Genomic DNA, 288,358 nt, shown 5'->3' on the forward strand with positions numbered 1-288,358 from the left:
CAATGACTTTTTAATTGCCATCTCACCACTTAAATATGATTATGTTGCTTCAACTTCCTCTAGTTCTCTATAACTCCCTTTTTTATTCTCCATCTCCCCTTAACATGCTCAACCATGCACCTACCCCATGTGCATTTCTACACATGTAGTGAGGTCATAATTAGTGCATTTGAACTTTGTTACACACTCTCTTTCAATGCAAACTTCTCCTGCACATTCTCACTTTGTGTAACAACCCTAGTCAAAATTCCATGTAAATAAGTTAATAAAGGCAAAATAATAACCACGGTCATGGAACACTTATTCCAAGCTGAATGTTAGGAAAACATCCTAGTGTGGGTGTTCATTTGGTTTATTATGGCTAAGGAAAATGACAAAGGCTTTGGAAAGGCATGAGGCATTAATTGGCATTTATTTATGAAAATAATGGAAATTAGTAGAAAAGGAAGGTGAAAGGTCACAGGTTGCATGTGAGGAGGAAAATGAAGGAAAAATAATGGAAAATTGAAGAAAATAAAGGTCTCATTAATAAAAAGGCTTATAAGGATTAGTTGGTACCTTTTGTCAGTTCAGTTTTGGAGCTCTCTCTCTATTCTCTCTCTCACACTCTTGGACACTTAAAGTTTTCTTGGAGCACTTCAACATTGGATCAAGAAGAGCAAAGAAGGCAAGATGAAGCAAAGATCAAGCAAGGAAGAGTAAGCAGCTGCAACGGGATTATTTGCAAGTATCAATTTGCATGTGTGATTTCCTTGCTAGATTTAGCATGCATGGTTATGCATGTGTGTTCTTGGTTCTCTTGTTGTCATGGGAATGGGTTTTGCCAGATGTGACGATGTTTTTCAGCTTAGCCTTTCCATTTTCGGATAACCATGTTGTGATGAGGTCTCATGTTGGTTGAGTTGGATTGTCGGATGGATTCAAAAATGAGTGAGGTGGATCTCTGAAAGAAAGAACGCATGGCCTAGTGATCCCTGAACCAAATTGTGGATTGTGGTAAAGCCTTGGCCTAGTAGCCCCTTAATCGGACTGTGGGTTGCTGTAAACAAGATTTTTTGTTGCCTTGGTGGGCCTAGGAATCCTCGATCAGTGAATGACGGGATATACGGTAAGTCCTAGAGGTGGGTGCCCTTGATCGGGCCTAAGAATCCTTGGTCAATGAATGGCGGGATATACGGTAAAGCCTAGAGGGTGGAGTCGTGATTATGGCCTAGTGATCCCTTAATCAGACTATGGATTGCGGTACAACCTAGAGACTAGGAGACAGTAAAATATTTCGCGGTGTAAGCGTAGAAATCTGGTGGCATCCATGTTAGTTTAGGGCATAGTTATCTGGTAAGACTTGCGGTAAAGCCTAGTTTTATTGATGAGGGCAAGGTGTTGTAGCCTCGGGAAGCCGTGGTTGAGTTTTGGTTATGAGTCCCACATTCATGCTTGGAATCTTGCACGAGGGCGATTGGCTTAAATAAGGAGTTGGTTCAACCACTATATGGTCGGGTGGTTCGTGGAAATCCCAAACTCGGTTGGATTTTGCATCCATTAATAAGAGTTCCTTCTCCTTGGTATTTAATGTGTAAAGGTGTTGGTTTATATGTGGTTTATATGGTTGTTGTATCCTTATTATTTTTGTTGTTTATATGCTAGTTATGAGTATGCTTTATGACAGTGATGATGTATGGCTCTCATCATGTTTTGATTTGTAAATGAATGGATAATGAATATAGGACCTAATAGATGATAATGCAACTAATGTGATAAGGCATCAATGCTTCTTAGAGATTCTTAGATAAGTATGATACCCCTATGCTCCGATATATTATTATGACCTGTAGAATGCATATTTGTGACATGTGTTGACGAAATGCCTGTCATGGATAATAGGGGTCCAGTCAAGTCTTCGTTCAAGTATTTGCGTTTTTATCATTGTTTCGATGTTACTTTTCATTTCTGGAAGTTTCATGAAGTTTTGGGCAGTGGCTTGAGTCCTGGCCCTAAAAAAGTGGCACAAAACCTAGGGTCGTCGGCTCTGAACTAGCTGAAAAAGACTCAGTCGCTTGCATGCCCTTTCTGTGAGAGTGACTGAAGGGTCCAAGTCGCATGCATGCCCATGTCATGGGAGCGACTGAGGCTTTAGGTCAATAAATTGTTAAGTTGCCTCAGGGGTTGGTCACCTGGAGAGGTTGGTCGGCTCCTAGAGGTTCTGTAACATGTGTGGAAGGTCAGTTTGGTTGTGTTTTGTCAGTTCCACTTCCTTAACTGTACATGGGGAGTTGAATCAGATCATGGTATCCTCTCATGACATGTTAACCCCAGCGGACCGATTAACTTGGGTAAATGTGGGAGGAGGGTGTTACAAAGTGGTTTCAGAGCATGGTTCACCCCTTGGATTGGATGGGTGATGTGTTGGTCATGCATTCATGTCAGTGGCATATGTGTTCTTTATGCTTGTGGTTTATGTGCTTATTGCATATGCATGGTGTTGGTCATGGTTGTAGTGGTGTCGCCATGTGAAAGTGGATGGTGTGTTATTGGATGTGTTTATCATGAGTATAGGTCGGTTATGCACTGGTTATGCATGACAATGTTTGTATGTATCGTGTATGCATGCATGTCGTACATATGTTGATTATGCATACATTGACATGGTTGTAGTTGTCATGCATGAGGTCATGATGTGTGGTTGATATGGTCATGCATTGATGACTGGACTATGGTTAGGATGATATCTATATGTTGTTATGATTATGTTTATACATGTATTGTGCTAATTTGGTTGATCTTGCAGATGAGATATCCTCCCTGAACTGTATTGAGTTATGTTGATTATGTTTATATTTTGGTTTAGCTGACATGGTATGCTTTACATGAAGAAAACAACAAAGATGACTAGTAAGATGGTAGACTACAGTTCCCAAGACTCTCCCTATGGATCAGATGAGCAACATGGTGTTGGGCATTCTTTTGACTTAGCAGACACATTGAGAATCTTGAAGGAAGAATTAAGGAGTTGCAAGGAAGATAATGACAGAATCATGTAGGCACAGGAGAAATAGGCATAAGTCAATGCAGTAGTCCTTAAGAGTTTGTCAGAATTACAGAGACAAGGACCAATTTGGATCAGTCATGGGCAAGAGGACAAAACAAATGGGGCATATGGCAATAGATCTCATGGTGGGCACAGGTCGGATAGGGATGACACGATCAGGGATGGTAGGTTCTTGGACACTCCGGATAGGAGAGGTGATGGACACAAGTACTATTCTAGTTCTAGTTCTGACAGGCACAATGACTGTCATCGTTATCACCCTTACAAGAGGAGTGACAGGGGATATTTGCTGGATGAGTTCAAGAAAGCTAAGCCACCTACTTTTGAGGGATATTTGACGAAGTCGGAGGATGCAGAAGCTTGGTTACATGGAATGAAAAAATTCTTTGAAATGCATGATTACACAGAGAATACGAAGGCCATAATAGTTATCTTCAGCCTCAAAGGGAAAGCAAACATCTGGTGGGAAGATGTAAGACGAGTCAGAGACATCAGGTCAAAAGACTTGAGTTGGCATGAATTCAAGAGACTATTAAGGAAGAAATACTTGTCAGAAAGGTACTACGACATCAAAGCCAAGGAATTCTCTGAGCTCAAAACGGGATCGATGATAGATGAGGAGTACACGACCAATTTCTTGGAGCTTTTGAGGTATGTACTGTATCTTAAGGATGAAAAGGCCAAAGTTCAAAGATTTGTCAGTGGATTGCCATTAAAATTTAAAGATCGGATTGAGTATGATGAGCCACGGTCACTTGAGGAAGTTGTTGGGAAGTTGAAGCACTGTTACGAGCCTTCAAAGCGTAAGAGTGAATCTCAGCAAGGATGGAAAGGGAAAGATAAAGCTAAAGGTAACTGGCAGCCGAAACGAACAAGGCCTCATAATGCAGAAGAGAAATACAATTTTGTACCATACAGGGAGTCTAACGTAGCTAGATAGGGACATGGGTCACAACAACAGAATAAAGGTGATGGTATAGGATGGTTGTAGTGTTGGACATGTGGTAAGGGGCATCTTAGGAGGGATTGTTCGCAAAATCAGGGTGGTAAGCCTCAAATTTATAGTGCACAGGAGGCGCAAACTGTTGGGGATGTTGGGAAAAGCATTCCTCGTATCTATGCAGCACTGGATAATAGGCAGACAGATCATTAAGCATCTAGAATTGAGATGGATGGTAAGCTTTGTGATCAAGTTGTTTCTATTTTGATTGACCCTAGATCTAATTATAGTTATGTTAACGCTGACTTGGTGGATAAGTGTGGTTTGAATAAAGAAGTGCATGCAAAATCTTGGTTAGTGCAGTTGGCTATAGGTACAAAGAAGAGAGCTCATCATTAAGTAAGAGCTTGTGCTTTTGAGTTGAATGGTGCGCCTACATCAACACATTTGAATGTATTGCTGTTTGGATCATATAATACGTTATTGGGCATGGACTAACTATATATTCATAAGACCAAAGTGGATTGTTATGACAAAACCATTGTGTGCTTGGATGACAATGGAGAACAGAGGATCTTGCAGGGTAGGAAGAAAACAACATCAGTTAGAATGGTGACAACTATGCAGGCAAAGCACAATTGCAGGAAAGGGTGTGTGTTATTTGCAGTGCATATTTATAGTGATAGAGGTGAGGATGTTGAGGATGCGGATGTATTGAGTAGGTACCAGATCTTACAACAATTTTAGGATGTATTTCCCATAGATATATTAGATTTGCCACCTCATAGGGAAGTAGACTTTTCTATTGAGTTGGTACTAGAGGCAACACCAACATTGAAGGCACTGTACAAAATGAGCACACCAAAGTTAGTGGAACTGAAGTTATAGGTAAAGGAAATGCTTGACAAGGGATACATTAGGTCAAGTGTATCACTGAGGGGTGCACCGATGTTGTTTGTGAAGAAGAAGGATGGCACTCTTAGGTTATGCATTGATTACATGCAGTTGAACAAGGTGACCACAAAGAACAAATATTCGTTGTCGAGGATTGATGATTTGTTCGATCAGTTGAAGGGAGCAACAATGTTCTCAAAGATTGATTTGAGATCTGGATTTCACCAAGTATGCATCAAGGAAGAGGACATATACAAGACTGCTTTCCGGATTGGGGATGTGTATTATGAGTTTGTTGTAGTTCCATTTGGTTTGACTAATGCTCCAACTACTTCTATGTGTTTGATGAATAATGTATTGCATGTTTATTTGGACAAGTTTGTTATTGTATTCATTGATGACATCTTGATATATTCTAAAAATGAGGAAGAGCATGCCAAACATTTAGCAGCAGTGTTGAGATTGCTAAGAGAGCATCAGTTGTATGCCAAGATTGGCAAATGCAGTTTCTTTAAGACAAAAGTACATTACTTGGGGCATGTTGTTTCTAAATAAGGCATAACAAGGGATCCAGAGAAGATAAGGACTATCATGGAGTGGACAACTCCTAGAAATGTGGATGAGGTAAGATGATTCATGGGGTTAGCAGGTTACTATAGGAGGTTCACCAAGAACTTCTCTTGCATTGCATATCCTATTACGTCATTACAAAGGAAAGATAAGAAATTTGAATGGACAGAGGAATGTGCAACAAGTTTTGAGCAGCTAAACAATTGTTGACAAATGGTCCAGTGCTAAAGACTACAGATCCGGACAAAGAATTTATGGTATGTATGGATGCTTGCAAGAGAGGACTTAGTGGATTTCTTATCCAGGAAGGGCAGGTGGTATGTTATGAATCATAGAAACTAAATGAGCACGAGCAGGATTATCCGACACATGATCTTGAGTTGGCACTATCTTCTTGGCAAGAGGTTTGTATTGATGAGTGATCACAGTGGGTTGAGATACTTGTTTGATCAACCAAATTTGAATGCCAGGCAAGCTAGATGGTTGGCCATGATTAGTGAGTTCAACTTTGAGATCAAATACATAAAGGGTAAAGAGAACAAGGTTGCAGATGCTCTTAGTAGGCAGATATAGATGAATCATATAGCAGCTATGAGTTCTTATGGAACATAGTTATAGGATCAGAACTTATAGGCAGGTCAACAAGATGACAGGTACATGGAGCTTATGCATAGGTTACAACAGGGTACAAGTGGTCAGGATGTAGACTATCGTCTTACAACAGATGGCTTGGTCAGATTTAGGGACATGATATATGCGCCAGATAAAAGTGAGCTCAAGAAGACTATCTTGAGAGAGTTTCATACGAAATTGTATTCAGGTCACCCATGGTATCAAAAAACATTGACAACAATGAAGAAGTTTTATTATTGGCTGAATCTGAAAAAGGACGTGGCAAAGTTTGTGGCTAAATGCTTGGCCTGTTAGTAGGTGAATATAGAATATAAGCATCAAGGTGGACTACTACAGCCGATTGTGATTCGAGAGTGGAAATGGAAGGTCATTTCCATGGATTTCATCATAGGTTTGTTGAGGACTTCTAGACAACATGCTTCCATCATGGTTGTGGTGGACATGTTGCACTTCATTTCGGTGAAGTCTACTTATTCAACTAGTAATGTAACACATGTCTTCATCATAGATGTAGTGAGATTGCATGGTGTTTCGAAGAAGATTGTGTCAGGCAGGGATGCTAAGTTCACTTCCAAGTTTTGGAAGGAGTTGTTTGCATGTTTAGGGACAAAGTTGGCCTTTAGTACAACTTATCATCCACAATAAATGGACATACAGAGAGGGTCAACAGAATATTGGAGGACATGTTGAGGATGTATGTGATGCATTCGTAGCGGAAGTGGGAAGAGTATCTTCCACTAGTTGATTTTGCTTACAACAATGTGTATCACAAACCTTTGAGGATGAGTCTGAGGCATTTGGGCGGAGTTGTAATACTCCCATCAGTTGTAGTGATCCACTTAACAAGATCTTGATTCGACCAAATATGTTGGCAGAGATGGAATAGGAAATGCAGGTAATCAAGAAGAATCTGAAGGTAGCACAGGACAAGCAGAAAATCTATGCAGATCGAAACATGTTGTTTAAGGAATTTCAGGTTGGGGAATAGGTGTATTGTGCTTCAAGCTGAAGAATAGCTCCTTATGGATTAGATCATGTAACCAGATGACACCTCGGTTTTGTGGACCTTTCAAGATTCTTGAAAGGATTGGACCAGTAGCCTATTGACTTGCACTGCCTCCAACAGTGAAAGTCCATGATGTTTTCCACGTGTCATTGCTTAAGAAGTATGTTGAAGATTCTAATCATATGATTGTCTGGTCTGTATTGCAGGTGGAGCCAAATGGATAATTTCAACCGAAACCTCAGTGTATATTGAAGAGAAAGATGCTCATACTCCGGAACCGAGCATTCGAGCAGGTTAAAGTGCAGTGGAAGCACTTTGGGCCCAATGAAGCTAAAGGGAAATGACAGATCATATGCTGGCTATGTAGCCTTCCTTATTCATTGGTTGAGCGAATGTTTTTGGTACATGTTTTGGTTTATGTACATATGCATATGGATGTAAATACCACCATGAGATGTGTTATAAAGCTCCAACAAGCGGTATGGGTGTCAAGTCATTATGGTTGTCATGTTGTTATGTTGTCATATTGGTTTGCTTTTGAAGAGGCTGATCATTGTAAATACTGCATCGAGCTAATTTATAAAGCTCCATGGGCAGTATGTTTTCTTACAACAATTTTGTTGGTTGTAGGTGTCATTGAACACAGAGGACAGTGTTCCCCTAAGGGGGAGGGTTACGTAACATCCCTGGTCAAAATTCCATGTAAATAAAGTTAATAAAGGCAAAATAATAACCACAGTCATGGGGCACTTATTCTAAGCTGAATGTTGGGCAAAACATCCTAGTGTGGGAGTTCAATTGGTTTATTATGGTTAAGGAAAATGACAAAGGAAATGATAAAGGCTTGGGAAAGGCATGAGGCATTAATTGGAATTTATTTATGAAAATAATGGAAATTAGGAGAAAGGAAGGTGAAAGGCCACAGGTTGCATGTGAGGAGGTAAATGAAGGAAAAAATAATAGAAAATTGAAGAAAATATAAGCCTCATTAATAAAAAAGCTTATGAGGATGAGTTGATACCTTTTGTCAGTTCAATTTTGGAGCTCTCTCTCTATTCTCTCTCTCACACTCTTGGACACTTAGAGTTTTCTTGGAGCACTTCAACATTGGATCAAGAAGAGCAAAGAAGGCAAGAGGAAGCAAAGATCAAGCAAAGAATAGCAGGTTTAAACAACTAAAATGAGATTATTTGCACATATCGATTTGCATGTGTGATTTCCTTGCTAGAGCATGCATGGTTATGCATGTGTGTTTTTGGTTCTCTTGCTGTCATGGACATGGCTTTGCCAGGTGTGATAGTGTTTTTCAGCCTAGCCTCTCCAATTCTGGATAGCCATGGCGCAATGGGGTTCTCATGTTTTGGTTGAGCTGGATTTCCAAATGGATTTGAAACTGAGTGAGGTGGATCTCTGAAAGAAAGAACACATGGCTTAGTAATCCCTAAATCAGACTGTGGATTGTGGTAAATCCTTGGCCTAGTAACCCCTGAACCAGACTCTGGGTTGTGGTAAAGCTGAATTTTGTGTTACCTCAGTGCACGTAAGAATCCTCGACCGATGAATGGCAGGATATACAGTAAAGCCTAGAGGTGGGTGCCCTTGATCAGGCCTAGGAATCCTTGGCCAGTGAATGGCGGGATATACGGTAAAGCCTAGAGGGTGGAGTCTTGATTATGGCCTAGTGATCCCTGAATCAGGCTGTGGATTGCATTAAAGCTTAAAGACTAGGAGATAGTAAATTTTCTCACGGTGTAGGTGGAGAAATCCAACGACATCCATGCTTGTTTAGGGCCTAGTGATTCAGTGTGGATTGAGGTAAACCCAGGTTCTATTGATGAGGGTGAGGTGGTGTAGCCTTGGGAAGCCCTGGTTGAGTTTTGGTTACGAGTTCCACATTCATGCTTGGAATATGGCACGCGGATGATTGGCTGAAAGCAATATTTGGTTCGACCAATCTATGGTCCGGTGGTTCATGGAAGTCCCAAACCATGTTTACTTTTGCATTCATTGATAAGAGTTCCTTCTCCTTGGTATTTCATGTGTAAATGTTCTGGTTTATATGTGAAGTCTATGGTTGTTGTATCCTTAATATTTATGTTGTTTATATGTTGGTTATGAGTATGTTTTATGACAATGATGATGTATGGCTCTCATCATGTTTTGATTTGTAAATGAATGAAAATCAATATATGACCTAATAGATGATAATGCAGCTAATGTAATAAGACATCAATGCTTCTTAGCAATTCTAAGATAAGTATGAGACCCATGTGCTCATATCTATTGTTATGACCTGTAGAATGCATATTTGTGGCATGTTTGATGAAATGCCTGTCATGGCTAGTAGGGGTCCAGTCATGTCTTTGTTTAAGTATTTGCATTTGTATCATTGTTTCGATGTGACTTTTCATTTTTGGAAGTTTCATGAAGTTCTGGGTAGTGGCCTGAGTCTTGTCCTTGAAAAATTGGCACAAAATCCGGGGTCACTGGCTCTGAACTAACTGAAAAAGACCCCAATCACTTGCATGCCCTTGCTGTGAGAGAGACTGAAGGGTCCCACTCGCATGCATGCCCATGTCATGTGAGCGACTGAGGCTCTAGGTCAGTAAAATGTTAAGTTGCCTTAGGGCTTGGTCACTTGGAAAGGTTGGTTGACTCCTAGAGGTTCTGTAGCATGCGTGGAAGGTCAGTTTGGTTGTGTTTTGTCAGTTCCACTTCCTTAACTGAACATGGGGAGTTGAATAAGATCATAGTAGTCTCTCGTCACATGTTTACCCCAGTGGATCGGTTAACATATGTAAATGTGGGAGGAGGGTGTTACACTTTGCGTGCTTCTTGCCACATCCTTTTCCACTCTTTGTATTGTTAGCATCTCAGAGACTATTTTCTTTGCATGTTGTAATCATTTGCATTATACTCACTTGTCTTTACATGTTGTAATCATTTGCATTATGCTCACTTGTGTTAGACTTTTTTTTGTGATACTCATCTAATGTGTCACAAGCTTCACTATTTTAAAAATATCCTTATATTACATCTATTTCATCTAAATCAAACCATACACTCAATCTACACTTCTCACATTACATATTGTCGACTTTATCCAATTTTACATTGACATACTTTATTATATAGACATTATTTCTTCACTATTTTAAAAATATCCTTATATTACATCTATTTCATCTAAATCAAACCATACACTCAATCTACACTTCTCACATTACATATTGTCGCTTTTATCCAATTTTACACCGACATACTTTATTATATAAACATTATTTCTTCCACTTTACATCCATACTTTTCAACTCAAATACCTTTCTTCATGATACACACCTTTTATATCAAGTACTTTTATTCATGATACACCCTTTTTATATTTTTACATAAATTTTTAATAAAACACTTACCTATCAATCAGGATTTCACTAAATGAGCTTACAAATTGAAAAAAAACACAGACACTCCTTATAATATAATTATCCAATCTTTACAATATACAAATTTATAAATAGTTAATATTAAAATTAAAAATAATGAAACTTTATTTAAAAATATACATCTCCCAAAGGATTTATATCCACAAAGTAGAAAAATCTGCACTCATGGGGCACAAGTTTCCAATGAGAAAAAGACACATTACATATTTAAGACATACATTTAAAAAACAAAACCATACAAATATTTTTTAATTCCTTATTAAAGTTCGTTCCATGGAAAAATTATAGTGTAACTAATGGAAGTCAACTCTTCAAAGAAAAAATAAGGGTAAAAAATTCACATCCCTTTTGGCCAGATAAAGTAGAACACATTTACATGATGAAAGCGTTTGGTCCCAATTACCCCCACCGAGGTAAGTATAGCACGAGATCATTATGGCCACTCCAACCCAATTAAAAAAGAAATATATTCTATTCCATTTAAAAGGGGAAAAAATAAAAGAAAGAAAACAAAGCCACCAACCACAACTATTCTTCACATGCAGCGGAAGCAAACCCATCCACAGAACCAGATGGTTCAATAAAATAACTTGCGGTTACGGCTCTTAAGCCCCCGGAAGCCCATGTGACCTCCTAAATCTCCTCGTCCTCCGCCGATTCCTCGGCCTTTGTAGTTTCTTTGCACAGTACGACGAGGAAGAATCGCTTTAAAGAAACTCTGCCAGAGCCGTCTCCAACAACATCATTATTATTTATTTATCGCCAGCGACCTTGAGGTCGGCGGGTCGAATCACGGCGCAGTCAAAGGCTACCTGCTAATTTCGTGCTTCGAGGATCAATTCGCAGGATGAGCGCTATCCGACGTTCGCATGCAAAGTTAAAGGTCTTGGAGACCGACTGAAGGTAGGAAATCAGTTTAATTTGCATGACGAAGGAGTTCAATATGAATTTCAGTGCTGATCAATATCAGTCAAGAGTGTGAAAGAAACGAAAATCGTTTATCCGCCTGGATCAAGGTATTAATGGAGGCGTTAATGCGTTGCTGGCTCTGCGGGATTCGAACTTGTGACTTGAATGAAGTCAAACCTGCTGCCAAAACCGCCCAGGCCAAAGAATTCAGTATTTGATTTTTTTTTTATAGAAATTACGGATGTATGCCATAAATTAGGGTTGTTGTTTATGTTCTTCCCTAATTTAAGTGGGTTATTACCCATGTGTCGTTCTTATTTGGCTTAGAGTTGAAGCAAGGGTAATTCCAGCGGCAGCAATTTATTTGACCGATTCGTACCTTAGGGTTTTAGGTTAAAATATGGCCAATTTTTGGCTCAGAGTGCTTCTGTGCTCGTCAGGGGTAAAGATGTAAAGGACATTTTTGCTTTCACAAGCGACTGGTCTATAGCCGCCGGTGTTTGCCTAAGCTTTCAGCATCCCATGTGCAGACAACATACAGAAGTTAACAATAAGCTGCCTCATAGGATGAGTTGTTATCGTAGCATGATCGGTGATTATTTGATTTGAGTTTTGTGCACCTAAACCAAAGGAAGCCATTGTCGTACGGCACCGTCCCCAACCTCGTGCCGTGTTTTTTGATGCAACCTTCCAAAAAGAAACGAGCTTTCTGCTGATAGATTTCGCAGGAGTTACAGGTGCTGTTTCTTGAGTGATATTGTATGAAATTCTATGGAATCCTGCAAGGAAAACCTATTCCTTGCATTTTTTGTGTGTTTATCCAAGGGCAGGACATTTGATATTCTGAGTTGCAGATGCTTGGGAAGATGAGAACATTTGCTTTTTTTCCTTAAATGCTACAAGTTGAAACAAGAATATTCCTTCATATGTCGGTTGCCCCATTTAGTGTGGTAATTTTATCGTTGTGGTAGGAGTTCACGCTCCACTCGTGACAGTCACAAGTTGCTATTGTCATAGAGTCATTGAATCCAGATAGCATTTGTAGCATTTTACCAGGGTTTACATGGGCGAAATGCTAACGGCATAATTTACCCGTTCTTTGAAGCTTCACATAAAAGGATGGTGCTGGGAGCAGAACTTGTAAAAGCATGATAATTTACTAAAAATCAAAGGACGATAGCAAAGGGAAAAGTCCGAGCTGTCAAAAAGTTGCCATGCTTTAGAGGTAAGTTGCTTGAGTGGTCGTGTTTGAATTGTTTAGCCCTGGAAACTTGACGTTGAACGATCAGTAAGATTGTGGAGGACGATTATATAATTAAGCTTGGGTGGCCGTTTTCCAGTTGGAATTGAAGATTCTCGATTTCGAATTGCTGCCAGGGAAAGTTTAGTCTTTTTTAGTTAAAGTGCCCGCTGGGGGCATAGAGAGCTAGGTAGAGATGCGTTATTCATGACTATCATAATGGAAGAGTTTGACCCAGGCAAGGATCATAAATTGTCTTCATTGATGCTGTCTCAAACTACCGAGGAGGTAGCAAGAGCAGCAGTTGCAGCAGCACAAAGTGTTCGTCCTAGTCCTTCGATAGTTGTTTCGGCAAAACAACAGAATAACCATAATTTGCAGAAATGGAAGCGGCAATTGCAAAAAGTTTGGAGATGGGGTCCAAATACAAAGGAACCTGTTTGGAAATCATCCTTCAATCCAGAAGTATTAACAAGTCAGAAGCGCCAATGGTATGAACTACATTTGCAAGCCCTGGTGAGTTGCTCATTCCTTAACAATGTATTAAATAAAATTGTGTATGTTCTTTGAGATAGGTACTGCATTGTTGGATTCTTTATAATTCTGCAAGTGTTTTAAGCACAGAGGAGGAAGAACTTTGCTTCCTTTTTATTGTTTAAGTTCTAATCTATGCATTATTTGAGGGCTTTTATAGAACCATGGCTGCTTTTTGAAGCGGGGTTTTACATTTTTTTTATAGGAATTCTTCCAAATCAGAATGCATGACACTGTACTAAATATGATATAGATCTTTATTACGGACACTGGTATTAATGATCAAAAGAATCTTAGATATTATACATGATCCTCACTAAGAATAATTTCTTCCAAATATTTTAGGCTAAACATGATGTGTTATCTTCCAAATCTGGTTTGCTTAAACTAAAAGTTCGGAACACGTTCAATTATGTGCACGCTACATGTCACTCTTGCATCCAGTGTGTTCGACAATATCCACCAGCTTCTCCTACTCCTGAATGAGCATGAAAATTACAAAGTTGTGAATTTTTTATTCAAATGGTGCTTGTCCATCACTAGCATTTCCTCTATGACATATGATGACTATCACTACTAACCTTTGGTCTCTGAAGGAGTGCTAATAGCTGTTTCAAAGGATAAGGTTATTCAAGTAACCAAGATTGTTATCAGAATTTCAACAATACTTGGAGGCATATTGTTCGAGGAAGAAATTTCCAGAGGTAGGCGACTTGGGAGGAGGAAATCTACCCAAGGCAACATGGACTTCGCCAATATTGATAAGGCTTGGAGAAACCACCTACATAACTTTACTCTTCCCGGATCTTTCATCACATTGTGAACTTTGAATATTTTGTTGAATAGGAAACTAGCTAAAAAGATATAGCTTCTTGAGTTGCATGTTAACCTTAAACTCAAACCGGATAAGTGGTAGTTAGCAACATGGTATCAAATGGGTGCTAACGTGGTAGTGTCAAAACAATTAAGCACTTGGCCTCATGATGTGATGCAGAAAACCCTTGTCGTGATTCCTGCTTTGAAATATCTTAGAAGCATGAAACAGCTGGAAAGGACCTTTGGCCATATTTTGGAAATGGGTACAACCATTTCCTGGCTGTACCGCTCACCAGACCTGCATCCCAGCCAGAAAATGGCATTTTCCTTTGCAGGATGCAATGGTTCCTAGTACCTACAGTCCGTGCTAATAAAACATAGGTAAAACTCCAAATCAAAACTCTGCATTAAAATCATTCATTTATAGCATTGGTGGATTTCAGCTGTTATAAAAATGGATTTGTTCTACCTCGGTATTTTGGCAAGCACTTTTTTGCACTATTTGTTTCTGACAGTTGAGGGTAGCAGCAAGTTTGAGAGTGTAAAAGTGATTTTGGATGAGTTTGTGAGTGGAGTAGGCGACTTTGGTGATTAGTTAGATCTTAGTGATTTTATGTGGTGAAAAAGCTTATTCTTCATGCCAGTGTGCCTATGAAGGAGAAGCTTAAAAGCCCTTTGTTCAAAGTGACTACAGATTTGATACCATCTGCTACATCTTTTTCAGAGAATATTTCCTCGCTAACAACAATTTTTGGAGGCTTACTTTTCGCTGTTACATTTTTATACACTTACTTGGCTTGGGACAACCACCACATAAGTGTCATTCTCTTGAGCTTGCTTGAAGTGAGATAGATAAATATAGAGATAAATTTTATTCAGTGCCCATGAGACCAAATCGACGTAAGGGATGCGGTGATACATCTTTTGGTGCAGAGCTTTACAAAAGAAAATTAAGACTGAAAGTGCAGAAAATATCATCCATATGCATAAAGGGTGGGTGGGCTACAGTCCAGTTCTCACCGTATAACTACTCATATGGGTGGTCCCTGTGGCTTGTGGAGAGAGAGAGAGAGAGATTGAAGCATGCAATGCAAGTTCAGTAATTGTATGTTGAGTGCCTCATGGACTAGAGATCTTTGAAAATACTTTATTATGAGTCTCCATATGTGATTCCTGGAACACTGCATCTTAACTGTTGTCTATTTATGTTGACCCCTTTTTAATGTAATCTTAACTGTTGTCTATTTATGTTGACCCCTTTTTAATGTAATCTTAACTGTTGTCTATTATGTTGACCCCTTTTTAATGTAGCTATATGCTTTATAGTGGAGTAGGAAGCATTGCATGGTTTCCAAATCCCCTTTTACTGCAATTCGGGCATGTTCTCCATTTCCAGTCCTCCTGTTGTTCCTTCCAGCTTCTTGTCTCTAAGGCTTATGAGCTTATTCTTAATTGGGTAAGGGTGTCTATTTTCAGACATTTCTTCCGTGTTGATTTCCAAAGGGCTTTTTCTTTAAGCCAGATTTTCATAAAGATTTTGAGCTTGTATCAGCTGTTTTTCCCATGTGATATCATTTTCTTTTGCATGCTTCTTCACCTATAGTTCCTTCCAAAATGCCTTTGGTTTCGTGTTTGTCATCACTAGTAGATCCTCTTGCTTGTTTTTTTCCAAATTGCTTTCTGAAGCTTTACTACTTGTTTGGAGGTCTTAAAATTCTCGCTGTTTGGATGTCGTTTACATTCTTTCTAGCTTCATTGCATTGCTCATTGAAGAAGGGTTCACTGAAACATTGTTGAGGCTCTTCCTTTTTTCTTTCTTCATAGTTTTAGGTTTGCAAATTGCTAGGCTAGACTGGATAGCCTTCCTCAGTGCTTCATATCTTTCGTTTATATTCATGAGGTCATAAATCTTGGTTGTATGGTGATTTTCTCAATTTCTTTCCTACAAATTTCTTCATTCTGGTTTGCTCTAAGCTAGCAAGTATTCAACACACCAAACCTTCTATTCTTTTCTGCAATATCTCACTGGAAATTAAGAATACATATGTGGAATTCAAAAGAAACTCTACAAGAATGCATTCATCTGTTTATAGAAACAAGTGTGTGACTGGAGTTATTTGAATTTTCGTAAGGATTTCTGGAACATATCAGAAGCACTTTAAAACTGTGAAATGTGTCAGCCCAGAAAGGCAAATACGGCTTGAGAATGTGAATTGTAGGCCTTGCATACTTATATCTAGGATGGTGGAGGTTTGTATGCCATTCTTATATTGTTTTTGAATTAGAAATGACAAGATTTAACCGTAGGTTCATCACTTATTGTTGGTAGTTTCAACCAAGATATGAATAATTTTCTGTTGATGAGAAGAAAACTTCCGTTGATTTGCTAACAATGTGATGCCTTTCTTTCATCCTGAATTCTATCGCTTAGATGTGCTTTGTGTTTGCAGAGTCGCAAACAGCACAAGGAGCCAACTTCTTTGTTTGAACATTTTGTTGTTGTTGGACTTCATTCGAACACCAATGTCGAGGCAACCGAGGCTGCATTTGCTAGAAGGAAGACATGGGAGACAGAAATGGCAAATGCCAATGGAATTGGCGATGTCAAAAAACATCCATACCGAGGTCCTCCTTTGCCTTTGTTGGATCCTCAGGTTTGTGATTTACTATCTTTTGTAATTTGTTGTGTTCTTCCTTTTAACTGGAAAACATCTAAGCATTTTTTTATTGAATAAAAGTAGAATACGTTAAAGGTTTGGTAGCCTGGAGTCTAAGAGGTATAACAGCAAAAATCAGAGTCGAGTGCAAAACTAGCTGTCAGTGGGCTTTCAAAAAAGAGATCTGGACACAATTCTGAAAAACTGTGCATAGCATAGAAGTTTCTATGTGGTGAACAAAGATTCCTGAAAATAGCATATAGTATAGGAGCTTGCTGTGGCATGAAGGACATCATATTTAATAAAAGGTAGAAAGGGAGCTTCCTGTGGTATGAAGGCCAGAAACAAAGGTGAAGACTAAAACCTGGTCTAGTCTAGTGGAGTTCTAATAGCACCAGAGAGGTAATATCTGCACCTGTAGGGTAGTTCCCCTAGAAGGTGATTCTGGTGGTGCTGGTGAGATGCATGCCATTGGAGGTGTCTATCGGCTATAATAAAAAAATGAATATGTTGTAAAGTAATTAGAAGTAAAAAATAATATGTTGTAATGTTATTAGAAGTAAAAAAATGTGTCAGTAAGATGTTTAAATCTTATATTTTTCAAAAATATTTCAACAAGAGATTTAAATAAACCATTTGAAGATCTATGTTAACTAATTTATGTCGATATCAACTTCATATATATCTATATATAGAAAAAATTGGTTAAAATAAAATATTTTAATGTTGTATATAAAAAAATATTCAATGTGGTTTATCAATAAAATATTTTAATACGAATTAATATTGCCAGATACTTAAAAATACATTAATAATAAAAAACCATTTTAATTTGCGTGATAAAATGTCTTGATATACATGTTATGTAAAATATTTTAATATCAATTATATATATATTATATATCATTTAATTTTTTTATGCATATATCATGAAAATATTAAGTTTTTTAGGGTTAAAACGTTTATTTGGTCCTATATATACTCTATTTAGCATTCAAAAATACAATTTAAATTTTAAACAATAAAAAATAACATTATATTTTGCACTCTAAAAAGTTTGATCCCTCTCAGCTCATGTTAGATCCGTACTTAAGATGGATCTATGCTGGTAAGCTGTCAGCTTCAGTGTTAAGTTTCCTGTAGTTATGGGAGAAAGAGATGTGAGCAAACCTGGATATGTGGTCCAAAACCTTCGTCATGCTCACCTGATGGTGTATGCTTCTAACCTGTCATGAACCTGTGACCCAACTGATGATGGTCTTTGAATCTGTAAGAACTGTGCAGCAGCAACAATTTCTGTTTGGTTGTTTGACCCCTTTCCCAGCCCAGGCTTGAAGGTTATCTTCAAGTTGTCCTAGGGTTGAAACCAACCTCCCATCCCGCTTTGTTCAGGGTTGTTTCTAGCTGCCCCATCAAATCTTCCTGGCACGGGATTGTGTTTTGGGAAGTTTTTCGTTCATTTATATTGGCTCAGGTCCAAGGCTTTGAGATGAAGGTACACTGCTAATGGAGTGGATATTTCCTCTTGGACGATGGAAGCAGTGCTAGTGGGCCATGTAGACGTTAATGCATGCAGAGGAGAGCTAGTGCCTTCTCCAGCTTCCCATGGGACCAGGGAGTGAGAGCATGTTCCAAGGATGGGCCTTCTCATGGGCACTTGATTTTAGAAAGGTTATGGGTTGCACTCGGGACTTCTTTGCTAAAGTGGCTGTGTACCAGAAGGCGGAGGTGTTTCGGAAGCATTTTTGTACACTGGAAACCTTCCAGGCCCTTCCCAATTCCTCTTTTGTAGCTTGTCCCAGGTAAGGATAAATTTATTGAGAGTTAGCAAGGTGAAGAGCCTAGTTTTGGGGTGGTCTTTTACCTTCCAAATATCTAGTCCACCACCATTTGGATCTTCTGCTTTTAGCGGTCTGAAGAGTGACCCATGCCCAGGTGTTATTGAATAGTTCCGCATCTTTGCGTTGGCTCTGCAGAAGAACATTTCTTATCCTCCCATAACTTGATGCCTGCTCAAATAGCTGAGCACTGTATTTTCATAATCCTGCTGCTTCGCCTATCAATCTCAAATCTCTGCTGTCCTGTCATATTTGTTCTAAGGAAGGATGGGCCTGGGGGATTGCGATATTTGAGAGGAATCTGAATTTCCCATTGGATAATTATTCCTGGAGTATTTACTGCATTTTGTAGGCTGCGTCCCTCCCAATCCTTTCATCCTGTCCTAATCTAGCTGAGTTGTCATCTCCTATTTTCCAGTAAAGATATTTGCATATTATGATAAATGAACCAATGAGATTCGAGAGTCTTCCAGAAGTTTGGTCATCTTTTTGATTGCTATTTAGTATCACCCACGGGATTTGGTTGATCATTTTGAATCTGATGGAGGACATGCTCAAGTTTATTTCCATTCCAGTAGCTTTGCAAAACACATTGAGGATTTTCGACATTCCTTTGCCTTAGCTACTGAATCATTGCCAATCAGTGGTAGATCATCAATGAACGTTATGTGGGTTATTTTGGCCCCAACTGTCACTCTTTAAATTGTCCCTGACCTTCTTCCTTTCGATAATAGCTAAGTTAGACCTTCTGCCACTAGAAAGAAGAGCGGCGATGAGAGAGGGCACCCTTGCCTCAGGTCTCTAGAATGGTGGAAGAACTTAGTTTTCAAGGCATTTTGTAGGCAGTGTCCTTCCCAATCCATTCATCCCATCTCAAACTAGCTGACTTGTCTTCTCTTATTTTCCTTTAACATATTTGCATATTATGCTAACTGAACCAATGAGAGTCTTCCAGAAGTTTGATTCTCTTTTGGATTGCTTATTTGGGATCACCTATGGGATTTGCTTGATCATTTTGAATCTGATGGGGGCCATGCTCAAGTTTATTTCCATTGCAGTAACTTTGCAAAACGCATTGAGGATTTTTTCATAGACCTTTGCCTCAGCTACTGAATCATTGCCAATCAGTGGTAGATCATCAGTGAATGTTATGTGGGTTATTTTGGACCCAACTGTGAATCTTTTAATATTCCTAGACCGCCTTCTTTTTTATAGTAGCTAAGTTAGACCTTCTGCCACTAGAAGGAAGAGGAGGGGTGAGAGAGGGCACCCTTGCCCCAGGTTTCTAGAAGGGTGGAAGAACTTAGTCGCAGTGCGATTTATCAGTACAAGCATAAGAAACAGAATTGAAACAGGTTTTGATCTAATTTTATGAATGAGTAGGAGAAGCTTACCTGCAAGAGGATTAGACAGAGGTACATCCAACTGATTCTGTCAAAGGCTTTGGAGAGGTTCCACAAAGGCTTTCTCCTAGAAAGCCCATTTTCTGTTTTGAATTGACTTTGGATAGGATAGGCTTGAGTCTGGTTGAGATTGTCAGAGATATAATTTTGTAGATGCAATTACAGAGGGATATGGGCCTGGGCCTTGTACTATTAAAACTTAAGAGTAACAGGGTTCATTTTTGTTTGGGATAGTGTCGAGAAATGTTGAAATGAAATATTATAGTTATTTTTCCTTTTTTCCTCGACTCCTTAATTACCTCTATGATGCCCATTCCAATAATTTCCTTGAGTGCTCTGAATTACTCCATTGGGGGAACCATCCATACCTGGGCTTTTTTCATTTTGTAGTACCTTGAGACTTTGAGTTAACTCCATCGAGGTGACCAGCTCTTCATTGGTTTCTTCATTTGTCCATGATTGAATGATTTGAGAAGAAAGCAATTAATGTGCTCTTAATCCGATCCACCTTGCCCCTGCCCCCTGCCACCAGCCCCCGTCTTTAAAGCATTACTTGTTTTCTTGAACATTGTTACACTAATGTATTGATACCTCTCTTAGAAAGTAGAAGAAAGTACTTAAATGGTTCAGCAAGTTACTTATGTGCATGCAAGTATTGAGGCTCATGCTAATTCTGATGCTAGATGCAGCTGGCCCTCAGAGGTGTCCTTTCAACTTACAAATCCTAGATAATGGGTTATTGTCAAGGACTGATGCTTTTCATGTCTGGCCCCTCGTATAAATATTGTATGTGTTAGATTCTGATCAAGAAAACTTTTGGTCTCATTCCAGGCAGAGCCAGATTACAATTAAAAAGCTCTACATTGGTTACTATATATATTGATTTAAGTATGATTACAGTATATTCAGTTGGCAAATTTCTGGTTAATAATGATTTATGTGCTTGAAAAAAAGTATAGGAAGCAACTGCGTTGATGTTGAAATTGTTTCTTCTTTGAAGATGTTGTTATTATGTTAATTTTTTGAATTTGAGTAGGATCATATGAACTGATTATATAGGCAATGATTGGCTGAGAATAATTTCTGGTATACTTCCTTGAAATGGAACTTCAACTTGCATATGTTGAAATGCATGATGTAAAGAAAACTTCCATCAAAAGAAAGAAAATAATACTAGTAAATTTTGTAATTTTAGACCGATTTTTGATTCTATCCTCTATATCTAATGTTGTGTGCTTAGTCTTATGTTGAACTGATTGTTTTGTACAGATTCTTTTTAAATATCCACCTGGGAAGAGGTTAGCTATGAGGAGCAAGGATCTCCCTCAATTCTGTTTTCCTGGAGGTGTTAAGGTGTTTGTTGAAGATCACTTTTGCTTTCTTTTCATTCAATTTTGGTCTGATGTATAGACCCATAAACTTGCTCCCTCAATTCTGTTTTCCTGGAGGTGTTAAGGTGTTTGTTGAAGATCACTTTTGCTTTCTTTTCATTCAATTTTGGTCTGATGTATAGACCCATAAATGTTGAGTGCTTTATGTAAATGTATTGGCAAGTGAATTGAAGTAGGTTCTGGATAGAAATGGGAACAATAGCTGAAACTTGCTTTGTTTGCAGGAAGTTCCGAAGTTTTTTAATTCATTTAGAGTCTGCATCTACAGAACTCAATTTATTTGCTGAGAAATAATACTTCCTTCAGTGAAACCATAACCTAATTTTTATTTACTTAGATTAAATCCCTTTATGAAGGTGAGTTAGTGTGCTGAGAGGCACTCTTGAGCCCAATATGGAAGAGATGTTATAATGTCCTGTTATGTTATGTAAACATTTTGACTTGGTCAAATTACATAAATATAAAAATAAATAAAATTTAAATAAAACAAAATAAAATAAAAAATAAAATTAATAATTATAATTATTAATTAAAACATTTTGACTCAGTCAAATTACATACAACTAAAAATAAAATGACATAAAATAATAATAATAATTATAATTAATAATTAAAGTAGACTCGATCCTTCTTAACTCTAGATCTACCAATCATCCAGAGGGATCAAATCTCTTGAGTTGCAAACCCCTGTTAGAGTGAAAATAGGTTTGATCCCTCTCGGCGCTTGGTAGATCCGGAGTTAAGATGGATCTAGGCTGGTGTACTCCAAGACTGTTTTGTTGGTTTTTTGGGTAGGGTACATGCTAATTATGATTTATGGGGAACGCTGAGTCCCTTTCCCACATTATTTTAGTACCACATCACTGTGGGGAGACATTAAACTTGGCCAAAGCACATATTGTTCTAGGGCTCCATGCCAGCTGGGGTTTTAACGTGGGTTGTTTGCGTGGTGACACCCTGCCTCACACACTAAACCGCAACATGATGGACCAGGGCTGTTCGATTGTTTTTCAGCTGCATAATAATGGAACTTGGGTAATTTACCTAGGTTAAGTAGACGTAAAGATAAACTAATATAATATTATTAAGGTCCAAAAGATGACCACAAATAGGTCAATGGGATTGCTAAGTACAATAATGTTCACAGACTGTGGGAGCACCGAAGCCACTCTTATAAAAGCAAAACAAAAGTAGTCCTGTCACCAAGATTTCAGATCTAAGTTATGAAAATAGAGCTGAAGCCGAAAGACGAAGTTGCTCAAAGAGGGAGTGGAAAATAAATACAATTGTGAGTGTATTGCTGCGAACCAAGCCCTTTGGAAAAATGTGATGTGCGAGGGTAGGAGATCATGGATTGCTAGAGCTAGCATTTGAGACTCAGGAGGGAGATCAAGATCCCACTTTTGGGTCAACTATCTCAGTGTGTGCAGTTCTCCTAATATTTGAGGCTCTAGAAAAAGAACTTTGGATAGAACACTGGCTAGATGAGCTGGACGAGCTGGCTTGTGAAATGTGTTACTACTTGGAATAGGTGGTGCATTCCAGTGTTGAGAAGCTCGATTATTTGTTGAAGTGGCCTGAAACTGAACTACTTTGGGCTTTGCGATGACATCTCTATAGTGGTCTTGGAGAGGGAGGATGACTCGCAAGCAGAGGGTGTACAACTCCCCAAGGTCTCCTGAATTTGAAGAAGAGATGGCGTTGCTCTTAGCCTATTGCTTGGATCCCCTGTTAGATGGGAGTACCAAGAAGAACTTGTGATTGTCTTGATGGTGTCTGGTTAGGGGATGCGTGTAGAATCTAAGATTTGAGTCAAATGGCTTCCCTCATGAACAAGGTCAGTTATCTTTAGTATGAATACCTGAAAAAGGTTGGACAGGGAATTCTTTGAGTTCTTGAATAGATAATAGAGATACACTTTGTTCTCATAACAAATGATGAGAAAATGATGCAGTGAAGTATGTCAGTCTCATGTAAATGTAAAAGTTGGCGAGTCTTCTTCGACAATTGGATATGATAACTTCCATTTGAAGCTTGTGTGAACCAACTCAGAACAGGTCAAGGGGGATTTTGAGAGTGTGCATCCAAAGATAGATTGTGTATGGGGGTCTAACAATAAGGTCAACCCTCTAGTCCAAGAAGTAAAAGGTTGGACAGTGAATTCCTTGAGTTCTTGAATAGATAATAGAAATACACTTTGATCTCATAACAAATGATGGCAGTGTAATATGAAATGCTCCTTTCTCTCGGTCTCATGTAAATGGAAAAGTTGGGAAGTCCTCTTTGACAATTGGATATGATAACTTCCATTTGAAGCTTGTGTGAACCAACTCGGAACTGGTCAAGGGAGCTTCAGAGTGTGCGTGTGTACGGGGTCCTAACAATAAGGTCAACCCTATAGTCCACGAAGTGGTCAGTAGAGAAATCCATTTTGGAACTCAAGCTGCTTAACAGGGCAATAAGAGTGGCCTGGATGTAGAACCTGTAGATGTCATCCATGGTGATCCTGTTTAACTCTTGTTTGGACAGTAGAAGATATCTAAGGGCATTGGACAATTTCCTTCGGGAAAACCAAAAAGCTTCATTGCAGTTCAAATATCACACTACTATTCTTGATCTGTTGCCGCCTCCCTTATGGGGCTGTCATTTAGAAGGTTTAGGGCAGTGGGTCTGCTTGGGAAGTAGGGTATCTCGAATAACAGCCTTGAGATCCCTAATAATGACCCATTTACAACCTTCTGTGTTGCTAAAACTTGTTCTTTGGCATGTTTGAGCTCAACGACTTGAGATTGTGTAAGATTTGCTTGTAAAGTATGGCGATTTATTGGAATATCACAAGTAGTATCATGAGTATTTTGATGTATGCCATTTTAATTTTTTTTTAACATATTGCAACATCGTTTTGTTATCAAAATGTCATTATGGTATATTTGTTTTAGCATGTAAAATAAACTTGCAAATAAGCTGTTGTTAAGAAAATTTACATGTTTTTTCATCTTCTAAAAATAGTGCAAGGGTTTAGCGACAATAATGTACGGTGGCATGTTGATTTTGTGAAATATGTCATAGCAAAGCGAGTAAATTAGAATGATTTAGATATGTTGCTACTGCTCCAACTGTAATTTATTTCGGTAGACATATTAAATAATTCTGCACCGTGGTAAAAAAATGGGCCTTTGGATTGAAAGATATACAACACATCACTTTAGATATGAAGGCATTGGGGCAAGGGCCCAATTATCCTCTATATTTTATTCTAGTAAATAGAATCATGTTAAATTGAAATAAACAAAACCGTGGTGAAAAATTTGATCGAGAGAGCGAGTCTCAAGGACCCATAATTTCATTGATCAACAGGTCATTCCAAAGTTTAGAAAGAAAATCCATTTCAAAGGATGAAAGAAATGGGAGTGTAATGATGTCCAAATGTTTGAGATCTATGATCAAACTATATGGTTAAAAACTCCTTTTGATTTACAAAATCCTATTAGTCAATGTTGAATGGTGAAGCTAAATTTGATGATGACATTGAAGCAAGAGCTGTAGCATCCATTGTAAGTTGTAACTGACAAGGTTGAAGTAGCAGGGAAGAACCTGCTGATACATTGCCCGTCAAACTAGACCATCTTCCTTGTGAGACCCTCTTGTGGGGTTTGCATCTTCCTCCTTCATTAGGTATGCAGGGTTTCAAGTTTCAACACACCTTGTATCCAAAGCTTCATTGTCCTTTGAGCTACTTTAGTTTAACGAAGTGAGTGCATCCTCAGATTGTCCTTGGTAGGGTAAAAGCATAAATTGATTTGTTAATCTCGAGATCCAGAAGTGGAGGCCTAATTTATGACTGTAGTGTGTAATTTGTCATTTTTTGTATGAAAGGTTTGTTTTTATTTGGATCTGTTATCACTCCGTAATTTTCCTAGCTGTGAAGGAAATTCCAAGGTAACATTGAGCCAGTCTTGGAGATCGGAGGTTAGCACTTCCTATCCAGAGAGGGCTCTCTCTTATAACCCAGTCACCCAGTGTCACCTCAATAACTGGTTATACAATGGCTAGATCTTTTGGAAGTAAGGGTTTCAAAATGATTGTGGTAGGGATGAGCAAAAATCCGCTGGACATGGAGTTATAAATGAGATATCAATCAAAGGTTTCAAGGCCTAACTGACAAACAAGTAGTTCTCAAAGGCAAGGTAGATAGCATTCAACTAGACATCAAAATTGTTGTAGTATTGTGGGTGAATTTAGGAGCACAGTCCCAGTCCATTAAAACAAGGCATCAAACAGTGGATGAATCCTGCATTAATTTTAGAGAGACAAGGTGATAATATTTGAATCCAATGAAACAGAGCATCTCGAGATGAATTCTATATCATGTATGCTCATTCAAATACCGAAGAAATTACAGAATCATGAAATACACAGAAAGAGATACATTGACTGGAAAAACAGACCATAAAATGTCACCACAAGAATCTTTAAGAAACTGTCCAATCTTCTGCCTGAAAATCTTCTTTCAATATTAACACAAACTGATACAATGTAACCAAAGAGTTCACTCAGAACCGAACCCTTAAAATATTACAAATGAAGAAATATTTAGCAAAACATAAAACTGATTACTAAATTTCTGCCATAAAATCCTATCTTCAAATAAAAAATAGCCTAAATATCTATACAGCTGAAAAGTGTCTCGAATAGCTAGAATTGCTAGAGTCAAATCTGGAACTGCTTCCTTGATGATATCTCTGGACCAATGTTTTAAAACTCCGACTCTGACACCGACTCGGCCGAGGGTCGACTCCGACTCCGACTCGGTATCGACTCGGCCGGTTCGATATCAATGACTCGGTTGTTGTAAAAAATACATTAAATATATTTTTTTTTTATAAAAGAACATAAGTTTAAAGATTTTCATTCATGTTTTTAAACACACAGCATTAGAATATAGATGGAAGACAACATATGATCAAAGTAGGCTCATGAATATATCCATTATATCAAAATGGCACCCAGTGCACTGTCCAATACATACATACATGATCAAAACAAAAACACATAACCAAGGAGGCTAGAAATGGCCTCTACAACAAAAGTAAACTGTGACCAGTACTACTGGCTAGTAGCTACTGCCAGAGGAGCCAAGATCATGTGGATCAATCTCTGGATCATCATCAGAGTCAGACAACAGGTATATAAAAGTTCAAATGGGACCTAAATTTGTTCTACTGTAAGAGTTTCTAATATATTCTGTTTCATTGGTTTCCATGGTGGCCAGAAAATATATTTCTATTCTAAGATTCAAAAGATCCTTACTGTGTATATGCATCCAAGTACAATCAACTAAGCTTTAGCCTTTTCCAAAAAACTGCTCTACAGAACCATTACAAACCGCTAAGAAACTTTGGTGAAGAGGCTTCTGCCCATTTTAATCGTCATAGCTTCTACTGCTAGCAACCCAGAACAGATCTCTCTCATGCTAAACAATTAATAATTTTTTTTTTAAAATTGCTGTTTTTTCATGTGCCTGGGCCGCTGTACGTAACCTGGCCAGGTTAATACGGACTCGGCCGAGCCGGCCGGGTTAATACCGAGCCAGCTGAACCGAATACTTGGCCGAGTCAAATTTTTGAGGCCTGGCTCGGACCAACTCGGCCGAGTCGGTTCCGAGCCGGCCGTTTTTAAAACACTGCTCTGGACTGCCAAATGTATCCTTTAACTGCTGTTTTTGTGGAGATAATCCAAATGCTTATATTTTTCTTGGAAAATTGTGGTATGTGCTGTTAGGTGTCCCTTTGGCTGATTCATAGACTAGAAACTTGGGACTGATCTCCCACCAAATCTTTTATGACCATTTACTATCTTCCTCGCAAACAACCTGTAAGACTTTCAAACTTCCCTTGCCAAAAAACTATCCAGACTGTTTGGCTCTCCATACATTTCAATTTGATCATGAATCTTTTCAGCATAGTATAAGGAATATACTTGTGATACACGACTACTTGTTTAATGTAGCCAAGTATTCACCAATATCATGATCTCCACTTCATCTAAATAGTAGGGAATCAAAAGGTCATCAAGAATTACCAATTCTAATTGAAAGCCTATCATTTTCTCCTCTGTAATATTGCAATCTCAGTTCTTTGAGTAGCTACCTACAACCTCTGTAAACCTGGGCATTAATGTGCTTCGTGTGCCAAACAATGAATTTGTGCTATAAGAACACATAAATTAGAGCATACATTGCCCTGTTTTGACATTTAGCGTAGGTGCGCTGTGTTTGAGGATAAAGAATGCCAACAAACAGTCGTCTGGGCTTCCAATTGAATTTTTCCAGGAAGATACCTAACAATGAGCAGTACTATTTTCTGGTAAATCAATCAACTGTCTCTAACATTCAGGTTCTGATGTTTTTCAATTGAAAACAAAATGATCATGGATATGCCAGAAAGAGATAGCCGTTTCAAACATTGAAATCCGGAATATCAACCAACAGAGTTACCTCCATGTTTGTATTTATTTGGTAAACAATTATTTAGAGTACTTATACCAAATCATTAAGTTCCTCATCAAACCCACCACCCAGCTGAAATAGCCATTCTGATCTTTCCAATTTAAGCAGTTTTGCAATACAACAACGAATCTTTGTAGCATCTCGACCCCGGAATCTCGACAAGAAATGCTGTCATGTGTGCTTGAAATATTTCTGGACATTTGTGTTTTCCCTTAAGTAGATGGCACTTTGTTAAAATTGGCAACTAGGGCCAAACTCCATATGGGTCACCTTATTTATGGCTGCTGATATGTTTTTTTTGGATTCCTCTCTCCAAGAGGTGTAGGATTGACCTAAAGATCATCAGATTCCGACATGTATATATGGAGATATGAATTTATTTATATTATTGACAATTTGTCAAGGTCGGCCAGCAAGCAAAACAATCATTTTCACCCCCAACTTAACCTCAATGTTGCATATAAAAGGAGGAGACCTCATGGCATTATTTCACCATCTCATCCTCACATCCTTCTCTCTCCTCTCTTGTTTGGGTACGCATATCTGGAGCAGCTTCTCTCACATGTGCAAAAGGAAGGAGACTGTTTTCTGTTTAGGGCTGCGTTGACTGAGTTTGACCGAAGCTGCAGGAAGGCTATTTGGACAGCGTTGACTAGCGTTGACTCTTCTTTGATTGCGGATTGGGTTAGGCTGCCTCTCCTTGGCAGGCCGCAGTTCTGGACAGCCACTTTGACCCTGAGTTGACTGGCTTTGACTGTGCTAGGGCTGGCCGTAGGCTTGACCGCAGTTGACCAATGCTTGACTGGGATTTTCGGACTGTTTTGGGCTGATACTTCTTACTGTTGGAGGCTGAGTTGACTGAGCTTTGACCAAGCTTGATTGGAGGTCAAATCTAACCTGTTTGACCAGCTTTGACTTTGCTGGTTAGGGCTTGCTGTTGCTGTCATTAAATATCAGATTTGTATATTTGTACTATCTCTCTCTTTGCTGAAATATTGAAGATTATAAGAAGAATTGATCAAGGGTTTCCCCACATTGGGGTTTGTCCCTGGCTGGTGCCACATCTTGTGTCCTCGTCTTGGCTTGTCTTCTATTGTTTATGTTTATGTTCTATCGACATTTTACTATCATACTGATGTGTTTGCTAAACTGGAAATTGATATTGGGCTAATAAGAAATTGAAGTAAATTGCTCTTAAGCATAGAACATACCAAAATTAACATGGTATTGGAGCTGAGGTGAAAACAAAGAGTGAAAGAGCAATCACCGAAGACAGTTGGAAAGGACAAAAGGCTCAATGGGTTCCTCATCCCACTTCTCGGCTGAAGACAAGCTCCATGCAAAGTCTGACTATCACAGATGGAAGATGTCTCTTGATCTGACATTAGAAGAACAAGAAGTGTTGGATTATGTGAAGGGTAAATTCCCTGAGCCTCCATCAAAAGGACCGACTGCTACAAAGAACAAGTACACCAAGGCTGAAGTCAAAGTGAAGAAGATTATCAGAGATTCCATTGACAAGCGTTTGGTGGCCTACATCTCCGATTTGAACACCTCCAAGGAGATCTACAACAGATTGGTAAGCATGTTCAAGGTTAGTGATGCAAATCAAATTTTGTTCCTAAAAAATAAGTTGAAGGATATTAAGAAGGGCAAGGACGAGGATGTTCAATCCTATTTCTTAAGGATCACTGAGATCTTGAATGATCTTTTATCGAATGGAGAAGTCATTCCTGATAGGGAACTTACTATCACTACCCTTGGAGGGCTCCCACTTGAGTGGTATATATTTAGAACCACTATTCTCCATAATGATCAAATTTTGGGATTTGAAGAATTGATGTTAGGATGCATTCAAGAAGAAACAAGAATGGTGGAGCAAGAAATGCCTTCTAATAGAGGCAACCCCATTGCTTTCTCCACTCATGCCAAAAGGAGAAATAATGTAGGGTCTAAAGGTCATTTCAGAAGGGCAGGTGCTTTGTTTGCAATAAGTTTGGCCACTATGTGAGGGAGTGTCCAAATAGAAGGGACACATCACATGATGATGATCACAATCACTCCGGGGGCAACTTCAACAACAATCAAAGAAATGGCAGGTTCAATGGCAAAGGAAAAAGGAATGCGGGACATCATGGAAATGGTCAACCCTCCAAGAAAGCAAGGAACTCAAGGTATGAAGAATCAAATGTTGTTAACAATAAGCAAAAGGAATATTATCTTATATCGACCCTCTCCACTACGTCTCCTCCGAACGCCTTGGGGAATTGGCTTATTGATAATGGTGCTTCAAGGCACTTCACCGGATACAAGGAAGCTCTCTCTAATTTGATAGAGAAGGAGACAAACTTGGAGATTATTCTTGGAGATAATGCCCCACCTATCCTGTAAAGGGCGTAGGGAATGTTACCCTCCAATTGAATAAGGGTAACACGATTCATTTATAAGAAGTTCTATATGTACCTGATCTGAAGAAGAACCTGGTGTCCATTTCGGCAATGGAAGACAAAGGTTACAAGGTGGCATTCATCGATGGAAAGGTACGTGTTTGGAAAAGGAATTTTAAAGATGCTTTTACTCTTGGGTTCTGGGTTGACACTTTGTATCAAGTTGGAAGAAGTCCATTGGGGGCCATGTCTTGCGACACATCTCTACAATGTAAACTATGGCATCGCAAGTTTTCCCATCTTCATTATAAATCTCTTCCCGATGTGAGACAAATGGTGACAGGTATGCCTGAGTTCAAAGTAGAGCATGAAGGTATATGTCTGGGATGTGCTGAAGGAAAACTTACAAGGGGACCATTCCCCTCTAGTAACAGCGAGACCATCGATATACTGTAGTTGATCCACTCCGACATATCTGGTATGATGCCCGTAAACTCTTTGGGAGGATATTTATATTATCTCACTTTTACGGAGGATTATTCTTGCAAGACTTGGATCTACTTCTTGAAAATAAAGGATGAAGTGTTCACCTGGTTCTGTCACTTCAAAGCCATGATCCAAATCAATCTAAGAAGAGAATCAAGATATTGAGGACTGATAATGGGATCGAGTATGAATCCAATGAATTCCATGACTATTGCAGAGAAGCTGGCATTAAGAGGGAGACCACAATACCATACACTCTTGAGCAGAATGGTATGGCTGAAAGGAAGAACCGTACAATTATGGAAGCTGTTCGTGCCATGCTTCATGATTAAAGGCTTTCGAAGTTTCTATGGGCCGAAGCTATGAATACCGCCGTATATGTTCAAAACCGATGCCCTCATCAAGCATTGGACTCCAAGACTCCCGAAGAAATGTTCACTGGTAAGAAACTCGATGTTTCTCATTTTAGAATTTTTGGAAGTCTCGTATACTTTCACATGCCGAAAGAGAAAAGAAGCAAATTGGGTGCATCTCGAAAGAAAGGAATCTTTGTGGGCTATAGTGAAAATTGTAAGGGCTATAGAATTTATGTGGCTGGTCAAAGGGAAGTTGAGGTAAGTCATGATGTCACCTTTGACGAAGATATGGCTCTTAGCAAGTTTGACAACCTTCCTATACCAAGAAAGGATAAAGAAGATGACAACGGAAAGCAGGATGAAAAAGAAGATGAAACGATGCTGGATGTTGATGAACCTATGTATCCTATTGATCCTCCTACTCAAGAGCCCTCCTCCTCCAAGAAGAGGCCCTCATGGCTTAGGGAGACTCTCGAATATGCGGAGAGACATATTGCACCAAGGGGGACTTTCTGTGAAAGCAAGAAGCCGACTAGGTATTAGGGATACTTGACCATTATGAGCACTATCATTCAAAATGAGCCTACACCATTCGAAGAAGCCGTGAAGCATCAAGTATGGAAGGATGCTATGAATGAAAAATACAAGTCCATTATGAAGAATGATGTCTGGGATGTGGTCCCTAGACCCTAGGACAAATCGGTTGTTACCTCTAAATAGCTTTACAAAATCAAGCATGGAGCTGATGGGAGTGCAGAAAAGTACAAGGCTCACTTTGTTGCTTGAGGCTTCTCTAAAAATGAAGGTGTAGATTACGATGATATATTTGCACCTGTTGCCTGATACACCACCATCTGCTCGATCATAGCCCTTGCTGCTTTGCAAGGATGGAACCTACATCAGATGGATGTCAAGACCGCTTTCTTGCATGGTTCGATTAAAGAGGAAGTCTATGTGGAACAACCCGAGGGGTTTGAGATTCATGATTGGGAATCTCATGTATGTAGGTTGAGGAAAGCTCTCTATGGGTTGAAGCATGCACCCCGAGCTTGGTATGAGAGGATAGATAGCTATCTGATGAAGCTGGGATTCACTAGGAGTGAATTCGATAAGAACCTTTACTTTAAGGTTGAAGATGATAGACATCTCATACTAGTGCTTTATGTGGACGACCTCTTCCTGACTGGTGTAGACCCTCTCATTCACAAATGTAAGAGGGAGTTGGCTTCCGAATTTGAGATGGACCTAGGATGTTGATTTTTAATGTACCTTGGGCAAGTGGTTTCCCATGGGTTAGTCTCTACCTAGGGAAAAGTGTTAAAAGTGACTTTAGACATAAAGTACAATGTGGGTACTTTTTTTAATGGGTGAGTTAAAAAATGGAAAGTGAGAATTAAATGCACATTTATTCTTATCCCTTGATCTAAATGAATCTGAGCCATTAGATCTTAGGGTTTCCCAAAAGTCATTTAGGGAAACAAAAGGGGGAAAGAAAAGAGAGACTGCATTCATTCTTCATGAGCAGATTGGAGAAAGGAGGCTGAGACTTGGAGAAAAGTTTCAAAGGAGAAATTTGTTGCAACAAGCTGAAGGAGTGACTTCTGGGCAAAGCTGGGCATGGAAATCAAGGTTTAGAAGACAACAGAAGGTACAATACGAACAACATTGAATGCTATGAGTTGCATGCCGTTCGAGAGAAGTTTTTGATTTTTTTTTTGAAAAAAATCTGCACAGTTTGTACAACAGTACGGAAATCCATACAGTCCGTATAGTCGTATCCGTACAATACATATTTTCAGCTTCAAGTGGGCACGAAAATCGAGGCAAAGTGGGCATGGTTTTCAAGGAGTTTTGGGCTGAAGAGATAAGTTGTATTTTGCTGTTTTGTTTTGTCTGCAAATGTATTTTTCCTGAACTTGAAAGATAAATAAATTAGAAGAGCTCTCTAATAGGTTTTCACCGGAGAAGATTGAAGCAGTTTTGCCTGGGTCTAAGTTGACCAAAAACCTGTGTGTATTTTTGTGTGTTGCTGGTCTGGTTATGTCCATATTTATTTTCAGCATGTGTTGACAGCCCCATGTGTTTTAATCTGAAAATTTCATTTCTAGAATTCTATATGTTGAATGTATGTTTATGGGAAAGGGCATTTAACTGAATGGGAGTGATAAGGTGAAAAGTGCCAAGTCATCATTGGGTCACCATGTGCGACCATGTGGCCTCCACTTGGCTTGAGTGGCACGACCAAGTCATCTATTCCCTTCGCAATGAATCGGTCACTTTGCACGAGTTTGTTGCGTGAGAAGGCTAAAAGCCAAAAACAAGGGCCAACACGGGAACTCATATGTCCATGTCATGCTAGAACGGGATCCTTTGATCTCTCCTCTACTTGACAAAGTTGTAATCCTTGGTCTCTCTACTTCTACTAGCTTGGTCCAACAATCCTTACATGCTTTGAGGTAATGATATTGACTGCATATAACAACACAACAAATAGTACAAAACATTCCATATAATCATAGATATATAAATGGAACTCATAACCTGTAAAGTGTCTTGCAATCAAGGTTATGAAAGTGAGCTGTCCAAAAATCTTTAAACATATTAGATTACAAAGAGCTTATAAGAAGGCACTGTTAATCTTGAGTGATTTTTCAGGCCACCATTCATGAGTATATCAGATAACTTGCAATTCGCTTAGAACACAGTAACTACATCACCCAAGCATTCTTTAAAACCAAGGAAATGAAAAATAATAGATCAACCATGATTATACAGTGACTCAAGTATTCTCTCACGAATAAAAGTTAAAACAGGGCCCTACATCATCCCATCAATATCTTAAAACAATTAATGTACATAAATCAAATATGCATTAATCGATATACTTATTTGAGTATATTTAATTGGAGGGACTTTCTCTCGCCACCCAACCATAGGCCAGCTACACTGCAATCTCTCTTGTAGCTGACCACCCTTGAGCCGGATCCAGACTCTGAGGGGATGCTTGCATAGGGGATAATTTCACACCAATGAAGTGGTCCTGTACTGAAGCCTCACAAGCTTAGATATGGGCTCAATTGTTTTAAACACAACCACATGGGGCATAACCCAGAATCACAGAGGCCTCAAAGTCAGCTCCAGAGCTGCCACAATGGCCAACAAATTTGCTTTGATTGCACTTTTTTCTTCCCCGAGAATAAGGTTACTGAAATGAAGGAAATAGGCCGATTGAACCAGTACGAGCAAGGGATGGTGCGAGAGCTTTGTTTGAGAGAGTGTGCGAGAGGGCTGGTGCTAGAGAGCTCTACGAGAGATGGTGCGATAGAGATCTGTTAGGGATCTTGTTGGGATGTGTGATAGGACAGTGTTCTGGGCAGAAAGTTGATGGTAATTCTCTGTGACCTGGCTGAAGTGAATTCTGTTCCTTAAGAGAGGGCTCAGTCCCATATAATGACTGTTTTGGAGGGCCGAAAGGCCTATCATATAGCTGGAGCAAGGCCACATTTCTTGGAGGATCGGTGCAGGTATTCCAGTGGTTGAAAGAGAGGGTTATGTCTGTTTTGAGAGGTCTGTTTGGAGGCCGAGTTTAGTGTACTCCTGTAGCTGTTTCCGGAGCCCTAAAAGAGGGCCGAGTAACTTAGTTTGTGCACAGAACAATGAGCAATTTCAGGACTGTGGTGGACGTCTTGAAGAGGTATATGATTGGTATTCTAGTGGATGATTTGCTTGGTGATGGTAGGTCTGTCATGGTGATTTTTGGACAGAGATTGGAGCACCTGTGTACAGTGTTTTGGAGGACTGTTAGTGGCTGGCTTATAGCCCTAAGTATTGTGGACAAGAGGCAGAGTTGTCACAATAAGTGGACTGTACATAGTGCCCTAGTTCAGAGATCTCAAGGGTGAAGAATCGATGATAAGAGGGCTGATGTGTTGAGCCCTAGTTCAGTGAGTTGCAGGTGGGAGAAATGGAAAAAGATACAAGGCCTTATTGTGTATGTTTTTACAAACTACTTTAGCTATAAGCCAAGTGCCCTGGTTTGTCTGTGTTTGAATTTGATGACCATGAGATGTGAAAAAATTGCTGGTGCAAGAGAGTGATCAAATTGCCATAGAGTTTGACAAACAAAATTTGGCAAGTTTTGTCATCAATTCCTGAAAACATGTTAGAACATCATGTATTGTTTAAGATTATGCCACATATATACCCATATATGTGTGTCTCTCTTTTGAGTATGTAACATCTATGCAAGTCTTCATTGTAAAGTCACATTAGCTTTATTTTATTATGTCAAAATGTCAAATAGTTGTTACATATAAAGAAAATCACCCAGTGTTTCTATCTATGTTGAGCCTAAAACTCTATCCTTACTATTCCACAAAGACATAAATTTAAGCTCAGTTTTTAAAAAATAATTGACATTGTCAATTGTAGATTGCTTATTTCATGCATTTTTTCTCGTAAGCTTTAAGTGATGCTTGTCTTTGGAATTTGTGGTTGGTTGGCCAGTTGAATATGAATATAGGTATTGATCTCAAAGGGATTATTAAGAATGCTAATTCTTTTCAGTAAATTATTTTCGTGTTTTAATAAAGAGGTTTTGACTTTTTTGAAACCATTATTAGGAAATCTTGTTTTTTTCTTCAATGCAACTAATTTCCTTATTTTTTCATAAATGTGAGTCATAAAAATTCTATATTTTCCCAGATAGTGATTATATGCTTTTCAAAGTATCAAAACTAAGGCTAAATGGGGTTATTAATAGTACTCTTAATTGAAGTGATTCACCATAATTTAAAGGTATAGTTTCTACTAATGGATGATGGCCTGGGGACCTTCAGTTAAAAGGGAAAATCATGAATTTTTGACCTGTATGATTTAATGAGTTTATATACAGTGTTGAGTCCATAATATAGTTCTATACTACAATTCTATGATAAACTTATATATATTATTATGTATAAGTTAAGTTTATTTTTTTTCCAAGGAAAATCTTTCCGGGAAATCAAAGAAAAGCTTCACCACATTTATTGATAGCATAACCGGACAACTGCTGACACAGAGCTAGCCAAATTCCTCGCAACACTTGCAACAACCAATTAAGCTAGCCCCTTGGGCTTTATAATTTATTCTTATATATAAAGTAACTTTATTTATGTCATGTAATGAACTTTTGTTATGATGTTTCACGGGGATCTTTTCTATTTTCATGATGACGTTTTAATTTTAGTTTTCCTTTACTTGTTGCTTGACAGTGGATTTGTTTTCTGGATTTGAGAACCATGGGATGAAGATTGAAGTTGAATAGTTGTGATACAAATAGTGACTTAAACTTTGGTAGTGGAAGAATTTATCTTTCTGCTTCAACATTGAGATTGTAGCAATAGCACTTCACAAAAAGGAAGATGTAGTCGTGGTACCTTACATGAATCAACAAAGATCCTTCGTATATGAAAATATTAGGCATCTAAGGGAGTAAGCAACAATGTCTTCCCAAATGTCTTCAGTTTCTTATGATTTTCAATTACCCTTTTGCTTTTCCACGGGGAGATTGTTGAGGCTGAACACCAGCAGTATCTTTTTTGTTTTTGTCTTAACTGCATGTTTAATGAGGTGACACCTTAATTATTTTATCAACCTTTAACTTTTACGTAAAATTGGATTGGATGCTTTATGGTAGTAATTGTGTAAGGTGAGCAATAGGAATGCCAATTCTCAGAAAATATGCCCACACCATTTTTCATTTGTTTTGTCTCTTTTTGGTATGCTATGAATCCTGGCTGAACTACGGCGATTAATCCCACAGTTATTTTCAATATCTATGGTTTTTGTTTTAATTTTAATCCTTAGAATCTTTGTTTATAGTGGATGTCTCCCAACCAGAGAAGTATTGTGGCCATGGGCTGTGGAATTTTTCAATCTTACACAGGATGAAATGGCCACAGGCTGTGGAATCTTTCAATCTCACACAGGATGAAAATGGCCACAGGCTGGGAATCAGATTTGCTTTGATAACACTTGTGAATTACCTTGTGGTAATCATCATATGCCGTTGGTATTTATAAGAGAAGGCATCAGGCCATATAGTTCAAAGAACACAAGTTATTTTATAACAAATGTGAAAGGTATATGATATGATCATATGCACAGTCAAAAAGGGCATCATACTTTAGTATGTAACAGACATTACTCTTGTTAAGGATACACCACTATATAATAATTATATTAGATTTTCCCCAAAAAAGGCAAATGTAGTGGCTATGGCCACAAGATATAGGCTTGGAGAATGATTTTGCCATTTAATTCCCTCCATTTTCTGTGGCCTGGGCAAGATACCTTGTTCTAACATTTGATGAGTTTATTGTGGGTAACATACTGGGAAATTATATTCCCTTATATATTGAGAGTTTAGATTCGTACATGTCATGTTTGGGACTGTGCTATGTGTATACAAAATTAGTTTTTAATCCTTGATATATGACTATATTTATACTGGTAGATAAATTATGTACCAAGCTCTAGTCTAGTAAATCGTAAATACTAAAAATCATTTGTTCATTGATTTTTGGTTTCAGAATGCGTAATTTTCTATTCCATAACTTTGTTAAATATAGGCTTGGAGAACGATTTTGCCATTTAATTCCCTCCATTTTCTGTGGCCTGGGCATGATACCTTGTTCTAACATTTGACGAGTTTATCGTGGGTAACATATTGGGAAATTATATTCCCTTATATATTAAGAGTTTAGATTCGTACATGTCATGTTTGGGACTGTGCTATGTGTATACAAAATTAGTTTTTAATCCTTGATATATGACTATATTTCTACTGGTAGATAAATTATGTACCAAGCTCTAGTCTAGTAAATCATAAATACTAAAAACCATTTGTTCATTGATTTTTGGTTTCAGAATGCGTAATTTTCTATTCCATAACTTTGTTAAATATGTATGTACTTTACACTCTGTTGATTTTGTAGCCTTGGAAGGTCTTCTACATTGGCTTGGTGTCTTAGCTTGTAGAAGATATTTGATTGCTTTTTTAGGTGCTTGCTTGGTGGAGTAAATGATTTTATGATTTCTTTCCAAGGTTAGCTTAGGAAAAGTACAATAATTAATTTATAAGGGTAAATAATTAAATTATTTAAGTGACCTAGATATAATCTCAACCATTGATCTCAAGTGAGGCTTAGGATATAATCCTAGCCATTGATCATTTAGGAGATTATGGTTAGGGATTTTGGCTTAATGAATTATAAGATAAGCCTAAGGGGGAGGTGAAGATACATTATGTTGAGGAAGCGATATTTACAAGACCAAGAGAATCAATTAGACTAAAGAGATGCGAGAAGAATTGCAGCAGGGAATTTTGGGAGAAAATTTCAGGGAAGCTGAAGTGAGGAGAGCGAGAGGCCAAGTCAGATGAAGAGGAGGGCCGAAATATCCAGAGGCCGAAGTTTTCATGTGCGCAAAGGCTGTATGAGGGAAAATATAGGGGCTGAATTGCTAGTGAGGGAGGCTAAATTTTCCAGAGGTCAAGTTTCTTCAGTAGTGCTGATTTCCTGCAGGTTGATTTTTCCTAGTGGGGCTGAATTCCAGGTGCCCCACAGTTGTATTTTTCTGTGTATTTTGTGGGTCTAGGTTCACATTTACCTGAGAAATTTAATATGAAGGAAGATTGTGTTGGGCACAAATTTGCTGTTGTAGTGTGATTGATTTCCCTCTTTTACTTCCATTGCATTTTACTTCTGAAAGTTAAAATATTAGTGATATTTTTTTTTCCAGCACTTTTCAGAATTATTGAGTAAATAATTTCTGGGTATTAGAAAATTTAACAATGTAAACCATTTTTGCAATATTTATAAAATCACCATCATCAAGGAAAACAATGTTGTCTGACTAACCCCACACTTTTTTGAGCCTGCATGTTTAGATTGTATTCTGAAGGTATTGATTCTTCTTTGCAATGCACTGTGTTTCTGAACGTTTCAAATGTTTCATACAGGCCCGCTTAATGGTAAGGACACCATCAATGAGTGACCTTAATGAGGTTGTATATGGTCAGGTATATTGCTTCACTTTAGAAAGTAAAATGTTGGATCTAAATGTTCTTTTGATATATGGTTGCAGTCTTAGGGTTGGAGGAGTTTTTGTTTATATCGAATCCTTGCTATGCTGTGATCCTTTTCCTGTTCCTTTCTTGTAAATGTGCAATAAATATCTTACCTTTTCTTATTTTTGGATTTGACGAAGTTTCCTTGATTCTGAGAAAGTTGGAAGAAATATTTTAACTTGCTTTAATTTTTAGTCCTTCGAAATCCTTAAGAATGTGTCAAAGTACAAGTTAGAGATCTTGATTTTATGACTTCATATCTGCTTGTCACATGATAGTGAATAATGGACTATATGATAAATTCACTGAATGAAGGTGCATATCATTTGATTATTGCTGTGCAGGAACACCTGAATCGAGATGATTTATCCTTTATCTTCTCACTGAAGGTGAGTTTTTCCTTTTTCAGAATTTTCTTGTTTGTTTCCATGTTTCTGTTGAATTGCTTCTTATTGAAATCAACTTCTATGACCATGGAATGATGTCAATAGATGTGATAGGGAAGGGATTCTCAGTAGCTGAAAATAGAGGCAGATAAAATTTCTATGGTGAAATGTGTGAAACCTCGAGAGCTAAATTGGACAGCAGAAATTTGGTAGAAGAAATAAAATCAAACATGGACAGTAAACACACGGAGGAAGATTGAGACAAAATATTGTCTGCCTTTTTTTATTAATCTCATTTTCTTTGTTGCCAATAATAGAATTCTACTCTCTCTGCAAATCAAGGCCCATGAAAACTATACATTCCTTGCAGAAAGAAAAAATAAAATCAATTATTGGAAATTTACTGACAATGTTGGAAAAAGTGATATATCCAAATCATCTTCCAGTTAGCAATCACTTTGAACAAGGTTGAATCCTTCCATGCACTGCTTTAGTTACAGCATCTGCAACATTATCCAGAGTCTTAACCTTGCATAGAGTAACCTCACCAAAATCCACGACCTCTTTGATAGAGTGGAATTTTACTCTGATATGCTTTGTCCATGATCGGAATTTTAGATTCTTTGCCAAATAAATTACACTTTGACTGTCACCACTGGTAGGCATGTGCCCCTGTTAAAATCCAATATATTTGCATAACTGCTGCAACCAAACTGTTTCCTTGGATGCTTCAGAAGATATGATGTACTATACTTCAGTGCTGTATTTGGCAACCATTTGTTGCCTCTTAGTCCTTCAGCTAATAGCTCCTTCAAAGAGAGTAAATCCATAAGCACAAGTGGACTTTAAAATATCCACATTACCTACCTAGTCAGTGCTAACAAACCAATGCAGCTGAAGCTTTTTGCATCAGTATTCCTGATAACAAATGGCATATTCACTGCTGTCCTGTGGGTACCAAAAAATTCTCTTAATCACTCTGCAACAATCTCTCCTGGGATTTTCCATGTACCTACTTATAACTCCTATTGCATGTGCAATGTCTTGTCTTTTATGCACCATTGCATACATAGGGCTATCAACCACACCAGCATTTGGGACTATTTCCATCTCCTTTTGTCCTTGCTTTCTCTTAAGACCTATGTTAGTTGACAAAGACATTCACATTAAGATGGGTTTCGAATTGTTTTATGCTTTTGCATCACAAAATGGAATTTTTTTTCACACACTTTCTTTGGCTGATAAACAGCTCTTGTTTTGGCAGACTCTCTACATCTCAACTCCCAAGTGATTGTGCAACTCACCTAGTCCATTTCAAACTCATAGAGAATTTGGGACTTAGTCTCATTAAGCAGTCGTTTACTTTTACTAGTCAAAAAATAAAACCATAATAATGAAGTGACTAACACCTTGCTTGAAGTAAACATAATGGACAAGCTTATGAATCGTTGCCACACAACATATTTGTCAAACTGCTCGTAATTTTTCATTGGGAATTGCTTCAAGCCATACAGTGATTTCTTTGACTTGGCCACCTTGTCTTTTCTTCCTTATAGCACAAATTCTTTTAGTTATTTCACGAAAATTTCTTCGAGGTCACTGTGAAGAAACATTGTCTTCATGTTCATTTTCTCAATTTCTAATTTATAACTAGCTACTGATGCCACCAACCTAATAGAGACCATTTTGGCCCATAGAGAGGAAGTCTACCCATAATCAACCTCCTTAATTTGAGAGTATCCATTTACTACCAAAGGAGTTTTGCACTGTTTGACAGCACAATCTGCCATACTTTTTCTTAAACACCCATTTGCATCCAATGGCCTTCATCTAAGGAATTCTTGCAAATGGCAGGCTCGATCTTATTCCAGTGCTTTGTTTTCCTTTGTTAGAAATACTGAGAAGGGGAGGGGTGTGGTGGTGGGAATCAATATTTCATTCCCAATTCAAATTTACTTAGTTTATGCATTCATTTCCAAAGTTGTCTTGATCAATTATTTCATTAGCAGAACATAATGTTATAGATTAAAGCCTATTCAGTAAACCATAAGTAGAGATGCATGTAAACCATAAGAAGATATCAACACATATGGACACAATTATTTTTAGGTGGAAACCCAATGTGGGAGAAAACCAGTGTTGTTGTCGTTCTGTTTTCTTCTTCTTATTATAAATAAAGTCTTTTTACATTTTGCACTGGTGCAGACTCTCACCAGTATGCAGGCTCCTACCCGCAGAAGGCTAGAACCTCCACATGTACTCCAACTCCTACTGGAAGGGAGCTACTACCTCCTAATCAAGTTTACCAAATCCTACTGGAAGTAAGCGCCTACTCCCTCACTGAAGGCTACAACTCTCAAGACCTTTGTAGATCACATTTGAAAATTTTCATACTGGATCCACCTGTCTCAATCAATTATCAAAACATGCAGACCACCACCCACAGTAACCAACCAAACTGAATACCAAGATACCAAAACACTGATCAAGCTGAATAACTGAATACCTGTGCAGCACTGTCAATACCGAGCTAGCTCAATCCTGTCAAATGTCAAGTTAACCAAGACATAACACTATCAAGCCATGCCAAACCAAATCCTGTCAAGTACCAAGTCAAACCCGAGCTGAGCAACACTGTCAAATGCTAAGTTTCAATAACATAGACCAAGCCAATATCCTTCATCAACCTTCAAAGTTTTTTGTTCATCATCACAGTCAATACTAGGCCAAATATCAACCAAGTCACAATCCTGTCAAATGGCTAGCCAAAACTCTTTGCACATTTTCAAATCTCATCCTCAAACTGTCAATCACAAAGTCACAAATTGTCAAGTACTATGTCCATTTCTTTGAAGTTTGCACACAAGCAAGCCATCTAATCAAGTCATTCAACCAATATCAAAGCCAAGTTCTGCCAATATACTGTCACATCATTCTCTACCTGAAGTCAATTAGACATATTACCATGAATCATGATTCATAACATATAAGGCTCATGACCAATCAACAATCAAACTTATAAGTGAGACAGCAACAACATGGCATGAGCAATGCAGTTCTTCATACAACTTCTGCAAAGTTGGAGTTTGCCCCTGCAACCATCATTAGTTTATCATCTCTGACTTCTGACCTATGGACTATATACAATGTCTGAAAATATTGATCTTAACAAGACATGCACATCAAGTGAAGACAATCTCCTTTCATAATGATAGCCAAAAGGACCTCTTCTAACACCAAGATCCCAAGCAAGAAACTCTGCCATCACCACATAAAGATCCCTGCATACATGTTTCTGCAGAACCCTACTGCAAATGTTCCTCAGTACCCTACAACATAGACTGTCAAATCAATTTTACTGATCTTCTACCAACAACATAGTCGAATCATCAATGTGATGCATAAGTCAGAAAAGCCCTGCAACCATCACTATTAGACAATCTCTGGAAACATTATGCCTTAGATATGTTTACTGAAATCAATTTTCAACAAAAAACTTTTCTGAATATAAGATCTGCCAGATTTCAACGATATGCAACATCACTGACAATAGCAACAATATGACAAGCAATATAGCATAAATATCCCTATGTAGGAATCAAACAGTCCTTTAGATGAATCACGATTCTCTGTTTAAACAACTTCTCTGCCTTGCATAATCAATGTAGAACATTAATAAAACCAACCAAACTCCTTTCACTATGAGATCCAAGTGCATATCCAGCGATCAATTTAGTAGCATACATTGAAGTTCTATGTGTCAACATATAGGGTCATCAAAACATTAAGTCACTGGTCTCTGCAATAAAGCCTTATCTGTCCAAAACAAACCTATATTCATTGCTTCAATAAGCTAGAAAATTCGCCCCCATACATATCTGAGCTCAAACATCAAAAGCATCAAGACATTCTCTGCACAAAACAATGAAAATCTCACAACCACTGTTCAAAACTGTGTACACAAACCAATCTAAAATTTCTCTGCAAAACCCTTTTGGAGGTTGCTCAAAAACCTTGCAACTTCCAGTGATCCATACATTGATCTTCTACCAATATTATGGAACACAAAAGTTGTAAGTTGTAACAGTAGATCGTAAGTTAGTGACTAATGGATCGATGTATGTAGAGAATCAATAGACTCAAAACGTTGATGGGATATCTGTAAAAATGTAAACCAGTGCACATATGTATAACATACAAGACTCTGCCCTGCATACTGTGGAAGTATTCAGTCACCAGTACGTAGATCTCAAAAAATAGGAACTTTTGCCCATCTCCAAGCATAGAAATTCGAATTCTCAAACCAATACATCGTAAAATAATGATAAATGCGCTCATTCAGAAGGTTATGCAGCAAAATCAAGTCTTGTATATTCAGATCTGAAATAGAATGATGCACATGGAGTAGCTTATCTTCACCAAACACAAAAGAAAGGACTTGATCATTGATCCATACTTTTGACACGCATACCTCAGTCATTGCTTACCATATGAAGACAATGAGATTGCTCGACCCTTCATGAGCCCTTGTATAGACCTGTGCAAACCAAAAACATATGAAAACTCAAAGAATGCGCACACATATTGCTCTAGGTCGATCCTCCTTTTATAGATTTTTGATCTCCCAATACCACAGGCAAAAAACAATGTATTTGAGGTTGGTAATTTTGACCCTATCAATCCAACTCATGGGCATAAATTCCATGATCGAAACCTTTCGCTCGTGGTTTTTATTTTTCTTACCTACAGGCATGGCCATACGGACGATAAAGAGAATTCTCGGCTGCAGTCGCCCTGTTAACAAGGCTTCCTTGCGGCCAAAGGCTTCCAGACACACTGTTGAGCACTTCCTCTGTGTAGCTGAGGCTTAAACTAGGGAGACTCAACTCCTCTCAATCCAAAACTTCCCCTTCCCTTTACTCTTGCTTTCAACACTTGTACACTTGTCTGTAGCCTCTGCATTACCCTAGCAAGCCTCGGTAGGCCTATACGTCTTCTTGTGTTGAAAATGTAACTATGGCATGTCTTCATAATTGCTATTGTATTTTATCATCATGTATTTATTGTAAAATTGAAAAAGAAGAAAAATAAAATATTTTTCAAGCATGGGTTTCATGCTCATTTTACTTATTTATTAGGTCAAAGTCTCCATTGTAGTCTTCTAGGGTTTTCTCAAGTTATAAGTCATTGTCATATTTATTAGACACTTGTTGGGCTTTTGTATCATGTAAAGAAAATTATTTTTGAGTCAAAATAGCCATTTGTCACCTCCTCACCAAGTCGGCCCTTCCTTGAAGAAGTCAGCCCAGATTGGGCTATTCGACCCTGTGGAAGTAGTATAAATAGGTGAGGAGTTCGACCTATTTGGCATCCATCATCCACAAGTTCTATCTGCAATACAAGAGCTAGAAAAAGGAGAGCGAAGTCAAGGAAAGGGAAGAAGAAATCAAAGGAAGACTAAGTCAAAGTTTTTGGGGCATCTCTCTCTCAAACGTGCTAATTTTCTAGGGTTTCTGGGCAAGTTGCAGGGGCTGAAATTTCTACAGTAACTGCAGATCCGAAATTTTGAGTTGCAGGGGGGCCGAAATTCTAGATTGAAGCAGTTTTGATTCTTGAAGGAAGATGCTTTTGTTGACTTTGACAAAATATATCTACTTGGAAGGAGGGTTGACTGGGTGATTGGAGGAGGTCCTTGTCTAGGTCTAAAGCATAATTTAAAAAATTGGAACCAATGACTGGACCGGTCCACGTAATAAATCGGGTTGAAAACCAGAACCGATCAAATAGGGACTGGTTAGATCTCAATAAATCGGTTTTAAAAAAATACATGAAATAATTATTTTTTAATGAAAAAACTATTTTTAAGATTTAAAACAATGATTCCAAACCAATAGACACAAGATGTGTAAAGTTTGCTCATATATATACCCATGTAAAGGTGAATATATCAAATTGGCACCAAGTGCAATACATATCAACAACAAAATATATAATCAATGAGACTCTAAATGGCCTCTGCTGTTCAAAAAAAAAGCTTACAAACTATGGGGCCACGGGCCTACTACAAGTCTACATATGATATTAGTGATCACATTATCACTTGAAACTTCTCATCATAATCAAACTTAGTTGGTTGAGTCTTGACTCCTAAACTTTGCAACTGCTTGAGTCACAAACTTCTCCATTGGTTTAGTGACTTGAGTCCCAAACTTCTGAAGGTATTCTGCCCTAATATGCCCTATTACTTCATTTGGTGCTCCACATGGCTTTACATGGTCTCCTATCCCAGCTAAGTGTTGCTTGAACTTGTTAATACCCCCTTCTTCAATAGATTTTTGGCGATATTTGCAGATCATTTTGCCATCAATCATATCACAATGAGCCATGCAATATCCTTGGCTTTTTTAGGCATGATGGCTACTACTTAACTCAAACTCTCTGCTATTCCACTACTCAAGGATTTCAAATCAGAAGTGGAAAACTTGACAGAAAGAAAGATAAAAACTCTTAGATCTGACAATGGTGGTAAATATACATCTAAGGAACTCATAACCTTTTGCAAAGTTGGTATTAAGGGGGAGATCATAGTTCCCTATAATCCCGAACAAAATGGAGTCGCAGAAAGGAGGAATAAGACTATTAAAGAATGCATCAAAACCATGATATTTGAAATGTCCTCAAATTTCCGCTCTTTGTTTTGGCTATCAACCCTGAGATGTACATTTTCACTTGGTGATGATGGAACCAATACTTTATGTTTGAGCAAAACAATTTTATCACATATATCGATGACTTCATTTTATAAACGTAATTTCTCTAAACGTCTCTCATGTCATTAAATTACCAACAATGGTAACAAAGTGGAGATAGTATCAAGGCTTGAAAGGTTCACGTGGATCTGAGATTGGAAAAGGCGAAACAGAGGATATACAAAAGTAAAAGCCATGTTGAATTGAAACAATTAATGGGGAGAGTTGTATCTATTTTGAATTTTTCTCTAAAGTTTAATCTTTGGAGTAGTTTACATGAAATTTTGTCAAGTAGAATTATAGAAGTGGAAAGTTAACTAAAAGAGGGAAGTGCAAGCTTGAACAAACTCCCACATGTCCCACAATGGTGGAAGTGAAGCTACAAGGCACAACTATCACATGAAGAAGACCACATTGCACACAAACAGGCGGATTGACTGCACAGACTTGAACTGCAGGTGCATACAAATAACCCCAATGCAGATAGAAATATGGATTAAGTGTTCAAAGCCAAAGTGTAGGCAAAGACAAAATAAACAGAGACACTGAGAGACAGCCCATCATTGGACTATGTAGAGGCCTATTGACTTGCTGATGTGCACAATATCCATGTATGGAAGAGTAGCAGAAGTTCTGTTGTCCTAACAGATCACAATCATAAGGCTAGACTACAACAGTACAGCTTTGAAGTAGACATCCACATGCAAACATAACGAATTGCAACTCAACAGTGACACAAAAAAACCTAATCTGTGAAGATAATAAATCTACCTGTGAAATAAAAATATGTGCAGATGTGAGACATATAGAACCCAGAAGCGAGTGAAGTGAGCCCCTAGATGTACAAAGAGATATGAATTACATGGACAAAGAAGGTAAAATTACAGAGACAGGTTTGTCAGACTAGTCAGCAAAAAGGATCCAGATGTATTTCTTCGAGATGGCCTGTTCTTTAAAAAATTTGGCAGATAATTTGTAGTTGTCAGTGCACTAAACCCAAATATATGCAACAATATAAAGCCATAGAATAATCAATGTTCCACCAAGGTTCCGGGACGAGGGGCGAGGGAGCGAGGGTGCGCGGGCGCGGCCTATGCAAAAGCTCCCTACCATTTTTTAGGAAACGTGGGGGAGCGTCAGGGTCTTAAAAATTTATAAATATAAAATATAATTTATTAATTGAGTCCACTATGACAATTTGGTTTGAATTGAAAAGCTGCAAAGCATGATCATTGATATGAATATCATTTGACATTATCCAAATTTATAATATCATATAAAATAATAAATTTAAAATTCTAATTCAGCTTGGTCAAATTCTAATTTAGATTTTGGTCAGACAGAGGGAGAGCTTCAGATTGATAAGGTAGCCACTGAATTCTGTGAAAAGGTAAATGAACAGATCAGGAACACTGCATTGGCAGTAGAAGGGGCAACTACAATGGGTTGTCCAGCTGTATTGGATCCAACAGCTAGAAAGTTTGTTATATTATATATAATATAGACAGTACACCATATGCTGAAAGAAGAGTTTTAGTTCCAAGAGAGATGAGAAGATCACATGAAAGAGTTTCTGACAGTTTACTATCAAATGACATTGACTGCAGGATGACCATCTGCGAACCAACTTGGGTGACCAACGATGGCATGGATAATTTGTCTACCTTATTAGAGCAATGCCATGCAGTTCAAACTTCAAACTAGCAGTGTATTTCAGGGGTGAAAATAATTTTCAGACCTGAGAATTCAAGCTAAGCCACTGTGCTCTGTGTAAATTTTGTAACTGTATAAATTCATATATAATGACAGTTCCTGAGATTTCTTGTTGCCCATAGTATTTTGTCATGCTTGCAGTAAACGCATGTTAGTCTATAGTCCACCCAATTATTTCCCACATGACATAGGTGTTGCTTCCATAGTTTGTATGTCAAATGTCATGCAAATTAAAAACACAAACTGAATGTCTCATATTCTTTGCCTGTCACTCCAGTTATCTCCCCACTGTAATCCAGCCATCATTTGAGAAAAAAAGGAGAAGTTTTAAAAGGGAAAATTCATGTACGTGCTATATGGTCCAGCAAATTTCCATGATACTGACCCTCTAAAATAACGCTTGTTGAAACCAAAAGACAGCACAAGATGTTATCCCCATACAGAACATGAGTAGCTTTGTACCACTTTAGGTCTATTAAATCATAAACTATAAGCAAGGCCATTTTTTTGGGAGCGTGGGGAAACGTCCCCTCAGGGAAGGGAAACGTTTCCCTGGCACGTCCCCCCGAGTTTCCTCCATTTTGGGAGCGTGGGGAAACGTCCCCTACTTGTCCCCAAGTCCCCGGAGCGCGGGGGAGCGAGGAAACTAGACCCCTAGGGGTGGGGGCGAGTCCCCGTGGAACACTGAGAATAATAGAATATGGTTGAAAAAGCTAAATCAATTATAGGGATTGTGTTAGCTGATTGTGAGTTCCACCACTTTAACTTGTTGAAACTGAAATCATCTGAAAAAATGTAATGAATAGAATAGACTGTTGGGTCAAATGCACGAAATGTTTAATCATTGTGAAAACATTGCTAGTGGAGTAACTATTTCATTTCTACAAGTGAAGATCACTTGTAGACCAAGTAATGTTTAATCATTGTGAAAAAAATGCTAGTGGAGTAACTATTTCATCTCTACAAGTGAGTGAAGATCCTAAATAATACAATTAATAGAAGTAGGTGTAAAGGTAACGAAGGATATACAAAGGCTATGCAGACAAACATTTTGCCTTTGGATTAAAACAATGTATCATTTGCACTTCACCATCCTTGGAAAATATGATCCTAGTGGAGTAATATGATCCATCAATTGCTAGTGGAGTAAATATTTCATGTCTATGAGTGACCGAATATCCTTAATAATACAATTAATAGAAGTAGGTGTAAAGGTAACAAAGAATTTACAAAAGCTATATTGTAAAAGAAAAATGATTGAGTAATGAAAAAAATCCTCAAGAAAACACTTTTCTTGCTAAGATAAAAACAGGTAAAATTAAGATCAACAGCACCAAATAACAACTGAATTGCCATACAATCTGGAATTGTAGAATTAGACCCACTAATTTTCTCAAAGGTCAAAGGGAAGAAAGTGAAACAAAAGAACAATCTTATTATCGATAATGCTATTGACGAGGACGCTGAGGATGATGGTGACAAAGTTGATGATGCTGATTTCTTATTTTGAGCAGCTGGGTGGCCATGACATGGGGAACAAAAGAAGGCTTGCTTGGCATGGACAATTGATTGTCTAGGGGAATAAAGAATTGCTTATTTTGACAATTCTACCTTTACGACGGTTAAAAAAAACTGGATGTAGCGCTTCTAAGAGTTTCAGATCTCTGTAGAGGACCAACATCCAGTATGTTATGTTCAAAATAATAATAATAATAATGATAAGCTAAGTAATAATAAAAGAAGATAATAATATAATAATAAAAATAATAATAACCAAATAATTATAAAAAGACATTAATTAATTAAAAATCACAACCTTTCAGAAGAGGCACCCCAATATGAATATTTAATGGAGTCCTCCTTGTAAACATTTCATCACTCGGTTATTCATTCATATATTTATATTATATTTTCTATGCTATTATGCAATTCAAATATTTTTGCCACACCATCTGGTATCAGTGCAGAACGGTGCAAACAAGTTGCAGCACAATCAGCCACGCAACAGCCAGCTGTATGGTTCTGTACAGTGAGTACAACAACATGGAATTGTACAGCACGCACAGCCTGTATATCCATACAGCAGCATGAAAATCTGTATGGGTCATACAATGGTACATCTCCTCAAAAAATATTTTTTCTAATTTTTTTTTGAAGAGGATGCCAAAAAAGTGGGAAAATGACAATCAATTAATATTCAGTCAAAATTGATTGAAAAACCCCACCTGTGATTTGGAAAATGATTATGAACGAATTCAATACAAGGGCGGACACCAGCAAATGCAAAATGAAGAAGCACTTGTGCCACTTTGGAATGAGTTAAGAGATAAGCATGATCTGTTAGAAATGCAGATTGATTAGAAGCACATTACCTTACAACATGGACAAGCAAGTTTAAGTGCCAAGGTTGATGAAAATCATGCTAAATTAAAAGACCAGTACAATTAAAGGACCTCATAACAAATTTCGGCAAGTCTCAAAAGCAGCCATTCTAGCACACGAAACCCATAAACATACCTTCTGAGTCCATCTAACACACCAAAACTACAAATAAATATATCTCCTCATGGCATGATAATTCTTCATTAGTTCCCACCAGATAACTAACTAGTCCTTGCATACCCACCAAGAGCAAAATCTGAATTGTCAAAATTTGATGGGAATGAGAAACAAGGTGTGGCCTGGTTTAGTAGAGCAGAAGAATATTTTAAAATCCATGGTATCTCTAATGACAATAAAAAAATTGGATATGCATCCCTGTAATTAGAAGGGGACACATATAAATGGCACATTTGGTGGAAAAATTCATGATATTCAATAAATTGGAATAAATTTAAAGATGAATTTTTTAAACTATTCCAAGGCATCAAAAACGAAGATTTTTTCACAAAACAAAAAGGAAATGTCGATGATTTTACACAGTGTTACTTGGTAGCGGGAGCGAAAACGGGTGTGGGAGCATTTTCAGAAGCTCCCGGTTTGGGAGCGAATCACGGAGCGTTTTATATATATATATATATATATATATATATTTATATTTTTTATATTTCGATACATATATGTCAACAAAAACATGTAGAATGATGAATTAGATATAAAAAAAATAAAAAAACATAGATTGAACCATATAACAACAATCATCTAGAAGTTATAATCTTCATCAACCACGTCCACAAGTTAGTAACATAGTAACATACAACATATTGAGTCTCATGATTCATCAATCTTAAAGTTTCAAGCTTTCAAAATTCAATATATAACATTTATCATCATTGATCACCAAAGTTGTACTTGTAAGTTAAGTATAGGCTACTGGGACATATGCATGAGTATAGGAGTGACTTGGCATCCTCTAGGGTTAACTAAGGCACATGCATGCATGGAGTCTATGAGGTGTCTAATTGAGCTAACTAAATCCATGCATTCTCTCTTTTCCACTTCGCTGTAGTCTAAGTGTTTTTCTCTCTTGTTCGATTTCAGTTGGACTGAAATCTTCTTCTCCTCTTCCATGCACATGGCTAGTCCATCTCCACTTCACTCTAATTATCCATCTCATTACTAAACTCTCCTCCTTAGTTGAATAATGCACTTTGGTTTTTCTCTTTCCACTTTACCCTCACTTACGCTCCACTTTTCCTTTGGTCAACAAAGTGCATCGATTATCTACTCCACTTTTCCCTGTAATTAAGTAGGCCTTTTTCACTTGCATCGTTAGTCACACTTAAGCAAACCTCCACATCACTCAAGAACATGGACAATTCACCTCTCTTCTCACATCAGTGTGCATTGATTTGGGGAGATTCTTGCATGGGTAATTCAACTAGTTTGATCATTAAAAGGAAAAGCTTCATCTTGGACAAGGGGGATCTTTTTTCAGCAACATCATATACCTTCTTTCTTTCTGAACTTCATTCTCCTTCTCTCTTTTGGCTTCTACTCTATTATGCAAGAACATCATTGTCTCGATTATGTAATGGTCTTCTTGGCGCAACAATTTTTTTTTGCAGAATAAGTATTGGTTTAATCTATTGAGCCTCTCTTTGTTTGTTGAAATTTTGATGTTTTTCTTGTGCAATATTGTAAAATTTTTGAGCCTTTTCTTTGGTTAGAATTTTGCCATTGACTTTAACGGATCACTTAGTTTGTCTTCTTGCACACAAAGTACTACTTCCCAAGCTTAATCGAGTAGCAAGTTCTTCATATAGGTTTTTTAGTGATGTACTTAGATGTTAGGAGAGAAGGGCTTATGATGTTAGGGGAGATGGGCCTTCTCTCTTCAGTCTATGGGCATCTCTCTAGAATGCCTTCCTCGCTATATGCACTGCTTTAATGCACTTGGACACCTGCTACTACCAAAATAAACTTGATCAAGGTGATTGGAGGGGATTTCTATTAACAAGACGTTTTGGTCACATGGTTGTTACCAGTTGAGGAGTGTCTGTCCAAGATGACCTTCTACTGTGAACTCTTTTTAGAGATATGGGATGCCTTAAGGATATGTCTATGTTTTAGGGATGTGCTAGTCTATCCCAAAAATTCAATGCCTAATTCTCCCTATCTAGTTAAGATAGGTCGACACTTCTCAATTTTCCATGAATAGCCAAGCCATGTAGTCATGATAGACCATGAATTCCGAAAAACCTTGAATTGCAGGCCAAGCAAGTAGGGACATGATTATTGCCCATCGTTCAAGAAGGTAGGAACTATATTGGCCAATTACTTGGTTGTGTGGAGGCTATCATAGGGTAGTGAATGGATTTGATTCCCTATTAATTTCCTTTGGAAAAAGGAATGATAAGTTGCTTTATTATACATTATATGTTGAAAATGTAGCAAGCAAGCTCTTTAGGCCCGTGCCTCAGCCAATGAAGACCTCAAGTTGTCCTCATGAATTAGACTTCAGTTAGGATAAGTTATTTCTAGTTTACTGGAATAATCATCACATTAGCATGCATAGAGTTGGAGCTTCAATTCAGTGGAGTCTTCATTAGTTTGATATAGAATGAGGTGGCAATTAGTAGATTCGTTAGAGTGAGTTAATCTTCAGTCTTGATTGAAGGAAGACCAAGTTATATCTCCAGTGTTGATTGGAGAGAGCACGAGTTAACAACTCTAGTGATGATTGGAAGGAGAGCGAGTAACACTCTCAGTTAACTCGCTATTAGAGCTTTAGTTCTAAATTTGAACTAGCCCAATTTAACATGGATCGAATCTATAAAGAGGAGGACAAAGGCACAAGGAATACACAAGTTTTATGCACAAAGGTTTGTGTGGTAAGACAAAGTTCACAGGTTGTGAGAGAGCTTGTTTGTGGAGAGCACAAAGAGCTTGTGTTCTAAGTAATAGATCACAAGTGCGCTAGGATTTAGGAGCTAGGATTAAGGGTTGGCAATACCAAGCTAGATTAGCATGAGATCAAATATGTTCTGAGATGGAAAATTTTTGTAATAGATCCAAGTGCTCAAGAACAATCAATAAAATACCCCATCAATGAGACATGTTTTCCTTGTTGGGTTCCCTAGAAAATATTGTGTTATTGTATTGTGAGATTGTGTTTTTAATTCTGTTTCTATTCCGCTACAGATTTATCATAGAGAAATCTTGTGTCTTGGTGCAACGAATTAGTTTCAGATTTGTTCATTCAAGTAGCTGCAGGATTTCATGGAAACTCAACATTATATTCCTCATATTTTGCTAGTTTCTTCTGAATGAATTAGGCAAGGTAACTTTAGCAAGCAAGGTTAATAGAGGAGGTAGGAATGAATAGTTTTATGCATGCTCGCAAATTGACCATCACCTCTTGTGGCTAGATGTACTATGTTAATTATAGGTTCTTGAGGTCGAGGAGGATTTTATCTTTAGATGTCCTTTCTTCTATGAGATTAGAGGGAAATTTCATTGTCTTTTTTGGGCTTTGGTAGATCCATGACCACATTCTTCTTGTACACCGAACAACTATGCCTTGCTATTTTCATGAGGAGGGTTTTAGAGCACAAATCCATGACTCTTTTTCAATCCCTAGTTATATAACCTTGTCCTTCCAAGTTTTAGGTTGTCCTAATGGATTTGGGCAACAAGCGATGGGCGATGCCCAACATCATCTAGGTTATGGAACTGTTGTTTAGTGATACGTCGACTCTAGGGTCGACCTCCCCCTTCTAGTAGATTGATCCACTTGAGGCTCTTGGGGAGCTGTTGCTTTAGTTCTCATGGATCGCACAATCCCCAAACGTCTAGAGGATTAGTGCTAGATGGGTCAATTTTAGAAATATCAATCTATATAGTTCTATTCCAAATAAACTTTGCAACATGTTAGTTAATTGCAGTCATAGAGATAGGCATTTCTTGTTTAAAGTAGCTAGCCATCCATATGAAGCTTCTTTTCCTCAACGTTAATGTTAAGAGAGCGGGTTGGTTTAGATCTTGGGCTCCCTATAAGATCATAGCGCCAAGCCCTATTAGCTTGGGACACTCCTTGAAGGATACCATTTGTGAGTGCATGGACTAGTTCATTATTATTGATGAGTAGGGTAGGGAATGTATCCCTTCGTCTATGTCCTTGACATTGGTTGCCATTGATAGGATTTCTTCCCATCCTTCCCTTCATATTTGAATTGTTGAAGGGAAGTTTTGTGTGTCTTGGACCTTAGACAACCTACTAATGGCTTGCATTTTGTATCTTGTAGCTTCTATTAGCACTACCCACATGCTCTAGTTGCTAGTTGCTTTCTTAGCTTTATTATATTAGATCTAGGAGATGGTCTTGCACTCCCACATTTTGCTTTTTTGTTTTTATTTCGATGTTATATTTCAATCACATTGACCTAATTTTGGTCATTTTTTGGACACTAATACACTTATCGTATTTTTTTCTTAATGCTAATATACTTATGTTATCTCTAGTGTTCTCCTAGGTCCTCGCAGCTAAACCCTCTCTACCTTGGAGATATGATTTTGCAACGACCCCTACATGGTGATTAATGACTATGTTGAGGAGCTTGTTTCTTTGTCCCTTGATGTCTAGCTCTAACATGCCTTGAACATGATGGTTGTAAAACTCCTATGTTTGATGGTTATTCGAAATTAGCAATTTGGAACGAGGCGACAAAAAATGGCAAAGGGTACAAAGGAATACTGGTTTTAGTGAAAGAAAAAGAAGGCCGTCACGTTTATTTAGTGAAAGAAGATACAAATAAACAATATTTATGGTTCATAATTATAGAGAATGAGAACAATATAAGAATCGAGCATGCTATTTTGCACGTCAAGTCTCAAAAACTTACAAAAATAAGGGGCTAGACAACAAAGACCTATAGGCAGCTTTAAAGCAAGATATTGCCACATATTCTCAGTAGGGAGAAGTTCTTTTAGTGGGAGATTTCAATGCTAGAACAACAAATCAACAAGCTAGTATTCTTTGTTGCAAAGAGGATCACAATCCTATCTGGCTCATTGAAGAGGAGAATCCCCAATGGTTGAGATGTTCAGAAGATGATAAATTTAGCAATCATTTTGGAGAGGAGTTGATCATGTTGTGTGGTGCTTTCAACTTAATTATCTGCAATGGTCTAGATAGATGGAAAAGGTCTGGGATCTTCACTTGCAACACTTACAATGGGGCAAGTGTTATTGACTATGTTATTTGTTCACAAAGCTTAATAGAAAGGATAGATAAAGTTAAGGTTGGAGAGCATATGTGGGATTTAAAATCAGACCATAACACAATTTATATAAAGCTATCTTGGTTAGAAGAAAGACATCATAGGAGGAAAACCCAATCTTCTCGACAATCGATATCTAGGGGCAAAATTCTTCTAACACAAGAAAATTGCACTATCTTCAAAATAATGCTGGAGAGATCAATTCAAAAGGGGAAGAGTGGTTCCCAAGGCCTAAAAAATCACAAGTTAACAAATATAATTCAGGGTGCACTTGAGAAGTGCAAAAGAGTAAAAAATAGGAAATTAGAATCAAATTGTTTTCCTGTAAATGCTTGGTTTTTATGAGGAATGAAAAATGGTGAGGAAAACCTTGAAAAAGGCAGGCATGGAGAAGATGAATGTAAAGTTATATAAGCAGATTTTAAAAAGGAAAAAAGATGAGTTCATGCAAACAAGGCGAGGAGTTAATATCTAGGCAAGAATAAGCCAAAGCTTTTTTGGTAGGAACTACAACCAAGGAAGAAACAAACTGAAAATAATATTATAGCCAATCAATGGTTTGACAATGCAAGACAACTCTATGAGAAAGAATCAGGGGATGAGCCTCCTCCCAGGATCAACACAACTACAAAGCTTTTCACATTACAAGAAGTGGAGATAGGAATTAAAAAGTTGAAAACATGAAAGGCAAAGGACTTGGTGGAGGACTGCAAAAATAAGATAATTTTAGGAGGGTGGAAAGCATTATACGCTCTTCAAAACAGATGTAGAGAGGCAAAGTTATGGGATTGGAAAATGATTAAAGTGCTTTTTGGGCTCCTAGTGATTTTATGGGCGTGAACTGTGGGCTAGCAACATCCTTGTCTCAAAATGGAAGCAAATTGAGAAAATCCAAAAACGTTTGATCATGAGCAAGTTCAAAATAAAAAGTTCGGTTCCTTATGAGATAATGTTGAGTGAAATTAGAGCAACTCCCATCGAAGCAATTGCTATGATCCATCTCATAAGGTACCTAAAAATAATTGAGCAAATGGGAGTAGGTAGATGGCCTAAAGTTATCTTAAATGAAGGCATGAGTGTGAGAAAGAAATCATGGATGAGACAAAACAACAAATGGATGCAGAAATGGAATATTTACCTCAACTCCTGTCCCACAAATAGCAAGGAGTTAAAGAATTTTGTTATGGATAAGTTCCGTAAGTGTAGATGGGGAAAAGAGTTGGGTAGAAAGAAGAAGTATAATGTTCAGGAATTCAACCCCACTTGTGATTTCCAAAAAAAAGATTACATTGGAGCTAGCATTCCATGGAGAACAAAGATTCTTATTGCTCAATTAAGAACTAACTCGCATCAACATTGGTGTGGAACAGGTTGGTGGAAAAGACCTAAAGAAGCCTGGGAAGAACGAGTGTGTACTTTTTGCACTTTTGGGGTAGTGTAATCAGAAAAACTATTCATTTTGGAATGTGATGCTTTCAAAGACATCAGAGACAATTACGACAATATATTAACATCAGTTCCTTGGCATTGTCTTCTCAGTGAGGAACTGTTAGAAGGTTGGGTCAACCCACCATTAATTTGAGTAAGAAAATGATTGAATTGCAAAAGGCGAAAAGTAGGGACGCTGGTGGTCCCATAGACTATTTTTAGTCTTGTGGATGTTAACATTTCATTGATTCATTGATTCATTCTTCCTCTTTTTTATTTTGTACATTTCATTATGTTTTTAAGGTTTTTTCATGTACATGGTACCTTTTCGTATGTTAACTACTTAGATATTTATATGCTATTGACAACATAGACACAGGGTTTTGCATTCCAACTATGAATCTACACTGGATGTATTTTTTAGTCCTATTGATCTACTTATTGTGGCCATTCGTCGGACTTTAATTAAATTATCTTATATATAATTCTCATGCATTCGAGATTCAAATAGTATTCATTTAGTTGCCTTTTGAAGAAGTTAATAATCTTCCATTAATGCACATCAATAGGTGCTAGTGTTATCGAGCTCCATTCTTAAGTGACACAACTAGCAAGCTTTGTGAAGTGCTCTATTTTGTTCCTATAAAATCTCCATGTGGTTGCTTAATGCAAAAAATTTGGGAGTAAAAATGCTTTCAATGATATGTATCTTTGATTCTTATGCAAATCATATAGCCAGTCCAATTAATTTGAGCTAAACCCTAGCTCACATATATTCCCAAAACTAATATTACTCAATAACCTTGACCAGTGACTATCAGGATGAAGTCATGTACAATAACCTAACAAGTATTGCTCCTCTGCCACTGTATCTATGCGCCTTGTACAAATTTTGGAATTCTGGGTTTGAATGCAATTATGAAATTTCACGTCACACTGTAGGTTTCCCTAATCCAAACTATATCAATATTTTGCCCAAGGGATGATCTAAACTATAAATTACAACAACAAACAACCGACAATATTTTCCCCAATCAACTAGGCAGTTAAATAGTAAGTATACCAAGCCCCCAGGTTGCAGCGTGTTGGCCAACGAACGCACTGCTAAGGTGTTCGTGCCGCTGTGCAGGTCATAGGTTCAAACCTAGTCCCACTCGTGCGCTGTGCTTGGGGGTGGTGCAGTTTCACCTGGAAGTTATAGTGGCATCCATCGGGGATCGACCTCGTTTAACGCGAGTATTATAGCTAACACATTACCAATTGCGCGAGTCATAAAAAGAAATAGTAAGTATACCAAATATGTGCCAAAGAGTGTCAGTCCTTAGGGAATACTTTTTAACCAAAAAGTGAAATTTGAAATGACTGATCCAAACCCTATGAATATTCAACCCTAGGGCTGACATGAAATATAAATTACAGCAGCAAACAACTAACTATATTCGAATTCACTTAAACCCCAATCCACTTGGCAATTAAAGATGAAGTATACTAGACATATATCAACAAATATCATTGCTTCGGGCACACTGCCCAACCATAAAATCAGATCTGGAATTGCTGCAATTAATACAGATTTACTGCAGTAAATCTTCCATATTATCTTCTATGTTAATGTTAAATCACTTTCCAATTTCAACTTTCACGTACGTAGAATTAGCTTGAGAAACTAGTGTTGGGGATTACTAAACCAAGAGGATAATGAATGCCAAAAATCAAATCTGCAATTAAGACTATTTTGGACAGCTAGAAACTTCATATATATGTCTAAAGATGAAGTACATGTACATACCATAGCTTCATCCCAAGGATATTACAATCTGTTATTATGATCCTCTAGCTCTCGAAATCCCTAGCTATTGAAAAACATGAAAAGACTTGGTTGCACCAAAAATTCTCCACAAACTATTATCACACTAGCTAGACTCCTTGACTCCAAGCATGACATCTCTACTTTCTCCTCTTGAACATGTACCACCTAACGTTTATCACAATACTATAATCTCCAAGTCTTTAAGGGATGAAAAGCTAACCCTAGTATATAAGATGCTTCAAATGGTCCAAGAAACCCTAGCACCTGCAAGACAAGAGAGAGATTGTATAAAGAAGAGAAACTTGAGAGAGAGAGAGAGAGAGAGTTGCAAACATCACGGTAAAATTGCCACATCCATTTTTTGTGTGAAAAAATCGTGATATAATCATTAAAATTGTGATTTGATCCAAATCACTGCCGCGTGGATGGGGAGTGATTTAAGACACTTATTTTTAAAGTCTTTATTTATCTATTTATTTAATTTTGTTGATGTTTGCTTATTTTTATTGAAATTTTCCCTATTTTTATGATTTTTTTTTTTCTAGACCCTTGCTGATTTTATCCCGATTCTAATTTATTCAACATTGAGCAAAACACCCTTCTTGGCACTTGCCATTTATTTTTCCAAGGGTTTCCTCATAAACCCTAGCGCTCCATCTTTAAACACAAGATGAACAACAATTCGTGAGTGAGAGAAAGGGCACTCACCTTACTCTATATGTAGGAGAGGTAAAGCAAGCCAACAATTCAGAATTGGGCCTAAACCCTTAGAAGAAGCCTACTATGAAGTAGGTCCACACATGTGAAACACTACAATCCTAGGGAGTAGACATTTCAAGCTCCATGATGATGTCGCTAAACAAGATGTGTCCATGCTCCTTTGCCATAGGCCCACACAAACTCCATCGCTTCTTCTAAGCCATGTGCTTTTCCAAGTCCACTCCCCATGTCCCCAAGTCGACTCCAAGTCTCCATGCAAACATCCAAGTAAACCAATGGCATCTAAAGATTAACGCCTACCTCAAGAATGTCCAAGTCTCCTCTAGTGCAAGGAGTCCTCCAAGCAAATAGCATGTTGTCACAGGTTCTCCAATGATCCAAAGAAGAAAGTGACATTAGAATCAATCAGGGTCTAGCAGATCACAGACTAACCAATGCCTCATTCATACACCATGTACCTCATATCACATGGTATTGGTCACTAATGACAAAGATTAAGTGCCCTGCTCCATGTGCCCAATGTTCCTCCTTGTAGATAGGAACCTCTCTTAGTGGAGCGATTGACACCCCCATTTTGCGCATCCAACAGGTTAGTCAACAAGTGGAGCAGGGTATCAACCTTCTTGGAAAGGGCACATTCCACCCAAATTGAGCCATCCCATGTGTTCATGAAGCATTGCCAAGGGGATAGGAAACATTGCGCCTTTGTAGCAAGGTGAAAATAGTCTTAGAGTAATCCCAATGTGTAATTCAACTTGGATATGAAGTTGTTTGCACAATATACCTACATTCTAGAGATTTTTGAATAGATATAACTGTAGAGCTCTGGGCTAATACCGATATAAATTTAAGTTGAACATGTATAGAAAGATTAGGTATAACATGGATGACATTACAATAAAGTCCTACACAAAAGTGGCCTCATCATCTTGTCTTAGATGATGTTGCTTGAGACAATGTGTCAGATGTCACCTCTGAAGGTGAGCATAAGGTGCAAAGAAAGAAACATGAAAAATCCTTGCATTACAGTAATAAAATAATGAATTTTTCCATCTAAAAGTTTAAATTAACACGACAAAGCAAAAATGAAAATGGAAGCACAAGTTGTAGCAATGCGATATAAACCAACTGAATTGAATTAGGGATATTTTCAAAAGTTGATGTAAAAAATTGTCCATATAGAAGCCTCAGTGAATTCAAAAGCAGTGGTCGTCAAAATGACAAGTTTATGGCAAAGATATGGACCCTAAAGTGAATTGGGGGATTAGTAAACCCAAGATCATTACAAAAATTCAACTATTAGTTATCAAAAAAAGATGAAGAAACGTGTCACCCAAGGAATTGTATTGAAACATTGTTAATTTTAGGTATGTTCTATGCTTAGAGCAATTTATTTCATTTTTCACAGTTAGCTCAATATCTTTTCCAGATTAGTAATCACATCGACATTAAAGTAAACTGCAGATAGAACATAAACATAAATCGCAAAAGACAAGCCAAGACAAGAGGACACAAGATGTGGCGCTAGCTAGGGACAAACCCCAGTGTGGGGAATCTTTGATCAATTCTTCTTATATGTTCTTCAATAGTTCACCAGAGAGAGACAGATATAGTACATTTACAACAGAAGTCAACAGTTTGACTTATCTAGTTAAAAGCATAGATCATCTCTAAGAAGATGATACATGAGATCAGTTGAAGACACCCTGCTTCAATTGATTCTCCAAGGTGAATCCTTCACCTATCATCGTGCTCCATTTCGTCATCATGCTGCACCTCACCGTGCTGCACCATGCTGCACCCATCATCACAATGATGGAAGTCATGACTGTTGCACCTAATGCTGCATTGTTGTCCCATGTGCCATCGTTGAACCATGTTGTCCATGCTTGTTGTCCTATTGTTTGCTTGCTGTACCTTGCATGCCTGTTGTCCCTTGCATGCTTGTTGTCCCTCATGCTGCACCTTATTGCAACATACATCATCACTGTGCTGCACCCTTATTACAATGTTGTCACACATTATTATATCATGCTGCTGCACTTACATTAGTTCACTGTTCGGGGATCTTTGATTGCCACATTGCTGGATTGGTAAGGGTATTCTAACAACTGTTTGGACAGCCTTCACAACATCTGTCCCAAGGCTATGATCACCCTTCTCCAGCATTCCTAAACCACACGTTGGCTTTTTATACCCCAACAGCTACAACTAGCCCTTACGCCCTCCTTGTTAGCCTTAATGTAGACCTGTAGGTGTATAAGCGACTGCGGCTTGCTACAACAAGCCTATCCCTTGCTGCGGTAACCCTTTCCAAGGGTTCTATCCCCACAAAAGAGTTCCTCATGCCTTCGGTCCTCAAGAGCAGTGTGCAGCATCTAAGACAGCCTCTAGGCCTCCACCAAAGTGACCCAAAAATAGGCTACTACTCCAGTGATTAACTCAGCCTCCATTGAGGAACTCGGGCCTCCTCCACGCTGTCTAAGATCCTTCCTCTCTTGCTGCGGTTAGAGCTTTCATTCTTCCATAGACTACGTTAAGGTTCTAGGGCATCCATCTAGGGTAGAGACCCTTTTCTAATGTGCATTGAGGGCTTACATTGCTGCCCTTCTTGACTGCGTATACCTCTGCGTAGGTTATGTTAGGGCTTCTCCAAAAGGCAGTGTTAGGGCTTCTCCAAAGGGCAGTGTTAGGGCTGCTCCATAGGGCAGCATTAGCTCTTCTCCATAGGGCAGCGTTTAGATCTCTCCTCCATAACTGCGTTGAGAGCTAGGGCATCCTCCTTAGCACTGCGTTAGGGCTACTTCCTCCTAGGTTTCTCTCACACTAAAACCCAAGCCTTAGGACTGCGTTAGGGCTACTTCCTCCTAGGTTTCTCTCACACTAAAACCCAAGACAAGTGGAGAGAAATCGAGAGAGAAGTTGTGTGTAAAATGACTCTCAAGTCATCACCTTTTATACTAAAACGTTGAGCACATGAGGGGTTTATTTGGTTGCTGGCTGACCTTGACGAATTGTCTTATAACACAAATAAATTCATAACTCAATGAATACTTATCGGAATCAGATGATGCTTAGATCAATCCTACACCTCTCGATGAGAGGGATCCAAGAAAAATATCAGTTGCCATAAATAAGATGACCCACATGGAGTTTGGCCCTAGTTGCCAATTTTAACACTCCCTCTCAACTAGGGAGAATTCCATCCGTTGATCCATATGTCTGACTGTACTATCTCTGCCATCAGTGCCTTGCACTGCTCTGCTGAACCATGAAGAAGAAGAATTGATCGAGAATGTCTCATACCATTCTCTACTGATCCGAAGTCAGTTTTATTGAGCCTAGATCAGTATCACAAGGGAGTGTCTCAAACCACTCATACTGATCCTAGATCAGTTACATTGATCCCAGATCAATGGAGGTCATCCTAGCATAGGGAGTACGGTAGATACAACGATGTGTCCATCGATAGTACTACTATGGTCCCTAACCCCATTTCCCTGCTCATTGATCAGATGAGAGGTACTTCCCATGAGTCCCAGTCTGCATGGGTAGGATGCCTCGACAGGAGATCCATTCATCCTGTCCCTAAGTCGCCTCGGGGTATCATAGGGGAAGGCTGAGCCATTCACCCTATACACAGTGCACCATTAGGCGAGGGTGAGTCGCCCTATGGTCGCGTGTTGCTCCAGTAGTACCCCAAGCCCCCCGGAGCTCCCAGAGTTCAATGCATGCAACATGTAGGACCCTCATAAGAGCGTCTCTCAACGACTCCAAGTCGTTCAAGAAAGTCACAAATTTGACCTTTCCTTGGGGCTTTGATTGAATGTCTGCGACTTGTACATTAGTCTCAATGCGATGGAGCCTCCTCGCTCATCGACGTACCATATCCTTGAGAAGGTAGTATCTGATGTCTATCTGCTGGAGCAATCATAGATTACGTGATTCCTCAACAATTGAATCGCCCCCTTGTTGACACAGAAGATCACGATGGTATCCATCATGTGTACAAACAGTTCACTGAAGAGCTTCCACAACTAGGCAGCTTCATACGAGATCATACTCGTAGCTATGTATTCGGTCTCAGCGGTGCTTATAGCAATCGACTTCTACTTCCTGCTCATCTAGGATATCGAACAAAACCCAAAGAGAACCAACACTCGGAAGTGCTCTTGCGATCCTCCACGCTGCCTGCCTAATCAGCATTCGAATAATCATGCAGCTTCACATTTTCGGCAGGGTATCTCAATTCATGAGAGATTGTGTCCTGAAGATATCTCAAAAGATTCTTGGCACCAATCTAGTGAGGCTTAACCATATATGAGCTCATGATACTAACTGCAAAACATATGTTCGGACGGAAGTTCATCAAGAACATCAATGCGAGTGAGTTTATGAAACTCATAGGCATTTCCCAAATCTGGTCCGGCATCACTACCATATAACTTCTGAAAGTTAAGATCCTCAAGGTAGTCGCGGGCTTGCAGTTCACCATTCCCAATCCGGAATCCAATTCCCTCTTACTTTTGCAAATGAGAGGGTTTGCACCTGTCAGAAAGAGGTCGTCCTCAGAAGGTGCAGTTATGAGAGGTCTATCATCCACAACTTTCAAGCAATGGTTTGGATCGGCTTCACTCCTAGTGAATCTCAGCTTCATTAGATAGCTATCAATCCTCTCATACTAAGCCCAGGGTGTTTTGCTTCAAGCCATAGAGGGCTTTTTTCCACCTGCACACATGAGATTCCCGATCATGAATATCAAACCCCTCAGGTTGTTCCAAACCTGTGGACCTACTACATGAGGGGAATGGTCCCCTTGTAAGATTTTCCTTCGGTACATCTCGGACATGTGCCTTCATGCTCTTCTTGAATTTAGGCATCACTGTCACCATTTGACTCACATCGGGTAGGGTCCCATCGTAAGTAGACCTCTGGTGCTATAGATGAGATATGTCAATTGACATGATCCCCAATGGACCATCTTGCAACTTGATACAAATTGCCAACCTTGAACCCACGAGAAAAAGCATCTTTGAAAATTTCATTTTCAAACACGTACCTTTCCATCGATGAATGCCACCCTGTAGCCTTTGACTTCCATTGCCGAAATGGACACCAGGTTCTTCTTGCGATCAGGTACATAAAAGAGATTTTGTAAATGAATTGAGTTACCCTTGTTCAATTGAGGGGTAACATTTCCTACACCCTTTCCGAGATAGGTGGCATCGACTCTAAGTATAATCCGACGATTGTTTCCATCTCTACCTAATTAGAGAGAGAACCCTTCTATCCATTGAAGTGCTTTGGAGCACTACAATCAATAAGCTAGATTCCCAAAGAATCTGAAGGAGAGGGCCAATACAAAATAACGTTTTTTATCTTATCAGAAACAACATTTGGTTCTTCATACTTGGGCTTCCTTGCTTTCTTTGAAGATTTGACCGTTACCTTGATGACCTGCATTACCTGTCATTCCTCTGATCATTGAAGATGACCCTGGAATGATTGTTATCATCATCAAGTGATGTGTCTCTACCATTCAGACACTCCTTCGCATAATGGCCGAACTTATTGCAACCAAGGCATCTTCCTTTCCTGTCACCCTTAGATATGAACTTCCCATTGAAGTGATATTTGGGTAGGCCATCAGAAGCTTCTGAGCACCATTCTGATAATGTTCTTTGCATCTTTCCCAACTGTCTTCGGTGATTGATCTTCCACTCCTGCTTGGGCTTTGTCTTCACCTCACTTCTGATACCATGTTAATTTTAGGTATGTTCTATGCTTAGAGCAATTTATTTCAATTTTCACCGTTAGCTCAATATCTTTTCCAGATTAGAAATCACATCGGCATTAAAGTAAACTGCAGATAGAACATAAACATAAATCACAGAAGACAAGCCAAGACAAGAGGACACAAGATGTGGCGCTAGCTAGGGACAAACCCCAATGTGGGGAAACCCTTGATCAATTCTTCTTATATGTTCTTCAATAGTTCAGCAGAGAGAGAGAGAGATAGTACATTTACAACATAAGTCAATAGTTTGACTTATCTAGATAAGAGCATAGATCATCTCTAAGAAAATGATACATGAGATCAGTTGAAGACATGCTGCTTCAATTGATTCTCCATGGTGAATCCTTCACCTATCATCGTGCTGCATCTCGTCATCACGCTGCACCTCACCGTGCTGCACCACGCTGCATGCATCATCACAATGCTGGACCTCGTGACTGATGCACTGTTGTCCCATGTAACATGGTTGAACCATGTTGTCCATGCTTGTTGTCCCATTGTTTGCTTGCTGTCCCTCATGCTGCACCATATTGCAGCATACATCATCACTGTGCTGCACCCTTATTACAATGCTGTCACACATTATTATATCATGCTGCTGCACTTACATCAATTCACTGTTAGGGGATCTCTGATTGCCACATTGCTGGATTGGTAAGGGTATTCTAACAACTGTTTGGACAACCTTCACAGCATCTGTCCCAAGGCTATGATCACCCTTCTCCAGCATTCCTAAACCTCACGTTGGCTTGTTATAGCCCAACAGTCACAACTAGCCCTTACGCCCTCCTTGTTAGCCTTAACGTAGACCTATAGGTGTATAAGCGACTGCGACTTGATACAACAAGCCTATCCCTTGCTGTGGTAACCCTTTCCAAGGGTTCTATCCCCACAAAAGAGTTCCTCATGCCTTTGGCTCTCAAGAGTAGTATGCGGCATCCAAGACAACCTTTAGGCCTCCACTAAAGTGACCCAAAACAGGGTACTGCTCCAGTAATTAACTCGGCCTCCATTGAGGAACTCGGGCCTCCTCCACGCTGTCTAAGATCCTTCCTCTCTTGTTGCGGTTAGAGATTTCATTCTTCCACAGACTGCGTTAAGGTTCTAGGGCATCCATCTAGGGTAGAGACCCTTTTCTAATCTGCGTTGGGGGCTTACATTGCTGCCCTTCTTGACTGCATATACCTCATCATAGGTTATGTTAGGGCTTCTCCAAAGGGCAGTGTTAGGGCTTCTCCATAGGGTAGCATTAGCTCTTCTCCTTAGGGCAACGTTAGGGCTTCTCCATAGGGAAGCGTTTAGATCTCTCCTCCATAACCGCGTTGAGAGCTAGGGCATCCTCCTTAGCACTGCGTTAGGGCTACTTCCTCGTAGGTTTCTCTCACATTAAAACCCAAGACAAGTGGAGAGAAATCAAGAGAGAAGTTGTGTGTAAAATGACTCTCAAGTCATCTCCTTTTATACTAAAATGTTGAGCACATGAGGGGTTTATTTGGTTGCTGGCCGACCTTGACGAATTGTCTTATAACACAAATAAATTCATAACTCCATGAATACTTATCGGTATTGGATGATGTTTAGATCAATCCTACACCTCTCGATGAGAGATATCCAAGAAAAATATCAGCTGCCATAAATAAGATGACGCATATGGAGTTTGGCCCTAGTTGCCAATTTTAACAAACATGCTTGCAAAAATTGAAAGGTCAAAGGGTAAACGAAGACACTACAAAAAAAAACTTGTGCAACTTGTTAACAAAGAAATATTGACTGTTGAAAGATGATCCAGTTGAATCACGGAAGTTGTCAGAGATTAAAATCCAAACCATAGATAGAGGAGCCAATACATATCTAGTTGACACTGAAACTCATCAATGCTTTTGTTGAAATGCTATCAACCAATGATTTATGAGAAATGAGAGATGATGAATATTCTAGGATCAAGACACAAAATGCAAGGATGCCTTGTCATCATCTCAATTATAAGAATTGCTGTGTTGTTCAGTGAACTGACCAACAACAAAATCATTATGAATATAAATGACAGTCTCCATACATTCGATCGAGAAAGAGAGAAACGATGGTCGCGTTATCCTTGAGCGTTGTCGAAGTTCGGAGGGCGGTTGCTTTACATAGTGGAAAGAATGAAGGACAAGGGAGTCGCGTAGCTGTGAGTTTTTTGGATCTGTGGGTTAGCTTTTTGCATGATGGAGCGAGCGAAGGTCGAGAGAGGCGCAAATTTGTGCCGGATCTAGATCTGTATTGGACAACCAAACACTTTGATAAGAGTTTGCTGTCCAGATCTTCTCTATCCGCAGGTGTCCAGATGCATCACAAATGCAGAGGTGGATTATCCTTATGGAGCGATCCCAACAATAGATCCATGGTCAAGATTATCCTTATGGAGCGATCCCTGCAGTAGATCCATGGTCAAATCAGCGGTATCGAGGGAATAACTCTTCTTTGTGGGCACTGAACAATCGAAAGGGAGTTTTGGATTTGGATTTGTGGTGCAGGTCGATGGATTGGATGCTCCTTTTCTCCGATCTGAGGTCTCCCAGGGAGTGTATCTCGTTTATGAATTTGATCTATAGGCCACAACCTTCTCAAGGTCTCTCAGATCTATATTTTGAGATAGATCCGGTTAGTGACTCACATGAGGGTCAAGAAAGGATTTTGGATCTGGATTCTCAAATATCCTTTCAAATATTTATCAAAACTCTAGATGGGAAATCTTTTCTTCATTGGGTGCGGGCCTCGGAAAGGGTTAAAAATCTGAAGCAAAATATCCTACAGACCCTGGGGTACCTGATTCAGTTTCAAAGCTTGATATGCGGAGGCAAATCGATGCAGGATGAAATGAAACTCCAATATTATAATATCACCCCATCATTCTCCATATTTTTAAATTTACAACTCTGCAGAGGATCTTTTGGATCGAGCAAGCAAATGGGTGCAGGGGGTGTTACTGGATCGAGTCTTCCCAAAGGCACAACATTGAATCAAGGAGGTTCGTCTTTCAAAGATACTCTAAATGGGAAACCGTTTGCCTCCCCAAATCTAGAACAATCACACAATATTCCCATCCCCTATATAGTGGAGCAGTTGAATCATGTTCCAACATTGACTGTAGATCTACAAGAAACTAACGATTTGCGTACTACATATGAAGCTCAAGCCCATATATGCAGATTCAATAGTTTTTTTCCAAAGCCAATGGATCTTTTTCACTGAATCTTCACAAATTGGTCAATAAACTGTGAGATCCACTTTTGCTCCAAAGGATTTTTCATAGTAAAGTTTGCATCATTGTAGGAACGAGAATATATTCTGCAAGAAGGTCCATGGTTTTGGGGAACTATGGGACTGTTTGTTACCCCATGGTTCCCAAATTTTGACGCAAATACAATGGTAGTTTCAAGAATGCCGGATTGGGTTAGACTGCATAATCTCCCACTACATTTCTGGTATCATAATGTACTAGAAGGCATTGAGAATCTCTTAGGGTGATACATAAAGACAGATACACAAAGAGTTGAAGAACGAATCTACACTTTTGCCAGAATCTGTGTGAATGTGGATTTCAGCAAAGGACTGCCGGATCACATCCTCCTTACTCACAACAAGCAGTGATGGACACAATTTCTAGATTTTGAATATGTCGACAAACATGACATCTTCAAAATACATGTCCAGAAGTCAAAAAAGAGCCACGAAGGAAGAAGAAAACAGGGAAACAACCCAACGGATAGCAATTTCCTCAGCATTTGCCCGAAGATGAAGTAGACGAAGAAAAAATGGATCCTCTTACCAATGAAGAAGTCCATAATGCACAAGAAAATGACGAAAAGAAGGAATCAACTCATGGAGCGTCAGCAAACCCAGTTCCCACGTCGCAGCCATAGGGGAGACCTGAGTCTAAGGAACTGTGAGGATACAAACGTCAATACGTTTCAGATAGCTCGGACTCAGACAAGGAAATTCCGAAAATGGACAAGGAGAATCAGCTAGCTCTTGTAACAACCACTCCAATGTTACTTGGGAGCGGGAGCAAAAATGGGAACGAGAGCAACATTTTGAGAAGCTCTCGGTTTGGGAGCGAATCCCGGAGCGATTTTTAAAAAATATATATATTTTTTATATTTTTTAATTTTTGATACATATATGTCAACAAAACCATGTAGAATGATGAATTAGATATTAAAAACATAAAAAAACATAGATTGATCATTGAACCATATCACATCAATCATCTAGAAGTTATAATCTTCATCAACCATGTCCACAAGTTAGTAACATAGTAACATACATATTACAACTGCAACATATTGAGTCTCGTGAATCATGATTCATCAAATTCAATCTTAAAGTTTCAACTTCAAACTTTCAAAATTGAAAATTCAATATATAACATTTATCATCATTGATCACCAAAGTTGTACTTGTAAGCTAAGTTTAACCATTACAAGAAATAATATCTTAGATATTTCTAAGTTCTAACTTCTAACTGTTAACATGAAATGCAATATTCTAAAATGAAACATGAATAATTAAATGAAATGAAACAACTTTAGTCTTTCACAAAGCTTCATACTCATAATTCACAATCATTACCAATGAGTTATAATTGCCAACTTCAAACTTCAAATTTTCATTGTCATAGTCATATATTGTTTACAAAAAATATCATTATGATATGAAAGAGTCAAGAGTCAAGAGTCAAGGACTCAAGACTCAACAGTTATGAAAACTAATAGAAACTAGAAAAGACAAGTAAACTGTAAATCTACATGTGGCCCTTGCCACGAGAGTCTCCAGGAGTATAAGCATGTCGTGGTGGTCTTCTAGGAGTCTCCCGCACAGACCGACAACCAGAACTAGAAGGCACATGCCCTCCACGTGAGGGTGTAGATGGAGGTGTCGACAGCAAAGGAACTAGTCTCGGAACTCTAGCACTGCCACTGGATGGTGGAGGTGGCATGGCTGCTGCAGCTACTTCATCTTCATCCCTTATAAGTTCCTCTTCCAGTTCTTCAAGATGTATAGTGCCATCCTCCAAATTGTCTTCCTCTGGGTGGTTGCCCCAAATTTTATATGTGGGATCCTGATAAGCCCGATCACAGTAATGACTCAACAACCTCAAGTTGTAGTGCACATAAACCAAGCTTTCTGCCCGATTTTCATTGAGTCTGTTTCTTTTCACATTATGTATGAAGCTGTAGGTGCTCCAACACCTCTCTGCAAAAGAAGTATTTACAACCTGTGATAGAACTTTTTTTGCCAATTTTGGCAAAAGTCCATGGCTGCCATATGTTTCCCACCATGTGAGAGCATCAAATCTGTCTCTGTCTTCCATTGCATGGAAGGTACCAAACAAACCAGTGTTATTGAAGTATTTGCCTATTTCAAGGCACACAACTACACATTCCTCCCTGTCAGGTATCAACTTTTCCAATGCTTGCAAATATCCTCTAGTTACCTCTGCATCTAAATGGGGTTTGGTCCTAATCCCACCCCCTGGTGTAGGTTGGCCCAACCAAGATGTAGAGTAGTATTTTGGCGTAAGGATATACGCCAAGCAATGTAGTGGAAGATTAAGTTTATTCCACCGTACACACACAAAATCGTGAATCAGTTTGTACAAGTTGGGATCTCTGTTATGAACAGTATCTTTTATTTGCCCCAACATGGTATCCATCTACTCATACACCTCGCCAATCACTGGTTTATTTGTATCTGCAAACCGAATCATGTGATAAATGGCCTTGGTGAAATCCAATACTTGCCTCACACTTGGCCAAAACTGACCATCAAGAGCGGCCCCTCCACCAGTTCAAAACCTCGCCTGTCAGCTGCATTTGTAGCCCTTTCCTTTAATACCTGCCAATGTGGACTTGATACCATGCTAGCCAATGACTCTCTTACCTTCAAAAGGCGCTTGAAGGTGAGGTAATAGCTATCAAATCTGGTCTTCGCAAGTTTCAACAACTCCAATCTTGAGTGACTGCGGAAAAGGCCATGGGTATTGCTATGATTTGTAATAAATTTTATCATTTGTTTGCCTTTCTTGTACAAATCACCAATCCATTTGTATTGTGCATTTTTGTTCTTGACAACATCATGCATCAGAAGGTTCAATGTGTGAACCAAATCCAGACAAAAATATGTTGGGGTATTTATCCTCAATAATTGCTCCCGCTGCCTTACAATTAGGAGCATTATCAGTGATGACTTGGATGACATTGTATGGCCCAATACGGTCAATTGTTTCAAGTAATGCTTTTGCAATGTTGATGGCGGTCTTGAACTTGTCTGAGTAATAATATGCAGTTAGAAAGATGGCACCACTAACAGACATAGCATGAACACTTATCAATGGCTTGCCTTTTACATTTGTCCATCCATCAGATATAATGGACACCCCATGGTCAGTCCAAGAACTTGTCATTCTATTCAAAGAATGTGATATTTTTGCTTTTTGTGATACCCAGGGCTCTTGTATCCTTTAGGGGCATCATTTATGGCAGAAACCATTTCGTGCCAATAAGGTGAGCGAAGAACATTGAATGGTATCCCACATGCATAGAGAAACCTGTAAACCTTTGAATCCACATCATTCATACACCCCTCATCAAGGAAATCTAATATGGTTCTACGCCTTAAAGCTAGTGACCCTGTGCCCCCATATCCACTGCCTTAGGAGGATGCTGAAGGAGTTCTTTGTGCTTGTGATTGTGAGCTTGGTTCAAAGAAACCCCTTGATTTTTTAGATTTGTATTGGGCTTCCTCCTCTTCCCTTATGTATTTGGTTCTATCTGCTGCTGACACAGCTGCACAAGTTTTGATCCCTATTTGTTTATTTCCATCCCATGGCCTTTTCCCGCAGAGGTGTTTTCTGGCATGGGTGTATGAAACTGCGTAATTATTGTTACAATGGGGGCAATGAAATTTAGTGGTTCCACCCCCTCTCCCTGCTTCAGGCCTGTTAACATATTTCCACAATGGGGTTTGGTCTTGTTTAGTTTTTTGAAAGTCATGTTCACCCTCCTCCAGCTCCTCCTCATCGGGGTTTCATCAAATCCACTTTCTCCAGCTTCTTCATCCCCCTCTTCATTTTGGCCCCTCCGTTTCCTACTCTCCAGCACCATAATAACCAGAAAAGGGACCACGAAGAGGAAAATGCCAAGAAATATAGCCAGGTCCATGATGTTTGATATTTGTAGGCTTTTGAATCTGCAAAATGTAATGGGAATGGGAATGGGAATATGAATGAGAAAATCAATTTAATTTATTTAGATTAATTAATTTAATTTTATTTAGATTCATGATTTTTTTACTAAATAAATTAAACTAACTAAACTATACTAAATTACTACCTAACTAAGGTTTAAAATACTAAATTACTAAGTTACTAACGTAACTAACCTCTTTGCAGGCTTGCTTCTTGCTCCTTGCTTCTCCTCGCTCCTTTGCTCTTGCTCTCCAGTTTCTCCTCAACTCGTTCAAGTGACAATGAATTTCTCCCCCCCAAGTAATTTTAAAACATAATTTTTGTTGTTGTTGTTGTTTTTGTTTTGGTCATTATTGTTTGTTTATGTTCTTGTTTATTCTTGTTTTATTTGTTCTTCTTGTTCTTTTGTTGTTGTTCTCTTATTTGTTTATTGTTTGTTTGTTTCTTTATTAATTTTTTGTTTGTTTGTTTATTTGTTGTTCTCGTTCTTTGTTTTTGCTTCGCGCGGATCGCTCTCGGAGCGAAAATTAAACGCTCGGGAGCGATCGCTCCTGAGCTGTAATTTTTGCTCCGGGAGCGACGCTCCCGATATCGCTCCCGATTTTGGCAGGGAGCGCAAATTTTTTTATCGGGAGCACGCTCCCAATTCGCTCCAGAGCCACTCCCGCCTGGAGCGCGGATTGGGTGCGGGTTCGAAAGGGGGGGGGGGAAGCGCTCGCCTGCAACTCTGAACCACTCCATCTCAAGGAGAATGGAGGGAAGTAGAAAAGAAGAAATGGAGGAAAGGGTAACCTGTTTCTCTATAGTTTTTTGTATTGACTCTGTGATCACCAGTCTTGACTGGTGTGATGAATGCTTTATAAGCATCTACAACAATTCAGAAGGATTACAATTCCGAAACAGTGGAGACAGAATCAATGCCTTACTTGGAAACACAATACAATTAATTCTGTCAAAAAAATAATGAATAAATAGCCCTAATGAAAATGATCCACCATAGATTGATCCCTATGCAATGCCAAAATATTGTTTACAACTTCAAAGATATTATTGTTGGGCCTGGTGTAGAGGAGAGAATCAAGTGAAAGCATTAATGCTAGAACAAAGGCAGAAACTTTGCCAGACTATGATTTGAGAACAAAGCATCTTTGAAGGGGTGGGGTATGGCACAATTTGACAAACATAAAGTATATATCAACCTACATATAATAGTAATAATAAAAAACAAATCAGTAGGGCTCATAGCCCTTCATCTTGTGACTGTCGATGTTTATATATACGGGTATGTTGATTTTTGCAAATGAATTATATAATGATATTAATTGTATATTTTTATCTGTATGGATTTCAAGTCGCTGTCCTTATGTTGATATTTTCGAGTGAATGAACGGTTGTTCATTACAATGTCTCCCAGCATCTCCCATATATTTTGAAGAGACAGAAGGTTAGTAAGACGATGTGGCTATTCCTGTTGCTATAACAAACAAATGATTTCCTTCGCATTTATTTTAATTTTTATTTTTTTTGAGATTTGAAGTGAATTTATCTTGTCTGGTTGGAGTGTTCACTAGTTGTATTTCGTAGAAATTTTGATATGATGTATTTGTTTGTGCAGTAAAAAACCAAATCTAACCTATATCCTATTGTCTTTCAGGTTGCTGACAATGCTGCATTATATGGAATTTGTGTTTATGTGCAAGAAATTGTTCAAAGACCACCTGGTATCCTTGCCATGAATCTTGGAACATCCGAGCCCTTCTCATCTACTAGCCGGTTCCTCGTTTCAGCACCACGTTGTTATTGCATTCTCACGAAGTTACCCTTTTTTGAACTACATTTCGAAGTATTGAATAGGTACATTGGAGTCAAGATTATTGTTTCATCAGGCAAATGATATAGTCATCTGGCACTGCAAAGCTATCTGAAAGTAATCAATATAATAGTTTTTTAGAGTTAAACAACTATGTTTTTAATTGTGTCCATCCTTGTACGTAATAGCGTGATCAACTTTGAATGTCATTGTTCCTCTTACATCTGTACACTGTTTCCCAGTCTATATTTTTTATGTGCATGAACATTGGTTGATTTATATGACTGATTGTTTGTGCTGAGCAGTATCTAGGTTGCCATTGCAACAAAAAGCATATAATGTAAAGAACTTACATCGTCATAAAGATTTATGAATGGAGGTAGTAGGTGGTTGGTAGAGTTTGAAGCAATCTGCGCATTAATTGCCATTAGAATGTACATTTATCTGTGCTGTGTAGCATTCACTTACCTTCATATGCTTCAGTCATGTTATAGTTTGAGTTAAATTGTATTTAGACTCTATATCAAAGATAAAAGAAATTAGGGTCAAGTAAAGCATGACAGTAAATGTCAAACATGGCGGTAGCTTTATAAGCGTATTGCAAGTTGAGTGAGCTAGTCACTCGCCCAAGCTTTGGTTTTGATTCCATGTTAATGTTTGTCAAGGGCACGTAAGTTAAAAGGTCCTGTTCTACTCTGTGAATAATATATATGGCATCTTTCCTTTGACATTGTGTTGTGGTGCTTTATGTTATGGTTCGTCCTTTCTGACACTTTCAAAACTCTGGACAGCATTATTGCACAGGAGCGTTTGGAAAGGATAACACACTTCGTCAACGAGATGTCCTTGACAGATTATGTACCTCCTATGGTGAAAGTGCGTGAACGAGCAAATGGGAGGGCTGGCTCTCCCACAAATATTGATCCAGATGATTGGATGTCTAGTGCAATTCCAATTGACACAGTGTTGGGGGCTACTGCAGCTGCAGCAGGTCTTATTTCTGAAAGCAAAGTGAGCTCATTTTCATCACGAGCATCAGAACCCCCATCTCCTGTAAGTGCTGCTATGAGTGAAGCTTCAGAATTCACTCAAGTGAAGGAATGGGATAGAGAACTTAAACAAACAATTGTTGGCGAAGATTATATATCAGAGACTTCAGAAGGGCCTCGTGATAGCTTTGACAAGGTTAATGATTGTGTTGGCGATGGTCAACAGTCATGTGATAGCCGAACACCATCTTCAAGTCGTGCAATTGAGCGTATTGGGAGTTCTGAATCCATTTACAGGTAATGGCCTCTTTCATTGCAGTTCTCAAATGCTTACAGGTCATTCTGATTCCGTTTACAGGTAGAGGCATCTTTTGGTGCTCACACATGACTGTTCTTGCCTTTTTAATGATGGAGATGTTTAACAGTGATGCCATTGCCAAAGCAGTGTACTATAAGATGTATTTGCAGAGAAATCATAGTAGAAGACTTATAGTTTGAGGCGTTGTGTCTTCCACATTAAAAAGTGTTTCATTTCCTGTGTTGGGAAATTTCAGCTCAAAATTTTACGATGTAAATTTTCAACATATAAGTTTTTCACATTTTTTGATGACTTGGCAGCATGTAAACCACAATAAATTCTTGACATAAAGCTTGTGACTCAATTGCAACTGAAAGCTGTCCTGCATTAGTTATGCATAAAACTGTAGTATGCGCTATAAGTTTTAAAGGAATGATTTTTCCTATCAGTTTGTACCTTAATTTTTTTTTTCTATTTTGTCTTGACATGATAATTGTGCATAAGAAACCATCTTGGCTGAATAGAGAGGGTACTTCGTTGACCTTGTAGTAGGTATGATTTATAGGTTTAGAAAACATCTGAATGCCCAATTAATTTTTGCGTCTGGTGTTTGTATTCTTGTAGTGTTTTAGCAGGCTTTATTTATGTAGATTTTAGCCGTTGATTGTGTCGTGTACTCATGCATCACATGCTGAATATTGTGCAAATTCTATCATTTTCTTAAACCATATCAAGACAGGTCCATAGAATATTGCCCTAAATTCTAATGGATATGGTTCACTTGTGCTGCTCATCCATGGCATTTTGTGCAAGTTGCACCTCTTAGATATGATCATCATATTGATAGCGGTAGAACCACAATGCAGTCTTCAGGTCCTCTGTAAGTACAATCTATGATGCACTCGGGTCCCAGGACATCCTCTTATTCACAAAGACACACATCAGCCCCTAATAGATGCCACCACCTATTTAGGATACCACTACGCTATAGCATGTAGAGTGGATAGATGTCATTTCAGCAGCTTGAGGGGTCTTGGAGGGTTCGCATGCTTATTTCTGACACACTCTAGAGCAGTATTTTCAAGGTTGCCTCAAATGAGCAATCTAGATTCTTGTGGATTTGTGTTTGTGATAGTGCCCTGCCATCCTAGGAAATCTACATTATAGTGTTCTACTTCCCCATTATCATCCCAGTTTGCACTCCACAATGACTTGGATCTGGACCTTTACTTCAATGTTACCAAACTCGGAATCGGCAATAAATCGACGAGGCAAAAGAGCGAAGAGATTTAATCGGATCGGGGGAAAATCGGGAAAAAATTGGTGAATTCAATAATTTAAGATATACACCTATATTGAATTAAACAAAAAACATTTTTCATTGATATTCAATAAAGCCATGTCCAAACAATGCATAATATCAATAGATGCCCAAAATATCATGAATGAATAACTATCTCATATATGTTATGAATCCAAACATGATCCAAAGAACTGGTTCTTGACTCCTAACCTGTGACTACATCAAACCGGAAGCATCTGCTTCTAAAAGTTAATAAAATACTGCATACTAATCAGTAAAAAAGCAGTGACTGAAATCTCTTGATTGCTGCTAAAATGATACGATAATGGTTTTCTACTAAAATCTCTGACCAAGCACATGTTGAAGCACACTACGCCTCTATTACACTACGACTCTTTTACGTGGAGTAAATTGAAACTGAAACCATGCCTCTATTACCTTCTCGACGTATGAGTTGTAGGCCGGAGCAAGTGAGAAAAGTCAATTACAGATTGACTTTTAATTTTTAACGTAACTAAACTACGCAACGAAAAATGAGGGAACCCTAAAAGTTAAAACCCGTGCCCCTCGAGTTGAGGGTTGAAAATCACCTCAGTCGCCTAAATCGCAATTAATTGGTGAGTCGAAAGTGAAACTTGCGTTGACCATGAGTCAAACATGGTCAACGCGAGTTTGACTCGCCCATAGTTGAATCGGATCGTTTGAGGGAAGAGCAGAGTTTGACTCGTGATTAATCGCGAGTGATCGAAGATTCATGTTTCACTGCTTTACTTGACCTTTATAGTATATATTGGTATTATACACTACAATCTGCTGCTAGTTAGTAGTGACACTATTCTCTCTAGGGACTGCAAGCTTTAACATAAATAGCTACACTTCATCTTCATCCATGATCCACCATGTTTTCCCCACTTGTGGAAATCCTACAAGTATCTCCGCCATTGTAAAAATAAGTCTTTTGTCTAAAAGAAGACATGAGCTCTTTGTAGCCTTTTGGCACTATTTTAGTCATATCTTAGTCTTATTAGCTTTGGAGTCATAATGGAGTGTATTTTCTTAGTCCCATTGACCTAATTTTGTGGTCACCCAACGACATTAATAAATCTTTCCTTCTTTCTTTCTTAAACGCTTTTAACACAACCTTTACCCCAGACCACATACCTCTCCCCAGACTTAGATCACCAATCCATGTTGTCCTAAACTATCTCTCATGAATCGTCGAGTAATGCCCTACACTTGTCACTTTCCCCCTCTAATGCAAACAATTTATGGGGGTCTATCATTTCAAGTTTTCTTATGGTCCTGATCCTAGGACTTGTGGATTATGAGCCCACAAACTCAAGTCATCCTTGCTTCCACTGCAAACTAAGGAAGCCTGTGGTCAACATGGAACATTAATTCATCAAACAAAGTCAATAGATCTATGCATCAAGACATCAATGCATTAAATCACCATGCACACACATAGAATTACATAAAGTAGAAATCAAATTTCATTAATTAAACCCACTAAAATATTACATAACATCTATTGGCGCCTTGGCTGGCTAGATCTTCATTCTAATGGCTGCCTCTTTTCAATGCCCAAAGGCTACAATTTATAGAGGAAATTACAATATTGTGGATCATTTCAAGATCCATGATCTTCTCCATAAATCTCTCAACATGATCCTCTCCACAAAGCTCTCAACATGATCTTTTTCACAAAGCTCTCAACATAATCCCTAAGATCCCTCACATATCTGTTTTTTCAAGATTTTTAACAAATCCCTTGCCTTTTGACGCGTTTTATTCATTTTCGCCTTCTAGAAGTTGTTCTTCCTAATATTTTTCAGACAATGGGTTTAATACTCTTGCATTAGACTCGCAAGGTACAAAAAATTATGACCTCCTTGTCATATGCATCTAGTCTTCTTGTAACAACTTCAACTCGTGAGCTGCAACTCGCCTTTGTAGCAACAAGTCTCCACCTTGCTACACAATACCTCACCAAAATTTCTCCTGAGTATGGGCTTATGGCATCTTCTTGGTTATCTTCTCTAGAACCCTTCGAGCACTCCTTGCTTTGGGTTGTTGCAAATCTTCTCACCTTCCTCTGTTGTCACCTACACCGAGAAAAACAATCTCTTACCAGATATTCTATCAACTTGTACCTTCTCCTGCTGTTTCTCCTCCAGACTATACACAAGAATCTTCTGTGCTCTGATACCACTTTGATGAAACGATTTATGGGGGTCTATCATTTCAAGTTTTCTTATGGTATCGATCTTAGGACGTGTGGGATACACACAATCTCAAGTCATCCTCGCTTCCACTGCAAACTGAAGATCCCTATGGTCTACATGTAACATTAATTCATCAAACAAAATCAACGGATTTATGCATCAAGCCATCAATGCATTAAATCACCATGCACACACATAGAATTACATAAAGTAGAAATCAAATTTCATTAATTAAACCCACTAAACTATTACATAGCATCTATTGGTGCCTTGGCTGGCCAGATCTTCATTCTAATGGCCGCCTCTTTTCAATGCCCAAAGGCTACAATTTATAGAGGAAATTACAATATTGTGGATCATTTCAAAATCCATGATCTTCTCCATAAAGCTCTCAACATGATCCTCTCCACAAAGCTCTCAACATGATCTTTTTCACAAAGCTCTCAAAATAATCCCTAAGACCCCTCACAAATTTGATTTTTCAAGCTTTTTGTTATGAATAAAAATATTCATATATCTTCAGTTAAAAAGAATAAATATTAAAATAAAATATTAAATAATTAAAATAATTAAATTAAATAATGTCTCATTTAATTGTGAAGAGACATGGGTCAAAAGTTGTGATCTTCTATCTTCATGGCCAGTCAATACCTATAAAGGCACACCGCCACGAAGATTTGTAAACCACCAATTCATAATTTATTAACAATACAACTGCTACTACTTACTACAATTACACTTCTACACCTATGATTCATGCTTGCATACAAGTTTAAATGTATGTAAAGTTGGAGAGCTCCAACGAACAAAGTATATTGTTCCATTCGTATCAGAGCTTCAATTCATCGCTGTTCCGCCGTCCACAACCCTCAACTCTTCACTGTCCGCCACCACCCATGTTCCACCCTCTACGCTCACCCTGTCACCATTCGTTTCCCATTCCGCTGCTTCAACCTGTGACTGCATCCATGCACCATCGAACCGAGCCGCTGAAGACATCCACGTACGCCGCTGTAGACGTCCCCACTTCCGCGGCTCCTGTACCGTCGTCAACGTCAACTATTTTGTTCCTTCTGGACCACACATCCTTGTGCTTTCCGCCATCCCGGTCACGTTGTTCTGTCTACCTCCGACACCTCCAAAAAACCTGACCACTGGTCCTGCTGCGTTTTGTTGTACCACGGGAGCCTTCCGACAACTAGACCGTTGTTCCAACGCTGCCTCATCCACCGCATTTATAACAGTGAAACCATTGACTCGTGTGCGTAAATCATTGCCGGTCAGGCTTCCCATACGCCATGCCTCTCTTGATCACAATTCGTTCGATATATATACTATAGTCAATATAAACGTGGTCGATACATATATAAAGTTTGATATACCGTGGATGATATTAAAAGTGGGTCGATTTAATCACATAATTTCAATTTAAAACTATATTATATAATTATAATTTAATTAATTAATTTATATCTTAGTTAATTAATTTTTTTTTGGGTCTACAAAGAAGAAGAAGAGCAAAATGGGGAGGAACAATGATGATGTGAAAAAATCCAAGAACAACTCAGGAAGTTGCATAAGCGCCTTGATGATGTTGAGAAGAAAGTTAGTAAACAAGACAAAATGGCCGATGATGTCACAAAATTAAAGAGCATGATGAGCCAGTTTATGGGAAAAGACAATCCGCCCTCAGCCACACAAAGTCCCAAAACTTGGAAGAAGAAAATTCTCCAAATCATGATTTCTTGATACACGAGAAGCCGCAAATACGGCAACTACACTTCCAAAACTTCAGAAAAAGAAAATTCTCCAAATCATGATTTCTTGATACACGAGAAGTCGCGAATACCACAACTACACTTTGAAGGAAGTCAGTACTATACGAAGTTTCTCGAAAGAGACCCCCTTAAAATTAAAAGAGAATTACCAAAATACGATGGTAAGGACCATAAAGGCGCCATTGTATGGGTAAATAAGATGGACGCCATTTTTGGATCCACCAATAGGTGAACAAGGAAAGGTCATGACCACATCCAAGTACCTGGAAGCAAAAACGTATGATTGGTTCGTATGGTGGTCTAACAAAGACACAACTCGCTTGTTCAATTGGAAAATTTTTAAAAACACCTTGTTAAAATGATTTCACGACGAAGAAGAGGATGATGTTTACGAAAGATTCGTTCACCTCAAATAGAAGGGATTGGTAAGTGAATACACGCATAAATGGGAAGTGCTAGCGATAAGGCAAAGGGGATTCTCAGATGAAGAGCTATTACATTGTGGCCTTATGAATTACATTCCGGAAGAATTAAAATTATGTAAACCCCGAACCATTGAAGATGCCAGACACGCAACCATAATTATTGAGAGAAAATACAAGTTTAGAATGTCATCATTCAAGGAAGACGAAGACTAACAACAACACTCAGGAAGAAAAGAAACTAACAAATGTAGGTATTGTGGAGACAAATGGACATCAAGACACAAATGCCTTAACAAGAAATTTAACAAGAAACTATATACTTATGAAGTCGAGAAGGAATCAAACACTTCAAGTAACGATCCAGAAAAAAGGATAAAAAAGAAAAATAGTTGTCGCAAATGTGGAGAAAATTGGATGCCAGGCCATAAATGTGAAGATGCATCCCTGTGCTACTATAAAATAGTAGATGTGAAGCAAATTGAAGTACAAGAACATGATGAAGGAACCGTTGTCACACACAGTGAAGATTCAGATTCTGAGGAACCGTCATTAACTGGATTTTCATGTGATTGGAAAAACCTTGATGAAAATAGTAACTCTTTTAAAGATCAAGAACAACAAGCAACTACAAAATACGTTCCACCACATTTTCGGAAGAAGAGCCAATTCCCAAAAAAGAACATTAAACATATTACTCCATCAACAAACATGAGAAAGAATCTATGTCCTAAAACCTTAAGGCTTAAAGGGCTTATAAAAGACAGAAATGTCAACATACTTATAGATTCTGGTAGTACTCACAATTGTATAAACATTGATCTTGCTAAACAACTTGGTCTTTGTATATGCCCAATCAAGGACCTGTCCATGTCGGTCGCTACTGGAAAGAAAATCAAGGAAATAGGAGAATGTCAAAAAGTTTCGATCCAAATACAAGAATTGAAGCTACAAACAAACCTATTTGCCCTACCACTCAAAGAAATGGATGTAGTTCTAGGTGCATAATGGTTAATACAATTAGGGAGCTATACTACAAACCTTGAAGAACAATTCATGGAGTTTAACTGGCAAGGACGTCATTATAAATTGAAAGGTGTTAACACTCCGAGTTCCAAGGAAGGTACAATTACTCGTGATGAATGCACCAGTCAACGGAAGGATGCCATTCCATCGCAATACTGTTCAACTAGAGAAAACCCTTCTGGTTATGCTTTGAGGACAAAGCATCTCTAAAGGGGGTGGCAATGTTATGAATAAAAATATTCATATATCTTCACTTAAAAAGAATAAATATTAAAATAAAGTATTAAATTATTTAAATAATTAAATTAATTAATGTCTCATTTAATTGTGAAGAGACATGGGTTAAAAGTTGTGACCATCTATCTTCGTGGCCAGTTAATACATATAAAGGCACGCTGCCACGAAGATTTGTAAACCACCAATTCATAATTTATTAATAATACAACTACTACTGCTTACTACAGTTACACATCTACACCTATGATTCATCCTTGCATACAAGTTTTAATGTATACAAGGTTTGAGAGCTCCATCGAACAGGTTATATTGTTCCACTTTTTAACAAATCCCTTGCCTTTTGACGTGTTTTTCGCATTTTCGCCTTCCAGAAGTCGTTCTTGCTAATTTTTTTCATAGGATGGGTTTGATGCTCCTGCATCACCCTCCCTCATGACATTTTTTCTTTGAGAGATACATTTGAATTTTGGTGTCTAGTCATAGTTATGAGCACTAGCAAAAATAGCCAATGAAGAAGGTTTCTAAGCTAAGTTACTCAAGCATGGTATTCACTTTGTTAACTCCCACTTTGCTGACCTATTTAACCACGTGGTTTACTCCAACTACCCCTAGGCATGGTCTAGTTACATTATTTGTCCAATCTTAAGGTCATGGGCTAGTTTAGATTTGAATAACTATTGAACAACCATGGGAGGGCACACATACTCCAAGGTCTATGTTGTAGTTATCCAAGTGTGAGTTTTAAACAAGTAGGCGACTTAGAGCTAAAGGTCAAGCAAGAATTTGCTCAAAGTACTGGATTATAGATCACATCTTCACTCATCCATCGTTGAAGAGGCTCAATCATCCAGGTGGATATTGGACCCCCACCATTGTTTCTTTCAGCGGGAATATCCACCTGGATCATTGAGCCATTGTAGCACAGTTTACTATTTTTAGCAGTTTTTTCGGGTCTTGAACTTCCGGAGCCGTTTTGAGGCCCTAAACGACGTTTTTTGGGAAAACTGGGAGCAACAATGTTGCTTTTCCAAAGATGTAGTTCTCGGATAGATCTTTCTAACGAGATATTGTGCGCGTCAAATGAAGATCGTATGCCAAAGTTACGACCCCGGGAAGTTGATGTACCAATTTACCCAAACGAGGCCCACAGTGTGGCGTTTCATCTTCTAGGGTTAGGTTTTTGGATGTTTAGGGTTTTCCATTGTTTCTCAACAATAAATAGGCCTTCGAGCCTCATTGTAACACAGTTCAATGGCATGTAGCCGCCACATCTCTTCTCAGAGATAAGCTACCATCGCCCTAGCTGGTTTATTTCCAACTCTGTTTGTAAGCGTATTTCAGAATTTTACATTAATGAAATGAAGTATTATTTCCGCTGCATCTGTGTGTTTATGGTTATCTCTGTAATTTGTTGCATTCCTGTTTAAATATGGATCACTCAATCTGTCTCTTCTAAGGGCTTTTGCTATTTTGTAGACTTCTCTAAGGCATTCAACATGGTGTTTACCAATATTTTCCATATCCTTCGCACAAAGTTGGGTATCAAGGATTTGGAGAAGCATTTGGTACTCAAACACTGTGGCTGCCTGCACAAGTGCATCCAGGAAGAAATATAATTCTTAAACATCTCCTCGCTCGGCACGGCATACCGATATGCCGTCAAGGTCGAGCAAAAGTTTAAACAGAAGAAGCGAGACTTTGGATCTGCGAATCCGAAGCAAGGCAAAGGTGCCCCCAAACCACAGAACATAGGACAAAGCCAAGGCGGGGCGGCCCAAGACAACCCGCCAAAGGTGAAAGCAAAGAATAGCGCCGCGAAGGCTAAAAAGGACACGTGAAAGTGGTGTGAGTTCCATAAGAGCTCCACTCACAACACAAGTGAGTGTTGGGCCAGGCAGTCACTGGTGGCCGAGCTAAAGGTTTCAGAATCAGATGCATGTTCCGACTCTGAGTCAGAACCCGACAAGGGGAATGACAAAGGGAAACAGATTATCGATGCGGAGCCCAATTCCACCGTTGCCACCACGAAGATCCAGAAGGAGGAACCCGAAGATCTAGAGGAGGAGCGTCTCTTCCACTCCCAGATGTGGGTAAAGGGCTCCCCGCTCATTTCGTCAGAGGTCGTGAAGCGGCTGGGCTTACCGACCACAACACATCCACAACCGTACACCATCGGGTGGCTTCACCAAGGACAGGATCTTTGCGTGAGCCAGCAGTGTCGCCTTCCATACAACATCAAGCCCTTCACGGATGAGGTATTGTGTGACATTGCTCCCCTTGAAGTTTGTGATGTATTATTAGGACAACCATACTTGTGGAAGCGACATGCTGTGTATGAATCAAGGCCCCGAGCTGTTATTGTTACTTTGGGAAATAAGTTGTACAGGATACCAGAGGTAGCACTGCCTACCGCCATCTCTTTGGTTACTGCAAAACAATGCAGTAAGCTCATTTCCAAAACCGGGAAATTTGTTTTCCTGATGGTACGCCCTCAAGGAAATAAGAAGACGGTGGCCACGACCTCTAGATAGGGCCCATCTGCACAACAACTATAGATGGACAAGGTCGTGGAGGAGTATGAGGACATCTTCACCTCCCCCGCAGGGTTCCTCTGCACTGTCAGGTCAAGTACTCCATCGATCTGACCCCAGGTGCACCGTCGCCCAATGGACCAATCTATCGACGCTCCGTTCTGGACAACGATGAAATCAAGAGGCAGATTCAAGAGCTGCTATAGAAAGGTCACATCCGTCTGAGTTCATCGCCCTGTGGGAGCCCGATCGTGTTGGTACAGAAGAAGGATGGGACATGGAGACTCTATGTTGACTATCGGGCACTGAACAAGATCACTGTCTGTAATAGGTACCTGATCCCACGGATTGATGACCTCTTGGACCAATTGAAGGGGGAAAAATATTTAAGCAAGATTGATTTGAAGTCATGATATCACCAGGTACCAATCCAATGTGTGGAACACTGCCTTCAAAGCCAAGGAGGGCCTTTTCGAATGGTTGGTTATGCCTTTCGGATTGACAAATGCTCCTGCAACCTTCATGAGGCTAATGGATGACATCTTGCGGCCATTCACCAACTCATTTGTAGTGGTATACTTGGATGACATTCTGATCTTCAGCCAGAGTTGGGAAGAGCACCTCCACCACATTCGACACAACACAAGTTATGTGCCAATTTGGAGAAATGCACTTTTGGCATGACCCAGGTTCAGTATCTGGGATACATTATTGATGAACAAGGGTGCATGTGGATCTAGCCAAGATCCAAGTCATTCGGGATTAGCCATCTCCAACCACTCTGACAAGGCTCCGCAACTTTCTAGGTCTTGCCAACTTCTACTGCAGGTTCGTGTTGGGATTTTCTCATATCACTTGGCCCTTGAGTCAAGTCATGAAGGGAGGAGCGAAAGCAAAATTCTTTTGGTCTGAATCTCAACAGAAGGCATTCACAGAGTGGAAAGATCGCCTCTGCTTAGCACCAGTGCTCGCATAACCAGACTTGCAACAACCATTTGAGGTCGAGACAGATGCCTCTGACTATGCTATTGGGGTAGTCCTTACTCATCATGGGTATCCAGTGGCATATCACAGTGAGACACTTTCAAACATAGTCCGAAAGTATCCCACTTATGACAAAGAGATGTATTCCATTGTGCAAGCCTGCCGACAATGGAAGCATTACATTTTGGGGAAGGAAACGGTCATCCACACAGACCACCGACCCCTGCAGTTCATACAGACCCAAGGGAAATTGCAGAATGATCGCCATTAGAAGTGGTCCACATACCTGCATCAGTTCCATTTGAATATCAAGTATAAGAAGGGCAGCACCAATAATGTTGCAGATTGCCTCAGTCGACCACCGATCATGGCGTTAACCACCGTGCTCAACTCTTGTGGACACGAGACTTCTGATTGGCCACTTCTCTACAAAAGCGACCCAAAATTCGGCCACACATACCAGACACTCTTGGAGGGTCAACATGTTCCAGATTTTCACCTCCTGGATGCCCTGTTATGCCACCGGGGTCACCTTTGTGTTTCGTCAAGTGAGCGTGCTAAGATGATTTGGGAAGCACACTATAGTTGGGCTACTGGGCATTTCGGGGTCGAGAAAATTGGTGGCAATACTGCAGAAGTATCTCTATTGGCCGAATCTTCGACAAGATGTCGGGAAGTACATTAAATCATGGACTGCCTGCGCCATTGCCAAACCAACCATCAAGAAGCAAGGCCTCTATACCCCGCTGCCTACCCCTAGTCGACCTTGGCAATCCATCTCCATGGATTACATGTCAGGCCTTCCTTCCACTAAGCATGGAAACGATTGTGTTTCTGTGGTTGTCGACAGGTTCGCGAAGATGGCCATTATGTCGGCCTGCAAGAAGAATATCACCGTAGAAGCCACTGCTAAACTCTTCTTTGAACGAGTGTGGGTACACTTTGGGATCCCACAGTCTATCATCTCAGATCGGGACAACATGTTTCTCAGTACATTTTGGTCCAGTCTCTGGTCGATGCTGGACACCAAACTCACTAAGTCCACAGCCTTCCATCCTCAAACTGATGGCCAGACAGAGGTTGTCAACAGGATGATCGTACACATTCTGCGCATGTACAACTCAAAGCATCCACGCACATGGGATGAGAGCCTCCCCTATGTTCAACATAGCTACCACTGGGCTCTCCACAGCTCGATTGGCCACAACGCTTTTTAGGTGGGCTTGGGATTCCAGCCGCTATGTCCCATTGATGTGGCCATGCCATTTGTAGCGACTCATGCAGATTCGGCTCATGTCTAGTCGGAAACAGATAAGGGAAACAACTTCATTGAGTACATCCAACATATTCGCCAGCAGGTCCATGACATTCTGGAGAAATCAAATGTTAAGTACAAGCAGTGACATGATCAACATTGGGTGCCACACAAGTTTCAGGTGGGCGACAAAGTCTGGTTGCATTTGCAAAAGGAACGCCTTACTGGAGCCTATCGGAAACTCAGACCACTCCGATATGGTCCTTACACCATTACCAAGGCTGTGGGAGACAATGCATTTGAGCTTAGCATTCCCCCATTCCTTGGTCGACACCCAGTGTTCAATGTGGACCGCCTCCGGTCATACTTTCCACCATTACTAGACACATCCGACATTGCAGAACAACTCACACCCATAGAGTTAAATCCAGATTGCATGGAACAAGCTGCAACTGATCGGATCATGGACACACAGATCAAGCACATTCGCCAGCAGAATATCCAACTGTATCGAGTTGTCAAAGCAGGCCAACTCCATCACAAGGGCAAATGGCTCACCAGGGACCAAGTTCAGCATAAGTTTCCTCATCTCATGGAGGAACTCAACGCAATGGGGACCATTACTTCCTAAGGGGGGAGGAATGATCCAGGTGGATATTGGTGGCTACCCGCCAAGTCCACTTGGACCCCCACCATTGTTTCTTTCAGCTTTTCAGTTTCTTTAATTGTAGCACAGTTTATTATTTTTAGCAGTTTTTCGGGTCTTGAATTTCCGGAGCCGTTTTGAGGCCCTAAACGACGGTATTTTTGGGAAAACTGGGAGCAACATGGGTCCATGGACCAATGTTGCTCTTCCCAAAGATGTAGTTCTCGGATAGATCTTTCTAATGAGATATTGTGCGCGTCAAATGAAGATCGTATGCCAAAGTTACGACCCCGGGAAGTTGATGTACCAATTTACCCAAAGGGTGCCCATAGTTTGGTGTTTTATCTTCTAGGGTTAGGTTTTTGGATGTTTAGGGTTTTCCATTGTTTCTCAACAATAAATAGGCCTTTGAGCCTCATTGTAACACAATTCAGAGGCATGTAGCCACCACATCTCTTCTCAGAGATAAGCTACCATCGCCCTAACTGAGTTATTTCCATTTCTGTTTGTAAGCATATTTCAGAATTTTACATTAATGAAATGACGTATTATTTCCGCTGCATCTCTGTGTTTATGGTTATCTCTGTAATTTGTTGCATTCCTGTTTAAATCCGGATCACTCAATCTGTCTCTTTTAAGGGCTTTTGCTATTTTGTAGACTTCCCTAAGGCATTCAACATGGTGTTAAGGGAGGCTTTGTCCCAAAGGCCATGTGAGATAGGCATCTTCGAGAACTCCTGTTATAAGCATAACAAATGATAATTAATTAATTAGTGAATAGACGTGTCTTTTTGTAAAGACACATCCATTAGTGGAAAGGCACCCCCGTTTAGGTGTTTATGTCAAGGGCCTACTGTAACATTCATCATTCAACTATTCAATATATATATATATATATATATATATTTTGTAGATGCATTGTTATGAATATCTTGTATTAGAGCTCATGGCTTCAAAACGCATGGTATTTGTCCATGGTATTGCAAAGATAGGATTAAAAAAATGAATTAACAATAAAAAGGAAGGAAGAGTAATTTTGATTTTATCGTTGATGGTCTACAAGCCCGTGGTTCTAGTAAAACATTGGCCCATAGTATATTCTATTATATAGGAAAAAAAGAATTTACAAAGATAATTCCTTTTTATAGTGGTAACTTTTTCAACATAAAATAAAATAAAATAAGAAAATGTAGTCTAGTATAATAAAAATAATTAAAAGTTAGTATAGTTAGTACAATAATTAGTAATATAGTTAAATAATAGTATAGTTAATAATTGAAGTTTGTGGAGTAATAATTAAGAGTTAATATAGTAAAGTAGTATGGTTAGTAATTAATAATTAAAATATATTATTAATTAAATTGTTAATAATAATTAGTAGTTGGTTACTCAATTAATATAATATAGCTAATAATATTAATATATAAACTAAGACATCAAAAATAATTAAAAAATAAAAAAAATAAAGGAAATTAGTACTTAGGAATAAAGTGAAAAATAAATCGAAAGACGCCGCCGTTCACTAGGACAATGATGATGAGCAAGCTTAGGAAGAAGTTGCCCCATATGGATGATCCAGTGTTGTGAGCATCACGATAAATTCACAATTTTTCAAAAAAACGTGGTGGCAATTAAATCAACCGATTAAATTGACAATTTTTTTTTTTTTTTTTTATCCGCTTAAATCGCAATTTTTTTTCCAAAAATTTGCCATCCGACCTCAAAAAATCGCGTGGCTGTGCGACAACGAGTTTTTAACAGTTTTCTTTTTGATTCATTTTGCAAACAAAGGGCAAGGGTGAGAGCCAAAGAGGAGGAGAACTCATCTACAAGGGCAAGAGAGGAGAAAAGTGATGGAATCTAGCATTCCAAGCAAAAAAAATTCGAGTTTGGACGAACTTTCTTCTGCAGGTTGTGATTTTCTGGTATGGGCATCAAGTTTGGCCCTATTTTTTTTTTTGCTTTTTCCTTGTTTTTCCTTGTGTTTCAATCACCCATATATTTTCCATGATTTTTGCTTGGATTTGAGTACATTTATTGTCATTTTTGTTTTATTTAATGGAGAGGGGCTGTGCGACAACGAGTTTTTAACAGTTTTTTTTTTTTGATTCATTTTGCAAACAAAGGGCAAGGGTGAGAGCCAAAGAGGAGGAGAACTCATCTACAAGGGCAAGAGAGGAGAAAAGTGATGGAATCTAGCATTCCAAGCAAAAAAAATTCGAGTTTGGACGAACTTTTTCTGCAGGTTGTGATTTTCTAGTATGGGCATCAAGTTTGGCCCTATTTTTTTTTTGCTTTTTCCTTGTTTTTCCTTGTGTTTCAATCACCCATATATTTTCCATGATTTTTGCTTGGATTTGAGTACATTTATTGTCATTTTTGTTTTATTTAATGGAGAGGGTTTTTTTTGTAAAAAATGCAAAATCTTGATTGTACATTTATTTTCATTTTTGTTTTATTTAATGGAGAGGGTTTTTTTTTGTAAAAAATGCAAAATCTTGATTGTTAGTTTTATTTGTTTAAATTCTTCTTGTGCCCTAGTTTTTTTTCATGCTTTTTGCTTGGGTGTGGTTTTTAGGTATGGACATCAAATTTGACCCTATTTTTTTTGTTTTTTCCTTGTTTTCCCTTGGGTTTCAGTCACCCACATAATTTCCATGATTTTTGCTTGGATTTGTGTATTTTTTTTGTCATTTTTGTTGCATTTAATGGAGAGGGTTTTTGTTGTTGTTGTGAAAAATGCAAAATCTTGATTGTTAGTTTTATTTGCTAAAATTCTTCTTGTGCCCTAGTTTTTTCCATGCTTTTTGCTTGGGTTTGAATGTGTTTTTTCTGTCATTATTATTGCATTGATTTTTTTGTTTTATATAATTTAGTCAAAAATTCAAACTTCAATCTTACATAAAAACTTAGAAGTTCAAGAAAGTTACAAACATGCCAAGAAAATTGGACCCTATGTGGGAATTTGGTGAACTAGATGCAGGGTTTGACATATCAAATTTGACTTGCAAGTTATGTGGGCACCATATGACAGGGGGAGTATATCGATTGAAATAACACCTTGCACAAATTCCTGGACAAGAAGTAGGGCTTTGAACAAAAACAAATCCAGAAATTATCCTTAGAGCTCTCAAATGATTGGAAGAAATAGAGACAACCAAAGTGACCAAGGCAGCTTTGAAGATTCAAATGTTAGAGGGTGGAGTGGTGGGATTGGGAGGTGACCATGAGAGTGGTACTTGTTCTTCTTCAACAACAATGTTTGTAGTCAATCCCACAACTCCCTCATCATCTTTTGTTCCTAGAACCACACGTGATGCACAACCATATATCATGTCAGCTCTTAAAAAAAGGGAGAAGGAAGAAGCTGACAAGCTATTGTACATGTGTCTTCTTTGGAGTGATGTTCCTTTCAACATTGCCAAGAACAATCCATATTTCCAGCCCACGATTGATGCTATTGCTATTGTTGGCCCGGGGTACAAAGCCCCTTCTTATGATGACTTTAGAGGGCGTATTTGATCAGAATGGAAAATGGAATTCACCCATGGTATTCATCCACCCATGGTATTCATCAACCCATGGTATTTATCCACCCATGGAATTAACCAATGGTATTGTAAGTGGCATCCACCCATGGAATTAACCAATGGTATTGTAAGTGGCATCCACCAATGGTATTTACCCCTAAGTTACCAGAAACGGCTACCATAACCCCCGAAACAACGTTTTCCTGTTTCAGATACGGATCCGGGAACGAAACGCCGGAAAAACGCCAGAAAAACGTTTTGGTGCCGTTTTTTGTTTTTGGATACGGGACGTTTTTTTCAAATGGCATTTTTGTAGAAAAAACGTGCTGTTTTAAAAATTTGAAAACGTTTTCTGAAATTCTAAAACGTATTTGGAAAAATTTTAAACGTTTTACAGCAAAAAAAAACTGTTTTGAGGTCTGCAAATACCGCATCCATTTTTTCTGGCAGCCATATTCCATTATTGTATATCAAAATTTTTATCAGGGATCGCTTCTTAAACCGAATGAATGGTAATCTGGAAAATTTAATGGGCCGCCTTCACATTACAGCTAAGCACCTTGCCAATCCGCATCGTTTATGCAGCGGCCGAGTATGATAAATTGGACGGAACCATGTTAAAACAAGTTATGAGCTCGATATTTCATGGGTGGTCAGCGAAAGGGATTTTTTGATATAATTAATGCATCGAGCTTAGAAGGGGCCAAAAAGTATTTCAACGCTACATCTCTTTTCGTTGAACTCTGGTATTTGAGGACGCGAATACAAGTTCAGTTTTCGGGTCCACGAAGATATGGTTTACAGGAGATGATTTAACCATGTGGTTGATCTGAGCGTTGTAGAGAGAGCCGTCCATATTATGGCGTTTTGGTCAACCTCATGATGGGGCCATCCCCATTATCTAGTATCAAGGGCATTGATGTGGCCACCAAGTCCATCTAATTTCTTCATGTTGTGTTTTGTGTAGGCTCTATTGATCTATTTCGCCCATTTAGGATACTTTTATAATTCTCTCAACATATGTTAGAATAAATAAAAATAATATTTTATTTTGTGAGGTAGGTTGAACTATTTATAGTTCTTTCCAACGTCTTGTAGAATAAATAAAAATAATAATTCATTTTGGACCTTAATGGCAATAAGCAAATCTTTTTCTGTCTGGAGAATCAGTGATTTGTTCTGGTGCAGATGTTTTTATAATACTATGCCATCATGTAGTTTTGATTAACGTGTGTTTGTTCCCGATGAAGTTCTTTCCAAGTTAGTAAATTCACTCTCTTGGTTTCCGATTGAGAAACCTCAAACCTGTTCTTGAAGTTATATAAAAAAAGTTAACTACTTGCCATTTTCTTGAAGTTTCATCAACCCTGTTTTACTGTTTTTGGATGTATTAATATATTATGCTTTTCTTTGAGGCACAATTCAAATTTTATCGATAATCGTTAATGATGTTGACAATGTTGAATGGTTATGGCATATGTTGAATTGATGATGATGAATCATGATAGATCATAGATGATAATCTAGATTCTGAAATATGAATGGTAATATGAAATTCTTATTTTTAAAATATATATATATATATGTGTGTGTGTGTGTGTGTGTGTGTGTGCGCCGTTTCCTGCTGTATCGTATCCAGATTGTTTGAAAATTTGCCGTATCCGTTTCAAACCCCGTTCCCGTATCCGTTTTCTGGTAACTTAGATTTACCCACCGATGAATTTACCTGTGGTATTGTAACCAAAAAACGCTATAAGTAACAGGTCACATTTTGTAAAAGGACAGATTGTCCACCACAATGTAGTCTTTACAATTATTCCCTGTTTTAATAAAAAAGTTTTTTTGTGGTTTTGTTAAAATGTGTGTTCTCCTCTTTTCTTCTGGCATTTCGGTTTTTTCAGATCTTGGGGGCCTCTCCCACCCAAGATCCATTTCAATTTTTTAGATCTTGGGGGCCTCCCCCAAGATCCGGATCAATATTCTTCAGAATGAAAAGGCTGAATGCGCTAAGAGATTGGAGGAGTTTAGGGGTTCATGGACACACTCATGATGCACTATGATGTCAGATGGTTGGACCAATCAAAAGGGTAGAAGCCTTATAAACTTCTTGGTTAATTGTCCCATGTAGACAATGTTTATGAAATCTGTTGATGCATCTGCACATATCAAAGATGCATTGTTATTATGTGATTTGTTATACGTGTTCATTCAGGAGGTGGGTCCACAACATGTTGTCCAAGTCATAATAGACAATGTTGCAAATTATGTTGTTGCTGGCAGGATGCTTATGGAGAGGCATCCTAACTTATTTTGGACACCTTGTGTTGCACACTGCATTAACTTGGCGTTGGAGGACATAGGAAAAATTTCTTTTGTCAAGGATATTGTTGAATCATCAAAAAGCGTTACAAAATTTATATATCATCATGCATTTGTGCTTCATTTGATCAGAACATTCACCAACAACAAGGAGTTGGTGCGCCCTGCCATTACACGGTTTGCCACTAGCTTCATATCTCTTCAATCCCTCTTGAATTCTATGTGGGGTGTGAAGAGAATGTTTCTTTCAGAGGAGGCTTGCTTTTTCATATAGCCGCAAACCAGAGGGAGTGGCCATATGCACGTTAGTTTCATACCAGGAAAACTTCTGGGCAAGAGTGCAAAAGGTGTGTAGCATTACTGAACCTTTGGTAAAGGTTCTTCAATCAGTTGATGGACACAAGCCCACAATGGATTACTTGTATGAGGCCATGGATAGGGCCAAAGAATCTATTCACAACTATGATGATAAGGGGGATGAGGGGTTTGAGAAACAACAATTCATATGGGCAGTGATAGATGAACGATGGAACAATACACTCCATTTCCCCATTCATGCTGCAAGGATCTACTTGAATTCCGCATTTTCTTACTCTTGTGTTTTCTTATTTGATGCTGATGTCATGGATGGATTCTTCACTTATGATCAGAAGATGGTGCCATCTCCAATAGAATTTGCAAAAATTTCCAAAGAAATGGAGATATACAAGATGGTAGGTGGCACATTTAGCTTTGAAATGGCTATTGTGGATAGGAAGACTAAAATGCCAGGTAAGCTTTAGTTTGTTTCAAATTTCATTGTCTCTTTATACTTTGCTTCAACTTTCAAATTTCAATTTTTTTCTTATGTTTATCTTATTTGTGGTAGATGCATGGTGGCAGAGTACCCAATCTCCAAAGGGTTGCCATTCAAGTGCTCAACCAAACATGTAGCTCCTCCGGATGCGAGTGCAACTGGAGTGTATTTGAAAAAATACACATCAAGAAGCGCAATAGGTTAAAAGTTTTCCAATTAATTTTTTGAATTCATTAAATAATAAACAATATACTTTATATTTTTTTATAATTATTAATTCATTATTTATAATTTATGACCCTTGTACAGGTTGGAGTCCCAACCCCTTAACGACAAGGTCTATGTCTACTACAATCTCGGGTTGTGGGTGAAGCAACTTGAGAGGACACTTGACGTGGAGGCCATCTCATTGGATGTGGTTGACACCACTTTTGCATGGAGGGTTAAGGCCGAGTGGTCTATCGTGGAATCGACCCCTAATTGGTTAGAGGAGGTAGTGGAGGGGATAGCAACTACAAATTAAGTGGAGCAACAAGAGGAGGAGGTGACACTACCTACCATGGTCACTAATAAAGGACGTGGTCTACCTCCTATAGCTCCTAGTTCTTCAGCTTCTAGAGCATAGTAGAGTCCACTGCTAGCCCCAGGACCTAATTCATCTAGAGGGAAAGTTGTTATATTTTCTCGCAAGAGGGGCAGAGGAAATCAATAGTACTAGTTACTTGGTTCATTTTATTGTATATGATATTATGTCTCATGATATGAGATACATTATTTTTTTTTTTTGATATTTTGAGATTAAGTCAAGACTCGGGACTCAGTGTTCAGGGCATGATTCACTGTTATGTGCGATGTAACACTAGACATATTACACATCTTATATATTAGTTCTCTTTTCATATTTAGGCAACTTGAGAGGACACTTGACGTGGAGGCCATCTCATTGGATGTGGTTAACACCACTTTTGCATGGAGGGTTAAGGCCGAGTGGTCTATCGTGGAATCGACCCCTAATTGGTTAGAGGAGGTAGTGGAGGGGATAAAAACTACAAATTAAGTGGAGCAACAAGAGGAGGAGGTGACACTACCTACCATGGTCACTAGTAAAGGACGTGGTCTACCTCTTATAGCTCCTAGTTCTTCAGCTTCTAGAGCATAGTAGAGTCCACTGCCAGCCCCAGGACCTAATTCATCTAGAGGGAAAGTTGTTATATTTTCTCGCAAGAGGGGCAAAGGAAATCAATAGTACTAGTTACTTGGTTCATTTTATTGTATATGATATTATGTCTCATGATATGAGATACATTATTTTTTTTTTTTTGATATTTTGAGATTAAGTCAAGACTCGGGACTCAGTGTTCAGGGATTCACTGTGATGTGTGATGTAACACTAGACATATTACACATCTTATATATTAGTTCTCTTTTCATATTTATGTGTCAATGCATTTATTTTATGTTGTCGATGGTTTAGATATTGAAAAAATGATTTTTTTGTTTGTATTTGCCAATATTTTCCCAATCTTTACCGATTTTTTTCTTTGATTTTTGTGATTTTTTATTTTTTTATTTTTTTGTTCGATTTTGAACTCTCGCTAATTTAATTCCAATCGTGATTATCACAACATTGGGATGAATAACATGGTGCACTTGAAAAGGAATTGAGGGAGAAGCACACCCAAATAGAAGCATAAATCAATCAAAATCGCAATGTTATGTAACAGGATTAAAAAGAGTTGAAGACATTGGTTGGAAAAAATCACGCTGAATTACAACAAAAATTCGCCTCATTAGGAAAACTCATACTTGGTGTTTCTCCATCGCAAACACATCCATTTCAGAACAAAATGTTTTTGAAACCTTCAATTCACCTAAATTGCCTCACATACCAAACCCCCAACTGAATGTACCCCAGTCTCCGCCTAATACCTCAACACCTAACTCGCTTCATGTACAAAACCCTTGAATAAATGTACTTCAGACCCCGCCTATTGCTTCGAATCCATAGTTAAATATACCCGCTCATGGCATGATGACCCAAAACCAATACCAACCATATAGCCAACAAAGTTGAAGAATACTTCGAGATCTATGACATTTATTTTGACGTTGAAAAGATTAGATATGCATCCATGCAACTTGAAGGAGATGCATACAACTGGTACATGTGGTGGAAAAATTTGGCATACGTAATAAGTTGGAAAGAATTTAAGGATGAATACTTTAAACGATTTCAAGGCATTGAAGAAGAGGTTTTTTTCGCAGAACTCACTAGTTTGCAACAACAAGGAAATGTGGATGAATTCGCACGTGAATGGGAAGCACTGGCTATGGGAGTACCTGGATTATCGATAGAACATTTGGTTCGATCTTATACTATCGGACTAAAATCACACATCCAAAATCAGCTGAAGCTACATGATATTAGAACTATGGAAGATGCATTTTGGAGAGCAAAACCTATAGAGAAGAAATTTGAAAGGTCATTATTACCAAAATATGATAAGACCTATTCATGACAAAAAGATAGCGATTGTTGGTCTTGTAGAGACAATTGGACATTGGGACACATGCATGGCCCTAAAATCTTATAGATATGAAGTTGAAAAAGACTTGAGTCTTCTAGTAGCAACTTTGAGGAGGAAATGAAAAAGAAGGAAAACTAATGCCATAAATGTGGAAAAAGATGGGCCAAAGGGCCATAAATGTGCAACCAACCACACATATCTTTGTAAAATTATAAATGGGAAGGAAGTGCAGGTTGCCGTCGAAGAAGACAAGATGGACATTGGTGAAGTTGAAAACTCACCAAAAATTTTATTAACATCAATCACTTTCATAACACAAAATCCCAAGGTAGATAACTCAAAGGAATTATTACAATGAGAAGACACCCAACCCCATGGTATCCCAAAAAACTACTTCTGATAACAAACATCCTGAAGCTCTATCATCCAAAGACTATGAGAAGGCTATAACAACACAACTCAAGGGTTGACCCCTTATCATATCTTGTGTTTCCGCATTGTAAGAAACTAATAATTTAGAAAGAAAGGTTGGTGCCCATGGACTCAATCTTTTCATTATCCACAAATTCATAAATGCCAACAAAACAAATCAAGAGGGCTAATGCTTGCTTTGACAACACATCAACTTCCATGTTGAGCTCGTGAAGAATATAACAGTGTGACACATGCTTAAAAGAAAACAATCTCTTATCCTGTATGACACATGCTTTAAAGAGGCAGCAGTCTCCCGAATGTCACTATGCAGAGTATCTAGGCCAATGTTTATGACTTCTACTTTATTATTTGCCCAATCTATTACCAATTTCAAAGCCCCCATCACCTGCTAGGCTGCTACCAAGACAATCCTCTTTTCCTGGCCAACTCTAGTAAGAACCACAGAGCATTGAATTAAGCCTTTGTGTTTGTTCCTCTCCCAACTGCGTATTTGACATACATGAAATGTGTTTGACTGAAAGATAAAATAACCCCTACTCTGCAACGAGGGAGGTGACCTTGGCACACAACATAAAAAAATCCCGAGGGACAATGGATGTCTTTTTCTGGCATGATTGGGACTGGTTACTTGGATGTCAAATTCAATCCAGAGAATATGGGAAACCTGTATAGTATATTTACAATTTAAAAATAGATGTAGGTAGGATTACTTCGCAGTTTTGCACAAGGGGCTTCTATTTGACCCATACCACCCTCTCTTGAGAAGAGAATCCCATGTAAGGAGTTTTGCACTTAAGTTGCAACTAAGTGGTGAGTTTGGGTTTTAAAAGAGGCACTCACACTGTAAGTAACTTTCCACCACCACACCTTATCTGCATTAGTATGATCCTCAATCGCTGCTTTGTGTCCAAGCTTTGTTGTAAAATTGCCTATCTGAGAATTTTTGGAGCAACATAGTTGGTCAAGGACCGAGTATTTGATATAAACATGGCTAGAAACTAGTAAATCTACAAATCTGTTCCATTTTGCAGCAAGATCATCCATAAGTCCAAAGCCCTCAACAATATTTCAACCATTTCACTCTCTAATCTGTGGCGATTGTGCCTGAGCGTCTGCCACCATACCAAGGATCATGACCAATTTGGACATGCCTACCTTCACCCACATGCCAATATACCCATTTGCTCACCAAGGGGACATCCTCTCCAAAGCTTTCCACACACTCTGAAACCAGTCAGCCATAAATGTCCTTGGGAAGTACTTTGATTGGAAAAATCAAAACCAAAGTGAGGATTCCTAAGAGTGTCTCCAGAGGTTTATTCCAGCGAATTCTATGGAAAATAGATAAAAATCTTTTATGCCCCATCCTCCTAGTTTATTTGGAGCTACAAGGTGAGGCCACTGAAGTAGGGCAATATCCTTTTTGTTGTTACCACTAGTCCATAGGAAGTGAAAACATCCTTTCCTTATTGCAGTAAGCAAACCTTTAGGAAGAACCGCTTTAGATGTCCAATAAACCAGGATACTCTCCAACACTGACTTCAAAAGTATCAATCGTTGTCCATGAGAGAGAAAATGTGTTGACCAGTTTGAAATGCGCACTTCAACCTTTTTAACAAACCTTGTCCAATCCAGATTACGATACTTATTTGGTTTAATATAAAACACTAGATATTTCAGACCATTATCCAAAGCCCTTATTGTGAAGGGCAAGGTTTGCTTGATCATCGTAATTGAGGCCTCAGAGCCTCCATTTAATATCATACATGATTTGTTGATGTTGATTTCAATTCTAGTAGCCAAACAAAAGAGATCCAGGCCCTTCTTCAAAAAAGAAGAATCCCTATTGTTCCCCAAGATACTTCAAAGGACAACATCCACAAATAATAAATGGGACACATCAACCTCCGCAAACTCTTCCACTAGTAGGTTCAAATCAAGTTGAGACCAACCAAGACCTTAGACCATACCAAAAGACCTTACTTCTCCACCAAGTCAACCTTCCAAGATGATTCTGAAAACTTCAGTAGTCTCCTCTTGCCTTCCAGCCTCAACCCAACAACAACACAAAATTTTCGGCTCCTAGCTTTTGAAATTTCAACCCTATTGCAGGTCTGAAATTTTGGCCATCCCAGCGGTTTCATAATTTCGCACGTGTGAGTGAATTAGAGAGAAAAAAGGTCTCCAAACTTCTTCACTAGGGTTTCTTCTTCTTCGCTAGGTTTTTTCTCCTTCTTCCTTGAATTTCACACCCTTTTTCCTTCACCAACAACTATAGATCGAACTTGCTTGTGATGTCCTCCAAATGATGTCGAGCTGCTGCCTTTAAATAGTGGATTTTGCCTCTCAATTAGGCCAACTTGTCTTCCTTGAGGCCGACTTGGCGGAGGAGGCCTAAATGACTTATTTGACACTACAATAAATTTCTTTCTTGACTAGTAAAGCCCAAGAAGGGTCTTTTACATGATGACAAGGACAAGGCCTCTTGACATAAACCCTAGAAGCCTACAATGGAGGCTTTGTCCTAAAAATCATTGACCCAAGCATGAAACCCATGCTTTAATAAGTTAATTTGTTTTATAATAAAATTTATTTTTCTTTCTTTTGATAAATAACTTAAATCATGACTCAAATATAATTATGAAGACTGACACTAGTTACATTTTTCAACACTCCCTCTTAATTATGGAAGATCTCAAAATGATATGCTCTATAAAGGGTCACAACACACGCAATGTTATAGATTAGATACCTGACCAGGGTACTCTAATTGGGTGGGACGAAGGTGTACTCAAGCTTTAGCCACTCTAGGTACCATCATGATATTAAGCTCTAACACCAACTCAATGATCTAGGTGTGTATCCAAGGTCAGAGCTCCATGACCAACACCACCCTCCCTACGTCGAGATCTAGACATCAACACATAAGCAAGAGCAAGAGGCCGAGGAGTTGGAGTAGTAGTAGGAGGAGGAGGAGAGGAGGAAGTTCCACTTCTAAAGAGACAAATTTGGAGTAGTGGGAAGATATAGAATTTTAGAAAGTGTTGCATCCAATGCCACCACCTCCACAGAGATTGCCAACTAGGGGAAGAAGAGGAAGACATCCCGTTTCCACCTTTTCCCCAAGAGTTTCTCTTTCAATCTTAGGGTTTGGCTTAGCATCTTCTAGAGGAAAAATGACACTGATGACCTTTGCTTGTAAAAGGGGTAGAGGGAATCGTTGATATCTTAGTGCATCATGATTAGTCTTGTAGTATCTAGACGCCTCATGATGATCATCCCATGCGATATGCTTGTTTGTTATGATGTGATTTTCTTTTATTTTATCAAGACTTGTGACCCAAGATAGATACCATATTTAAATATACATGTTTGATGTACCATGTGACATCTTATACATTTTATATAGCAGTTTTGTCTTCATATTTATGTGAAATTATATTTGTTTGATGTTGATGTTGCTTTAGAAGTTCAAAAATTTGAAAAAAATGATTATTTTTGTAGTTTTTAAAGTTACTTGATATTTTTTGCAATATTGCTAATAATTTGAGCTTTGGACACCGAATGATAAATTGCTAATAAATGACAAATGCAACATTATTGATATAGAGTATAGAGAACTTGAATTATGGTGGATTCAGTAACAACATAGAAATGTTATGTTACCTTTGAAGGAAATGAACTGAAATTATGTGAAGTATGGGTAGATTTGAGTAGGGACTTTTTGAGTATATTGATGTACAATGCAATATACATAGCCTATGTAAAATTTGAGGAATAATTTCAGTGAATAACCTAATATATATAGTACCTCTGTGTATCTGAAGATTGCTTTTCTTCTTTTCTACTGGATTAAAAATAACATTCCTTTCCTTGGTAAAAAGGAGGGTATTTAGAGATAAAAGTTGATGTCATGGAGAAGGGAATCAGTACATATCTAGTTGACAACATAAGTCACAAATAGTGGAGTAAAGATATCTTCTGATGTCAAATTACAAATGATGGAAATTGCAAGTACCCTTACTAATAAAAATTTAGTGATCACTGATCAAGAACGCGACACATGTATATGAAGAAGACATAATACGAAACAAGGTTACTTGGGAGCAGAAGCGAAAGTGGGAGCGGGGAGCAATATTTTTGGAAGCTCTCGGTTTGGGAGCGAATTGGTAGTGATTTTTTTATATAATATATATTTTTATATATTTTGATGCCTATATGTCAACAAAAGCATGTAGAATGATGAATTAGATATAAAAATCATAAAAACATTAGATTGAACCATATAACATCAATCATCTAGAAGTTATAATCTTCATCAACGATGTCCACAAGTTAGTAACATAGAACATATCGGGTCTCATGATTCATCAATCTTAAAGTTTCAAGCTTTCAAAATTCAATACATAACATTTATCATCATTGCTCACCAAAATTATATAAAAATTCTAACATGAAATGAGATGTTAGAAAATGAAATGAAATGAAAAAACTTTCAATTTTCACGAAGCATCATATTCATAAGTCATTACCAATGAGTTATAATTGCCAACTTCAAACTTGAAACTTAAATTGTTATATATTGTGTACAAAAAATATCATGATAAATATGAAAGAGTCAACAATTATAAAAACTACTAGAAACTAAAAAAGACAAGTAAATCTATTATCTATTGCTAATACTTGGGTCTCTTTTTTTTTAACAAGATCGGATAGTTGTTATATTATCAAAAAAGGATTTTGGAGCAAGCTCCTTTTACATTCCGCTGTTCTGATATGATAGACTGAGCGGTTGAATAGGCACGCAGACCTTTCTCCTGTGCTTGGTATCAAAACTTCAGAAGTTTTTTTAGCTATTCTAGAGTACTGTTTAACATATTGACCCGCTAAGAAAACAAATTTACATCGCATATTTCACAAAAAATTATGGTTTGTAAGCTGGAAGAGTAAATTTTGTTCCTTAAGTTTACTGTTCCTTGTGCTGTTATTCGTTCTGCTGTTCCATCGACCTGCTATTCCTTTGGTCTGTTTTTCTTTCGTCTGCTGTTCCTTTTTCTGGTTGCTGTTCCTTCTTCTATTGTTCGTTTTGCTTGCTGTTCCTTGTTGCTGTTCCTTCGGCCTGCTGTTCCTTTGGTTTGCTATTCCTTCGACCTGCTGTTCCTTCTACTGCTGCTGTTCCTTCTACTGCTGTTCCTTTGTCTTCTTGCTGTTCCTTCGGCCTGTTGTTCCTTCGACTGCTGTTCCTTCTGGCGCTGTTCCTTTTGCCGCTGTTTCTTCTAGTGGCTGTTCCTTCTACTGCTGTTCCTTCAATCTGCCTCGATTTTTCCTAGTGCCTCTGCTTTTCTCATGAAAATTGTGATCCGAGCTGCCATCACTGACATCTTTCATGTGTTGTTCCTCGCTGTCATGATTTTTCCTTTGACTATCCGAGTTTTTTTGGATTTCCCGATGGCTGTGGATTCCTTGTTGCGCTGTACATTCTCTTCCTTGATGTTTTTCTCTACTCCTTCTGCGCTGTCCTCTGCTTAGCTCCTGTGTATTGATAATTGAAGTTCGCTGCTCTCTAATTTCTATTTCCCGATGCTGCCTCTGATAATGAAGGTTCCTGCGCTTGAGGTTATTTTTAAAGGCTTGATTGAGCATGCTGAGCTCGTGACTCTTCTCGGCCTGCTCATGAATATCTCGCTGACTACGGTGCTTGCCCGATTTTCCATTCAGCTCAGAACGAACACTGCCAAGATTGATTTGACCTTTAGCTGCTATGTGCTGATCTTGGGGGCGATTCTTTCTCTGTTGTAAATCACGATGCCTCCAATTCTTAATTATGAGGATTCTCCTCACTGTTCGAGAAGGATTGGCTAAGATTTTTCTGCCAGTCATGTACAGATGGATCTCCTGTTGCTTATTCATATTTTGATTCCTTGCTGCAATTGATTTGATGTGATTAACTATGCTTTGAGTCTTAGGCCTGTCCCTTTGAGGGAACGAATTATGGGATTGCTTGTTCATAAATTTCATGGTTTTCTTTCGCCATTCCGGCTCTCCGTTCCACTGCCTTGTTGGCCAGTGAGTCGGCCTCCTTGTTTTGGGTTCTAAGAACATGTTTAAAAACAACATTCCCCAGCTTCTTTATGTTGTCCATAATTCTTTGTCGAATTTTATTTAAAGCTAGATTTTTGAAGTCTCTCCCTGCTTCCATTGCTGCTATTATAATTGCCGAGTCGCCAATTATAATAGGATCTTTTAACTGATATTTTTTGAGGATATTGGTGCCCATTAGCAAACTGTATGCCTCCGCCCTATTGTTTGTCATTGTTCCTAGCCCCCATTCATAAGTAGCTATTGTCTCGCCTTTCAGATCCAAAATTAATCCGCCTGCCCCTGCTCTTCCAGGGTTGTTCTTTGAGGCTCCATCAAAGAAAAGAATGTGATTTCTTTGATTTTTAATCCATTCCTCCATCTCCTTGTCGTTCCCACGAAGCTTCCAATCTCTGATTTTTCTTCCTACCTTCTTTGGTAATTGATTCCTTGCTGAGTCTTCAATGAGGGCTTTTTTATACCAATCCTTTTCTTCTTGCTGCAGACTGTTTTGGTCCAAACTTGGCACTCCATTTGCACTTATCATTTCTGAAATTTGACCCCATGTCTTGGCTAAAATGGTCCCAATATTTGGCTTTTGGCCTTTAAAGATACACTTATTCCTGGCTAGCCATAAATGCCAGCACAGAGTGGAGGGGAGGCACTTCCAGATTCGATTTATGACAGTTTTTTTTTTTCCTTGCATATGGATAACTTTGCTCCCAATTTACATTTAGAGTTGTCAGCTGCTCAAATGTGTCAATGTTCATTTCAAGAGGACTGATGATTTGCTTCCAGCATTGTCTGGCAATAATGCATTTCAAAAATAAATGCTGAATACTTTCTTCTTCCCTTTGACACATAACACATATAGAAGGGCCTTGAAAACCTTTTTTCCTTAAATTTTCCGCTGTAAGAATCTTGCCTTTAAGAAGAGTCCATGCAATTTTTTTTATTTTGGGTAAACATTCATTCTTCCATGCTGTTGTCCATAGATTCCAGTTTTCGTAATTGTGGTATTTTTGCAGAAAATTGTAGCCTGATTTTACTGTAAATTTTCCTCCGATTGGGTCCCATATATAACTATCTTGGCTCTCTTTATTTATTGGGGCTGCTCCTGCAAGTAAAAGCTTCAATTCTTCCCACTGATTTTTCAGTCTATCTGGAAGAAACTGCACTCTCCAAGCTGTCCATCTGTTTTGTTCCCACTCTGATATGGAGTATAATGAAGTTGTGCCTTTCTCCTCCAACCAATCTTTCAGTCCTCTTAAGTTTTGATATTGATTCAAGGGAGCTGTTCCCATGATCCTGTCATCCCAAATAGAGGTAGAGTTCCCATTCCCCGGGTTCTTGGAGATTTGGTCTCTAACTTGAGGAATAATTTTTTTGATGAGTTTCCATACTTGAGTACAAGGATGATCAGGGATAATTTCAGTGAGCATCTTTGACCGCTGACAGTTGAGGTATTTCCTTGAAAGTGCTTTGCCCCACCAATGATCCTTCCCATTTAACATTCTCCAAACTAACTTGATCCCAAGTGCATTATTTGACAAACCTGGAATTCTAATAGAGATACCTCCTTTTTCAAATGGAAGAGTCACTTGATCCCAACGAACCAGACTGAATCTTTTGGATTCTTGTTTTCCTCCTTGCCATAGAAAGCCTCTAATGATTAATTCCATTTGTTTGTGGGCGCTTGCTGGGGCCATAATTATGGCAAACTGATATATTGGCAAGGCTGAAAGAAGAGCTTTGATTAATATTGTTCTGCCTGCTAGATTTAACCACGTCATTCCCCAACTTTGTATTTTCCCCCTCATTTTTTCAATATGTTTGTTCCAGACCTCTGACTTAACCACTTCTTTTGCCAAAGGTAAACCTAGATAAGTAAAATGGCTCCAATTTAGCTGAATCGGAATATCCATTATTTGAGAAATCCTTTTCATAATGTTAATTGGCACATTCCAAGTGTAGATTCCGCGTTTTTTATTGTTTAGAAGGCCTCCTGAAACATCAAAGAAATCATCTAAAACTTTTTTAAACATCAATGAGAAGAGTATCGTCAGCAAAAAGCGAGTGGTTTATTTCTTTAACTCCTCTAGCGATTCTAATACTTGTGATTTTCCTCTTTACTCTTTGGTTTTCTAGCTGAATACTCAACGTTTCCGCCATTAAGATGTAGAGGAAAGGAGAAAGCGGGCACCCTTGCCTCAGACCTCTTGTGCTGCGAAAATATCTGCTTGGCCTCCCGTTGATCAACGGTGCTATCCAAGGGGTGGAGATGCATGCCATAACAATACCTATGAACTTAGGAGAGATGCCAAACTTTTGAAGGACAGCTACAAGGAAATTATGATTTACTCTGTCGAAAGCATTGGCCATATCCAACTTTATGACCATGCCCTTTTCCTTTCTTTGAATACTGTTGTGTATGGCCTCCTGCACTATAATAACATTATCTGTGATCTGTCTTTTTGGGACAAAGCCACCTTGGTTTTCAGAGATGATGTAAGGCATAATTCTTTTCAGTCTATTTGCCAAGATTTTCGTGATGATTTTATAGGAGGAGTTGCATAAAGAGATAGGCCTGTATCTATTAAAGGAGATAGGATTTGGATCTTTTGGGATGAGAGCTAGATGAGAAGCTTTGGTATTTTCTCTGACTTTATTTTTTTTAAAAACATTTTTGATCATTCTTACTAGATCTTTTTTGATTGTCATCCAATGGTTCTTGTAGAAAGCAATTGTAAAACCATCCGGCCCTGGTGCTTTTCCGGGTGCATACTCCAAATTGCCTCTCTTATTTCCTCCTCTGTGACCTCTTTCTCGAGCTCTCTGTTTTGCTGTTCATTGATTTTGCTGCTAATTTGCTGAAGAAAGTCTTCGCTGTCCACTTGCTGGTCCCCTACTGATAGAAGGTTTTTATAGTAGTTATGGGTAGCCTTTTTGATAGCTTCCGTTTCCCTTATTTCCTGTCCTTCCACTTGAATTTTTTCGATTTGGTTACCTGCTCTTCTTATCTTAAGGTTGTTATGGAAAAAGGCGGTGTTTTTGTCCCCCGCTTTTAGCCATAAACATCTTGACTTTTGCCTAATTTCCTCCTCCTCTAGCCTGTTTTGCTTGTATAGGTCCATGAAAATTTCTTTTTCCTGAGCATGCTCTTGCTCACTATCTTGCTGATTCTCTTTTTCCTTGCTCATTTTTTCGAGTTTCTCTTGCAGCTCTATTTTTTTTTTCCTTGAGAGCGTTTTCTCTTGCCCATGCTTTTAGTTGTAATCTTAAATTTTTCAACTTGGTTTCCCATACATAATGGGGGGAGCCTATTACATTGGTTTCCCAGCTTTCCCTTATTAGTTTACCAAAATCTTCCTTGCTGTCCCAGATTTTGTTGTATTTGAAAGGTATCGGACCTTGATTCTCCAATCTATCCAATATCAGCACAACAGGCTTATGGTCAGAGGCTGAAGCATGCACTATTTTGCTTTTGATTATGGAGAAGGCTGCTGCCAAATTTTCTTGTATCAGGATTCTATCTAATCTTTCCTTTATATTGTGTGCCCCTGATCTTTTATTACTCCAGGTGAATTTTCCATTACTTGGAGGAATATCAAGGAGTTTGTGCTCTTCTATAAGTTCTTCTAGTGTTGCTCTTGAGGGATCGCCACGAAAAATGTTTAATTCCCGAGTCTTGTTGGAAAATCAGGATCTTTGTCATTAATATCACCATCTAAGCATTAACATAAGATAGAAAAAACATAGCATGTCAAGTCAAGATTTTGTTTAATTGATGGGTACATTTTTAGTAGGGTCGTGATAGAGGAGTTCGAAAGACAATGTCACTAACATCAAGGTACATAGAGGGATTGGTGCTCTTGGTTAAATATGAGTCCCATACTCTAGTACATGACAAAATACATTGGAAACATTGCAATCCCCTGAATCTTGAAATCTTGAAAAACTGATAAGTCTGTTGGATTTTGAATGAGATATAAAATTCAACTTTCCTCATATGAAATCCAACAAGGTCGGAACCACTCTCAAACATCCTTAGTCATTTCATGGAAATGTTAAAAATTTAAGTCAAATGATGAAAATGAAGATTAAGGAGAATGTCACTAAAGTGACATTCTCCTTAATCTTCATTTTCGTCCTTTTACTTTAAGAATTTAACATTACCATGAATCACATATCAATACTAGTGCCATAGGCTTGATCATTAGGCTGGCCCACTCAAAAATTATTGTTTCTTTGAAAAACAGTTTCATTTGGAATGTCTTTGCAAAAAAGGATAGGGAGCGAATTTTTTTTTGGGAGCGCACTTTGGGAGTGGGTTCGAGGGAGGTGAGCCGCTCCTCTACAACCCTCATACGAAAAATGAATCAGGGAAACAATACTACTGTGATAAGAAAAATTCATTCTATTATGACAGCTTATTAATGCCCTAATCACAAGAGTCAACGCTTTAACCAATCAATATATCAACATTGCTATGGGCAAAAGCAGTTGACCTATATCTCAAAGAATATTAATGCTAGTTCAATTTAGTCTCAGATTCAAAGTAAAGGTTCATCTTGGGAACTCTATAAATGCACAGGTTACAAAGGATCAAATTAGGGAGGTCAAACCCTTTCACGCTTCAGCAATTCTTCTCTACGCTTAGTAGGTCTTATCTTTTTGTATTGCCAACCATCACAGCCTCAAGAATGGAGAATAATGAAAATACATTATAAGCTAAAACAATACAAAGTTTTTCCTTAACATGCTTTGAGGACAAAACCTTTCTAAAGGGGAAGGCAATGATATGCATATAAAGCTAAATATAACTCATAAATATATTTCTAAACTGTAGAGCTTTGGATATTAATATAATTATTAAGGTGCGTCATATAAAGACATAGCTTTATGTCAAAATCACCTTGAGCCCTATAAATACCAAGGCCAGGCATCATTGTATCATATCTCATTCATTATTAAATATATTTAGTACTAATCCTATATGGATTTCAACCTCTTATCCTTTTTGGATTGGATATTCAGTAAATGACCTTGATGAACTTTGTTAATTTATCTCGGGCCTACATCATTCTCATTTTAGAAATTCATGTTTACTCCTAAATTAGTAAGGTGGTTCAATTGCTTATCTCCTAACATCTAACATCACATTGGTTGTATATCTGACGTATATTGTGACACTGATTATTCAGGCATTATTGAGTGTTATTATCACTGTAACAAATCCTTTATAGACATGGCCAAATCTTATGTTTGATTTTCAACCGTGAGTATCAGGATCAATTTGTCATGTTATTTTCACACATCTTATTTTATTTTGATAAGGATGATATACATATACAAAATATATGTTTATGATCTTTTCTCTTTGGACACTAACATGTATTGCAAGGAAAACTTGTATTGTTTGTATGCATGATATTAGTGAAAATTCAGTGTTCCACCGGGACGCGTCCCCCAGGGTCGAGTGCGCGCACCCCACGCACTCGGGACGGGGGGACGTCTGGGGAAACGTTTCCCCACGTCCCCCTTTTGGGGAGACACGGGGAGACGCAAAGGGGGACGTTTTCCTAGTGTGGGGGATGCGACTCCCCAAAAGGGCGTCCCCCCTCAAAATGGGCTATGCGTCCCCCTTAAATTTGCTTGTAAACAATGATTTATGACAGGGGAAACCTAGTATTTGATCATATTGCCTTACTAATGCTATGCAATTCATGGTAATGTTAAATTCTTAAAGTAAAAGTGACATTCTCCTTTATCTTTCATTTTCATCCTTCTACTTAAATTTTTAACATTACCATGAAATGACTTAGGATGTTTGAGAGTGGTTCTGACCTCATTGGATTTCATATGCAAAAAGTAGAATTTTAGATCTCACTCAAAATCCAGCAGAGTTGACAGTTTTTCAGGAATTCAAGATTCGATGGATTGCAATGTTTCCATTGCATTTTGTCATGTACAAGGATATGTAATTAGTATTTAATCAAGAGCACCAAGCCCTCTGTGTACTTTAGAGTGACTTTTAGACTCATCACTCCACTGTTTTTGAGTTTAGTTATATCAAGTTACTATTCCAGTCTTTAGATTTCAGTATCTATTATAGTCTATTTTGCTTAGTACTAATTAGATTCTAGAATGATGAATGATGAATTTTAATTTTAAATCAATTTAGAATCTAGAATGATGAATGATGAATATAATTTTTAAATCAATGTAGATTCTAGAATGGTGAATGATGAATGATAAATATGTATCAGAGTATTTCATTATTGAATCTCGTGGTCTACGGATGAATCATTTATGTATTAGTAAAGATGATGAGTATGGATCAATGTATTTCATTACTTAATTCAATTGTGTATGTATCATTGTATTTATGCTTTCATTATTGAATATGAATTTGAATATATATATATATATATATATATATATATTAAAAAAATTATATACCCCGACGTCCCCCCTCTCCCCTAAATTTCCCTAAAAGTTGAGGGTACTCCCACACGTCCCCCTTGTGCGTCTCCCCGCACCCATGTCTCCCTGTCCCAGAGTCTTGGTGGAACATTGTGAAAATTAACAACCTTGTCAGAGTACTATGAAGCTCTTAAAATGTTTGTTTTCATTCCTGTTACAAGAATTATAGGTCTTCATTTTCTGGCTTGGTAGCCCAGTCGGATACCTCTAGTGGTTGAGTGTTTTGAACTTCATGCAAAAGCTCTCAGGGTTGAATCCCTGGGCTGCTTGCCTCTGTTGCATGCCTCAGTCAATGTCCTTTCCAGTTGAGGCACTGTAATTGGGGGTAATGGATTTGCACTGGGTACCATCTATGAAGGTGGGGAGTTTACCTATGAGGCGTTCCTTGGAAGAAAGAATTGTATGTCCTCATTTTCTGGTTTTGTGTCGGAGTTTAGCTAAATATGGTTTCTCATTTTATTACTAATGGACACAAATTTATGATTTTTCGTTGGTAAATCAAGTAATATTTGGTTTAAAATTATAATTGCAGTTCAATCCGTAGCTCAGAAGAAGATGATGTTGATGAGGTTTCTGTTTCTGGGCAAGAAAACAGCTTTGGGGCTGAGGGAATAATGAAATGGGCGAAGGTATGCCACAAGCTTAATGTTGGAATATTATATATTCTATGGTTCCTTAAGTTTTAGTTTCCCTTTTTGTTATTTGAGGTATAATGAATTAGAAATGCATTAAAAAACCGCCATCTGAAATTCTGTCTTCTGGCTGCTTAATGCAGACCCACAATAATGAGCTTTTGCAGATTATTTGTGGTTACCATTCTCTTCCTCTGGCTCCAAGAGGAACAAATATTGCATTTCAGCCTCTTGAACATTTACCATCATTGAATTATCACAGACCTGATAAGTTGGCTCTAAAACTGATGGGTGGAAGGATTTGTCATACCCCCTCCTGCAAAACAAGCTTGGAAATTGCCGAGGTACTATTAATCCGTGAGAAAGATATATGCTGATTGAATTGGACACTGTCATTTTGTTGTTAGCTTTAAAATATTATTTAATGGAAAACTTTTACTTGCAAGGGAGTTGATAGCAATCTAATTCTTTATTATTAGTAATTACTCAGTATCATTTCTGAAATCACAGCCTATTATTAATTCTATTTGTTATCGGCACAATTTTTAGGCATTGAAAAGGCAGTCATTCTGTGGTATTGTTTTTTTGAGTTTCAGACTAATGCTGCATTAGCTGCCGCGGAAGAAGCTTTGGCACTATCCACATGGACTGTAGCCACAGTTTGCAGGGCTCTCTCCCTTGAAAGTGTAATTTCATTTCTTAGATGCTGTGTCATGTTTCTGAGTAAAGTTTGTTTTTTGGCAATATCTGTATGGAGTGTGGCCATAATTTGCAGGGCACCTCTCTTGAAAGTGCTTTTTTGTTCCATAGATGCTATATAATGTTTGAAAGTAAATTTCGTCTGCATAGGAAGAAGCTTCTTCAACTTTCAGAGTATGATTTTCTTAGCATTTTTCTTATGATTCGTTCCCTCATCAAGTAGAATTTTGGCTTGTAACAGCATTATTTTGATAGTTCCCTTGTGTCACAGATATCATTATGTAAACATTCTTCTGTCTAAATTTTGACTGGCCATGAAACTTAGCTTTTAATATGTATGTCTAGAATCATCTTCTTATTTGTTATTATTCGTGAATTGGGTGTGTGTCAGAGGTATTATAAATTGTCATTTAGGTCTATTGTTGCATTGTGATTTAAACATGAACGCCTTCAGGTGCTTTCTTGGTTTTCTGAATAGTTTTAATCCAAATGTTATCATGACAGTTGCTGGCTTTACTTGCTGGAACCTTGCTAGAGAAGCAGATAGTTGTTATATGTCCAAATCTGGTAATTTCTTGCTTCTCATAACAGAATATTGTGTAGAATCCAAGAATTTTTCATCTGGTATTTTGACAAGGTCTGTAGCCCACTTATATCATGCATATGGCTTGTTAGCTATGCTATATAATTTGCAATTTAGTTGTATACAGTTTTGATTGCAATAAAATAGTAGTTGTCTTCCTTTTCTTTTGGCGATGTGTTCTTGTCGTCAGCAAGCTGAAATGACTAATATGCTGACTATGTTATTGTTTAGCTAAAATTGACTTTTGACTTATGCAGGGCATTCTATCTTCAGTTGTGCTGTCACTTATTCCAATGATTCGCCCATTTGAGTGGCAGAGTTTATTGCTTCCTGTAAGTATTATATGTGTTAAAGGAATCATGTCATTTGCAGTTGTTGAGCATTAGCATATATTCCAGGTGTATAGATAGCTGTATGAAACCTACCTTTTTTGTGGTCTCAGGGACTTCCATTTATCTTGTACTGGGGGTAATTCCATTGAGCCTTCTAAGAATAATAGGCTTATATTTCCTTATTTTTTTAACCCCTGTGGTAATTTGCATGGGAAGCTCGTAGCTAGCTACTTGTGATTGCATTTAGCCTAGAAATGAAAAACATCATTCCAGGTTTTGGAGTTTTAACAGTGGAGATCAAAGATATAATATTAGTTTTAATGTTTGAGAATGGTAAAAGATAGGATTCCCTTGGAAATGTTTTTATCACTATATCTTTTTGGCCTCTTTGGTTAAGGGTTTTTAGAGGCTGGTTGATGCCTTGTGCAGCTTTTGCGACCTTTGATGACAATTTTCCGGGGGAAAACCAAGGTCATCATCTCCAATGCATTGAAGCGTTCACTCTCAGATCATCATTTCTTTTTCCGGGGGAAAGAGATTGAGTACACTGACATGCACCTGTATGGGAGTTCAGTTCACAGGGCTGCAGTTCAGTTTGTGATAACTGTTCCAACTTTTGCTCAATAATAGTTATGGCCCTATTATCCTCCTTGAGTGCCAATGCTTTGATAATCACATTTAGCCAATCCTGTCTAACCTGCAATTCATGGAGATGATTAACAAACCACGATTCTTCATGGCTCAAAACTCTGGGGATTAAGTACACTATAGACTAATTGGGGTAAATTTGAGAGAGTCCAAATCTTCCTCAAATGTATCATGCATTGCAAACAAATGGATCCCCATTCCATTGTTTATGCGAAGTTCAAAGCATAGCCTTTCTACACCTAGAGTCCATCTTTCAATTGCTCTTGTTCTTTTGAGAAAGATCTGGATCTTTGGGAGTCTCCTCTATGAGGGATAGGTATCCCAACCTAGCACTCCGGTCATCCAAGGCTTATTGCCTCAGTTGACCCTTGTGTTCGAGTCCATTGTTGGTTCTTAAAGGCGTCGTGGCATCTCCAATTTGTCGTCACCTCTCTAGACCATCTCACCCCCATCAACCCCCACCTTTCATGCTCTACTTTAATGTGCCAAACCTCCTCTTACTATCTAAGTAGGACTTGAACTAGGTAATTAGAAAGGACATTTGTTGAAAGTTAACTCAGGTTGCCTCGATAGAACCAATTATGGATTTTATCTTGAAGTTGGCTTTCCACTCTATAAGCATTTCCTAGAGATGAGAGATGGCTTAATCATTTGACCTTAGTATACCAAAATTTCCGAGGTTTTCTGAGGCAGGTTGACCGAAATTTTTGTGAAGCTTTATGAAGTCGAAATTCAACCTATTTTTTTGGGAAGTTTGACTGCAGGTTGACTAATATTATTCTGAGCAGTTTGGCCAAGTTTGACCTATGTTATTTGTGGTCAGTTTGACCTAGTTTGACGTGGAAAAACAGATCGTACATTTATTGAATTGATCAATTTCTCCTAAGAAGAGATTGATGGGTTTTTCCCTGGTTAGGGTTTTTCTAGTTTAAAATTTTGTGTCTCTTGTGTTTCGCTGTCTCTTCATGATCCTACTGTCATTATTGCATTATAGTTGAGATTTTCTATGTATAATTGCTTAATGATGAATATGACATAAGGTGAACTAATTAAGATATCATTGGAAAGTAATTATTATATTAGAAGATCATGAAAATCCAACATGGTATAGAGCCTAGTTAAAGAGCATCCTTGATGAAGTTTTGTTTGAAATTGAAAACTCTAGTTCGAAATCTAGTCTAAGGGTTGAAGCCCTAGAATGTTGTGACAGGAGGTCAAGATGGTCTCAATTTGACTATAGGTGGGCCAAGAAGGCCTCAACGTTGGTTGCAGGGGGTCGAGTTGCCTCAGGGTTTAGCTCAGTAGGGCCTTAGGGCTGATTGAAGAAGGCCAAAAGGCCTCAGGAATTGGGCAGACTAGGCCACAAAACTAGAAAAGGACGAGAGGTCTCGCAGACTGTAGAAAACACTTACCTCATGACGATAGTAGCCTAACAAGGTTAATTTGAGGAAATTGTTCTACTGTAAGGTGATTGCTAAAGCGTACATTTGTGAAGTGTAAGACTAACTTGAACTCAAGAAAATCTATCCGAGACTTGGAAGGTTGGTAGAGCTGGGACAAGTTTTGAAGTTGTTGGGAAAGTTACTCCAAGGAACTTCTGTCTCTTTTAATATAACAAAGATACTTTTTGATAAGAAAGGCAAGGCTTTGTTAGGGTGGTGAAACTTGGAAGTTTGAACTGAGAATACAACCAGATTCTAAGATTACAAATTAAGGAGCAATCTCAAGTCAAGAATAGTCCTAACAACAGAACAAAAATCAATATGTTGATTTCTACTTGAAGAAATGGCTAAGTCAAGGGCATTCAAAATTATGTATTCTCCAAAAATGAAGAAAGGGACGACAATTTATTTGTTTCCGTTATCACGCACAAGGGTCAAGTTCTTTTTGTTGAAAATTGAGGTTATGGGGGTTGCAAATATCCCCAAGAGATTTTTTTCCCCAACTTGAAACCTTGTTGGTAACTACAAGGCTGCCCTAGAGAGACTTTCTAGATAGGATGAAGACATCGCACTTTCATAATTGGAGATCTGTAAATGTGGTTCAACCTACAATGTTTTGTCTTTGTTGGAGAGTATTGTTTCTTTTCTTGGATTGATATTGGTAGTCTGACCAATGTTGCAGGATTTTGCGTCTCCCCACCCCAAAGGATTTGAAGACAAATTCGCATCTCGGTTCATGGAAAAATGGAACCGCAGTGGTTTCAGAACAGATCGATCGCAGATTGTGAGCAGATCTAGGAGAAAGGTGGACTTAGGTTTTCTTAATTTTTTTTTGGACTTGGGTTTTCGACCTATTATGTGAGGAATTATGCTTCCGGAACACTCCAAAGGTGCCCCTTAGATGCTCCCTAGACGCTTCCTAGATGCTCTCTAATGGTAATGTTAAATTCTCAAAGTAAAAGTGACGTTCTCCTTTATCTTTCATTTTCATCCTTTTACTTAAATTCTTAACATTACCTTGAAATGACTCAGAATGTTTGAGAGTAATTCCAAGCTCATCAAACTTCATATGGAGAAAATAGAATTTCATATCCCATTCAAAATTCAACAGACTTAACAGTTTTCAAGATTTCATGATCAATGAGATTGTGGCATTAAATTAGATTATATCATGTATGAGGGTATGTGATTGACATTTAATCAAGAGCACGAAGCCCTATCTGTACCCTAGTGTTGGTGGTGTTGATTGTTGAACTCTTTTGTCAAGGCCTTAGCAAAAATGTACCCTTCACTCAAGTCAAAATCAATGATCAGGGATGTTAAGCTTTCTCTACCATATTATAAGGCTTGGATTAGGCCATTTGATTAAAATTTGGGCAATGTTGACTAATAAACCTAGAGAATCAAAGGAGAAGCTATCCCTAGAGAATCAAGTAGAAGTGAAGGCTAGACAAGAGAGGAATCTAGATTCTAGATGGTTGATGCTCACATAATTAATCATTGATGTACAATGGATGCCATATCTATCTTGATTTATGTACGAATATGCATGTTTTCATATCTTCTACAATTAATTTGGTATTTTGGATGTTTTTTTGAATATAAATGCAAAAAAATATAAAAATATATGTAAATATAATATATGCTTTAGAGACCCTTCGTTTCCTAGATTTTTGAAAAATGATGCTTTCAATGCTTCGCTTCCAAAAAACATTTGCTTGATTGATATTGGTTGTTCGACCAAGATGGAACATTTGCTTGGACTGATATTGGTAGTCTGCCCATGATGGAACATCCTTGATTGATTGATAACATGATGTAATAGGGTTGAACCTAAGTTGCACGAAACGGGGAAACGGGTACGAGTTTCCGAAACGGGAAGCGATACGAAACGCGACCTCCCCAAATTTTGGAAATAGGGAAACGCGAATATATATATATATATATATATATATATATATGTATATATGTGCAATCATAAAGCATAAATGATGCATTATAATCTATTACACTTAAACATTAAGATTTAGTTTACATCACATTTACTCACGAATGATCACATAATGAAAATAAAAATATCGGAATATCCAAAAGCAACCTTTATTATATATCCAAATCTCAAAATCAACCTTTATTTATATTAATATATGAGGCTGCAAGTACAATAAAGACTATAAGGCTGCAAGAGAGAGATCCAAATCAGGATTTTCTACATCCACATCCCATTCTTTAGAAGGACCATTGTTGTATTGGGAGTCTCCTCCTACATAGTCGAACGACCTTAGTGCTCTTGATTAAATACACGTTTCATACCCTAGTGCCCTACATGATCTTGATTATTGGGAGTTTCCCCTGCATAGAGGGCTTGGTTCTCTTGATTAAATACAAGTTCCATACCCTAGTACATGATAAAATCCAATGGAAACATTGCAATCCCTCCAATCCTGAAATCCTGAAAAACAAATAAGTCTGCTCGATTTTGAGTGAGATCAAAAATTCTACTTTCTCCATATGATATCCAATGAGGGCGAAACCACTCTCAAACATCTTGAGTCATTTCATGGTAATGTTAAAAATTTAAGTAAAAGGATGAAAATGAAAAATAAAGGAGAATATCACTTTTACTCTAAGAATTTAACATTACCATGAACTGCATATCCCTCAAACTTCTTGATGAACTGCATATCAACACTAGGACAAAAATTCACTTTTATAACTTTAGACACGCATCTAGAAGCAACAAGAAGTCACTAACATACCCTAAAAGTAAATTAAAAAACAAATTAAAAAAAAAAAATTAAAAAAACACAAGCTAATGAGGAAACGTGGGTCGTACAGCCCTGAAACACGTTTCCGGCCGTACTGGCCATGTTTCGGTTTCGCGAAACGTGGCAGTACGGCCGGAAACGCGTTTCCGTGTTTCGTAATACCACGTTTCCTGCAACATAGGGTTGAACAGAACTCTAGAAAGCAGAGTAGGAGGGAAAAGAGTAAGGTCAAAATTGAAGTTTGCTTAGAAAGGGACAAAATCAAGAGTGTTGCTCATGTATATGTAAGAGATCCCTTGTATATGTTGTTGAAGTTTGCATTGATTGAGATATATTGCTAGGGTCTTGCCAAAACATGATTGAAAGTTATTCTAGAGCTAAAGGGAGCTGAGGAGAAAGGCTCTCTCACATAGAAAGCAAGAAAAGTCATAACTCTCGTGCTAAAGTATGAGCTCTTCTTGGAAGAGTTAGTAGACATAGAGTATATTAACCCTAGGAAAATATTGTAGGTTATGATTTAGAAAATCCCTAGGGTTTGTTGGTAAAACCCTAGAACTAGACCTGTATCAATGATTCCGCTGAATAAAGAAACCCTAGCTCATGCAAGGAAGGAAAGGAAAGCAACATGCATTGAGGACGAGGATGATGAGTTTGCAGATGGATTTCAATGATTTTTGCAAGAAGGCAAGGATCGAGACGAAGTTGACAAATTCCCTACGTATCCTCAGATAAAAAATTAAGTACTTTATATCCTTCTTCCTTGATTATTGCTTTATTTTTTATTAGACTCTTGTCTTTGTATCTTTAGTTTGGTTATAATCATTTCTTAATTGAACTCCTAATGAGGGTTGGAGGTACATAGTGAAGGCTGCCAAGGTTGTTGTAGTAGAGGGAAACATTGGAAAGATTGAAGCAAAGTTTGTGGCAAGAAGAGTGTCCCAAGGTCGAGCATAAACTCAATTATAGTGATTTTTTTCAAGAGGGAGAAATTGTACTAACATCTAGAACCATGTCAGATGACTAGAAGAGCTCCTAGTTCAGAGAAAGCAATAATGGTAGGAGTATTTTCTTACGTGATAGAGGGAGTAGTTAGGATTAGCACATGAAGCCTTGCTTCTGTGTTAGAGGGAGTTGACCCCTGAGTTCGAGATGAAGGATATAGATTTGATACATTTCTTCTTGGAATTGGAAGTATGGAGATGGCCAAAGGAAGTATATTGTTACGATTCTTCAGAGTTTTGAGATGATGGACAACAAGTCCATGGCCACTACAATGGTTACCAATCTGAAGAAGCGAAGTGGCATAGGGAGTAGCTAGGATTGGCACAGGAGGATCTGTTTTAGTGTTAAAAAGAGCACCCAATTAGGGTGACCAGAAAGCAATTGTGGTGATGAATCCAATGAAGGAAGTCGGTTAGTTTATGGTTGAGTCGACGCATGCGACACAACGTGTTGAGGTACTAACTTGGTACACTTGGACATGTCTTAAATGATGAAGTATAGGTGTAGGGATATATAGATTCAAATTGGGCAGAGAGTGTTGAAGACAACAAGAGCACACCAGGATGATGATTCTGTTAGGATTCTGCTATGATATCTTGGATGGGTAGGAAGCACATATTTGTCACACCTAGGACTATAGAGGCCGGGTATATTGTGGCTAGTTTGGCGAGTTGTGAAGTAGTGTGGCTTCGGAAGCTGCTCGCAGGATTTCTTGATCAAATGTTAGAGACGACCATAATGATAGGTCAAAGCACATGGTACAAAAGGGAGCATCGAGGCTCCTATGCGTTTCTACAGACGAGTTGTTTGATGACAATCTCATAATGCCTCTGTCCCAGGATAAAGTTTGTATACTTTAGGACAAGCTTGGAGTGGTTGAGAATGCTTCCTTTGGTTAAAGGGAGTGTTAATGTTGTGGTATCAAGGGGCGGAGATTCTCCCTAGGTGAAGGTATTGACTAGGAGCCATGTAATGTGGCTGGGGAGATTGGCCCAAATAGCATGAAGTCTTAGAGTGCTCCCCCAATCAGGGGTTACTTGACCATATTGCCAAGGGTTATTTGTCTAGTGGGTTGAGTGAGTGCCTTATAGCATCAGGCAAGTGTTTTGCCATTCAATAACATGTGACGACACGTGGGAATGGTAAATGGGCCCAGGGTTTCACCATTGGTCAGGGGTACTTGACCTAGTTCTAGGTGATGACTTGGTTAGTTGGTGGCCTAAGGACTAGTTTTATGTCAAGAGGTACATGACAATTGCCAAAGGGTATTTGGCTAGTGGATGTCTAGATCCTTTGCAAAGGGTATGTGACTAGTGGGTAACTAGATTGCTTTGCATGATGCTTTCCACCTGAAGTGGATGGATAAATCAACATAGCTAGCTCATTCAATCTTTTTTTGGGATGGAGAAAATTTTCAACAAAATGTACATTTATGCAAGTCAAGGTGAATACCTCCCTAGCTACAAGAGGGAATGCTGACTTTGGTAGTCGCGAGAAGTGTTCCCTAGCTACAAGTCGACCCTAAAGAAAAATGAAACATAAGAAATTTAAAATTTAAAATTTCCCTCCAAAAGTAAGGTCAGCTCCAATAGTTTAAGTTAGATGAGCACTAAGACATGTGCCCCTTGGGGCACCTTAGATCACTATAAAAGAGTCACTCGACCTCCACCATTTGACACAAATTTCGGATCATATCTAATCTTTTGTTCACAAGTGCAAGGAAGGAGGAAGTCTTTTGAGGTCAAGTCGAGCTTGTAGAGATTTGTTTGACCAACATTGATCGAATTTTCTAAGGCAAAGTTTAGACCAAAATTTTTGAGGCTTTCTTAGGTAGGTTGACCAAATTTCTGTGAAGCTTCATGAGGTTGAAATTCGACTTGTTTTCTAAGCAGTCTGACCGCAGGTTGACTAAGATTATTCTTGGAAGTTTGACCTATGTTATTTGTGTTCAGTTTGACCTAGTTTGACTTTGAAAATCAGATTGTGCATTTGTTGAGTTGATCAATTTCTCTTAAGAAAAGATTGCTGGTTTTTTCCTTAGTTAGGATTTTCCTAAGGTAAAATTTTGTGTCTCTTGCGTTTCGCTGTCTCTTCATGATCCTATTGTCATCATTGCATTATAGTTTAGATTTTTTATGTATAATTGCTTAATGATGAATGTGACATAAGATGAATTAATTAAGATATCATTGGAAAGTAATTATCATATTAGAAGATCATGAAAAAGCAACACATGGATGATGTAACCTAAGTACATAAGGTTCAATCTAGCAATCAAAACCATAAGCAATCGTTTACCTATTATATTCATGGCTTATTTTGACATATTCTTAATTGGATACACAACATTAGATTGTTAGATTGTGAGTTCCTAGACAATCACAAAGTTCGAGATCATATTGTGATGAGTTGTAATCCTTATCTTGATGAGGTGTTGTCATGATGAACTGATTATGCATTATCTCATGTTAATTCTTAACATACATATCTCATTATGCATTATTGGTCCACACATGCCAACTTGGAGGAGTATTTTATACACATGTTGAGACATATTGTTGAATCAAGGAGGGCCCATTCCTTAGCAGGTTGAGTATTATTTATATTCCACATGTTGAAACCTTGTACCATGCATCCACTTGCTTGGTTTAAGGAGGACGTCCACCCTTACTCTTCCATTCCTTATTGATGGGACATTCCTCCTGGAGACCTCACACCTAACATTTTTGAGGAAGCTATTTTGGTGCATGTTTTATGAGGAGGATGACATCGACCTTCTAAGAATTCATCACACATTCTTCTGTGTCATGTAGAGAACATCCACTATGGAGGGCTTATTGATTGCATTCTTCATGGGTCTTAGATAGAGTGTCGCGTCTTTTGAGGCTTCTTCTCTCATCTTTTAAACATCTCTTGGAGGACACCCATGCTTGGGAGCATCTATTTACGGGACATCACAACTTGGGAGGAGGTCTCATGGTTCAAACATTTATTTTGGGGGATGTCCACATTTTTGGAACCTTATTGCAGACATATTCATGCTATTATTGAGGGCATACACATTGGAGCATCTTTCTACACATTTAATAATGATTGCAGGAGGGCATCTCACTCATGATGCCACGAGTGCCATCGAATGAGGTTTTCAACGTAGTATATACATACTTTAAGGTGGAGGTTTCAGCTTGGAGAGCTACAAATCTACCATGGAGGAGATTTTAGAAGTTTTAAACCTTAGGTCTAGGGTTTCCATTACATATGTTGAGGAGTTGGTTATGGGTTGCTTCACATGGAGGCCTCTGGATGCTAGACGTTGCACCTTCGACATCTTATACCCTTTTTGATGGAGATGTCCCACTTTCATGGGGATTTTTTACTTGGAGACTTGTACACGTGGCTTAGCCACCTCATTATTTTATATATAGTTGGTTGGTTGGAGGAAATGTTTCTTTACTCATCCTTAGGCTAGATCTAGGGATTTCACATTTGATATTATTATTTTGTTGTAAAGGAAGTTTGGCCAGACTCTATTTAAAGAGTAATGCTTCCTCATTTTACTCATGGTTGGATTTTTGGAGTTTTCTTGGACACACTACAAACTGCGACCCATTTGTTGAGTACGCTGCATGCCCATTCCCATGATTTAGTGCTCTCTTTGTAGCTTCTTATTGTGCCCTTTCTTTGCATCTTTGTTCTACCCATCTGTGTGCCTTTGAGGTCAAGGATATCTTAATGAAAACTCATATCTTGTGTCTCCACCTCCTTTACATAACTTGTAAATTGTTTTGCCCTTGTCGTCTTTCCTTCTCAGACTCAGGTTTTCTGAAATGCGAATCAACCAGGTTTTATCTGAGGTCATTTCCACCAAGTTTTCAAGATGACAAGAATGGTTTGCTGCATGACATGTTGTTCAAGTCGATGATCTCGTGACAGGCGTGAGGAAGGTTGAGGTCAGCCAGTATTTGTGCCTTCGTCTTCTCACTTTGGGCAAATAATTCCTAGATGGAGGCTAAGATTAGGCTATCCGACCATAGGTGCTTCTTGAAGGCCAGAGCAACCTTGGACTGGTAGTTATGAGATGACACTTTTTTCATTTTCTTTTTTGGTTATGTACACCTAGAATTTTGGGCCAAGGCACACGTTTTCAAACCACGGCTCCAATGTAGCACCGATTTTGCTTGTTATTTAGGGCTAGAGCACATTTTAATGTGCGATTTGGTCGAGGTTTTAACAACAATAAATTTTCTTGTTTAATTCCAAACATTGCCAATTAATTTTTGTTTTGTTTTTGTTTCAAAAGACAGTGAGAAGACATTGTTTATGCTCTCGAAAATACGTGAGGAACATGGCGTGGGCCCTCTCATCAAGCTGAAATTCAAACCGCAACTCTAAAGTTCTTCCATTCTTTACAGTCCAGAACCCTCACATCCCCTCTCTTCCTCATTGCAACCACTGTAACACGAATTTGAAACTTTTCAATCATGGAACAACCAATTCACTGTAATGAATGCCATTAGTTTTTCCTACAACAGTCTTTGGAATCCTATCACATTTATACATGTTGTCAATATAATGCTTGATTGAGGTGTGACCTTGATAACGTTTTTAAAGTTACTCATAGTCGACAACATATGTAGCTTGTCATGGGTAGCTCTATCTATCATGTATTCGATTGATTAAGCGGAGTGATGTAGCAACAATTATCAAACAAATGTTTTGATTAGAGTGGTGCAACATTTTCTCCCTCAAATTTTCAAAGTACGCAGACAAATTGCATAAATTGTATGGGAATGGTTATGTACGAAGTCCCATATATTACATTTAAAGTGATTTCCCTATTCGATATATTATGAAAAGTCCAATTTGAATGCTTCTCATGTATATGTGGTGTTGAAACCCAACAACATTATGATGATTCTTTTAACTTGAGTTCTTGTAGAGAAAGACTGTATGACAACTAATACATGTTGGTTTGTGGTCTTCCAAAAGATAAGAAGTGATGTTCAATAGATGTATTTGATATATTCTCATATTTATGGCATGTATGTTTCCACAGTCAGTAACATAATGTTGTTGAGAACTTCCGGAATCCTGTGTATTTTGTTTGAAGAGCCAAACGTTTCGGTTGAACACTTCACCCATCTTCAGGGGCAAGAAGCTTAACTGATGATAGGAAGGGTACTTGAACAAAATATATAGAGAATGGGGGAAGAATTCGCTGTTAGAGATAGTGAGATTAAATGGAATGTTGCATAAATGATAAATTTCACTAAAACTATAGAAAGAGAAATAATTAATTAAAAAATGAAATGAAATTATAATTTAATATAATTATTATTGGAATTATCCAAAGATTTGTTAGTTATATTAAAATGATTGAAATGAAAAAAGAAATATATATAAATAAATAAAAAGATTAAAATGAATAAATTAAACTCAAGATATTTAAAATTTTTAATTCGTCAAAATTCAAAAAGGGGGAAAACATTGGAAATGGCTAAGAATTTAAAAGTATTGGTATTTTATTTATTATTTTAATATATCAGTGATATCGCAGAGTTCATTATCGTGTATTGACACGTCTTGCAGCGGAGAGTTTTTAAACTTCTTACCTTGTATCTCACACGGGTGAATTGATATTACCAGATTCAATGTCATATCAGAGGAGCTTGAGCCATGGCCTAAACCAGAGCTTATAGCCAGAGCCAAAGGCTAGAGTCAGAGTTAACCAATTCTAGAGTCAAAGTTGTAGCCAAAGATAGTCTCATGTTCCATGAGCATGATATAGGTCGTGGCCAATGTTAAACCACCACCAACAAAAGATTTCGTTTTTTGCTACCAATTTCATCAGTTTGTGGTCATCTTTAAGCCATCATCAGGGAGCACTTCCACTTTGTAGAAGACTTCAACTTCAAGTCAGATTCATAATTGTTCCAGGAATTGCTTTGAGCCAAGTTCTAGAATTGGTGGAAGCTTTAAACGACCATTGGTAGAAGATTTCATCTTCTGCTACCTCATTTGGTTTTTGGTCTACCTTAAACCAGTAGATTCGGAGAGCACATCCAACTATTGGTTGTTGTCCACCTTTGTATTTTAGTTGTCTTCTTGGACTCATTTACTCGCCATTGGATTAAAGGGGGGAATGTTGGAAACATAATCCTCTTGGGTTATGTAAACTTGGCTTATTCACTTGTGAGGAAGGCAAAAAGCCTCAAGTGAAGGCCAATTGTCATGAGAAGTCCAAGAGACTTGTTGGAAGATGGAAACCAGGGGTGAGTGAAATTGTATTAAGTCAATAAATTTTTGTGAGTGTTTCCTCTATCTGTGTGTGTGTGTGTGTTGCATGGGGATTTATCCCAAAAACAAACTTGTGTACCTTGAGACTCATGTTTGCATGTATGTCACGTTCTAGGGTCTTGTGGACCTTTAGTAAACGTCCTCGAATTGTTGGGTACTTCGTCGGGGAATCGAGGACTTCCCAATTGTCGCTGAAACATTTCGGGCAGATTTCAGGGATGTTCCACATAGATTACAAGATTTTTCTGGGCAGATTTCAAGTATATTCTGTGTAGATTCGAGGGATAATCTAATCATATATCTTCAATTTTGACAATCATGGACATTGATGATTGGACAATATGATCATTTTTCCCATTCATTACTTTTGTATTGGACTTAATATAAATTTGTTGTACCAAGTTGCACCTCAAAACATGGATTTATTATGATGGACTTTAGTTTGGGTTTTTGGTGATTTAAATCTTATATTTTGAGAGACAAAATTACAACCAAAGTCTCCATGTCAAAAAAAAAGGAAATGCAACATTTCAAAAGGTTGATCCTTGTGGTTATTGATCTTGTTCTCTCTCGTTTGTCAATTTAAATCTTACATATTGCACATGAGTTTCCAGGAGTCATTTAAGTTTAGCACATCACCATCCCAACCTTAATTATTGTCAAAAGAATCAGATAGTAGTGACTTGGCTTGGGTAATAAATGATTGAATAAGTCGTATTCAATCACCTTAATATGAAATGAATCTAGTATATTTATAGATCAAAATTATTTATAGTGGTTTTAGCTATGAAAGTTTTCAAATCTTGTTAAGAAGGGAATGCCTTTTACATTTAACATAATCACCATTAACAATAAATGTGAGGAAGAAAAGTCTCTATAGAGACAATTCTCTCTCTCATTGACCCTTCATGGACCTTATTGCAAATTGAAAATAGTTACACTTAACTTTCCTAAAGCTAAGCTGCGTTTTTCTTATGTCTAGCAACCAATTATGGAAGGTCACTCAACCGTTTTTTAAATTGCTCAAGGTTTTTCAGAATTAGAAAGTGTAAGGGCTGTGCATAATACTACATAATATAGCTTGTTATGCTTACAAGCTTGAAGCAACAACACATGTTAATAGTGAATTATGAATTTTTAATATATATGTGAGTTATATATATATATATATATATAGCCATCCCCAACCCGTGATCCCCTGAAAAATTGGGGCTATGCTCTAGTTGTTTCGGGGATGCGTCCCCCTGTTCCCATCGTTCCCATTTCCCAGAAACCAATGCAACATATGTGTGTGTCTATATATATATATGCTGAATTAGTTACAAAATTTATGAAAACATGCATATTTGTTTATCAATGAAGATAGAAATGGCACCCATAGTACATTAAGGATTAATTATTCGAGCATCAAATTAGGCAATAAACTAAGCAACTAACTAACACCTCTCTAGAGAAAAAGTGTTTATAAATTGTGAAAGCACACATGTTGCCAAATGTTGTAATTGTGGGGTTCCAACACCTTGCATATTAACCATCGCTTATATTGGGATCGTCATCATCAATATCATCCTTTATTCTTTGCCTCTTGTCTAGCCTTTGCCTCTGCCTCATTCATCTTGGGATGTCAATAGGCACCATCCAATTTTGATGAAACTACCTAATCCAAGCCTTAACATATGCTAGAAAAAGCTTAACATGCTTGGTCAATCATTTTGGTTTGAGTGGAGGGTACATTTTTTCTAAGGCTATGACAAAGGAGTTTAACAATCAACACCACCAACATTGGGGTGCTATAGGGCCTTGTGATCTTTATTAAATGCCAATCACATACCCTCATACGTAATAGACTTAGATGAAAATGTTGTAATCCCATCAATCTCGAAATCCGAAACCTGTAATGTTTGTTGAATTTTGAATGGGATATGAAATTATATTTTCTCCATATGAAGTTTGATGAGGTTGGAACCACTATGAAACATATTGAAAGTAAAAGTTGACATTTTATGTATTTAACATTATAATTGTGGAGCGCCTAGGGAATGCCTGGAGAGAGTTGATGAGAGTAGCTTAGGCAGGTAATTCTGCATAGGTCTTAGTGTGTAGACATGCGAAAGTTGATTAATTGACCCTTAGCCTTAACAATTGCTTTAATTCTTAAATAATTGAATTTTATAAGAAGAAATGAGTTAATCCAATGAAATGCAAAGGTTATTGCACAATCGCTGATCTCAAGTGAAGTTGAGATCTAATCTCAACCGTAATCACTTAGGAGATTAGGGATGTGGATTCGGTCAATAACACTAACTTTTAAAAGGAAGGAAGAAGACACATCTTTTAGCACAAGACATAATGAGATTGTGAGATCTCAGTGATTGGGTGGAGAAGGGCTTCCATCCAAGGGTGCAGTGTTAAGGGGAGAGTGCAAAGGAAGGATTCAAAACAATGAGTAGATCAAGGATTTAATTTGATGGGTCATTTCCATGTTTTTGTTGTATTTATATTTTTCCTTAGAGGGCCATTATTGTAGGAAGGGGGAGCTTGCATGTTGTAGATTACTGTTATTGAAATAATAGGTTTGAAGGACAAAAATTATGTGGGCATGTGTTTGAGATTTGTGTATGTCTACTTTCGCTGTTATCTTTCTTATTGGCATGCTAAAATCTCAATCATGCTTTTTATTCAGTAGATTTGCGTAATAATCTGCTAGGAAATAATTAGCGAGGTTGTTGGGGTTAGAAAATTAGCATGGTGTTAGATCTCAGGGAATGTTGATAGGAGTAGCTAGCTCGGGTAGGTACTTTTGCATGGATCTAAGTGTCTAGAATTGCGGAATTCGATAAATTGACCCTTAGCCTCAACAATTACTTTAATTATTAAAGTAATTAACTTTTATAATAAGAAATGAGTTAATCTAATGAAATGCTAAGGTTATTTGCATTAGTGAATTAGATGAATCTCAACCGTTGATCTTTAATGATGGTGAGATCTAATCTCAACTGTTAATCACTTTGGAGATTAGGATTGTGGATTCGATCAATAACTAAGGAAGAAGACACATACTTCAGCACAAGACACAATGTGAATGAGATAGTGAGATCACAGTGATAAGGTGGAGAAGGGTTTCCATCCAAGGGTGCAGGGTTAGAGGAAGGGTGTAAGGGAAGGATTCAGATCAATGAGTAGATTGAGGATAGGTTAAGGATTTGATCAACTAAATCATTTCCAGGATTTTGTTGTATTTGTTTTTTTCCTAAGAGGGTCATTATACTAGGAAGGGAGGCCTTACATGTTGTATATTATTTTTAATGCAACAATAGATTTGAAGGACAAAAATACTATGTACATGTGTTTGAGATTGGTTAATGTTTGCTTGCACTGTTATCCCTTTTATTTAAATGTTAAAATCCCAGCCGTGCTTTTTGCTCAGTAGACTTGCGTAATAATCTGCTAGGAAATAATTAGCGAGGTTGTTTGGGATAGAAAATATACATGGTATTAGAGCATTTTCTTTTTGAAGAAAGACTGGTCTCAATACAAGACATGGCCAAGGTGCAGGGTACGATCAGGGACAGTCACATGAGTGAAACACAAGACATAATGAGATAGTGAGATCTTAGTGATTGGGTGGAGGACTTTCATCCAAGTGTGAAGGGTTCGAGGAAGAGTGCAAGGGGCAACAAGGAAGAAGGATCCATATCAATGAAGCAAAATTTATAAAGGGTTTGATCAACTGGATCATTTTTATGTTTTTGTTGTATTTGTATTTTTCTTTACAGGGCCATATTCCAAGAGGAAGCCCTTGTATGGTGTAGATTATTGCTAATAAAGCAACATACTTTGAAGGGTAGAAATTGTGTGCATGTGTTTGATATTGGTCAATGTTTGGTTCCACCATTAAAATCTCACTTGTGCTTTTTATTTAGTGGATTTGTGCAATAATTGAATGTACAAAAAGAAATTTGCTAGGAAATAATTAGTTAGGTTGTTGACGTTAAGAAAGTAAGTAAATTTACTAATATCCAACTGATGACCACAAAAGTAGGTTAATGGGATTGAAGAAGGTTTGTCTCTGTCTTTATCTTCTACAGGTTACATAATCGGTAGATCCTATCCTATCGTGGTATATGGCGGTTCATGTATATGTAGATTTGATGACAACCAACATGGAATTGTCTTAGTAGGATCCTAAGTGAATGCATCCGATGTTGGTATGTGTAAGGGGTGCGAACTATGATGCCATCCTATAGTGTGAAAATGTTCTCTAGGAAGGACATCTTGGAGCCTAAGCTCATTGGAGGTGAGATCTAAGCGACCCAAACATACAATGTGTAGATATCCTCTCTAATGGCCTGGTAATACCTATTGAGTTGGCAAGAGGTGTCTTGGCGCATTGAGGGAGAAGTTGAATGGGGGAAGGTGCTCTGGGGAGATAGTCAACGACTGGAGAACTCAAGAAGTCTCAGAGAACCAGCCTTGATCCTATTGTCGCCCGAATTGTACAGACAACGCTCAGGACGAGGGCTATCATTGATCCCCGCCCACTCCGTTCTAGCTGTCTCCCAACAACAGGCTATGGGGAGTAGTCCCTATGGAATGAGATGGAGGAAAACAAGTTAGAAACCAACTTTTTTTGGAGACACAGATGAGTGGCCTAGCCACTTGGTCAAATTTAAGCGAGGTTATTAATTCGATTAGATTTTAGGGTACGAGACCAGTGCCTTAATGGAGTCACAAATTCTTGCTTATGGTAAATTGGAACCAAATGACCGGATGTACACCCACTGCTTGAGATGATTGACTAACCTAAATGATATGCAAACCGTATGACCTATTTGTGATGCAGTGATCTTGGTTATTTTCAGTTATATGCCTAATCTAAATGTAACCTTCCCTTAACTATTTTGAAGCTGGGGTCCAAGATAGGTTGTGGAAAGGAGGCCAACAGGAAGCATGCTAGAGCTTGATTAACGATACCTTCTGTTGTGCCCTTGTCACCCAATGCCTCTGGCGCTGCATAGACTGTGGCTCTGACGATTGCAAGGTCACTGTGTTAACCACCGAAGAGTTGCCGAGGCCCCTCAAGCTAGATGAGAAGGGTTGCCCTATGTTTCTATTAGCCTAGCTTATGCTAGGAGGTAAATTATTAATGCAATCTAGACTTAGTATGCTTAATGCAATATGATGAGTGAAATTGGTCTTGAATTAAGATTGTGTAAGTTACTTACATACTTATTGTGAATTTATCTTAAAGCAAGAGTACTTAACAATATTCAGATACAATCTTAAGAAAGATAAATCCTGAACGATACAAGTGTAAACTTCAACAATATTCCACAAGATGCCAAATAACCAATGAACTTAAGATGCCAAATGTTTAAGATAAACACATCAAGATGCCAAAATTCTTATGATTATGACAATTATCCAATGATTTCCACCAATTAGATACACAATGAAACAAGTTATTTCAATACCACTTGAATTGGGGAGACTTAGGAACAATTTATGTAATTAAACCAAAGATTTGAAATGTGCTTATAGAGTGAGTTTATTAGATGTGAATTTTCAAACTTTGTAGCATATAAACTCACAAGGAAACACAATGTTAGTCACTTACACAATGTAAATACTAGGAACAAGTAACAAAAATATAGAGCTACGAAAACACTTGTGCACTTTATGTTCCAATGATTCTTTTATGAGTAGTAAATGACTATTATGACAACAGTAAAAGATTTTATGACAGCAGTAAGTAAATTAGCTTAGATACCAAATGAAGTGCATATACTTGCCCAATGTGATGAAGAGAAACCCAACTATCAAGTATACTTAACCAACTTAAGAATTTGGATGGATTAGCCTTTCAAATATGAAATTTACCACTGTTATATCAGACTTATTATGCAGAAATATCAGTTACCAAAAACTTCAAGATTCATGCCAATCTATGATTGCCCAACTTATGCAATTTATTCCTTAATATGTCAAGCAACTTCTAAGATGAATTTCAAGGCAATTTAGGATGTTTTTATCACTGCTATGAGTTAATTTGCTTGCTGAAATGAAACAATGAGGAGACAAGGGTTAGGAGATCAAACCCTTAGGCCCTAGGCCTTGAAGTCTACTAGCCCAACTTGTGCAAAATTTTGTCCAATGACTTTATACCAATGTTGCGAACATCAGCATCGAGATAAAATCGACAAGGGTTCAGAAAACAAAAAAATCGTAAAAATTGGGAAAATATTGGTAAAAATCGGCAAACATCGGAAAAATTAAGATACCATCAAAATATCTTTAAAAATCGGCAGACATCGGCTAGGCCAAATTGTGATTTCGAGATAAAATCAGGATGCTATAGAGATGTTCGCAACATTGCTTTTTACCGGAAACACACCCACAATTTTCTCTGCAAATTACACCCACAATTAGTCTAGACAATTTTTAGAGATAAGTATATGCCATTTTAGGGCCAAGAGAGGGCAAGAGAGAGGCCAAAATAAATGGAAAAGACCTCAATAGGCCTGTGCCTAGGGTAATAGACCTAATAGGCTTTACAACATGCCCAAAAGAGGTTGCCGTTGGGCTTAGGAGGTGCCAAATCGGGTTGCGACCTAGGGTTTTAAGGCCATAAGGCTTGCGACATCCTTGGGAGGCCTCAAAAGAGGTGGCCGCAAGCCCTTTTAGGGTTGCGGTTCAAGGGAGCAAGGGGCCAGAGGGGAGCAGAGGAGTCGAGGGAGGATGGAGGTCGAGAGGAAAGGGAGTGGAGGAGCCGAGGGAGCATGGAGGCTGAGAGGAGAGGGAGTGGAGGAGCCGAGGGAGGATGGAGGCCGAGAGGAGAGGGAGCGGAGGAGGACAAAGGTTGAGGAGGAGAGGAGGTGGACGGAGGAGGACAGAGAGGATGAAAGGTGTTAGTTCCCTATACTACTAGTGTAGCCCCTTATTGTTATTAGTGCAACCCCCTTATTGTATTGTTGTGCCCATGTAGCCTCCATATTGTTATTATTGTGCCCCATAGAAGCCCACTATTGTTATTGTTGTGCCCCTACAATATTATTGTTATGTAGGCTCTGATTATATTGTGACCCCTTAGACTCCTATATATAGAAATGAGGTCTTGTCATTTGTATCATCCAAGAATTGTTCATTTGTGTAATGTAAAGGAGGTTTCCCCCTCGAAGAGGCTAATTTTGAAGTCTTTGATCTATCTCTTCTATTTTGTGAGTTGGTTGCATGGCATTTCGGATTCAAGCTTTGGATTTTAGGGTTTTACTGCTTCAAATAGGTCATCGTGGCGTATTAGCAATAAGTTTTTTTCTACGAAGCTTCAGAAGCTGAAATTAAAACCCATTTGAGCCGAAATCTTGATGAACCTCATGAACGAATTTCAGATCTTCTCTCGCTACATGTTTGGAGATATGAGCCGAGGAAGTTAGGGTTTTTGTAGGCTCCAAAAAGCGATCTCAAACAGGGGACCTTGAGAAAATCATCATAACTTTCTCTTTGAGTATCAGATTTAAATTTCATAAAATGTGATAGAAAGAGGACAAAATGTAGTTTGTTGGGTATCATTTTCAAGGCCGAAGGTCGAAACAGTGACACGAGGCACTAAGTATAAGTTCGCTCTTCTGAACTAGTCTATAATCAGGTCATCGTGGGAGATTGGGCATAACTCTTTATTGGAGAATCCAATCTCGATTAGACTTGTGGGGTTGGAAAGAGGACTCAGAGGGCTACCATAGGACGCAATTTTAGTCCCTGGAGTTTCGAAATTACAGAGATACCTCATATTCAATATCAAGCTCCTACAAAGCGAAAAAATAAGGCGTGTAGTTTTTATTTTTAGCTTTAAATTTGCATAAGTTTTGTTTGAGAAAGTAGTTTGAAGTGATTCAAAGGGCATTGTGAAGCATAAATATCATTTATTGATGACCCGAAGAAAGAAAATGAAAACACCTAGTAAGCAACCTGAATCTCTACTATGACACATGAAGAAGAGGAAGAAATGCAACATGATATATCAAAATTACGAGACCAAGTGCAACAAATTTCGCTCTCACAAAAAGTAACTGAAGCTAAGATGGATGGTTTGAAGAATGGAATTGAAGCTAAGATGAATGGTTTGAAGAATGGCATGGAAGCTAAGATCGATGGTATAGAAGCAAAACTGAAAGGCAACATGGAAGATTTGAAGAAAGACATCGAAGGTTTGACAAAGTTGCTATAAGAAAGACTTCGTAATGGAGAAAAGGTAGTAGAGAAAACTCATAATGAGAACAAAAGAAATGTTAATCATGATTTCATAGACTCTAACCTTGGATTGAAGACCCACCACGTTCCAAATATTGATATGAGGAAGTTTGATGGCAAGGATCTCGTAACATGGATACTATTGATAGATCAATATTTCAATCTCCATAATGTGCAAAACATGCAAAAAGTACGCATTACAACTTTATATTTGGAACCCAATTAGTTTGTATGGTATCGATGGCTTTGCTCTCGTAGACAAATTGTCACTTGGTCAATTTTTGTTGAGGAAATGATAGCACATTATGAGGATACACAGAGCAACACTTTCTTTAGCCAATTGATAAATCTCAAACGAAAGGGGTCAATGGTGGAGCACATTGACGACTTCCAAAAATTGAATATAACGGTAAATGATATTTTAGAGCAGCATAGGATTGATGTCTTCATAGGGACTTTAAAGGATAACATCCAACATGAGGTTCGTCTTTAGGAATATGATTCATCGAAAGTGTTGTTTCTCCTAGCCTTCCACAACCTACAAGGTTGGCACTGCAACAATTGGAAGAAAAAAGAGCAAAAGGTCTCTGTTACAGTTGTGATACCAGATACACTAAAGGTCAGAAGTGTGCTGAGAAGAAATTAATTTACATAGATTGAGAAGAGGAGGAAGAAAATGAACAAGAAATGTCAAAAGAAGAGGATATACACCAGGAACCAACCCTAGAGAAAGAAGAAATGAATCCGGCCATATCTTGTAATGCATTGACAAGAATTACCACACCTCAAACACTCAATATAGAAGGACATATCAAGAAGAAAAAGGTAATAGTGTTGATTGATTCGGGTAGTACCCATAATTTTATTCATTGTAAGATAGCCAAGGAATTGAATTGCTTCCTATATCCAGCACCATAGTGTAAAGTGATGGTTGCAAGTGGAGGAACCATAAATTGCTCTGGAAAGTGCCATAATATCAAGCTATCCATGGGAGAATATGTATTGAATAGTCCAATGCTTTCCATTCCAATGGGTGGTGCTGATATTGTACTAGGAGTCCAATGGTTACAATCTTTGGGTATGATAGCTTTTAATTTTCAAAAACTTTTCTTGATTTTATTTTGGGAAGGAAAGGAAGTTGCATTAAGGGGTATCGCAAGGAAACCAGGAAAGATAATCAACTCTAATTGTGTGACAAAGCTTCTAAAGAAAGAACAACGGGGCATAATTGCACAATTATGTTCACTAGAGGTTCAAACAGCGAAATCATCTATTTCTACAGGTCTCGAAAAAGTCTTGAACAACAATTCTAAGGTTCAAGTACTGCAAGATCACATCGAGCATCAACAACAAGTTCTCCAACTCTTAAAGGATGACTTCACTTTGACGCAAAATTGAATAAAACAACAGGCAGATCAACAGCGCAGCGAAAGAAGTTTTGTTGTAGGCAACTGGGTATTTTTATGACTAGAACCATACAAACAAATGTCTCTCAAGCAAGCTAAGAAGGATAACAAATTATCACCAAGGTACTATGGTCCTTACAAGGTGTTGCAAAATATTGGTACTATGGCATACAAAGTGGAGCTTCCTGCATCTTCCCGAGTGCACCTAGTTTTCCATGTTTCATGCTTAAAGAAGGTTATAGGTGAGAAGTTCCCATTTCAAACAATATTGCCGTAACTTGACGAGGAAGGAAAAATCATATTGTAACCTGAAGCAGTCACGGAAACGAGAACTTGATAGCTACGAAATCGATCAATTTCATAGTATCTCATCAAGTGGAAGAACTTACCCACTGAAGATTCCACATGGGAGGATGAGAATTTTATACAGAAGCGTCGAGAACTATTCACGCGTTGAGGACAACACTTTTTTGAAGGAGAGGGGCATGTTAGGTCCCTATACTACTAGTGTAGCCCCTTGTTGTTATTAGTGCAAACCCTTATTGTATTGTTGTGCTCATGTAGTCCCCATATTGTTATTATTATGCCCAACAGAAGCTCACTATTGTTATTTTTGTGCCCCTACAATGTTATTGTTATGTAGGCTCTGATTATATTGTGATCCCTTAGACTCCTATATAGAGAAATGAGGTCTTGTCATTTGTATTATCCAAGAATTGTTCATTTGTGTAATGTAAAGGAGTTTTCCCCCTTGAAGCGGTTAATTTTGAAGTCGTTGATCTATCTCTTCTTCTATTTTTTGGGATGGTTGCATAACAAGAGGCCTATGACAGGCCTAGGATGGCCAAAGAGGAGGCTGCAAGGCCTTTTCGACCTGCTGGATAGGGAAAAGAAACGAAGCCACAACCCTTAAGGGTCACGACCAACCTTAGGAAGGCTGAAAATCTTGATGCAGGAGGCCAGAGAGGTGACGCTGGGGGTTTGGAGGAAAAAACCGAGGCTGGGAGCCATGAAATCCTTGAAACCATTTCTCAATTTTTTTTATGCTTCAACTCTTTGATTTTTTAAAAATTCTTCCCTGGGTATCCCTGCAATTTTTTCAAGAGGTTAGATTTTACCCTCAGGGGCCTAGATCTAGCTCTTTTTCCACTTAATCGCTTGATCCAACTTGCAAAAATATAATTACAACACCCAAAACCCCAAATATATACAAAATAAATCTAAAAAGCCCAACCGAAACCAGAAAAATAATTTACAATTAAAATTACAAAATTATTTACAAATTATACAAGGGTTTTTTAGATAGATTTTGAGAAAATATTTTTTATAATATTTTTTCCTTGAAAGAATGGCTAAAACGCTTCAGAAAATTTATATGCTCACTATAGCCCTAGCAAAGATTCAATCCACCATATAAAAACTAAGGATCCAAGCAAAGTAACCCTTGCCCACAGTCTGTGAACTTGGAGACCAAGGATTGAGTACTTGCAAACACTATGTATTATCTCAAAATAATAATATAAAGCACCACATAGGAAGCCCGTAGTCAATACATACCACAGATCAATGAACAAGAACACCTCGAGTTGCACCCCAAAGTCTTTTATTATAGTAGAAAAAATAGTTCCTAGTGGGACAATAGTTTACAAAATGCTTCAGCAACAATTCTAGCCAGAGATCAAGATGACTAGAGACTCAACTGACTCTCTAATTTATAGATAAATCTTCCAAATGGAAAAATAACGGCTAGTTTCTTTGATCCTTGTCAAAATAATTTTGGCTGTTGATAAACACTTCAAGATCTTTCAATCTTGGCCCTTGATTTTTTATTTTTGAGGAATTTTCGAATTTATCATTTAATTCCATTTTAATTAGCTTAAAATTAATTATTTTGAGCTAATTTTCTCAAACACTTGACTTTGACTTAACTACCAAGGTCCAAGACCTTTAAAAATTCTCTTTTAAGACCCAAAGATTTTTCCATTTGGAGAATTAATTTTCCTAAGACAATTTAATTTGACTCTAATTAATTAATTTTCTGGCTTGGGATTTAATTTTATTTTGCAAGGGGATGTAATTATTTTTCCAACCCTCTAATACATAAGATTTTTCTTTTACAAGACTCAAAGAGGAAATACACATTTGTCTTAGACCCTCAAGACACATAACCCATTTGCGACACAATATGATCTAGTAAACCAAGTGATTTGTAATAAAATAATTAAGCCAACTAGCTTAAATTATTCCTAAACCACTTTTACATTAGACTCGACTAAAAAACACTAGGACTCACCTAATAATTCAACAATAAATTTCACCCTAACTTTGGGGTTTAAGCTGGAGGGAAAAACTCTTCTGATTAGCCGTGTCTAAAAACACAGGTAATCAACGAGGTTAAAAAACCTCCTAGGATGGACTACTGATATGTGATCCGATACTTGTTGAAAAAGTTGGTACTTTCGCTTTCCCTGGAGCTTTGATAATTTGAGTGCAACAGATGCCATCCTAACTAAGGGGGATTGAGGCAAGAGCCTTTGATGAGCAAAGAGCAAGATAGGAATACCTCTCTCTCCCAGTGTCGAGTTTCTGAAATATCAGTCTATTAAGGAGAGAAACCAAATGGAAAATGATCTCTATGCGAAATGGGTGGACATTGAACAATGCCTGAATAATGGGTCGTGGAACTGTCCGCTTACAATGAATGATGAGTTTGAGAAGTAGGGGTTGGACTTCCTCCAGGCTTGTGACTCTAAAAACGTTATCACTCAATGAGGGTTAGGGGACCATATTCTTTACTTAGTTGAGACTGGAGTGGCTATTGCATGCCAAAACGAGGTCCTGTGAACTGTACCCCCAAGTATGTGTAAGCGGTGGTGAACTCAATTTGAATGGCTTGATAGTAGAAATGTAAGTTTGTTAGAGATTTCTTCGATGCATTAAGTACGAGAACCTTGGTTCCCCCCAGGTTGACCCAGGTTGATGCAAAAGTTGGATAGTGCATCAATCTGTCTCTATAATTCCCCAGGAGAAGAAGCCAACAAGACCATGCCATCGACGAAAAGGAGAGAAATCAACACCTGGTGTAGATTACAACTATCCCCCTCCTAGGTATTCTCATGTAGGACATACTCCAACTCCAACTCATTAATATAAATCTTGAAGACGGTTGATGAGAGGGGGAAATCCTAATTGACTCCAATGGTACCTTGGATGAAATTGGAAGGGTCATTTTCCGTCTTGAGCCATCCCAAAACTAACTCATACAGTGTCATAGTGGCTGCCAAGAGGGCCGTGGATATGCAAATTTCATGGAGCCTATGGAACCAGGCCTCCCTTGGAACTGTGTCAAATGCTTTCCGGAAATTTACAAAGCAACTTTAAACCTTTGAGCAACAATGACGAGCCTCCTCAATAATGGCTTGCAGGGTGAGGATGTGACCAATCGTTTGGTAGCTTGGTCAAAAAGTTGGTTCTCCTTAAGCCACTGGTGTAACATTGGCTAAATCTTGTAGAATGTATTACCCACCATGATAGTTTAGTAGTTGTTCGGATCAAAATTACTCCCTAATTTGTGGATTGGGTGAATAATGTGTCTTGTCCAAGAGGAGCTAAAGCCTGAACACACAACAAATTTAAATAAATCTGCATTGTAGGACTCAAGAGACAAGATTCTGTTTAAGGAATTTGACTTGAAACCCTTCCTATTTCGCTGCTCTGTTAGTATTGATAGATCTAATCACTCTCCTAATGTCCCTCTTAGAAAAAAAGGTGGCATAATGAGTGGGTTGTATGCAGATAGTAGGTTGTCTAAGAATATCATAGAGAAGGGTTGTGTGGGGGAACAAGGACTGGGGATTAAGGTAAGGTGGGATGGCATGGTGTTTAGGAGAAAGATTATGCCATAAGTGTTTCGGGGAGTGGTGAAGAACCTCAAGAAGTACCCTTCTCCTCTAGGTGGCAAAGGTTCGCTTTTCACGATGTAGGAGTTGGCGATAAGTTTTGCGGAGGCAGGGGACGAATATGGGTCATGCTTGAGAGTGAGATAAAGCCGTTTATGAAGGGACTTGCATTCATTGTTGAGCCAACAGTTCATGGGACAGGATCCAAGGGGGCGTTTATGGCCATGTTAATGAGTATAGTGGGGGTGGGAATCCAGGGCTGCCTCCGCTAGGGAAGTGAGAAGTATCTCATATTTGGTTGTGGTTGTGTTCATTGACTTGAGGTGGGAAATGGAGTAGGAGAGCAAGTCCTTGAGGCAGGTGGTATATGAGTCTAAATAATCTTTAGCGAAAAGAAAGGTAGTACGAGGGGTTAGCAGGATGGATTGGAGGGCGGGGGAGAGGAGGAGGTAGAGTGGGAAAGGGAGAAGGTGAGGAGGGCATGGTCTGTTAGGGGGAGACAAGAGACAAAGAGGTGTTGGATGTGCGGGAGAAAGTCATGGTTGGATAATACATTGTCAACAACATTGCCCCCCTTCCCCCCTACTATGAGGGCAATAAGTAAAGTCACCATTACCCAGAAAGAATGGAAGCTTGTTCAGGATTAAAAGACCATGGGTTAGGAAAATTAACATTGTATCAGAGCTTTGAGGGACCATTCTACGCGGAAATCCACACAAATACAACATAGTATGTGGTTGTACGAGGTTTTTCTCCTAGCACGCATGGTACAAACAATTAATATGGGTACTCACACTTAACAGCTACATTGTAGATGATTGTCGCTGTACAATGGTAACGAAAATTTCGTATGGTGATCGTATGACTATTAACATCAACATTAGAGAATAGATAAAGTAAAAAAAGAATAAATAAACGAAAGGGTTGGTTGTAAAGTGACCTGTGCGTGAGGGACGTGGTAGGTGAGCCACCAAAAGGAAAAAACAACTATACAAGGATTGGGCCATCGAGTACAAAAAAGTAGGCATCACAAATGCACAATGATGTACTTGCACGGATCAGGTAACGATAATGCAAAGTATGACAACAATGGTACATAGCACGCACGAGGGGCCCATACACAATGGATGACGACAACATAAAGTTGACGGTGGTTGTACATGCATAAGATTGAAGATAGACATTGTATGTATACAATAGTGAGTAGAAAGAGTGGCAGTTGGACATGAGCAGGTGACGATAAGTAGCTGCTAGCCAGCAACCACTGACAGGGCTGTACAAAGGTTAGAGTACAAAAGCAACAACCGAGTACAACAATTAGGTAGAGTATGTGGCTGCAAAGGAACAGGGAAGATTGCGTAATAGGCCAGAGATAGGCAAAGATCATTCTTCAGAGGGGGAGAGAGAGATTGTAGAAGTTAGGGGTACGACAAAAAATAATTTTTTGTGAGTGTTTTCAAAGGACGAAAATACATATCCATTAGGAGATCTTAGCACATCTATAAACCAATAACTTTTTGTATTTCTTGTGAGTGCTAGAAGGACTTAGCACAAGGCTATAATTATTAGATCTAGAGATGGCAACAATTAGTTTGATATTTGTGGATAGGTTGGATTGAGGATCTAATTTCCTAACTTGGAAGGCAAGGGTTGCTTTGCTGTTGAAAGAAAATGGCTTTTGGGAGATTGTTGACAAGGAGATCCAACAACCAATCGATGCAACGTAGTTGGTAGATTGAGGACATTAAAACTCAATAGGTCGTGACAAATGTTGTGAATGATCACTTGATTCCTCACTTGGCAAAGAAGAAGATAGCTAGAGAGATGTTGAAGGCTCTAGTGGACTTGTTTTTCAATGACAACATGAACAGGAAGATGAACTTGAGAAACAAGCTTAGATCCATGCAAATGTCAAGGTTTGATAATGTTACTATTTGCTTGATGAGGATCACCCAGATAAAGGATCAACTTGCAACCACTGGGGAGAAAGTGGAGGTCGTAGAGCTTGTAAATGTGGCATTGAATAGTTTTCCAAAGTCATGGGAACCATTTCTCCAGGGAATTTGTGCTTGTGAGAAACTTACCAAGTGAGAAAGGCTTTAGGATGACTGCATTGAGGAAGAGACTCGAGAGGGTTCTGATGCCAACAGGTAGGGAGATGGAGAGGAGAACCTGGCTTTGGTCGATATGGTCAAGAAGGGCGAAGGGATCGTTTCCAAGAGTAATAGTGATGGCGCAACCTCTCAGTGAGGGAGGAAGAACAACTTCAGTAAACTCAAGTGCTTCATTGCCAAAAAAATGGGCACAATGCATCATAGTGTTTGGAAAAGAAGAAAGGGAAGGGGATGTTGCAATAGTCTACATCATCAACATAGGTTCAAGTTGATGAGTTTGTAGCAATGTTCAAGGACTTCATATTTGTCACTTGTCTATCTACTAGTATCATTATCGAGAGTGTTTGGTACTTGGATAATGGTGCATGCTGCCATATGATAGAAGCACAAGAGCCGACTGATGGAGAATGACTTAAATTCATATGTGGTTCTTTCTAATTATGTCAGGTATACAGTGAAGGATGTTGGAATGATTATGTTCCCGCTAGAGTTAAAAGGGAGGGACAATGGAAGCCAAGGATGTGTTGTTTGCACCAGGATTGAAGATGAACTTGCTCTTAGCCTCAGTGATTAAGGACAAAGGATATGGGGTTATGTTTAGGAATGGGTACGTACTCATTTGTCTCGAGGAGTTTAGCCTAGACACAACAATGGCCATTAGGGTTAGAGAGAGCAACTTACACATGTCTGAAATCTGTGGCTCTGAGGGCCAAGTTTTCTGATCCCAATAGGCTGAAAATTCTGCTCCAAAAGAAGGTAAAAAACTGCCTTGTGACAACTCTCCACAGGGCTGAAATATCTTGTCACAGGTTTGTAAATACAAGGCCAAAACTACTTGTCAAAAGAGACTGCTCCAAGGACTTAAGTAGGTTGAGATTGGATCTAAGGGAGCGCCGAAAGTCTGCACAAAGATAAATGAAGAACCCAAGAAAAACCACAGAAAAGTATGACCAAAACCCAATGAGAAAACCTTTGCTTGTCTCCTTGATCAACTCCTTAGTTCATGTTACCGCTCAAACTAGCAGGGGACCTAAAGGGGATCCCAAAAGGGGCAAATGCTAGACCAAGGGCAATAAATGGAGACTTAGACCACTGTCACCTCAACTAAGGTTCTACTATTTACGAACTTTCATCGATAGGAGGAGACCCGGTATATATGGAGTCACAAATGAAGGATAAATCAACAAGTGGATATAGAGTGACCCAAATAATTCCTTTCCATAAGCGATTGAAAAATAGAGCTTGCTTACTTTCTAAGCAAGGTACAATGTCTTCTAGGAGAAGGATGGGAGAATTTGAGGGTTAGGTTTAGGGAATATGACTTGTGAAAAAGTTTCCCAATCCTTAAAATCCTTATTGAAATTGATAATCCTGAATGGTTCTTGAAGAATTGTCTTTTCAAAGGAATGGGACAAAGTGGACCCAACCTAGGTTAGGAGGTAAGAGTTTAGCAACCAATGATGTTCGTAACCCAGACAAAGGGGAAAGGATAAACAAAAGAATACTCACTAGGGCAATGATGTTTTTAACCAGGGCAAAGTTTGATCTCGAAGCTAGGGCTTGGCTTTTCTCACAACTCCATCGTCGGAATGGCTTCAAAATTGGAGGAGGCCTTGCGGAGTCACCAATGCAGGGGAGGCTAGGAGATCGAACTTTTTGGATGACTATTTCATCAGGAAAATGATGCCCCAGGTGACCCAACCTAGCTAGACCTAAGAAAAGGTGAAAAATAATTGATTTTGTGTGACCTGCTCTTGGTAGATCAGTGCCTTAGTATTGGGAGAATGGATTCTATGATAAATATGAATGAGGACTTCGTTTCTTAGTCAAGGAGGCCTTAAGACTACCTCTCTAGCCTTCTAGCGCAAAGGGAAGCAACCTTACAACTTTTATACTTTTGACTTGCAAAAGGAGATGGCTTATCAAGATGAATTCGTTAGTAGAATTATCCCTAGGAAATTTCATTCAAATTACATGGTCCATACATTGAGAGATGCTATATAGAGACAAAATTCCACAATTTAAGCAGCGAATGCATGCGACAATTGGCTCTAAAAATGGTGAAAATCCCAATCTGATGTATATGACAAAGTAAAACAAGAATGACATTAAAAACATGTACTTACATGTAATAGAACATATCCAACCATCCAAAATTTGACAATAGAGAAGCTCCAAGATAAGATAAACCAAATCCAAACATCAAAATTCATCTTTAAAGCTCCAATTCATCCTCCAAGAAAAAGTGCGAAATTCTCAAGAAAGAGAAGAGATCCAATCCAAAGTGATGATGAGCAAATAAACTCATCTCACTTGTATTTATACACTAATGAGGAGTTTGAATTAGTCTCCTTGGCCTCCATAAGCCTCAAAAATAAAATAATGTGCTAATAATCTAACTTTTGGCGACAAGCCCACCAAACTAGCTCACCAATGAAATAATAAACCTTTTAAGAGGTGAGATGATGAATAATACATGTCGCAGGGCCCTCCAAGTGGGTTGATGAGGTCCATCGCTGCCATAATGAGGAATAGGACCCTCAAAAGTGATGGACAAGGGGTTGGCCTTTGTTCTCCAAACAATAAACTTGTGGTGCTCCCAGTGGGTGTGGGGGCGCAATAATAACTTCATGGGTCTTCAAATGAGTCGAAGATACCTGTAGATAATCTTCTAAGTGTATGGTACATCTATGGGGCCGACTGGTGAAAGGTGAGCCAGGTGCATCTTCCTCGTCCAATGGGTGAATGTCTAGCATCTTTGGACATCCTCGAGGATACATGGAGTACTGTCTACTGCTGTGGAGGCCCATGGCTCTCAGCACACACTCTACATGTGCCTATGTAGCCCTTTGAAGGATTAGGACCTTGTATAGGGAGACCAAACCCAAGATGGAGACCATCTGCAATCCTTCATAAGATCCAATGCGTCCCCTAGCCTTCCAATACAACAAGTCATTAGAGAAATAGAGTAAATGAGCTTACCGACCATGGACCATGGGTGGGGACTCCATAATGGCTTGCCCTTCATAATGGGCTTCGGGATGTGCCAATGTCTCCTAAACTCCAAATAGGGTTAACCAAGTATCCTATTAGGTGGTTTCTACTTCTGAAGGGTATAATATGTTCAAGGTACATCCTTCAAAAGGTGGTGGCATGTGACAGATAGGTGAATGAAGTAGGGGATGAGAAGGGGCAACCCTGGGACACATGCTGGGGTACAAGGGTGGCTAATAAAAGTGAAGCCCACATTTGGGTTTTTAATGTATAGGAGGGAGCAATTGTGGTACATGAGGTGCCCTGACCTTGATTTTTCCACCCTTCTTTATATGCCTTTTGCCTTTTAATGATTTTCTTTGATTAACTGCTCGGGGCTCAAGGGGTAAGAGCATGATGCATAAGATATAACAGTGAATACCCTCTTTTAAGGTAGGGCGGTTCATTGCCCACTAGGGGTTGGGACAGGCATGGGTTCTTATATGATGAAAGAGGTTCATAGAACTTGTAGGAACTAGGGTGATGACCATGATGATGGGGTAGAGCTCATGTATTGGATTTTGCCCACGTGCTAAATGTGCTTGTCTCGACCATCTTTTGCATTTTGTGGTACATTTTCCTGTTGAATGTGGCCAAATATGCTTTTATCATTCTTTTTAGTTGCATCAACCTCCAGAGCATCATTTTAGGCCTAACCCAAGGTGTGGGCAAGGGGAAGGGGTGAGCCAACCCTTTGTGGACCTAGTGGAGGAATGTGGACCGAGGTGGGAGAAATGATGAATGGGGTAATAATGAGTGGAAAGGGGATAATATATGTGCATAAGGGAGTGGGACCACGCAATCAAAATCAGGGTTTCCCATGAAATACCATCCCTAAAACCAAATGGTCAGTAAAAGAGAGATCCCACGGGACTAGAATCCAAGGTTAATATCCAAAAGTGGTATAGGGGCAAGAGCACAATCCTAGCCCATTCTTTCTGCTGAATCCCCCCATTATTTCATGCCTAGAAGTGTCCATGATAGGCAAACTACAATACTCAATTACCACATGACAAGGCATACCTTTAGGTTCGGGAGGCCCACCTTCAAATATAAGATCATGGCAGATGGGGGAGGGACCACATCACTGGCTCAAGTGGCGGATAAATGACACAATGAGTTAGTTGGTTTTTCTTCCTTTTCTTGCCTCAGAGGCAAATTTGCTTGTATGTGTTCTAGACCAAGTTGGATGGTCAATTGAGGATGAATGAGCCCATATTTATAATAGTTTCTTCACGTTTTGAATAGACACATCGTTTGGAGAGGGGCCGACTTGAGTTCATGTAGGCCGACTTGAAGAATATGGGTTTGTCAACTTAATAATTCAGTACCTCACCAACGAGTAGGAGTTAGGAAGCGAGTAAGTACTCGTTGGAAAGGGCTTGAAGGCCTCTACACTCTTATGTGATTGACTTCTTGAGCAAGTGTTCCCTTTGACATCAATAACAAGAATTCTTCCAACAGTTTTGTCAAGAGACATAGGTGGTTTGAGTAGACATTGAGGGATGCTTAGGAGCATGTGGAGGCTCCTAAGAGCACATCCAGGGAGAGTAGGCCTTCAAAGAATTTTCCGGACTACATGGCATTGATTAGTAACATCATTGAAGAGGTAGCAAACCATGAGGTTTGGAGGAAAGCCGTTGCGAAGGATGATTCATGGGACATTGTTCCAAGACTGAAGATGAAGTTGGTTGCAGGTGGTTCTTCCAAAATACCTTCGTCACTAAGGACTGTTGATGAGAGTAGCACAGGTTGGTACTTCTGCACAACTCTAAGTGTCTAGACATGTGGAAGTGGATTAATTGAAACTTAACCATAGAAATTTCTTTAATTGTTAAAGGAATTGGATTTTATAGGAAAAGGTGAGGTAATCTAATGAAATGCAAAGGTTATTTGCATTAGTGCATTAGATGAATCTCCACTCTGGATGTCAAGGGAAATAGAGATCTAATCTCAACTGTCAATCACTTGGGAGATTAGGGTTTTGGACTTGGTCAATAACTAACTTATAAGAGGATGGCTAGGCTACAAGGGAGAAGACATGTCTTTCAACACAGGACACTGTGAGATAGTGAGATCTCAGTGATTGGGTAGAGAAAGGCTTCCATCCAAGTATGCAGGGTTCAAGGAAGAGTGCAATGGAAGTATCCAGATCAGCAAGCAGATTGAAGCGGTTTGACCATTTGGATCATTTCTAGGATTTTGCTGTGTTCGTATTTTTCCTCAAAGGACCATTATCTCAGGAAGGGGGCCCTTGTATGATGTAGATTATTGTTAATGAAACAATATATTTGAGGGGCTGAAATGATGTGTACATGTGTTTGAGATTGGTTAATGTTTGCTTCCGCTGTTATATATTTTATTTACGTGTTAAAATCTCAGCCATGCTTTTTATTGAGTTGGTCTGTGTAATAATCTGCTAGGAAATAATTAGGCAGGTTGTTGGGGTTAAAAGTTTAACTAGGAGCGTCTAGTAAGTGCCTTGGGAGTGTGCTCCTTGGCTCCACAAGCATCCTCAGGAGCGCCATACTTCCAAATTGGCAGGGAGTTTGCCCAAAATGTCTGAAGCATGCTCCTGAAATCTGGTAGTGCGCTTCCTATGCGCTCCTGCTCGGAGTGTGGTTCCAGGGGTCAGAGCGAGGGGTGGGGGAGACTTCCTGCCACTATGGTAGGTAGTCAAGAAGTTTGAAGGCATAAATTCATTGTTATGAAAGGTCTGTTCTTGGCTATAGATTATTTATTTACTTGTAACCCTTATTTAGCAAGTCAAGTTCAATTGTTTAGCATCTGTAACCGAAGCCAGTGAAATATGGATATCCAAACTATGTTCTAATATTACAGCAGCAATTTCAAATTCATATGTTTTCTAAACATTGGCATGGATGTCTCTCAGTGTGCTCTGATGGTATTTTGATTTAACTGTTTCTATCTTGCATGCCTTTTAAACTTAATATAAGCACTTAAACTTATTTGCTTTGAAATTCAAGTAATCTGGCCATTATTGCTATGGTGAAGTTTCTATAATTGACTGTCTAAGAAATGGGCCTTCTCATTTTGAGGATGCTGTGCCAGTGCCTATTAATCTGGTTGGTTCTTCATGTGTGTTTCTTAGTTTTATTATGTTTCAATATCCTCAAATATTCCTTCTTTGTGTGTAGCACATGAAAGTAACTGTAGCAAATGGCAATTACAGTTGTGCTTTTTATTTTTATGTCTTTCTAGAATTTTAAATTGCTTTATGTAATGTGTTCAGGTTTTACCAAAAGCAATGCTTGACTTCCTGGAGGCACCTGTTCCTTTTATTGTAAGTTCAGCAGTATTTTCACACTTTGTAGAAATTCAGTTTCTATGATTTTGATTAAATACAAGCTTATGAGATCCAAGTTGAGAAACTTTTGTCTGGTAGGTATCCTGGATGTCTAGTCCATTGTTAGAATCAAGTAGATGGGAATGGCTTTATTAATGGATTATATTAAAAATGATGGTTTGAAAATTTCCTCTCATGGAAGGAATATTAGTAATGCTACACAGTGCTTAATTTTGTTACTGCCATTCCCTTGCTGGGAATTTGTTCTGCTGTTGCATGCCTTTGCAAAAACCAGGCATTCAGTTTATGTTGCAGGCTAAAAGTAGTTTGGCAGATATTTGCTTCAAATGCAGCATTCATGGTGTTGGACAACTGGCAGTAGTGTTGGTTAAATTTGCTATAAGGAAATTTTTAAAATTGGTTAAATTTAAAGTTTTTGTATTCCACCTTTGCTAGTGGTCTGGCAGCCATTTGTGTTCTGAACATCTTATGTATATCAGATTTTTATTGTAATGACCAATTTTAGAAAATGATCATATCCTTCTTTTATATATGTTTTAAAGAAAAGAAACATTTTATCAATGGAATGTGATGCTATTTTAAATATCTAGTATTAGCCTCAGATCCATATAAGTATGATGTGGCATTGAACCTTTTTTTTTCCACAGAAAAAAGCGAACTCTCTATTAATAAAATAGATGATTACAAAGCAAATGCGTAGCATTACATGAAGACTTGTGCTTTGCCTTGAAGGAAGAAAAAGCATAAAGTCACAGCTGGTTATTAATCAAGAAACCAGCGCAAAATCCCTTTGCCCGGATGGCAAAGAGCCAGCACGTCAATCCCAAATGGATGACAGGAAGAAGGACTGCGTTTTGAGAAGCCGCTCGCCGAAAGGACTCCAGAGGCTGGGCAGACGACCCGACCAGCAAACGCACATCATCCAGAGATGTAAAGTCTGAGGGTCTACGAAGCAAGCAGCTTCCAATAGAGGATCCAGCGTAGACATGATATGGATCCTAGAGGACAGGTCAAAACGAGCCTCCTTTTACAAGGAGAGCAACCCATAAGACCTGAGAAAAAAAACAGAGGACAGAAGAAAAAATACAATTGAAACAAAACAAGTATATACAAACACAGGTGACAGAATTCTGAGAAAAGAAAGCTATTCGAAGATGGGCTGTTCGAGAGGACGAACCACCCCATTCTCCTCCTCTAAAACAGTCCACGACCCCAGGTCTTGATCAGCGCCTTCTTTGGAGAGGCGATCAGCTTCAGAATTTCTTTCCCTGAAGATGTGGCTAAGGGAAATCTCTGTGAAAAGGCTTTTCAGTCAAATTGCTTCTCTGAGCAGGGGAGACAAGATGAGATTCCTGCATAATTGCGTTCCATTGAACCATCTCACTGTATTCAAAGAATCCCCGAAAATCTGAACTTCTTGCACATTCCTCAGGACAAGCCAGCAAAGAAGAAGGTGGAGAGCTTTCAACTTAGCAAAATTATTGGAGCCTTGGCCTAGGCCGACCGAAGCCTTAACAGTCTTGTCCTTTGAAAAATGAATTATTAAGCCAGCCCCACATCGACCATTAATGTCTGAGGCCCCATCATAATAAGCCCACGGAATTGAATATCTTATCGTTTCTTGCCTGACCAACCTGGAAGAAGGAGTAGCCTGCGGGACAGGGATGCTATCATAGATAGCAGCCCCTTCCGCAGCCAGTGTTTCAATCGGCAAGGAGTCCTTGAATATGACCTGATTCGTGGCAAGCCGCGTCCCCCAAGTTATGAGAAGCGGAATGAATCTTTCTCTGTCATTAGAAGCATCTTTCCACCACTTCTGCCAAGCTTCCAGAATCCCCTGCCCTTCCCACCTATAAGGGATTTTAAGTAACCTTAACGTTTCGGTCCACAGACTAGAGTTGAAAGGGCAGAAAAGGAACAGGGGATAAGCTGATTCGATGCTGTCTTTGCAGAGAGGACACCATCCAGGACCGATCCTACCTCGTCTTTGGAGAAAGTCCCAAGAAGGGACTTTCTGGAGCAGGACACACCAAAAGAAGAGTCTAGTTTTCGGAGGACTCTTTAACTTCCATAGAGGCTTAGCCCACCATGCCAGATTTTCCCACCCTTTTTGGTCCATCATCCATTTGTACCCCATCTTTGGAGAGTAGAGGCCATTCTGAGCAAAGACCCACCGGAGTTCATCAGGAGCGTCTGAGAGCCTGACAGAAGAGTTGAGGAGGTCTTTCCTGTACGAATCCCATTCCTCCAGCCATTCTTCATCCAATTGTAAATCTATTCCTTGCATCCACCCTTGGCTCCATATGGAGGTAGCCCGGGGATCGGCCACCTGATTTAATGTGTAACGTCCCTTCTCTTTTAAAACAGCAACCAACCCCTGAGATAGAGAGAACCGCTCTGAACACCCAATCCAGGGGTCTCTACCCAATCTTATTTGAGAGCCATCTCCCACACTCCAAGCCAAACCCTTCTCAATAATATTGACAGAGGCTACCACAGCTTTCCAAACCACCGAGGAGTGTTTGCAGGTCTTTATTGGCAATCTGATCCAATCTATCGTTGATAGAGGGTCAATGTACTTTCTTTTTGAAATAGAAGTCCACAGGTTGTCAAAGGAGATGAGCCTCCATGCGAGTTTTGCTGCTAAAGATTGGGAAAAACATTGAATATTTTTTATCCCCCAACCTCCCCACTCTTTGGGATGAGCCACTTTATCCCAGGCGATCCACGGGGTGACCTTCTCTGTCTTGGACCCCGCCCACAGAAACCTGCTGCAAAGTTTGTCAATTGAGGATAGGATTCCTTTGGGAACCCACGTCAGGCTAGCCCAATAGACTAGAACTGCCATAAGCACAAATTTTATTAACACAAGCCTTCCTGCCCTGGAAAGCCATCTGAAACTCCAGTGTTTCAGCTTGGATTTGATTCTTGCAAGGATCCAGTTCCAATCTTTGTTCCTGTAGTTATCAGGTTTGAGAAGAAATCCCAAGTATTTGAAGGTATCCTCCAGCGCTTTGACATCGAAGTTTAGGACCATCTTCACACTGCGCATCATTTCTCTGGACATACCTGTGCACGTGAGAGAGGATTTTTTTTCATTAATGCAAAGTCCAGTAGCCTTCAGGAAAAGGTCAATGATCCTTTTGAGCGTCTTGCAATCCTCCAGGCTGCCATTACTGAAAAGAATTATGTCGTCCACGAATAGGAGGTGGGTAACCCAGAAATTTTCAGCTGCTTCGATGCCTTTGAGAGACCCTTGTCTTTTTGCGTCGTGAATCATAAGGCTGATTCCCTCTGCTGCCAGCAGAAACAGAAGGGGAGAGAGCGGGCAGCCTTGACGCAGACCGCGTTCCGGACTAAAGAAACTGGAGGCTGCTCCATTAATCAGAACAACTATGGAGGAGGTAGAAATACAACTCATTATCCATTTCACAAAGTCATACCTGAAGCCCAGATGAGTTAGTAAAAGCCTGAGGTACAGCCAGCTGATTCTGTCGAAAGCCTTTGACAAATCGATCTTCACTACTGCTCCTTTTTTTCCCAATTTTTAGACTATGAAGAGTTTCTTGAGCAACTCCAACCGCTTCATGAATTTGTCTGCCATCGAGGAAGCCAAATTGCTCAGGGGAAATATTTCTGGAGAGAAAAGGTTTTAATCTGGAGGCAATAACTTTTGCTATGATTTTATAAACACAGGTGCACAGGGATATGGGCCTGAATTCTTCAAAAGAGCCTGGGAGGTCAGTTTTGGGAATGAGGGCAAGAAAAGTGGAGTTGAAAGGATGGAGAATTGTCCCTGTGCACCTGGATTCTTCCACAACTGCCACTAGCTCATCACCGATGAATTCGAAGAAATGATGGAAGAATTCGACAGTCCAACCGTCTGGGCCTGGGCTTTTGTCCTTTTGCATAGATTTGAGAATATCTTCAACCTCCTCCTTAGAAACGGGTGCCATGATAGATTCATTTCCTTCCTCCTCTATGAACCTAGGAAAGAACTGGGCAACTCTTATAACTTCAGCAATAGAAGCTTCCTCTGGCGCTTTGAAGAGGGTCTTGAAATGATTGATCCCTAGAGAAGCTAACTCTTCGAAAGATCGAGCCATATCACCATTGGTTTTCTTCATTTCCCAGATAGTATTAGAATTTTTCCTTCCTTTGGCATAGTTCTGGAAAAACTTGGTGTTGTCGTCCCCCGCCTGCAACCAGATCACTCTACTTTTTAACCTCCAGCTCTCCTCCCTGCTCTGGAGGATTTTCTTCCTTTCCATCTCCAGTTCTAAAATTCTGGCCCGAGACTCTTCTGTTCTATAACCAATACCGCCTGGGTCTTCTAGAAGGGCAATCTCCGAGTTGACATTTTCCAGGATTTTTTCATCATTCAGTTTTTTCTGGAGGGCCCATTGCTTAGCGGCCGCCTTCATCCTTGTTAAATTTTCTATGAAAGCCTTGCTGCAACTCTCATCTTCACTGAGATTAGCATTCTTCCAAGTGCTGTGGAAAAGGCTAGTGAAGGATTCATCCGAAAGCCAGGAGGCATTAAATTTAAAGGGAATGCCCGGTTTAGAAAAAGCACCCTTCACTTCAAGAAAGACAGGGAGATGGTCAGAAAGACCGCCTTCCCCAACCCAATGTCTGAATGCTTGTAGCTTATCGGCCAGCGGATCACCTAGAAGGAATCTGTCAAGCTTCTTCCCTACCCAATCATCGCCAATTCTTCGATTCCTCCACGACGGGCGCATCTTGAGCGGAGTAACATCCACCAGAGGAGAGGAGGCCAGTTTATTTAGAAAGAAGTCGGTAAGGGGATCTGCTCTTGCTCTGACCCCCCAAGATTCTGTCATCCCCAGAGAAAAATTAAGGTCTCCGCCAATAATAAGATTTGGGTGCGCCATAAACGATTTAGCAAAGAAGGGGTTCCAGAACCTTTCCCGTTCCGAAACAGGACCATAAACATTGATAATGAGAAAGGGGATGCAAAGTTCGATGGAGTATAGTTCCACAACCAGTACATTTTCCCATCCCCAAGAGGAGGTCTCTCGAAGAACCTTCGGGTTGAAACCCAGAGCCACCCCTCCCGAGTGACCATTGGCGTCAATGACATGAAAGCTCCAGCCCAGAAGGAGCTTAACGAGGTAGCCTATAACTTCTTCCCCCTTCCCCAGAGTTTCTTGGAGTAAAATAATATCAGGTTTATTGGACCTGACCATTTCCTTCAGAGCTAGCTTTTTGGGTAGGCTAGCTAGACCCCTGCAATTGTAGGATAGGATGATCATCGTAAACACGCAGAGGGTGTCCGCTTTGCTCTAAGCACCCCTGGAAGAGACATCTGCTTCCCGTCAGCAATGTCGATGACAGCCTTCAACTGTGCCTTCGACAAATTAGTTTTCCTTCCTCTTTGCTTCCTCTGGCCTGTTGACTCCATATCTAACTCCAATCCGCTCACAACAAGCCCTTTTCCCTTTCTGTTGGCTAAAGGTCTAAGATTATATGGGGGGTCAGGACTCCGGTCAGAAGGAGGGGCAGAATAGGCAGCATCGAAGGGAATAGAGGTCACCAATGGTGAGGACGGAATGGTCATAATAACACTATCTATGGAGGCTTGACCCTTCCTCAGATCTGGCATTTCATTCAAGAGCTGTCTAAGAGAACCAGACTCATCACAGCAAGACAGAGATAGAGCATTAGTAAAACACAAGGATGAGGGAGGGGAAAGAAAACTCGCCTGAGCCTCCCCTGCCTTTTCAGATAGAGAAGAGGGTCCCAGGGAAATCATCGGATTTGAAATGTATTCATTTGCTGCAGTCCCCGATTGATCCTGATAATCAACCATCCATGCTCCGGGGCCAAAACCTGAGCAGATGCCATGGGGTCGCTTTCCTTGATCAGAGCCTCTGATTCGAACATGTTCACCTTCTGGTTTGCCTTCTGAATGTTTCTTCTTCTCCTTTGTCCTCGGTTTCGACGGTGTCCAAGAGGACATTTCCGGGCCAGATGACCATATTGATAACATCGATGGCACTTGAAAGGAAGGTTTTCATAGTCCAGGGTTTGAGTAAACTCAAGACCACGGTACTTCAAGTTCACAGCGTCCGCCAGGCCCTCTCTAGGGTTTAGGCTTACCAGTATACGGGCGACACCCCAGTCGTGAGATCTAAGATATGTGCTATCAATGGCGAGAAACTTCCCTAGAGTATTACCAATGGAGGTGAAGGCCGAGTCAGTCCAGAATTGCATAGGGAGACCCGGAAGTTTGACCCAGACTGGGGACTCCACCTCTTTTTCTTTCTGGGCGTCGAACAGGGGCGTCCATCTTCTGAAAAGGATTGGCCTCTTCCCGAAGCTCCAGTTCTTTTCCATCACCCAGTCGACATGCTCCTTATGTCCAAACCGAATACAAAACCATCCTCTGTCCAAATTTTTGATTTGTTCTGGCTGACCCGGTGCTTCTTTCCATTCTGACTGAGTCCAAGCCTTGATGTAGTCTACCGAGAACTTTCTTCCTCGGACTCTGCCAACTAATAATGTTTCCGAGGCTTCCATAGCCTGATCTATACAGATATCCACTCCAAACACACAGCTAGGTCTCTCCTCCTTTATTCTGATAGGTTTGATCTTCTTCCGCTTTCCACCCCCTCCATCCTTCCTGGCTTCTCCCTTTCCTGTATTCTTTTTAACAGGATCAGCTGCCGTTTCTGCCCCATATAGCTCAGCTTTTTTATCGTCATTGACTCTGATGTCTACTTCCACCTCTACAGCCGACCTTTTTATCCCAGCCCCTGAGGTAAGAGCCAAACTTCTCGCTTGTACCTCTTTTCCGGAACCTTTCGACTCCCTTTCTTCCTCTTCATTGGTCGAAGGCTTTGTCAAGGTGGTAGTCAGTCCTTCCAAAATAGGTTTTGCAACTGAGACCCGTTCCTGAGCTCCTGTCTTCATGCTCCCTTCTCCCACCGCCTTGTCAGGAAACCGGGGGTACACTACATTATTCGGGAAGAAGATTTTTAGGTTTTCCTCTGAGACGTCCTGACCCCAGCAGGCGAGTAGGTCTTCTGGCTCTGGGTCAATGTCGACGGTCTCGCATTCAAAAGACAACTCCCGATGGGCATCACGACCCGGGTCCACCATCTATTAGTCTATACAGATATCTGACTTGTCAACCTCCAGTCTGCAAACCCACTTCCTTACTTGCTTCTACCCCAGCTCGCGGCCGCCCAACGCGTACTGCGTTCTTCCTCCAAACAGCACTTGCACTGTCGTTCAAAACCGCGTTTCTCTGCCTCCATGCTCGCACAGTGCTTGGTCTTTACATTACGGATCTACTGCCAAACGAGGCTCCTCTCATGTGGCATTGAACCTATTCCATCACATTTCTTCTTTGCTTGAAACAGTGCATTCATGATTGTGTACAATTGGCAGTAGTGTTGGTTGAATATTGTTATACCATGAATTTTGGAAATTGATTAAAGTTATAGTTCATGTAATGCATCTTTGTTAGGAATGTTGCCGGCACTTGTGTTCTGAACATCTTATGTGTGTCAGATTTTAATTGTAATTGCTTGCTATTGCCAAATCTTGAAAATTACCATTTCTTTGTGTGTATAGATGTTAAAAACAAAAAATACCTCTTATCATTGGAATGTGATTCTATATTAAATAATCTAAATTCAACCTTAGATTCATATGAGTATGATGTGGCCAAAAAAACAATTCTATTACATTTCCCCCTTTGCAATACACTTGTGCGAAACCAAACCATGAAGGTATGCATTCCTTGTTGTTGCAGGGGAAAATTCAGAACCTGATTAAATTTAAAGTTTTTGTAATCCATCTTTATTAAGGCTGTGGCAAGCAGTTGTGTTTTGAACATCTTATGTGTATGAGAATTTGTCTTTAATTGCTTGTTGTTGCTAATTCTTGAAAATTGTCAGTTCTTTGTGTTTATTTACAATCTTTAAAAAAATGAAAACAGTTTATGAATGGAATGTGATTGTTTTTTAGAATTTAGATATCCTCAGATTCATATTATTTTGATGTGGCAAAAAGCCAATTCCATTACATGTTCTCGCTTCACAATATAGTTATTGTAATGAACAAAGTTCGTATACTCAGAGGAATGCTCTGATACCAATGTAACGAACAAAGTTCATATACTCAAAAGTTAAATACTCCAGAAGACTTGGAATATAAAGATCTCCATTGAGATACAATAATATATATTAAAAAGTATGAATGAGAGTGATGTTACAAATGAGAGTGAGGGCTTGCTTATATGCCCTAGGCAAGTGCCCCTTTATGAACGGTCATGTCCTTAGGGACATATCGCTTCATTAACTAATTACTAATTAATCATTATTTATGACGTGTTATTATTATTTATATCTATATTTTATTCGTAACGTTGTCTTCCTCCTCAAAAAGCTTTTCTAGAGTCAAATACTATACAACACAACTATATTTTGTTTGCCGCCGTTCTCATTACTACCTTCCTATTCATCTAGACATACATTCAACCACCACTACCACCGCAACATCCACTGCTCGCATCTGCAACCTGCACGTAGCTCTTACCTTGTCAACCGATGAGCCTTTTCCGCATCCTGGAATCGTGTTGCACCAATGACCCTCTCTTTAATTTCTCTGCCCTAACCAACCACATTTGTTTGCCTTTGTTACTCCCACTACCACCCCTAACGACAGCGAAAACCCAAGCGTGCTCGTAGCCATTCACTGTTTCCCAACAGTACTCCAAACGAATTCGTCCGCCGTTGCTGCTTGAGAATCGAACATACGCCTGTGTAGTCTGTACCAATTCATGTTTGCCACACTTATTTCAGGGAACCAGTTCTTCTCGCCGCCCACCCCGCTGCATTGCAGCCACCCAACTGCGTGTTCCATTTCCAACACAATACTAACTAACCACTGCGATAACACATACCGTGGCCACTTGACTCTAGCTGTGGGAATACAAACCACTCTGTGAGTGTGTGTAATGACATGCCGTCCCAGGAAGATCGTGCTGATCCATACAGTCAAAGAATTGGCTAGATAAAGTCATTCAATTAAAGGTATTTTATAAATTTATTAAAAGGGGTATTTAATAAAGAAAAGGGGGGGACTATTTAATGAAAAATATATTATAAGTACAAGTTGGGGAGTTTTAAGGAATGTTATTTAAAATTAAATATATATCAAAGCTATATAAGGGTATATATATATATATATATATATATATATATATATAGAACGGGTTAAGGGAATTATAAGGCTATTGGGAAAAGTAAATTTAGTTTAAAAAAAGGCTTAAGCATTGAGATTTCAATAAAAAGGGAAAACATCTTTAAGGTTTGAAGCTAATTAAAAGCCAAGGAAAATTAAAATAGTACTAAGGTACGTAAGTGGTATACTAACAAAGCTATTTAAAGGAGTTATAATTAAAGGGGATTGAAGGAGTAATCAACAGATAAAGGGGTTATCTTTTAAACCCTAAAACTCATCCCAAAAAGAAAATAAAAAAGGAGACTAGTAATGAAAGATTTCCAAAAACCTTTAGTGAATGTGTTAGTACACTATTAAAAATCAAAGGCTTACTCGCAAGAAGAGATATTATAATATTAGTCCTACTGAAGATAGTAATTATGTTAGTCCTAAATGTGCTAACCAATTAGTGATTCCTAAATCGAATATATTTGAAATGAATTTTGTCGACACAAGTGACAAATAATACGACATAAACAATCTACAACTAAGTATTGGGGATTCAACTTTTATCTCGCAATTCACCATAAAACCTTATTTTTTTATGGTAGTGACCTTGTTTTGGGCTCACTTTGGATGAAAACTCTAGGATCCTTTATCCTAAATACGAAAAAGATTTTTTTGACATTTTCCACAAAAAGAAAAAAATAATGTTACAAGACGTTATGTTGAAGCTAGATTCAGTGACGCCAGAAGACATAAAGATATTTCAAAAGTAATTTTCAAGAAAGTCAAAAAGTATTACAAAATATGCAAAAGAAACTGACAAAATCACCACTGACAAGAATGAAAAAGTTTCTCGGCTTAAAGACCATAGTGAAAATTACTGACACAAATTAAGAAGCTTAAGAAGGACAAGAAGTCATTGGAAAACAAAGTACAACAACTTATCGAGAAGGAAGCATCGACTGTAGAAGTGCAAGTTGAAGAGAGGAATAAATACCGATCTAGTGAATATCATATCTCAAGAAAAGACACTTAGATGTTGCAGTTCAGACGATGAACATCCCAAGTGAAGGTTTTGTAACCAACTCAACAACACTGCCACTTGAAGTAAATCAAAATATTGCCACACACATGATAAAAGACAGACAAACCAAAAGAATTCCTTATCTACATCTGACTCACAAGAATAGACATTTTAATCAATCTACGAATCTGTATCACTTAGAACATAAACAACAAATTTATGTTCTGAAGAGCGCTGAAGTTTGCACAATTTAGTCCGGTGATAACAATTCATTACAAATTTCTAGTAATCGAAAGATTCCATAGAAGATTGATTTAGGATGGTCGGATCTGTTCTCAGTTCGGCAATTTTGTTTATCAGTTAGAGGATCATATCGTCTTGTATCAACAAAGATGACCGTTCCGAGACAAGAAGACAGTTCAAACAGAAAAGAGATCAAGCCTTTTCATCAGTGAGCTTTGAGGACAAATCTTTTTGAGGTGGAAGACAATGTTATGAATAAAATATAGATATAAATAATGTAAATATAAATAATAATAACACATCATAAATAATGATTAATTAGTAAGTAGCTAATGAAGAGGTATGTCCCTAAGGACATGACCGTTCATAAAGGGACAACTGCCTAGGGTATATCAGCAGGCCCTCACTCTCATTTGTAACATCATTCTTATTCCTACATTTCAATATATATTATTGTATCTCCAATGGAGATCTACATATTCCAAGTCTTCTGGAGTATTTAACTTCTGAGTATACATACTTTGTTCGTTACATGAATGATCATGTCTTTAGGGACATTCCTCTTCATTAACTAATTACTAATTAATCATTATTTATGATGTGTTATTATTATTTATATCTATATTTTATTCATAACAGTTATTGCCAAAAACTGAGCGATATACTTTCCTTTCATTTTTGTTTGGCTCATTTATTGGGGTTTGTTGTTGTTGTTTTTTTTTTTTTTTAAATTTTATTTCGATATATAATTTATTTATTTCTGTTTTGTTTAAGTTCTAGTCAGTTTTTCAAGTATGGTCGCTTAATTGCTTTATCAATTGTTTTTGAGAGTGCACTGTACCCAAAGTGATGAGTTTGGAATGACAATGAACTCTATCAAGAAATACCATGTGCATATGACTTAAATAAATGAAAGGAAGGAAACAATCACAACATCAACATTGTTTATAGATGGTGGGAATTATCATGAAACTCTTACTCAACTTGTAATTTATTTACATTAGTATGTATGTCCATGTGATCAACAAAAGTGTAGTTAGAATTGACTAAGGCAGCTCGACTCTTCCATTTCTTAGCAGCTTCACAAAAATAACTGTCCAATTGCTGTGGTTGAGTCAGCAGCTAACTTGGACTGACAAAGCGGAGTTAGTTGACTCAGCTGAGTGAGATCTGACTCGGTTGATTCATTGAATCAACTGATTGAGATCTGTCTCAGTCGAGTTTGTTTGTCAAACATGAAAGACATGTTAACCTGCCGGCTGAGATAGGCACAAAAAACACATAAAAAGAATACACTAACCAAGACCCTCAGCCAGCCTTAATAATAGTCTTCTCGCCATTCTTACACAGTTAACTTCTCAAAGGATGAATTTAGACTGTTTGGAGCTGAAGAAACCCTTGCCTGGAAGTCTGCTGTTGCATCTCAGAAGCTATAATTTATGTATCTCAATGTGGTTGTTCCTATTTGCATCCTTACATGCAATATAAATCAATAAACTTGCTTGTTTGATACACACACATGCATATTTGATGATGAGTTTAAGTTTGACTACTATTTTCAAACAGATTATAGAGGTTACACATAATATAGCACAAGATTGTCTACACTGTTGATGATTACTCAAGACATGGCAGCTCTTTATATGCATAGATGTTCATGTACATGATCGTTTAGAAACACATTTGTACTCCATGTTAACTAGAGTTTAAGACTCAGTAATGGTGTCTTTGAATCCCCTTGCAAGGTTGTGGCCTAATTGCAAGAATCACTTCATAAAGTAATAAAATACAAGGTCATGATAACAATAACAACTGGTATCGATCTCTTTTTATTAAAGACAAAATGGACTACTAATAAAAATATGAGAAAGTGAGTACCTTAGGTCTAACAATTGTGCATTTGTTTTGATAGGTTGGTATTCAACACAAGAGCAATGAAGTGAGCTCCAAAATTTCAAATACAATTCGTGTGAATGTGTACAAAAATCAGGTATTCAACCTTTTGTCTTTCATTAGTAATGGTTTTCAGGAAGTTGATGAAGATTCAAATCTTGTGCCATTTTATTTTTCCGTCGGGACTCCTTTTGGCCTAGGAATTATGGTAACTTCAGGTTTCTTGAACAACTGAAGCTAGTTGTGCATGCTCAGATATTTTATGTTGTACTTGTTTAGCTTTGGCTGTCATTTATATTCAAATATGATCTTTTTAATAATGGAAACTCAATATATGCTGTTGTGCAAATGTATATTTGAGGTTCTAACAACAAGTGGGTATTACCTAAACTTCATATGTTTTCTTGGTTCTCATTTTAAGATTTGTCATCTCATTTTTAGGTAAAGACATGTTCAATGCCACATTTGCCTCGTCAGAAAGAGTTGTCTTCAGCATTAGAACCTATTCATGCAAAACTAGCAGCAGACGGTGGCTCAGCAGGGAGACACCCGGTGTATAAGTGTAATGACGTGCAGGTGATGTTCAAAATTTTGAAACCATTGTTGCCTCATATGGTATAGTCATTGTATATTTTTAGTATGCTAGAAAGGTTAAAGTATGTGCTGGACATTTTTCTTTTCTTTTAGACTCCCCATTTTTCCTTTATAGTCAGGTATTGAAATTTTCAATATTAGAATACCTTTGGTATCTTTTTGGGTTCGGGTATATTAAGGACAAATCTTGATTATTGCCCCTAAACAATATTCATCCATGTGATAATTAATGGGAACAAGCATCTGCTCTAGAGATAGAAATTGAGATGGTAAAAAACAATTAGTGACACTATAGAAGTGAATCTTTTGATGGTGAATTGGATTTGCTCGTAGGTGTTTGCAGGGTGTTTTCAGAAGCTGCAAATTGATGGATTTAGAGTTTGTGTATAGTTAAGCTTCGTCGTTATTAAAGATGAGTTGGTTGTCTTGTTAGTTTCCACTTCTTATTGTGTGGTATGTGTAGGTATTCCTATTATTGGGTTTAGAACTTGACACATGATGTAAAGCACGGGTGCTCTATCAACATGCCCACGAATAATAGGGAAATTTTAACACAGTTTGGGTTACCTTGTGTAAGCCGTGGAGTTTGTAAATACAATTTTTACTTCTCCTATCTTCTGTCTCTCCGAGCAGGTATAAAGGAATTTCACATTGACCATTAAAAGATAAAATACTGAAAACTTTCAAATGAAATTATACAGGTTTCATCACCTGGGAAATCTGTGATGACGGTTGGACCAATTATTGAAGAAATTGGTCCAATCGTCATCCAAGTGATCCACCTCAAGCAAAAAGATGAAGTAAACTAGCACCTATTCCAACTTTTTCACATGGCTATGCAGCTCAATAGATTGTCCCTCCAACTGTTGTGTGATGTTACTTATTATGGAATAATTTTTATGCGAATCCTTGTTACAACACAGATCAGGAAAAAGAAATATAGGAAAAAGCTAATCCACACCATGTTTTTACACAAAGGTTTTCAAAATGAGTTCTTTTATTATGGCATAAATGAGCTCACAAATCAACAACTTCATCTAGAGGAAAGGTGAGCCTTTTATAAAAATTTTCTAACGGCCATATAATGACTAGCTAATGGCAAGTTGGCTCTTCTTCTAGGAAAATATCTTTTTGCTTGTCATCCACATGTTGGAGACTAATTAGTTTTTACAAAAAATACATTTATATCAATAATTTGCGCACAAGGGCGTCAACTTGACCCTTATATCTCTTGGAAAATCAACACTCCTTTTGCACTTGATTTGAAAGTTGGAGAAATGCCTTAAAATGGCCCAATGTCTAGCTAAGATTCCCAAATTCTCTAACGACTAGGAGCTGGCTTGACTTGGTCCTTTACTCCCTCAATTTGCTTGAATATGGTGTGATTTGGTTGAAGGAAGAATATCTTGACTTTGCAACAACTAATAAGGTGTCCACTTGCCAATAGTTTGGTTCAAGATGCCTCAATATTCCACTTTGACCTCTAAACGATTAGTAGCCCCCTCCAATGGTTAGCTCCATTGACTTCAAATGGATAGTACGACTCGACTCACCACCTTTTGCTTAGTTCTCTAACAGTGTGATGCATTTTGTACTTTTGCCCCTGATGTTTACTGAGATTTTCGTTGATTTCACTTAGGTCTAGCCCGATTTGTGCAAAATAATACCCTACGTTGCCACATCATCATTGCCGCTACCACATCATCACGCCTAGCTAATGGATCTCTAATGCCCTTGGGAATTTGGAGAAATTGAGACATGGGTTTTGTTCCTCTTCTTTTGTAGACCAACTTTGATGTAATGCATGTAGAAATTTGTCCAACGTTGCCCTTATCTTGCCACTTGGGAGCCACTTACACCTTTTGACCAACTTTGACTACCTATATCTGCATGATGTCTTCGCTATTTGGAAAAATTTCCATGTGGCATCTCATCTCATCCATTTGAGCATTTTGCGACCAAGTTGACTTTTTGACTTTCAGAACAATTGCACTAGAAAACATGAATTGTGCCAGGAAATGTGAAGCCATTGATTTTGTGAGATTGCTATGTTGAGAATTGTCTAAGGAATACTTCACCAAGCCCAAGGCCACATACAAACTATATGACTCATATAACAATGGGGTAAGACAGAGGTGTGCCCTGACGCGGGTACAAACCATGAGTCCTCTCAAGATCCATCCAAAATCTCTCCATCCTATATAGGACAAAGAGACCAAGTCCTTACCTAGAAAGGGTAGGCCTCGGGTGACCACCGCAAAGTCTAGGACACCTAATATAATGACTCACATGGTTGTTATAAGGATTTTGATTTGTGACCTTAAGCTTGTTGAAATTGATGACTAAAAAAATGTTTCCTGCAATCCCAACCTAGTTTTAGTTTCACCTTATCACTCCAATTCAGTTAAATGCCCTTTCCCATAAACATACATTCAACATATAGAATTTTGGAAATGAAATTTTCAGATTAAAACACATGGGACTGTCAACACATGCTGAAAATAAATATGGACATAACCAGACCAACAACACGCATAAAAATACACATAGATTTTTGGTCAACTTAGACCTAGGCAAAACCCCTTTAATCTTCTCTGGGGAAAACTTGTTAGAGAGCTCTTCAAATTTATTTATCTTTCAAGTTCAGGAAAAATACATTTGCAGACAAAACAAAACAGCAAAATACAACTTATCTCTTCAGCCCAAAACTCTTTGAAAATCGTGCCCACTTTGCCTCGATTTCCATGCCCACTTGAAGCTGAAAATATGTACTATACGGATACGACTGTACGAACTGTACTATACAGATTGTACAGATTTCTGTAACGCTGTACGAATTGTACATTTTTTCTTTCTTTCAAAAACTTCTCTCGAACGACGTGCAACTCACAACATTCAATGTTGTTCATAATGTACCCTCTGCTGTCTTCTATGCCTTGATTTCCATGCCCAACTTTGCCCAAAAATCACTCCTTTAGCTTGCTACAACAAATTTCTCCTTCAGAACTTTTCTCCAGCTCTCAGCCTCTTTTCTCCAATCTACTCATGAAGAATGAATGCAATCTATCTTTTCTTTTCCCCCTTTTGTTTCCCTAAATGACTTTTGGGCAACCCTAAGATCTAATGCCTTAGATTCATTTAGTTCAAGGGATGAGAATAAATGTGCATTTAATTCTCACTTTCTATTTTTTAACTCACCCATTAAATAAAGTACCCACATTGTACTTTGTCTAAAGTCATTTTTCATTTTATAATTTAACATTGACTTTACCACTTATAAAGTCACTTTCACTTTATAAAGTCACACTTAGGAAAATAATTATTTCGGACACTTTTCCCAGGGTAGAGACTAACCCATGGGAAACCACTTGCCCAAGGTACATTAAAAATCAACAGGGCTTACAATGGTGGTAAATGCATCTTGAAAATGTATGTGTACTCGTGCTGAAATGAGGGGTAATAGGACTTAACCCTTGGAGCTTGTGACCATGTGATACATACCTTGGAGGTTGAACTCTTGACTTGTGGACACTTGGGTCAAGAGCCTACTTCATGGAGGTTGGGGGAGGAGCACTGGAGGTTAGTGACCACATTCATACATGGGAGTAGTATTGGGCACATGCATGACACATGGCACATAATTATATGAGGAGTGCCTTGCATGCGAACACCTAGACAATGGTGTATGGTGGAAGAGGGAGCATTGGACTAATACCTTTTTGGAGAGCACACCATCTTGGAGGAGGAGCAATGAGCCAAAGATCATGGGTTGGAGGGCGTTTCATGTTGGGGGTTGGATGATCTCTAGTTTGAGATATGCACAACCTCTTATCATATAACAATTGATGTGGGTTTGCCTTGTAGGTTACTTCTATGGACATATCCTTATTTTTTGTTAGCCTCCATCAAATCCTTGTATATAAAAGGAAGGAGAGAGCTCTTGTATTTCATCATCATCATTGTTCTCCTTTTTATACATGCGTTAGAGACATTAGGATTAATGACGAAACTATAGGATCTAGAAGCTAGGGTTCATTAGGAAATCCTAGGAGAAGATAAGGGGAAATAAAGATATTATATGTGTTCTTGATGATTTTCCTTCTGTGTGATGATGAGGTCCAAGTTATGTGTTGCCTCAAAATCTAGCAGGTCTTGTGAGAGGGCTTACAAGACAAGAATTAGACCAAGGGACAACAATGAGGTGGAGGCCCACTGTCACCATAACTCACCACATCCTGCTCTTTAGTGGACTTTCACCACAAAGGAGGGTTTTTGGTATTAATCACCAAATGGGTACTCTAAGTCAAGGCCTCAAAGGTGACAACAACATAGGCTTAAGAAGGGGCACTCAACTTAAGGACAAGACTCAATCCAACAAAGACAAGGAATTGTATCCACTTCAAGAGGCCTATCAAGGGCACTGATGAGCTAGGGTTTAATGAATAAGCAAGGATAAAGGCCTACCAAGGTGCATAAGACCAAGAGAAGGCTTTCCAAAGATTGATTTGATCAACAATTGGAGCAACAAGTCTTCTAAAAGACTTAAGTTGAAGCCTAGGGTTATGTTAGGTTTTCCCTAGGGAAAATTACTTATAGCTTGTGATGTCAACCCTAAACCAACAAAGACAAGGAATTGTATCCACTTCAAGAGGCCTATCAAGGGCACTTATGAGCTAGGGTTTAATGAATAAGCAAGGATAAAGGCCTACCAAGGTGCATAAGACCAAGAAAAGGCTTGCCAAAGATTGATTTGATCAACAATTGGAGCAACAAGTCTTCAAAAAGACTTAAGTTGAAGCCTAGGGTTATGTTAGGTTTTCCCTAGGGAAAATTACTTATAGCTTGTGATGTCAACCCTAAAAAGGAAAAACTAATTGCGGAAAAGGTTGGATTTTGACGCAATGAGACTCAAACTACGTGCTTAACCTCACCATAGGCCAACACACTCCTCTTAGTTGAATTCGGTCCTATGCACTAGCCTAACGACTTGCCTTGAAGAGCCAAAAATGTGAGGAAAAGAGAGATAGGTTTTAGAAAAGTTTTTCTATGATGTGTGATCACCTATTTTGATGCTAGTGCTTGATCCTTGGGTAATGGAGTCTAAGGGAAACCTACTGATGGAAATATCAAACCCTAGTATGGAGTAAGCGCAGGAAAAAACCCTAGTTTCCAAAACCCTAGCTACCTTTTATGAGAGGATAAAGTCATAAAGAGAGCTTTCATGAAGATCATTCAAGGGTTGTCATACATTCTCTAGTTAAAACATGCAACCATTTGCCAAGATTCCATAGGAAAATATTCAATATAACGAGCACATAGAAACCCTAACAACAACCATTCCATGTAATAACCATTCAAAAGACAAAAGTACTTACAACAAAACTACTTGCAAGAAATGCATGAACAAGTCTTTTATTATCCCAAAGTGATGTCTCTATCAGTGAAGCACGACCCGCATTAAACCCACGAGTATCCACGGGTAAGGATAGGTCCAACGCTGGGCCGGGTCACCCGCATAGAATCCGCGGTCTAGATTCGGACCTGACGGGTTTTCCATAGAACCTGCGGGTAGCCCATTAAACCCTTATCGGACTCGTATAGGACCCGTCGGGCATGAAAAGGCACAAACAGTCCAGAATTTTGATTTTTCTTTTTCTTTTTTTGGAAATGAGGTGGAGGGAAAGGGAAATTAGAGGGAAAAAATGCTTTATAAGCACCTCTCTCCCTTCCATTTCTCATTCACTTGTCATTTGAGTGTTTGGCTAATTTGTGTGAGTGTTGAGAGTGAAGCTAAAGGAGGTTGAAGGAGCTGTTGGACCCACTGCTTGCTTTCCTCTTCTTGCTTCCTTCCTTCCTGTAGACCCAACAACAAAGGTGGACTGAGCTTCAGTCCAATCCAGTTGATTTTCAGTCTCTGCATGGCCCTCTTGTACAAAGGTGTTCTGGCCAATGCATTCTCCAATCTCTCAGGAGTAGTCATGAACCTAGTTAGAATGTTTTCCATATATATATATTTTTTAAATTTTAATGTTCGCAATTTTTTTTAATGTTTAGTGCTATGTGTGGCTGAGTTTCTCAGCCACACAACGGCCCTATGTGGCTGAAAAAATTAGCCACAGGTTCTGTGGGTTGAGGAGGCAATCCTCCTCAACTCGTTGGCCTTGTGGCTGAGTTTCTCAGCCAGATAGGGCTGCTGTGTCGCTGAGAAACTCAACCACACAACCGAAAAAAATGCAAATTAAAAAAAAATTCAAAACTAAAAGAAGAATTTTAAAACCAATTTTTTTTGTATTTTTTTTTCTTCCAAATTTTGTCACCATGTCACCAAAGGGTTTCAGATAGTCTCGTGATCTGTCATGGGCACATCATCAATGAATCATTGTCGATAATGACCACAATATCAAGTGCAATTATCGCAATGCCACAGTGCATGCAGGCATAATTAGGATGAAATGCCACCTAGCCAGAATTCCTGAGAATGGTGTAGGATGTTGTCCAAGTTGCCTTGATGAAGTCACTACTGAAATGGTATCTTCTTTGGAATCCATTAAAGAAGCAAGTTCTAAGAGGGCAAGAAGGAAGGATGAGATTGTTGGGATAGGTAGATCTTCATCTCAGAGTGAAACACAGTTTCAAAGTCCAGGTTTTGGTAACTTCATCAAGTGTTGTGGCAAACATGAGTATAACCTCTTCTTTCTTTAATTCTCGTACAACTCCAGGATCTCAACCAACCTTAGGCAATTTCAATGAAAAGAAAAGGAAGGAGGCAGATATGGCAGTGAGGAGGTTTTGGTACCATAACAGTCTTTCATTCAACTATGCAAAATCTTATTTTTATCAACCCATGGTGGATGCCACTGCAAGTGCTGGCCCTAGATACAAAGCCCCATCTTATAATGCACATAGGGGGAAAGAGCTAGATGAGGAGCTTGAGTCTATCAAGGAACAATTGGAGAGCATTAAAAGCTCATGGAAATTTATAGGGTGTACAATTATGTCTAATGGGTGGACATATCAGAGGGGTAGAACAATAATAAATTTTTTTGTGGCTTGCCCTAAAGGAACCTTGTTCCTAAAATCCATTGATGCATCTGCAAATGTAAAAGATGCACATTTGATCTTTTTAATTGTTGGTTGATGTGGTGGAGGAAGTTGGGGTTGCAAATGTTGTCCAAGTAATCACGGACAATGCAACAAATTATGTGGTAGTTGGAAGGTTGTTTTGTGCCAAATGTCCTACCATATTTTGGACTCCATGCGCTGCCCATTGCATAGACTTGATGCTAGAGGACACTGGGAAGTTGGAGTGGGTGCAAGATGTTGTGCGAGAATGCAAGCAAATTACCAAGTATATTTATAATCATGCTTGGGTGTTGAACCTTATGATGGAATTCACACTGGGTGAGCATAGACTTGATGCTAGAGGACACTGGGAAGTTGGAGTGGGTGCAAGATGTTGTGCGAGAATGCAAGCAAATTACCAAGTATATTTATAATCATGCTTGGGTGTTGAACCTTATGAGGGAATTCACACTGGGTGAGCTTAGACGCCCATCTATCACACAGTTTGCTACAAAATTTCTTTCCCTCCAAAGCCTTTTGTATTTTGGAAAGATAGCACAAAACTAGAAGCAATGTCTGTGAAAACATTTGTCTTTGCTTATAGTTTGTGGGACAAAGTCACTGAGATTGTCAGCTTTACTTAGCCCCTTGTGAAAGTCTTGAGATTGATGGATGGAGAGAAACCTGCAATAGGATATATTTATGAGGGCATAGACAGGGCCAAAGAGGCCATCAAGACTTTCTATAAGGGAAATGAATCTAAATATCTCCCTATATGGCAAATTATTGATTCCAGGTGGGACAAGCAACTACATTCACCATTGCATGCAGCATGAGCATATCTCAATTCGAGCTTATTCTATAATGAGGGGTGTAGCATTCAAAGAGATGCCAAGGTGATGAGAGGTGTCATGATATGCATTGAGAAGATGTTCTAGGATCAAGATATTTAGGACAAAATCAACATACAACAAGATATGTACAAGGAAGCATCTGCCATGTTTGGATTTAGCTCAAGCCAACGTCTCAAGGACAAGAAAATGCCTTGTAAGTGAAAATTGTTAGAACTTAGCTTGTAATTTTGCTAGTTCTCTTTTATATGTTTGGCATTGCAAACTGATAATCTTTGTTGTTATTTTTTTATAGCTCATTTGTGGATAGATTGTGGCACTGATGCACCACAATTACAAGAATTCCCCATCAGAGTTCTGAGTCAACCCTGCAATGCTTCTTCTTGTGAGTGCAATTGGTCAGTGTTTGAGCACATCCACAACAAAAAGAGAAACAAGTTGGAGCATGAGAGGTTGGAGAAGTTGGTTTTCATCTACTACAACCTTCGAATGCTCACAAAACAAGTACAACCAAAGGATACAGATCCAATTTTATTGGATACTATTGATTTAGAGTCTGATTGGGTTGTGGAGGAGGAGGCCCCTGATTTGAGTTGGCTTGATGAAGAGACTGAGGATCTCTCTAGTTTGCTATCTCAAATGGAGTCTCCAAATACACCTGCCTCACAGTTGCTTCAGCCTTCCGATGTTACCACTAGCTCCACGAGGGTTTTTTTTAGGTGTGGTTGTCCATGAGTGATGAGACTCAAGATTGTTATGAGACAATCATTTCTCATTTATGACATATGTATTTGAATTTTGAACTTGCTGACATTTTTTATTTTAATTATGGAATCATGAGTCCTTTTCTTACTCAATATTTAAATGTTTTGCTTACAAAAATTGAATATGTTATGTTGTGCTTTTATAGATATGAGATGATGTTATGAATTATTGCATATATTGTGGTTTTTATAACTTATAAGGATTGGAATTGTCATTAGTTTTTTTTTGTGCTTAAAATGTACCATATTTTAAGTTTTTTGACGAGTCTTATAAGGGTCGTTCCCGAGTCTTATACGAGTCGACAAGTCAATTCCGTGACGAGTCTTATACGAGTACGAGTCGTGCAACATTGGTCTCTATAACATGCGCTAGTCTCCAAAAGCAAAATTATCCACAATAGACCACATCTCCACAAGAATACAAGTCACATTAGCTAGGTTGAAATCCTCAATGGAGGTCAAAATACTCCACAAGTGATGATGAGATATAACAATGAGGTGACCTTTACTTATATGAGGTCTAACTCAAATAATTTTAGCTAATGAAGCCCCTAAAAGATGTTTGACATCAAGTAAACCTTGGTTTACAATCCAACCCACTAGCTCAATGCTAAAACATGCCATAAAAGCCCACATGTGTGAGCCATATGCTTCATAAATGCAGACGTTGTTGGAAATATGGTAGCCAGGGTTGGTATTTTCACCTTGAGAAGAAATAAAGTTTGAATTAATATTTTTTTCCAAAATTAATCAAGTCGATCTCCTATTGTTCAAGTTGGTTGGGCCCCTTGGAGGCACCCATTCGACCCCCTTCCAAAGACTACAAAAAGGATACTTCTCCTCCTCATTTGGGACATTGATTTTGTCTTGATTATCTTTGTTTCAACGAAGGAGAGAAGAGGGAAGGAGTGCCGAATTTTCAGAAGGATGGAGGAGAGGCTTGGAAACTCTTATTATTGGTCTGACTATTATCTTGATGTTGTTTCTGATGTATTGACGAACTCTGAACTCTCTCTCTCATAAGGAAATATTTCTAGATTTTCCCTTTGTGGGTTTTGCCTTGGCCTTAGGCCTAATTTTTGTTTCTCTTGTCTCATTGTCTCATGGTTATTTTCTTATGCTCTTTTAGGTTTATTGGTTGATATTTTCTTTTGTATAACTGCTTAATGATATTGAAAGAATACTATGTGGAACTATTGCTAACAGATCATTGGAAGTAGTTATCTGTTGAAGAAAATTTTATTCTAGCTTATGTCTTAGAAATTTCATCATGGTATCAGAGCGAGTTCAGGAGCAGTTTGGGATGAGGAACATCATGATCTCTTCTATTCAAAGTTCTGTCACTCCTATACGAAGTTTTTTGAGACTTTTCTGATGCTATGTGAATTCTTGAGGTGTGATGAGATCAAGTTCGTTGTTGGTGATCAAAGGTCTGAGGATCATTCAACATAATGGTTTACTGTTTGCCATTCGTTTTGGTACAAAGAGCATGTGGTATCCAAGCATCAAGTGCATCGTTGGTGATGAACAATTAGAAGCGAACTGTTTTGGCATAAACGTTTTGGTGGAGGCAATTAATCGATTTTATGATAGGGACAAGGTTAAGGTGACAAAACGAATTGATATAATTTTGATTTGATGAATGTGTCTGTTATTTGAGCGTGACAATTAAGCTACGAATGCAAGCGATTGGCGCTGATGCGTAGAAACAGAGTGCGCATATCTGTAAGAAATAACAACATCTGGAGATTGGTGTTGATTAGCTCAGTGATTGGGTGCGCATGGAAATATTGATCAAGAATTTGCCATAAGATTCGGTGAAAAACTCTATCAACATATTGACTCACAGGATTAAGGCTCAGACGCTCATGTTGCACGATCACATCTTGTAAGTTGAGTATACATCGAGTAATGGTTTGGTCATTATTCTGGTTTGAAGTTGATCTAGTTACATTCTGGTCATGTTTGGTGGCGTTATTCCAAGTTAGATACCAGTATCAAGTCATGTGATTCATTGTTCCACAACTAGTATATATATAGAGCACTGGAAAGTAAGATTCATTAGACCAACTTTTAGAAGTTAATGTATATGAGTAAATTTTATCTACGCCAACTTGTATTCGTAAATTTTAAAGCAAATTGGGTCAGGGCCAACTTATTTGTATGCACTCTGGAGCTAACTTCTGGTTATTAATTTTGGACAAGTTTTGAACTGTACTCTGTTATGGGTTGAAGATGGCTGTTGCTTGGTTATGAAGGATACATATGCTCATATGTTGAGTAGAGGGTGTCATCGTTTGAGATTTCGTGGCCTTCAATGTCTAGTGTTCTTACATTGTAACCACAAATGTCCATATGAAAGAGAACTTGGGGTTTTGTTGCCATAATTTATTTATTCGGTGGCTAACTACCCATTTTCGGGCCCTCACATATGTATATTTAAACATTGATTGTATGAACTATGGGATGAGTCTGACTTCATATGCCCAAAATTTCATTGGTAAGTCAAGCCTATGAATGAAGTAGTGTGTTTGGGAATCTGTTTGGGTATTTTCCAAAGCCTATCTAGAGAAATCAGTTTGTTGACCTCACTAGTTCATTCCATCCAGAGCGATACTTTATTGACAATTATTCTAGGGTGTTTATATAGTAGGGGTTCTTGGAGGGTACTTATCCTAAGTAATTGTTGGGTTATGTAATCTTCAGAATTTGTCGAGGAAGCCTCTCTTGTGGGGATAACATCTTACCCACAAAACAATAGGTGCATTTGCTATTGAGATGACAGTGGCAGTGGATTGTGTTGTTGTTGGGGATCTAGTGTGGTCTAACACTAGGGTGCTAGATTTTTTGGTAACAAGGCGATCTAGAGCCTCTTTGTTGATGTGTTTTTGGCTCAACGATGTATTTCACTAAGTGCTATTATGGTTATATGCACTCTTGCTATTATAAATTAGAACTTTTGCTTACTTGTGTATAAATATATATATATATGTTGTTCTTTAAAATTTGAATATTTTATGTATTTTTTGGTCAATTGGTTTTTTGGTTTGTTTTTTTTTTCTTGGTTCCAAATTGGGTCAATGATTTGATGAACGATTTGGTTTTGATAGCATTGATTAAGATTCATTAGGAAACCCTAGGAGCTAGATGCTAGGTTTCATGAGGAGATGCTAATAAGAGAAGATAAGGGGAAAGGAGAACATCTTAGATGTTCTTAGAGAGTTTTCTCTTTTGTGATGCTAAGGTTTGCTTTTTTGGTGACTAGGGCTTGTGCTATACACATAAACTCTAGATAAGATATATAATATAATTTTATTAACATCCAATGAATGACCACAAAAGTAGGTCAATGGAACTAAAGAGTATAGCTAGTATCAACACTATGTGGAAGTGCAGGCCCATCTCCATGTACTTGTCTTGCCATGTACTTGTGTAATGCAACATGGCTACGGTTTGAAACCTTAGGGAAGATAACAATGCTAGTGTGAAGAGCTTGTGTGATACAAGCTTGTTGTTGAAGCCAAGTAGGACTTGCTAGAGATGATGCATGCTTATTGGAGACATTTGGTGGTGGCTAGAGTTTCATGATTTCCTTGGCCAGGGTTTGTGATAACTTGAAAGATTGTACCAGCTTGTGATAAAGATGTGGTATTTGCATGTACTTTGTTATGATACACATATGAAGTTTCCAGATGTCGAAGTACACTACTTCTGTAATTGCAAATTTGAATTTTATTTTCGTTGTCTTATGATATGATGTGATCTAGAGCTAGATGTGAGAGTGCCCTACACAATTTGGGGTTTTTTGATGGTTAGACCACCTTTTTATGATGTTGAGATACCATATCCCTTTGATGGAGCGCACCTCCTGTGCATACATGTTAAGGTTGATTTTGGCCTTTAATGGCTTGATTGACATGTTTTTTTTTAACCTTGGAGGCTTTTTGATGGAGCACCTTAGATTATCTTGCATGGTTTCAAACATGGAGGTTGTTAGTTTGAGGATAACTAGGAATCATAGTGGAGCATGTTGATGTTTGTAGCTCGGTTAGCTACTTCTGTACAGGCCTAACCTTAGATTATCTTGCATGGTTTCAAACATGGAGGTTGTTAGTTTGAGGATAACTAGGAATCATAGTGGAGCATGTTGATGTTTGTAGCTCGGTTAGCTACTTCTGTACAGGCCTAATTGTCTAGACTTCATAAGTTGCCCAAAGTCTCCTTAGACACTTTCTCTAGTGTGAGCAAGTTGCATTTGTAACTTAGCCTAAGTTAGACTTAGGAAAATCACATAATTATTTTGTTGCATTATTGAGCTAAAATAAACTTAGGAAAATTAGATTATTTTCTTTAGTGATTATGTTTTAATCTCAACACTTGATCTCAAGTGAGGCGAGATCTAATATCGACCATCAATCGCTTTGGGAATTAGGGTTAAGGATTTAGCTCAATTTAAAGTTATAAAAGCAAGGCTAAGGAGAGGGAGAAGTCAAACCGTACAAAAACGCAAGATTGAGAGAGGCATCTTAGTGAGTGTGTTGGGTCTAATGAAGTGGGCAGTAAGGAGATCCTAATCAACCAAGGAGGGCTTGATTAGCTTGATCAAATCCATTTGTTTTATGTATTTCCTCAATTGGGCCATTTTCCCAAGATGGGAGTCTAAGTAAGTTAATAATTTTAATGAAGAATTGTGATTGGGTAGAATCTGTTGTCATCTATTTCATGATTGAGATTGGTATATTTTTGTTTCTGTTGTATTTCTTGTGTCAGGAATGTAGCTATGCAATTAATCAGTAGATCCGTAATCTGCTAGGAATTAAGTGCCGACTCTGTCATGTGCTAGGTTTGCTGGAAATCTAACATGGTATTAGTGTATACTGTGAAGAAGATTGATCTCTGAATCACAACTGCAAAGTTTGTACAGGATCTTCAGGGGTAGGTTTGGTCGCGATTGTATGGGGCAACTTTTTCCTTTTACAAGCGAGGCCAAAGGAATTCAAATTTTTAAAGAGATGTTTTTTTTAAAAGGGGGATCAATTTTTTTTGTTTTTGATTTTTATTTTTGAAGCCGAGTAAAGACAAATTAAAAAAATAGAAAAAGGGGGAATTTGAGTGGCCCTCAATAGTGCCCATGAAAAACTTGTTAGACCGGACATGATTTAAGTAGTTGACAAGCCGTAGGGTGTCAGGGTAGTGAGATGGTCAAGGTATGGAAGTGTATCTGACTAGGGCACAAGGGAAGAGGCAACACACGACAACCAGTAGAGGTAGAGCAGTGGGGGTTCAACATGAGCAAAGCCGTGTGAGGAGTCGAATTTGGGCAATGCTCAATATGTGAAGAAGAGGCTCGTTGCATGAAACGTTGTAGCCACCACTCGAGTAGTGTCGCAGCCAAGGCTGCACACAGGTGAGAAGGCTTTATTTGTTAGATGCACAGAGCAAAGCCATGCATGTGAGGTAGAGTCATAGAGCAGGGCCGCGAAGGTGTCGACGGGTGTTGTGCTAGTCGCTTGATTAGGAACTTAATTGATCACTAGTCAACCAATTTGTGTAGTTGACAAGCTGCCATAGACTAAGGCTGACGGGAGAGAAACAAACTAGTGACAGTTGGGAGGTCAGCGAAAAGTGGAGCCCCAATTGTGAAGGCCACTAAGTAGACACGCGCTAGGGGTAGGTCATTTGGGGGTCGAACACATATCCGCTAGAAGGAAGTAGATGACGACAAGGATTATTGAGGTAGGATAGATGGGTTAGGTCATAGGTAAGGGCTCATGATAGATAACAATTGAATCAAGCAGTGTTAGAAGCATAGTAATCAAAACTAGAACCGGTGAACGGACCGGTCCACCTATCAAACCGATTTTTGAACCGGAACCGGAAAAATCAGACTAGACAAATATCAATGAAATTGTCTTTAAAAAAATACATGAAATATTTATTTTTATCTTTTAAAATCATGATTCCAAACCAATAGAGACAAAAGATGCAAATTTTGCTCATCTATATACCATGTAAAGGTGAAGATATCAAAATGGCATCGAGTGTCAGCAACAAAATACATTTAGAACCTCTAGAGTCCAAAAACAATGCTACAAGCTATGGGGCCACTAGCCTATTACAAGTCTACATATCAATGATCAAAATGATCACTTCTCATCATGATCAAATCTATCACCACTACTAGACATGGGATAATCAACAAGAGCTACATAAACATCATTTGGCTTAGAGTCTGAGGACTCCTCAGAGTCCCTCTACAACCTTAGCAGTGGTAGTTAGCGGTAAAAGTAGACATCAAAAGTACAAATCATTGATCAACATGATCACTCATGAAACTCATCATTTATTCAACACTATTAGAAATGGGATCATCGACAAGAGCCACATAAACATCATCTAGGTCAAAGTCTTCAGACTTGGATTGCTCAACCTTATAATATGGTAGAAATTGAAAAAGCTTTACACACCTAACCAATGATTTTGGTTTGAGTGAAGGGTTCATCTCCTCAAGCTTATAATATGGTAGAAAAATCTTAGCATGCCTAACCAACTATTTTCCTTTGAGTGAAGGGTACATTTTCGTTAAGGCCATGCTCTCGATCAAATGCCAATCTCATACCCTCACACATGACAGAATCATTGTAATCCCCCGGGTCTTGAAATCATGAAAACTGTTAAGTCTGTTGTATTTTGAGTGGGATCTAAAATTCTAGTTTCTCTAGACGAAATCCAATGATGTCGAAACCACTCTCAAACATCCTGAGTCATTTCATGGTAATGTTAAAAATTTAAGTAAAACGATGAAAACAAAAGACAAAGGAAATGACACCTTTACATTAAGAATTTAACATTAATATTGATTGCCAACATTGCTAGGGATGAATTAAGTTTTTTGTTTAGGTTTAGGAGGGGGAGGGTTGGTTTTATGGCCAAGGGGGGTTGTTTTGGAAGGAAAACCATCTGGGTTTCCTCCAAAACCACTTGAAAAACTGTGATCGTTGGTCCCAGACTCCCTAAACTGCGCTGGTAATGAACCGACCAATTTATGGCCAAATTGGCCGGTTTCATCATAAACCAACCAATTTATTCCTGGTTTGATGCCAAACCTAGGTCTGGAAGGGCATGAACTGGGTTTATTGGTTGGTTTGGTCACAAGTCTAATGAACCAACTGGTTCAGGGAAAATTTTAAGAACCACACTAAATTTATATGTATAATAAATGGGCGAATCCCCATGATTCATAGGAAAAATGGGAGGCGAATCTCTTACCAGATTATATTATCTTGTAAAGTCATGGCAGATCTTTCACTGAATTATAAAATCTTGTAAGATCTTGGAAAATCTTTCACTGAATAATAAAACATTGTGAAGTCTTGGTGAATGTTTTGTTAAAGTATGAAACCATATATGATAATAATAAAACATATTCATTAAACTGTAATATACTAACATACATGTTTGGAAAAAAGAAACATAATTTTCACTTCCTACAAACAATGTTGCAAGTTTTAGTGGCCATGTTTGTCATGGTAGGAGAGATTAATGTTTTCTCTACCACTTTTGTCAAGCTACCACTTTTGCCAAGCTATCAAATTTCTTTCTTATTCCATAGACTCCAACTGTGAGATAGTTTACCCCAACACGCCAACATATCAAGTTTGTTTACCCCAACACGCCAACAAGTAGCAAGCCCCAACTATATAATATAATGAAGTAGTAGGTATCCCAAAGGCCTGAAGGGGATCTAATGGAAAGAAGTGACCGTTGTCAGAAGCCTTCCAATCAATATATAAATATATAAATGTAGATTTATTATTATTTTAATTGGAAATCTTCAATTAAATAATAAAATTTAATTACGTCTCTCCGAATCTAAATTTCTTATTAGCATAATTCACTACCTTCATACCATTTTTAACAGCGTTGTAACATGTGGATTAATTTCCTTTTTGGTGCACAATCTCCGCCTTTTAGGACAATGTGGATTAATTTCCTTTTTGGTGCACAATCTCCGCCTTTTAGGACAATATGGTGCAGTGACCCAACAGATCATTACAACAAACTAAGAATAACAGAGAAGATGAAAGGTTGTGCAAACCAACATATTTTTCAAACAACTAATCCAAGATCAGTACCTTAACTTTTTCATGAAGATATCGTATTGAGAATGTTTGAAAAATGGTGGGAAATCTGGGCAGTGACTATCTCTCTTCTGCGAGGGTGATGCGGAAAGAGTTAAGATTTCATTGTTTTGAATTTCTTTTTGTTAAATCAGAAAAACCAATATTAATGGAGATATCGGTATTTTTTACTAAATTTTGTGAAGTGACTAAATGTAGCTTTAACCATTCACCTTAAGATCTTTTTTACAATATAATTTCCTAAGTCTATTTAATATCTTCATTATCATAAAAACCAACCTATATCCATCTTAACTCCACATCTACCACTCTAAGAGGGATGAAATCTATTTATCCCTCCCAGCACTTGGTAGACCCGAAATTAAGATGGATCTAAGCTAATAGAATTTCCCCTTTGAATAGTTTATGCTCACATGAATACCATGGTATTACCATGGGTCAATACCATGGGTTATCATAAACCTGGAGCTTAAAAACTACTATTAGTAATTTATAAAAATTAATAAAATTAATAATTGATTTTTATTTTATTTTTTTCTTTTAACCAAGTTAAAATGTTTAAGTGACATTAAATTACAAGATCCATTTTTACTCTTGATATACCAAGCCACGAGAGGGATCAAATATTTTTTTCACTCTATGTTAGTTTGCATATCACGATATTTGATCCGGAGTAAAGATGGATCTATGCTAGTTTAATTCCCCCCTTTAAATAGGGGGCATTCCATGTGAATACCATGGGTCAATACCATGTGCCATCTTTATTTTTATTAATACTAATATTAGGGTTAATAATGTTTTTTTGCATGGTATTAATAATAATTTGGCCCATAGGCTTCACCTAAATATAACACATTTTTTGAGTGTTCGTAAATATAAGGTGGCTTATGGAGTAAATATAAAAAATGTTTTATTTATTTACCATACCTCTCGTTTATTTATATTTTTATTAATTTACCATACCTCTTTTATAAATATGGTATTTGGCCCATAGGGTTCAATTAAATAAACCTCTTTTTTGAGCCTTCTTAAATAGAAAGAGGGTTATGGACTAAATATAGAAAGAGGTTTTATTTATTTACCATACCTATAGTTTATTTATATTTTTATTTATTTACCATACCTTTGAAGTATAAAAAGAGTTTTTATTTATTTACCATACCTCCACCTTTTTTTTCCCAGAAGGAAAAATCGTATTTTTATTAATGATAACAAAATTATATTTTGTAGATGCTGAGGCGCATATGCATAAAGCAGATCAAAAGACTGTTGCCAAAAGAGAAGCCAGAAAAAAATATAATGTACAAGTGGGGAGGAAATCATGCTTTTCTCCCTTTTTTCTTCTCAACCTTTCTCCATTCCCCTTGAGTCGGTGAGGATGAATAAAGTATGAGAGAAGTGCCCTCCACAGGGCGTGGATTTTCCTTGTCAGAATCAGAGTGTTCTGGAGAATGTTGTCTTTTGGCTCCACTGGTGTCCGTTGTATCTGGTATCTTCTCCAGCAAAGAGTCCATCAGTTCCTGTGTTACAAATTCCTCTGTTTCTGGCGCCTTGTGTGTCTGATTGTTCGCTTTGGGGATGGTAGGGACATCATCAGGATCTGGTGGAGGGATAGTTGCCTCCTCATCCTCTGCTACTTCATATGGGTTCACTGTGTGCTGTAGCCTCTTGGTTTTTGTGTTTGTTTCTTGTTTCTTCTGGTTTCTTTTTTGGCTTGTGGGCAGTTACTAAGAAGGTGACCTGTTTTTTGACAGCCACGACACCTAAAGGCCGTGTTCTCATAATCTAGTGGTTGATTCCACTGTGTGTTGTTATGGATCAGAATTATGCTGTTAGGTAAGCCTTGGCTAAGATCTACTTCTACACAAATTCTGGCAAAAGTATGTATACCTCTTGTAATTCTTTCCATGTCTTGCTTGAGGTATTTTCCTATCGCATTCCCCATTGCTTCGAAGACTTTGGGAAGCCAGAAGTGTAGCGGGAGGTTGTGTAACCTGACCCATACCGGCATTTTGGAAACCACCATAGTATTGGCATCAAAACCTGGGAACCAGGGGGTCATGAAGAGTCCTGCATTGCCCCAGAACCATGGACCCTCATGGAGGGCATATTCCCTTTCCTTGACCGTGTCGAATCTGACAATAAAAAAACCTTTGGAGCATAAATGGATATCACAGTTTGTTGTCCATGTGGAGTAGATCCATCGATGTAATGCATCAGTTTTGGGACAAAAGCCATTGAATCTGCATATGACAGCCTTTGTAGAAAAATCAGTATAAAATTTGTTTACCTCAAGCAGAGTGATTGTTAGTGCCGGGGTCTGCATTTTTTGCTCCACAATATAGGGTCCCGATAGATCTTGTGGTGGTGCTGGCTTGTTGCTGGCTTCCCCCTTCCCCTTGACGGCATCCTTGAACGACGCTGTACCCTTTGAGCTGGATCCAGAGCTTCCACCTCTCAGTCTCGTGCTTAGTATGATGGTTGAATCTCGCACAATTCCATAGTCTTGCATTGTGTATTGGTCCTGTAAAATTTGTCCTGCATATATCAAGCTTTGCATGTTTGCTGATATGCCTGTCTGTGCTTGTATTTTGTACTTTATATCTTCTATCAGCTTCTCCTTCCAGGTTTGCATGCATATTGTTCTCCTTGACAAGGTTCTAATAAAAATTTGTATTAGTTCCTGTCCGGAGTCCTTGGTTGACCAGGATCCTTCTGCTATTTGGGCCACCAAAACAGTGAGATGTTCAGGCTCTCCGAGGTCATTTTTCAGATGCCCATTCATGATGCCCAGAGTTTCTGTTTGTATCAAGGAAGCCTTGACCTCTCGAGGTATGGCAGTTTTGATAAGGAGAGTCCCGGTCATGAGTTTCTTCTTCCCCTTGATGTCATCAGCCCGCGTCTGTCCGGTGGAGAACAGGGGTGTTGCAAGCCGCTTAACCCTCGACCCTTTACTCGCTTCCCTTTCTTGCTTGTCGGCCTCTCCCTTGTTGTTTTGCCTGAGAACGACGTATCGGTCGACACGGGACAGTCCGAAGAAGGACAGGGGTTCATACAACCGCACAGTCTTCAACCCATCGCGTGCAGCCCTACCTTGCCTGATTGTTTCTCCTTCCTTGGTTTGAACGACGGCTCGAACGAGGGTAGTGTCTGGTCGGTGCTGAGATAAATCTATCCTTCCTTTTCCCGGAGGTATGGTTCCCTGCTCTGCAGACAGGAAGAGAGAACCCTCCCCTGGCCGATGTATGAGTTGATCCGTCCCCTGGGTACCATTTCCTGATTTAGATCCAGGCCAAATCATTGACAGATAAACATGCTCGGCGATCCCAGCTGCCGAACTACTTGCTGTTCCATTGCAGCTCTGATCTCTGGGTTGTTGTGCGGCGGCGACGCAATTAGTTCCTTCTAAAACCCTAGCCATCACGAGTTCCTGATTCTTGGATCTACCTCCACTTTATTTATATTTTTATTTATTTACACGCTTGCGTCTTCATAAATATAAGGTGACATATGGAGTAAATATAAAAAAATGTTTTATTTATTTACCATACCTTTCATTTATTTATATTTTTATTAATTTACCATACCTCTTTTATAAATATGGTATTTGGCCCATAGGATTCACTTAAATGAAACCTTGTTTTTGAGCCTTCTTAAATAGAAAAAGGGTTATGGACTAAATATAAAAAGAGGTTTTATTTATTTAACATACCTTTGGAGTAAGTATAAAAAGAGCTTTTATTTATTTACCATACCTCCACTGTATTTATATTTTTATTTATAACTATCATAAATACATTTTCTTGATAATGAGGGCGAATGGAAGATTGTAACTCCTAATTTCAAGGGCTAAAGTTACTTTTTTTACCCTATCCCTTAAAATAAGGTGGGCTAACCTCCATACCTAATTTTTTTATAAAATAAATTTGAGGCGATCTGTAATAATGTTCTATGATACAAAATATTCACCCAATAAAAATATAAAGCCCCTTAATTTAGCCCAAGGGAGAAAATTCGCCCCTAAAATTTTCCATGAGCTGGTTTGACTGGTTAGCCATTCAACCTAGTCGGTTTTGAATACTATGGTATCATCATGGATGGGGTGAAGGATCATGTGATCCTTCACATATTAGGGAAGAATAATGCCTATGAGATGTGGACTGCTCTATTGAGCTTTTATCAAAGTGACAATTAGAAGTGGAAAATGGTGTTGAGGGAGAAGCTTAGGAACACTAAAATGACTAAATAAAATACAGTGACATTATACATCACTAGGATTCATCAAGGAGAACAACCTACGAGAGTTTGTAAATGCCAAGGGTACAACTCCTTCAAACGCTACAGCTCTGCCAAACCATGAATTGAAAGACATGAAGGTGAGATGTATCATCACGGATGGAGTGAAGGATCACGTTATCCGTCACATATCAAGGAAGAGTAGTGCCCTCGAAATGTGGTCCACTTTGATGAACTTATATTATATTGACAATCAAAATCGGAAAAAGGTGTTGAGGGAGAAGCTTAGGAACACCAAGATGATTGAATCAAATATAGTGGCATCATGCATCACTAGGGTTCAACAAGTTTGAGATGAGCTTGGAGCTATTGTGGTTGCCCTGTCAGATGGTGAGCTTGTAAGGATAACCTTTAGCTCGTTCACAAAACCATGGGCTACTAATATGACAGGTGTGCTAGGAAGAGAAAAGCTACCAGATTGGAACCGACTGTGGATGGCTTCACCCGTAAGGAATATGGGAGAAGTCATTATTTGGAGACTAGCAGAAGAGTGGGGACTAATGAGAGTCTTGCTCTTGCTAGTCAGGCAACAAGGTGCAAAGGTTTGAGTAGTAGGGGTGAGGATTCAATCTCACAACCAAAGAAGAAGAAGGGATTGACTAAAGTCAAGTGTTTTTCCTGTCATAAGACGAGACACTCCTTTAGAATGTCCGAAGATGCAGAAAGGGGGGAAGGGCACACAACTAATTGTAGTTGTGTTGGCAAAAGCTCAGGATGAGTTTGCTAGACAGTTCAAAACCAAATTCATACTTGTTTCCTACCTTACCTCAAGCACATTACCAGTGGGTGCGTGGTTGTTAGAGAATGGAGCCACGAGGCAAATGATAGGAGTGTGGGAACAATTTGACAACCTGACTGAGTGGGACTTAGAACTTCATGTGGAGTTTGGCGATGATGCCAAACATGTAGTGAATGGGATTGGCAGTGATATTCCAACTTGAGATAAGACACAAGATGGAAGTGAAGGATGTGCTATGGGTGCTAGAACTCAAGTGGAGTTTGCTCTCAATCTCTATGATGGAGAAGAAGGGGTTCTATGTAACATTCTAGTATGGAAAGATATTGATCAAACCTAGTGGATCTTGCTATGATGAGGGACATGTCATAAGAGTTAGAGAGAGAAACATGTATAAGCTAAAAGGCCAACCTATTCGAGCGTTGTCACAAAGCAGAGTAGTGACAGAAAAACAAGGAGCAGGTTGCTCCGAAGGTTGAACAACTTAGAGGGAGTTAAGCTTTAGGTTCAGGAGGGGAGGAGCAGTCGACAAAGTCCTTGAAATCTATCAAGGTCTCTTGGCAGAAGATGGCCTTATAGGATGTTCAAGAGTAGGAGGCTTCTAGGTACCATGCCATGGACAACAAGACTTTGAGGATGTTTCTAGACCAGATGGCAAGGAAGGATTCTAGTTTAGAGGGAACAACAATGGCAGCGGATGCAGTTTCAGGATTGAAGTTAGTTCTAGGTGGCAGAAGTACCTCCTTCACTAAGAGGGAGTATTGTTTGTAGCTCGGGAAGGTACTTTTGCACAGGTTTAATTGTCTAGGGGTGCAAAAGTCGCCCAGAGTACCCTTAGACCCCTGCTCTAGTGTGAGCAAGTTGCATTTGTAACTTAGCTTAAGTTAGACTTAGGAAAAGCACATAATTATTATGTTGGCTTATTGAGCTAAAGTAAACTTAGGAAAAGTAAATTATTTACTTTAGTGATTATGTTTTAATCTCAGCCCTTGATCTCAAGTGAGGCGAGATCTAATCTCGGTTGTCAATCACTTTGGAGATTAGGGTTAGGGATTTAACTCAATGTATAGGTATAAAAGCTAGGCTAAGGAGAAGGAATGGACCCAACGCACAACAACACAATTGAGAGAGGCATCTTAGTGAGTGTATTAGGTCCAAGGAGGGGGGCAACAAGGAGATCTATATCAACCAAGGAGGGCTTGATCTACTGGATCAGATCCAATTGTTATATGTATTTCCTCATTTGGGCCATTTTCCTAGGACAGAAGCCCAAGTAAGTTCAACATTTTAATGAAGAATTGTGATTGGGTAGAATCTGTTGTGTCATCTATTTTGTGATCGAGATTGGTATATATATATATATTGTATTTATTATACTAGGAACCTAGTTGTGCAATTAATTAGTAGATCCATAATTCGCTAGGAATTAAGTGTTAGGTGCTAGGTTTGTAGGGAATCTAACAAAGCACTCCATTTTATGCCCACATGTTGAGGTGCTTGTTACCGCTCAAGCTAGTAGGGGGTCCTAGAGGGGCACTTGCTATGTCAAGAGCAACAATGAAGCTAATTCCCACTGTCACCACAGCTAAAGCTTCCTACTTTGTTAAAATTGGCAACTAGGGCCAAACTGCATGTGGGTCACCTCATTTATGGCAGCTGATATTTTTCCTAGATTCCTCTTTTTGAGAGGTGTAGGATTGATCTAAAGATCATCTGATTCCGACAAGTATTTATGGAGATATGAATTTATTTGTATTTACTTGACAAATTGTCAAGGTCGGCCAACAGTTAAATGTGTGGCACATATGCCTAGTGAATCATATAAATACAAGTAGAGGTTGATTCATTTTCTGATCATCTCATCTCACTCATTCTTCTCTCTCTCCTTAGCTTTGGGTTATACAAGGAGCAACTTACACATGGAAGGAGGACGCATTAGGGCAAGGAGGATGCTGAAAGGAGGACGCAAAAGCTGCTGAAGGTCTCTTTGACTTGCGTTGACCAAGCGTTGACTCATCAAGGGTGCAGTTTTGGTGTCGCTGCCTCTCTTAGGCAGGCCACAGATTTTGACACAAAAATCAAGGCAATCCGTCCATAGGTTTGACTAGCGTTGATTGCCCTAGTTTTGGGCAGTAGGTTGACTTTAGTTAACAACAGTTTGACTGTGTTTTTGGGGTTGTTCAAGGGCTGTTTCTTTAGGCTGTTCGAGGGCTAGTTGACCGGAAATTGACCAAGCATATTGGAGGTCAATTTCAACTCGTTTGACCAAGTTTGACTTTGCCGATCTGGGGTTCGCTGCTGCTGATATAAAATTACAGAATTCTGATTTTGTACTATTTCTCTCTGCTGAACTATTGAAGATAAAAGAAGATTTGATCAAAGGGTTTCCCCACATTGGGGTTTGTCCCTGGCTAGCCGCCACATCTTGTGTCTCTTGTCTTGGCTTGTTTTCTGTTGATCGTTTAATGTTCTATTTGCACTTTACTTAATGTATATGTGATTGCTAATCTGTGGCTAATAAGAAGAAAAGAAGTAAACTGCTCTAAGCATAGAACATACCATAATTTAACATGGAATCAGAGCTGAGGTGAAGACAAAGCCCAAGCAAGAGCAAGAGCAATCACCGAAGAGAAGGTTGGCAAGGCTATCCTAAAAACTTCATGGGGTCCTCAACACTCTTCCCCGCCGAAGACAAGCTCCGTGAGAAGTCTGACTATCACGGATGGAAGATGTCTCTCGATCTGACTTTAGAAGATCAGGAAGTGTTGGACCATGTGAGAGGCAATGTTGTTGCGCTTCCATCAAATCCATCTGCTGCTGCCAAAAGCAAGTGGTCCAAGGGAGAAGTCAAAGCAAGGAAGATCATCTAGGACTCTATCGACAAGTGCCTGGAGGCCTATGTTTCTGAGCTGACAACCTCCAAGGAAATCTACGATAGATTGGTGAGTTTATTTAAAGTTAATGATGCAAATCAAGTTCTGTTCCTTAGAAATAAGCTGAAGGAAATTAAGAAGGGCAAAGTTGAGAGTATGCAAGCATACTTCTTAAGGATCATTGAGATCAAGAATGATTTCCTATCTATTGGGGAAGTAGTTCCTGACAGGGAAATGACTATCACAACTCTTGGAGGACTGCCACCTGAATGGTATATATTTAGGACTACTCTTCTGAACAATAATGTCATCCCAGGATTTGAGGAATTGATGGCTAGATGTATTCAAGAAGAGACAAGGATGGAAGAGCAAGAAATGCCCGCACTTAAAGGCCATCCCTCTGCCTTATCTTCTCATGCTAAAAGAAGAAACAATTCTGGGGCTAAATCCAAAGGAAAGGCTAGACCGAAGGGTGGAAGAAAAGGACGATGTTACAATTGCAATAAAATGGGCCATTATGCAAGGGAGTGCCCTGATAAAAGGGACTCACACCATGACGATGACCAAAATCACTCTCAACGCAATCAAAGGAATGGCAGGTCCAATGGCAGAGGTAAAAGAAATGCTGGAAATCAAGGAAGAGGACAACCCTTCAAGAATGCAAGAAACTCCAGGTATGAATCTAACGTTTAATGATAAGCAAGATGAATATTGTCTACCAGCGACCCTCTCTACTTTTGCTCCCTCGGACACGCTGGGAAATTGGCTTATTGATAGTGGTGCCTCAAGGCACTGCACTGGTTTCAAAGAAGCTCTCTCTAATTTGATAGAGAAGGAGACCAACCTGGAAATTGTTCTTGGGGACAACGCAAAATATCCCGTGAAAGGCGTAGGGAATGTCACTCTTCAATTGAATCAGGGTAATACAACCCATTTGCAAGAAGTCCTATATGTACTTGATCTCAAAAAGAACTTGGTGTCCGTTTCGGCAATGGAAGACAAAGGCTACAAGGTAACCTTCATCGATGGCAAGGTACGTGTATGGAAAAAGAATTTTAAAGAAGCTTTCACTCTTGGGTTTCGAGTCGATTCATTATATCAGGTTGGAGGAAGTCCACTGGGTGTCATGTCTTGTGACACATCACTTCAGTCCGAACTATGGCATCAGAGGTTTTCTCACCTTCATTATAAAGCTCTACCCAATGCAAGACAAATGGTGATAGAGATGCCTGAGTTCCAATTAGAGCAAGAAGGTGTATGTCCGAGATGTGCCGAAGGGAAGCTCAAAAGGGGACCATACCCCTCAAGCCTAAGCAAGACCTCCAATATATTGTAGTTGGTTCACTCAGACATATTTGGTATGATGCTTGTGAACTCCTTGGGAGGATATTTATATTACCTCACTTTTATAGATGACTATTCTCGCAAGACTTAGATATATTTCTTGAAAAAGAAGGATGAAGTGCTCACTTGGTTTCGTCACTTCATAGCCTTGATCAAGAATCAAACCGAAAAGAAAATCAAGATCTTAAGGACTGATAATGGGACTGAGTATGAATCCAATGAGTTCCATGACTTTTGCAAAGAAGCTGGCATTAAGAGGGAGACTCTAACACCATATACCCCTGAGCAGAATGGTGTGGCGAAAAGGAAGAATCGTACGATTGTGGAAGTTGTTCGTGATATGCTTCACAATCAAAGACTTCCGAAGTTCCTATGGGCCGAAGCTGCGAATACCACCGTATATGTGCAAAACTGATGCCTTCATCAAACATTGGGTTCCAAGACTCCCGAAGAGATGTTCACTGGAAAGAAACCTGACGTATCTCATTATAGAATTTTTGGAAGTCTGGTATATTTTCATGTGCCGAAGGAGAAGAGGAATAAATTGGGTGCATCTGGAAAGAAAGGAATCTTCGTGGGCTATATTGAAAACCCTAAGGGCTATTGAATCTATGTGGCTGGTCAAAGGGAGATCGAGATTAGCCATGATGTCACCTTTGACGAAGATATGTCTCTTAGCAATGATGACAATCTTCCTACTCAAAGGGGATCTAAAGAAGCTGACACTAGGGAACCAAAGGAAAAGGAAGATGGGACGATTCCTACCCTCATAGAGAGAGAGAGAGAGAGAGAGAGAGAGAGAGAGAGTAGTATATCTGTTCTGGTGTACCAGCATGCCTAGTTTTTGGAGGATGCCTACTGGTTACTCATTACCTGTGCCTGGTGTGTTGCTGTATGCACATATCCAGCTTTGGGAAAGCTAATTGAGGAACAAATTTTATGTCTCTGAGTTAGCCTTGCATAAATTGGTCGTTTGTCTTTGTGGTCTCATCTTTTCATTCACATTGAATATCATCTAGACTGGTGTTCTTTGAAACACTCGGATGTAATTATCCTGTATTGTTTGGAACTTTGGATCCTATGTTTGTTTTGCCTGATTGTAGTTTACTGCTTGGAAGTATGATGTAAGTTCCAATTATTTAATATTGAAATATCATTGTCTTTCGGTATTGTCCCATACTTTTTGTATACTTCTCTGGCAGTAATGCAATTTAAATTTTACAATGACCGTTGACATATTTTGGTGACAATTTTTTGAGCACTTATTATAAATATACATCTTCGTGATTATCAATCGGAGTCTCACCCATGCTGTTTCTAGTTATTACAAATTGCCCTACATGGGAGACATGAAGATCCAATCTAAAAACATCCTTTTGTGTTCTTACTCAAAAGGAATGCAAATGGCATTTCTTGGTTTGTTCCCTTTTACGATATATCGATTAACTTGAGGAATTGGATAATAGAAGATGTTTATTTTTCTCTGTCGGTGGTTAGACTTTCTTGTTTGAATATGATATTTCACGACTGTTATGATGTTGCATTGTGTTACAATATCTTGTTTGGAAGTTGTTGTTATTGGTTCATTATTCCCTACTTTGATTTCTGATTGTTTGCCCTATTTATTAACCGCTTGTCATGGATGCTTAGCTGCTCCTTTTGTACTGATTTCTCTTTAAGATGTGCTTTGCAGACAAAGGCTGCAGAAGATTTCCTTGCAGTTCTTAGAAGCTACTTTGAATCGTTTTTCTCAGACTTGCGCTCTCATACTATTACAAATGTACAGTCGAATAATGATAGGGTAATCTTCAACTCCTGTATTTTTCAGATTAATAAATTTGCTTTTAATCGTTTCTGAAATGATTGGAATTTGCTAGTTAGAATGAATGTTCTATGTTCTTGGACTTGTGTATGATTTTACAGGTTTCCCTTCTGCTAAAGGACAGTTTTGTTGATTCTTTTCCCATCAGAGATCAACCATTTATTAAGGTAGTTTTTAAACCATGTATTGATATAATGAGTTCTATCAAGCATTTCACCATCTGCTTTATGTTTCCTTAATGGTGCATTCTATAGTCAATGTTTAGTCATATCTCTAGTCTTTTTAGCTTTGGAGTTACCATGGAGTCACATTTGCACTTCCACGTCTTGTATTTCCACTGGATGTATCTTTTAGTCCCATCGACCTACTCTTGTGGTCACCCGAGTACATTAATAAAATTATCTCATCATATCTTATATATTTGATTTATGTCATTCTGTTTAGTAAAGTTTTTGTATATTTATATTAGATGTTAAGGACACGGCACACAGCGTACGCTAATTATGTTTACCCCTCTTTTGATGATGTGTTCTATAATTTCTGTTTTTGGTGCACATGCATTATTCTATGCATTACAGTGTGTGTATGCTTATACTCTGTTAAGAATAGGTTACTGAGGTTATAGTTAATGAGTGTTGTCTGCAATTATAGACATGTTTCCAACTGCTGATTAGATCGCTTTTTTTAAATGGGACAACAGTAATTAGCTGGGTTGGTTAAATGCAAGTTGTACTATTTTTTGTTTGGTGGGTGATGATGAATGAACCCTTTAACTTGTAACAAAAAGAAAAACTGGCGAAGGCCTTATTATGTATGATGTTAGATTTCTTTAAAACCTAGTAAACTGATTTGTAATTTTCTGAGTGTAAAAACCCAGAAATAAACAACTAATATTCTGGAAACTTAAATCACAAATACACTGAGTTTTCTAACATGCACAGTGGAAAATAAATCAGCAAACACATCGACACATAGAACACAAGATATACCCAGGAAACCCCAACTCCAGGGAAAACCTGCAATGTTGTGTGTATTTTATTATTCTTTTGCATAAAAAGATTTTCTTCTGAGAATTACAACAAAGGAGAAACTTCCTAATTTATCACAAGTAAAATACTTTTCCACTCCCCATATAAATCAGTTCACTTCCTGCGCACTGGATCTGCAAAACTCCTGCACAAACCAGCAATCTGATCCATACACGTGAATAGACCTTTGCGCTGGGCTGTAAAGGCTCAACCCTCACTCAATTTCTTCTGCTTGGATGCTGAGTTATGTGATCTGCTGAAACCCTTGCTCTTCCTTCGCCGCTCTCTCACACTTGTTTGTGTTCAAATTGACTTGCCACCAACACGCTCTGTCTTCTCTAATAACTTCGACCTCATCCCTATTCTCCTTCTTAATGGCTGAGATTAAATCGTGATTAATGGTTGAGATTAAATCATAAGCTAACTTAGGAACTTCTCCTTTTTCCTAAGTCTAACTTTAGGAAATAGGTAAATAAATTAATATATGCTAAAGTAGTAGTCTTGTGTGTTCTTTTGCTAGTCTTAGCACTTTGACAAGCAAAACACTTCTTCTTTATTCTAATCAACACTCCCTCTTAGAGAGGAAGCTGTTCTGGAATCAACACTACACCCAACTTCTCTCTGAGGTATACAAATTTGGTCCCTAGCAAAGCTTTGGTTAGAATGTCTATTGTTTGCTCCTTTGTGGGTACGTCCTAGAGTGTAACAATACCTCTCTGGAGTCTGAACAATATCTTTGATGTGGTGATAACATATGTCGATGTGCTTAGAGTTATTATGAAACATTAGATTTTCAGAGAGCTTGATGCAACTTTTATTGTCACAGTGTATCACTAGAGGCTCCAACTCTGTCCTGAATAAGCCCACAAGAAGCTTCCTCAACCAAATAACTTCACACCCCGCCCAATTGCTAGTCATGTACTCAACCTTGGCTGAACTCAATGCGATTGATCTTTGCTTTCCGTTGAACCAAGAAACAACTGTTGATCCAACACTGAACACGCATCCCAATGTGCTCTTCTTTTCTATGGAGCTCCTTGCCCAATCTACATCAGTGAAGCCCTCAAGCCTCAACTCATCAACTTGTCTATACCACAATCCATGCTCTACTGTCTCCTTGAGATATCTCAACACGTGTATATGTGTGTATCCCTGTTGCATGTCTCGAATCCCTCCGACTGCTCAGTGTAAATGTCCTCAACAACACCATTGAGGAAGGTTGTCTTCATTTCCATCTGGTGGATCTTCCACCCTGTCTGTGCTACAAAAACTGCAATCACCCTGACTGACAAATACCTTGCAACTAGGGTAAATGTCTCATCATAGTCAACTCCCTCTATTTGTGAGAACACCTTTGCCACAAATTTCACCTTGTACTTCTCGATACTCCCATAAGCTCCATGCTTGATCTTGTGGACCCAGCGAGAGCCTACGATAGATTTTCCCGTTGGCCTTAGCACCACCTCCCAAACATCGTTCTTCATGATGGAGGCATACTCCTTAACCATGGCATCTCTCCAAACCTACTGAATGGGTGCCTCTTGATAATTGGAAGGCTCGACATCCATTAACTCTGTCATAAGTGCCATATATCTTGTCTACCTCTGTGGTTCTCTGCTTTGTCGAATTGATGTACTAGGCGCACCAACTTGCTGTTGTGCCTCTTGGATCAACTATTATGCCCATCTTCCTCTCATCTCAGTAATGAGAGTCATTGATTGAGCAGGCTCCTCTCGCTCATGCATTTGCGTGTCCTCGTCCTACCCATGCACAACTATGGTTTGAGGTACTAACTGAGCATCCTACTTGGGAGCCTGCTGTTGCCCTCCTACATTGTAGTTTTCTCACGCTCTAAGGGCTTTCTCAAAGCCCTATCCTCCTCAAACTTCACATCTTTCCTGATGATAGTCTTCTTTTGTGCTGGAATGTACACTATGTATGCCTTGGATGTCTCGTTGTAACTTGTAACCCATGAAGAGTTAAATTTCTAATACCAGCGAGATCACAACAATTTAATTTATCCCCAATTATTATTTATTTAACCAAATAAGAATTGAATCATCGACCAATTACACATTGCAAAATTAATTAAGCCACAAACAATTCTCTGTCATTTCATTATCCGGAAAATCTGGGTTTTCGACCCATAGAGATACAAGGAAAAATACAATCTTGAACTTGCAACTCAGCTCCATCAGATTGAATTCATCCCAGGTAAATTGGCCTCAAGGAAATTTGCCACCAGTTGAAATTGCTCTAAATAAATTGGCCTCCAGCAATTAGATCTGTGCCCTTCCACTATTGCGCATTGGAAAAGCCCTAGCACTCTTGAAACTCGGCCTTCTCTTGACAAACTCGATCTCCTTTTAGCAACTCATCCATGCAATCTCCTCCAACTCGGCCTTTGTGGGTTTGCTCAAACCCACTCGCACTTCTTCCTTCTCTACGCACTAGTCACTGAGCCATTGGCATTGCAGAGAAAATTGCTTTCTCTAATGATGACTCGTTCACACACTTGTGCTCTTTGTTGTGTCTTCACCTCCATCGCTAGCCACCATTTATAATCTTCATTGAGTCCAAATCTTTGACCCCAATCCCCCCCAGAAACATCTTGAATCTTCCTTTTAGAAACATCTTGGAGATCAACAGTTGAGATTATTTCTAAGTCTCTTAAATAATTAAATTATTTATCTTTAGAAAATAACCCAATAGCCCATAATAATTAATTGACTTGAATTAGTGTACTTTTCCTAAGTTAAACTTAGGAAAGAAGACATAAATCACTAGAAGAGGCAAATAATGTCTTCCACATGCTAAGACACCAAACAATTATAGAAGACCTTTTGATGCTACTCACATTGACATGAAGATGCCCTTCTCTGCTATGGGCTCTGACTTCTTTCGTTTCTCCTCTAGTACATGGCAAGATACAAGACTACAAAATATGTAGAAATGAAGCACATTTGATTTCTTCCCTGTAAATACCTCCTTTGGTGTAACTCGCTTGAACACTCTATGTGGGCTCCAATTCTACAAGAATATCATTGTATTGCGTGCCTCTGCCTAAAGGAACTTGGGCAACCCTTGATCATGCAACATGGCTTTGGTTGCTCCAACTATGGCCCTGTTCTTGTGCTCTGCCATTATGTTCTGTTGAGGATTATATGGTGTGGTAAACTCCCTCTTGATGCCCTCCTTGGCACACAACTCCTTAAATGAATCCCCACTGTTGTCCGACCTTAGCGCATTGATCTTCCTGTCAGTTTGGTTCTCAACGAAGGCCTTAAACTCCAGAAACTTCGAGAGGACCTCATCCTTCTTCTTCATGAAAAATATCTAGGTCTTCTTCGAGTGATAATTTATGGTGACATAGTACTTGTACGCACTAAGGGATACTATAGAGAAAGGACCACATACATCTGAATGAACAAGGTCCAGGATACCCTTGGCCTTGTCCTCTATGTTAGGAAAAGATGACTTGGCATACTTGCCAAGAGTGCAACCCTTGCACACTTCATGCTGATCCATTGCATTGTGGCATCCTGTAGCTATCTCCTTAAGAATCTTCAGTGCTTCATGGTGAAGATGCCCCATGCGCATATGCCACAACTCTCCAAGCTTGTTGCTTGAGTCATAACCTCCTCTACTAGCCAGTGCTGCGATTGCATCAAACTGCAATTTGTATAGGCTCTTGTGCCTAACCCGGACCTCAAACTGCTTCGACATCTTGTAGTATGAGGGTTTTATAAAATCCCTGCCCTGTCTGAAGCTCACCTCGTAACCCCTATCCTCCAAAGTCAAAACTGAGACGAGGTTCTTCTTGAGCCCTGGTACATAAAGAACATCTCTGAGATATAGAGGATTTATAGACTCCCTCTTAAAATGACTTGTACCAGTCCCATCGACTAGGTACTTTCCAACACACTGTTGTCCACATACCATACATTGGTGGCCATTGAACTTGCCATACACGCAATGTGTGAGAACTCCTCAAAATGAGAGGAAAACTCATCTATCTTTGCTGAGGCAACTACTTGGTCCTTCTTAGACCTTTTCTCCCCATTGGGCATTTAGTAGCGTAATATCCAAACTGGTGTCATGAAAAAGACTTGATCTAGCTAAGGTCCTTTTCTTTGTCTCTCCCTTATAACTCAATTCACCACCACCACTACTCTTTTTTCTCTTGGACATGGTCCCTTTGTTGGCTAGAGCAGAATTTTCTTCATTTTCCTCCCTTTTAACACGAGATCCATCTTGAGATTGTTTGTGAATCTCCTCTTGGACATAGTCACCCCAAAACCTCTCCCAATCTAGAAAGTATTGTTGGGAGCATATTCCATCTGTGTAGGCTTGCCACAACTTGGTGAAACCCAATAGAGTAAAATTCAGTATATCTCTATCTGGAACTGTCTCACCCACATCAACCAACTCCTCCCTCACCTTGGAAAATTTGGTGAGGTAAGAAACCACCGAATCTAACTTGGACATTTTAATGCTCCTGAGCTTGTCCTTTAGTACCAGTTTTTTGGCCTAGCTCAAACCCTAATTATGACCAATGATGGCGGTCCACATACTTTGGCTTTCTTCTTCCTAGTCGGGTGACGAATAATCTGGTCTTTGACTCCTTCCAGGATAATCCTTCTTACCTTAGCATCCATCTTATTATGTTGAGCCAATTGCTAAGGATTTGATGGTCCAACTGGGATATTATCAACAAATTCCCAAACCCCTTGTTCCTCCAGCACCATTGCTATCCTTTCACATCACGAATAAAAGTTGGATGCATCGTCCAATCCGTCTTCAAATCTGAGACCCTAATATGCCATACGACCAAAATCGAATTGATGAATACAAATTGCACTGGTAGAATCAATGCAGACTGCTCAAAACCCTAATGGCCAAATCAATCTAATAACTTGATCTCGCTGAATCACAAAACTGATCCTAACTATAAAATTTGTGTGTGGTCTTCAATCTCAAACTGAGCTCTGATACCATGTTAGATTTCCTTAAAACCAAGTAAACTGATTTGTAATTTTCTATTGTAAAAACCTAGAAATATAAACAACGGATATTCTAGAAACCACTGAATCTGACTTGGACATTTTAATGCTCTTGAGCTTGTCCTTCAGTACTAGCTTTTTGGCATAGTTCAAACCCATATTATGACCAATGATGGCAGTCCACATACATTGGCTTTATTTTTCCCAGTCAGGTGACGGATAATGTGGTCTTTGACTCCTTCTAGGATAATCCTTCTTACCTTAGCATCCATCTTATTATGTTGAGCCAACTGTTGAGGATCTGACGGTCCAACTGGGACATTATCAACAAATTCCCAAACACCTTGTTCCTCCAGCACCATTGCTATCCTTTCACGTCACGAACATAAGTTGGATGCATTGTCCAATCTGTCTTCAAATCTGAGACCCTGACAATGAACCACACTTGTTGGTTTGAAACGCGTTGACAAATGAATTACGATGTGATTTTCACCGAAAAGTCCTCTATAAAATCAAATAGTTGAATACAAATTGCCCTGAATCATACACATAGAAGAGAGAGCCATCAAGTCTTTGTTCACTAAAAATCAGAATATGTCTACTTACGTTTATAAAAGTGAAAAGGGAAAGATGTTATGTAACTTATTTCCATTGCTGTTAATACTATTTTAATGTACTTTTTATTTACATAAAGTAAATTCTAATTACTAAAGGACCATAAATGTTAATTACTATAACATTAACAGGTACTAAAACTCACAAAGGCTTTGGTTATGCCACGTGTTTCATGCTGTGTCACCTGGTTTCAATTTGTGTTTGAGTGTGGTGACGATGAAGTCCAGCAAAAATATGGAGGTACAAAACTATTAAATAAAATTCAGCATTAAGTTCGAGAAACTATATAATTCAGAGATTTCAACATCTCAGAATATATAATACAAATTCCATGCCTAATTAAACATATATGATAAAAATGAAAATCACATGCAACGATTAAACATATATTTTAAAATGAGAATAATTTGTTAAACAATAGGGGTTTAGGTTAGTTTTTATGAATTAGGTGTTTTGGAATTTTTCCTCTTAGAAAGCGAATTTGAATAAATTCAAAAAATATCAAATAGATTCAGCTTGAAGTTCAGAGAAATTCAAATCTCAAGCTTGAAATTCACCAAATGCATCAACGAAGATGTTCTTATCATCTCGTTGTTGGTCTATATGGGAAGTAACCCATGCCTGCTAACCGTTGCCACTTGGTAACCATGGGAATGTAGCATTATTGTAGATAATAAGGAATGGATTACTATTAGTGAGTTGTTGGAATTATTCAGTATGCGTAGTGTCAGACTCATATTGTTTTTGAATACCATAAATAGTTGTCTCAGTAGATGCAAGTGGAGGAGAGATACATTCAGTTCTTATGCCTAACATTGATGTGACCAGTTTTTATTCTCTCTTGTTTGTGGGAGAGGTTCTAAGGACCACTAAAAATCGTAATCTTTCTTAAGCACTTGTGAGACTTTCAATGTTCCTTTCTTAGAGTTGGGCCATCATTTGTGGGAGTCCAAAGTTACCGGTGTTTATGGATTGAGCATGGGAACCATTGTCATTAGTGACCCCTTGATTGTGACACACATACATTTGTGCAGGTATAGTTTTCTACGATGACTTGGAACATTGCAAAAAACAATTGACGTTTTGAATCTTCTTGTTCAAAAGATTAGAGTTGTGGCCTATAGTACTACAATGAGTTGCATCCATTTTGCTGCCCTACAAAAGTACTTCCAAAATTAAGAGAAATCAAAACAAAAGGTGTATGAAATTTATGTTGCCTTTGCACATTAATATCTACATCAAATGCAACAGTAAATGGTTGCTAATGGTTTTAGTTTAATTTGATGCGCATATTTAGCAGTAAGGTCATACTAGTTTTGCAAGCTGTTAGAAATAAGCTCATGGCTGCATGCTGCAAGAAAACAGTAAATTTATACTAGTTTTGCATGCATAATTTCCATTTCCAGCTCTTCAATTAATAATCTCGAACACTTGTAACAAATGGCATTCTCCAATTTCAACTTTGTCACAGCTGTAAATGTTATGTAAATTAATTTCCACAAGCTTCTTTCTTCCAATTTAATTCCCCTAATTTACCTGTTTCTATTTAAATTCAGCCTTATTTTATCATCCTAATAGAAATTTCATCAGTGACATTTATCTGTTAGACGCATCAGAATCTCAGATGCAAGCTGACATATATGGAGAGATAATCACCTGAAAATCCATCAGGCATATCATGTATTTGTAGTCTCTCGAACTTGACCCTTGACCTTTCATATCTTGTGACTCTTAGTTTGTCATGTGACATGTTCTTAACTCAATGATTTGGGCAGGTGTCAGAGATAGAAGTCCATCACTGGAGGGGGGCATGCTAAAGAGGAGTTCACCTAGGAAATAGTCCAAGTTTGGGCATGATGTTTAGGTTGTTGTATCAGACATTTAGATTTGCTTGATCATCAACATGGAATGCACATGACCAAGATTACCAAGATCACCTTTAGTGCAAATCAATTTAACGTTTTGGCATCGTGTCTTGGTTGCACTGATATCTTAGTTGTGCAGATCTGTTGTATGGGAGCATTTTTAATGCAACACTAAACATGTGCTGTGTGCCACTCAGACTTTTTAAGTCTATTTTGAATTATTTAGTGTATGATTAAGAGATGCATGCACTAGTTCAAGCATTGTAGTGCTGGAAACATTGTTTACTTGGTAAAGAAATTGTCTTTCACAACAACCATAAGCCTTACAAGTTCATTTGAACAAAGTTCAACCATGTAGACCACATGAAGTGGATAAGTTATTTGTAGTTGTTCAATATAGTGATGAATTACTGAAAAGAAAGCACAAATATAGTTGCATATTTCTTGTCATGGTGACATGACAATTGGATTTCTACTGTCCGCAGCATTTCAACAGTTCAGCTTAGTAATTTCAGGGAATATTTTGCAGTGTCCAAACTTTACACATATTTATGTAGTGCTACAGAACTCCACAACAACCCAGCAAAATGAGGAGTTGTACATTTTCTTGTTAAAGGATGGCATTTTGTACAATATTATCAAACTTTGTCTTCCTGTAGGAGATCATACATTATAACTGTTACGCGAGTCACACCATTTCTAAGTTTTAGGACTTCAGAGTGGAGAAGACTATTACTAATTCTCAGAGGTTTTTCTGTTTGCTGAGAATAATGCAAAGGTTGGCAAATCACAGGAGTTGGTTTCAATTGATTTCCTCAAAGGTTTATTGACAATGTAATGCCAGCCTAAGCTGCAAACACCATAATGATGCAGCCTAAGCTGCATATACCCACAGTATGCAAATAAAATTGCATGTCATCTACATGTGTCCCAATAAAACCTTCTTAAACCAAGGTTTAATGTTCTTAATTAAATCCTTCAGAGGAAACATAACATCTGACGAAAACCCACTTTATCAAAAGTTAATTCTTTAAGCGGAAATATATTCGGTTCTCTCTTAGTCCTTATAACTCAACCCTTCGGTTGATTTTATTACCCGTGGTAACAAAATATCATATAAGCTTCGACTCTGATTTTAATCACCCGCGCTTATCAACTATACCATGGTTGATGGACTTTGGTTAACCTCAACTTAACCCATAATACATTATTCCGCTCATTTCTATTATAACTCTCCTATAATAGAAATATTCCATAAACCAACTTAAACCTTACCTTTCCGCCATTCCACGGACCTTTGCACGTATACTGATGCTCCCTTTATCGCGTTCAATCCGCACCGTTGATCTGTCTCCTCGATCTGACGGTTATCGCGTCGTCCGCTCACTTCTTCAGACTGACTCCTTAGTGCATTAAATCTCCACCGTTTATTCCTCCTACCTCAATCCAACGGTGATCGCGTAATCTCGCGCAGATTACATGCACGATCGATATTAGACCGAGAGCACGCGAGAAAAGTGGTTTTCTCTTTCCACCGTGTGCTACGTGTCACCTGCTGAAGGTAATCGCGTGAATTTTATAAATACCGCTTACCGCTTTGAGACCGCGCGAGATACCACTTACTGTTTCCGTAGACCGCTCCACTATTCTGCACGTGGTTTTAATCTCCGCCATCCATCTTCTTAACTTTATTCTACACGACTTAATCCTGGCTGTCTATCTCCATCACTCTCGTTCGTTGATCTGATTGATCCAACGACTGTGCTTTGCTACTACATTCTTTTGTTTCTTACTATGTAATAGCCCACTCGCTTCTCTGTCTGTGTATTAATTCTCGCCTTACAGTCTTCAACGGTTTTGATCCTGATCTTCAGCCCCTCCCACCTTTACGCTTCCGCTGCGTAACTCCTTAGGTTTTAAGAACCTTACAGTATACCTTCACTGTAACATTAAGGTTTCTCCAATACTGTCTGTGTATAAACTCGTAACACACTTCTCTGCACTTCGTCTCTGGTTCTGCACACCTGCAAACCTATGTTATGCAAAATTACTTCTAATTCACACACAATTCATTCAATTACTCCATTCACACCACACAAACTCAGAAATCGAGTTATCTGTATTAATAAACAAATAATTACAAAAGGATTCCTTTCTGGCCTGATCTTCACTATCAGTGGCCTTTTCCTTTCCTACCCGTAGGCTTACAATCAACCCTATCTAACTAACTCACTCTCTAACTCCTAGCTAGCTAACCCTCTTCTATGCCTTTTAGGCTTACATTTATACAAAAGGATTCTATAACCAATTCCTGGTTTAGATCCATAACCTTCTCAACAAAATCCTAAAATCTCTTTTTTATCTCTAAGGATCCTCTCTAATCTACAAAATCAACTAATTCCTAATCTAAGCTTTTACAATTGATTTCTAGACCTATCAATCCCTGTGAACTCTCAACTGTCATAATTCTCTCATGTTCCCCAACATTTGAGAACATTTGCAAATAGGGCTCACAATACTAAATTAAATCCCATTCTTAATATCTCTCATTAAAATTACTCAAAACCTTAATAATTACATTAATTTAATATTCAGGAAACCAACTTCCTTGAAAACACAAGACCCCTAAGTTAACTAGAATACAATGAAATTGCTGAGCTGGATGCTCCTGCATCACAATGAGTAGGGGCAATGATGGCAAAATGGTTCTGATAACACCTTGCAGGAGGATGATTTTGCATGACAAATCACACAATATTTTTTGAAGGTGCAATTTGGTTTGCCATCATAAATCATCTCCAACTCAAGAATATATTTCGCAGCTATTTCTGGCGGGCACAGTGGGGATTGGTGGATACAAAGTTGAAAAGGAGAACTCTTTCCATCTGTAGATGGATGGTGAAATAGAGGTAGTCAATTTGTTCAATTGTTGCACATTTTCAACCATAAAGATCTGAAGTCATGGGATGCCAATATTCCGTACAAGTAACACAATCATAATCATGCAGTTTGCAATACAACAAGGACCTTTCCCTTCGAATAATGTTAGGTTGTTAAAATTGGCAACTAGGGCCAAACTCCATGTGGGTCATCTTATTAATGGAGGCTGATATTTTTCTTGGATCCCTCTCATCGAGAGGTGTAGGATTGATCTAAAGATCATCCGATTCCGATAAGTATTCATGGAGATATGAATTTATTTGTGTTATGGGACAATTTGTCAAGGTCAGCCAGCAACCAAATAAACCCCACTTGTGCTCAACGTTTTAGTATAAATAGAGGTGGCCTTCAAGTCGTTTCAACACACTTGGGATCTATTTCTCTCTACTTGTCTTTGGGTTTTAGTAGGAGGAGAGATCTTAAGGGATAATGCTACCCTAATCCAGAGGGCAGAAGCTGGAATTGCTGGGAACTATTGGGGATTGCTGAGAAAGTTGATGTAGAGGGCAAAAGTTGGAACTGCTGGGAACTATCGGGAAAGTTGACGCGGAGGGCAGAAGCCGGAACTGCCGGGAACAACCGGAATTGCGGAATTGTCGGAACTGCCGGGAATTGTCGGAACTGCCGGAACTGCCAGGAAAGCTGACGCAGAGGGCAGAAGCCGAAATTGCCGGGAATAGCTGGAACTGCCGAGAACTGCTGGGAACTGCTGGAACATCCGGGAAAGCTGACGCAGAGGGTAGAAGCTAGAATAGCTGGGAACGCTGACGTAGAGGGCAAACGCCGGAATAGCCGGAACTGCCGGGGAAGCTGACACAAAGGGTAGAAGCCGGAACTGCCGGGAACAACCGGAACAGCCGGAATTGCTGGGAATTGTTGGAACTGCTGGGAACAACCGGAACTGCCGGGAACAGCTAGAGCATCTGTCTCCGAAGGAGAGCAGCGTGCAAGGGACAACTAACTAACACTGGGACAGTTGTATGGTACTTGGCAGCAAATACACCAAGCATGCATGTTACAACTAACATGCAAGGGACAACTAGCATGCAACAACAAGCATGCTAAGGACAACAAGCAAGCAAGGGACAACAAGCAAGCAAGGTGCAACCAACACATAGGTCAGTATGGCAACATGGTGCAGCAATGGCACATAATGCAATACAATTATGGGTACAGTCATGATTAATGAAGCGTGATGAGATGCAGCATAGTGATGATGGGTGCAGCATGGTGCAGCGCGGTGAGGTGCAGCATGATGACGAAATGCAACACAACGATAGGTGAAGGAGTCACCTTGGAGAATCAGTTGAAGCAGCTTGTCTTCAACTGATCTCATGTATCATCTTCTTAGAGATGATCTATGCTCTTATCTAGATAAGTCAAAGTGTTGACTTCTCTTGTAAACATACTATCTCTCTCTCTCTATGCTGAATTATTGAAGAACATATAAGAAGAATTGATCAAGGGTTTCCCTACATTGGGGTTTGTCCCTGGCTAGCGCCACATCTTGTGTTCTCTTGTCTTGGCTTGTCTTCTGCGATTTATGTTTATGTTCTATCTGTAGTTTACTTTAATGCTGATGTGATTGCTAATCTGGAAAAGATATTGAGCTAACTGTGAAAATTGAAATAAATTGTTCTAAGCATAGAACATACCTAAAATTAACATAGGTCCTATCCTTGAGGTGACCTCAGGAGAGGAAGTTGTTGCTAATGGACAGACCATCAGGCTCTGTCACCACATCCAAAAGATTTATGATCAATTTGGAGAAGCTTTGCATGAGAGTAGGTATAAGCACAAGTCCATGATCAACACTATGCAAATAATATATTATGTGCAATAGACAATTTTGGTTTACCTTTAAAAAAAGCATTATAAAGAGAGATGGAAAAATAAATGCTCTCAAATATTGCCCTTAAATAATAATAGAGTATATTGGATAGGACGAAGTTAATTTGGATTGAGCAATTGCATGGTCATTTGTCCAAATCCTAAATGTAGATCATTTAGAAGTTGAACTCTGTGAACCATCAATGTTGGATGGCAATGTACAAGAATTTGTCACGTATATTCTTGAAGGGTTTGTCAATGAAGTTTGAGCAGAGCTAGAAGTCGATGCAAATCTACAATGCAAAGTGTTGACAAGCGTAAGGAACCTCTAAATTTATTTAGCCAGGCTAAAACGATAGTCACCCCAAGTGAACAAGTTGTAGACCTTGGAACAAATTTGATAGTACGAATTAGAGATTCAACACTAAATGGCAGTTCACCCTAGGAAATTGCAAATCACTGAAAATCCTTGATGCAAGGTGCACGTCATAGAGGTCAATTTTGACTCTAGTCAAAGTTCCTATTTGGCGCTATGGTTTTGATGCTCTAATATCTTATTTTTTTACTTCTAACTTTAATGTATATAGGGAGGATAATATGTAGTACTTATGTTGGGTATATGTTATATTATTTGCATGACTAGTCACACACGCTTTGGGACTTGTGTTGGTTCCATCATTGGGTAAATTTGTGTGCCATGTCTCATTTATAGATGACTTCTCAAGGAATGCATGGATTTAGTTTCTCAAGAAGAAATCTAGAGTCTTTAACAAATTTAAAATGTTTAAGTCTGTGGAAAATCAAATAGAGAAGAAAGTTAAGGTGTCAAGGAAAACTAATAGTGGAGAATTCTCTGTGAATGAATTTGTGAAATTCTATGTGAAGTGTGGTATAGAAAGGTACTACTCCATACACTTCAATCGAATGGATTTGCAGAAATGATGAATAAGACAATGATGGAAAAAGCAAGGAGCATGCTCAATGGTCTCACATTACGATAGGAATTCCGAGAAGAGGCAATGAATATTACATGTCACTTGTTAGGTCTATCACCCTCATCAATGTTCGATGACAAGACTTCACATGAGGTATAAACTTGTAAGAAACCAACCATCAATTAAACATCTCATGGTATTTGGTTGTGATGCTTATGTACACAGTTTGAAGGAAAATAGGAGTCAATTGGATAATAAAGCTGAGAAGTGTGTCTTTATTGGCTATAATGATGGTTTGAAATGTTATAAGCTTTGGAACCTAGAAACTAAGAAGGATGTGTGTAGTTGCGATGTAGTATTTCGAGAAATCAAAGATGTTGCAAAACAAGAAACCTACCAAGAGAGAAAGAACTAGAGAAGATAGAGTTTGAATTAGACTCTATTGAAGAACATGAATTAGAAGAAGAAGAACCACATACTTCGATATTGAAGAGGTCGGTTCGAGAAAGAAGGCAACTAGAAAGGTTACTATACTTCACTTGATTTTTGTTCTAATTTTCCTTGTTTATTATCGATGTTTATCCTAGATTTTTTTGGGAGGCAGTGAGTTTAGAGGATCCCAAACTCTAGAAAAAGGCCAGCGTTGGAGAAATGGCAGAGTTGGATAAGAATGAGGCTTGGGATCTAGGGGAGTTGTTACTTGTTGGCTGGAAGAAATTCCATTGTTAGGAAATGGGTGCTTAAGAAGAAGTTGAATGCATAAAGCAAATTAGAGAAGTAAAAGCTCGATTAGTAGCAAAAGGTTATTCTCAAGTAGAGGAAACTGAATTTTGTGAGATTTTTCCTTTGGTTGCAAATTAAATTTCTATTAGATTTCTTTTATTTGTTACTAATGTTTTTGATTTTCAAGTTGAATAAGTTGACATGAAGATAACATTCTTACATGGGATCTAGAAGAAAAAATCTACATGAAGCAACGAAAAGGATTTATAGTGAAGGGAAAGAAAGAACTAGTATGCAGGTTGAAAAAGTCTCGATATGGGTTAAAAGAATCATCAAGGATGTGGTATCAAAAATTTGATACTTATGTATTGACTCTTGAGACTTGGCTTTACAAGGAGCAAAGTGAATCACTGTGTGTATTTCAAATTAGTTGGTGATTGTCTTATTTATTTGGCCTTGTATGTGGATGATATGCTGTTGATTGGAAACAAGGAAGTTATCTAGGATGTGAAAACTTAGTCATCCTCTAAATTTGACATGAAGGATCTTGGTGCTACAAATTTCATTTTGTTCATGGAAATTAGAAGAGATCGGGCAAACAGGAAACTTCGGTTAAATTAGTGGAAGTATGTCAAGACAATATTGCAGAGGTTAAGTATGTAGTAATGTAAATCGACAAACGTCCCTATTCTCCTAGGTGTAAAATTATCTGCATATATTGTCCCAAGACATTAGAAGAGTAAGATGACATGTCTCATGTTATGTATGCTAGTGCAATTGACAATTTGATGTATGCACTGATTAATATTAGATTGAACATTGCACATGAAGTGGGAGTATTAAGAAAGTATATGTCAATCATAGGAAATGAGCGTTGAGCAATGTTGCACGAAGCGGGAGCGAAGCGAAGCGGGAGCGTGGAAGCGTCATTTTCCAAAAATCTAGGAAGCGAAGCGTCCGCGGAAGCGTCTGCTATATATATATATATATTTTTTTATATTTTTTTGCATTTATACTCAAAACGAACATCCCAAATACCAAATTAATTGTAGAAGACATGAAAACATGCATATTTTTGCATAAATCAAGATTTACAATATTTTATCAAAATTATATCTTATTATCCCGTTAATAATTTATCTTATTATCAGGTTAATAATTTTTAATAATTAAATTGAAAATTTGAAAAATTTATTCCAAAATATACACATTTATTCAACATAAAAATAAATTTTATTAAAATAATATATTCGCACATTCCAAATAAACACATTTATAACAAATTTTATGTAAATAAATATGGAAAAAAGAAGAATTTAGTTTATTCGAAATAAATACATTGATACTAATTTTTATGTAAATAAATAGGGAGAAAAAGAAGAATATAGTTTTTTTAAGCTTTTTCGAGAGAGCAATGTTTAGAAAATTTCCGTTGTATGATAGGATACGATCCCCTCAAGTTCAGTGGCAAAGCACGATTATGATTTTGGTATAAAAGTGTCAGTGCTTTTAATGGTAATATATTCACACATTCCAAATAAACACATTTATAATAATTTTTATGTAAATAAATATGGAAAAAGCAAGAATTTAGTTTTTTCCAGAGAGCAATGTTAAGAAAATTTCCGTTGTATAATAGGATATGATCCCCTTAATTTCAGCATCAAAGCGCGATTATCCAAAAAGCTTCCGTGCTTTGGGAAGCAGAAAGCAACTCCCAGAATTCTTTTATTTATTATAAGAAAACCCCGAAGCAGACGATTCCATAAACACTGCCTGCTGCGTGTGCTCTTGTGAATGTGGTTTTCTAGTGGTAATACTCTTGTTGTGTATTCTTGTCTCTGTTTTGCGAAATAGTCTCTCTCCGTTGATATGGCTGGAATAATAGTATATCAAACTTTTTCTGCTAACTGGAAATGCCAGCATCTGCTTATTATTTCGTTATGGCTCTGTGTATTTCTTACTTTGATGGAATGCATGTATGCTGCTAATTCGGCGCTTCGGGGCCCACGCTTCCTAAAAACCAGGAAGCGCTTTAAAAAAGATGAATCGCGCTTCGGAATTTTCGGAATCGCGCTTCCGGGGGCGCTTCCTGAACGCTTCCGTACGGAGCGCGCTTCCGGCCTAGGATCCAGGGGGGGGGGGGGGGGGCGCTTCCTGCAACTATGGCGTTGAGTAGTAGTAAAGAGGTTTTCAAGTATTTGTGTGGCATACTTGTTATGGGTTGTGCTACTAAGGAAGACCAGGATTGGACAAAGTATGGCTTTGTTGATGTAGACTAGGTTGGATATCTAATTCATAGAAGATTTACAAGTGGGTATGTGTTTAACCTATTTGGAGAAGCAATCAGTTGGATGATCAAGATACATCTTTTAGTGGAATAAATACTGTTACAAGATTGTGTTAAGGTATTGGGTTTGGTACAACAATATGTAAGGATAGATTATGATAGAGTGCAATCTTCCTTGGGAAGAACCCGACATATCATTCTAAGGGAAAGCACGTTGATGTTCAATGTCACTTTGTGAGAGACATGGTTGAAGACAAGATGTTACTAGTGAAGGTGGACACCTTGAAGAATGTTGTAGATTGACAAACAAAGTTCGTGAGTCCTGAGAAGTTCTCTTGGTGTAGAGAAATAACAGGCATTGGTGCCCTAGATTGTTGATCATGTACCCTTTTGGTGCCCCTTGTATGCAAAAAAAACAAGTGGGAAAATGTTGGGTATTTGCTATATTTAGTTTTTGCAGCTTTAACAGGGCTAACAGGGCCACGTGTTCGAATCCGACACGATTCAACCTAAATCGTGTCCGGAATTCAGGACACATCGTGTCCAATTGGGACACGATCGAATCCGGATCGTGTCTCGATTTTCGGACACAAATTCGACAAAATGGGCCCTGCGCGGCCATAAAAGGGCAGAAATGCCTTCTTTTGCATCATTTTCTGTCATTCTTTTGCAATAGGTGGGCTGTGGGTTTGTTGTGAGGAGTTTGGAGCAAGGAGCAAAGGGCGTGGAACGTTTTCAAGGAGATTCAAGCAACAGGTAAGTGCATTTTCTCTCTATTTTTTTGCATTTGTATTACAACAGTTTGTATATGCATTTCTTTTACAAATTTGTGCATGTTTTGTTTATTTTTTTATAGTATTCATGGCTCAATCAAGGGCAGCAGGTAAGGGGCAAAGGAAGGGGAAGAATGTCCCCATTGGAGATGCCCCTCCTCCCCCAATTTCATCAGAGTCTGCTGCAAGTATTCCCTCTATTGCAGGTAATGTTGAGGGAAGAAATCCTCCTAAAGGTAACATTGAGAAATGTCCCTTGTGGAAATATGTCACAAGAGAGGATAGGCCAAGCAGCAAGGTGAAGGGAGGAGGCAATGTGAATTGGAGATGCAACTTTTGCCATGGTACTTTCACAAGCACATATTACCTTGTGAAAGGCCATTTGTTGGCTTTACTAGGTTGTGGAGTTGGAGCTTGTACACAAGTTCCTTTACAAACAAGGAAAGAAATGGAAAGAGAGTTCACTGTTGGTATGGCAAATGTGGCTACAAAAAAAAAAAAAAAAAAAAAAAAAAAAACCAAGAATGATGACCCCTTCACAAGAGAGGATAGGCCAAGCAGCAAGGTGAAGGGAGGAGGCAATGTGAATTGGAGATGCAACTTTTGCCATGGTACTTTCACAAGCACATATTACCTTGTGAAAGGCCATTTGTTGGCTTTACTAGGTTGTGGAGTTGGAGCTTGTACACAAGTTCCTTTACAAACAAGGAAAGAAATGGAAAGAGAGTTCACTGTTGGTATGGCAAATGTGGCTACAAAAAAAAAAAAAAAAAAAACAAATTCCCATTTGAGAGTTCTAGTGGGTGACAAGCAGCAAAAAGAAAGGCAATTTCACTTGGTCCAATGGACAAGATTTTCAAAAGGAGAAACGAGAAGGACTTGATCTCACCATTGCCTTTTTTTTCTATCAAAATTTCATATCATTTAATGTTGCACGCTCACCTCTATTTATTGAGATGTGCCGAGCTCTAACTCAAGGGGCTCCATCATGGTATGTGCCTCTTGGTTAAGAGAAGCTTAGAACCACATTGTTGACGAAGGCAAAAAAAGAGGTGCAAAAAATGCTTGAGCCTATTAAAGCATCATGGCCAACATCTGGGGTTAGCATTGTTTCTGATGGATGGACAGATCCAGCGCAACACACACTCATCAACTTCATGCTGTCTTCCTTGAATGGTCCAGTTTTCTTGAAAGCAGTGGATACACTTGGAGAATACAAGGATGCACAATATATGGGTGAGTTGTTTATTAAAGTTATTGAAGATGTAGGTGTTGATTCTTGTGTGCAAATCATTACAGATAATGCAACTGTTTGCAATGCTGCTGGCATGGTTGTGGAAGCTAAATATCCACAAGTGTTTTGGACACCTTGCATTGTCCATTCATTGAACTTAGCACTGAAATCCATTGCTTCTGATGTGCTTTGGATTGGTAACATTATTGAGGATGCACAACATATCCGTAAATTTGTACAAAACCATACAAATGCCCTCACTATCTACAAGGAGTACAACAATCTATCATTGCTGAAGATTGCGGATACATGGTTTGCCTTTTCATTCATCATGTTGAAGAGGTTGAGGGAGGTCAAGACCGCTCTTGGGGCCATGGTTATTTCAGAGTTTTGGTCTTTTTGGAGAAAGACAGATTAAATAGCCTCTAAAAGAGTGAAGGACACAGTGCTAGATGATGCTTGGTGGGAGAGGGTAGATCTAATTACTTAGATCATGGACCTTATCATTTCTTTGTTTCGATTTGTAGATACAGACAAACCCATCCTAGGAGAGGTTTATGAGGGATGGGATTCCATGATTGAGTCTGTGAGGAGCATTATTCTACAGAGTGAGTGTCCCAAGTATGAGACATCACCTGAGGCCTTCTGTGGTACTATACAAGATATTATTGTTAGCGGATGGGACAAGAATTGCACACCTTTACATTGTTTGGCTCACTCATTGAACCCAAAATACTACAACCATGAGTGGCTGAATGGTGGACCTTCCTGCAGATTCCCTCCTCACATGGATGGTGAAATCTCACAAGGGAGGAAAGATGCATTCAGGCGGGTTTTTCAAGATAGAGCATTGCTTGATGAGGTGGAGGATGCGTTTGCTGGTACTGGTCGATTTGCAGGATATGATGTGATTAGAGATAGGGGGCTAAGAAGCCCTATTCTTGGTGGGCAAATCATGGGGCAACAAGCCCTCCTCTACAATAGTTAGCCATGAGGTTCCTCTCTTAGGTGACTTCATCCTCTTGTTGCGAGAGGAATTGGAGCACATATGGGAATTTCTATAGTGTTAAGAAGAGCAGGGTTGAGCAGTCCAGGGCAGAGACAATGGTGTATGTGCAAACCAACCTGTCTTACTCACAGGCAGAGGGAAGGGTGGTTGAAGGGAAAGACAAAGATGTGGGATGTCTTTCCTGATGATATGGGTCTGGACAACAGTGTTGAGTTGGCATTGGCCAACATGGATCTCAATGATCCAGTGCTAGAGCCAGTTAGATTTGATGATGGTGATACCGTAGAGGGGTCATCCTCCACGCCAGCAGATGCAGAGGTGACTTTGGATACACGGGAGGAGGATGCAGCAGAGGAGAGCAGTGGTGACCATGATGATGAGGACAATGATGCTGATTTTGATGATGACTATGAGGATTGATGACTCATGAGTCATGAGCTACCTACTTCCTTGAGGCTTGTATACTTGTAGTTGTTTTGTATTTTCTATTTCTATTTGCTATTGTCATTGCACTACCTATGTAACACATTTTGATTTTGATGACTTAATGAGAAAACTACAGCTGTCAGTGTCTTTATCTTGTCTTTCTCCTATTGGATCATTGATGAATTGAATATGTATTATGATTTATCATTTATGAATTTAGAATTTATGATTCATTGATTTATCATTTATGTGACATGTATTTGAATTTTGTATGTACTATGCATGCTATAATGTTACTAACTTACTTTGTAAACAGTAAAACTTACATCTAGATGAAGATCTATGTTTGAAATCAATGAATTTGTATCATTAATAAGAATTTGTGTAAGAAATATCTAATTTTTAATACATACATATATATATATATAAAATAATATGTAATGTATCCGAATGTGTCATGTTCTGGGTGGTCAACGTGTCCGAATCTGACACTCGAATCCCCGTATTCAACGAATCCCGAATCCACATGTCAGGTTACTTAGATTGTATTGTAACATTAAAGATATAATATACTGAAAAAACTTTTTGGTTTTGGTTTGGGTTTTCAAGTTAAAATCTGTGTTAAATGTGTGTGTGTGTGTGTGTGCCTTTGCATTTTTCCTTTTTTTTATTAAGAATTTGTTTGGAACAACTAATTGTAATGGTTAAATGTAATATTCCCCTTTGGTAATGAACCCAAAATACCACCGTGTTTGTGAGTTAATGGAAATTTTTCCAGTGAGAAGTTTAAGCAAATGGTTTGTGGACAGACTGCTGTAGGTATGTTTTCTTTTTTGTCAAACAATGTTTAAAGCACAGAGCTGAACAAATACTTGTATAAACAACCCAATTCAAGAACAATAGCCCAGCATAATATGTGTCACTGAGATATGAAGGTTACAACCATTAAAATCATTATTTTTCCAATATAGAAGGCCAATAAATTTATATATGAGATTATGCAAGCATTATGCCTTCATCAAGTAAACAGAGCTTGAAATCTGATTTTTATTTGGAAGCAAATATCAGAGAATTACAATGTTATTGGAGGATTACGCCTGGGAGAAAGCTCCAAACTGATAAGGGAATCAAACTAGACAATTTGGCGTCCTTCATTGGCAGCTGCTACAGGACTAATATTTCTCTTGAATATGCTGGAACAAGTTGCTACAGGTCTGATAAATTCGGTCCAAATGAAATATTCAGTTCTGGAAATGACTGTGGATGCACATTAGATGTGCTTCTTGTGGTTCAGGAATTTGGCCAGTATTCAAATCCTCGGAAACTGGTGCTGGAACTTGAGACACCAATCACACCCTCCTTAAAAATGACTCAGCTTCCCTTGAGGGCCGAAATTGTTCTCCTTCTGAACACGCCTTGGAAAAATGAATGACAAACTGGATCACCAAATTGAATGCCCCTTTTTGCACATAGAAATCTGAAGATAATCAACTTGGCCTTGAAAGATGACGGGATTAGATACCAATCTTGGAATGACTCTGTCCTCTTGGTGCAATTAATTTCGGGCTTAATTTATTGGTGGATCTCTTCCAATCTTGACACCAACAAACAATTCGATCTCTGCTGATAAAAAGACCTTGGCACTGTGATCTCATTAATAGATCAGGGATGATCTCCTTGAAGCTCGATCTCTTGCCACTAGAAAATTTAATTTGGCCCTGCAGGAATTAACTCGGCTCCCTTCTCTTGGAAGAGAATATGATCTGAATTAGCCGAGAATTTGTCCATCAATAATGGTGCATGCATCCTGGGTCCTGGAGAAATCTTCTTCAGAAATTGTTATCAAATCTGGGTACTCGTCCTCCTTGGAAAGAGAAAATGCACTCTCCCTTCTATAGATTAATGAACCTGACCTTGGCACAAGATGAATGCAAATTCCTGCTTGGCACTTGGAAACTATCTAGTCCTGCAATCAAATTAAAATCACAATGCTGGAGCTTCCTCCAAACAATTAATTCAAATGCTGAAGATTCTCTGCAATAAACACAATGGAAGATCTGAAGTGATCTTCCCCAAGAGCAAACTAGGATGGCACTCGAAGTCCACCAAAATCAACTTAGAGTTTTGCTTGAGTTTCTTTTCAATGCCACTGAGATAGGAAATAGGATGCTTTGCAAATGAGTCCACCCTCCTTTTATAATTCTTCATGGAGCCTCCCCCTAGCTTCTAGATTCACCTTTCTAATATTACTTTATTAGTGGGGGCCTCTTTCCACTAAATGACTTTTGCCACCATTTTTAATAAAATAATATTATGCTGCATTTTCCTAATAAAATAATATTTTGCCGCCTTTTCCTAATTGAATAATATTTGCCCCTTTTTAATTAACATCAACAAATAATAGAGTTCAGGCTTCTGTGATCCATATCAAGTTAAGAAAGATTCTTCGGCGAAAATCACATGGAATATCATTTGTCGACGCGTTTCGAACCAACCAGTGTGGTTCATCGTCAGGACAAGTTGGGGATATTACACTGGGGAACTTGTCCTGACGATGAACCACACTGGTTGGTTCGAAACGCGTCGACAAATGATATTCCATGTGATTTTCGCCGAAGAATCTTTCTTAACATCAACAAAATTAGGCAAAACTCCTTAGTGATTTCCATGCTCACAAAATTGGGGATATTACATTAACACCAACAACCTATGGAGGTACCCAAGGGGATAATGAATATAATGTGGCTATGATAATGGAATAAGCCCATAATGTAATTAGAAGAGAATAATATAATAAGAAGGGTTATTTGGCATAGGACCGTACGATCACTCATGAGAATTTATAAACATACTCATGAGAATCATTGTATTTAAAGCGTGTTGAATTGTATTGTTTTGTAGCAAGCATAGCGTGTGGAGTAATTCCTTCCATAAGGAGTATTTGATAGTGTTACCTTACCCTAAGGGTTCTTCCCTCTGTATTTTTGTGTTATTAATGGTGAATGTCTTTGATATCTTTGGTGTTTTAGGGTATATTTTGGAAGTTTTGTGATGGATTCTCTTATATTCTTGAAGTTTTACTACAAGTGGTATCAGAGCGTGCATGCCTAACAACCATAGAGATAAATTCCTTATTCTAATCCTAGTGTCTATTTGAAGTTCTTTGATCTCTTATGTTGAACATCATTTGAAGCTCTATTTGTAGGCTTCTAGATGGTATACCTGATGATCGCATATTATCCAAACCCTAACTTATAGCGGCCTTATTCTTGGTCTAGGCATAGAGTATTTTAACCCTAGTTTTGGAAATCGATGTCATCTTAGGCCTTGGTGGTACACTATTTGATATTTAGACCTTTCTTTCATCACCTTGAGCCATAATATTAGAATTATCCTTTAGGTGATCTAGGGAAGCCTCCCTTGTCGTTAAATACAAATAAAAAGTAGGAGAAAAGTTGTTGAGGTGACAGTGACAACCCTTACTCTTGTTGCCTTAAGGTTTTGTCCCACCTAGTGAGGTTTTGCACAGGGCCAGCTAGATTTTGTAGTAACAGTCCCGTTAGGTTATGTTAGTAATGCTCAAGTCGCCTGCCTGTGGGCTCATTGGGTTATTACTCAGTGACCCTAGTGTTCCTACATCAAGGGTTGATTCTAGATTGATGCTAATCTTACACCCTTAAATATGAAGAATTAACCTTGGTGTACATCGTCTTGCTCATTCTTGTACAATCATTGATTCATTGGTTATGCATTGATTATTTAGGTAACAAGATTTTCTTGTGTATACTGTGTGGAGCTTCATTTTTTCCTAGTGATATTTTCTAACTCTCAACACAGACTCATTATACCTCACACTCCCTGTTCTCGAGTGCATAAAATAACCAGATGTCTGCTCGCAATGTCCAGCATTAAAGCATCAATTTATAGTGGACTTAGGATGGAGACTTGCTGTTAAAGTGATTTTTATTTACTGCTTGTTCCTTCAGCAGATTTGTCTTTTATGGCAGGAAAGAATTGCATCAACTCTGGAAAATGGGTAGTTTCTTTCTGTTGGACAGTAACTAGGTTCGGTCTTCATACTGATGTGTAATTGTCATTTTATGTAAATGATGAAAAATAAAATTATTATTGTAATGCTTGCCTCATAAGTTTCACGAGCATGGAATTTTATTTCTAGATGGCTCCCATTGTGAGCCTTTAGGATTTGTCATCTAGTCATAAAAGTCAAAGAGAGTCAATGTCATGTATGAAGAACACTTCTTGGGCATGTTACAAATGTATACAAGTCAATAGGATTGTCAAGTAGCCCTCCAAGACAAGCACACGTTATCCTTCTTCAAGCCTGGCTTCAAGATGAAATATAAAACTGATGTCGGCTCACCTAAATTGGAGACACAATTCTTCACATGGTCCCGGGTAATTTAAATGGACAAACTACTATAAATAGGCAGCTTGGCCTATTCCACAGTCAACAAGTTCGGATTACCTCTGAAATTCGGGTGGCTAATTACAGAGATAAAATTCGGTGAAGGAGCTCGGATAAGGGTAGAGGAGCTTAGGTTAATTACAGTGAACAGTTCAGATATATAACAGTGAACAATTCAGATATATAACAGTAAACAGTTCGGATGCAATCGCAGTGAGATGCCATTACAGTGAATAATTCAGATGTTGTTATAGTGACTGCCTAAGTTGCACAAAATGGGGAAACGGGTACGAGTTTCCGAAACGGGCACGGGTACGAAACATGACCCCCCCAAATTTTGGAAATGGGGAAACACGATATATATATATATATATATATATATATATATATATTAGAATTTAGGACATTTAAGAAATGTTATGTGCAATCATAAAGCATACATGATACATTATAATTTATTACATTTAATGTCTAAACATTATGATTAAATTTACATCACATTTACTCATGAATGATCACATAATGAAAATAACAATATTGGGATATCCAAAATCAACCTTTATTATATAATATCCAAATCTCAAAATCAGCCTTTATTAGATATATGAGGCTGCAAGTACAATAAAGACTATAAGGCTGCAAGAACTATAAAGTCAAAAGACTAATCCTCATCATCATAATCGTCATATAAAATAGAAGCAGAAGCATGCTGAACAATGGATGGTGGTGCTGAAGAAGACAATGGGCCAATTCCACTTCCAGGATAGACCTCAATATTCAGGGCAGCAAGAGAGAGATCCAATTCAAGACTTTCTGCATCCACATCCCATTCTTTAGAAGGGCCATTGTTGTATTCTGGACCCCTACGAGATGCAAGGAAAAGGTTGGAGTGCACATAAACAAGATCCTCTGCCTTCTGTGAGCCCAACCTATTGCGCTTCACAGAATGAATAAAACCATAGGTGCTCCAATTCCTTTCTGCTGATGAAGAGCTTGCCACTTGTGAAAGAATACGAATGGCAAGGTTTTGCAAATGTACACCATTTGCTCCATGACAAATCCACCACCTAACTGGATTCATGGTGCTTCTCTCCTCCAAAGCTGATATATCTGCATAATCATCTATTCTTGCAGCAAAACTGACAAATTCTTCCATTACCTCCCTGTGTAGATGAGCAGGAAACATTCTCATAAGGGCTTTTTTCACCCCATTAGCCACCTCTTTATCCTTATGGGGTGCCTTCCTTTTCCCATTGCTTTGAGCAATAAGCTCCTTATCATAAAATTTGGGGTTCAAGGCATGTGCTAAAGTGTGCAATGGAGTGTTGAAATTGTTCCACCTATCAACAATGATTTTCTTGACTAAATCAGCAAAATGATCATCAACAAACAAAAGTTGTGGAGACTCTTGCGAAATGATTTCCATAGTTTTCTCAACCATGGAATCTATGCCATCATATACCTCTCCTAAGAAAGGTTGGTCAGTGTTAGCATTCCGAAGAAGCTCAAATTCAGGGATTGTGAACATTAGCAAGCAATCTGTCTTGCTCCACCAATCCTCATCAAGGCACAATCTACGCACCATATATCCCCGCTCTGAATCTACTTGTGTCCACTCAATCCAAAATTGACTCACCACCATAGAAACAAATGCATGCTTAACCTCAACAAGGCGGCGCAACATCTGGAAGTTTGAGGCATATCTTGTCTCAACAACTTTTAACAACTCCAATTTTGAGTACTCTCGAAATATTCCCTGAGATTGGTGGTGGTTGGTGATGAATTTAACAATCTCCCTTGCTGTCCCTGTGATTTCCTTTATCCATAAGACTTTGTTGTCGATCTCCTCTAAGATTAGATTTAGATTAGGGACAATGCATGGTGTCCAAAAGATGTGGTCATACCTCCCCTCAATAATTAAACTTGCAGCTTTGCAAACTGGTGCATTATCCTTGATAACTTGTACCACCTTGTTAGGCCCTATTTGTTCAATAGCTTTTATAATAACATTAGCAATGAAATGTGCAACTTTTACCTCTCCTGAGCAGTGTTCTGCCTTGATAAACATTTCTCCTTTGGGGGAAGTGGCAATGATATTTATCAATGGTTTGCGCCTTGTATCTGTCCATCCATCTGAGACTCTAGTAACCCCAGAGCTACTCCAGGAAGAACGAATTGGTGATAAAATATCCTCCACAAGCTACTTCTCATTTTTGAGAAGCTGAGTTCTGACTTTCTCATAGTTGGGCCCCTTGTACCCTTGAGGAGCTTTGTTAATTGCCCTTATCATATCTTGCCAGTAAGGAGAGCGAACAACATTGAATGGGATACCACATGCATAAATGCGCCTAGCCACATTGGAATCAATTTCTTCTCTCGCTTGCACATTCACCAATTTAGCAATTCTGCTATCCTGAACTGAAGGGGATGCTCCTTTGGTATTTTTGGGTGCTTGTTGTTCATGTTGTTGAGTGGCACTGGCTCTCCTCTTTCTTGCTTGAACTACAATCCTTGGCTCAATGTTAGATGGAGCTTGCAGAGTAGCTTGACTAAGCTCATCATGCCTTCTCTTAATAACATCCGCCTCATATTGCTCTCTTTGATATGCCCTCCTTGCCAATGGGTCTGCTGTTTTTGTGCAACCTACAATCCCCTCTCCTCCTCCATGTAAATGATGTGCCTTCACTCTTGGGTAGGAGCCCTTGTACGAATTATTGCAAAGATTACATCGCCATTCCCATGAGCCAACACCTCCACATTTTTGAAGTTTCTGAACATGCCTCCAAAGAGGATAATATTCAACCCTTGGGTTGGCCTTGGGGCTTGAACTTGTAGTTGCACTTTGGTTGGAAGCCATCGCTGCAAAAAAAAAAGTCTGTTAAAAAAATACGTTTTTCATATTTTTGGCAGCATAACTTTCGGAAAATTGAATAAATAGTAGGAAAAAACTAAGAAAATGAATGTTACTTACCCAAATCAATTTTCTGTCGTTGAATCTACCCCAAAATGCCAGAAAAGACGAGAAATATGGCTGTAGCTGAACCGAAAGCCAAGAATGCCGTAGCTGGAAAGTTTGCACTCCAAATCTGCTGTTGAAATCTCTTTCTCTTGCTGTTGAAATGTCTATCTTGCTGTTGAAATCTCCTTTGCTCACTGTTAAAAACGCTCTAGTTGTAACCACTGCTCTCTTCCTCTCTTCTCCTTTGCTAAAATCGTCAGTCTCCAAGAGAAACGACTTGCTCAATTGTGTGATGAGAGAATGTGGCGAGGGTCACTTTTATAACTTGAGGGAGGCATCTAGAAGCAGCTAGAATTTACTTTAGTCGCCCAATAAAAAATTAGAAGATAAAAAAAAATACAAGAAAAAGTCAAGTTAGAAGAGGAAACTCTGTTGTACGGCTTGTAAACTTGTTTCCGGCCGTACTGGCCACGTTTCCTCAACGATAAATGGGCTAGTACGGCCGGAAATGAGTTTCCACGACGTACGGAACGAGTTTCCTCATTTCCGTTTTGTTTCCGGCTGGAAACAGACCCTTCTCCAACGTTTCCTGCAACTTAGGTGACTACAATAACTATAGTCTTTGTGCCATCTCAGTGTGACCACAGTTCGTTGCTATCATAGTGTTGGTAACCATCTTAGTGTGCTCGAATAGGAGATGATCTCAGTGTGACCACAGTCCATTGCTATCATAGTTTTGGTGACTGTCTCGGTGTGCTCGGATAGGAGAAGATCTCAGTGTGACCACAGTTCGTTTTGATGCTACCACTGTAAGTATGTCTCAGTGCTAAGAAGGTCGAAGTGGAAGAGGAGTCAAGAAGAGGAAAAGAGCAGAAGGTTGACGATCAAGAGAAGTAGTGTCTTGGTCTTGGTATTCATCAATTGGAATCTCTATAAGAAGAATTTGTGCGGGTTTTCTTCTCAAAGAGTGAGAGGTTTTGGAACTGGCTGATAAGCTACATTATGTGTCTCTTGTCTATTTATGTTCATGCATTGGTAGTTGTTTGATGAAGAAGAACACTAATAACATAAGTAAAAGAAGTTCCTAATCTAAAGAAGTAAAAAGCACTCACAAGCAGTTACTAATTGAAGAGAAATCACTTAATACTTGATGCCCTAGATTTCTCAACATGGTTTCAGAGCTAAGGTAACAAAGTCAACAAAGGGCATCTAATCAAGAGACACTTAAGGATCAAGTTTCAAGGAGGCATTAAAGCAAAAGATCATATTGAAGTCAAGATCTACAAAGGAAGCATCATAACCAAAGAAGAAGCCTACAAAGAAGTTGGTGGAACCCTCAAGACATCTCAAGAGACCACAAAGACCCTACTCAAGTTGAAGATCTTATACATCAAGTTCCTTCCTAGAGAAGCTAGATCAAAAGGCGGTGTCATCTCACTCCTTGTGGGATCAAGGATCATTCTTGAAGAAAACTTCCTTCATCAAGGAGAAGTTTTCTATCCTCTATATTATCATCAACATCAAAGAAGCAGCAAGGAGAAAGGAGCATCCTATTAGGTAAGTATATGACCTTATATGAATCTGTCAAAATGTCTTTTTGCAAGGAAATGAACAAATTGGTTGGGGTTTCAAACTATCTTGCATGGAAGAAAAGGATAGATCTAAATCTCATTGAAAATGAGTTCATGGATCATGTCAAAGGATCTATCACAAAACCAAGAGAGGAAGATGCTCAAGCTCTTGCCAAGTATATGAAAGGGGAGGTCAGGGGTCAAAGGATTGTCATAGAATTCATCAAGGATCTCCTCATCCCATATGTATCTAAACTTGAAACTTCAAAAGAAATCTATAACAAATTGGTAGAGTTATATTCCGTAAGCACTGCTGGATAAGTCATCTCATTAAGGCAAGAACTCTACAAGCTGAAGATGTCTAGGGAAGATGGTGTTGATTTGGGGTAGCCTCGGACGTGCTCTAGCCACAAAATTTGGTGGAGAGGTTGGGGCACATGAGATCTCCAATACCCAGAAAGGGTTTGGGCAGATTCTAAACGGACCAGGAGATATTAAAATAATTAATATTTTTATTTTAGAGAGAGACGCAACAGAGCAGCCAGAGAGAGAGACGCAGGAGCAACCGGTGCTCATGCAGGGCCACGTAGAGGTAGCAAAGTGCTGCGCAGAGCACCAGAGAGGCCAGTGTAGCTGACGGAGAGGCTCAGAGAGTTGACGTAGGGCCTCCTAGGGCTGACGCAGGCCAAGATAGGCTGATGCAGTGCCAGCACTGGGTTTGGAGATGCTGACGCAGTGCAGATTGGGCAGACACTGGGGTTTCTGGCGCAGATTGGTGCTGAGTAGCTGCTGGAAGGATTATCCGGGGTTTCAGCCAATAGATTTGTTAGAAACTGAGAGGTATTACTGCCAAGGAAATTCTCTGTTGGGTAGGCCAGTTTCGGCACCCAGATTGTACTTTGATATTGCTTAATAAGAAAACCCTCAGATAGCTGCACCGGTTTTCCCACATTGGGTTTTTTCGGGGACATTAGTCCAAAAATAATGGTGTCATATGGTGTGTTTGTTCTTGTTTCTTTTGGTTGTTGATCTGTAATATGTTGAGCATGCACTCGTGTTTATTTTCAGTATTTACATTGTAAATAACTTGTTAAGGAAAATAACAAGTAGGTAGGAATAAATCAAATAAAGTGCATGGAGGGTTTCTAACTAAGTAAAATTATAAACTTCAACATGGTATCAGAGCGTGATTACAGATCACAAGAGGACTAAAAGACATCAGCTGAGCGGAGCAATAGTAGCAGAAAACAACTGTCCCGAGGTGACAGAAGCGGTTTCTAGCAACGTAGAAGCCAAGGAGTGTGATGCAGAGCCAGCTAGGACCACACAGAGGAAGCCGGTCGCTGCGTAGAGCCTTAGAGAGGCCAGCGTTGCTGATGCAGAGGGCCAGAGGGCTGACGCAGGGCATCCCAGGGCTGACGCAAATCCATCCGAGGTGACGCAGAGCCAACGTGAAGCAGAAAGGGGCTGACGCAGTTCACAGATAGGCGGTTGCTGGGGTCTAGAAGGCTGTAGGAATATTGTAGAGTGCAACTGGTGAGGTACTGTAGTCAGAACAATACCTGACAGAGCAGGGCCATAGGAGTTGTTACCAAGGGTTTCTAGCCGAGGAACCCGAATCAGCAGTGCAGTTGCATAAGACGATCAGAGTAGGGGGCATCTCGACAAGCGGCAAAAGGATTTCCAGGAGGGAAATCAGGACTCAGAGGGAGTCCAGAAGAGAACTTCTAGACGGGAAGTAGAGACTCAGAGGAGTCAAACAGAGAACTTCCAAGAGGGAAGTAGAGGAGCATCATGGCACTACACGGGGTAAGAGACCAGGATAGACTGGACGGAGCATCGAACTTCGCAGTCTGGAAGGCCAGAATCTTATCCGTGCTTGACAGGAATTGTGTCAAAAACTTCGTCTTGAAGGTAATCGCTGTCCCAGTCGACCCCAGTGATAATAACAGGTACGAGGAGGCGATGGCGAGGGCCAAGTGCATTATCCTTGACGGGGTCAAGGATCATGTCGTATAGCCGAGAAGGAAACGACATTTGAGATGTGGGAGGCTCTCAAGAAGCTGTACCAGCATACTTCTGTGCAGAGAAGAATGCTGCTTGAGAATCAGATGAGGTCGTATCAGATGAAGAAGGGACAATCGATTGACACCTTCCTCGGAGGACTGAATGAGATCTGAGACCAATTGACTGCTATAGGAGTGACACCGGATCAGGAGCTAATGGTGAGGACATCCTTGAATGCTGTCTCAAAAGACTGGGAAGTATTTTTCCAGAGTATACTGGGCAGAGGGACACTTCCACCTTGGGACTAGATGTGGGCAACTCTTCGCTAGGAAGAGATCAGACGGAAATCGAAGACAGGTAGCAGCAACAAGGGGATCAAAATCAAGCAGGAGGAGGAAGATGTGGCCCTAGCTGAGGAAAAGCAGGGGAAGCAGAGGAAGAAAGATCTCTCCAAGATCAAGTGCTTCCACTGTGGGGAGTTGGGTCATTATGCAACCCAGTGTCCAAGGAAGAAGAGTAAGGGAGAGTCTTCCAAGACTAAGGCAGCACCAACACGGGCAGAGAAGGAAGTTTTGACAGACAATGACTGTGCCATGAGTGCACACACGCCACTTGAGCTGAAATGGGGAGACATCGAGCTGTAGTCACGAGGACTACATGCGATGAGGGGCAAGATCCTTGAGTTTCCCAGCCTCTTGGATTAGACCTTGCTACGGGAGCCCTGACGAGGAGTAGCAAGACTGGCTGGTTGGGTAGAGACAGATGCGGATGGAGCGACAGAGAGAGATACAGTGCAGGAGTCCTGTGACAGTGCGAGGCTAGCAGGCTGCAGTAGTGCGAGAGGCACAGGAGTGTTGCACCAGTGCAGGATGACACGGAGAGGTGTGCAACAGTGTGAGATGCAGGAGAGTTGTTGCAACAACGTAGAGGTCAGAGAGGGAGCACTTGTCAGCGGCAGAGGGAGCTTCAGCATCTGTGGGTGTCTCTAGCCCAATAGGGAGGTCAGCTGGGAGATCAATTACTTACTTTTAGTATCTGAGTTGCAGTGCAGCAGTGGGCGGCACGATGCAACATGATGAGAGGTGCGGTGCGGATGTAGTGCTGGGAGAAAGGACCAGCAGCGGCACAAATGCAGAGGGAGTTGTCTTATAGATGCAGTAGTGGCAGTGGCAAAACCATGGGCAGCAGTACATGAGGTAGCAGTGCAGAGGATGTTGGGCAAGAAGGCCTAGCATCAGCACAGGTACCGATGCTGGATGATCAGAGTAATACTCAATGAGGAGTATTGCTAGAGCACAGTCCTCGCTAAGAGGGAGTGTTGATTTGGGGTAGCATCGGATGTGCTCTAGCCACGAAATTTGGTGGAGAGGTTGGGGCACATGAGATCTCCAATACCCAGAAAGGGTTTGGGCATATTCTAAACAGATCAGGAGATATTAAAATAATTAATATTTTTAATGGAGTCCCTAAGTCTAAACTTAGGGAAAATAAAATATTAATGTGTATTAATATGAATCTGTGTTAGAGTGGTCCAAAAGACATGGATCAAGCCAGATCTAATCTTAGCCGTTGATTAGGGACTTAATCTCCGCTGTAGAGATGTCAACAGGAAAAGTATAAGAGGAGGCTTGAGGGTCACTTGGAGGATACACCAGAGTGATCAGTGATTCTATTCTCTAGAGTGGGGTTTGCTAAGAGAGATAGAATTAGTGATCGGGAGAGTAAGGTAGTAGCTGCCGGAAGGATTATCTGGGGTTTTAGCCAGTAGATTTGTCAGAAACTGAGAGGTATTACTGCCAAGGAAATTCTCTGTTGGGTAGGCCAATTTCGGCACCCAGATTGTACTCTGATATTGCTTAATAAGAAAACCCTCAGATAGCTGCATCGGTTTTCCCACATTAGGTTTTTCAGGGGACATTAGTCCAAAAATAATGGTGTCATATGGTGTGTTTGTTCTTGTTTATTTTAGTTGCTGATCTATAATATGTTGAGCATGCACTTGTGTTTATTTTTAGTATTTACATTGTAAATAAGTTGTTAAGGAAAATAACAAGTAGTTAGGAATAAATCAGATAAAGTGCATGGAGGGTTTATAACTAAGTAAAATTAGAAACTTCAACAGATGGAATAACCTCATACTTTATGAGGATACCTGAGATCCGGGATCAACTACAAGATCTGGGAGAGGTAATGTCTGATAGTGAAATGACTACAATCGTATTAAATGCACTACCAGAGGAGTGGGGTAACTTCACTTCAAGTATCTATGGGAAGAAAGAAGCTACTCCATTCCAGGATCTATGGTCACTATGCAAGATTGGAGAATCTCGGCTAAAGGCCAAATCTGATGTGCTAGCAGGTGAGCAAAATCAAGCTTATGCTGCAATGACAAGAAGAAAGGGACAAGATGGAAAGTTTGGTCCTCAGAAAAAGAGAAAGAACATTGCTAAAATCCAATGTTATGGGTGTCAAGAATATGGACACTACAAAAGAGATTGTCCTAAGAACAAGAAGGACAATAACAAAAGAAGAAGAGAAGAAGCCCACATTACTGAGGAAGTGGAGGACGCTGAAAAGGAGAGATCCAAGCAGGAAGTAATAGATCTCCATTATTGAGATAGTCTTCCTCACCTAAGTTCTTTTCAAGCTCCTAAGTCTTTTGTTGTAAGATATGGCCATCATAATTCACTAAAAGGGATGCATCAAGGCATCATAGAAGCATTGAAAGAAAGAGCTTGGGACATCATCATAGAAGAACATGAAAGATGGTTAGAATCTATGGAAGTCAAGGATATAGCTCTTTTGAATCTCATTGAGTAAGTGGCAAGGTCATCTATTACAAGGATCATCATACATCTGACAAAAGGAAACATTTGTTGATGGGGATACTTTAGATCCTCAAGATTCTTTGATGGAATCTTCATCGAAAGGTTCATCGATCAAGAAAGGAAGCAAGTGTTTCATCAAGAATTCCAAACTTGTGGAATTCATGAGATGATGGTATGATGACATAAAAGTGAAGCAGATCAAGGGATTGAAGCTTTTTCAATCAAGGAAGCTGCTGCAGGAAGTCTGGATGACCCAAAGGAAAAATGAGGTATGTATGCTTACATTTGATAACATGCACCAATGCTCTATCTTAAGAGCATGATCAAAAGAAAGGATCTCCTCCCTCAAAGGGATGCAAGAATGCATGGGTCACACATTCACTAGATGAAATCAACATAATATGTCCTCATATGAAGTATGAGGTGGTTGACTACAATTGAGGAACTCTGAAAGCTCCTAGGAATGAAGTGAAGAAAGGAAGGAAGAGATCATGGAATATGCAACCATGGTAAAGGCAATCAACATCCGAAAGACCAAGAAGATTTGACTAGGATATCTCCATGGAAGATATGAAGACTCTAATGTAGTTTGAAAGGGAAAGAGACCCTTGACAAAGATATATATCTTTGGGAGATGTGTCGATATGTATGCCGGATATTGATGCAAACTAGAATATGTCATGATGAAAGACCATCACAATGGTAATAGTGTTTAATGTTCATTCCTTTATTTTTGAACAAATATTTGGATGGGTTTATGCAGCGCTGCACATGTAGTAGGATGAAAGATCCTTAAGTAAACATGGCATGAAGGAAGGCTAGATATGAACTGATGGATTACTTTCCAATGATGACATGGCTGACTCATAGATGAAAGTGATGGATGGTCGGTGCCCTATGTTGAATTCCCAATCACGAAGACTCTAGATAACGAAAAGAAGATCATGACATCGTGAGGAGGAGTTCTTCAAGCAGTTGGTTGTCCCATCATCTCCACCTGAGGACCTGTTGTAGATCCCTAATTAAGAGGGAGCCTGGAAACAAGTTTCTTACTTGGAAGAAACTTGGAAAATTCCTAAGCCAAGAGGGAGCTTAGGTACATTCCTTTTGTAGGAATGAGTACATTCCTTTATTGGAATAGATATGTCCTCCCTAATTAAGAGGGAGAGATAGACACATCATTCTTGTCTTCACTTGGAAAGACAGAATGGAGGATTGGGTAAGCATCTGACATTTGATGCTCTTTGAGGATGTATTAGGGCATCCAAAATAAGAGTAGTCATTGAGGACCGATATTCTTTGAGGACTAGGAATCCAAGATAAAAATAGTTTGGTGGAACACACCCTGAGAACCCGGGTGGGGTATGTTCCAGGAGAGACAATGATTAGGGTGTCTATAACTCATTGGCCTCGCCAACATTGTGCTCAGATCTCATGGAGAGATAGCGCTGTTAGTCAAGGCCTTGCTATGTGACAATGTTGGTTGGTATGATGCTATAAAGATGGGTTACCAATCTGATTCTTCTTATGAGAAATTCTTCAGATTGAGAATGACCAAGTACCATTATGAATACCTCCCTAGTTAAGAGGGAGTGTTGGACAATAACTAGGTTCGGTCTTCATAATCTATGTCACACGGTTCGAGTTCGAGTTCGAGTTCGACAACGATTAAGTTCGATTCGAGTTCGAATTTTCCGATCAGGTTCGAATGAGGTTCGGCATTAGGTTTGACTATACATATTTTTCATATATATATATATATATGAAAAAATAATAGAAAATTCAAAATCAATCCATAAACACATGAACACAAATTCTTATTAGTAAACATACATCAATAATGTAATCATTCTAACATCTAGTTAAATGTAAACATACACAATAGTAGTTTGCAAAAAGAAATGACATAATTTTCAGTCTTCAAAATTTAAATGAATGTCAAATACTAGTAATCTTTTAAAAAATCACATAATCAAAACATGATCAAAATTTAAACATACACATCATTGTAGGACATCTTCAAATTTCAAAATTTTAAACATCATCAAAGTCATAATATCATCAAAGTCATCAACACATGGAATTCCATCATTTGGCTCATCATCATCAATGCTAATATAATAAGGAAGTCATAAAGACCATTGCCAAATAGTTATAATCCATAAAATTGTTCTAGGAAATTCAAAAAACATAGATAGTCTATACTTATGGCCTACTAGACTCTAGTATGATCAAAAAGCTCTCAATCATCATGTGCATATGGCATAGTAAAGGCACTAGAATGGGGATCATCAAAGTCATCAATAGATGGAATTCCAACATTTGGATCATCTAGTGAATCACCATCACTGCTAATATCATCTTCTTCTGGCTCTAAATCAGCATCAAACCATGGCTCGTAGGAACTAGATGCATCTTTGGCCACACTACTCAAGGCCAACTTCAAATTACTGTGAACATAAACAAGGTCTTCCAACCTTGTAGACAATAATTTGTTTCTTTTCTTGGACTGGATATGGTTAAAGCTACTCCAGTTCCTTTCACAAGCAGAGGCACTTGATCCCTGGCTCAAAATACGAACTGCAAAACGTTGCAATTCAGGAGTCTCTGATCCATAAAACTGCCACCATCTCCCTGGAGGAATATTGGGCCTATCTTGTACTGCACTAGACCTTGCAAATATTCCCTCTTCCAACCTGTATGCTCGGAGCTGCTCTCTAATTCTCCTGCATTCTTCTTGATCAGGGACCAACCGTTCAACTGCATCATAAAGGCCATTCATGACTTCTGCATCATTTGTTCTTTCTATCCCAAAGAGTCTAGGATCCAAATAACAAGCTGCTGCATGTAAAGGACTATGCAACATCTTCCATCTTTCATCAATCATCTCCCATATTGCAATGTACTCATTTTCCTCATTATTAAAAGATTTTGCAATGGCTTCTTTAGCACGATCCATGCCCTCATAAACAAAACCCATGGAAGGGGTATCACTATCAACCATGCGAAGCATATCAACAATTGGTTCACATACTTTTAAGACCTTCTCAGCATTGTCCCAAAAAGCAGTCCCTAAAATCACCTGTTCCAACTCCTTTCCTTTAGCTTCCTTTGAAAGATGAGACTTTTCCCACTCATTGTTGCAAAAAACACCTCTTATACTCCCTTTTTCTTCAACTAACCTTTTGATAGTAATATAATATGTGGCAAACCTGGTGTCACAAGGCTTGAGCAACTCTCTAGATGCATTATTCCTGTACAAGCTCAATGTGAGTTGATGGTTAAATATGAAGTGAGAAATTTGTTTCCCCCTCCGAACTGTCTCATTAATCCATGGAAACTTTGCCAAGTCATGTAACAATAAGTCAAGACAATGGGCAGCACAAGGTGTCCAATATATTCTTCTGTATTTATCCATGACCATTTTTCCTGCTCCAACACAATTTGAAGCACTATCTGTTATAACCTGGACCACATTTTCTTCTCCAACCTCAAGAATAGCTTCCTCTAAAATCTTGAAAATAAATTCAGAGGTCTTCTTATTCCCTGATGCATCAACTACTTTCAAAAAAAGTACCCCTTTAGGGCAAGAAACCAACACATTAATAAGAGGTCTATGATTCATATCTGACCAGCCATCTGATAAAATTGTGCACCCTGTTTCCTTCCAAGAGTCTTTGATCTTCTGCAAATTGTTTGTAACTCTTTCTTTTGACCTCTTCAAAATAGTGGTCCTTATGGTCTCAGAACTAGGAGGGAGATATCCATTACCAAAACCTGCCATCATCTTACATGCGTTGATGAAGTAAGGGCTTCTTGCCACATTAAATGGAATTGCACATTCAAAAAACATATCACCTACAGCATCATCAACTGCTTGTTTCTGCATGGGCTTCCAAAGAGTATTTAATGTGGCTGTCCCACTTGATTTACTGATCTTTGACTGAGATGAACCCCCAACACCAACCGTGCTTGAAGAAAATGCAGAGAATGAATTGTAATTCATTGCAATTTCTGTTTGAACACGTTGTCTTTTGTTTTCATTCACTTTCTTAGCCTTTTGTATATTGTCATAATCTTTCTGAAGTGTCTCCTTGAGCTCTGCAGACACATTCTTGCAACCTTCAACGCCACCTCCTTTGCCATTAGTGACAGACAGTAAGTGGTCCATGACTCTAGTTAAAGATCCAAAAAATTCATTATTACATAACTTGCATTTCAAATGCCTCCCATGAGGCCCGTCCAATTTCTCCACATATTTCCATCCTTCTGCCGTTGACTTTGGAGGTGCCATGACAAATATGTCTGCATTTTTGTTGGCAATGGCATATTAAAATTCGAATTTAAATAAATGATAAAATAGTGAAATTCAATTTTCAAATACAAATAAAACTTGATATTTTGATGAGCATTCAAATCATGCATAACTTGTTCAAATTTCAGTTTTCCAATTTCTTCAAATCTTTCAAATTTAAATAACAGTAATTATCACTTCCTATTGTAATTATCACTTAACAGTAATTATAGGCTATAAGTTATAACTATAAGTTATAACATGTGTATTTAATGAATTTGAGGAGAAATAAATTGGTAGCAAGCTTTATTGAATTTCCATTAGAAAGTCAAAGCAGCCCAAACGACTGCAAAATGAAATAAAGTGGCATGTAAGGCTGAATTGTTGGCATAAATAGTTATAGAGGTTGATTCTCTTAAGTTTATTTAACAAAATGGTTGTAACCAAACTATGTGCAGCTTAACTGTATGTCTTCAAATTGTTTGACACAACAAATATTATGTAACATTTGTTTATGATTTTTCTTCATTTGACTAGGTTTGGTGGAGAACACTTTCCTTGCAAAGAAAGCATTTATAGCTTTTATCTATTGCTCAATTAGCTCCCTAACACTGATGGCATATCAATAGGACTGATTTATACTATGTAATGATATGCCCCAACAGATCCATCTTCCTAGTTTCCTATGTGCAACAAAGGGAGAGCAAAGTGATGGCAGGACACTAATTTGTTGTGGAAGGAAAGTGGCAATGATATAGAGAGAGAAAGTGAGGGCACATGCATGCTTCCAATTTGCATATACCAGACTCATCCTTGTCCCAAATTTAGAACTATTGTTCAGATTTAGCATTCCAAATAGCTAGAGTTTGCTTTTATCAATTGTAGCATGTAATATCCCCAAATAGGGATAATTAAAAAGTATTAATATTTCCAAAACTAGGGCACAGAAAATTCTGAAAATTTATTGGTATATAAAAATTTCTACACTAAACCCAAATTTATATTCAAATCACAGATCTGGTTTTTCTGCTAAAAGAAGTAAATTTCTGAGTATTTATGAACTTAGAAAAAGTGCAGCAAATCCCTTTATTTCTACCCAAAAATTCCATAAAAGAAATACAATGACTTTCTCTTGATTTTTCTGAGTTAAAACAGAATTAAGCATGTAGATTTAAACACAAAGTACCTCACATTATTTTTTAAACCCTACTCATCCTCTTGAATGTTCAAAAAGATGAAGATTTCTTGTTGTAGTGGACACAAATCTGAACCTATACTCTGAATTTTATCTCCAAATCGGCCTCCAGCCTAATAAATAATTGCATCTCAAAAAAATAATGTGCTAATGTGTATTTAACTGTATGTCTTCAAATTGTTTGACACAACAAATATTATGTAACATTTGTTTATGATTTTTCTTCATTTGACCCACTCTGTTATCAACTTATCAGAGAAGAGTGCGACTAATTGGTGCTATAGATGCTTATTCAGAGGCAGATTTACTTTAGTGAAATCAGATTTGGAGGGGATTCCAGTATATTGGTTATCCTTAACCTACATCCCAAAAGGAATCCTGGAAAAGATTAGAAAAAATTGCTTTAGCTTTCTGTGGACAGGCTAGAGAGAGAGGGAAGGAATCCCTTTGATCAAACGGAAAAGACTAGCAAAGTAAAAAGAGAATGGGTGATGGGGATTGAAGAACATACGTCTATTTGGGCAAGCTTTGGCAGCTAAAAGTTATGGAAATTGATGCCAATTGAAGGCCTGTAGGGAGAATAATGACAGAAAAATATATAGCACCTGGAACTTTAAAGGACCGGATTAGGAAAGGAAAGAAGGCTTTTGAAGGAGCTTCAGTGATCTGGAAAGCTTTGGTAAAAGCTTTTCCACTGCTAAGGAAATGATTAGTGTGGAAAATAGGAAGAGGAAACAGAGTAAGATTAGGAGAACATCCTTGGTTGGGATGCAAAGGTACCTGGTATATACAGTCTTACAGACTTTCAGATGGTATCTAAATAATCTCGAGATTCATAGTCTAGCAGATGTTGCTAATCCAAGGAACCCGAACGGTAACATATGGAACCATGAATGGAAGGCAGCAACATTATTAGATCTACAGGGGGAGATAGCAGAGGAATGGCATCACTGCATCAGTACATAATCACTCTAAAAGACTAAAACACAGTACTATATGATTAAAAGATGACGATGATGTGATCATGTGGTCAAAGAACAAAAGTTTAGGAAATTACACAGCTAGATTGGGTCCAGGCACTAGGAAATTAACCCTATCATTGAACCGACCTATGCTCAAGAACAAAAGTCAGCCTCCAAATAGGGACTTGGATTTTCGGTTGTCATACTCATTACAAAGAAACCTATTTATATACAGTCCAAGATTCATTTCCTCAACCATTACTTCAGTCAACAAGCACAAAAAACCTGTGATAAACTTTGTTCTCGGATCTGTGATAAAACAACATACCGTGCAAGTTGCAACTGCAAACTGGTGCCGGCCCGTAACCGTTCAAACTTCAGCGTCGAATGATGAATCTCGATGGCGCGTGCAGCACTGCAGCGTCGTGCCCCGGCCCGCAACTTCAAAGCTCAAACTCTCAGACTCAGACTTCCGCGTCTCAGACTCTCACCAACTCACAGACTACAGTCACCAGTCACTCACAAATGCAGCAAACCCGACAGACAGTGTGTGTCACTCACAAACGCAGCAAACCCGACAGACAGTGTGTGCCAAAAACAAAGGGCGCGACTGTTTATAAAGATTTATTTGGCGCGAAATTGGAAGCGGCCCACTGTTTTCTTCGAAAACCGTCCACGAAAACCGTCCAGGAAACCCGTCAGGAAAACCAGCGATTCTTAAAGTTCGTTCCGATTCGATAAGGTTCGTTAAGGTTCGGCAGGTTCGAGTTCGGGTTCGGGTTCGCCTTCGGGTTCGGCTTTCAGGTTCGCCGAACCTGAACGAACCTGAAATTTTTTTACAGGTTCGGCGAATTTCGAACCTGAAGGTTCAGGTTCGCCGAACCCTGTGACTTAGTTCATAATGACATGTGTAGTTGTGATTTTATGTAAATGATGAAAAATAAAATTATTATTGTAATGCTTGCCTCATGGGTTTCATGAGCAAGGAATTTTAATTTTAGATGGCTCCATTGTGAGCCTTTAGGATTTGTCATCTAGTCATAAAAGTCAAAGAGAGTCAATGTCATGTATGATGAACCCTTATTGGGCATGTTACAAATGTATATAAGTCAATAGGATTGTCAAGTAGCTCTCCAAGACAAACACAAGTTATCCTTCTTCAAGTCGGCTTCAAGATGAAATATAAAACTAATGTCGGCTCACCTATATTGGAGACACAATTCTTCACATGGTCCTGTCGGCTAATTTACTTGGACAGACTACTATAAATAGGCAGCTCGACTTATTCCACCATCAACAAGTTCGGATTACCTCTGAAATTCGGGTGGCTAATTACAGAGATAAAATTCGGTGAAGGAGCTCGGATAAGGGTAGAGGAACTCGGGTTAATTACAGTGAACAGTTCGGATATATAATAGTGAACAATTCAGATATATAACAGTAAACAGTTTGGATGCAATTGCAGTGAGATGCCATTACAGTGAATAATTCAGATGTTGTTATAGTGACTACAGTAACTACAATCCCGGTGCCATCTCAGTTTGACCACAGTTCGTTGCTATCACAGTGTTGGTAATCATGTCAGTGTGCTCGAATAGGAGATGATCTCAGTGTGACCACAATTCGTTTTGATGCTACCACTGTAACTATGTCTTGGTGCTAAGAAGGTCAAAGTGGAAGAGGAGTCAAGAAGAGGAAAAGAGCAGAAGGTTGACAGTCAAGAGAACTAGTGTCTTGGTCTTGGAGTGGCAAATAGGTCAAGGGTCTTGGTCTTGGTATTCATCAATTGGAATCTCTATAAGAAGAATTTGTGTGGGTTTTCCTCTCAAAGAGTGAGAGGTTTTGGTCCTGGCTGATAGCCTACATTCTGTGTCTCTTGTATATTTATGTTCATGCATTGGTTGCTGTTTGATGAAGAAGAACACTAATAACCTAAGTAAAAGAAGATCGTAACCTAAAGAAGTAAAAAGCACTCACAAGCAGTTACTAATTGAAGAGAAATCACTTAATACTTGATGCCCTAGATTTCTCAACACTTTCTGTGGTTGTTGTAAATTTACTAATCTATCTCCCATTTGTTCTTGAACATGTGAGTTTCCATTTGGTCCATAAAGTTTTTCATTAACGTCATATATGTTCTAGATTCCTTATCAATGCTTGCTTGTTTGGCAGTGTTTCTCAAGCAAGCTGGTCTCATTTGATTTCTATCGTGTGTTCCTTAGGGCATATGTATCTTCCTAGTACACTGCTGAAGTGAACACCGTGTATAAGTACAATCAAAATATGGTAGGGTTTTTGTTGTTTTAGTTTTGAGTTCAGGGGGAAATCACAATGTGATGCTGTCTACTTTAAAGGAAGGAATGCACATCTAAGATGTGTACCGAAATATTTATTATTGTACTTGTTATTAATTAGCAACAAACCTCGCTTTATCTTTAGTACCTTACTTCTTCAGTAGTGGCATGTGCGTGATTTCTTCATGACAATGGCCGTTCAGAGTTGTGCCTGTTATCAATGCTCAGGCCATGCGCTATCATCCACACTGACTTGTAATTCACACTTTCCTTAGAAGTTGGCATTGCAAACACCATCCTTGACATTCGTACATGAGATTTCCTGGGAAACAAACAAACAGAGTTCAGTACAAAGTTACACTTAATGTTCTCTCTTTACAGTGTGAAACTGATTCTAGATGCAACCTAAGCAAGCTGCAGGCATCATGATGGGAACAAATAATAAGCAAGGTTTGCACAACTAGTGGGAGACATTTGTATCGGGTTTTTGATGCCTGTAAAATAACTTTGATCTATATGGAATATCTTTCACTTTTCTGTTCATCATCAATATCTTTTGGGAACTAAATAATATATTTATGTGTTGAATTATCCTAGTTATAGAATATATTATGCTACTTAGGCATAAGGATATTGGTAATTGCAAACTGACACTTCTCCAGTTTGCTTGTTTATGTATGGCCTTGCAGGAAATAACAAATATTTTATGGAGTATCTGCATTATAACATTAATATTCACTAGTTGATTCACTCTGTAGGGTATTTCCTGACATTGTTGCTCTGATGTTGCAGCTTCTTGTAGACACACAACTTTTCTCTGTACTGACTGATGCTGCACTTTCAAGCTATGAAACTGACGAAAGATGATGGTTTCTGTACAATTAATTTGGTTTCTGATCCTCCTCTCCAAGTAACAGCATTTTGTTCACTTGTAGTCTATTCTGTGACCGGTGATGAAGAATTTCCTGGTCCCTCATGTTGAGCTGTGTTGCGATATTTCCTAAATTCATTTGTGTATATTGGATTTAGAGATTGCTTTTTTTCAGTCGTAATAGAGGCACTTAATCTGCAGCAGTCACATAATATTGTGACTTGTCTTGCATTGTTAGTGAGGTAATTTTGTTCGCAATAAGGCGTATTTTCATTCAGGGACAGTATTAAGAAATGTGAAGAATCAGCAAAGGCAGCTCTGTACCATTTATGTGTAATCACTGGGTTCTTTCTAATAAGAGTTCCTATTTGATGGCCCAAGTTTCATGTCACCAATTTTAATTACTAACAGGATATTTTGTTCTCAGGTGATCTCTTTTATAATTTTCCCTGCATACTGTACTGTAATCAAAATAAAATACCATCAAATGCCAGCATTCCCATCCCTTTCTTCATGGGGATCTCAGCGGGGATACCTAATGTAGGGTAGATGTATAGTCAATGTTGTGTGCATAAACTGATTGTTATTTGGATCATTTTTTATGGCCAATGAGCTTGTGCTTGCAAAGCTCTACGTTATAAGTCTCATAATTTTCTCTCCCTTGAGTATCTCAGCTGAAGTCACATTGTTTTCTGGGAACAACTTGACAAAGTCAAAGATCACGCGTCAGATAAAAAGTTGAAAATTACTTGCTGGTCGAAGTTAATCAAACTTGTCAAGTAACTCTGTTAAAAGACCTGGAAACTTGACAAGTTTGACCATTTTTCATCAAGTTTAGCCCACTTACAAGAATTTGGCAGACTCAGCCAGACATGTAACACTAAACTCATACAACATAAAGTTCATTCATTCGGTTGAAGTTCCTAGTAAGAAGTAGCTGATGCATTTGAGCATTGTGTGGATTCAACGAAAGGTATACTTTATTTTTAATGTTCATAAATGATTCTAGTCTATGAAGACCTTTTGTATGAAAATACAAGGTATGGAAAGTTGAACAATAGGGGTGCTTTTTCTCTAATATACCGGTATCTTTGATATATGTCTAAGATGTATGATTATCTTTATTTGATAAATCCTTTGTGCAATGACAAGGCGTCGTTGGAAAAAATGAAGGGCAGATTATAATCAAGATTAAAACGTCTGTCCATCAACATGTTGGAGAGAGCAATCCATTTTTTTGATATCACACCTTAAGGGTTCTTGCTGTCATGAAAGGGCATATGGCTTAGCAATGACACGATGCATCTATAATGCACATCTTTGGTTTGATTTCTAGCTTGTCCAATTTTCAGTAGTATTCGATATTGAACTATTTTTGAGGGTGCCTATCATCAAAGGGAATATATAGTTATAATGGAGAGCTCACCAATGAAAGTAGGTCATGGTTTGATTCTTAGCTATCCAGTTCTGAACATGGTATCAAATTCCTATCTGTATGTCCTTCTCATGATGTTTGTGAAGACCTCTTATCTGTGCTTGTGCTATTTTGAGCTTAGGTGATGGATTTTCAAACTTTATTTTTGTTTAAAAAGAGCTACTTTTGAAATAAAATCCTACATTTAAATTATAAAAATTGGAGCTTCAGGAGAATTAGGGTGGTCATGCAAAAATATGACAATAAACCCACATGTAATGTGTTTTATAAAATGTCAGACAAATAGTTGTGCCAACTTAGTGTGCTATTAGGTGGTTTTTCTGAACCAAGTTATGGCATTGGAATGAAGCATCCCCTAATTGTTGACACAATTCCCGAAGTGTACAAAAATTAATTCAAATCAGACAATGGGGTTGTTATGGTAGGAGTGTTTTTTTTAATCCACATGTTGCATCCTCCTTTTGAGAGTATATTTTAGAGATAGTGTTTGTTGTGTTATTTACTGCTACGTTTTAGAATAAGCTAAGGATTTATACTAGAACCTAGGTACATTTGTTGGAGGATTTTTTCAGGACTTTCTAGATTAAGTATGAGGCCCAATGCCAGTGCACAAAATGCTCATCAAATTATGATATGTCATGCCAATATGCTGCATGGTATGTTGATGGGATAACGTTTGGGAAGCCCTATATTGTTCTTCATCCATCATGTAGTGGGGAAAGTATGACTACCTCTTTGAGTGACATCTTAGATGTGGGTGCAAAATTCCTCTCCAAGACGTTGAAGGTGCACCCTTGTCATTAGTAGTTGTCGACTTATCACTTAATTAAACAAGCATTATCATTCCCATCACCAAGCCCGAGTTAAGTTAGTATGGGTAGATGAGGTTGTATCATTACCTACAATGGATTCATGAGTTGATGAGCCTTAGTATGATGTTGAGGAGGAAAGAGATGTACTTTGAAGATATATGTAATAACATGATTACAAGGCCACTGCCTTTTAACATTGTAGATCTACTAGATCATTTAATAGGTCAACATGAGTTGGCTTGAAGAGGTTCACATAAGGAGAATGGTTGCACTTATCTCCTATTGAGTTATTGCCAAACATGGCCCATAACCCACAAATAATGTCAATTTTGTTAGTGGAGTTGGGTAAAGATTTGCTTCCCTCACACATCTATTCAAGATTTTGTTAGAGATCACAATGATATAGTGATAAAGGGGAGAGTATGGAGGGGGTACTTGAGAGTACTACTACCCAATAAATAATGCCTTTTGATACCATTGGAACTCTTATCATTGAGATCTTGTTTAAGTTAACCAGTGACATTATTATACCATGACACCATTTCAAAGGGATAATCTCTTCATTGTGGTTAGTGATGCATTTTTGCAGTGGACTTGATGCATGCTTCCTAGTTGAGGGACATGTGAGTATCTTACAAATAGTACTTTAATGCTTTGGGTTGTGTTTAAGGGTTCCCTTTTGATGATATCCGTGTAGCCCATTTTGGCACATAATAGTCTCTTTTCTATCGTGACCTAATTACCTTGGTTGAAGACCCTTTTACTAGCATGCTTTATCAATACCCCCATATTGATGCTTTATATTCAAAGTTATGATTCTAATTGAGGAAGAGTGGTGGCATATTTCACATTGGGTTCACACACTTGTTGGTTCATCCATGTACACATAGTGACACAAGGGGCTTGTTCTTATATAACATTGAAAAGTAGAAAATGCTTATGGGCATAATAGATAAAGGAGACAAATTTTGGAAAAGGAATCACTGTCTTTTTAATCCATGTGACATATTTTCCCATTTTTCCTCATTAAAGGTGTTGATGTATGATCATCCAGGTGGATATTGGTGGTCACCCGCCTATTCCACCTGGACCTCCACCATTGTTTCTTTCAATTTTTCAGTTTTTTTAATTGTAGCACAATTTACTATTTTTGACAGTTTTTTGGATCCTGAACTTCTGGAGACGTTTTGAGGCCCTAAATTGTTAGGATATTCCGACACATAGGAAATAGTTAAGCATAACTTGGTCTAGTGTAGAGTTAAGTAAAGTGTGTTTCTTTACTATGTACTTTTGTAACTTACAATCTGACGGTCACGATATGTTCTAGACATGAAGTGATCCGACGGCTCATTCTCTCTTGCGTATTACTGACACTTGATCTATGGCTTAACACCCGATTGGTCCATGATCTTTATTTAAAGAGCATGGAGGGTCATTTGTAAGGTTACCGTTCATGAAAGAAGCTTATGCCGGGTTGGCTTAGGCCGTGCACTGTTTCCCTCTTTGAGGGTTTTAACCACGTCAAGAACACTGGTGTATTGATATGTGATCTGTTTGTGAGCAGTGTCCTTTGGTGTTCTATCTGAGGAACTTACCCTATAAATTCCTACATGGTATTAGAGCTATTTGAAGGCCGCATCCGTTGGTAATCCAAATCTGAAGCGGGTACAACTACATTCGACTGTCATTTCCTATATTCGCTGTTTCTGACCGCTTTCAGACCGAGATGACTGCTCTATTATGTTAGGAGCATCTGTTCCAGTGAAGAACTCCTTTCGTTTCACGCGAAAATGTTTCCGGTAGCCCTAGCTACGTCATTTTTAAGATTTGGAGGTATACAATGTTTATTTGCATTTATAGTTATTTTTTCTCTGTTTATTTCGGTTTATTTATCTCTCTGTTTTTTTATTACTGAATCTATACGTTTCATTTCTGCGTATGCTCTTTGCCCCGCGACTCTGTGCGATCTGGACAAATTAGAAACATAAAGGAAGGATTTTCCTCATGCATATGCTCTTTTTTGCCGCGTCTTAGTGTGATCTCGAAAAATCAGAAACATTGAGGAAAATATTTAGTTTCCGACGAAAGCTAACTTCAAGACATAAGGTTTAGTTTTTTTTTGGCATGTCCGTGTTGGGTTGTGTGGTTGTTTTGTTTTATAGGCAAAAAAGGGTCTTTTCAAGTAGCACTGCTTTTTCAAGTAGCACTCACCCCAAAGCTTCAATGACGAAAAAAAAACCCTTCATCTTTTCAAAAAATTATTAATCTTTTAAACTGGGTCACTTGGTCCAAAGTTACTTTATGAGAATAGAGGTCTTGGGTTCAAGTCTTTCTTTTTGTTGAGTTACTTTTTCAAAAAACACATGTAACTTATGCTTTAAAATTACTTTATGTAAAAGTGTTCTCACCCATTATAAAAAGTGAGTCACTTATAATTCAAAAGTCTCTTTATTTTTTATTTAAGTTACAATTTAGTGGATAGCTTATAAAGTACCATCATAAAAGTGACTTTATTTACAAAAGTGGGTCACATTATTTTTTTCTAAAGTGAGCTAATTAGATTAAGTTTGGAAAGATGTATTCTTTTTTAAATATAACATTATCATTCACTTCTGTACATTCATGTACTTTGCCAGTATCTTCAACAATTTTTCTTCAAAATGCCATAACTTCTTCGTTCGGAAGCCGTTTTCAAAACCATTTTTTTTTAATCAATCTAATTTTTCGAGATCTTTCCACTGGAACACTTAGTTTCAGTATCTATAGCTTTAGTTTTTGTTAAAATGGAAAGTCCATGCCAAATTATTCTTGACAACACCAACTACTTCCAATAGTGATCCTACATTGTGGATTTACTTAGAAGTAAAGGTCTTTACAGAATAGTCTCAGGGCAAGAAACTAAATCTAAAGATGAAGATAAGACAACCAAATGGGAAAATAGGCAAGATCAAGCACGTGGGTTGATAGAGATGTCTGTTTTTCCAAAGCTTAGATTCCATATCGCAGAACTTAATACTCCTAATGAAACAATGAAACAACTTAATTAAGTTTTTGGAATAAAAAATGAAATTAGAGCCCATCAACTCGAAAATGAGTTGCTTACGTTGGACCCAAATAATTTTTCATCCATTGAAGATTTTTTGTCCAAGTTCAAGACCTTAGACTTCTCTTGGAAGGTGTTAAGGTTAAAAAGGAAGATGGTAGCCTTATCTATGCCATTCTTACTAAGTTTGGGCCAGCCTACTTTGTGTTTGTTTCAACCTCCCATTCTACTAGAGAAGCCTTTATTTTTCAAGGACAAGATTACAAGTCCTCATCTTTTGATGCCTTTTGTAATTCTTTAATAAGATAACAAGAAAAACTCTTACATCTTGGTCTTCTTAATCTTGGAAACTCTTCTAAGAAAACCTTAACTGCCTAGCAACAACCAAATTCAAAGAATCCTAAGAAGCAGTATCCTAAAAAGAATGGTCCTAAACCAAACAAGGGTTCTAAGCAATTTCAGTCTCAAAATGAAAAATCAATTCAACAAAATGACAAGGCAAATAAAAACAAAGGGAATAACACTGGTAGACATTGCAACTTTTTTAATCGAGATGGCCACTTAGAATCCAAATGCTTTAAGAAAATGGAAGCCTTGGAAACAACAATGAAGAAGCATACCATCCATTTGGAACACTCTTCAACTTCATCTTCAAGAATAACACTTTCTGCATGTGGTTTTCAAGCATCTCGGTCTGGTTATGCACTAAATGTATCTTCTTCCCCTCATTCTCATGAGTGGCTCATTGATTCTGTAGCTTCTTATCACATGGAAAAAAACAAAGCCATGTTTTCTTCTTTAAATGATTGTAACACCAAAAATATATATGTTGGTGATGATAGATCTCTTAGTGTTGTAGGGACTGGAACTGTTCATCTAGACAATGGTCAATTTAATGATGTATTATGTGTTCCAACCTTATCGTGCAACCTTCTATCTGTATATCAGATAACTCATTCAGGTGAAGGTAAAACCATTGAATTTTCACCTCACGATGTTGTAATTAAGTACCTAAGAGATCCCAGACAGATTTTAGCTACTAGCATTGCTGATGATTCTACAAGGTTGTATAAGTATAACAACTTTGGGTCATCAACTCTTCCTTTAGTATTTGTTGCTCATAATGATGAAGTGAGCAAAGTTTGGCATGAGCGATTTAGTCACTTAAATTATCGCTCCCTTCAAAGTCAATGTAAAGAAAATATGGTGACATGTCTTCCTATGGTATCTTGCGGAGATGGTATTTGTTTCGGATGTGTACTCAGAAAACATCATCGGGATAGTTTTGAAAAACGTGCCTCTTGGCACTCCTCAACGCCTTTACAACTTATGCATAGTGATTTATGTGGTCCACTTCTAGTGGTTTCATTCTTTGGCTACAAATATTTCATAACTTTCATTGATGATTTCTCTAGACACATTTGGGTATACTTCTTAAAACTCAAGAGTGAAGTATTTAACATGTTCTTGGCCTTTAAGGCATTTCTTGAGAAACAATCTGGACATCAAATTATTAAGCTAAGCTCTGATAATGGCGGAGAATATGTTAACAACAAATTCATCAACTTTTGCACTGAGCATGGAATTCAGATGCAACATATTGTTCCATATACTCCACAACAAAATGGTGTAGCTGAAAGGAAGAATCACACCTTAAAAGAAATGGCTAATTGTATACTTCAATCTAAAGGACTTAGTCTTAATTTTTGGGCAGAAGCAATTAACTATGCAAATTACATAGTAGATTGCATTCCTACTAAGGTTTTAAAGAATATCATTCCAGAAGAAGCATGGAGCTCAATTAAAATAAATGTAAGCCACTTTCATGTTTTTGGAAGTGAAATATGGGCCCATATTCCAGATGAGAAACATAAAGCTTTAGAACCTAAGAGTGAAAATTGTATTTTTGTTGGATATTCTGAAGATGGCAAAGGATATAAACTTATTCCACTTAAGTCCAAAAATGTTATGATTAGAAGAGATATAAAGTTCGCTGAAAATATATCAACCTACGAGCCTAGTTCGGCGGATGTGCCACCTCTCTCTCTCCCTGCTACTTCTGAAAATATTTCCTCTTCAGATGATGACAACGAGGATGAAAATCCTCCCCCACCTTCTCAGGATCCTCCTTCAGCTCCTCAGCTTCCAAAATGGGTCCATGCTACTCGGGATGCAGCAGGTGCTCTTGCAGGTGATCCTACAGATCAACGACATACACGTTCTTAGTTCGATAGAGCCTCTTCTTTACTGGCTCAAGCTTCAACGAATTATGATCCTGACACCTTTGTAGAAACTTCAGGCCATCCAGATTGGGACACAACTATGAATGAAGAATATCGTTCATTATTGACAAATGATACATGGGATTTTGTTCCTCTTCCAAAGGGACGAAAACTTGTTAGATGCAAATGGGTTGACAGAACCAAGTTTGGACCAGATGGAAAAGTTGATAAACATAAATCTTGTCTTGTTGCTAAGGGTTTTTCACAAGTTTAAGGCATTGACTATACTAAAACCTTCTCCCGTGTTGCCAAAATGAACTCTATCTGCCTTGTTCTTTCCCTTACTGCCTCTTTCAAATGGGAAGTCCATCATATGGATGTTAAATCTGCCTTCTTGCATGGGGACTTGCATGAAGAAATCTATATGGAACAACTTCATGGCTTTATACAAACAGACTCCAGCCTTGTATGTCGACTTAAGAAATCCCTTTATGGTCTCAAGCAAGCCCCTTGGGCTTGGTATGCCAAAATGGATAGCTTTATTTTAGATACTGGCTTTTCTAGGTGTCATTCTGACAATACTGTCTACACCAAGAAAGTGGGTAAGTCTCTTATCATTCTTGTTCTTTATGTTGATGATCTTATCCTTACTGGCAGTGATCCCAACCTTATAAACCATGTGAAGTCCAGCCCTAAAAAGCAGTTTGAAATGAGAGACTTAGGACACTTGCATTATTTTCTTGGTCTTGAAGTCTTGCAATCCAAGGAAGATATTTCCCTTTCCAGTCCAAATATGTCTGTGATTTTCTATGCCACTTTCACATGGAAGACTGTAAGCCAACCCCTTTTCCTTTTCAGTCTGGAGTCAAAGTTTCAGTCAGTTGTACTTCCCCTGAAGCTGATGCTACCTTACACCGTCAACTTGTAGGAAAAATTTTGTATCTGACCCATACTCGTCCTGACCTTTTCCTTTGTTGTTGGCCTTATTGCTTGGTTTATGCAAAACCCACATGAGAGTCATTGGAAAACAGCTAAAAAAATACTTCGTTATGTTCGAGGTACAATTCAGTTTGGGATTCATTACAATGCATAAGCATCTCCTCTATTGGTTGGTTTCACTGATTCTGATTGTGATGGTGACCCTGATGATGGGAAGTCTACTGTAAGTTATGTGGTCACTCTTGGCTCTGGACCTATTACATGGGCTTGTAAGAAACAAAGTGCCATTTCTCTTTCTTCAACAGAAGCATAGTACCGTGGCGCCGTAGAAGCTAGTAAGGAAGCCCAGTGGCTTCGTCAAAACCTGTCAGAGTTTGGCTTTCAACAGCAACATTCGACTACACTTTGGTATGATAATCAAAGTGCCATTCAACTATGCAAAGATCCAGTGCAACATCAGTGCAACAAACACATTGAACTACACATGCACTTCATCAGAAAGCTCATTCATGACCATGTTCTCGAAGTGCAATATTGTTCAACCGATGATCAAGTTGCAGACATCTTTACAAAGGCTCTCACAGAGGCGAAGTTTACTAAACTTTGATTTATGGTTGGAGTTCAGGGAGTTGTCACCAAGGGGGGATAGGCTGTAATGCCTCATTCCTTCTCATATTGTGTCATATTTGTACATACTTCAATCCTATCCCAAGTTGTTCTTAAGGGGGGACGTTAGGATATTCCGACACATAGGAAATAGTTAAGTATAACTTGGTATAGTGTGGAGTTAGGTAAAGTGTGTTTCTTTACTATGTACTTTTGTAACTTATAATTCGATGATCACGATATGTTCTAGACATGAAGTGATCTGACGATTCATTTTATCGGTATCACTGACACTTGATCCATGGCTTAACACCCGATTGGTCCATGATCTCTATTTAAAGAGCATGGAGGGTCATTTGTAAGGTGACTGTTCATGAGAGAAGCTTATGTAAATTTTCTTTCTTTTATTAATAAATTGCCTGAAGTGGCCGTGTTGGCTCACGCCGTGGACTGTTTCCCTCTTTGAGGCTTTTAACCATGTCAAGAATACTAGTGTATTGATCTGTGATCTGTTTGTGGGCGGTGTCATTTGGTGTTCTATCTGAGGAAATTACCTTGTAAATTCCTACATAAACGACATTTTTTTGAAAAACGGGACAATGTAAGTTATTTACTAACATTTGCAGTAGAAAGTTATAGTCCTCGGATAGATCTTTCTAATGAGGTATTGTGCGCGTCAAACAAAGATCGTATGTCAAAGTTACGACCCTGGGAAATTGATGTATCAATTTACCCTAACAAGGCCCATAATTTTGGTGTTTCATCTCCTAGGGTTAGGTTTTTGGATGTTTAGGATTTTCCATTGTTTCTCAATAATAAATAGGTCTTCAAGCCTCATTGTAACACAGTTCAGAGGCATGTAGCTGCCACATATCTTCTCAGAGATAAGCTACCATCACCCGAGCTAGTTTATTTCCATTTTGTATTTAAGCATATTTCAGTTCTTGATATTAATGAAATGAAGTTTTATTTCTATTGCATCTTTATGTTTATGTTTATATATGTATTATGTTGCGTTCCTGCATAAGTTTGGATCAGTGGTATCAAAACAGTCTATTTTTTCCCTGTTTTTCTTTGCATGTCCCCAATGAGGTCAATATATAAGGAGTTAGGGCTCGAACTGGTTGAATCTTTGCTAGACCATCCTTGCAAACCCCGACGACCTCCCATGGCAGAAGAAAAGGAAGACGAGAAAACATGAGATCCCTTCAAAATATTGTTCGAAGAAGCTCTCGAGCGACAGAGGAACGCGATGATGGACAACTTTGCTAAGATTCTGATGCATCTTCATCCGATAGCCACTTTGGAGGCACCACTCCTTTCAAGGTACAAGTCAACTTTGACATTCCCATGTTTGAAGGCCAGATAAATGTAGATGTTGTAGATAGATGGTTAAATCTTTTGGAAAGTTATTTTTCGGTCCACGATTTTTCCAATAGGGAAATTATTACTTTTGCACTCCTCAAAGTCACACCCCATGTCAAGGACTGGTGGGAAACCTAATGTGAGCAGTAGGATGAGAGGGAACCCTCCCTATTTTCAACGACACCCACTTGGAACTCTTTTTGAGAAGCCATTAAGAAGCAGTATTACCCTATTGGGCGCTATGAAGATAAGTACATATAGTGGACCACACTACGACAGGGAAGGGACCAAGACATGCTAGAGTTCACAAACACTTCTTACACCCTTCGCACGAAGTTGGGTATCAAATATTCTTAGTGGCCTCTGGTACTCAAATATTGCTGTTGTATGCACAAATACATCTAGTACAAGATGGAGTTCTTGGATATCTCCTTGCTTTGCGCCACCTACCAATACACTGTTAATATCGAGCATAAGTTTAAACAGAAGAAGCAAGATTTTGGATCTGCGAATTCGAAGCAATGTTAATATCGAGCATAAGTTTAAACAGAGGAAGCAAGATTTTGGATCTGCGAATTTGAAGCAAAAGAAAGGCACCCCCAAACCGCAGAACAAAGGACAAAGCCAAGGCGGGGTGACCCAGGCAAACTCGTTGAAACCGCAAGCAAAGAACAACACCACGAAGACAAAGAACATAAGAAAGTGGTGTGAGTTCCATAAGAGCCTCACTCACAACACAAGTGAGTGTCGAGTCAAGTAGTCATTGGTGGCCGAGTTAAAGGCTTCAGAGTCAGATGCATGTTCTGACTATGAGTCAGAACTCGACAAGGGGAATGACAAAGACAAGCAGATTATTGATGTGGAGCCTAGTGCCACCATTGCCACCACCAAGATCCAAAAGATTGAACCCCAAGATCTAGAGGAGGGGGAGTGACTCTTCCACTCATAGATGTGGGTGAAGTGTTCTTTGATGCAGTTCATTGTCAACAACAGAAGAAAAAATAACCTCATATCAGTGGAGTTCGTGAAGTAGTTGGGCCTACTGACCACACCACACCTGTAGCTGTATACCATCGGGTGGCTTTCACCAAGGATGATATCTCTGCGTTAGCTAACATTGTCGCCTTCTCTACAACATCAAGCCCTTCACATATGAAGTACTATGTGATGTTGCTTCTCTTGAAGTTTGTGATGTATTATTACGCCAACCATACTTGTGGAAGTGTCAAGCTGTGAATGAGTCTAGGCGTCACACTGTTATTATTTCTTTGGGCAATAAGTTATACAGGATACTAGAGGTAGCACCGTCTACAACCACCTATTTGATCTTTGTGAAGCAATGCATTAAGATCATTTCCCAGACTGAGAAATTTGTCTTCCTTATGATTCTCCCTTAGTGCAAAGAGAAGATTGTGGCCACACCCACGACCTCCAGACAGGGCTCCTCTGAACGGCAACAATAAAAGGACAAGGTTATGGAGGAGTAAAGGGACATCTCCACCTCACCCACAAGGGTACCCCTACACTGTCAGGTCAAGCACTCCATCAATTTGACCCGGGGCGCGTTGCTACCCAATGGGCCGATTTATTGACGCTCTGTTATAGAGAACGATGAAATCAAGAGGCAATTTTAAGAGATGTTGCAAAAAGGGCACATTAAGCCAAGTTCATGACCATGTGGGAGCCCGATCGTGTTGGTATAAAAGGATGAGACCTGACGAATTTTTATTGACTATCAACTGCTGAATAAGATCATTGTCCGAAATAGGTATCCAGTCCTACAGATTAATGACCTTCTGGAACAACTCAAGGGGGTCCAATATTTCAGCAAGATTGACTTGAAGTTTGGTTATCACCAGGTACCGATTGAACCCTTTGATGTGTGGAAGATTGCCTTCAAATCCAAGGAGGGCATTTTTTGAATGGTTGGTCATGCCTTTTAGGTTGATGAATGCCCCTGCAACCTTCATGAGGTTGATGGACGACATCTTGCGGCCCTTCACCAACTCATTCATGGTAGTGTATTTGGACAACATCATGATCTTCAACCAGAGTTGGGAAGAGAACCTCCACCATATTCAACAGGTCCTCCAAACCCTGCGACAACACAAATTGTGTGCCAATTTGGAGAAATGCGCTTTTGGTATGACCCAGGTTCAATATCTGGGGTACATCATTGATGAGTTGGGTGTGCATGTGGACCCAACGAAGATACAAGTTATTCGATATTGGCCAACCCCAACCACTAACAGAGCTCCGAAACTTTCTGGGTCTTGCTAATTTCTACCACAGGTTCGTGTTTGGGTTCTCTCATATCGCTTGGCCTTTGAATCAAGTCACAAAGGGTGGAGCGAATCTAAGTTCTTTTGGTCTGAATCCCAATAAAAGGTGTTTTCCGAGTTGAAACACCACCTTTGCTCTGCACCAGTACTCACATTACCAGACATGAAACAACGATTTGAGATTGAAACAAATGCCTCTGATTATGTTATTGATGTAGTTCTTACTCAACAGGGTCATCTACTGGCATGTCACAGTGAGACACTTTCATACACAATCTAGAAGTATCCCACCTATGACAAAGAGATGTATTCCATTATGTAAGTCTGCCGACAATGGAAGCATTACATTATGGGGAAGGAAAGAATCATCCACACAGACCATCGACCCTTGCAGTTCATACAGACACAAGGAAATTTGCAAAATGATCGCCATCAGAAATGGTCCACATACCTGCAACAGTTCCATTCGAACATGAAGTACAAGAAAGGAAGCACCAAAATTTTGCAAACTTTCTCAGTCGATTGCCGGTCATGGCACTGACCACTCTGCTCGACTCTTGTGGACACAAGACTTCGAAATGGACACATCTTTACAATAGTGATCCGAAATTTGGCACCACATATCAGATGCTCCTATAAGGTAAGCAAGTTCTAGACTTTCACCTCTAGGATGCACTATTATGCCACTTGGGACACCTCTGTGTTCCTTTAAGCGAGTGTGCCAAAATGATTTGGGAGGTGCACTACAGTCGAGTCACTGGACATTTGTGATAGAAAAGACAATGGTAGTGCTACAAAAGTATTTTTATTGGTCAAAGCTTCGACAAGATGTTGGGAAGTACATTAGATCCTGCACTGCCTGCATCATTGCCAAACCTACAATCAAGAAGTAAGGTTTGTATACTATTTTGCCTACTCTTAGCTGACCGTGGGAATCCATCTCAATGGATTACATGTCGGGCCTTCATTCTACCAAGCATGGCAATGACTGTATTTTCGTGGTCGTCGATAGATTCTCCAAGATGACAATTCTTACAGTCTGCAAGAAGAGTATCACAACAGAATTCATTGCCAAACTCTTCTTTGAATGAGTGTGGGTACACTTTGGGATCCCACAATCCATTATCTCAGATCGGGACGACAGGTTCCTTAGTGCATTCTGTTCAAGCCTTTGGTGGTTGTTAGATACCAAGCTCACTATGTCCACGACCTTCCACCTCAAAACTATTGAGAAATCTAGGGCTTTAGCATTAGGGGATTTCTCTTTCATTAGTGACTGCTTGTGAATTATTTTTACTTCTTTAGATTAGGATCTTCTTCATGTTAGATTATTAGGTTATTTTTCATCAAATAGTAACCAATGCATGAACATAAATAGATAAAAAACATAACATGTAGGCTATGACCCAGGGCCAAAACCTCTCACTTTGAGAGGAAAACCCGCATAAATTCTTCTTATAGAGATTCCAATTGACGAATACCAAGACCAAGATCCTTGACCTATTAGCCTCTCCAAGATCAAGACACAAGATCTCTTGACTGTCATCACTCTTCTTAACTCCTCTTCCACTTCTCTCTTCTTAGCATCGAGACATAGCTTCCACCAATACCTTGTCAACAAGATATTATTTTTATGATGCCATTTGAGTCTTCGTTGCTATTGTTAGCTATGATAGCACTGAGCCTTGCTCACTATAGAGACATTGAAACAAACGGTACAAAGATAGCTTCATAACACATGGTGGATAGACCAGTATGTGATGATCACCAAACTGTGATAGCAACATATTGTAGTAATACTAAGGCTGTGTTTCTGAACCGAGAAATGGAGATCTTCTTTATGCTAGTACTGAAACTTGTTCATTGTTATTTCTTCAATATTTCTCCTTGTTGTACCGAGAGTTTTTCCTTGACTGCACCGAGCTTATCTTCATACTCCTGTACCTTAGTCTGAGCTCCTTATCCAAACTGTATACTGTAATTCCCTATCCGAATTCAGAGTCTATTTTGAACTTCTTTGCTTCTTAAAAATGCGGATCCTAGCACGCCTATATATAGTAGTTTGTCATATATATAAGCCGACATGTCATATAGCGAAGGGATGTGTCTCATTAGGTGAGCCGACATGTGTTATTTAATTCATCTTGCCGGCCGACATCAAGAGGATTGTGCTTGTCTTTTGGAGGGCTTCCTAGATGCTAGATTGACTCACATATATTTTACATATGCTCAAGAAGAGCTCTTCATACATGACATTAATTCATTGACCTTAATAACAAATCCTAAGGCTCTCAATGGGAGCCACCTAAAATAAAATCACTTGCTCATGAAACCCATGAAGCAAGGCTTACAAAAATAATTTTGTTACATCATTTACAAAAGTCACAATTACATGTCATTATGAACACCGAACTTAGTTACACTTTTCAACACAAACTTATGGCCATACAAAGGTTGTCAATATGATGTTCGTGCATATCCTGTGCATGCACAATTCGAAGCATCCACGCACATGGGACAAAAGCCTCCCCTATGTCCAACACAACTACAACAGAGCTCTCCACAGCTCAACTGGACATAGCCCCTTTCAGGTGGGACTGAGATTCCAACCATTATGTCCCATTGATGTTTTCATACCACTTGCAACTACTCAGTTAGATTCGGCTCATATCCAGTCCGAAGTCGATATAGCTAACAACTTCATTAAGCGCATTCAACACATCCGCCAGTAGGTCCATGACATATTAGACAGAGCAAATGATAAGTATAAACAACGTCATGACCAACATCAGGTGCCACACAAGTTTCAAGTGGGTGACAAAGTTTGGTTACATTTGTAGAAGGAGCGCCTTGTTAGGGCCTATCGCAAGTTTGGCCCGCTCCAATATGGGCCTTACACCATCACTAAGGCTGTAGGGGACAATGCTTTTGAGCTTAGGATTCCATGATTCCTTGCCTTGCACCCAGTATTCAATGTGGATTGGTTGCAGCGATACTTTCCCCCATTGCTGGACATACCAGACATTGCTGACCAGTTGACACCAACAACGCTCAACCCACGCTGCATCGAACAAGTCACAACTGATAGGATCATGGACACACATATCAATAACACTCACCAATAGAAGATCCAACTGTATCAAGTTGTCAAAGCTTGTCAATCCCTGCACCAAGGCAAGTGGCTCACCAGGGACTAAGTTCAGTAGAAGTTTCCCCATCTCATGGAGGCACTCAACACAATGGGGACCATTGCTTCCTAAGGGGGGAAGATTGATCCAGGTGGATATTGGTGGCCACCCGCCTATTCCACTTGGACCCCCACCATTGTCTCTTTCACTTTTTCAATTTCCTTAATTGTAGCACAATTTACTACTTTTGGCAGTTTTTCGGCCTTGAACTTCTGGAGCCGTTTTGAGGTCCTTAACGATGTTTTTCTGGAAAATGGGAAAATGTAAATCTATGACTGAAATTTGTAGTCTAAAGTTATAGTCCTCGGATAAATATTTCCAACAAAGTATTATGCGCGTCAAACGAAGATCGTATGCCAAAGTTACGACCTCGGGAAATTAATGTACCAATTTACCCCAATGAGGCCCATAGTTTTGGTGCTTCAATTCCTAGGGCTAGGTTTTTTGATGTTTAGTGTTTTCCATTGTTTCTCAATAATAGCCTTTGAGCCTCATTGTAACATAGGTCAGAGGCATGTCGTCATCACATCTCTTCTCAGAGATAAGCTACCATCGTCCGAGCTAGTTTATTTCCATTCTGTATGTAAGCATATTTCAGTTCTCGATATTAATGAAATGCAATTTCATTTTTGTTGCATCTCTGTGTTTATGTTTATATCTGTATTCTATTGCATTCTTGCATAAGTTTGGATCATATGAAGAGTTATGCATGCTCCCCTTCAACTAAAGGGGAAATTATATCAGGCCTGTGATGTTCACTTTCACATTACATATTCAAGGAGGTACATCTGAAGAAAATGCTTTGATATTGGCAATTTATGTCATAATTTTGGAGGGCCTGGAGTCTTAAACATATAACTTATGTGGGTAACACAAGGAATGATTTTAAAGGTATAATAGAAATAGGCGAGGCTTTGGTTTTGAAGGGATAGAAGAGCAAGGAAAATAGGGTAATTGGTCATTCATTTTTCATGTGCAATTGATCCAAATGGAATATAGAATCTACCCATGGTATTGAATGATGTAACTCAAGAAAGCACTAAAATTACTATAAATAACGGGCCTCACCTTGCAAAAGGAAAAATTCGTCCACCACGCACTCCCCTGCTCCCCAACTAGAATACACTTGCAAACCCTCACACTAAAAAAATGCACACCCTCACCCCTTTGGCCAGCCACCCATGATCGCTCATTAGTGAAGGCTACACAACTTCACAACCCCGCCTCAAACAAACCAAATGATATACACATGCAATCCCTCGTACAAAAAAATGCACACCCTCACCCCTTTTCAACCCACCCATGATTTCTTATTAGTGGGGATTACACAAATTCACACCCTCAACTTAGGATTTGAAAATTGACAAAATTTAGAAATGATTCTAAGTTTATCCTTGTTCATTCCCTCTGATGTAACATGACGAGATATGACTCGAGATCAAAGTTAGTAACCACCTTTACATATTATTAAATGTGTTTTTATTATAATTTTCTATAAATGTTGATTCAAAATATGAATATAGACTTTCAATATAATATTTTTTGGAAATGATCTTGTTAATTAATTATTTCACTAAAAAAATAAACTAAGGAACAAAACTAATGCAATCTTCCATTTTATCCTATACCGCAAAGATGGATCAAATTTTAATTTGATGGTGGCTCTAAAGGAAACCTCAATATTGTGGAAGGTGGGATTTTCATAGATCATGAAGATAATTATCTCCGACAATTATGGATACAAAGGCTACTAGGGCTTTATCCTCGTGGACAATCTTGGTGATAGCATGCAAGATTACTTCTCTTTTACAAAATAGAGTTTTTCTTATATGAATTGTTACGATCCAAAACATATAATAAAGTCTGACTCTTAGCCCTTAGAAGAGGAATAAGTTTTTTCCTAAAATCAAATGATTGGGAAAATGATTTTTGAATATGATTACAAGTTATTTGTTAATCATTTGATTCAAGAGCATCCCAACCTCTAGTTAAAGTGCATGATAGGGAAGCATACCATGCAACTTGATGGTTAAGGAAGCAACTTTAGCTGCAAAGGTGAGCAATGCTTGATATCTAGATGATAGGTGCATAGACTATGATGACATAATTTGCGTGCCACTAATTTGTAATCGATAAGCCTACAAGGAACCGATTGACCAATACACACCCTATGTTAAAAACAAAAAGTTTAATCTATGTATTTATTTATTTATTGTGTAACTAGGTGTGTCTATGCATTTCTTGTCAATAATTAAAATTAAAGAAACTATATCAAATAAACAATAAACACAAAAGATATACCCTAGAGAAAACTCCAATCTGGGAAAACTCCAACAATGAAATGACTTATGTTTATGGCTTAATTAATCTTGAGCAGTTACATATATAAACTCAAAGGAGCTTTACAATCATGAACAACCTCAATTGTAGCATTTTCCAAAACAATTTTCTTCCATGAACAATTTTCTTTTGTTATATGTATGATTCAACCTTTCCCCATTTGTAGGATTTGTGCGAATTTGTTTTCTAATTTGACTTGTCATAGATTGTCGTCATCCTTGAACTCTTGAGTCAAACCCCTTCTCTATAATATGTCATTCATACGTACTTTATCAATTGGTTACAACATACTTTCAATTAAGTGGTACCTTACCTATAGGTTATTTAAAATAAATTGATCTTAAAACCTAAAGCATTAATTAATCTACTTGTAACCATCAATTTTGTTTACTCATATTTTGTGTAAAAAATTGTAAAATAGTAAGTGACACATGCTATGTGAAAACATAGATGTGAAACATTTTATCCTTATATATTCATAACATAGGCTTAATATTTAATTCTTGTAATTATAGTTTGTTGTAGTGAAGCTTACAATGACCAAACTGACTTGAGCTAGGACAATTTCTAACTTACAAAATTTTACAAATGACTTATTTGTAGACTTATTATGGTTACAAATTACTTATTTGTAGACTTTAAGGAACAACGTGCATTCCTTTTTCTTGTGTTTTTTCTAAATTTAATTCTAGTCCACTAATGGATTTGTAGTTCATGCATACAATGTTAACACTGGTTATCTTTCATTTCTTGGACAAGACAGAGATGTCAGGACCTCATGACAATTATCTACTCAAATACCTTTCCAACAACACAAATATCATGTCAATTAGATTTTGTATGCAAAAGTTATGCTTCCCACAAGTTGACCTATGGTATTGACCACAATGGTACAAGATGATGCCAAGTCAACCATTTTTACTCATGCATATGGACTAGCCACATGTGGACTTCCAAGAAGACTATACAGTCCAAAACTATAACTCTAATTGAGGGTTGAGGAAGTCAAAAACCTACCTCCATATGGCTATCAAGAAAATGTTAAATATCGGGCAACTAGTAGGAGTGGGGGTTCCATTTTTTGTGATGGTATTTGTTCCATGCTTGAGAAGAGCATCTAGGAGTGGTAAGTAAGAGAGGAGAATAAGGGGGGGTAATATTTTGTAGCAACCTTACATGCCACATGACTTGAGTAACCCCATAAAGAGTATCTATTTCTTTACATATTCCCATACAAGAGTAAAGAGAACAAATTATCATCACCTTCTAGCTAGGATTTCTCCCACACAGGTTTCCTAGGGTAAATATTTTGTTTATTTGTGGATGGTGTGTGTATTTTTCTGTTCTCTATTTTTCACATTTCAACTATTTCTTATATTTAAGCATAAAAAATAATAGTTAAATACTGAGATCTAAATGAAATTAACCTTCACAATAAATATTTTAGTATATTTTGTCAGATATGTTGTGAGGAATTGTTCTAGTGGAATATCCATAGCAAAATCAAATTTATTCACTAGAGGAATCAAAGATGTTAGGTAGGAATCCCTTAGTGTATGGAAACCATCGTTATTTTGAAAATTTAGGATTTAGAATAATTTGAAGTTTAAGCTTTTTTAGTTTGAATTATTTTGATACTATTGTTTAATATGAAGTTGTCAAGGGTTTTTCAGGGGGTTTTGGAGTTTTGTTGTGATGGAGCTAGATTTGTTGGCTACTTTCTAGATCGATATGATGAGCATTTAGCAAAATGCCTTCAAGATCCATCACATGAATGCATTTGTTGTTGAGGTGTTTCGAACCAATTAATGTGGTTCATCATCAAGACGATAAGATGGAGAAAATTTGATCTAATGGGGGTATAAAAAGAACACGAGGTCAAGGTTAAAAAATTAACCGTTAGAAAAATATTAAAATTAAACAATTAACCGTTAAGAAAAATAATAAATTAATTTAAGAAAAGAAAAGAAAAATTATAATACTTTATAATAATTATAAATATAAATAATTTAATCATAATAGGTTGGGGGATAAAATTTATAAATAATTACAAATATAAGTAATTGAATTATGGGAATAACAATAATTTAGTCATTAAATTAGGGGTTAATTTTTTTAATTATTTACAAATATAAATAATTGAATTATTCCCCTAATTCAAATATTTATATTTGTAAATATTTAAAAAAATTACCCCTTAATTTAATATGACTAAATTATTACTATCCCCCTAATTCAATTACTTATATTGGTAAATATTTATAAATTTTATCCCTTAATCTATTATGATTAAATTATTTATTTTTATAATTATTATAAATGATTATATAAAAAATATATATTAATTTATTATTTTCCTTAAGGGATAATTAATTAATTTCAATAATTTTCCTAATAGTTAATTTTTTAAGTTCATCTTGTTCTTTTTATACCCCTGTTAGATCATATTTTCTCCATCTTATCGTCTTGATGATGAACCACATTAGTTGGTTTGAAACGCGTCAACAACACTACATTCATGTGATGGATCCTAAAGGCATTTTTCTAAATAATTCTACTCACAAAAGCCTACAATCGTATGTGATGAGCATTATATATGGGTAAGTCCTGGACCTGAAGACTATCAAAGGAGAGATAATCTAGGAGATAAGGTGATATTCTCTCTAGGGGCCAATATTTGTGATACTCAAACTTTCGGAAATTAGTTTGAAGGATATGTAAAGGTTGATGAGACAAGTGTTGCTAAGGTGGAATGGAGGCATTATGATAAACGATAAATTTTGTTAATGTTTGGTAGGACTCTATAATAATTATAAATATAAATAATTTAATCGTAATAGGTTGGGGGATAAAATTTATAAATAATTACAAATATAAGTAATTGAATTAGGGGAATAATAATAATTTAGTCTTTAAATTAGGGGTTAATTTTTTTAATTATTTACAAATATAAAAAATTGAATTATTCCCCTAATTCAAATATTTATATTTGTAAATATTTAAAAAAATTACCCCTTAATTTAATAGGACTAAATTATTACTATCCCCTATCCCTTAATCTATTATATTAAATTATTTATATTTATAATTATTATAAACTATTATATAAAAAATTTAAAAATTTATATTAATTTATTATTTTTCTTAAGGGATAATTAATTTATTTTAATAATTTTTCTAACAGTTATTCTTTTATCTTCTTGTTCTTTTTATGCCCTTGTTAGATCATATTTTCTCCATCTTATCGTCTTATTTTCTCCATCTTATCGTCTTGATGATGAATCACATTAGTTGGTTTGAAACGCGTCGACAACAAATACATTCATGTGATGGATCCTAACGGCATTTTTCTAAATAATTCTACTCACAGAAGCCTACAATCTTATATGATGAGCATTATATATGGGCAAGCCCTGGACCTGAAGACTATCAAAGGAGGGATAATCTAGGAGATAAGGTGATATTCTCTCTAGGGGCCAATATTTGTGATACTCAAACTTTCGGAAGTTAGTTAGAAGGATATGTAAAGGTTGATGAGACAAGTGTTGCTAAGGTGGAATGGAAGCATTATGATAAACAATAAATTTTGTTAATGTTTGGTAAGACTCCTTTATAATAATTATAAATATAAATAATTTATTCGTAATAGGTTGGGGGATAAAATTTATAAATAATTACAAATATAAGTAATTGAATTAGGGGAATAATAATAATTTAGTCATTAAATTAGGGGTTAATTTTTTTTAATTATTTACAAATATAAATAATTGAATTATTCCCCTAATTCAAATATTTATATTTGTAAATATTTAAAAAAATTACCCCTTAATTTAAGATGACTAAACTATTACTATCCTCCTAATTCAATTACTTATATTGGTAAATATTATAAATTTTATCCCTTAATATATTATGATTAAATTATTTATATTTATAATTATTATAAACTATTATATAAAAAATAAAAAAAAATATATATTAATTTATTATTTTTCTTAAGGGATAATTAATTAATTTTAATAGTTTTTCTAACAGTTAATCTTTTAACCTCACCCTCTTGTTCTTTTTATGCCCCTGTTAGATCATATTTTCTCCATCTTATCATCTTGATGATGAACCACATTAGTTGATTTGAAATGCGTAGACAACAATACATTCATGTGATGGATCGTAAAGGCATTTTTCTAAATAATTCTACTCACAGAAGCCTACAATCTTATATGATGAGCATTATAAATGGGTAAGTCTTGGACTTGAAGACTATCAAAGGACGGATAATCTAGGAGATAAGGTGATATTCTCTCTAGAGGCTAATATTTGTGATACTCAAACCTTCAGAAGTTAGTTGGAAGGATATGTAAAGGTTGATGAGACAAGTGTTGCTAAGGTGGAATGGAGGCATTATGATAAACAATAAATTTTGTTAATGTTTCGTAGGACTCCTTTAGGTGAGGGTACAAAATATCAAGCCCAATCCGTTCCATTGGCTTTATCCAAATCTACTTAGTTGGACTAGGGATGGCCATTTTGGTTGAATTTAATGAGCCAAGAGTTTTGACATGGGTCTTAATGGTGGTTTGATAGGTAGTGATGATGGATTATCAACTCAATGTATGCTTGAGGCCTCTAGAGGTTTTGATTGTTTTGTATCTAGAAAAAATATTGGAGTTGTCATAGATGAAGGTGACATGGTTGTTTAGAGAACTATTAGAAGTTAAATCTCACAAAGGGTGTTTATTTCTCAAATTTCAAGTTGCTTGGAACCTAGTGTGGAGTTGGGAGTTGATTCTTCGCAAGAATTTTTTCCTTCATTGCTTATTAATCTAGATAAAGAAGTGATTGAAAGAGACTCTAAAGGGAAAGAAGACAAAAAATCCCAAAGGTGTTAATTAATAGGGTTAAGGAGGGTATAGGGATTTTGAATAGGGTCGATATGAGGCATGGGGAGGATGTTCTAGGTGTGGGTTATTGTGGTAGTAGTGGTGTTCTTCAGTGGGGTGAACCTGAGCTAAATGATAGAGAGTAGGGAGGGGATAAATTCATTTTTAGGAAGAAAACATAAAGATGTTTTAAGTAGCAAGGGTTGTTAATGGAATTTGTTCCTGGAGATGATGTCAAAATCCATGAGTGGTAGAATTATTAGGACAGGCTTTGGTTGGATGCTTCTTTGGCCAAAGGATGGTTGAGCAATGTTTGAAGATTTTGTCGAGCTAGGGTAATTTTTGAAGTTTTACATCCTCATATGGGGTTTGTTTTATGATCAGTTGAAGATGTGATGAGGGTTATGGTAGAGCCTTGGTAGTGGGACACAACACCATTATTTTTTAAGTTGTGGACCCCTTTCTTTGATGCATGAACTAAGAGGATGGATTATATCCCTACGTGGTTAAATATATTGGAATTACTAATTGATTTCTAGTTGTATGATGCGTTTAGAGAAATAGGAAGCTCTCTTGGAAATTTTGTAATGGTGGACATGAATTTATTAGCATCTATGTTTATGGCCATGAAAAATATCCCGATGGGCTTGGCCTATTTAATGGAAGAGTTAGATACAAAGATGATTTACATAAGAGAACACATTCCTTTAATGAAACCACTTGATTACATGGGGATCCCATTCAAATATTTGAGATGTCACTGATATGGGCATCTAGCATAAGAGTGTGATTTGCCTTGCTACAAAATATTTTGTCTAAGAAAGAAGTTTATGATGGGGAGGCAAGTGCCATGTAAGGACTTAGTTGGTTAATTGGAGATGGTAGTTAATTATGAGGAAGGATGGCATTGGCAAAATACATTGTTTTTTATCATATGGACTCCAATAAAGTGGTTCCAAAGGTGGGGTTGAATGAATTAGATAATCCAACGATGTTGAATTCACCTTAGCATGAGATTGGCAAGTCCTTCAATGTCCTTGCACCCTTAATTTACTTCATCTACTAATAAGGGGTTTGATGTAGGTTTTTGGTAAATTGTGAAGGCTCTCTCTATCTTTTATTAGAGTAAAGGCTTACCTTTGGGTGGAGCTCTAGGCTTTAAATAATTATCGATTAGTAATTGAGAAAATAGTTATAAAAGTGAGGGGTCATATAATGGATTGTTTTTAATCAACTTGTGAGATTAGTGGAGGTTTGACAGTGGTAGGGATTTCAACAAGTCTTATAAATGTCTAGGAATAACTTCTCAGATATAATCAAAGGTTTGGAAAAAGAGGGAATATGTGATATAGAGGGGAGTGTTGATAGAGTGCTTGGGTTAATTAAAGGAAAAAAATCAGAGGGGTTTGCTTGTGGAAGAAAATATTTCATATCCATTGCCCAAGGTAAGGCTTTATGTGAGGTATTATCTAGAAGGCAATATTTATACTTTGGGTTCTTACGATTAAAAAATGCAATTACTAAAAAAACATAGGTACTGGAAGGCTTGTGGAGATTCAAAGCCTAAATTTTCACTTTTGAAAGAGACCACGAGTGAGGGTGCAAAAATTCTCTCTAAATTAGAGACATTGTTGGAGGGTTGGGTTTTTAATTTTCTTCATGCTAGAGGTATCTCTAATGATTTGATTTCAAGTCGTAGAGGTAGGTTCATCATGCACTAATATGTGGTCCTTTGATTCAAGTTTGGGTGTAATGTTCTTCTCCTAAGAACTAGGTAAAGAGTGTACTATCCTAAACATATATGGACCTTATATTGATTGACGGACTCTTTGGTGAGATTTGAAATTTGGGGTGAAGTGGCTTAGGTTGATAGTAAATATTTCTATCTTTCTCATGAGGAGGCTTGAATAAGTAGGGTTGTATGATATACAACCTATAAAACCAAGGCCAACCTAGAGCAATTAAAGGATGGGTGGAGAGAATTACAAAATAATCAATTGTTTTATTATCTCAAATTCAATGATAAATGATTAGGCACACATTAGATACTGGGTTGCTTTTAGTGGTGAGTCAAGTCACTTTGATGCTCTATTAGAAATAGCCTTTCTTGGTAGGACTTATAGCCGTTTCAAGTTTAATTCTAGCTAACTTGAGGGTGAAGATTTTTTTCAATTTGGTTAAGGAGTTGTGGGCCCATTTCGATGGTTCTCTTTGGGAGTTTGTAGCTTTGAGGCTAATCTAGAAAAGGTCAAGTGTCATGGGCCCATGATAAAAAAAATGTGAAAAATGAGAAGAAAATTGTTGTTATTGAAGTTGAACCAACAACGTATCTTTATGAGTTTGTTGGTTTACTCATGAAGGTTTTTTAAATAAGATAACATAGGTGGATAAAAGAAAAGGAAAATAATGCTTAACAAGGAGGTAACCTGGGGACTTAGGAGCAAAAATTTATGGCTTTTTCAAGGGGATGAAAATATAAAGTTTTTTACAAGTTTGCAAATCAAAGGAGAAATGTAACTACGATGTGGAAAATTACTAGGTTTGATGGCTCAATGGTGTCAAGTTTTGAGGACTTAGTCCAATCAAGAGTGGAACATTTCAATGAAATCTACAAGGAGGGGGGGGAAGCAGCTATAACCAAGGTAGTAAAGATGACATCTTTTTTTCCCTACTTTGTAGTTACTGAGGAAGGTAATACTAATGGTTAATGGAGGAAGTGTCTAAAGATGAGCTTCAAGATGTCGTTTATTCTTTCAAAATGAACAAAAGTCCCAAATGTGGTACCTAGTGAATTCTAGGGTTTTGCAAGGTCATTGAAGAATATTTACTAAGGGTTGTGGAAAAATATTAGATCTTCACATAATGCCTTATATCCTAATTTTTGTGAATAAATGCCTAGTTTAGGATTCTTCAACCAAATTAACTCATTGTTAATGGGTAACAATGAGAGAATGTGTCACATTTTTTAGCAAGGATGCATGATTTTTGGATGAAATAAAACTCTAAGCAGAGAGCATACAATCTCTAAATCAAGAGTTGAATTCAACACCAATTCTTATATAAGAGTTTAAAACCTAAATTATTGAATTTTAAGTTATCAAGTTACTAGTCAGAAATATGTCTTGGTTGACAGTGTTAAGTCAATGTAATAACCTAACTTCTTACATTGATGAAGTATCCACTTCAATAGGTGGGAACACCTACAAATATTATTAAAAAAAACTTTCAAACTTTTAACCATTAAATCATTAGTTGAACTCTCTCTCTCTCTCTCTCTCTCTCTCTCTCTATATATATATATATATATATGCAATTTTAATCCATTAAAATAGGAAAAAAAAACTTATAAATAGAAATTTATGGTTTAAAAAAATCATGGTTAATTTTTCTCTTTATAAAGGTATTTCCATTTTTTTAGATATTAAAAAGAATATATATATATATATATATATATATATATATATATATATATATATATATATATATATATATATATATATATATATATATATATATATATATACAAAACCCTAGATAATTTAAACTCACTCAGTGTCCACTTAGTCATAACACCCGTGTTCATGAAAATTTCAAATAATACCTTTAATATCACTTGATATTGATAAAACCTCCCAAAATCCTATTGATGAACCTCCTCCCAACACATCTTTCTTATAAAAACAACCCTTATCTTTAATATATATGCCCTATTTTTACTAATATCCTTTTTATATGCCTTAATAATATCTATAATTCTCCAATACCTCATACCCCACCCCATAATACTTACAATATATGAATTTAATTATGTAAATAGCTATTTGCAGTTTTTGAAATTCAAGAAACATGAGCTCAAATAATTTACTTCACTTTGTTCATAAAAATCTGGAACATTCTCAAATTCTACACTCGAATGAAGTGAGTTATGTTTTTTATGGGCATGTGGTATTGATAATAAATGGTATTGGCACATGATATTGTAACAAAGCCTATTTACAAATTAAGTCTATCTATGTTTTCTAAGTTGAGCCCAGAAAGTTTCAGACGAAAATTTTTGTTGGTAAAAGGAAAGAAAATAATTTGATCACCTTAAGGAACTGGGATATATATCTTATTTATCTTTATGATTCCCCTAATGCCATGGGCACCATGTTGAACACTCTTGTAGAGGGGGATATCTTCTCTTTGGAAGACGTTAAGTTCAGGATTAAGCAACTCGCTAATGGGAAAGTTGGGGATATTGAAGGCTACCACGCTGAAATTTTCAAAATATGAAGGTCTATCCCCATCAATATACACAAACTCCTCAATTTAGCAGTGAAATAAAGCTTCCCTAAGCCCTAGGCGCAAAGCCTTGTTGTGTATATCTTTAAAAGTAGGGATAAAAACATTCCCTCTAACTACAAGACCATTATGATTAGTCACAATTTAGTTAAGTTGTATGTGGTCATTTTGGAAAATAATGTTATCCTTTGGCTTGAAATGCATGGTAAAATAGCTAAAGGAAAAGATGGATTTAGGAGACAACACTCAACTATAAACCATCTTGTTACTTTTAGGATCATTGCAGAGGAATGCCACAATAATAACACTAATCTCTTATGTTGTTTTATTGACTTTAGAAAAGCTTTCAACCTTGTTCCTCGAGATAAGCTATAGAAGAGGCTAGAAGAGATAATGGTTCCTCCTGAGCTTAGGGTTGTCATGACTAGGCTATATGAGAATGTTATTTCCAAGCTCAAGACCACCGAGGATTGATCAAAAGAAATTACATGCAATATCAAAGTGAAGTAAGGATGTCCCTTATCCCCAACCTTTTTTGGCATTTACATTGATAAGTAGAAGAGTGTCTGGAAGTTGCAAGATGTGATGGCCACGAGCTCACCGATATGGTCATTATTTATTCTCATTTATGCTGATGATATCATTCTTTTAAGTTGGAGCCATGATGATCTCAATAAGCAGCTTAGAATCCTCCAAGATTTTTGTTGATGCGTATGATTTTTAATACCGATAAGACTAAAGTCATGATAATTAAATCCAAAAATATCAACTATGATAATTTCATATGTGATAATAACTACTTAGAGAAAGTTACAACATCGACATTCAACATCAACTCAATTGTAATTACAACATTGAGAAAATGATAATTAGAGGTTGTAAAGCTTACTATGGACTTGAAGACAATTGTAAGTCGAAAGATCTTTGGGCATGGAGCAAAAGAATGTTCCTCCTTGAGACTCTCGTCACCCATGTAATCTTATATGGGTGTGAGGTTTGAGGTTGTAGTATATATTTTATGTCTTATGTGTTGATTTTTCAAGGATCTCCTAAACTTATAATTACTTATAATTTCATATATTAATATATTCTTTTATTCATTTTTCATCATAAAATAATTACACAGAAGTTCTCAACAAAATTCCGGTAGGATCATAAAGAGATAACCAAATAAGAGACATAAGACTTTACCCTAGGAAAACCCAACAACATTTTCTTAGTCAAATATCAAGTCAACATAAAGTCAAACACAAACTTGGTCACACCTGGTCAAATTGCCCTTTAGATGAGTCTTAGATCTCTCTGCTCTGCCACAAATCTCTGCTTCAGATCTACCCTTTTCTCTTGCCTCAAAATCATCCAATATTTTGCCACGAGCTCACCGATATGGTCATTATTTCTTCTCCTTTATGCTGATGATATCATTCTTTTAGGTTGGAGCCATGATGATCTCAATAAGAAGCTTAGAATCCTCCAAGATTGTTGTTGATGGGTATGATTGTTAATATCGACAAGATTAAAGTCATGATAATTAAATCCAAAAATATCAACTATGATAATTTCATCTGTGATAATAACTACTTAGAGAAAGTTGCAACATCGACATTCAACATCAACTAAATTGGAATTACAACATTGAGAAAGTAATAATTAGAGGTTGTAAAGCTTACTATGGACTTGAAAACAATTGTAAGTCGATCTTTAGGCATGGAGCAAAAGAATGTTCCTCTTTGAGACTCTCGTCACCCATGTAATCTTATATAGGTGTGAGGTTTGAGGTTGTAGTATATATTTTATATCTTATGTAATTATTTTTCAAGGATCTCCTAAACTTATAATTACTTATAATTTCTTAGATTAATATATTCTTTTATTCATTTTTCATCATAAAATAATTATATAGAAGTTCTCAACAAAATTCCAGTAGGATCATAAAGAGATAACCAAACAAAAGACATAAGACTTTACCCTAGGAAAACCCAACAACATTTTCTTAGTCAAATAATTAAATTCAACATAGATATATCAAGTCAACATAAAGTTAAACACAACCTTGGTCATACCTGGTCAAATTGCCCTTTAGATGAGTCTTAGATCTCTGTGCTCCACCTCAAATCTCAGCCTCAGATCTACCCTTTTGTCTTGCCTCAAAACCGTCCAATATTCTGCCTTAGGTTCATCCAAAGTATTGCCTCAGATGGTCTGAATTCTCTCTTTGTTGAAGATGATCGAGTTGCCTTTTAGAGGAGGTCAGATCCTTTACTTATACTTGTCTAAGAGGTCGAATGGGTGTGACCATAGGGGCAAGCCAACCTGACTTCTTGGAGGGCTGAATTTATGTTTTGGAGCCAAAACTTTAATATTTGAAATTCAAAATTTTGAAGCTTCTTTATATATTTTTAAGGGCTAAAATAAAATGACTTGAAGAACATGCCTTATATAATTCAAGGGCCAAAAATATTAATTATGAAGACCGACCATAGCTATAAAATTGAACACTCCCTCTTAGCTAGGGAGGTATTCATAATGACTATCGTATGTTCTCTTGTTGACAAATTTCACTAAGAAAAGGTTATAACTATTCACCATCAACATCATCAGTATCAACGTCATACAATTACCATAATCTTGGTCAACGACTATGACACATTGTAAATCATCAACATCAACAAGTTACCATAATTTTGGTCAGTACCTCTGACCTATGGTGCATCATCACCATAATCCTGGTTGGTACTTCTGAGGCATGGTACATCATTTAGCATCAACTAGTCATGATGATTCTGGTTAGTGCCTCTGACCCATGGTATATTGACTAGTCCTGGTTCACCATCATCCTGGTCAATCTCTTTGACTCATGGTGAAACCCTAGGGACACACTCAATCCATTTGAGTAATCTGGTCCCAAATCCAAAGGCCTCACTCTAGGCCATGATGCTAAATGAGCTCACTCTACCTATCTGGAGAGTAATCTGAGCCTGATGTTGAAAGGAACCCACTCAACTGAGTGATCCTGGGCCTCTAGGACCATTCTTCCTAATCTGGTCAATATACTTGACACAGGAAGAATGATTGTCCTTTGTTGGACCATTCTCCCTAATCTGGTCAACATAGTTGACATAGGGAGAATGTTTGTCCCTAATGTTATCATTCTGGAGCATTTTCCCCGATCCTAGTCAACTTGACCTAGGGAGAATGATTGTCTTGGATGCTGCAATTAGATTTTGATTGGACTCATCCCTTTGTGATATATTCTGAGGCCTTCTTGGCCTATTGGAAAAAGTTCTAAGGCTCCTTCGATCTATTGAACAGACTAAGGCCTTTCATCTTGCTTACAACAGAGGTTGAAGACTTCGATCATCTTATAGATGCAAGAAAGGATCACGATCCTTTCTTCCAATAATAACATAAATAGGACTTTGACCTTAAACTAGGGCTTCAACCATTTTATAAAGATTCAGAATAGAACTTCTTGTGGTCTAGACTGGGATAGATAACTTGGCATACTTCTTTAACACACAGATTTTTCCTTCATAACATGTTGGCTTGTTAAGGATTCTATTTTACCCAATGCTTTCAAACCATGTTGATTTTTCAAGGATCTCCTAAACTGATAATTACTTCTTATAGTTTCTTAGATTAATATTTTCTTGTATTTATTTTTTATCATAAAGTAATTACATAGAGGATATCAACAAAATGCCAGTAGGATCATAAAGAGACAACCAAACAAGAGACACAAGACTTTACCTTGGGAAAACCCACATGGGGGAAAAACCCAACTTTTCTTAGAGAAATCATTAAGTTCAACAGAGATACATAAAGTCAAACACAACCTTGGTCACACATGGTAAAATTTCCCTTTAGATAAGTCTAAGATCTCTCTATTGCACTGTTGGAAATACTGGGAGGGGGGTGAATCAGTATTTCTTTTTCCCACTATTGTTTTACAAGTTAAAAAATATATATTCAGAACACAATATGAACGGCAAGAATAAATGCTTTTATTAATATAACTGTGCAGTAAAATAAATACAATATATAGATGGTCACAATCAGTTGCCAAGCTCCAACTTGGACTTTGGTGAGGCTCCAACCTCCAGAGCACCAACTCTATTTTCCCAAGACACCAATCTTGGAATTAAGAGCACCAACTCCCAAGGACTTCAATCCTTCCTGCTTTTGAGGCACTAACCCCAAGGACTCCAATCCAATCTCACTTCTGAGGCACCAGTCTCAAGGACTCCCATCCTTCTCACTTTTAAGGCTCCAACCCCAAGGACTCCAATCCTTCTGCTCTCAGAACTCTTCTCTGCTGAGTTCTGTCTATTTACAACTTCACTGTAGTCTCCAAACTACAGTATCAATGACAACCATGTCTTCTTATGGATGAGTCTTCACAACTCTGCACACTGCCCACGCATAGTCTCCAATAGCCTTTTCTGCTGCTGCTGCCTCTATAACCTCCACTGCTTCTGCAGCCTCTACAGCCTCTGCTGCTTTTACTACCTCACACTCTGGTTCTTCACCCCCACAGCAGCTCCAACAGTGTTCAACAGCCGCAACAGTGTTCACTAGCAAATTCAAACAATGCTCCACCACCTCTGCTGCTTCTGCTACCTCATATTCTGGTTTGTTTGCAACAACCATACGACCACACAGTTCTCTGTTTTTGCTGCTTTTATATGCTCCATGCCCCTGTCCATTCATTTCCTCTTACGTGCTGGCTCTTTGGCTTCCTCCTCACTTGATCGCTTGACACTTCGGCTTCCATTTCTTTGCTTTCTTTATTTTTTCTTACAGGCTTTATCGAAGGCGTTTAATCACCCATCGGAAGCCACCACCCGAGCGTTTTAATCAACCATCGGAAGCCACCAACCGAGCCTTTTAATCAACCATCACCGAGTGCTTTAATCAACCCGCCACACTTATAGAATCAGAGCCACCCTTTTATTGCCCCTTTTATGTCTATCGGAAGCCACCGCCCAACCGTGTCCACACATACAATCAACATAAGCGTTTCAATATATGTCTTAAGGCTTAAACCCGTAGCCACATATAATATATGGGAAACATTATAAAACCCCTTTATAAAGATTTCGGTCACATATACATTACTACACAGGAACCCATGTAAATCCGCTCAAATGATCATTCGCGGATTTCAAATCTTATCCGCCCGCCTTTATAGTTATCGACGAGTCCGGATTTCGGCGATCACAATAAATCCCTTTACTCCGACCTCCGATGAGGAGCGGACCCGATGCTCTTTAGACTCCCTTTAATATTGTTTTGGGTCCGATGAACATCGGCGTTCGCTGTAAACAATAGAACAGCCTCCTCCGATGCGACGGACTCGACACCCTTTTATGATCCAGCCTATTCAAATTTCGGCTCCATCAATTCGGCGAGTTCACCTCGGCGACTTTGTAACACAAAGGGTCTACGGACCCGACACTCCTTTAAGCTCCCTTCTAAAGAGATTTCGGGTCCGGCCTATTGGCAGTTCCCTATCGGCAGATTTGCAATGTAATGGGTCTGCGGACCCGATGCTCCTTTAGGCTCTGTTTTATAATATTTCGGCTCCGGACAGTCGGAGCTTACACTTAACAGTCCCAAAGGCCTTTGCGGACCCGATATTACTTTATGCTCCCCTTTATAATGGTTCGGCTCCGGTCTGTTGGAGCATACACTTCAGTGATTGCGAAAGGCTCCACTCCTCCGATGTGATATTGATTTCGGACCCGAAATCCTTATCCGCTGTACTTCATAATACTTCGGCTCCGGGATTTCGGAGCATACACTTCGGCGGTTCCGAGGCCTCTCCTCCGATGCGATATTTGGTTTCTGGACCCGATATGGGTCTGGACCAAAATTAATATTCTTTCAACTCCGTCACTGTCCCACCTAAGGGGAAATATTTTGAATTCTCTGTGTAAACAGAGATATTCGATATAGCACTTGTAAAATGATTTAAGGAGTCTGTATAAAAAAAAGAAATGACTCCCAAGGCTTCAATCATATGACTCTGATGGCCCTATTTGTTTGTAATATATATATGGCTCCTCTTGGCTCCTCTTGCTCCATCTGCTCCTCTCAATCCATTTTCTCCATTTGCTCCATATATATTGCTCCTCTCTTGCTCCATCTGCTCCTCTCGGTCCACTTTGTTTGCTCCTGTAGCTCCTCCGATGGCTCCTCTTGCTCTGACACTCCTTCGATATGGCTCCTCTTGCTCTGGCACTGCTCCGATGCTCCGATGGATGTGTCCTCCGCTCTTTCTCTATGCTCTTTTGATCGGTCTCTGTGTGCTCCTCTTCTTTGGTTCCTCTTGGTCCATCTTCTCTTCTCGGTCCGTCTCCTCTTGGCTCCTCTTGGTTCCTCTTGGTCCATCTGCTCTTCTCGGTCCGTCTCCTCTTGGCTCCTCTTGTTCCATCTGCTCCTCTCTGATATGCCTGTTTTGGCATATGTATATATGTATGTGGCTCCTCCTGCAGCTCCTTTTAGTCATGTCCAATGTGGCTCCTCTGGCTTCTCGTCTCCATCTACTCCTCTAGCTTGGCAGTGTCTTTCAAAGACCTCCTTGCATATAAGTTTGTTTCCGCATATATATATGATATATATATATATATGGCTCGGCTATACTGATGGCCTTTGCTCCTTTCTCTTCATGAATCTACTCTGCATCCCCTTGGCTTCATGTCATCCTCTAGTATCCAGAATATTTCCATATTGACATCAATGACAACCTAGTTCAACAATCTCCCCCTTTGTTATTGATGGCAATATTCTTCTTCTCTCCCCCTTTGACATCAATGGCAAAGGAGTGCTCTGGGACTCCCCCTATCAAACTGCTTCTGTTCTTCATGAATGGTAGATCTTCATGGGTCTGTGACTCCCCCTGTCATAGTGCTCTTCTTCTTCAAGATAGAAGGATTGATGCTTTATCATCTTCATGTCTCAGAACTGCTTTATCATGGCTTCAACAATGCTTCAGGATGCTCTACTTTAATGCTTTCATTCAGATTGCAAATGGCCATACACAGGTGTCCAAGTCCAGGCTTTCATGCTCAATCCATATTGATGTCTCCATAGGCAGAATTAAGAGACCTTCAGAGTTCGAATCAAGACAGAAACTGCTCCTGAGATTGTCTTTCTTCAAATCTGAGTTTATTTGTGTCTTTGTGCTTCCCCTTAAGTTACTGCCATCTAGTATTCAATCATCATTGCATTTGGACAAAAAAAATGTGAGGGGTTGTGCCTTGTTGTTGCTATATTCCTTAAGTGATCTGTATCAGCTTCAGTTATGCTTGACTGCACAACATTCTCCTTCTTGTGAGCCATCTTTTCCTTGCGTTCTTGTACATATCTCTGTAGATTCAAATATCCAATCTGTGACTGCCTTTTAAATCCAATTGTTGATCTGCATCCTTTTACAATGCTTCAATTTGTTATATGCTGCTAGCTGCTCTTACTTCAACCTCCATTCCAGATGTATCTGTTTGTTTGAAGACTGCCTCTATTAGTGTCCAGAATTTATCTGTTCTCACATTAAATTCCTGAGTTAAGACATAAACCTCTGTGATAACAACACCATGTATGTTTGCCCTATTTCTTTAACAACAGTCCAAAGAATGGTTACAGGATCATATGCTTCAATGGAGTGCTTCTGAAACATGATAGGCTCCCCCTAACTGTATGCATCATCTCCTCTTGGCAGAGTCTTCTTATAAAATGCTTAGATTGTCAGAATTTAGGCCAATGATACATGATGTTGGCTGAAGAACTCAAGGGACTTTCGGATTGTATTTCCTTCCTTCTCCATACTTGTGTAACTTTCTTCTTTTGCATGGTTCTAGCTTGTGTAAGAGCCCATGTTAAGTTACAATCTCGTGCCATATGACCAATGTTATGACACTTGAGGCATTCTACATTGTACATGAATAAGAATTCATGGTTTCCTCTTGCAAAATTGTTTCTTGGAGGTTGTCGGAGGCTATAACATCTATCTATATGAGATGGTTGGAGACCACAACATCTATCTTTATGATATACTTTACAGTCTTTTGCCATATGACCAAAGTTTGAACAGGAATAACAATAACCAAAAAATGAACTTTGGTACCTGGGAGATGGAGGTTTCTTTGGTGTACTTCTGAAGCCTTGCTGCCTTGAGATCCTTTGATGATAACCATTGCCTCTCGCATCTTTGTCATCATCTATATTTCTTCTTGGAGCGGGTTTTCTTCTTGGAGCAGGATTTCTTCTTAGAGCAGGATTTGTTCTATTGTAGCCTTGATTTTTCTCCTTGCCTTTGCTGGAACTGGGAGCATCACTATTTCTTTCTAGCTTCTTCACATCTCTTTTGTTTGAAGCATTTTCATTCTTGTTTGAGGATTCACCTACATATCCGAGACCTGATTTATCAGATGGACATTTGTGATAGCTGAGCATGTCATCCAAGGCCTGAGAGCTCTTCATGATTTTGTTCATTCCTTCAACCTTTTTCCTGAGGAGGACAATCTCTTCTTCCAATCTTTCACACTCATTATTCTTCTTTGCAAGTTGTTCCTCAGTTTCTTCCTTGCTACGAGTAGCTTCAGCTGCTACTATTTTAAGGGAGATGATATCTGACTTCATTTTGAAGATTTCTTCATTCTTTGCTTGACTGCTCTCCATTCTCTTCTCAGCTCCTTGTGCCTGTTTCCTGGCTTCTTGTAATTGAGACTTAAGGGAGGAGACCTCTACCTTGTACTGACCAATCTCCTTCAAGTTTGTTCACACTCTTGTGCCTTTGTTCAAGTTGACTTGACAAGATATCTTCCTGCTTCTTTGCTTTATGATATTCCTTCTTAAGCTTGGCAAGCTCTTCATCCCTTTCTTGTACTTGAAGCTTGATGAGATCAACTTTCTTCCCTGTTTGATCTTGGTCACCAACTGGAGCTATCTTCTTAAGTGCCTCATTTTCTTTTTTCAAATTATTATTCTCTTCCATGACAGTCATAAGTCGAGCAAGGAGTTCTTCTACGAAGTCTTTTTCATTCTCTTCATCTTTTTGGTCTGCTACAGTCTTGATGTCATCATTCTTATTTTCAGCTTCTATGATGGGTTCTGGATTTCCTTCTAGATTTCCATTATCTTCTTGATTGATGTTCATGGTCAATGCTCCTTTTTAGTGAAGGTCATGAAGTTTGTCCCATATACCCTTTTCTAATGAACATTTTCCTAGATTGTTCTTTACAGAATCAGGTAGCCCATTCAAGATTGCCTTTACTGCTTTTGCATTGTACTCCTTGGATTTTTCATCCATACTGCTATCATCAATCACAGATTTCCAGATTTCAAAGCCTTGAGTCTGTAAGAAATTCCTCATTCTTACTTCCAATATATTAAAGTTCCCATTGAGCCTTGGAGCCTCCTCAAATTCATTGTCTTCTATTTTAGTAGTAGAGGGAGACACATCCTTAGGAGGATTGGAGACTTTCTTCCTTGATCTCGCCATTTGTGTTCTTAGAGTCAACCTTCAAGTTGTTAAGCTTTGAATGAAGGAACTTGGCTCTGATACCAATTGTTGGAAATACTGAGAGGGGGGGTGAATCAATATTTCTTTTTCCCACTATTGTTTTACCAGTTAAAACATATATATTCAGAACACAATATGAACAACAAGAATAAATGCTTTTATTAATATAACTGTGCAGTAAAATAAATACAATATATAGATGGTCACAATCGGTTGCCAAGCTCCAAATTGGACTTTGGTGAGGCTCCAACCTCCAGAGCACCAACTCTATTTTCCCAAGACACCAATCTTGGACTTAAGAGCACCAACTCCCAAGGACTTCAATCCTTCCTGCTTTTGAGGCACTAACCCCAAGGACTCCAATCCAATCTCACTTCTGAGGCACCAGCCTCAAGGACTCCCATCCTTCTCACTTTTAAGGCTCCAACCCCAAGGAATCCAATACTTCTGCTCTCAGAACTCTTCTCTGCTGAGTTCTGTCTATTTACAGCTTCATTGTAGTCTCCAAACTACAGTATCAATGACAACCATGTCTTCTTATGGATGAGTCTTCACAGCTCTGCACACTGCCCACGCATAGTCTCCAATAGCCTTTTCTGCTATTGCTGCCTCTATAACCTCCGCTGCTTCTGCAGCCTCTACAGCCTCTGCTGCTTTTACTACCTCACACTCTGGTTCTTCACCCCCACAGCAGCTCCAACAATGTTCAACAACCGCAACAGTGTTCACTAGCAAATTCAAACAATGCTCCACCACCTCTGCTGCTTCTGCTACCTCATATTCTGGTTTGTTTGCAACAACCATACGACCACACAGTTCTCTGTTTTTGCTGCTTTTATATGCTCCATGCCCCTGTCCATTCGTTTCCTCTTACGTGCTGTCTCTTTGGCTTCCTCCTCACTTGATCGCTTGACACTTTGGCTTCCATTTCTTTGCTTTCTTTATTTTTTCTTACAGGCTTTATCGGAGGCGTTTAATCACCCATCCGAAGCCACCATTCGAGCGTTTTAATCAACCATCGGAAGCCACCAACCGAGCCTTTTAATCAACCATCACCGAGCGCTTTAATCAACCCGCCACACTTATAGAATCAGAGCCACCCTTTTATTGCCGCTTTTATGTCTATCAGAAGCCACCGCCCAACTGTGTCCACACATACAATCAACACAAGCGTTTCAATATATGTCTTAAGGCTTAAACCCGCAGCCACATATAATATATGGGAAACATTATAAAACCCCTTTATAAAGATTTCGGTCACATATACATTACTACACAGGAACCCATGTAAATCCGCTCAAATGATCATTCGCGGATTTCAAATCTTATCCGCCCGCCTTTATAGTTATCGGCGAGTCCGGATTTCGGCGATCACAATAAATCCCTTTACTCCGACCTCCGATGAGGAGTGGACCCGATGCTCTTTAGACTCCCTTTAATATTGTTTCGGGTCCGATGAACATCGACGTTCGCTGTAAACAATAGAACAACCTCCTCCGATGCGACGGACCCGACACCCTTTTATGATCCAGCCTATTCAAATTTCGGCTCCGTCAATTCGGCGAGTTCACCTCGGCGACTTTGTAACACAAAGGGTCTGCAGACCCGACACTCCTTTAAGCTCCCTTCTAAAGAGATTTCGGGTCCGGCCTATCGGCAGTTCCCTATTGACAGATTTGCAATGTAATGGGTCTGCGGACCCGATGCTCCTTTAGGCTCTGTTTTATAATATTTCGGCTCCGGACAATCGGAGCTTACACTTAACAGTCCCAAAGGCCTTTGCGGACCCGATATTACTTTATGATCCCCTTTATAATAGTTCAGCTCCGGTCTGTCGGAGCATACACTTCGGTGATTGCGAAAGGCTCCACTCCTCCGACGCGATATTGATTTCGGACCCAAAATCCTTATCCGCTGTACTTCATAATACTTCGGCTCCGGGATTTCGGAGCATACACTTCGGCGGTTCCAAGGCCTCTCCTCCGATGCGATATTTGGTTTTCGGACCCGATATGGGTCTGGACCAAAATTAATATTCTTTCAACTCCGCCACTGTCCCACCTAAGGGGAAATATTTTGAATTCTCTGTGTAAACAGAGATATTCGATATAGCACTTGTAAAATGATTTAAGGAGTCTGCATAAAGAAAAGAAATGACTCCCAAGGCTTCAATCATATGACTCCGATGGCCCTATTTGTTTGTAATATATATATGGCTCCTCTTGGCTCCTCTTGCTCCATCTGCTCCTCTTGGTCCATTTTCTCCATTTGCTCCATATATATTGCTCCTCTCTTGCTCCATCTGCTCCTCTTGGTCCACTCTGTTTGCTCCTGTAGCTCCTCCGATGGCTCCTCTTGCTCTGACACTCCTTCGATATGGCTCCTCTTGCTCTGGCACTCCTCCGATGCTCTGATGGCTGTGTCCTCCGCTCTTTCTCTATGCTCTTTTGATCGGTCTCTGTGTGCTCCTCTTCTTTGGTTCCTCTTGGTTCATCTGCTCTTCTCGGTCCGTCTCCTCTTGGCTCCTCTTGTTCCATCTGCTCCTCTTTGATATGCCTGTTTTGGCATATGTATATATGTATGTGGCTCCTCCTGCAGCTCCTTTTAGTCATGTCCAATGTGGCTCCTCTGGCTTCTCGTCTCCATCTACTCCTCTGGCTTGGCAGTGTCTTTCAAAGACCTCCTTGCATATAAGTTTGTTTCCGCATATATATATATATATATATATATATATATATATATATATATATATATATATATATATATGGCTCGGCTATACTGATGGCCTTTGCTCCTGTCTCTTCATGAATCTACTCTGCATCCCCTTGGCTTCATGTCATCCTCTAGTATCCAGAATATTGCCATATTGACATCAATGACAACTTAGTTCAACATGCACCTCATTTTTTTGCCTTAGATCTTCCCTTTTGTGTTTCCTTGGACCTATCCAATATTTTGCCTTAGTTTTTTCTAAAGTACTGCCTCAAATGGTCTGAATTTTCTCTCTGTTGAAGATGATCAAGTTGCCTTTTGGAGGAGGTCGAATCCTTTACTGATACATGTCTAGGAAGTTGAGTGGGCGTGACCATAAGGGAAAGCCAACCTGACTTATTGGAGGGCCGAATTTATGTTTTGGAGCCAAAAATTTAATATTTGAAATTCAAAATTTGAAGTCGACATGAATAACATGTCTTACATTATATTTTTTCAAGGGCTAAAATAAAATGACATAAAGAACATGTATTATATAATTTAAGGGCCAAAAATATTAATTATGAACACTGACCATAGCTACAAAATTCAACATTTTGGTGTTAGGAATATGGCTCTAATGCATTGTCCTATAGTGTTATTTATTTCTTATTGTAGGAAAATGTCAAAAATTCTTCTTCTTATTTAAGATAAAAGACCCTAGTGATTCCATCAAGGACGAAACCTGAATAATGTCATTATCATCACAAAATATATATTTAATAGTGAACTGTGAGACAAAAGTAAAGTTCCTAATAATCGATTACAAATTGCTTATGTGATATTTTTTTTCATTATTGTCTATTGATTCAAATATATTCAACTCAAGAACCACTAATTGGTTAGCACATTCAATACTAACATAATTGTCATCTTGAGTAGGAGTGATAGAGATAATAAACAATAACATGTAAATATAAGAGGGGACTCAAGCTTTTCCTTGGCGAGATATGAAATTTGGGGTGAAGTGTCTTAGGTTGATAGTAAATATTTATAATTTTCTCATAAGGAGGCTTGAAGAAGTAGGGTTGTATGATATAGAACCTATAAAACTAAGGCCAACCTAGAGCAATAAAAGCATGGGGGTGGAGAGAATTACAAAATTAATTGATAGGTTTCTTATCTTGAATTCAATGATAAATGATTAGGAACACATTAGATAATGGGTTGCTTCTAAATATAAGTAAGGTAACTTCGATTTTGTATTAGAATTGGCCTTGGTTGGTAGGATGACTCCTAGTCCTTTCAAGTTCATTTATAGCTAGTTGGAGAGGGAAGATTCTATCACTTTGATTAAGGAGTAGTGGGTCCCTTTTGATGGTTCTCTTCGAAATTTTGTAGCTTTATATTTTGACGGAAATATAGAAAAGGTCAAGCAAACAATTGTGTCTTAGGCCCATGATAAACAATGTGAAAGATGAGAAGGAAATCGGTGTTGTTGAAGTTAAGCTAGAAATGTATCTTCATGAGTTTTTTGGTTATCATCATGAATGTTTTTAAATTAAGACAAAATAGTTGGATAAAGGAAAAAAAATATTGCTTGACAAAGAGGAAACCTGGGGACTTAGGAGCAAAGATTTATTGCTTTTTCAAAGGGATGAAAATATAAATGATTTTACTAGTTTTAGATAATAGGACAAATGCAACTAATTTTTTGGAAATTATAGGGTGTGATAGTTCAATGATGTCAAGTTTTGAGGACTTGGTCCAATCAAGAGTGGAACATTTCAATGAAATTTACAAGGAGCGGGGGCAAAGAAACTACAGTGCTTGAGGTAGTAAAGATGACATCTTGTTTTCCTTGCTTTGTAATTGAGGAAGATAATATTAATGGTTAATGGAGGAATATTTTGAAGATGAGATTCAAAAGGTCCTTTACTCTTTCAAAAATGACAGAAGCCCCAGTTTGGATCGATACTTAGTGAATTATAAGGTTTTACAAATTCATTGAAGAACATTTACTAAGGGTTGTGGAAGTATTTTATAGTTTCACATTCCTTGTTAAACACACATGGGCAACAAGAACAATATGAAAGATAAAACATGATAGTACAATAATCTCTTCTTTCAAAATTGTCCTGATGATATTTGAAACGTTGGCAGAATGAACTGAGAACTGTGGTTAATCCGGATCATGAATTCCCACAGAAGTCTAAAATCTAACAAGAGATATACATTTATAGTACATTATGTGACTGTTGGGTTCCACATCCCAAGGTCTCTTGGACTACTTTGTTTATTCGGCTTCCACACTAACCCATTGAGGATTAGGTGTCCAACATTCCCCCCCTTAATCCGAAGGGTTATGTATGAGTCCAAGAAGAGAGTTGTAATACAAAATGTGCAAAAATGCATGGCAGCACTAGGCTGAATGTGCTCTCTGAAATGTTGGTATAAAGGGCGATGGTTTAAGGATGACCACCAACACTGGAACGCTTAGTGCAGTTCCCGGAACTCTTCCAAAACTGGCAAGAAGCTGAAGTCTTCTGCTAGAGGAAGTGCTCCTATTGTTTTGAAGAGGGAAACCTTCAACCATGAAAGGGAAGTCTCACCTCGCATAAAAGGGAGAACTTCAACCTAAAAAGGGAAGTCTCAAACTGTGATGGTTTAAGGATGACCAACAACTTTGGAATGCTTAATGCAATTTCTGGAACTTTTCCAAAACTGGCAAGAAGCTGGAGTCTTCTACTAGAGGAAGTGTCCTCAATTTTGTTCATGGAATACTTCCGAAACTGGCAAGAAGCTGAAGTCTTCTGCTAGAGGAAGTGTCCCAGATTACCAACTGAAGGATTTTTCACGGGCATCTTTGTCTCTGGCTACAACTCTGAAACTGGTGTGGCAGGTTGTGGCTCAGGCTCGCTTGATGTGACTTTGAAGCTTGTAGATGACCATCATTTCCCCCCTGTTAGATACAAGGTGAGATGATGGAGAAAACTCAACTGCAAGACTGTTCAATACTCTGGAACAAGTTCTGACATGTGATTGGAATATCTTCTTGGCTGTTGATGCCCATTGCCAAGAAGCGATCCATCCAAGATGAATCTTTGTTCTTGCAGGACGTTTGTTTCTGAAGCATCTGTGTGAAGAATGGGTGGTTTTATGACAATGCTTACATGGATGAAGATCAAAACAATGATCTTTCAAATGGCCAACTCGGTCACAGTGTTGGCATTTTACAAACTGTTGTTGTTGTTGCTGCTGTGGAAGAGGGGCAGAATCTGGAACAGCGGGAGGTGAACTGTCATAAGGATCAGTTGAACTGTCGTGAATGAATCCAGCACTCTGAAACTGAATGGGCTTTGAGTAGTCTAGAATATGAAAGGACAAGTCCTTGTCATATCCAAGACTAGTTTTGTGCTTGTTGTGGACAAGCTATTCCCAAGGTCTGATGATGGGCTTGCAAAGTGCAGACTGAGTTTCTGCATGTGCATGTACAACTGCTGCTTTATTGGGCACTGGATCTGAACCAACTGTAACATTATTGACTTGCTTCTGATGGGTTGCAGTCTCAATGTTCTGAACAGAAACATGTTCAGAATGACTCTTCTGTTTTAGTTCTTCTTGCTGTAGCTGAGATTCGAGCTGCAAAAAATCAATTTTCTCTTGTGCATTTTGTAGACAGACCTGAATGTCTGTGAGAGAAACTTTGCTGACTTTTAATGTATCATGAGTAGTAGACAATATCAGAGTTTTGAGGAACTCTAATACTTCATTGATTCTGGCCATTTTCTCCAATGTTAAACTTACACTTTAAGCCAACTATGAACCAATGTCACTACAAGGTATTCTCAAAGTTTGTTCTCTCAGAAAACTACAACAATCAAATGAGATTATTCCTTGAGGAATGAATCAAAAACTAGATTTTAACTCTACTTATTCTCCAAATCCACACACAACGATGGTTGGTTGCATTCATATACAAGGAAAGTATATTGTGCATTCCCAAACAATGAAACTCAAATGCTACAACAAATAAAATACTTGTTTTTCCACTCAGAAATATATATCAGCAAGGATGCAAGCTTTACACAGTCATCTATTCAAGAAATACAGTGTATTTTATCAATTTTACACCCAAGGTTCAAGGAGGAACTTCCATCACAACACTGGTAGAGGGCATCCTAGGTACTTTTTCATCTGGCAGGAGTACTATTTGGCATGATACAACGCCTCATAAAACTGGAGCAAGCCCTTGGGTCACAAGTTAACACAGTTACAACAACAAATTCCAACAAACCTCTGAATGTTTTATCAACACCAGCATTGGACGAAGTAAACTTGTCCTTTTTTCCTCTAGTATACCACTGTAAAATACCACTGGGTAAAATACCTATATTTAATTAATTCGAATCAGCACCAACATTTCTGAACTTTATTTGAGCAAATTGCAGGGGATACAATTTGGGGTAGAACACTGGAGAGGAGCTGCCATGCAAGATATGATCCCTATTTAATTAGTCCTCTGTTGAATATCTGATCTTGGAAGCATTATGCAAACATATCATATGCCATCACATGGAATGCATAAGGATGTTTATAGAAAAACCCACAACAAGCTTTGACACCAGCGATGATTGGGCGATCTCCTCTGGAATTAATACAGTAAGCTGCACTCAAAATAATTTGATCTCCTGGAATTAAAGGGTTGGAGCTTATTAGGAGTCAACAGACCAGTGGTTCGAGCCTCCCTTCAATTCATTCAACACCCCTCCGATCGAGCCAGAGACGTGCCATAGATCAGATTCCCCAACGAATATATAGAACCTGTGGTGCAGACAATCTCGGTACTAAATCAATCCAAGTTATCTTAATTTCAGCAGGTTTATCTCAAGTCATCCGCATTTCAGTAGGTTCATTATCCATTCTTGAGGTCTCAGCCCTGTTTTCGCATCTAGGCACTTGTATATATCTCCATTCTTGTTAAAACAAGACCAACAATGGTGATTTTTGGCGAGGAGCCTCTTTTGGTAGAGAATCCACAGAGGTTTTGTATGTTTCCATTTACGTATCCTGGCTTCTTTAAACTGACTCGGTGGTTGTAAAAGAAGGAATCTTAGTCTTTATAATCACGTTTCCCCCAATAGATTTCTTTCTTGCAGTTTGATCCCTGCGCTGAAGATGTTCACAGCCCTAGATGCCACAATTCTGGAATTCATTGCTCCAAGGGGCAATAACAATCCTTAACAGTATAAAGCACTGCGTCCACCAAAAGGCCGAAGAACATAGAACAGACGTATTTGGACTCTCAATTCCATTCATAACACTGTTCTCAACCGATCGAACAACGCACGTTAAATGAATGAGAGATTAAACTGTAGGATACATTTAGCCACAGCCACAAGCTGAACATGGTCGGATGGACAAAACAAATCCACTCGGTTTGTAACTAAAGAAATAACAGAGAGGGCGCTTTGTATTGAAGCTGACACTTTTGTATTCGAACCGTCATAGTAGAGATGATAATTCCCCTCCAATTTTTTTATCTCTGTTGTTCATTACGGAGAAACAGACAAAATTGATATAGATGTAAATTTGATTCACAATTTTTAAAGGGCTAATCGAACATAGCTTGTATCTGGGAATTGTCAAGAGAGTTCTGTGGAACATTGATGATGTGCACACTGTCAATATCGATCCTGGCGAGCAGAAGGCGACTGTTAGCAACATGTGATTGAGTTTTACATCTATTACAATTCTGTTAGAGTCAAATTGGGAATCTCTCAGAGTCTGGAGGAATCGCAGAATACGAAGATTTCAACCGTCCTACAATCCAGTCAAGATGCATACAAAAGACAATGAACAACAATGGCGTTCAAACGCAAGTGTGAAAACCGTAGCGAGAATAACCGTGGAGAGGATGCTTTCTAAGCAAAAAACTGTGGATTGACAGTGCTAAAATTACCATGTCAGGACAACGCCTTTTTTTATGAAACCATGTCAGGACAACATACGTTTATGGACAGTGAGTCAGAGACCAAAAATAGAGACCAGGCACAGGGACGTTCAAAACGTTTTGAATTCCTTTAACCAACATACATAGACACAACACAGGGAAAATCAACTGTCCATTCCAACACGTGGATATATATGCCTTCAAATGTTTTGTATTACCGTGAATTTCACTTAGACTTCAGAGTAGGTAGCTTGAACAGAAATGAACTAATTTTAACTCTCAACATTTTTGCACTGCCTTCAACACATAGCAGAGGTCATATTTATAACCACATTCCACAGTCCAAGGCATACGCTGCATATTTAAATATGGACCAACGCATCTGCCTCACACTATTTCAATGCTTTCCATACACCACATTGTGGTATTCATTCAACGCACCAAAAATTATACATATGCCAGCACAAATATATACAACGAATTCAATCATATATAAATATTTAGACCAACACATATATAGAGTTTTGACTAGGAGCAGGCATATAAACTTCAAAATGTGTACCGCTATTTCAATGCTCTATTCCGAGTAAAGCTTCAACACCAGTGCATGAATTAATCAACTAGCAATATCACTGCACTGAGAGTTCACGACCCACATAACATTAATGGTCAATGCATAGGTCTGGTGAAAGAAACACAACAAAAGGCCACAAGAAAACATTGACTCATATTGAAAACAGTGACTCAAATATGAGCAGGGCCAGAATTCGCCCGCTCTGATACCATGTTAAACACACATGGGCAACAAGAACAATATGAAAGATAAAACATGAGAGTACAATTTTTCTTAATAAGAGATATACATTTATAGTACTTTATGTGACCGTTTGGTTCCACATCCCAAGGTCTCTTGGACTACTTTGTCTATTCGGCTTCCACACTAACCCATTAAGGATTAGGTGTCCAACATTCCTTATATCCTAATCTAGTGAATAATTGTTTGATTCTTCAACCAAATTAACTCATCCTACACACCTTTAATGGGTAAGTGTCACTTTTTTTAGAAAGGATGCATGAATGAGAGTTTAAGTCAACACTAACTCTTAATCAAGAGTTTAAGACCTAAAATATCTAATTTTATAGTAAAAAAAACATTAATTCTTATTAAGAGTTTGAATTTCAAATTATTAATCAAGAAATATATCTTGATTGAGTGTTAAATCAATATAATAATCTAACTTCTTATTGATTTATGAAGTTTCAACTTCTCTAGATACCGACACCTACCAATATTAAAACAAGAAAAAAATGATTTTTTAACCATTACATTCTTCTGATTTAATTTACACTCTAAATAGAGTTCCATTGTAATTATCTATTATTATTAGTTATTCCTTTACTTGAATTGATATATATATGCCTTTTCTATCACTTAAAATAAGTAAAAACAAAAACCCAAAAATAGAAATCTATAGTTAAAAAACAAAACCATGGTTCGCTTTGCAAATGTTTTCTCTCGATGAAGGTATTTTTCTTCAATTTAATATAAAAAGAAAAATTATGCAGACAAAAAGAGCAGTTAAAGTTAAATAGCTAAGTTGGTAAAAATACAATGTTTTTTTTTTTTTTTTTAATAATATATGCCCCAGGGTTTTCACAACACCTGTTTTATCTCACCCCTATGCCCCGATGTAAAATTTTGCGTCGTCGGTCAGACACCCCTCATCATCCTTGCCGGATTCTGGCTCACCAAATTGATCCAGGTGGATATTGGTGGCCACTCGCCTATTCCACTTGGACCCCCACCATTGTTTCTTTCATTCTTTCAGTTTCTGTATGTGTAGAACAATTTACTATTTTTGGCAGTCTTTCGGGTCCTAAACTTCCGGAGCCATTTTCAGGCCATAAACGATGTTTTTGGGAAAACTGGGGAAAACATGGGTCATTAACACATGTTCTCCACTCAAAAGTTGTATTCTTCAGATAGATATTTCTAACGAGGTATTGTGCGCGTCAAACAGAGATCGTATGCCAAAGTTATGACCCCGAGAAGTTGATGTACCCATTTACCCAAACAGGTCCCATAGTTTGGCGCTTCATCTCCTAGGGTTAGGTTTTTGGATGTTTAGGGTTTTCCATTGTTTCTCAGTAATAAATAGGCCTTTGAGCCTCATTGTAACACAGTTTAGAGGCATGTAGCCACCACATCTCTTCTCAGAGATAAACTACCATTGCTCGAGCTAGTCTTATTTCCATTCTATTTGTAAGTATATTTCAGTGTTTGATATTAATGAAATGAAGTGTTATTTCTACTGCATCTATGTATTTATGGTTATATCAATAATTTGTTGCGTCCCTGTTTAAATCCATATTACTGGTATCAGAGCATGCCTTCTCTTTCTCTGTTTTTCTTTGCATGTCCCCAACGATGTCGAGATATAAGGAGTGAGGGCTCGATCTGGTTGAACCTTTGCAAGATCAGTCTCACAAACCCTGACAGCTGCCCATGGGGGAAGAAAATAAAGATGAGGGAGCAGGAGATCCTATCAAAATATTACTCGAGGAGGCCCTCGAGAAACAAAGGAATGCGATGATAGATAACCTTGCCCAAATCCTTCAACGGTTGCCCACCGGCGGCGCATCCACATCCAACATCCAATCTGGAGGCTCCACTTCTTTTAAGGTGCAAGTAAAATTTGACATTCCCATATTTGAGGGCCAAATAGATGCAGATGCCGTAACTAAATGGTTAAATCTTTTAGAAGGATATTTTTATGTTCATGATTTTTTCGGCTAGGAAAATATAATTTTGCTCTTCTCAAAGCTACGTGTTGGGAAACCTACTGTGATCAGAAGGATGAAAGTACGCCCTCACTATTTTCAAATGCACCCACTTACAATTTTTTTTGGGACGCCATCAAGGAGCAGTACTACCCTGTCGAGAGCTATGAGAGTAAATACATAAAGTGGACCAAGCTGCGGCAGGGAAGGGACCAAGATGTGCTGAAGTTTACCAATGTTTTTCATACCCTTTGCACAAAGTTGGGTATCAAGGATTCTGAGAAACATTTGTACTTAAGTACCGTGGCTAAATACACAGGTACATCCAGGACGAGATGGAGTTCTTGGACATCTCCTCGCTCGACACGGCGTATCGATACGTTGTCAAGATTGAGCAGAAGTTTAAACAGAAGAAGAGAGAATTTGGATCTGCGAATCCGAAGCAAGTGAAAGGTGCCCCCAAACTGCAGAGCAAAGGACAAAGCCAATGCGGGGCGACCCAGGACAACCTGCCAAAGCCGCAAGCAAAGAACAACACCGCAAAGCCGAAGAAGGACATAGGAAAGTGATGTGAGTTCCATAAGAGCTCCACTCACAACACAAGTGAGTGTCAGGCCAAGCAGTCACTGGTGGACGAGCTGAAGGCTTCAAAATCATATGCATGTTCCGACTCTAAGTCTAAACCTGAAAAGGGGAATGACAAAGGGAAGCAGTTTATTGATGCAGAGTGCAACGCCACCGTTGCCACCATGAAGATCTAGAAGGAGGAACTCGAAGATCTAGAGGAGGAGGAGCACTTCTTCCACTCCCAGATGTGGGTAAAGGGTTCCCTGCTATAGTTCATTGTCTACAACAGGAGACAAAAGAATCTCATTTCAGCAGAGGTCATGAAGTTGCTGGGCTTACCAACTGATCCAGGAGGATCTCGTTAGATCAGTTGCACAAGTGTTCAGTGTCGTCCTCAATTCAGTTCGGTGTCGTCAGCTTCGATAGTGTTGGTTATGGATCAGATTGTTTAGGTAATATGGTTTTTCATGGCGTTCAGTTGAGATGGTTTAGCACCTGGTTGTCGACATGAGTTTGTCGTCAGTTCCGCCAGTGTTTGGTGTCGACATGGGTTTTGGCGTTCACTTGCAAGATGATCATCGACATGGGTTTCGGCGTTCACCCACATGATGATCATCGAGATGGGTTTTGGTGTTCACTTGCAAGATGATCATCGACATGGGTGTCGTTCGTAGCAGAGGTTCGATAAGGTTCGTCGTCAGGATTTTCGTCGCAAATATCGCTTGTGTCAACGATATGCATGTGGTTTATTGTCACATTGTGACAAATGTGATATAAAAACCTACACTATGTATTGTGAAACCTAAACCTAGAACCTAAATGAAACATTCAAAAATGTAATCCAAATGCATTAATACCTAAGAACTAAGTGTTAAGCCTATCCTAAGTTCTAAAACCTAAGTCCTATCACATTAAATCTAAGTTCTAAGTCCTAAACCTAATCTACCAACCCATCGCATTACAAAACAATACATAACAAACCCATAAAATAATCCTCAGCCTATGTTTTAAATGCAAAACACGTTACAAAATGCAATGCATAGACCTCTGACCGCGCGGGCAACCTAACCGTGTTGGAGAAACATGTGACAGGGTTATGGATAGACCATCAGGGTTAGCATAGACTGCCAGTTGACTACGGAGTCCTCACCGCAGCGGAGGTAATGGCATGTGAGCAGAAGTGGGTTAACCGCAGTCAGTTGACCGCCACCCTAACTGCAGCGGAACCGCGAAGGTGACAGGCCATGTGAACGCTGTGTTGATAAGCCGTCAGGGTTAAAGCTCTGCGGTTTTGGTGGTCATTTACGGTTAGGCGTGGCAGTGCTATGTGAGCACCTGGATAACTGCCACCGCCAACCGTCATGGTGAACGGTCAGCGGAACTGTCGGAGCCCAAACTATAGTTATGGCCAGTCACATGAAATCGTTATCCCTCAACCCGGTTGGTCTGACCGTCAGCGGTTTCGGGTTTATCATATGGTATTTTTGGGTTTTATATAGTTTTTGTTAAAACAACTATTGTGATGACCATGCCAACCTAGCCTAGGTGTTAATTGGCAACAAGACTGAGCTCTAAAACTCAACTAGAAGATAACCTATTCGTCTGCAATTCAGCCAAAGGTGGTTTGATGTACCTGCAAGCCTTTAAAAGGTAGTTTTCTTCATTGATCAGGAGGAGAGTGTTTTTTGGTTTTTGTATGCAGATTCTGGAGGTCATAGGCAGTTTTGTTTTCAGTGTAACAGGAGCATCCAGAGTCGGAATTAGGAACTGTGACAGGCATTGGAAAGCTGGTTCAGAGAGCTATCTTTTGATAGTGATCAGAAGTGCTTGTGTGCACATTCAATCTGATCAAATATCTGTGTAATCGACCTCTAATGTTTCAATTGTAATAAAGCGGTCACCCATCTTGAAAGCGGACCCGGAGACGTAGTCCATCAGGGACGAACTCCGTAATCAAATTTGTTGTCTGGTATCGCTATGTTTTTACTGCTTTCAGTTATGTTATGCATCTTTCTTATGTTTAATTAGCTGTCGTAAAGTCTTCTTCTCAGGCATTTTCCCTCAATTTCTGCACTTTTAACTAACATTCAATTCATTAATGGCTAATCAATTCTACATCAGTTTTAATAAATGATCCTTTTAGATCATATAATTTGGTATTAGAGCAGGTTGCGTTTGTAGAATTTTCCATTGAATGTTAACTAGGTCAAAGTTGCAACGAGGAGAAGGAATCCTTGAGCAAATTGTTCCAGAGATTGGAAAGTGACGGGTCGTTCATAAGTCAACCACGACAGGATCTGATGCAGGTGAAAACACTGAAACTAAGATGAGTGATGAACAGTTTCAACAAGAATTCTTGACTATGTAGCAGATGCTAGGAGAATTGTACGAAGACAAGAAGGCGAGAGATGCAGCTTCTTCTTCAAAGACATCGAAGAAGGACAAAGGTAAAGGCATGGCTGATAAACCACCTTCACATCCATCATCTCCATCATCATCTTCTTCTTCTTATTCTTCTTATTCTTCTTCTTCTTCCAGTGTAGAATCTGAAACATATAAGAAACCTAAAAACATCTCTTTTGAAACTTGATGTGAAATTTGAGTTACCTGTTTATGATGGCGAAATGAATCCTGAAAAGCTAGATAACTGGATTAAGCAGTTATAAGTGTATTGTCGCATTCAAAACATTTCTAGCGATAAAATGAAAATTCAGTTAGATACACTTAGAATGGGGGGGACAACTTTAATCTGGTGGGAAAGTAAAACTTAGATAGATGTAAAGTGTAAAGGAAAAGTCATCTCTTCATGGTCTAAGTTTTTAAAAGCTCTTAGGAAAAAATTCTATCCTTTAGGGTACACGCAGCAAGTTGTTATTGATTGGCAGCATCCGAGGCAAGGTAAAAAGCAGAGTGTTCAGGAGTTCAGAAAGAAAGCATTGGCACTTGGTATTTCATTGGATACACGTGAAACTTTATTAAAATACATCGGCAGTTTACATTCATATTTGCAGCATACATTATTGATGTTTAATCCTGATGATTTTGATGAAGTGTGTGTTCAGGCCATACATATTGAATCAGGTGGAAGACCATTCAAGTTTTCATCGCAGTCATCCAAAGAGTTGGAAATCAAAGATTCTAGTGACAGTAAGGGGAAGAACATTTCGAAGAGAAAGAATTCAGCAATCGTTCAGAAGGAAATACCTACTTGTTCTCATTTCCAGAGAATTGTTCATGATGAATCTAAGTGTTGGAAACTTCATCCAGAACTTAAGCCCAAAAAGTTCCTTAAGGAGAAGGATGAAAAGAAAGCAATTGTAGCAGTCCAGCAAGATCTAGGTTCAGATTCAGGTGATGAAAGGAGGATAACTGCCATGGTTACGACAGGTAAAACTTCTGACACTGGTTCAAGTTCGAAAACTATTGCATCTTCATCAAACATAAATCCTTCAAATGAGGATAAAAGAGTTGAATTATTTAACATAAGGATAACTTCTAAGCATACAAAGATAGATACAATGTTTGACAATGGATCACAGGCCAATCTAATATCTGAATATTTAGCTAAAAGTTTGGGTTTGGAAACACGAAATCATCCAAGACCTTACCCATTAGGATGGCTAAATAAATCAACTTAGATAAAAGTCACCAAATAGTGTTGATTAAGATTTTCCATTACAGCTAATTACATTGATGAAGTGGAATTAGATGTGGTTCCAGTAGACATATGTGGAGTTGTCTTAGGAAGTCCTTATCTTTATGATCGTGATGCAGTATTTTACAGGAGAGAACATAAATATCACCTTAAGAAAGATGGTGTTGAATTTATTGTCAGTGCACACCAAAGTAAAAATCACTTGAATTTAGTTAATGCTAATCCGATGAAGCGATTAATAAGTTCAAATAAGAGATTTGTAATCATGTGTGTAAAAGGAAAACATAACAATCGACATGATGCTTGTTTAAGTTATGAGACTCAGCTTAAGATAGTTTGATTAAAGAGATAGAAACTATTTCAGTTCTATGTAAAACCAAACATCTTATTCATAAGCAGGGAATACAACATGAATTACAGTTTGTGCCTAAAACTCCTCTTCCTAATGTCAGAATGAATCAATTCAATTCAAGTTTGGAAATAAACAGCTGCAGGGATATAGGTCAGTATTGGGGAAAGTCAGTGTTAAATTTCTCTTATATTGTGTCACCATTTCATGTTTCAAATAGTTTGGAAACCTCTTTTCAAGTGGAGAGGAAACCTATTTGTTTTCATATCAAAGCCTTTTCTAAAGCAGTGTCAAAGTGTCTAAGGGAAACTTATGCATCAGGGGAAAGTGCTAATAAATGGAAACATCATTTAATGAATAAGGAAAAAGTGATTCAAACAAATCAACAGCTAATCCAATACTTTCAAAGACAAACTAAGTTGCAACAAATTTCACCTTACAATTTGAAGGGTTTATGGCAGCAAGTTCACTTAGTAATCAGGAAGCAGGAAAGTATGTCAAGTCAAGTAGCTAGTTTGATGTCAAGAATATCTTTGATTGTCTCTGTCATTCCGCAAAATAGATTGTTAATACATGTCAATGGTATTGAACAATATCCTGTAGAGACTGTTTTCAAAGATGATTATGAATCACTAACTCATGGTTCTTCGTGGAAATAATTCAATTGCCATGTTCATAACATGTTGTTTTCCCATCGTCGCAAGTTGTTCATACTGTAGATAGATGAAACAGGTCACCAACTCAAAATGTACCATGGTCAACATCATTAGGGTCATCACTTGCAGATGATTGATCGAATGTATTGGTACATCATCAAGTCAAGGTGGAAAGAGAGGGAGTTCTACCCTCATCAACTATTTGTTTAGTCAAACTTTTGTGGTCCAAAAGCTTTCAAGTGGAGAGGATTGATCCAGGAGGATCTCGTCAGATCAGTTGCACAGGTGTTCAGTGTCGTCATTAATTTATTTCGGTGTCAGCAGCTTTGACAGTGTTGGTTATGGATCAGATTGTTCAGGTAATATGGTTTTTCATGGCGTTCAGTTGAGATGGTTTAGCACCTGGTTGTCGACATGAGTTTGTCGTCAGTTCTGCCAGGATTTGGTGTCGACATGGGTTTTGGCGTTCACTCGCAAGATGTTCATTGACATGGGTGTCATTCATAGCAGAGGTTCGATAAGGTTCGTCGTTAGGATTGTCATCGCAAAAATCGCTTGTGTTGATGATATGCATGTGGTTTATTGTCACATTGTGACAAATGTGATATAAAAACCTACACTATGTATTGTGAAACCTAAACCTAGAACCTAAATGCAACATTAAAAAATGTAATCCAAATGCATTAATAGCTATGCTAAATAACTAAGAACTAAGTGTTAAGCCTATCCTAAGTTCTAAAACTAAGTCCTATCGCATTAAACCTAATTTCTAAGTCCTAAACCTAATCTACCAACCCATCGCATTACAAAACAATACATAACAAACCCATAAAATAACCCTTGGCCTATGTTTTAAATGCAAAACACATTACAAAATGCAATGCATAGACCTATGACCGCGCGGGCAGCCTAACTGCGTCTGAGAGACATGTGACAGGGTTATGGATAGACCATCGGGGTTAGCATAGACCACCAGTTGACCGCGGAGTCCTCACCGCAGCGGAGGTCATGTGAACAGGTATGGATAGACCATCAGAAATAGGGAGACCGCAGCAACAAACCGCTAGTTCTTACCTCAACGGAGGTAATGGCATGTGAGCAGAAGTGGGTTAACTGTAGTTAGTTGAACGCCACCCTAACTGCAGCGGAACCGCGAAGGTGACAGGCCATGTGAACGCTGTGTTGATAAGCCGCCAGGGTTAAAGCTTCGCGGGTTTGGTGGGCAGTTACGGTTAGGCATGGCAGCGCTATGTGAGCACCAGGATAACCGTCACCATCAAGCGTAACGGTGAATGGTCAACGGAACTGCCAGAGCCAAAACCACAATTATGGCCAGTCACATGAAACCGTTAGCCCTCCACCCAGTTATCCTGATTGTCAACGGTTTTGGGGTTATCATATGGTATTTTTGGGTTTTATATAGCTTTTGTTAAAACAACTATTGCGATGACCATGCCAACCTAGCCTAGGTGTTAATTGCCAACAAGACCGAGCTCTAAAACTCATCCAGAAGATAACCTATTCATCTGCAATTCAGCCAAAGGTGGTTTGATGTACCTACAGGCCTTTAAAAGACAATTTTCTTCATTGATCAGGAGGAGAGTAGTTTTTGGTTTTTGTATGCAGATTCTGGAGGTCATAGGTAGCTTTGTTTTCAGTGTAACAAGAGCATCCAGAGTCGGAATTGGGAACCGTGACAGGCGTTGGAAAGCTGGTTCAGAGAGATATCTTTTGACTGTGATCATAAGTGCTTGCATGCACATTCAGTTTGATCAAATATCTATGTAATCAACCTCTACTATTTCAATCCTAATAAAGCGGTTGCCCATCTTGAAAGTGGACCCGGAGACGTAGTCCATCAGGGACGAACTCCGTAATCAACTTCGTTGTCTAGTATCGCTGTGTTTTTACTATTTTCACTTCTATTATGCATCTTTCTTATGTTTAATCAATTGTCGTAAAGTCTTCTTCTCAAGCAATTTTCCTCGATTTCCGCACTTTCAGCTAACATTCAATTCATTAATGGTAATCAATTCTACATTAGTTTTAATAAATGATCATTTCAGATCACCGATTACAACACATCCACAACTGTACACCATTGGGTGGCTTCACCAAGGACGAGATCTTTGCGTGAGCCAGCAGTGTCGCCTTCCATACAACATCAAGCCCTTCATGTATGAGGTATTATATGACATTTCTCCCCTTGATGTTTTTTTATGTATTATTAGGCCAACCATACTTGTGGAAGCGACATGTTGTGTATGATTCAAGGCCTTGCACTGTTATTGTTACCTTGGGAAATAAGTTGTAAAGGATATTGGAGGTAGCGTCACCTACCACTATCTCTTTGGTTACTTTAAAACAATGTAGTAAGCTCATTTCCAAAATCGGGAATTTTGTTTTCCTGATGATACGTCCTCAGGGAAAGAAAAAGAGGGTGGCCACGACCTCCAGACAGGGACCCTCCGCATGACAACAATAGATGGACAAGGTCATGGAGGAGTACGAGGACATCTTCACCTCCCCCACAGGGGTGCCTCTGCACTGTCAGGTCAAGCACTCCATCGACCTGACCCCAGATGCGTCATTGCCCAATGGACCAATCTATTGGCGCTTCGTTCTGGAGAACGACGAAATTGAGAGGCTAATTCAGGAGTTGTTGCAGAAAGGTTACATCCGGCCGAGTTCATCGCCGTATGGGAGCCCGATCGTGTTGGTACAGAGGAAGGATGGGACTTGGAGACTCTGTATTGATTGTCGGGCGCTGAACAAGATCACTGTCCGGAATAGGTACCCGATCCCACAGATTGATGACCTTTTGGACTAACTCAAGGGGGAAAAATATTTCAGCAAGATCAACTTGAAGTCTGGGTATCACCAGGTACCAATCGAAGCATCCAATGTGTGGAGTATGTTTTCCTTTGAGATAAGCTAAGGTCGATTAGTTATGCTAAAGAATCTATAATTTTTGTTGTTTTAAATGATTGGATGACCAGTGAGTTGTTTATAAACAAGTGCTTTAAACTTAGATAGATTTATAATAAAATAAAAGGTTGTTATTTAAATGCACATGGTTATTTTGATTTTAGTGGAA

General features: G+C 38.5%; 1 protein-coding gene across 1 annotated transcript; it reads left to right on the plus strand.

Annotated features, from left to right (window-relative positions):
• The first annotated feature begins 11,083 nt into the window (after positions 1 to 11,083).
• Positions 11,084 to 232,070, plus strand: LOC149225657 (DENN (AEX-3) domain-containing protein). Its single transcript, XM_089377240.1, has 18 exons — positions 11,084 to 13,197; positions 16,482 to 16,685; positions 21,199 to 21,282; positions 39,060 to 39,119; positions 39,512 to 39,556; positions 74,317 to 74,516; positions 75,264 to 75,758; positions 110,871 to 110,967; positions 111,114 to 111,314; positions 111,567 to 111,656; positions 112,174 to 112,236; positions 112,510 to 112,584; positions 146,694 to 146,744; positions 159,149 to 159,226; positions 159,571 to 159,705; positions 187,484 to 187,591; positions 187,714 to 187,779; positions 231,612 to 232,070. Exons 1-18 carry the CDS (start codon positions 12,889 to 12,891, stop codon positions 231,684 to 231,686), a joined length of 2,436 nt encoding a protein of 811 aa, XP_089233366.1. The 5' UTR covers positions 11,084 to 12,888; the 3' UTR covers positions 231,687 to 232,070.
• The last annotated feature ends 56,288 nt before the right edge of the window (positions 232,071 to 288,358 follow it).

This window comes from Pinus tabuliformis, chromosome J (genome assembly GCF_031772625.1).
Source record: "Pinus tabuliformis cultivar Carrire ecotype Pingquan chromosome J, CPIR1, whole genome shotgun sequence".
Taxonomy (NCBI): Eukaryota; Viridiplantae; Streptophyta; class Pinopsida; order Pinales; family Pinaceae; genus Pinus; species Pinus tabuliformis.

Bases quoted from the DNA above. Each gene is read 5' to 3' on its own strand.
- LOC149225657 (XM_089377240.1), top strand. From the start codon at position 12,889: ATGACTATCATAATGGAAGAGTTTGACCCAGGCAAGGATCATAAATTG. The intron at 111,315-111,566 runs GTACTATTAATC...TTTGAGTTTCAG, and splicing joins CAAGCTTGGAAATTGCCGAG to ACTAATGCTGCATTAGCTGC. The intron at 146,745-159,148 runs GTAAGTTCAGCA...TTGTTTTGATAG, and splicing joins AGGCACCTGTTCCTTTTATT to GTTGGTATTCAACACAAGAG.